Source organism: Pelophylax lessonae (genome assembly GCF_965119305.1).
Source record: "Pelophylax lessonae genome assembly, chromosome: 3".
In the NCBI taxonomy this organism is placed as follows: domain Eukaryota; kingdom Metazoa; phylum Chordata; class Amphibia; order Anura; family Ranidae; genus Pelophylax; species Pelophylax lessonae.
In genome coordinates this window covers 539939328-540227685 of record NC_138770.1, presented here as the reverse complement: position 1 = coordinate 540227685, position 288358 = coordinate 539939328, and positions in this window count along the sequence as shown.

The window sequence follows — 288358 nt, the reverse complement described above, 5'->3', positions numbered from 1 at the left end:
CTGTTAAAATATAACTAAAGGCAAAGCTTTTTTTTTTTGGATAGAGTGTATATTCTAAAATATTTATATAACTGTAGGACTAGAGATCACTGCAGATATCAGCCACAGTAACCTTTGCTCAGTTGTAGATCTTTGTATAGGGGTCACATACCTGTAGGAATAGAGATCACTGCAGATATAAGCCACAGTAACCTTTGCTCAGTTGTAGATCTTTCTATAGGGGTCACATACCTGTAGGAATAGAGATCACTGCAGATATAAGCCACAGTAACCTTTGCTCAGTTGTAGATCTTTCTATAGGGGTCACATACCTGTAGGAGTAGAGATCACTGCAGATATAGGCCACAGTAACCTTTGCTCAGTTTTAGATCTTTCTATAGGGGTCACATACCTGTAGGAGTAGAGAGCACTGCAGATATAAGCCACAGTAACCTTTGCTCAGTTGTAGATATTTCTATAGGGGTCACATACCTGTAGGACTAGAGATCGCTGAAGATATAAGCCACAGTAACCTTTGCTAAGTTGTAGATCTTTCTATAGGGGTCACATGCCTGTAGGAGTAGAGATCGCTGCAGATATAAGCCACAGTAACCTTTGCTCAGTTGTAGATCTTTCTATAGGGGTCACATACCTGTAGGAGTAGAGATCACTGTAGATATAAGCCACAGTAACCTTTGCTCAGTTGTAGATCTTTCCATAGGTGTTACAGACCTGTAGGAATAGAGATCACTGCAGATATAAGCAACAGTAACCTTTGCTCAGTTGTAGATCTTCTATAGGGGTCACATACCTGTAGGAATAGAGATCACTGCAGAGATAAGCCACAGTAACCTTTGCTCAGTTGTAGATCTTTCTATAGGGGTCACATATCTGTAGGAGTAGTGATCACTGCAGATATAAGCCACAGTAACCTTTGCTCAGTTGTATATCTTTTTATAGGGGTCACAGATTATCCATCTATAGGATTATAGATTACATCAGATATCACTTAGAGTATTGATAATCGGTCACTTGCGTACATCTATAGCCACCACAGCTCATCTATAGGGCTATCAATTACATCATATCAGGTCACTGAGTATCTATTGGTCTGCTGCGTATACCCTATATTGATCTGTATCAACAATATGTTCGAAAGGCCGACAAGGAGAGGCTGACACTCACAGGCCACGAAAAGAGGCCAAGCAGCCTCTGTGTCCATTGTGAAAAGTGGTGGTCACATTCGACATAGTGCATCCTCTGCACGCCCGTTCTTTATTTCCGGTGTTGCCCGTGCTATTCATCCACAACATGTGGAAGAGTTGGTGAAGTGGATCAATAAGCCATCCTCATCCTCCTCTTCCTCTGACACCCAGGCTCCAAATAATTTGCCTTCCATCGCAACTGCCAAAGTGGCCCATTCCACAGGCTCCTTCTCCACAGCTACTCCTTCAGTTGCCCCACCATCATGCACGGAGGAGTCACCTGAACTATTCGATCATAGTGTCAGTGACATGCTCCTGGAGGATGCACAGCAATTTGAAAGCTGTGATGTTGTTTCCCAGGTTGATGAAGGGAATAACATGAGCCTAGAGAGAGGGGGTGACAACGACGGACAAGAGACCAGCAGTCATGTTGTCACAGCTGAAGCATATTGCCAAGTTTGCTCCAGTGACAAGGAGGGAGGGGATGATGAGGTCACTGACTGTACTTGGGTGCCTGACAGGATAGAGGAGGAGGGGGAGGGGGGAGGATGAGGAGGATGCACAACTGTAATGAGGCAGGATGTGCTCCATGGGCCAGCCTAGCAGTAGCCAACCTATTGCGTCACAGCACAGAGCTTCACAGGTTCAGGGTGCTGCAAAATCCCCGCGGACTCTAAAAAGTTCATTAGTGTGGGCTTTTTTCAGCACCTGTGCAGTAGACCACAGCGTCGCTGTTTGCAGCATCTGTCTAAAGCGGACAAGGCATATGACTACCTGCCATGCAGTCTGTTGGCAACAGCACCTGAAAGAGGCACCAGATCAAAACAAGTATACATCACCTTGCTCCTCAACTGCGATCTCTAACCCTACTATACCTCATGCCTTCTCAAATACCAGCATTGTGAGGGGTGATGGTATAGCAATGAGTGAACCGTAGAAAGAAATACTGTCCCAGCCATCCACATGCTCAGTGTCTTAATGCTAGCTTGGCCAAATTGCTAGCATTACAGTTGCTGCCTTTTCAGCTGGTAGACTTGGCTCCCTTTCGTGAATTTGTGGAATGTGCTGCACCACAGTGGCAGGATCCAAAAAGGCATTCATTTTCACGTAAGGCCATTCCGGCTCTCTACCATCATGTGGAAGGTAGTGTTTTGGCCTCGTTGGACAAAGCGGTCAGCAGGAAGGTGCACATTAATGCTGACTCTTGGTCCAGCAGGCATGGACAGGGACGTTACATTTCTTTCACGGCGCACTGGATAATTCTGCTGGCAGCTGGGAAGGATGCAGGACAGGGTTCCGTCTTGCAGCTTATTTTGCCACCACGCCTCCAAAAAGCTGGTGCTGGTTCTGCCACATCTGACTACTCCACCACCACCTCCTCCTCCATGTCCTCTTCTGCGCAATTCTCCTCTGCAGCAGCAGTGCTCCCTAAGCGTTCAAGGGGCTACGCAAGCAGTCAGGCTAAAATATACCATGCTGCACTTCAGTTGGTCTGTCTAGGGGATAGGAGTCACAACGGTGCAGAGATTCTGTCAGCTCTGCAAGGGCAGGCTCAGAGATGATTGACGCTACGACAGTTTGAGCCAGGAATGATTGTTTGCGATAATGGCACCGACCTTCTCTCCGCCCTCTGACAGGGACACTTGACACATGTTCCATGCTTGGCACATGTTTTGAATCTGGTGGTGCAGCGTTTCTTGAACAGATACCCGGGCTTCCAAGATCTCCTGAGGCAGGCCAGGAAAGTCTGTGGCCATTTCCTTCGTTCGTTCAATGCCAGTGCTCGCTTATCTGACATTCAATGGGAATTCAACCTGCCCACCAACCTCCTCATTTGTGACATGCCCACCAGGTGGAACTCAATGTTGGCAATGCTGCAGCGGCTGCACATGCAGCAGAGGGCCATCAATCAGTACCTGTGTGAGTATGGCACAAGGACAGGGTCAGGGGAGTGTGGCTTTTTTTTGCCACACCAGTGGCTTTTGATTAAGAATGCAGGCATCATCCTGTCACCATTTAAGGAGGCCAATAGGATGGTGAGCCGGGACAATGCATGCATCAGTGACACTATCCCGCTAGTCTACCTGCTGGAGCACACGCTGCGTGGAATCATGGGCAGGGCACTCGAGGCAGAACAGCGGCAGGAAGAGGAGGACTTCCTTTCCTCACATGGCCCCCTTTATGCAGATATCATTCCTGCAGGGCCAAAAAACACACAGGAGGAGGAGGAGGATGAGGATTTTGGCAGCATGGATATAGAGGAAGAGGATAGCATACCACAGTCTACAAGGGATGGTTTTGATTCCCCAGAAACCACAGGAGTTGTATGTGGTTGGGGAGAGGTTGCTCCTGCTGACAATGTCATCCTTAGTGACCCAGAGGACTCAGTGGTGTTCAGGCACCATCAACAAGCAAGGCCCAATTTTTCTGCACCTGTATGACAAGTATATGTGATTTGAAACTCGTATGTATATTTGTATATGTAATTTTTTGCTTTAGAAATGTCAGTATAGCTGCAGCAGGCTACATACATCGTAGAGATGCACTACTTTACAGGCACATTCAGGGGACCCCCCAGGCACGATATTTGAAGGAATTTTTTCATTTTTATAGTTTCACTTTAAGCCTCATTAAAATCAGTAAATCAGTGCTCCTTTAAAAATGATTGTTTTTAAAAACTTATTTTTCATTGCTACATGTTCCACAGGACAGGACCCGGACCCCCATACACCTTTTTGGGGCAATAACTTGCATTTAAGCCTTCATAATGAGGCTGTTTGATTTTCGAGGTTCGAGTCCCATAGACTTCAATGGGGTTAGTTTATTCGAACAAACTTTTCCTCTGTTCGCTGTGTTCTGGTGCAAACCGAACCAGGGGGTGTTTGGCTCATCACTACTGTTCAGTACAAAAATATCCATGCATACTGTCACAAAATCCAGTGAACTATGCTATTGAGATGGGAAGAGGGGAGTTGTTCTGTAGTCCTAACACACTTCCTGTCCTAGGGTGATAACACTGCTCTTTCATAGATACACAGTTCATTTTTGATTTTAGATTTAAACAAGTGTTAAAGCTGCTGAATTAGTATGACACTCAGGTAGCAAGCATCTGTAAAAGCGGAGATCAGCAATGGAAACCTTCATAAACCTTCCAACACTGTCAGAGCAGCTGGAGCAAGACTGGGTATGGCAATTTTACATTACAATCCAAAATGTAATAAATGAATTTTCATATTTGTTGCATCTAGGCAGGATTTCAATTATTTTCCCAAGAGCTTGCATCTGAATGTTTACATCTATGTTGTTATATGATTGACCTACAGCAATTTTTTTTTTTATCTAATCTTTAAACAAAAGCTTTAACATTATATTCAATGTACCATTTCATTTGTTACAGATATATTGGAAAATAAAATGTGCTTTAAAACAAGTTCTTTTTTTTCTGCATTTATATTCTGAAATCTTGTTTGCATCATGTTTAATTCATTGAACAAGGCTTGTAATAAAAGGGCACCTTGCAGTAAAACAAATAGGCAAAGTAAATGACTCACAAGTAGCTTAAATTGAGGTGTGCAGATTTATAGTATTTGTCTTGGCATGCTATTTGGTTATACACAGAGAACTGTATTAATAAAGATAAGGAAGACATTTTATAATCCATTGAATTTACACATTTTTCGAAGTTTAAAATGGCATGTGATTCTATTAAAGCCCTGGCTGAAAGGAAATATCACAAATAAATGTTTTATACATATCCTCATCTAGTTCCTTTTTGTAAAAATACTTTCAGAAGAAAATTGGTGGTGTCCAGGGGCAGACTGGCAACTTTCATCCCAGGGGGCAAGTACAAACTAGAGGCCCATGGTGCTGCAACTCGGCCCTGCTCCCACTCTCCCTCTTCCTGTCCTCCTGCTGGCCCTCATTCCAGGCTGAAGCTCCGCTCCCTGTGCTCTCTACTCACTGGCCAGCAGGGGGCAGTTGGGGGGAGCTGGGACAGCTTTGTTGGGGCTGGCCGGGGGGAGGAGAGTCTCCAGTGGGGCATTAAATCGCCCTTTGCTCAGTTTACACCATCCATGCTGGGGTGGGGGGACTGAGGCCTGTGCTCTGTTCTTGTCTTCAACCTACACTCAGTAGGTCATCAGTGGTGACTTTTTACTTCTCTTCACCAGGAATCCTTTAGGCATGACTGCAGCAGAATCGGTGTATCCTTTTTACGGGGCACCGGCTATTTCCCCCCTGCCCCCTGGCCCTGGTGGTGACCCCACCCACTCCCCATTCCTTATCTTTTGTTTGCTTCCTTCCTTTTCCAATTCTCTGCTTTTTTCCTCCCTTAGCACCCCCCTTGTTTTTTTTTTGCTTTTTTTCCCCCCTTTCTTCCTATAGGGACCAATAGTTAGGTGCTAGTGGATGTGGATTGCAGGGGCAGGATTGACCTACGATAGCCATCTAAACTTTTTATGTTCTTTCTTACCCTTTCCCTATATGACTTGCATGCACCTCACTTTCATATAGGGGTCATTACCTCAGTAACCATAGGTAATACTTCCCAAGTCAATATTAGCAATGGGAACATAGCCTGTTATTTTCTTAACAGTAGTCTTGGTAGGCTCTGTTAATTTGTTGTCTTATTCTATTTTTCTGTTTGTTTTTCAGTTATGATCTTCCATTTACATGGTATTGTACTATATTTGGAATGTTTTACTTGTATTTCTTCTAAAATGTAATAAAATGTTTATGCAAAAAAAAAAAAAAATATTGGTCAGAAACTGCAGAAGTAAACAAGCAAAGTAAATGTTTCAGCAGGGTTTCCAACTCATCACTTTAAAGACAACCTAATCTCTAAATTGAAATCTGTTTTATTTATCAGAATTTAGGAGTGATCATTAGCTAACCTGTTGTCTTTAACCACTTAAGCCCTGCAGGAGTTGCCTGCTCAAAGACCAGGCCCTATTTTGCGATTCGGCACTGCATTATTTTAACGGACAATTGCGCGGTCGTGCGACACTGTACCCAAATTAAATTTACGTCCTTTTTTTTCCCACAAAAAGAGCTTTCTTTTGATGGTATTTGATCACCTGTTTGATTTTTATTTTTTGCGCTATAAACAAAAAAAAAGCGACAATTTTGAAAAAATAACTATTTTTTTATATATTTTTTATATGGAATTCTCAAAAAAAATTTAAAAATCTAAATTTTTGAACATATTAGGTCAAATTGTTCTCTGCTACATATTTTTGGTAAAAAAAAAATTGCAATAAGCATATTTTGATTGGTTTGCGCAAAAGTTATTGCGTTTACTAACTACGGGAAAGATTTATGTCATTTTTATTGTTTTTTTTTTAACTAGTACTAACTAGTACTATGGCGGCGATCTGCGATTTTTTTTTTTGCGAGACTGTGACTTTGCGGTGGACAGATCGGACCCCTGACTGACATTTTTGACACTATTGGGGGTACCAGTGGCATTACTACAGTAATCAGTGCTAAAAATATGCACTGTTACTGTAAAAATGAAACTGGCAGGGAAGGGGTTAGCTTTACTGGTGATCAAGGGTTTAAGTATGACCCTAAGGGCATGATTCTAATTGTGGGGGGGGGCGTGGCTTGTGATGTAATCACAGAGACATACGATCCTACATAGCAGGATCGCAATGCCTCTGTGATTACTTTAGTGAGAATGACAGACAGCTGTGTTTACATCAGCCGTCTGTCTTTCTCCCTCTCCTGCGGGAGATCGCGAGTGGCCGGCAGCCATCGTAGCTGCCGGTCACATGCGCTGGTTCCCCAGGGAATGAGCGGGGGCGGGAGCGCAGCGGGGGCGGGAGCGCAGCGGCGCCGCGCGCTCACCCCCTACAGGCTCGTGGGCGAGCGACGTACCCCTACGTCACTTTGCCTGTAAGCGGCTGACTGCCACTGTAAATAGTCGTACGGCGGTCGGCAAGTGGTTAACAAGGAGACTAGGAAGAAGAGTGGAAGCTGCTCAGGTTCTTACTTCTTTCCTACCCCTACCGAGTCGACCTCTACCTGTCTATTCTCTAGTGTGGTGCTCAGTTTCTGAGCATCCTATTTCACTTTCACACAGGGGATGAGAGAGTAAGAAACCCTGATTTTATATCCAGCCATAATAGACCTAAAATGACCAGCAGACAATGCAGCCACAACAAATGTAAAACCTATAGAAAGGCTAGGAAAAATAAATCTAAAGCCCTCAACTTTGAAGAAATTGGGCAAGAGCACAAGAGTTGAATAGTATAGTTTGTGAGCTTCCGCACTACAACAGCAATTGCAAATGAAAGTGTTTGTTACCTCAACAGTTCATATTCCTGCCTGCGGTACCATGTACTTGTATAAGAAAGTATCCCATCCTCTTTGTATTGCTTCTTTTATGTGAAATTCCTGGTGCTCCTGCCAGTCCCCTTGCTTTCCACTTAAAAACAGACCACACTAAGTAGGAGAGCACACCGTGGCTAGTTCTCTAACTATGCTGGGAACTCAGTGTACTTTCCTCCAATGATCAGACTTGTCCTGACACACCCCCACTGCACAGCCATTCACTGGGAAGCTCAGTGGGCTGCTGCCCCCCCCCCCACCCCAGCTCCTATAAAGCTGAGAACAGAGGGAAAGTGATCACTTATAAAAAAAAAGGGAAAAAAGGTATTTATAATGTTTTTTTTATATTTATACAAAAAGGTTTTGCCTTTCATTTCTATTTTAGCCACTTCAGCTCCGAAAGGTTTACCCCCCTTCATGACAGGCCATTTTTTGCAATACGGCACTGCGTTACTATAACCGACAATTGCACGGTCGTGCAACGGTTTACCCAAATAAAATTTATGTCCTTTTTGTCTCACAAACAGAGCTTTCTTTTGTGGTATTTTACCACATCTCTGCAGTTTTTATTTTTTCGCTATAAATAAAAAAAGTTAATATTTTTGGTAAAAAAAAAATTGCAATAAGCATATTTTGATTGGTTTGCGCAAAAGTTATTGCGTTTACTAACTACGGGAAAGATTTATGTCATTTTTATTGTTTTTTTTTTAACTAGTACTAACTAGTACTATGGCGGCGATCTGCGATTTTTTTTTTTGCGAGACTGTGACTTTGCGGTGGACAGATCGGACCCCTGACTGACATTTTTGACACTATTGGGGGTACCAGTGGCATTACTACAGTAATCAGTGCTAAAAATATGCACTGTTACTGTAAAAATGAAACTGGCAGGGAAGGGGTTAGCTTTACTGGTGATCAAGGGTTTAAGTATGACCCTAAGGGCATGATTCTAATTGTGGGGGGGGGGCGTGGCTTGTGATGTAATCACAGAGACATACGATCCTACATAGCAGGATCGCAATGCCTCTGTGATTACTTTAGTGAGAATGACAGACAGCTGTGTTTACATCAGCCGTCTGTCTTTCTCCCTCTCCTGCGGGAGATCGCGAGTGGCCGGCAGCCATCGTAGCTGCCGGTCACATGCGCTGGTTCCCCAGGGAACGAGCGGGGGCGGGAGCGCAGCGGGGGCGGGAGCGCAGCGGCGCCGCGCGCTCACCCCCTACAGGCTCGTGGGCGAGCGACGTACCCCTACGTCACTTTGCCTGTAAGCGGCTGACTGCCACTGTAAATAGTCGTACGGCGGTCGGCAAGTGGTTAACAAGGAGACTAGGAAGAAGAGTGGAAGCTGCTCAGGTTCTTACTTCTTTCCTACCCCTACCGAGTCGACCTCTACCTGTCTATTCTCTAGTGTGGTGCTCAGTTTCTGAGCATCCTATTTCACTTTCACACAGGGGATGAGAGAGTAAGAAACCCTGATTTTATATCCAGCCATAATAGACCTAAAATGACCAGCAGACAATGCAGCCACAACAAATGTAAAACCTATAGAAAGGCTAGGAAAAATAAATCTAAAGCCCTCAACTTTGAAGAAATTGGGCAAGAGCACAAGAGTTGAATAGTATAGTTTGTGAGCTTCCGCACTACAACAGCAATTGCAAATGAAAGTGTTTGTTACCTCAACAGTTCATATTCCTGCCTGCGGTACCATGTACTTGTATAAGAAAGTATCCCATCCTCTTTGTATTGCTTCTTTTATGTGAAATTCCTGGTGCTCCTGCCAGTCCCCTTGCTTTCCACTTAAAAACAGACCACACTAAGTAGGAGAGCACACCGTGGCTAGTTCTCTAACTATGCTGGGAACTCAGTGTACTCTCCTCCAATGATCAGACTTGTCCTGACACACCCCCACTGCACAGCCATTCACTGGGAAGCTCAGTGGGCTGCTGCCCCCCCCCCCCCACCCCAGCTCCTATAAAGCTGAGAACAGAGGGAAAGTGATCACTTATAAAAAAAAAGGGAAAAAAGGTATTTATAATGTTTTTTTTTATATTTATACAAAAAGGTTTTGCCTTTCATTTCTATTTTAACCACTTCAGCTCCGAAAGGTTTACCCCCCTTCATGACAGGCCATTTTTTGCAATACGGCACTGCGTTACTATAACCGACAATTGCACGGTCGTGCAACGGTTTACCCAAATAAAATTTATGTCCTTTTTGTCTCACAAACAGAGCTTTCTTTTGTGGTATTTTACCACATCTCTGCAGTTTTTATTTTTTCGCTATAAATAAAAAAAGTTAATATTTTTTTATTTTCTGCTATAAAACACATCCAAAAAAACCTGTAAAAAATCGAATATCTTCATCAATTTTGTTCACTATGTATTCTGCTACATATTTTTGGCAAAAAAAAATCCCAATACGGCATATATTGATTGGTTTGCACAAAAGTTATCGCGTCTACAAACTATGAGATATATTTTTAGTAGACATGGGATATATTTTTAGTAGACACCTAACTGACACTTTTGACACTTCTTAGGGACCAGTGACACTAATACAGTGATTGGTCCTAAAAAAATATGCACTGTCACTGTACTAATGACACTGTCAGGGAAGGGGTTAACATCAGGGGCGATCAAAGGGTTAACTGTGTTTCTAGGGAGTGCTTGCTAACTGTTTGAGTGTGTTTCTAATGTGGAAAGGCAGAGATCCATGTTCCTGCTTTGCAGAAACATAGGATATCTACAATCCCTTGTCACAGAACGGCGATCTGATTTGTTTACATAGGCAGATCGCCATTCTGCCTGTCTCCCCAACATTCGGCGGGTTCAGGTGGACATCGCCTTGGCCGGACCCGCTGATTGGCTCCCGCTGTGTCCAATCACAGCTGGAGTGGGTTGCTGGTGATGGCCGTGTGTGCCCCAGACCCGGAAGTGCAGAATCACATATAGATTTGTGATTCTGCCCAGAGCAGCCGCCCTGCTGCAGTAAATTTATGTTGGGCTGTTGGCATCTGGTTAAACACTTGCCGACCGCCGCAAGTACATATACTGCGGCAGTCAGCCCCTCACAGGCAAAGTGACTTACCGGTACGTCACTAGCCTGTGAGGCTCTGGGGAGCGAGCACGCGCCGCCAGAGGCATGCTCCCGCTCCCGCGCGGTCGCGGACCCCCCCCCCCCCGCGCGTGTGAGCGGCGGACCTGATGTCCACCGCTCACTCACGATCGTCTGTGACAGCGAGAGAAAGGCAGGCGGCTAGTGTAAACAAGCCGCCTGTCATTCTCCCCTGTGTAGGAACAGTGATCATACGGTTCTACTATGTAGGACCGTTGACCATTGTTCCTACACCTCAAGCCACAGCCAATCACAGTTAGAATCACGCCCCTAGGGACACACACAGCTCCTCCCTCTCAAATAAAGTTAACCCCTTCATTACCAGTGTCATTTTACAGTAACAGTGCATATGTATAGCACTGATTACTGCAGTAATGTCACTGGTAACCCCAAAAGTGTCAAAAATGTCAGTCAAGGGTCCGATCTGTCCGCCGCAATGTCGCAGTACCACTAAAAAAATCGCAGATCGCCGCCATTACGCGTTAAAAAAAAAAACAACAAAAATGACAAAAATCTTTCCCTTTGTTAGTAAACGCGATAACTTTTGCGCAAACCAATCAAAATACGCTTTTTGCGATTTTTTTTACCAAACATATGTAGCATAAAACAAATATGCCGAAAATGTTAAAAAATTTTGATTTTTACATTTTTTTTGGGGAATTTCATATGAAAAAATGTGAAAAATATTGTTATTTTTGCAAAATTGACGCTCTTTTTTTGTTTATAGCGCATGATCAAAAAATCGCACAGGTGATCAAATACCACCAAAAGAAAGCTCTGTTTGTGGGGAAAAAAAGGTCGTCAAATTAGTTTAGTTACAGCATCGCATGACCGCGCAATTGTCCGTTAAAGTCACGCAGTGCCGAATCGCAAAATACCCCCTGGTCAGGAAGGGGGTAAAATCTTCCGGGGCTTAAGTGGTTAAAGTGAATGAGTGTGAAGTGAGCCTTGGTGTTTTTGCAGCATTGAGCTGACAGTGCATGAGGTCTTTTCTTTTCTTTTCTTTTTTTTCTTTCTTTCTTTCTTTCTTTCTTTCTTTCTTTCTTTCTTTCTTTCTTTCTTTCTTTCTTTCTTTCTTTCTTTCTTTCTTTCTTTCTTTCTTTCTTTCTTTCTTTCTTTCCTCCAGCCAGCAACCAGATTCAAGCCTGACTTGGATGCAAGCAGCATGTAATTCATTGCAAAAACCTAATACAATTATTGGAAAGAGAAAGTCAAGCAGCATAAGCTTTACATCCACTCCCAGCGATTTTTTTTCTTGGAACAATACATTTTTATTAATTTTTGAAACATATTCATATTTTTTTTTCTTGCTACAATACATTTTTATCAATTTTCAAAACATATTATTACCGGTGATATTTTCATAGCATTCAGGCTACACACAACACAGAATAAGGTAAAACTTCTTAACTTTATGAATTTAGCACAGTTTTAGTCTTTGCCAGAAAGGATTCATCGCTTTCTGATTCATTTTACTTGTTTCCCTGGAATTGCTCTTTAAATTATATATACTAGGGAGGACAGCAAGTCAACATGGAAAAAAAACAGTTAGAAGAGAACTTAAAAGCATTAATAAAACTAGGGGATCCAAGGCAGTAAACTGTTGCTGACTACAGGAAAACAAAAAGCCACAGGCCACATCACTTGTTTTATATATCATGCAAGTTTTTTAGTGAAAACAAGATTGTCAATCTGCAGCAAAAATCAAAAGTCTACCAAACTCGTTAAGCTGTTACTTATCCTTTTGTCTCAAGGGCAAAATAGGTTTTCTTCAATCAGGGTCAGAGTTTGGCCCCACAGGGCCCTGTGTCTTGTAGCAACTACCCACTATTGTTGCTTTTATGCCTCAAAGTGATTGTACAGGCTCACCATGTAAAACAGCCAATTCAGTTTAAAATGGTAATGAAAGACAAAATATTTGTGTAAAGCTTTAAAAAAAACATTATAAATAAAATACCATTTTCCCCCTTTTTAATAAGTGATCACATTCCCTCTGTTCTCAGCTGCATAAGAGCTAGGGAGGAGAAGCTACAGCACACTGAACTTCCCAGTGAATGGCTGTGCAGAGGGGGGTGTGCCAGGACAAGTCTGATCATTAGAGGAGAGCAGGCTGAGTTCCCAGCACACCTAGAGAACTGACCATGGTGTGTTCTCCTGCTTAATGTGGTCAGTTTTTAATAGGAAAGCAGAGGGACTGGCAGGTACACCAGGGATTTTATACAAAGGAAGCAATACAGTACAGCAGGCACTTAATAGGAATATAAAATGTTGGAGTAACAAACACTTTAATGAAGTGACAAAATCAGAACACATGTTCTCTGCTATTGAAGGTCTCCACATATTAGGGCAAGACACTTTATAGGATTCAAGCCCACGCTGGCAAGTCTTTCTCACTCTAGACTATTGCTGCTTTGTGGCTCTTCTAACAAGTGCTGGAGGAATGAAATCTAGGTTCCAGAATATCATGAGTTTGAGGTGAACCCAGCATTGTCAATCTTCACGACCCTAATTTGCACTAACTAATGCTGTATTTTACCAGACTGAGTTCTTTGTAACCATATGGCACTGTGAGGATCTTTGAACTCAACTGGCTTAGAGGGGCCAATAATGAAGTCTTTGTTATGTGCCAGCCCTTCTATATAAAAGAGGGGAGGGGGTACTTAGCAGCCATAGTATCAGTGTATTGGAACCTGCTGTTGGGAAAACAAAGAGAAAAATTAAAAGCTGCATAGGGAAAGATCAGCGTCAGTTAGAAAACTGAACTTTAACCACTTTCAGAACAATTTTTCACAAACATGTCAAAAATCTGCATTTTTCGCTAGGAAATCATTTAACCCTCCCAAATAATTATATATTTTATTAAAATATAATAAAATGGTATTAACTGCAATTTTTTAACTTGCAAAATATATACACATATTTTGATGCGTAAGCATGTTTTTAGTAAAGTTTTAATGCATGCAAAAACAAAATATTACAAAGTTTTTAGGTAAAATATAAATAATGGGGGTGCATCAAGTAAATAGATACCAAACACGTCAAGCTATAAAATTACACGCATCCGTGAAATGGTAAAAAACTATGGCCCTCAAAATTTTAACTGGGAGACTCTTCAAAAGCTTTTGCAGATTTTCAATTGTTAACAGTGAATGGTGACTCTAGAATTGTTGATCTCATTCTGCTCTTCACAGTGATACCTTACATATGTGGCATAATTGCTCTTTACATACAAGTGCGAGTTCTATGCTAACAGAGCGCACACCGCCCTAGTGTAACACCATTTATTTGAAGTTAATAGAAGCCATAAAAACAGGTACTCACAAACAGATAGGAAGTCATGCATGGAAATAAATATCCCCCAATGATGTTTACAGGGCTCTCTCCTCCTAGCCTCGGTGGCTCAGCTGTTCGTCCTGCACTGATCAGTGAGTATCGTACGGCTAAGCCAACCGCCTCAGATTACTCAAGGAGACTCGATGTGGTGAGCCTGCGCACGGTCCAGCCGCCGCCGCACACCCTCCAAGAGTCGGATGCTGTAGTCGCTCAATAGAGACCCTGTAAACAGGGGCAATAATATCCAAACATTTTTTTTTTTTTAAAGTCTTTTGAAGTTTTTATTGTATTATGAACTTATTCACTTTTATTAATTTTTATTAGATATGTACAATTCATGGATATATATGAATGTTTGGATATTATTGCCCCTGTTTACAGGCTCTCTATTGTCATGTCCCTTTAAGAAATAGTGAGGGGAGGAGCCGCTATATTGTTATATAAATGAGGGCAAAGGATCTCTGGGGTGTTGAGATCTGAAGAAGGAGGCTACGCCTCCGAAACGTTGTCCTTAGCAACCCCATGCAAGTCATGCTCTGGGTCCCGATCGGGGAGTCTCCCTCTGCTTAACCGCATTGTCAGTTTCTCTGAGCGACTACAGCATCCGACTCTTGGAGGGTGTGCAGCGGCGGCTGGACCATGCGCAGGCTCACCACATCGAGTCTCCTTGAGTAATCCGAGGTGGTTGGCTTAGCCGTACGATACTCACTGATCAGTGCAGGACGAACAGCTGAGCCACCGAGGCTAGGAGGAGAGAGCCCTGTAAACATCATCGGGGGATATTTATTTCCATGCATGACTTCCTATCTGTTTGTGAGTACCTGTTTTTATGGCTTCTATTAACTTCAAATAAATGGTGTTACACTAGGGCGGTGTGCGCTCTGTTCCTTTATTTTTTGTACAGCTTCTTTGCCTCATATCCCATGGAGGGTTAGGAGAGCTGCCACGCTTCATGCATGTGTTTCACCACAGGCCATATTACAAGATTCCCCAGCTTGAGAATCAATTTCCAGGATCTGCGCAGAGACTGGTAATGTGTGTTTTCTAAGTTCTATGCTAATGCTTGCATTCACATATGCATGAAAAAATTGGGTTTCTTTAAATTTTTTCTTTATTATATATATATTTCTTAATTTTAACACCTATTTTCATGTAACTTCATCGCTATAACAAGAGGGCTAACAAGTCCAGGTGACACATACTCCTATGGGCCCTTTCACATGGTCCGCCTCTGTCGGTGGTCTCAGTGCTGCTCAGCGGGGGATCGATCCGCTGAACCCCGCTGAGCAGGCAGGTGACAGCTCCCTCTCCACTCTGTGTGCAGAGAGGGAGGTGTCAGAGCCCGTTGCTCTCTATGGGGGAATCAGGTGAGAGCAGACCACCTGTCCATTCTCATCCGATCTCATCTGATCCCCTGGACGGATGGAAAATAGGGTTTCCATCCGTCCAGATTTCACAGACCGGATCGGATGCGGATGGCAGCGGGTGTCAGCGGACATGTCACCGCTGACATCCGCTGCCCCATAGGGATGCATGGAGGATCCGATCAGGTATGCCTAAAAAACTGACAGGTGGATCTGATCGGATCGTTCATGTGAAAGTGGCCTAAGGGATAATTGGGGGCTTATAATACTCTTAAAGTCTTCCTGTCCGTCCTTGCAGCTAATCAAGTATAGCTCATGCTTCCCTAGCTACAGGAGCTGGGGAATAAATGAACTGAATTTGAAGCTGACAATGCTTATCTCTTCGTGTTCCATTCATCACTGAGGAGTTGCCAGGGCTCCTCCTGCTCTCCATCCTGAACTGAGTTACCATGGTCCAGGGAGCTATTCATTATCAATGCTGTGGATCATCGATGGACAACATAATTGACAATGGATTTACATCATAGAATATATTTTGAGGTAGGACTTGTATAAAAGTTGTAGTGTATTTTTTCTACTTTTTTTTTTTATGCATAAGGGCAGTAAACAATGTAGTTAAAATATGGGAGTACCAACTGTGAGAGAGAGGCTGTTAAAATCATGTCGTTTTTATTGTTCAAATTCCTAAAAAACATGCCAACATCTTTTAGATGTATCAAACAAACTCTTCTTCGAGGCTTTTAAATCATATATTGGCTGGGTATTGCGGACAATTCACACTGATTATCTAATGTTGGGGTCCTCACAGACTCCAGAAATGCAGCTGCATTATAATGCCACAACAAGGGTCTGGTAAGGGGGGCACAGATGGCAGCACTGGATCCCCAGTCTCCACTTCCAGAGAAGAACTTTAGAGAAGGGATTTAAAAAATATAAGTAAATGGAATGTAAAGCGAGGCATACATTTGCTAATGATAATTTAAAAAATAAATAAATAATATTAAAAATACGTGTTATGTTCTTTTTTAAATAAGACCCACAAATGAGTAAAGGCAACTTAAAACTATTACAAAATTAAATGATGTACAATGCCTAAAGCAAAAGAATGTTTTTTATACATTTCTTATAGGACTAAGCCAAATGTCATATTTCTTTACTTGAGTGAAATTCATTTGGACACAAGGTTTACATACTGTAAAGTTTTCATTTCCTAACTTCCTTATTCATATTTAATCTCTCACTTTTTACATGCCCAAAGCAAAACATGTTCCAGTCTTCTAGATTCGGCCTTCAAAAAATTATGCATATCCAAAAGCAAATTATTATTAAGCTTTCCAAATGTATCACTGCTTGCTGCCAATACAGGTTTCTTCCCTGCAGTTTTAGATTAAATATTTTTGATTTGTCAGTCAAGTTGACACCTTTTCTGCAATAACTTTAATGTAAATCATTTGCAATTACTATTCTCTTTATTTTGGATGAAAATAACTAAAAAAGAAGCCCTGTTATTTGCCCATTTATGGGTTTAATTGTCTTTAAAGGATCACCCTTCCACCCTCTTTAACTTTTGTTGTGGTACTCAATGCTCTGGGGACCACACTGGACCAACACTGGAAGCCATACTATGAGAAACAATACTGCCAATACCCCATTTTCTTGCAATCACTTGGAATATATGGAGTCCTGTTTGCTGCAGGATATGGTGAACCAGCTATTACTGAAGCTGAGTGACACTTTTTTTTTGTATATCCCTATAGCATAAAGACTATTGTCAATGTTGATTCACTAGGAAAGGATATTTAGCATGAGTGTCATAAGCATATTTGTATGTCTTTTATTGTGTTCCTATAACTGTAAATAGTATGCATTTGCAGCATTCTTGTTTAGTAAAAGCACATTAATATAACTACTGAGTCAGTTTCCTCAGCTTTACTGCAATAATTAGACAAACATTACCACTTTCTAATCGAAAACAATTCAGATTTTCATCCAAGATTTCCAATTGAAAACAATTGGGGCTCTCATCTGAGATTTGCACCAAAACAAAACAGTGGGAGGGAGAAAACATCCAACCATTGGTGTCAGCAGGTGTCAGAATACACTCCATCACTGGTGTCAGTGTGAGGAAGAATACATCAAATTGTTGGTGTCAGTGGGAGGGTGAATTTTGTCTATTGGTGTGAGCAGGTGAGAAAATCTGTCCCATTGCTGGGATTATTTGGAGAAAAAATATGCTCCATAGTTGGTATTCTTAGCATAGGAATGCTACAACATTGATACTCAGTGGTTCCTTACCTTGCAGATCATCTGTGTCCTGGGCCTCTTTCTGGGCTGGGCGACAGAGGTGGCAGAACTATTTCAGGCACTGTTGGGCAGGAGATTACTCGTCCCAATATTTCTAGCTTAGAGGTAATTTCAAGTGCAGTTTGTGCTTCATCACTGGCTTTCCTGGATGCCATAGAATATAGAAACTACTGGTCAGTGTATAAAACTAGGAGAATCTGGGACAAATAGCAACTTTGGTTTTATGGAGAATATTAGCAGTTCACTATATTGTATTTCTTTTACAGAGTTGTATAATTCAGTGATGTACCAGAGATGATTCTATCCCAGTAACACATGAATGGTAAGTATCCTTTTTTACAGGCTCCACCCATTCGGTAATTCTGTAGTTATGCAGCAATCCTGTCATTTCAAATTTGACCATATTGCGAAAAGAAGCATTCTGTCACCATTTTTTTTGCAAGCTACAGCTTTACTTGGTTTAACAATCAGGAGACTACCTTTATTGCACAGCAGAATGTATTCTGTATAAGGTATAGAGCAGCCTTTCTCAACCTTTTCAACACAGAGGAGCCCTTGAAATAAATTTCTGGTCTCGGGGAACCCCTGCTAAAAATGAAAAATCTACAACTCATCATGACACATTAGTGTGACAGTCAGTGGGAAGAATGCTCCTTACTCTTGTCATCATTGGGAAGAATTACCCCCTTACAGACAGCTAAAAGGAACAATGGTTTAATTGGGAACTTATCTGAGAGGCAGAAATTACCCATTGTTCAAGGAACCCCTAGCAAACTCAGGAGGAACCCTAGGGTTCCACGGAACCCTGGTTGAGAAACCCTGGAATAAAGTCTTGAGACTCCCCTTAGTAGTCCATGCACACCCATCGTTTTAATGCTAGTTTTAGCCACAGCTGTTCTAAGCTATCAAACAAAGGCAACAGAAGGGAGAAATAAGCTAAAACTAATTTATAACAAAAAAAAATTTACAATGGTTGTTTTTTAGTACCTGATGGTTAGAATGATCCTGATGTTACTCACTTATGTAATAGAATTAGAATTTAATATACAGTATTCATTTATTCAGATTGATAAATGAAAATACCTTTCTGCACGTCTAAATATTCTATTTCATTCTATATTTGTTGCATACCTGAAAATAATAATAAAATGGTCTCTAGACATATTGCAAGCGTGCTTCATAAACTTACAACAACAATCTGCATGGATGATTCAGACCCTGAAAGACGTGTCTGTTTTCACAATTTAGAATATCATAACAGCAATATACGTGCATCTACTCATGGGTAATACCATTATTTTACATATTTCTATCTTTGTCAATGAAAAGATAGATGAGAGAAAAAAAACTTTGAGATATAGTAATTTTGAATGCAAGTAATAATGTCACAGAACTACGCCACAGCTAAAACGTTTTCCCAACAGAACTTTAGAACTTGGGGTGTATTCACATTTCTCCAGGCCATTGTGGTACATTGTAAAACAAAAGGAGAGAAAGGAAGCTCCTAGATCTAGCAGAATAAAACACTTTATTGATATAGGAGGATAATGTTTGCACTCACATTTGGAGCAATAGTGTCTTGTACAAAGCCCCATGAGGACAGATAATTGTCACTGGGGCCAGTAGTGCAGTGATGTCCATCTCTTATCTCTAAATCAGGAGCCATCAGGTTAGACAGGACAAGAAGTCAATTCTAAATTGGATTAGACACCTCTCCCGTCAGAGGCTTCAGCAGCTACAGATCAAGTATTAAAGTGTTGCCCTCACATGTCATATTCCTTATATATGCGTACTGTACCATGTACTTGTGTGAAACAGTATCCTGTTCTTTTTGTATTGCTTCCTTTGTGTGAAATCCCTTTGTGTGTTCCTGCCAGTCCCTCTGCTTTTCTATTAAAAACTGACCACACTAAGCAGAAGAACACACCATGGTCAGTTCTCTAGGAGTGCTGGCCACTTAGACTACTCTCCTCCAATGAGCAGACTTGTCCTGACCCCCCCCCCCCCCCCCGCACAGCCATTTACTGAGAAGCTCAGCTAAATTCCTGATATGTGCCTGCGGTACATGGGGCACATATCAGGAAAAGTATCCTGTTCTCTTTGTATTGTTTCCTTTGTGTAAAATTCCTGGTGTTCCTGCCAGTTCCTCTGCTTTCCTAATAAAAAATGACCACACTAAGCAGAAGAACACCCTGTGGTCAGTTCTCTAGCTGTGCTGGGCACTTAGACTGCTCTCCTTGAATGAAAAGACTTGTCCTGACATGCTCCCCCCCCCCCAAGCACAGCCATTTACTGAGAAGCTCAGTGTGCTGCTGTTTCCCCTCCCCCAGCTCTTATGCTGAGAACAAAGGGAGCAGATGGACTAAGATCACGTATAAAAAGGGGGAAAAAGGTATTTATAATGTTCTATATTGATACAGAAATGTTTTGTCTTTTGTTTCAATTTTATACTGAACGGTTGTTTTACAAGGTGATTGCTAATAATCACTTTAATGCACCAATGATATGTTGCACAATAACCAGCATTGTGTTAAGGCAGCCCAATTATTACAAAAGGGCTGCCAAAGCATGGCAACAGCATGAAAATTCTTCCTGACCCTATTTTTAACGCAGCACATTGTAATAAAGCACACAGCATGTGCATTGCGGTGCACTGCTGTGAGGGTGCAGTGCCTGCTATTGACATTGGGGTTCCTTTCAACTTCCCTCATAACTGACTAGAGGGGCAATATTCACCATCGAAGTGCACTGCCTATTCCTTGGTAGTGCTTTAACACCATTCACAATCATTATCACACAGGCCTCTCAGGCACACTGCACTTGTAAGATATCACTATCCCATATCGCAAAATTCTTTGTAGTTCGCAGGAAATCACTGATGGATACACAGCGGCCATCACAAAAATTATTTACTGGAACATGGTTGCAAGGAATTTCAGCGTCAATGGTAGTCAGCTTTTGTTCAACTTCTTCTGCCTTTTTAGCATTTGCTGTCAGAGTCTGATTGAAGAGATTTCCCTTTACTTAGTGTCCCAATAGTGGAACATGAGGAAATCTCCCCAAACTGAGGGACTCTTAGACAGTAGTCATGGTTCTTGTTGGAAGATTTCCATTGACTGTTGACCATAAAAATGTGGAATTTTCTATTACTTTATGACAATCTGTAACAGGAGAGAGCATGAATCTCCTTGGCAAAAACATTGATAGCAATAAAAATCTGACCTAAGTTCTTAACCCTTACCTACTTTATCCCAAGCTCAAAAAAATAAGTTTACAGATGTGTAAACAAATGTTTTATGTGATTTTAAAATGTAACTCCACTTTTGTTGAAAAAAAAACATTCCCCATTGCAAGGATTATAACATCCTTTGTTGCAGATTCCTACCTTTTGTTATTATGAAGAAATCACTAACCACTAATTTGAGTGGTTTTATAATTATCAGTCAGCTGTGGCAGCTGCAGAGCACTCATGAAGAAAGCTGTTGGGCCTGCATCCCTTTAGAAGTGTTCCTATTGGGAGTATCTCACCAGAAATTACATTTTTGTTGCAGGGGGTGCCAGAAATCTGACTGAAAATTTGTGAACCAATCACACAAGCAGGAAATTATGTTTCTGGGGGTGTGATCAGTACACATTCTGTGTACAGAACACCTCCAGGTAGCCATATTGCGTTGCATTTTCAGAAAATTACAGAGCTGCATATTGAAAAGGAAAAGTAATTTTTAATAACATTCAATTACAATATGATTTGTGTCGCAATTGTATACACTATATTATTTTTTTCTTTATTTGCTATTTTGTTTTTCCCCATGAAAGCAGAGTTACCCTTTAAAAAATGTTTTATTTGAATCTGTATTTTTAATGTAAACATCTAATACAGGACATGCTGAGTTGTATCCATAATACTCAGTTTAAATCTAGAAATCTGTTTTTCTTTTGATCAAGTGTTCAATGTTCACAAACCTAGGGCAGCAAAAGACATAGTATGCCTTTAAATTGTTGGGGCTGCTAAGGTGAACCATTAATGTGCAACAAATCTGTACCTATCAATGTAAAAATCCCAGCACTGTCCCCATATATATAGGGGTGAAATGTGTAGGGCGGAAACTTCCGGTGACGTCATGTGACATGTCCAGTCTTCTGAATTGGTTCTGAACTGGCATTACATGCTTTGAATTGCAGATTGTTTGTGAGTTTAAACATCATATCTTTTTAACCTCCTAAGGCCTCTTGCACACTGCAGCTTGAAAAAGCTCAGTACAGTTTTTTCTTTTTACTGAGCTAAAATACTGCTTGCATAAGGCGTAAATTACTGACCAAAAATGCAGACTTTTCTATTTTGTTTTTACTGAAGAATGCACGGCGCTCGTTTACACGCCTGTGTGCGTAGGCACATTACAATTAATAGGTTGTATTTTAGCTCAGTAAAAAAAAAAGCTGTACTGAGCTTTTTCAAGCTGCAGTGTACAAGAGGCCTTATTCTCTTTACATGAATGGAGAAACATCATCCATTGCAGAGTTGACAGTTGGGGGGGTTGGGGGGGCGGAGTAGATAAGGAATGTGGACAAAGAATTTTTTTGGAATGGTATTCTAGCTGGGCCCGGACTTTTTCTTTCCAAAAGGAGAGAAAGAGGTTCATGCGTGGGCTAGCAGAGCATCACCCTCAGGTAAAAGGAGTAGAGGGCAGGAATGCTAATGAAGAAATCTTCCAACTACTTCAAGATCATAAGATGGTCAAATCAACATCTTACCAAGGATGGGGGAGAGAAGGAGGGTAAAGTAGGGGAAGGAGAATAAACGGGGAAGGAGAGGGTAATCAATATTGCACATATCCTATAAAGGGTTTGATAGGCGTCACTGTCCCAGCTGAACTCAGTTATAGATCTAAGTCAAGTCTACACAGAGGAGACCTACATCCCATCCTCCGGCTTGGGCTCGAGGGGGGAAAGGGGAGTAATAAACAGTAGGAGGTGAGAGAATAGGAAAAGAAGACATGAACCTTTTGAAAATATTGTCATAGAATGTCAGAGGATTAAACATGTCAACTAACAAATATAAAATACTGGATTAGCTTAGACGTAACTCTGCTAGTATAGTTTTCTTACAGGAGACATACATAACACAAGATACAAAATCAAGACACAAAAGATGTGAAAATATGCTCAAAATACTATCTGAAATGGTTTTAAGGTGATTTGCCAATTAAAAGAGCAAAAGGGGTAGCAATTGGTTTAGCTAAAGATGTAAGGTTCTCACTGGAAGAAAAAATGGTCGATCTAGAAGGTAGATACATTTTCTTAAAGGGACAATTGCAGGGTATGGAATATACTCTGGCAAATATTTACTGCCTGAACAATCCAAGTGGGTATTTAAGGAAAATATTAGACAAGCTGTTTTGTTTCAAAAAAGGTAATCTGATCTTAGCAGGGGATTTTAATTTTTGCATGGATCCAGACCCAGATAGTACGTTGAGTGTGCAAGTGGTGGGAGGTCCTCAACTCAGGAGAGTAAGAAATATGTTTTTCCAGAAAAAAATAGTGGATATCTGGAGAATCCAACATCCCGGAGAGAGGGATTATTCCTTCTATACGTGCATTCCATGTACTCGAAATTGGACTATATAATGATAGAACATAGGATGATAGAAACAGTAGTTAGTACATCAATAGGGACAACAACTATATCTGACCAGGCTCCAGTTATAATGGAAATACAATTTCCAGGGACTTATAGAAAATCAAATATTTGGAGAATAAATGAAGAACTAATACAAGACAAAGAAGTAGGAAGATGGATAGAACAGGATTTGGATCAATATTTCCTACTGAATTAAACTTCTGAAATCCCTACAGCTTCAATATGGGAAGCTTATAAAGATTATATTACAGGAATACTAATTTCAATAGGCTCTAGGAAAAAAAAAAGGAAAGAACTACACATATAAATAGATTTATTAAAGAGATACACGAGTTAGAACAAAAACATAAGAAAAATACAGAGACACAAAAAATATTAGTATTGAAAAGGGAACAACTGAAAGAGCTCTTGGAAGAAGAGACTAGACGAAGCTTTAATAGAGTAGCTAAAGAAAGATATAAATGGGGGAATAGACCAGGAAAACATTTAGTAAGATTATTAAAATAATCAAATGGTTATATTGAAAAGATAAAAAATAATAATGGAGAAACAGTATACTCAACAACATAAATAGCTAAAGCATTTCAAAATTATTACAATACTTTATATACGGTACGTCAGAAGGAAAGTTGTGAAGCAGAACAATATAGAGTTCAAAAGATTCAAAAATATATATTGAAATCAGGAAATTGCAACAAATACATTATTACTATTAGAAACACCAATTTCACAAGAGGAAATAAGAGAAACTTGAAAAAATTCCTCGACTGGGAAAAGCCCTGGACCAGATGAATATACTACCCGTTATTATAGAAGGTTCAAGGAAATATTGATTCTTTGAGACTTTGTTCATACATGAATGAAATAGGAGAAAAGTAGGATATGAGAGCTGAATCATTACAGGCCCATATAACGGTAATCCCTAAAGAGGGAAAAGATGTAACCTTGTGCTCAAGTTATAGACCAATAGCAATATTAAATACTGACACAAAATTATACGCAAAAGTATTAGCAACCCGATTAAAGGAGGTGATGGGAGAATGGATCCATGCAGATCAAACAGGTTTTGTCCCAGGGAGAGAGGGTAAAGACAACAGGATTAGAACACAATTGTTATTGCATAGGATAAGAGATTGTGAAACACCAACTCTCCTACTGTCAATAGATGTGGAGAAAGCCATTGACAGAGTAGACTTGGGGTTCATGATCGAAAAAATAAAATACTTGGGTATTGGTCCAAGGATGCTACAATGGATAAAAGCCTTACAGCAATGGTAAATATTAATGGTAGTTTATCACCACAATTTAAAATGTGCAACAGGACGAGAGAGGGATGACTTCCTTGTCTGTTCTTTAGATTTTAAATGGCAGTGAGATTATTTTGGTATGAAGTATTGGCAGCATAATATCAATTGTACCTTTTGGCTATCTTTTTTGGGTGTTGTTGACAAGGGTTTGGTGGGGGGGAGGGGGAGTAAGGAGAGGGGAAAGAGAGGGGAAGGGAGGATGAGTAAGGAGAGGGGAAAGAGAGGGGAAGGGAGGATGAGGAAGAAAAAAAAAGGGGGAGAAGAAGGGGGAGAGGGGGAGGAGGGTAAGGAAAGGGGTGGTAGGAAAAGGAGGTGGCCTCCCCTGCTCCCTCAAGAAGGCATCTTACAGGGGAAGGAGGAGTGAGATACCATATATTGGGAAAGAAAAGTGTATCTTGCTTGGGGGTTTTATTCAGTACTGAGGTGCTTGAATTTTATGTAGTGATAAGGGAGTGTATCAGTCCTGTCGTGGTTGGTTTTTGTTTTGGATGAGCGATGCTGTAGAGGTCTATCGGGAGATATTTAACTGAGAGAATTCCTCGGTTGTCTTAAAGTGCATCCAACAGGCCCATCTTTTACTGAATTTTTCAGGAGTGTCTGGTGAAATATGAACTCATTCTTCCATTTCAGCAATCCTATTAATGCGATGGAGTCATTCTTTAAATGATAGTGGGTGAGGGGAGTTCCAATGTACCAACAGGTAGTACGTTTTTCCCCCTGTTTTCCAGTGTTGATTGGGTGGTTCTTCAACTGCTGGGGCCACCCAGATGTCCTGGTTGGTGCGCCGGAGACAGTGGAATGCATGACGCGCCCCCGACCTCTTTCGGGGCGGCGCCGTGTGCTCCACGAGCTGCAAGTCCACTATTGGCCGCTTTGTCATGCGTGCGCCGCACGGCCATTGGCTGGCAGGGCGGGCGCTCTGGCAATGACGGCCTTATCTCGGGTTCCTGTTTCGCCAGTCGGCTGATAACCGACTCAGAAGGCGGATGCTAGGAACGGTCTTTTTCCATTAGGTAGGTGTTTGAACAGCACTTACTATATTTTTTCTATGATTCCAGCCCCGGCATATTTAGTTCTGTCTGATGCCAGCTACCTTCTATTGGCACCAGCAGCGCTATGCTGTAGCCTTAAGAGTGAGTGCACTATTTATAATTCTGCTAATATATATTTTTTTGTGATGCTTTTGTTACAGCCCATTTGTGCACCACCTGGGCTTTTGGCTTGGACCACTTGCATTCCCTTTAACCATTTGGAAAGACGATTATTACATCATGTCTCCGGTCAATTCTGGGTTTTTGGTGAGGATTTTGTAATACTTATTTTTATTTTGATGATCCTTTTTCCTACTGATTGTATATCAGAATTTTGATACAAGTTGAGCCTTTGGAATCACCACCTCACAGGTACTTGGTTGTACTATGGGTTTCCATTAGGGTTATACATTGTGCATTTTTGCTGCATTTACTACTTGTATTCATATTAATTTTCAAAAAAAAATTTTCTTTTTATACATGGACCCTCCAGGGACTTGTTTTTGGAGATAGTTGCAACCACCTCTTCCTCATTTCCACTTTTGACGTTTCTCCTACCTCTTTCCAGTCTACCTGCATACATATCTTTTCCCATACTCAACCTGGTCATTTTTCTGGGTACGTTATTCATTATATTGTTTTTTGTTTTTTTCTTTTACATACAAATTGTATTATGTCAACCATTTGATAATTTATTCTTTTGGCAGATTTATGTATTAATCCTGTAGTTTTACATACTTTGCCTGCATACTACTTTTGGTGTACTTTCTATTACAGAAATACCGACATCTCAGCACTTTGGACTTTATGACTCAAACCCCTGATGAAGGGTTTCCCGCAACGCGTAGGGTGATGGGTGTCTTCTCACAGTCCGTGCTTACTAACATATTTTTTCTGCATGAAATGTCCATTATTATACATTGATATGTCATGTATTGCAATATTGTGTTGTGATTCTTTAGCTGATTTTATGTCTAATCAATAAACGTATGTTTTTATTTTAAACTTCAGTGTTATTTTGGCCTCTAAAGACCCATTCCCTTAGGGGGTTTTTCTCTTTTTTCTATTAATTATTAGGGATGAATGCCAAAAAGAATCATGTAAACCATCTCATAAAAAACGAAAAAATCTTGGCATAATGTAATACAAGTATACAATAAATTTTATAAAAAAGTAATACAAAATAAATAATAAATGTGCAACAATAAAGTGCTAGAGGATATTAAGCCAAAGGTGACTAGTGCAATAAGATGGTTTGATAATGAATACTGTAAACAATAATTTAGAATATATATTCCAATACCTGTGCTGGTATATACGATGTGAAAGTGATAGGAGCCAAAAAATGCCTTGATGCGGTGAAAGCAAATAATAATATATAGCCACTTATTTTATCTAAGGTGCATGGTGGGGTGATTTAGGGGATGATTCAAAATGGGTCTCTTCACCTGTAGTCCTGTGATAGTTGTTGTTTTTTCTAAACCGAATGCTGGGTGCTTGTGATGATTAATTATCCAAGGTAAGCATGCAACTATAGCATACCTGACTCTAGCTCTCAACGCATGGGAGTTTTACCCCCCGAAGGGGAACCCTATTGGGCTCTACTGTTTTGCAGGTATGTTCTCTAACACAAGGAGTCTCTTTATCTTTCCCCCCCCCCTCTTTTCCCCCCCCCCCAATCTCTGGGAGTAGGTTTCTTCTCTAGGGGTATCCTGGATAAGCAATAGGTTTTCCAGGGCACTTTCAGGGCAACATGTGGTCGCAGATGCAAATAATACTTCTTTTCATGTAAAAAAACTTTCATTGTAAAATGCCTATGTATATTCTGTTTCTTGGAATTTATATTCAATTATGTATTTCAGGAACATATGCAGATTCCCTGAGGAAGATTTATGTACTAAACAAACGGTTTGAAACGCGTTGGACTCTGCTATGTACCTATAACTGTATTGTATCATTCATGCTTTTTTCGAGTCTATGATTATAAATATGTACAGTTTATGATGATTATTTGTTATATCTATCTACACCTTTTCTAAATAAATTTTATCTTTATTACACGTAAAAATTTCTCCTGAGAGAGCCTTTACTGTTACCTTTAAAGTCCCATAAACCTAAGGGGGTTTCTTTTTCAATGCAACTATAGCATTACCAGATATCTGCAAAGAAAGTGCAGGTGATGGACAGTGAGGTGCCCCTTAACTGTGTGGTTGGCCTCTAACCTGTCACTTTCTTGTATAAAAACTTCTTGTATAAAATGGTTATAACTCCAGGGGTCCTAGGGATGGATCCCTCTCCTGGTGCCTGGCAATGGTCTGACCTCTTGTGGAGGTATGGATCTCTCCTGGGGTCCTGTGAATGGGGCTCTCCTAGGGTCCTATGGATGGGGCCCTGGCAGTGTTCTCCGCTATTCCTGAGGATCTCTTAGTATGGGGGTACAAATGCAAGGCCTCTCATGGTGTAGTCATTTCATCAATTTATTGGGTAAAAATAGTAAAAACTCATATTTAAACAAATGATGAACAGCGCAGAGTGAATACAGGGTAGTGCGTCTCTTCCTAGTATGTCACTTCCGGGTCTCCGTGTCTTACACGTTGCGTCACGTGCGTTATGACTTCTTCCAGGATGTATAGGAAGGTAATTTTTTGCATATAACTCTTGTAGGTTGGACAGGATTTTAATGCTCAGGTATGTAACAGAGTCTGATTTCCACTTGAATGGGAAGTGTTCTTGACAATGTTCGATCGACTGGCATTGAAGGGATACATTGAGGGCAAAAGACTTTGAAAAATGTACTGTCATGTTAGATAATGTGCGGAATTTGTTGAGTTCCTTCAGCACCATGGGTGTAGTGAGGCGCGGTTCCGTAAGGAACAGCAGAATGTCATCTGTGTAAGCAGCTAATATGTACTCTTTATCTTTTGCTTTCATCCCCCTTATGTCTGGGTTGTTTCTGATGCTGTTTAAGAATGGCTCTAGGGTTAAGATAAAAAGGATGGGGGATAGGGTGCATCCCTGTCTTGTCCCGTTTCTGATGGCAAAGGCATTTGATAGGGTATTTTTAACACAGACTTTTGCAACAGGGTTAATGTAGAGGGACATAATAAAAACTAGCATGTGTGTATCCAATCCAAGCGAAGTCAGGGTTGCTTCCATATAGTCCCAGGCAACTCTATTGAATGCCTTTTCGGCATCTTATGAGAGAAGGAAACCTTTTTGTTCTGAATGGGTGAGGACATAGTGTAGGTTTAGGGCTTTGATATTATTATTTCTAGCCTCTCGTAAGGTATAAAGCCTACTTGATCATGTTTGATCATTGGCGGGAGGTGAGGGGGAATTCTATTGGCTAGGATTTTGGAGAAAATCTTAATATCTACATTGCAGAGTGATATAGGTCTGTAATTAGCGGGATTGGAGGTATCCTTTCCTTCTTTTGGTATGACAACAATATGTGCTTCCAGTGAACTAGGAGAAAGGGGGTAGTTGGTGGAAAGAGAATTGAAGGCCTTTAAAAAGGGAGAGACTAGTACATCAGAGAATGTTTTACAGTAGGCAATCTTTAGGCCATCTGGTCCGGGGCTTTTGTTTGGTTTCATTTGTTTAATTGCCAGTGACCATTCTTCTAAGGCAATCTGGTGATCCAGAGCTTTTGCAGATTATTGGGTTAATACCTTAGGGCAGTTCTTTGTTAGAAATTCCCAAATAGCCTTGGTCCTTAGGGGCTTGGGGGAAGTCTTAGCATTGTTCGAGTGAAGATTATATAGAGCTAAATAGTATCTTTCAAATTATTTTGCTATGTCTGTGTTTTTAGTTATTGAGATACCTTCTGGGGATTGTAAATGGTGTATTGTAGCTTTCGCTTTTTTTGAGCACAGGGCTTGAGCGAGTAAGTGGCTGTTTTAATTACTAAACTCGTAAAAGAGTTTTTGGGATAGGGCATATTTTCTTTTCACTCTTCGACCTAATTCTTCCTGGAGGTTGGTGAGGATTTCCATTAGTTCTGAGAGTGCTTTTTGGCCTAGTGTGTGCTTGTGCGTTGTTTCTGCTTTTTATGTTTGGCGAATAACTCCTTAAGGTATGCTTGTTCCTCCTTTTTAATTACAGAGGCTAAGGCGATTAATTTGCCCCTAGCTACACATTTATGTGCCCCCCATTGGGTCATATGAGTAGTGTCGGGTGTGGAATTTTCTTTGAAATATTTAGCGAGGCAAGAGTGGTTTTCGGCCACCCTATTTTTGTCAGTTAGAAGGGATGCATCTAACCTCCATATGTTCATCTTAGGGATGCGTTCGGGGAATGTCAGGGTCGCAGTCAGGGGGTGATGATCTGATATTACAGATGATTCAATCGTGGCATTGGATAAGTATGTAAGATCCTGTTGGGTAAGAAATAGGTCGTCTATTCTGGAGTATTTTTTATGAGGGATTGAGAAAAGCTAAAATCTTTGTCAGTTGGGTGGAGGGTACGCCAGGTATCGTGGAGAAGTAGCTCCTGAAGGCTTAGTTTATTTCGCTTAGTGACCCTGCATGGGAAATAGGACGTTCTAGAGGATGTGTCTATCAGGGGATCTAAGGGAAGATTAAAATCTCCACCGAGGATCAGAATACCTTTTTGGAAGGATGATAGGAGTCGGGAAACATTCCAAAAAAAGGGGACTTGAGAGAGACAACATTTTATTTTATATCACTAACCCCAGAGTAACTCTTCCAAATGTTTTTAGGGAATTGAGGAGATGGGTTATAATTGAATCTTTATTAAATAAAACACAGTTAAATAAGAATATTTGGATCCCACCAAAATATAGAGAGATACACAAAGATATACACGAAAAAAGGGGAAAGGGAGAGGTAAATATTTAAGTGGTAAAAGATTTGTTTGTAACATGTGAAAAATCTCTTTTTTTATATGGTGGTTTGTATTGTTAAACTGAAAAATAATAAAAATTAAAGTGGGAAAAAAAGAAATAAAACATCATCCAACCCTGCCATTCATCTAATAGAGCCGAGGGGATAGGGGAACAGCAGCACTAGATTAAAAAAAACTTCTCTATCAATAGGCGCATTTAAATTCTAATGTTGGTGTGTAAGGGCACATAGGAGGGGAGGATGGCACTTTATTATTTGCACAGAGAAAATTTGAAGCACTATTTGCACTTTGAAGAAAGCCCCTTTGCAGTTTGTCTTAAGGACTTAATTTATTCACATAATATAAAAACACCCCATGGGGCATAACACCCACAGGTGTAATAAAGGGTACTGATGGCATAAATAGACCATCAGATGTTACATGTAAACGTCAAAAAAAAGACGGGGATCTATGTACCAAAAGCACTGTATCAATAAAAAAAACTATGGGAAAGATCATAAAAAAGAAGGTACCAGAAAAATCCAAGTAATGTAGCCAAAAAATAATTTATTGACTGAAAAAAACATCCAAAAAATCAGAACATTAAAATAATGGAAAATTGTACTTGTCAGATTGCACATTATTGCCCGTTGTTAGTCTTGCAACAAACATTTATTCTGAGATTCCTCAGGAATACCACTCTTCAAATCTTCTTGGCAAGCACCATTGTGATTACCAACTGCTTTGGCGGAATATATATCTGTACTCACTAGCATTTATCACTAGCATTTGTCAATCTAAGGTCTCCTGTGGATGACTGTTCCTTATGTCCTTCATCTACTTCAGATTATCATTACAGATTTCTGTGCCTTAATTGGTTACATGGGACTGCTTTAATCCTGTCCATTCGCTGCTATACACCTAGCCATCCAGGCTATCCGTCGGGGGCTTGGCTTGTTGCATCCCAGCTCTCCTTTCACATGTCCCTTCGTAAAGATTTCCTCTCCCTCCCCTCACCATAAGCAGGTTCCTGCATGGTATATTAATATTTTATGATTCCCAGGGGTCTTACAATATTGTATCACAGTTGTTTAGGTATTACCCCATCTGTACATGTACACTGTGCCGACTTGGCTCCACTCAGTAATACCACATATATCTGCTGTAATTCCACAGAGGTAGTGGATATAGAGCGCTGCCAAATGGCAGCAGATGGTTATTATTGTTGTACACATTACAGCCGTTTAGGTATTTTCTTATCTGTACATATACATGTGCCGACTTGGATCCACTCAGTACTACCACATATATCCGCTGTAATTCCACAGTGGTAGTGGATACAGAGTGCTGCCACGTGGCAGCAGATGGTTACAATTATTGTACCTTTTCATACTATGAGTCCGGACCTTTTAAAGGGTAACTCCACTTTTGTGGGGGGAAAAAATTAGCAAATAAAGAAAAAACAATATAGCGTATACAATTGCGACACAAATCATATTGTGATTTAATGTTATTAAAAATTACCTTTCCTTTTCAAACTGAAGCTGCTGTAATTTTCTGAAAATGCAAAATGGCTACCTGGAGCTGTTCTGTACACAGAATGTATACTGACCACACCTCAGAAACATAATTTCCTGCTTGTGTGATTGGCTCACCAATTTTCCCAGAAGTCTGCACTAAGAAGTCAGCTTTCTGGCATCCCCAGCATCAAAAATGTCGTATTTGGTAAGATATTCCCTATAGGAACACGTCTAAAGGGATGCAGGCCCAGCAGCATTTCTCATTAGAGCCCTGCAGCTGCCACAGCTGATAGATAATTATGAAACCACTCCCATTAGACCCACTCAGCACAGAGGGACAAATAATGATCTCTTCAGAATAATAAAAGGTAGGGATCTGCAACAGAGTTTGTTAAAATCCCTGCAATGTACAGAGATTAGAGTTGAGCGGACACCTGGATGTCCGTGTTCGGCGGGTTCGGCCGAACTTTAAAAAAAAGTCCGGGTCCGTGTCCCGGACTTTTGCCAAACTTTTCCCGGACACCGAACCCCATTGAAGTCAATGGGGACCCAAACTTTCAGGCACTAAAATGGCTCTAAAACACCAATGGAAAGGGCTAGAGTGCTGCAAATGGCAGCAAAACTTTGTTAAGAGCGTGGCAAGTGCTCTGCAAACAAATGTGGATAGGGAAATAACTTAAAACAACAAAAAAAAACAGAAAAATAAAACAATGTTCTTCATCTCTGAAGGACGAGGCCCATAAGGAGTAGGAGGGAGGTTGAGGTGGTGGTGGATGTGGCGGTCTCATAGGCGTGCGCACAGGGTGTGCCGGATGTGCCTGGGCACACCCTAATCACCTAGGGCACATAGCATTATCGCTCTGTTTGCCAGTGAGGAGATGGGAAAGATCTCCCTCGGACCTGCTCTGCTCTATTTCTCTTTGCCAGCAGGGAGAGTAATGTATCGGGGCCATGTACATGTAGGCAAACACATGCATGTGTATTTCAACTTTGGGGTGCACAACCTAATGCAATAGGCTGCGCACACCTATGGGCGGTGTAGGTGGAAGTGGCGGTGGAGGAGGACCAGGGCCGGATTAAGAGCATCATGGGCTTGGTGCTGAGGATTTTGAAGGGCCTTAAGGGCCCTGCCTTGGCATGCACCCAGAGGAGGAAGGGTGCAGCCATGCATGCCTAATTCAACATGGGATGCTGTCTCTGAAGCCCATAAACACATCCATGCATCGGCAACTGTCCCTCCTTGTCCGGCCTTCGTGCTGTGTGGGGAGGTTCTGAGGGAGCTGCCTGGGGAAGCGAGCATAGAAGCCAGACTTCTGTGTTTACAAGTGACAGAAGAGCGATAACAGTGAATATGGCCAACCCGGGGCCTATATAAAGGTAGGGGCCTGGAGCTGCAGCTCCAATAGCCCCTACGTTAATCTGGCCCTGAGGAGGACGAGGTAGCCAACACTGCTTCTTTTCACAAATTTTAAATGAGGGTACACCCCAAAAGAGTGAGAAAGAGCAAAAATGGAACAATGGCTGGGTAAGGTCGGTATCCATCGCTATTCTGCACAAGGTACAGAAAAGTCTCGTGGGATCCATGCCTGGTTCATTTTAATGAACGTGAGCTTGTCCACATTGTCTCTGGACAGGCGGCTGCGCTTGTCTGTGATAACGCCCCCAACCGTGCTAAATACCCGTTCAGATAATACACTGGCTGCAGGGCACGCCAGCACCTCCAAGGCGTAAAGGGCAAGCTCAGGCCATGTGCCCAACTTGGAGACCCAGAAGTTGAAGGGGGCAGACCCCTCATTCAGTACGTCTAGGCGTGTGCACACATACTGCTCAACCATGTTGGTGAAATGCTGCCTCCTGCTAAGACGTTCCATATGAGCTGCTGGTGCTGCTGTTTGTTGTGGCGTGCTGACAAAGCTTTTCCACATTTCGGCCATGCTAACCCTGCCTTCTGAGGTGCTGGCGGTGCCCTGGTTGCGTTGGCGACCTCTTCCTCCTCCTCCTCCTCCTCCTCCTCTGCCTTGTGCTTCCACTGGGGCCCCGCTGTCAGGTGGGAATGCCAGCAGCATCGCGTCTACCAACGTGCGCTTGTACTCGCGCATCTTGCGATCGCGCTCCAGTGAGTGAATTAAGGACGGTACGTTGTCCTTGTAACGGGCATCCAGCAGCGTGGCCACCCAGTAATCAGCACAAGTTAGAATGTGGGCAACTCGGCAGTCGTTGTGGAGACAATGCAGCATGTAATCGCTCATGTGTGCCAGGCTGCCCAGAGGCAACGAAAGGCTGTCCTCTGTGGGAGGTGTATCGTCCGTGTCCTCTGTATCCCCCCAGCCACGCACCAGTGATGGCCATGAGCTGGCCTGGGTGCCACCCTGCTGTGAATATGCTTCCATCTCCTCCTCCAGCTCCTCCTCCTCATCCTCCTCATCCTCCAGAACTGTGCCCCTGCTGGACAATTGTGTCCCTGGCGTTTGTGTGTGCAGGAACCCACCCTCGGAGCCCGTTTGCGAATGACTGCCCTGAAAGCCTTGGAAATGTTACCTCTTCATCCTCCTCCTCCTCCTCATCCTGTGCCACATCCTCTTCCATCATCGCCCGAATTGTTTTTTCAAGGAGGCATAGAAGTGGGATAGTTAAGCTGAGAACGGCGTCATCGGGACTGGCCATGTTGGTGGAGTACTCAAAACAGCGCAACAAGGCACACAGGTCTCGCATGGAGGCCCAGTTATTGGTGGTGAAGTGGTGCTGTTCCGCAGAGCGACTCACGCGTGCGTGCTGCAGCTGAAACTCCACTATGGCCTGCTGCTGCTCGCACAGTCTTTGCAGCATGTGCAAGGTGGAGTTCCACCTTGTGGGCACGTCACATATGAGGCGGTGAGCGGGAAGGCCGAAGTTACGCTGCAGCGCTGACAGGCGAGCAGCAGCAGGGTGAGAACGCCGAAAGTGCGAACAGACGGCCCGCACTTTCTGCAGCAGCTCTGACATATCGGGGTAGTTTTTAAGGAACCTCTGCACCACCAAATTCAGCACATGCGCCAAGCAAGGGATGTGCGTCAAACCGGCTAGGCCCAGAGCTGCTATGAGATTTCGCCCATTATAGCACACCACCAGGCCGGGCTTGAGGCTCGCTGGCAGCAACCACTCATTTGTCTGCTGTTCCATGCTCCTCCACAACTCCTGCACGGTGTGTGGTTTGTCCCCCAAACAGGCAAGTTTTAAAACTGCCTGCTGTCGTTTACCCCTGGCCGTGCTGAAGTTGGTGGTGAAGGTGTTACTCTGTCCGGATGAGGAGGCGGTAGAGGATGAGGAAGCGGAGTAGGAGGAGTTAGGAACAGGAGGCAAACTGAAGCGCCCTGCAATCCTCGGTGGTGGAAGGACATGTGCCAAATTGCTATCCGCCTCAGGCCCATCCGCCACTGCATTTACCCAGTGTGCCGTTAGGGAGATATAACGCCGCTGACCGTGCTTACTGGTCCACGTATCGGTAGTTAGGTGGACCTTGCCACAGATGGCGTTGCGCAGTGCACACCTGATTTTTTCCCCCACTTGGTTGTGCAGGGAAGGGATGGCTTGCCTGGAAAAGTAGTGGCGGCTGGGCACGATGTACTGTGGGACAGCCACCGACATAAGGTTTTTAAAACTGTGCGTCTCCACCAGACGGAATGACAGCATTTCAAAGGCCAAGAATTTTGAAATGCTGGCATTCAGGGCCAGGGATCGCGGGTGGGTAGGGGGGTACTTCCTCTTCCTCTGAAGTGTTTGGGAGATGGAAAGCTGAACGCTTCCACGGGACATTGTGGAGATGGTTGGTGACCCAGGTGGTGGTGTTGCTGACAGATCCTCTGTTTGCGGGGTGGCAGGTGCCAGTATCACTACAGATGTGGCTGGAGCGGCTGAGACTGCAGCAGAAGAGGAAGCAGGATGAGCCAGAGACATTTCTTGGTTTTGAAGGTGTGTACTCCACTGCAGCTCGTGCTTTGCATTTAGATGCCTGATCATGCAGGTTGTGCTCAGGTTGAGAAGGTTTATGCCTTGCTTCAGGCTCTGATTGCACAGGGTGCAAACCACTCGTGTCCTGTCATCAGCAAATGTTCTAAAGAACTTCCACGCTAGAGAACTCCTTTGAGCTGACTTTGGTGCGCTCGTTCCCTTGCTGCATTGGGCAGTAGCGGGTGTAGTGTCTAGGGCACAGCCGCTCCGCTTCTGCACCCTGCTCCCTCTTCTGCTGTGCTGGTGGCTCTGTGCGACCACCGCCTCTTCCTCCAAACTACTCAGGTCACCTGCATGACATTCATTCCATGTGGGGTTGAGGACCTCATCGTCCTCCACATCATCTTCCACCTAGTCTTCACCCCTGCCCTCCTTGTCGGTCTCCACAATTCTGAACGCCGCAGCAGTTGGCACCTGCGTTTCGTCATCATCGGAGACGTGCTGCGATGGTCCTTGCATGTACTCATCTTGAGAAATAAGTGGTTGGGCATCGCCTCACTCAATCTCTTCCACTTCTGGGGCAGGACTAGGTGGATGGCCCAGGGAAACCCTGCTAACAGAGTCCTCAAAAAGAAGAAGAGACTGCTGTATGGCTTGGGGCTCAGACTGCTTGCCTGATTTGCAAGGGGGTGAGGTGAAAGACGGTTGGACATTGGCTGCAGGTGCCAACTCTGACCTTTCTGCAGTAGACTGGGTGGGAGACAATGTGAAGGAACTGGAGGCACTGTCAGCAACCCAATCTACTATCGCTTGTACTTCTTCAGGCCTCATCACGTCTAGAGGCGCATTATGCCCTACCAAATACTGCTGCAGGTTCTGTCGCCTACTCACACTTGAGGAAGGTGTTTCACTTGTGCGTGTAGCTGGCACAGATCGAACACGTCCTCTCCTTGCAACAGGAGCTCTACCAGCAGCACCACGACCCGGCCACGGCCCCTATTTGACGGTCTCCTCATATTTCTGTAATTTATGATCTTGCCCTAGAAAAGTGCTTATTGAATAGCGGAACAAAACAACAACAGTATCGCACGGGTGTATCTGACAGTCAAATATGCAAACTATGCCGCAATTTTATGTTTTTTACCCCAAAAGGGTGTATATTGAATAGCGGAATAGGAAAAAGGTTAAAAAAACGGTATATCTCACACGTACAAACACAGACTAGGTCCCGATTAAAATTTTTTGTACCCTAAAGGGAGGATGAGGAAGAGGAGTAGGAAGAGTTGGGAACAGGAGGCAAACTGAAGCGCCCTGCAATCCTTGGCGGGGGAAGGAGATGCGCCAAACAAATTTAAAAGGTGTATCTCACACGTACCGATACAGACTATCCCGCAATTTAATTTTTTACACTCCAAAAGGGTGTATATTGAATAGCGGAATAGGAAAATTTTATAATACGGTGTATCTCACACGTACAAACACAGACTAGGCCCCGATTAAAATTTTGTTGTACCCTAAAGGCAAGATGAGGAAGAGGAGTAGGAGGAGTTGGGAACAGGAGGCAAACTGAAGTGCCCTGCAATCCTCGGCGGTAGAAGGAGATGCGCCAAACAAATTTAAAAAGGTGTATCTCACATGTACCGATACAGACTATCCCGCAATTTAATTTTTTACACTCAAACAGGGTGTATATTGAATAGCGGAATAGGACAAATTTTACAAAACGGTGTATCTCACACGTACAAACACAATCTAGGCCCCAATTACAATTTTTTATACCTTAAAGGCAGGATGAGGAGTAGGAGGAGTTCGGAACAGGCAGGAGGCAGACTAAAGCAGCCTCAAATCCTCGGCAGTATGAGATGCGCCCCAAAAATTGGAAAGGTGTATCTCACACGTACCGATACAGACTATCCCGCAATTTAATTGTTTATACCCAAAGGTTTTGATTAAATAGCGGAATAGAAAATATGATCAAAAAAAGTGTATGTATCTCACACGTACAGAACCACACTAGGCCCCAATTACTATTGTTTGTACCCCTAAAAGGCTGGATGAGGAGTAGGAGGAGTATGGAACAGGCAGCACCCTCAAATCTTCAGAAGTATGAGATGAACCCCAAAAAATTGGAAAGGTGTATCTCACACGTACCAACACAGACTATCCCGCAATTTAATTGATCCCCAAAGGTTTTTATTGAATAGCGGAATAGAAAATATGATCAAAAAAAGTGTATGTATCTCACACGTACAGAAGCACACTAGGCCCCAATTACTATTGTTTGTACCCCTAAAAGGCTGGATGAGGAGTAGGAGGAGTATGGAACAGGCAGCACCCTCAAATCTTCAGAAGTATGAGATGAACCCCAAAAACTTGGAAAGGTGGATCTCACACGTACCAACACAGACTATCCTGCAATTTAACTGATCCCCAAAGGTTTTTATTGAATAGCGGAATAGAAAATATGATCAAAAAAAGTGTATGTATCTCACACGTACAAAAGCACACTAGGCCCCAATTACTATTGTTTGTACCCCTAAAAGGCTGGATGAGGAGTAGGAGGAGTATGGAACAGGCAGCACCCTCAAATATTCAGAAGTATGAGATGAACCCCAAAAACTTGGAAAGGTGGATCTCACACGTACCAACACAGACTATCCCGCAATTTAATTGATCCCCAAAGGTTTTTATTGAATAGCGGAATAGGAAATATGATAAAAAAAGTGTATGTATCTCACACGTACAGAAGCACACTAGGCCCCAATTACTATTGTTTGTACCCCTAAAGGCAGGATGAGGAGTAGGAGGAGTTTGAAACAGGCAGCACCCTCAAATCTTCAGAAGTATGAGATGAACCCCAAAAACTTGGAAAGGTGGATCTCACACATACCAACACAGACTATCCCGCAATTTAATTGATCCCCAAAGGTTTTTATTGAATAGCGGAATAGAAAATATGATCAAAAAAAGTGTATGTATCTCACACGTACAAAACCACACTAGGCCCCAATTACTATTGTTTGTACCCCTAAAAGGCTGGATGAGGAGTAGGAGGAGTATGGAACAGGCAGCACCCTCAAATCTTCAGAAGTATGAGATGAACCCCAAAAACTTGGAAAGGTGTATCTCACACGTACCAACACAGACTATCCCGCAATTTAACTGATCCCCAAAGGTTTTTATTAAATAGCGGAATAGGAAATATGATCAAAAAAAGTGTATGTATCTCACACGTACAGAAGCACACTAGGCCCCAATTACTATTGTTTGTACCCCTAAAGGCAGGATGAGGAGTAGGAGGAGTTTGGAACAGGCAGCACCCTCAAATCTTCAGAAGTATGAGATGAACCCCAAAAACTTGGAAAGGTGGATCTCACACGTACCAACACAGACTATCCCGCAATTTAATTGATCCCCAAAGGTTTTTATTGAATAGCGGAATAGAAAATATGATCAAAAAAAGTGTATGTATCTCACACGTACAAAACCACACTAGGCCCCAATTACTATTGTTTGTACCCCTAAAAGGCTGGATGAGGAGTAGGAGGAGTATGGAACAGGCAGCACCCTCAAATCTTCAGAAGTATGAGATGAACCCCAAAAACTTGGAAAGGTGGATCTTACACGTACCAACACAGACTATCCCGCAATTTAACTGATCCCCAAAGGTTTTTATTGAATAGCGGAATAGAAAATATGATCAAAAAAAGTGTATGTATCTCACACGTACAGAAGCACACTAGGCCCCAATTACTATTGTTTGTACCCCTAAAAGGCTGGATGAGGAGTAGGAGGAGTTTGGAACAGGCAGCACCCTCAAATCTTCAGAAGTATGAGATGAACCCCAAAAACTTGGAAAGGTGTATCTCACACGTACCAACACAGACTATCCCGCAATTTAATTGATCCTCAAAGGTTTTTATTGAATAGCGGAATAGGAAATATGATCAAAAAAAGTGTATGTATCTCACACGTACAGAAGCACACTAGGCCCCCAATTACTATTGTTTGTACCCCTAAAGGCAGGATGAGGAGTAGGAGGAATTTGGAACAGGCAGCACCCTCAAATCTTCAGAAGTATGAGATGAACCCTAAAAACTTGGAAAGGTGTATCTCACACGTACCAACACAGACTATCCCGCAATTTAATTGATCCCCAAAGGTTTTTATTGAATAGCGGAATAGGAAATATGATCAAAAAAAGTATATGTATCTCACACGTACAGAAGCACACTAGGCCCCAATTACTATTGTTTGTACCCCTAAAGGCAGGATGAGGAGTAGGAGGAGTTTGGAACAGGCAGCACCCTCAAATCTTCAGAAGTATGAGATGAACCCCAAAAACTTGGAAAGGTGGATCTCACACGTACCAACACAGACTATCCCGCAATTTAATTGATCCCCAAAGGTTTTTATTGAATAGCGGAATAGAAAATATGATCAAAAAAAGTGTATGTATCTCACACGTACAAAACCACACTAGGCCCCAATTACTATTGTTTGTACCCCTAAAAGGCTGGATGAGGAGTAGGAGGAGTATGGAACAGGCAGCACCCTCAAATCTTCAGAAGTATGAGATGAACCCCAAAAACTTGGAAAGGTGGATCTCACACGTACCAACACAGACTATGCCGCAATTTAACTGATCCCCAAAGGTTTTTATTGAATAGCGGAATAGAAAATATGATCAAAAAAAGTGTATGTATCTTACACGTACAGAAGCACACTAGGCCCCAATTACTATTGTTTGTACCCCTAAAAGGCTGGATGAGGAGTAGGAGGAGTTTGGAACAGGCAGCACCCTCAAATCTTCAGAAGTATGAGATGAACCCCAAAAACCCCAAATATCATTCAGCTCTGCTGCAGGCCACAATTTAATTTTTTTTAACCCAAGGCTGTATATTGAATAGTGGAATAGAAAAAAAGTGTATGATTTTTGAAACCACTCAATAATAGCACATGTGAACTGAACACAGCAGTGTATGATCAGTCAGCACAGCACAGCTGAAGGAAAAATGCTGCACACATTGACTGATAGAAAAATACTTTTCTCCCTCCTCCTCAGTGGGCAAAAAAGATTGTGTTCACTGCACCCCAAAAAGATTGTGTTCACTGCACCCCAAAATGATTGTGTTCACTGCACCCCAAAAAGATTGTGTTCACAGCAGCCCACACACAGCAAAATGGATGTGGACCACTGACACCTGCCTATCTCCTATCCCACCCCACACAGCAATATCGATTGTAGTTTGTAGAACACACTGTCTGACCCTAAAAATCAGCATACTCTCTCCCTAAAAGGATTGATAAGATGATAATCGTAGATCGGGTGACTGCAAACCCCACCCCACACAGCAATATCGATTGTAGTTTGTAGAACACACTGACCCTAAAAATCAGCAGACTCTCTCCCTAAAAGGATTGATAAGATGATGATCGTAGATCGGGTGACTGCAAACCCCACCCCACACAGCAATATCGATTGTAGTTTGTAGAACACACTGACCCTAAAAATCAGCAGCAGCCTTGCCCTAAAATGCCTACAACTCGCCCTGCCTAACACACTCCGACCTGTCCCTCAATTCTATCCGGACACAAATGTTTTTTTTTTTCCTGTCTGTCCCTAATCAGCAGCCAGCACGTTGATGTGTGCTCTGTCCCTGAACTAAACAGCAGAATGACGCCGCAGCGGCGCTGCCTCGAACTTATAAAGACTTGGTCACATGCTTCAGACGGCCAATCACAGCTACTAATACATTTGTAGGCATGGCTGGGATGGCTTAGGCACACCAGTTAAACGCTTGTTGATTGGCTGTTGAAAGCCCGCCATGAAAAGCGCGCCAATGCATGCAAAACCCGGAAATAAAACGACCGAACACGGATTTTTACCCGTATATACAGTAAAGTTTACGGGTCCGTGTTCGGGTAACTAAAATCCTATTATTCGGTACGAACACGAATAATACAGTCCGTGTTCGCTCAACCCTAACAGAGATCACACAAAGGGGAATGTTTTTTTCTCAACAAAAGTGGAGTTATGCTTTAAACATGTGACAATCTCTTCATGTTTTAATACACTGGTCTTTGGTGGAGGTTATTTTCTATTATTTTTATGTCCTGAATTTTTGGATGTTTTTTCAATCAATAAATTATTTTTTGGCTACATTATTTGGATCTTTCTGGTACCTTCATTTTTTTTATGGTCTTTCCCATAGTTGTTTTGTTTTTCTTCATTTATTCACGTTTGGACTTCATGCAATTTAACATTTGCATATCTTTTTAATCGTTTATTATTTCATAAGAATTATTGCTACATAAAATGCATATTTTAAATATGTAGGGAGAGCGCTGGGATTTTTACATTGCTAGTTTAAAGGGATATTTACACCTTTATTTTAGCAGTAGTCCCCATATTAGGTATATACTCCCATATGTAACATAACGTATCACTGTAGCGCAGGTACATATCTAATAAATCTGTACCTATATTTACAATGGGACCTTACCAGTGATTTTTACAGAGGTTATAATATTGCACTACATTTGTTTATCTCTTTTTTTTATTAATCTTAAGATCCTGTTTGCTCTTGTAGCTGCTGATTGGCACTGAGAATTCCTTTTTTTAACATCTACCGTTTTTCCAGTCATTTTCTAGCACTCTTTTTTCCATATGCATTTCATTTAGTGTATAGAGGGAAAAGCTAATAACATATTCACAGCACATATATGTCAGTATGCCACAGAACACTAGAGAAGAGGAACCAAAAGCTTAAGATGTCATGTGTGCCTTGCTGTATTATGCTGGTTTTTTCAGTAGCCAATGCACACTACCAGGGATTTTCTGGAATAGCAGTTAAGCCCTAGGATCTGTTGCTTTTTTCTTTTTTTTTATTATTAACAACATCTATGCTATGTCTTATGGAATTGATTCAGTCGGAGAAGAAAATTCGATAGGGCCTATCATGTACGGAACTGTCATGCTTCTAAATATTCTGGAGTGTTGCTTTAAACTATTTTGCTCAGGTAAAACTGGGGAAATTATTTGGCAGCAGTGCTGGCTACATTTCCCCCCAAACTATTATATATATGGTAATTTTAGAAATCTTTTGGTCAGACAGTAAACATTTTTAGTCTCCATGCACACTAAAAAAAGAAAAAAAAAATAAGGGAAAAAAAGCTCACAAAAGGCTATTAGTAGCATTTAGGAGCATTTCTGCTGGAAAAAAAAAACACTCTAAGAAACTCTACAAAAAAATTTTTTTTTCTCCTCCAAGACACTGAAGTTTAAAAAAGTTAATAGCCTAAAGTAGTGTCCATGGATGCATGGGATAACACTATTTAGTTTCTAGGAGCAGAAAAAAAATGCTAATAACAGCTTCTAGGAGCCAAAAAAAAAAAAAAAAACGCTAGTGCGCTAAATTGTAGATAGTTGCCTTTGCTTTGTACTACATAATTCCATTGCCTACCTGTGCTTTTACTGGGGTTCTGTAATCTGGTTTCTTTTTCCCTTAAAGTTTATGCACTTGGAGTTCATTGAATGCTTCCTTAATCTGAGGATTTACAAAGTATAAAAGCTATCACCTTGCTTTTTAGTTTTTCCTTCATTTGTTTTCCAAAATTAAAAAAAAAAAAATTTGTCTTTGTTTTTTGATACATATTCCCAGTATACCAGGATAAGTGCTTCTTTTAATTTCTTCAACGTTGCTTTTCTAAAATGTATAGTTTTTGTAGCCTTGTGTTCTATATTTTATTGAATCTAAGCTCAAATATTAACACGTTTTGCTCACTACCGCTCAAATATGCCCAACCTTGAGTAACTATTTCTGTAAGATAAATGCCTAGTAATGCAGTAAAAAACAAATAGACTTTACTAGATCATTTAACCTCATACTTTAATTTTCCATTTTGTAGTGCGTAAACCACTAATTCTATCCTATCCTATGCATCCTACTATGTATTAAATACTGATGAAGGAAATTCAACTTATTTTTTCACTGGAAATTTGTGCCAGTGCTTCCAAATAATTCTCAGTGTATAGAGAAGAGCCCAGATCTGAGTAATTGTCCTCAACCAGCTGTTCAAAAAACATGATGATTCACATCTCTTTCTAGCATGTCACAGCACAGGTGTGTTTTAGTTCTTTCCATTGTGCATTATAGATTTTTCCTAGATAAAAGTTTCTCTTCTAGATGTTAGATGTTACTGGTGCCTTTACGTACCATAACTTTTGGGCCAAGCCTAGCTCCACACGGCAAACTGTTTATTCGAATCACAGTAGGCCAGACCTCAAACTTATCAAAAGGTATTATTTAAAAGAAAGAAAACTATCAAATATTTAACAATATTATAAATTTTTTAAACACTAATATCTGAAGTATTATACTATAAATACATACATTAGCAACATTATTTAATATTATAACTGATTTGCTTGTAAAAATGATTCTTTTAGCCAAATTTCTTTGAGTTTAATATTTATTAATTACAGGTTTCACACTATTCACTTTTGAAAGCTCTACCAGCATTATAACCTTGTATGTGAAATAAAGGTTGATATTTATCTTGACGTGTGCACGGAACCCTTTACGCATGGAAAGCTCTGTGTGATGCAAAATTTAACTGCATCTTAATATCAAAGAGGGATGGGGTAGAGTCGGCAGCAGAAGATTAACAATGGTTCAGCAGGTTTTTAGTGCTGCATAGCAATTTTATTTACTTTGGATAGCAGGTTATTTTGATGTTATATGACTCACCTTGCCTGGAGCAAAATATCAGTAGGATGCATTTTTATTGCCTCAAACATATCAATTGAAGAGCTGTGGGAGAATATTAAATGGTAAATTCTATTCACATTTCAGATTTATGTTATTCTAATAACATGCCAAGATGCCTATACACCATGTTCTACAGCTGAAATGGGCTTAAGAAGCCAATTAAATAACTTTAATAGCATGTCAAGTCTTGTTTACATGCAGTGCACTGTAGTGGGGTTGAAAAATGGTAAAAAGTGACATATTACCTGATCTGAACTTGTTTTGGAATTCATTCTTATCTACTAACCTGCATAGTCCAAGGTTTGCATTTAGCAAGTTTCATAAACTGTCTTGTTTCCTTGCTTCAGGGACAATTAGAAGTGCATCGTTATAGATAGTGATGGGTGGATCTCCCTAGGATTGACTGCTAAAGAGTTTGGCAAATTGTGCACAAGATTTGGTGAATCCCAACTTGTAAGAGAATCCCACTGCAGTCTGGGGGGGCTTGTAACTAAATTCTAGCCATTTTTAGGGCTAATAGGCAAAGAGCATGGGAAGCTAAACACTACCATGGGAGACATGTACCAAATGCAAAACATTTTGTTAAAAACACTGTACAGCAGTTAGAGGGTGTTTGAATGTAGCTTCAAGGGCAACATTGAAAATAGAAGCGAAACGCGTTGACATCATATGCCACGTCCCGCTCACCAACCTTAACCTAGCCTGAGCCTTCTGCAATCACAGCGGAGATACACAGCATCGCCTTATAGGAAACACTTCCGGGTCGCGGACTTTGAACGAGGTGGCACGGCGGGAGTGTATCTGCGCTCACAGAGTGACAGGGATCCACCGAAGCAGACAGACTGTGTGGCTATATAGCAAGCAAACAACATACAGTGGGGATCGAAAGTTTGGGCACCCCAGGTAAAAAATTTTATTAATGTGCATAACGAAGCCAATGAAAGATGGAAAAATCACCAATAGGCACCAAATTACATATTAGACATTCTTATAATATGTCAACAAAAGTTAGATTTTATTTCCATCATTGACACTTTCAAAATTACAGAAAACAAAAAAATGGTGTCTGCAAAAGTTTGGGCACCCTGCAGAATTTATAGCATGCACTGCCCCCTTTGCAAGGCTGAGACCTGCCAGTGTCATGGATTGTTCTCAATCATCGTCTGGGAAGACCAGGTGATGTCAATCTCAAAGGTTTTAAATGCCCAGACTCATCTGACCTTGCCCCAACAATCAGCACCATGGGATCTTCTAAGCAGTTGTCTAGAAAACTGAAACTGAAAATAGTTGACGCTCACAAAGCTGGAGAAGGCTATAAGAAGATAGCAAAGCATTTTCAGATGTCAATATCCTCTGTTCGGGATGGAATTAAGAAATGGCAGTCATCAGGAACAGTGGAAGTTAAAGCAAGATCTGGAAGACCAAAAAAAATATCAGACAGAACAGCTTGCAGGATTGTGAGAAAAACGATTCAAAACCCACGTTTGACTGAACGATCCCTCCAGAAAGATCTGGCAGACACTGGAGTTGTGGTACACTATTCCACTATAAAGATATACTTGTACAAATATGGTCTTCCTGGAAGAGTCATCAGAAGAAAACCTCTTTTACGTCCTCACCACAAAAATCAGCGTTTGAACTTTGCAAATGAACATATAGACAAGCCTGATGCATTTTCGAAACAAGTTCTGTGGACCGATGAGTTTAAAATATAACTTTTTGGCTGGAATGAGCAAAGGTACATTTGGAGAAGAAGGGGCACAGAATTTAATGAAAAGAACCTCTGTCCAACTGTTAAGCATGGGGGTGGATCAATCATGCTTTGGGGTTGTATTGCAGCCAGTGGCACAGGGAACATCTCACAAGTAGAAGGAAAATGGATTCAATAAAATTTCAGCAAATTTTGGATGGTAACTTGATGCCATCTGTGAAAAAGCTGAAGTTAAAGAGAGGATGGCTTCTGCAAATGGATAATGATAATAAACACACCTCGAAATCCACATCCACGGGGGATTACATCAAGAGGCGTAAACTGAAGGTTTTGCCATGGCCTTCAGAATCTCCTGACCGCAACATAATTGAAAATCTATGGATAGACCTTAAAAGAGCAGTGAGTGACAGACAGCCCAGAAATCTCAAATAACTGGAAGACTTTTGTAAGGAAGAATGGGCAAAGATACCTCAAACAAGAATTGAAGATTCTTGGCTGGCTACAAAAAGTGTTTACAAGCTGTGATACTTGCCAAAGGGGGCAGTACAAGATATTAACTCTGCTGGGTGCCAAACTTTTGCAGATGCCATTTTTTTTGTTTTCTGTTATTTTGAAAGTGTAAATAATGGAACTAAAATCTAACTTTTGTTGACATATTATAAGAATGTCTAATCTGTAATTTGACGCCTTTTGGAGATTTTTACATCTTTCCTTTGCTTCTTTATGCACATTAATACAAATTTTTACCTGGGGTGCCCAAACTTTCAATCCCCACTGTATATCCTCTTGGACATCAGAGATGATTAGCAGGTACCGAGTGGAACTCTGGCAACACGAAGATGGACTGGTAAGACTGCTCCATATTAACCCTTAGGGGGATATTCTTGATGTTGCTATCAGCTTACCAATATAGAGACATTCTCTGAATATTTATTTATTTATTTATTAATTTATTTATTATTTGTGTAATTTTATGTACTTTTAAACATTGCATATATGGTATTGACATTTTATATTGAGTCGGCTTTTGGTGTCCCCTATATCGGCTTTTAAGTATGAATCCGTCCTGCTGATAGTGCTGACTTTTAAATGTTATTTTATTATCAGTTTTATGCCATGTTGGATTGTCTATTTTTACATGTAATTGTTCTTGTATTAGTTTTTCTAACGGTGGTGTGTGTGCGTTCCAACCGATCCTGTGTCCGGGTTCCTGGGATGCCTATGGTTAATGGTGGTTTAGAAGGATGTCCGGTGTTTGGTTGTTGTCCGAGCGGACTGCGCCCACTTCCGGCTTCCGGGTGCCACACGTGACTATCATCCCGGAACATCCGGTTTCTGACTAGGGTTGAGAGGAACGCACGAGCGGGTGGTTCCGCATTCGTCACTTCCGGTTAGATCTTTTATATGCGTGCTGTGGTTCCTGCCGGGTCCGCCTCTGATGATGTCAATTACTCTGATGACACGCGTCAGGCGACCCGGGAACGAACAGCACGCCTCCTACACCGCGGTATCCTATTTTGACATGCTCATATTATCTCGCCAATTTGTGAGTACCAGTCTCATGCTTTGAATAAATGTTGATCCATGCAGTCTGCACTATTGTCCTCCTTTTTTATTGAGGTTTATTGGAGTTGTGATTCCCTGAAACAGTCCTTGTGAATATTATTTCCTGGCTTATCAACTTGGATATATACACCGCCCTGTATTAAGCAGTATCTGGTAAGCAGATAGTGTGTACATCAAATTTGGGTGTTGGCTCTGTTTCATCTGCACAACCGGGAATTGGGACTTGGCTTCTATTTCTCCCTTTCCAATTTATTGGACATATTGGACTTTATATGGACATTTTTATCTGATATTTATCTACTATTTATCCAGTGTTTGGCGCTACTACACTTCTTTCATACATTCTCTGAATATTGATCATCTAATGTGCGGCCATTCTGTGACCTGCTTAATGTTTTCAAAATCAACATTGCTTTACTATATACTTAGCCTGCATTTTATAATCGAAAACCAATAAAAAGCTATGCGGTGAGCAGGATCCAAAGACCGTTTACAGATCAAAATAAATCGATCTACTGTATACCCATACAGAAATCTAGGCCGGGAACCCTAAGCAACCAGGGACATAATCGAGAGGTGATGAGAGGGGAAAGACCCTCCCAGAAGGGTTGCAATGACAGGGCTCACAGGGTAATAGGTGCAAAAAAAATTCAAATTTTATTAATAAAGCGGTGCAAATACAATACAATACAATAGTATTTGCACCGCTTTATTAATAAAATTTGAATTTTTTTGCACCTATTACCCTGTGAGCCCTGTCATTGCAACCCTTCTGGGAGGGTCTTTCCCCTCTCATCACCTCTCACCTCTGCATTTTATAATCCTCCCGGCCACCCGTTCTCCAACCCGAGGTATCAACAATCCTGAATGTGATTAACTGCCATGATTTCCATCTGCTGTGTTTGTTCAGGAGACGTTTAGCCCAATACACAAGATCAGTCTACATTGGGGACGATTCTCCAGCTCCATACATAGCTTTCTAGGGCTATCCAATTTTCTCCCTGCTATCTTGATTGACATTTCTTCAAGGGATTATATCTACCATATTCCACCTTCAAGAAATTTGAAAGTTCAGTTATTATTCTAGGATTCAGATGTGTCCCTTGACAGTTTGTCATCTAATGGACGGTTGCAGTGGTTGGGCCCCAAAGCTAATAGCTATGAGCTTATCAGTATGAATCACATGTTCCCCTCTAAAGAGGTCTACTAGTTTACAGTGATCTGGCATGTCTGCACTTATTTCATGAGTTGGTTGAAGTGACTTATAGTCGGTTATCGACTGGTCACTCCCTCACATTGGATTCTGTGCTCCCCGGGCTTAGTGGGTGGGTGGGACGGTGGCATGTGGTTGGTCTGTAAGCTTGTGCTACTTGGTCGCCCTTATGGGCCCTCAAGGTCTGAATTGCATCCAACCTAGTTTGCAATTCTAGTAAGATTTTGGTTTTATTTCTTCCTGTTTGAATTTAGCTACCAATAAAATTTGAAATCACACACTTTAACCAGTGTTGAGCCTCATTTAAATGCAGCCTTTCTGAGGCGGTCCCTCTGACCCCCTCGACTCCTTTCCTCATTTACATTATTTCACTACAGGTTGCAGAGGCTCCCCGGCAAAAAATCATGGCCATTTGGGAAAGTTGGATGAATACATCCCACAGTTCTATTACCTGAGGGATGGTAATTCTCATACCGGGAACCTTCTCGCCTCTTTTTTTCAACATTGAAAATACACAAGTTTTTTCAATAACATGCATGGGGTTCCCTTAAAGCTGTATGTGCTGTTAGGAACTCTATTTCCCTACACTTCTGTTACTAATTATCGCCTAATTATCACCTTTACTACTTACTATTTTCTGACCTTAATTGTCGGCATTCCTCCATTCCACCATGCCCAGATACACACAAGGCCTTGGAAGCAATGCACTCAGACCCAAACACTGTGTGTCATAGACACCTGTTATTTTCCAGGCATTATACAGTATTATATAGTATACAAAACAGGATAAAGCTGGGTCCTCCCACCTATGGTTTACCTCCAATCAAGGCCAGGCTAAACACCTTCCCCATGTATAGACATATTATTAATAACATATCTCACCTAACAATGTACAGACAGTTCTTTAACAGTAAGGTTATTACATCACTTTACCCCAGACTCTACCTTGCATTTAGCACAAGACTGCAACAAGGCTTCCTCTTTTTCTATAGAAATCTTATCTTCCTAAATTTCTGACTCTACAAGCAATAATTTAGTTAAGGGGGTACTCTAGCCTTAGGTTTCAATAAAATCACAAAGCATTGTAAATAATTCATGGGGTATTTCCAAGATAGATTCTTTCAACCTCCTCTTTTGTCACATCTGTGACAATTATAAACCCTGTCTTTTAATATGCATCATCTTAGATTACTCTCCCATAGATGTGTTACCCTATCTTAGGCATATATAAAATAGAAAGTAATGAACACACAAAAATTAGTAGATGCCAAGATCTCAATTGTCTAGCCAAATGTCCATGAAAGATAAAAGGGGACATGACAGTCTTTAGATGAATAAAAATAGTCCTCAGTAGGGATGCTTGAACGGTTCGGGTCGACCATCGGTTCGACCCGAACATTGACTGTTCGAAATTTGGCCAAAAACGCCCAGGTGTGTTGTTGCAGGCGTTTATTCGGCATTTTTTGGGAGTCTTTGGAGGCAGGCATAACATCTGAACTTCTGTATAGGGGTATATATACACACACACATATATGTATATATACACATACACACATACAGGTGTGATAGGAGCGGAACCCTATCCCTGCAAATAATTTCATTAGCGCAGGGATGGGGTTCCCCTACTTTCACATTTATATGTGTGTATGTGTATATATATATATATATATATATATATATATATATATATATATATATGTGTGTGTGTATATATACCCCTATACAGAAGTTCAGATGTCATGCCTGCTTTCAAAGATGCCTAAAAAATGCCCAATAAACGCCTGAAACAAAAACGCCAAGGTGTGTTGTTGCAGGCGTTTATTGGGCATTTTTGGGCATCTTTGGAGGCAGGCATAACATCTGAACTTCTGTATAGGGGTATATATACACACACACATATATGTATATATACACATACATACATACAGGTGTGATAGGAGCGGAACCCCATCCCTGCAAATAATTTCATTAGCGCAGGGATGGGGTTCCACTACTTTCACATTTATATGTGTGTATGTGTATATATATATATATATGTGTGTGTGTATATATACCCCTATACAGAAGTTCAGATGTCATGCCTGCCTCCAAAGATGCCCAAAAAATGCCCAATAAACGCCTGAAACAAAAACGCCCAGGTGTGAAAGTAGCGGAACCCCATCCCTGCGCTAATAAAAATTCTAAGAAAAATGATCTTTTTTTTCTGGTTCTGGACATGCTACAGAGCTGGAACTTCACAGGTACACTTTTTAGACCCCACAGACACTAAATTATTTTTTCAATAATTTTTTCAATAATTGGCTCTCTATCAAAAACGACAATTTTTAAGAACTTTTTTTTGTGTGATTAATAGTCCCTGGGGCATGACCCAGAACCCTAGGCACTTTTTAGGGGCATTTATTGGGTTTTAGGGCTTCAAAATGGTGTTTTCTGATTACCGAAGTTCGGGTCCCATTGATTTCAATGGGGTTCTGAAAACTGGGCCGAACTTTCGGGAAGTTAGGGTGTTCTGGCCGAACCGAACTTTAGAAAAGTTCGATCATCCCTAGTAAACACTCAACTGTATACATTTTAAGGCATACACAGAATAACCCTTGCTTTAGGTATTTCAATGAATAAATGGTAAATCATGTGCATTCGTTAAACATATAGACATAAACCAACTTAACACTTGTATTATTATACTGTCTTGATTCTTGTTTTCCTTGACACAAAAAACAACTTCTCATTCCTTCATTCATTTGCCATCCCATTCATGCAGAAAACATTCTTCCATATATTTTCCTCTATAGTTATACGACAAATCCTCCCCCCCTTTTTTTTTTATTACCAATATTGCATCAATTGTGTTAATTCTGTTAACCTTAAAATAGTATAGGTTAGCAACATAATTTAAACTCTTCATGCCTAGAATAGTTGGACCCCCTGTATCTGATGCCGGGGGTGTATACACAGATTTTAGAACTCATGTATAACAGCTGAAACAATTTAAAAAAACATTTGCACAAATAAACCATTTCTTCTGTTTTGTAACAGGCAATGTCTCTGTTCTTATTGTCACCATAATTTCAAAAATATAATTTCTTCTTTTTTTTTTCTCCATAATTGACTTTTCACAACTAACAGTTTTTTCCAATATGCTCCATCTGCCCCAATTCACATTTTCCCTTTAAAAATACAAACCAAATAAAGTTTATAAACCAAACCATTAATAGCACAAGCACACTAGTAACCACAGGACATGGATACTTGATGTTTCCAATCCTTCTATCAAATGTCTAACCATTTACTTTTCCCTCCAGCAAGTCTAAAATATGCTGAATAGGTAGTTCAAATTTACCAATATGTATTTTACAGTGATTTATGTACAATGAAGTGCACTGTCAGGGGTAGAACATGGAGACAAATTTGTTATGATTTAGACAATCTAGAAAACTTAATGTAAAACTCCACATATAAAATAATAATTGATAAGAATATACTCAATACTACTTTAACTTCTATGTAATGTCTAACAATAAATGTAAATTACAAACATGGCAATATTATATGTACTAGAATTACGTTTTATTTATTTTCTGAAATAAGTAAATTGTATTGCTCAAATCTTATTTATGCACCACCTTGGGTTCCTTTAAACAAAGAAAATACCATAATGCCATTTAGTGTACCCACTGAAGTCAGTCCAGGGAAATTATATCAATCTGATGCAAAAAATGCCCTCAACACTTGCAACAATCAGGGCTGTATTTTGGCCTAGGCCAACAAGGCCCAGGCCTAGTGCAGCACTTTGCAGGGGAGCAGCAAAAAAGCTGCCCCCCTCCACCTGAGACTCTATTGGCCACTGGTTGCTAGAGCCGCCTCTTTTATTTCCCCCTCTCACCCCCCTCGCTCTCTCTTACCCCCCTCTCTCTCTCTCTCATCCCCCCTCTCCCTCTCCCTCTTATCCCCCCCTCTCTCTCTCTGTCATCCCCCCTCACCCACCCCCCTCTCTCTCTCCCTCACTCACCCCCCTCTCGTGAGATTTTCAGGGGTTCATGCTGGGACTTGTAGTCCTTCAATTTTGGAGGGAGCTACATCCTTTAAAAAAGGAGTGGGGAAAATTTACATGGGGGGGGATGCCCAATTTTAGTCTTGCCTAGGGCAGCACAAAACCAAAATACACCACTGGCAACAATGTGAGCATAGGTAATTCCAACAAAAAAGTTATTTATTAGGGGCTTAAATGTAGATCAGACTCAGATAATTGAATTATGACTGTATTTCCTAGCTATACATTTAAACAGTATTAATTCACTATCACTACATTATAATCCCTTTTTCCTCTAGCCTTGGAATATTGCAAAAAAACTGAAAATTGATATCAAATACTTACCGTAATTTTCCTTTCCTGATGGACTCCATGGCAGCATACGTTCGGGTAGACCCCGCCTCCTCTCCTACCTCATAGGACCCCACTCCCATAAATCTTTGCTCCCTTTCAGCATCAGTGTTCTGTAACTAGCCTACTCAGGAATTGGGAGGGGACTCCTGCTGCCATGGAGTCCATCAGGAAAGGAAAATTACGGTAAGTATTTGATATCAATTTTCCGTTTTCCTAACAGACTCCATGGCAGCATACGTTCGGGAAATAACTCGCTATACACTCCCGGGTGGGAAGATGCTGAACAAAAGAAATTTTAATTGGCACCGTCAACTGACAGGACTTGAACGCCAAAATTAACAGAGGATAATGCAGCAGGTTCAACACAATAATGGGAAAGAAAAGTGTTGATAGATGACCAGGAGGCTGCTCTGCAGATCACATCGGGAGCGACATGTTTAGACACTGCCCAAGACGTAGCAATTAGGGTTGAGCGGACACCTAGATGTCCGTGTTCGACGGGTTCGGCCGAACTTTAAAAAAAAGTCCGGGTCCGTGTCCCGGACTTTTACCGAACTTTTCCCGGACACCGAACCCCATTGAAGTCAATGGGGACCCGAACTTTAAGGCACTAAAATGGCTCTAAAACACCAAAGGAAAGGGCTAGAGTGCTGCAAATGGCAGCAAAACGTAATTAAGAGCATGGCAAGTGCTCTGCAAACAAATGTGGATAGGGAAATAACTTAAAACAACAAAAAAAAACAGAAAAATAAAACAATGTTCTTCTTCATCTCTGAAGGACGAGGCCCATATGGAGTAGGAGGGAGGTTGAGGTGGTGGTGGATGTGGCGGTGACATAGGCGTGCGCACAGGGTGTGCTGGGTGTGCCTGGGCACACCCTAATCACCTAGGGCACATAGCATTGCCAGTGAGGAGATGGGAAAGATCTCCCTGGGACCTGCTCTGCTCTATTTCTCCTTGCCTACAGGTACATGGCCCCGATACATTACTCTCCCTGCTGGCAAACACATGCATGTGTATTTCAACTTTGGGGTGCACACCTTAATGCAATAGGCTGCGCACACCTATGGGCGGTGTAGGTGGAAGCGGCGGTGGAGGAGGACCAGGGCCGGATTAACAGCATCATGGGCTTGGTGCTGAGGATTTTGAAGGGCCTTAGGGCCGTGCCTTGCCATGCACCCAGAGGAGGAAGGGTGCAGCCATGCATGCCTAATTCAACATGGGATGCTGTCTCTGAAGCCCATAAACACATCCATGCATCGCCAACTGTCCCTCCTTGTCCGGCCTTCACGCTGTGTGGGGAGGTTCTGAGGGTGCTGCCTGGGGAAGCGAGCATAGAAGCCAGACTTCTGTGTTTACAAGTGACAGAAGAGCGGTAACAGTGAATATGGCCAACCCGGGGCCTATATAAAAGGTAGGGGCCTGGAGCTGCAGCTCCAATAGCCCCTACATTAATCTGGCCCTGAGGAGGAGGACGAGGTAGCCAACACTGCTTCTTTTCACAAATTTTAAATGAGGGTACACCCAGAGGCGTCACGAGCCGGGTGCGGGGGGGGCGGGCCGCACCCGGGTGTCCGCCGGGTGGAGGGTGACACCGCTCTCTGTCTGCCTCTCTATTCTCTTGCTGTGCGGCCGTGCCGCCGCCGCCGCCGCCGGGCCGGCATCGCATCTCCGCTGCCGCATACTAGTACAGAGAGAGAGAGAGACGTACTCTGTCAGACAGTGAGTGTGCTGTCACTCAGTCTGCTGCCAGCCAGTGCCTGGGCTGGACTTCTTTGCTCCGCCTCCTCTGGGCCGGGCCGCGCGCCCTGAGCCTCCCCTCCCTCCCTCACTATCTGCCCTCACGTTCAGGCAGAGCGGGCGGGGGCGGAGCCAGTTGCGGTGACGTCAACGCTAGGGAGAGGAGGTGAGTGTCATGTGCCGCGGGCGGCCAGGCCGGGTGATGTGATTGTGAACTTAGTGCAATTTAATAATTGATCTGGACTGGTGGCACTGCCTGGTGCAACTGCAATTAATTGTCAGTCAGTGTCTGTCCCTAATGCACAGGCAGGCTAGCACAGTGACAGACTCTGACTCAGTAACCACTCAGCAAAAAACTCTTCTATCTGCATTGCATGCAGGCTGCAGCCTTACTTTTGGCAATGGTCTCTCTCTCCACTCCCCAGAAGTCCAGCCTGGACTTGGCCCACCAAAGACAGAATTTCAGTGGGCTCTGGCTGCTGCTCTGCACACAGCTCTCTCCACTCCATCCAGCAATGTAGTCAAGTCCCATCCATGTAGTGGTTGCAGCCTGCAGTCCTTTCTCTTGTCAAGAGCAGTTTCACTTTCACAGAGTACAGCTGCCAATGCAGCCAGTTGCAGTCCTCCTTCATCCCTGGTCTCCCCCAAAATGCTTGTTGCTCCTCCTCTGTTGGAGAAGCTTTCCAGTTCAGCACTGTCTCCACTGCAAAAATAGAGTAACAAACTGCAACAAGGGGGAAACAGAGCAGGCTAAATATATATATATATATATATATATATATATATATATATATATATCTACAGTCTATAAAGTAGTCCAAACAAAAAACACATCAACCAGTCTGGCAGGCTCTCAGGGCTCTTTCACACGGTCCGCCTCCGTAGGCGGATCCGTGCTGCTCAGCGAGGATCGATCCGCCGATCCCCTCTGAGCCGGCGGATGACAGCTCCGTCTCCGCTTGCAGTGCGGAGAGGGAGGTGTCACAGCTCCCGCTGCTCTCTATGGTGGATCGGATGAGAGTGGACCGCCTCTCTGCAATCATCCGATCCGATCCCTGAACGGATGGAAAAATAGGGTTTCCATCCGTCCAGATTTCACGCACAGGATCAGATGCGGATGGCAGCGGGTGTCAGCGGAGGTGTCTCCGCTGACACCCGCTGCCCCATAGAGATGCATGGAGGATCCGATCAGATCCGCCTAAAAAACTGACAGGCGGATCTGATCGGATCGCCCGTGTGAAAGAGCCCTCACTCTCTCAAGAGACAGTGTCAGTCATGTGAAGTAACTGTATTCCTCCTCCTCTGCTCTGTGTGTGCAAGCCAGGGCCCAGCCCAGGGCCACAGCACTCCCCAGACAGATTTGGGCCTGCAAGGACCCCCCTGTGTTTTGAGTACAGATAGTACAGTCAGATGTCCTTAGTGGGTCCCCCCTGTTTCATCTTTCATGCAGTGGGGAGAGAAATATAAAAAATCCCATCCAGACCAGACCGTCTCTCTGTGTTATTCCCAGGCCGCCAATCCCCTGCTGAGCAGAAGGATGACAGACAGCAGTGCGGAGACACAGCTGTCAAGTTCCCCATGCATCTCTATGGGGGAATCGGATGGGAACAGACTGTCAGTCCGTTCTCATCCGATCCGATCCACTGGAAGGATGGCAAATAGGGTTTCCATCCATCCAGATTTGACGGATAAGATATCAACGGACATGTCTCCGCTGACATCCAATGCCCCATAGGGATGCATGGGGGGACCGTTCAGATCCGCCAAAAAAACAGACAGGCGGATCTGAACGGACCCCCCATGCATCCCTATGGGGCATCGGATCTACATGTCCACTGACATCCGATCCATCAAATCTGGGCGGATGGAAACCCTATTTTCCATCCGTCCAGCGGATCGGAACGGGTGAGAACTGACCAATAGTGTGTTCCCATCCGATTCCCCCATAGAGATGTATGGGGACCTGACAGCTGTGTCTCCGCACACAGCACGGAGAACAGCTGTCATCCTCCTGCTCAGCGGGGGATCGGCAGATCGATGCCCCGCTGAGATAAACGGAGTCTGTCCGATGGACAGACAGTGTGAAAGAGCCCTTAGTGTCAGTGTGAATTTGCTATTCCTCCTCCTCTGTGTGCAACAGTGCAAGGGCCACTCCCCAGACAGATTTGGGCCTGCAAGGACCCCTGCGTTTTGAGTACAGTACAGATGTCCTTCTAGTGGGTCTTCCCTGTTTGATGGACACATAGTGTGAAAGGGGCCTTAGGGTGAATAAAGTGATTGCTGAGAGTGAGACAAGCACTGCTGCATCTGATAAATAAAACATATTGGAGTTACGGACTATTTAACAGCACAAATCAAAAAGAAGCTCCTTATATCTGTCTGGGCACCTTAAGTTTAATTGCACTATTTTCCACATTGCCACTTTTTTATGAATAAATATAATTGCATTTTTTTTTTGAATAATACAAATATTATGTATGAATATTGCATATATGTTTTGAATAGAGTACTGTATATGAATTTGCACTAAGGAAATGCACTTTGGTCTTTATATGTATGGACCCTTTCACACAGGCGGACCGTTCAGATCTGCCTGTCTGTTTTTTTGGCGGATCTGAACGGTCACCCCATGCATCTCTATGTCCGCTGACATCCAATACAATCTGAACAGGCTCTGCTCCTTACTCCGTGGGTCCCTCCCCCGGCCGGCCCCACACTGACCAGCAGGGGCGTCACAAGGGGGGTGTGAACCACATAAGTTCACACTAAGGCGACCTGTGAGGCGACCTGGTCGCCTCACAGGTCGCCTCCCATAGGGAAGCTGCGGACCCGTTCTAATAGGAGCGACACAAGTCGCTCCGACCTAGAAAAAGGGTCCGGAGCTTCTTTGGGGCGACCAGGAGGCGACTGCCATAGACTTCAATGTTATGAAGTCCATGGCGGGCGCTCCGAGGTCGCGGCGCGCTGCTCGCACCGCGACCTCGGAGGTCGCGGTGCGAAGTAGCGTCGCCCCTATGTGAACGGGGCCTAAGGGTGTCCTTCAGGGGTTGACACACCACAATGAGGGGCCCAAGGCATTTGCCTCCCGATCTGATCCTTCGCTATGCGAGTGGCATCATATCCCCACATAGTTAAGGACTTACTTCCTACCCTTTGCGTACCCACGTTCTGTGACATCAGGCGGAGGTGGTGTAATGCACTGGGTAATATGTAATTAGATTGTAAGCTCCTGAGCCCTCTGTGAATGGATCTTTGCACTCCGTAAAGCACTGGTTAACATATCAATAGATTGTGAACTGTGTATGAACCTGTATACACTGTAAAACATTGCATAATATGTTTTAGATTGTGAGGTCTTGGGACTATGTGCATGGATCTATGTATTCTGCGTATGAATTTACCTACTCTGTAAAGCACTATGTAATATGTGATTAGATTGTGAGCTATATAGGATCACATGTCTCTGTGATCATTTCAAAAGTCCAACCCCCCCACAGTTAGAATCACTCCCCTAGGCTTAAATTTAACCCCTTGATCACCAACAGTATTAACCCCTTCCCTGCCAGTGTCATTATTACAGTAAGAGGGCATATTTTTAGTAATGTCACTGGTCCCCCCCAAAAGTGTCAAAAATGTCAGTCAGGGGTCCGATCTGTCCGCTGCAATGTCACAGTCCCGCAAAAAAAGTTGCAAATCGCCGCCATTACTAGTAAAAAAAAGAAAAACAATAAAAATGACATAAATCTTTCTTTTCGTTAGTAGATGCGATAACTTTTGCGCAAACCAATCAAAATACGCTTATTGCGATTTTTTTTTATACCAAAATATGTAGCAGAAAACAAATTGGCCTAAAATGTTAAAAAATTTTGATTTCTAAATGTTATTTTTTTGGAAATGTTATATAGCAGAATGTGAAAAATATATTGTTTTTTTTTTTTTTTTTACAAATTGTCGCTCTTTTTTTGTTTATAGCGCAAAAAATATAAATCGCACAGGTGATCAAATACCACCAAAAGAAAGCTCTATTTGTTGGAAAAAAGGTCAATTTTATTTTGGTACAGCGTGGCACGATTGCGAAATTGTCCGTTAAATTCACGCAGTGCCGAATCGCAAAATAGGGCCTGGTCATTAAGCAGGAAAATCTTCCAGTCCAGAAGTGGTTAATCAAATGTTTGCAGGAATATTACATCATGCCACATGGAGTGCATAAATCAAAGAGGCCAAGTGGATACCAGCAAAGGAAAGCAAAAGAGACAAGAAATAAAACAATCAAAACACTTGCTGGGTCCATCCTTCAGTATGTCAAAAGAACGGATGATGGCCAGGGTTCATCAAAAGACACTGCTTGTCAGTCTCCAACTGACAAAGCGGACTCTTCTGATGCTATTGCTAGCATGCATTCTTTAGAAGAGCAAGAAGTGGAAATGGGAGACTCTGAAGAAGAAGAGCAAGAAGTTGAAATGGGAGACTCTGAAGCAGAAGAGCAAGGAGTGGAAATGGCAGAATCTGAAGAAGAACGGAGTGCTGAATGTGACTCTAGCCATAGCCACGATGCTGTAAAAGAGATAAGTGTTATGGAAAAAGATTTGATCATTTTTTCTGATGTTTCTTTCTGGGAGTTACCAGTTCCTGATCCTATTCGGATTGAAATAATCAAAAGGGGAAGTGCTTCTTTTCAGAACAAAGATGGGCCTTTCAGTATTGTGAAAAGGCAAGATGCAAAAGCTGCAGCAAAGGGAGCTGTCCGCCAACTTTCAAAAGAGTGGTTTTACAAGGTGATGCCTAATGGCGAGAAAATTCTGCGGTCATGGATGGTTTATTCACCTGTTAGTGAGATGTTATACTGTTTTTGCTGCCGACTGTTTGCTGTTAGTGCTACAGAGACGACATCCAAATTTGTGACTGGTTTTCAGAAGTGGTGGAAACTGAGCCCAAAGGTATATAATCACGAGACATCCGAAGATCACCTACGTTACCTTGAAAAGTGGAAAACTTTGGCAACAGGACTGAGGCTGCACAAAACCATTGACGCCGAAACTATAAGTTTGATGGAAGCAGAGAAGAAAAAGTGGAGGGACATCTTGCACAGATTGCTTGACATCACATTGTTTCTTGCCAAACAGAATCTGGCATTTCGTGGTCACAAGGAAGATGAATCTTCATTAAATAAAGGGAACTTTCTTGAGATGGTTGAAATGCTTTCGAAATATGATTCAGTACTGAAAGAGCACCTTATTAGATTGAAGCAGAGCACAGGTAAACTTAAAGTATCGGTCTCATATCTTGCACCAAAAACTCAGAATGAATTTATCAGTGCCCTGGCAAATCATGTGAAGGAGAAGCTGGTCACGGACATAAAGTCTGCAAAGTACTTTGGGATCATGTTTGACAGCACCCCTGACATATCACATACTGACCAGATGTCTGAAGTGATCAGATATGTAAAAATCAGCAATGGGAAAGTTCAAGTAAAAGAAGTATTTTTAGGATTTTTCCCTTTAAAGGGGAAAAAAGCTGCTGACCTCAGCTCTGACATCTTACAAAAATTGGAAAGTGATGGACTGGACATAATGATGTGCCGCGCTCAGGGTTATGATAATGCAGCTACTATGGCTGGAATCCATGGAGGTGTACAATCCATTCTTAAGGGAAAGAATAAAAAAGCTATCTTTAATGGATGTGTGGACCATTCCCTTAACCTGTGCGGTCAGCACTCTTTTGCTGAAAATGCATCGTGCGTGACATTTTTTGGAACTCTTCAGACTATGTTTTCTTTCTTTGCTGCTTCCACTCATCGATGGGATGTGTTAATTGACCATACTGGAGTGTCAGTGAAAAGGTTATCAACAACCCGCTGGAGTGCTCATCATGCTGCAGTTAAGCCAGTCAAAGAAAAATTTGATAAATTTGTGGAGGCCATTGAAGCTCTTTGTGATCCACATGAAAATTTGGACACAAGAGGAGCAGCACAAGGTCTTTTGCCTGCTGTCTGTGATTTTACCTTTTTGTGCTACCTGTACTTCTGGTGTGACGTACTTCAGGAAGTTAATCTTACACAGCAGTACCTGCAGACTAAGGGATTGAGTCTCGACAAGGTGGTTACAAAGCTAGAGACACTAAGACTATTTCTGTACGAGGAGCGCAGTCACCTAGTGGAGCACGCAATAAAACAAGCAATTTTAAAATCCAACGAATATGGAATTGCAATAGAAAGAAGAGCCAGGTTCAAAAAGAGGATGGCAGGGGAGCAGACAAGGGATGCTGTAGTCTTGAGTCTGCAAGAAGAAAATAAGAGGACAATGCTTGAGTGCATTGATCGCTTCCATTCTGAACTCCAGATCAGATTAACAGCCATCATGGAAGTAGCAGGCATGTTTGAGGCTGTTCAAGCCAAGAGTCTCATCTCTTCGACTGAAGAAGAGTTAAAGGTGTCCATTCAAAAACTGACCACTTTCTATGATGAGGTATCTGAGAGTGAGCTTTTAATGGAAATACCAAGGCTGAGAAGGCACCTGAAAGCAGCAAACATTAATCTGGAAGAAGTCAAAGATTGGGCAACATTAGAAGTTTTGACATTCATAGCAGAATGGGACTTCATAGAATCTCTCCCAACCCTCGCACTGAGCCTAAAATTATTTCTGACGATCTGTGTGTCTGTGGCTTCATGTGAGAGGAGCTTTTCAAAGCTGAAGCTTATAAAGAACTATTTGCGATCCACCATGGGACAGTCAAGACTTTCTGATCTTGCAATATTATCAATTGAAAGTGAGTTAGCAAAAAGCATAGATTTTGATGAAGTGATTAACAATTTCGCAGCTTTGAAGGCCAGGAAAGCAAAGTTCTGATTTAGTTGAGATGTTCCCTACATGCTTGCTTGTGTATTTGTTCCTGTTTATTGTTAGGGTATTCTTTTTTTCAATAATGTTAAATAACGTTATGTTATGTTAAAATAAATATAATTTTGTAAAAATGTTAATATTGAATTCTATTATTTTCATATGATATTGTAATTTAAAGGTCATTTTAATTCTCCTAGTTATTAATGTCGCTATTGCCATTACATTTAGTGTTATATGGGAGCTATGATTTACGAGTTACATTAGTTAAAAAAAAAACACATTATTAAAAGGGGTTGGGGTGACACCATGAGTTACCGCACCGGGTGACACCAACCCTAGTGACGCCACTGGGTACACCCCAAAAGAGTGAGAAAGAGCAAAAATGGAACAATGGGTGGGTAAGGTCGGTATCCATTGCTATTCTGCACAAGGTACGGAAAAGTCCCGTGGGATCCATGCCTGGTTCATTTTAATGAACGTGAGCTTGTCCACATTGTCTCTGGACAGGCGGCTGCGCTTGTCTGTTATAACGCCCCCAGCCGTGCTAAATACCCGTTCAGATAATACACTGGCTGCAGGGCACGCCAGCACCTCCAAGGCGTAAAGGGCAAGCTCAGGCCATGTGCCCAATTTGGAGACCCAGAAGTTGAAGGGGGCAGACCCGTCATTCACTACATGTAGGCGTGTGCACACATACTGCTCCACCATGTTGGTAAAATGCTGCCTCCTGCTAAGACGTTCCATCTGAGCTGCTGGTGCTGCTGTTTGTTGTGGCGTGCTGACAAAGCTTTTCCACATTTCGGCCATGCTAACCCTGCCTTCTGAGGTGCTGGCGGTGCCCTGGTTGCGTTGGCGACCTCCTCCTCCTCCTCCTCTGCCTTGTGCTTCCACTGTGGCCCCGCTGTCAGATGGGAATGCCAGCAGCATGGCGTCTACCAGCGTGCGCTTGTACTCGCGCATCTTGCGATCGCGCTCCAGTGAGTGAATTAAGGACGGTACGTTGTCCTTGTAACGGGGATCCAGCAGCGTGGCCACCCAGTAATCAGCACAAGTTAGAATGTGGGCAACTCGGCGGTCGTTGTGGAGACACTGCAGCATGTAATCGCTCATGTGTGCCAGGCTGCCCAGAGGCAACGAAAGGCTGTCCTCTGTGGGAGGTGTATGGTCCGTGTCCTCTGTATCCCCCCAGCCACGCACCAGTGATGGCCATGAGCTGGCCTGGGTGCCACCCTGCTGTGAACATGGTTCCATCTCCTCCTCCAGCTCCTCCTCCTCCTCCTCATCCTCCTCATCCTCCAGAACTGTGCCCCTGCTGGACAATTGCGTCCCTGGCGTTTGCGTGTGCAGGAACCCACCCTCGGAGCCCCTTGCGAATGACTGCCCTGAAAGCCTTGGAAATGTTACCTCTTCATCCTCCTCCTCCTCCTCATCCTGTGCCACATCCTCTTCCATCATCGCCCGAATTGTTTTTTCAAGGAGGCATAGAAGTGGGATAGTTAAGCTGAGAACGGCGTCATTGCCACTGGCCATGTTGGTGGAGTACTCAAAACAGCGCAACAAGGCACACAGGTCTCGCATGGAGGCCCAGTTATTGGTGGTGAAGTGGTGCTGTTCCGCAGAGCGACTCACGCGTGCGTGCTGCAGCTGAAACTCCACTATGGCCTGCTGCTGCTCGCACAGTCTTTCCAGCATGTGCAAGGTGGAGTTCCACCTTGTGGGCACGTCACATATGAGGCGGTGAGCGGGAAGGCCGAAGTTACGCTGCAGCGCTGCCAGGCGAGCAGCAGCAGGGTGAGAACGCCGAAAGTGCGCACAAACGGCCCGCACTTTCTGCAGCAGCTCTGACATATCGGGGTAGTTTTTAAGGAACCTCTGCACCACCAAATTCAGCACATGCGCCAGGCAAGGGATGTGCGTCAAACCGGCTAGGCCCAGAGCTGCTATGAGATTTCGCCCGTTATCGCACACCACCAGGCCGGGCTTGAGGCTCGCTGGCAGCAACCACTCATTTGTCTGCTGTTCCATGCTCCTCCACAACTCCTGCGCGGTGTGTGGTTTGTCCCCCAAACAGGCAAGTTGTAAAACTGCCTGCTGTCGTTTACCCCTGGCCGTGCTGAAGTTGGTGGTGAAGGTGTTACGCTGTCCGGATGAGGAGGCGGTAGAGGATGAGGAAGCGGAGTAGGAGGAGTTAGGAACAGGAGGCAAACTGAAGCGCCCTGCAATCCTCGGTGGTGGAAGGACATGCGCCAAATTGCTATCCGCCTCAGGCCCATCCGCCACTGCATTTACCCAGTGTGCCGTTAGGGAGATATAACGCCCCTGACCGTGCTTACTGGTCCACGTATCCGTAGTTAGGTGGACCTTGGCACAGATGGCGTTGCGCAGTGCACACCTGATTTTTTCCCCCACTTGGTTGTGCAGGGAAGGGATGGCTTGCCTGGAAAAGTAGTGGCGGCTGGGCACGACGTACTGTGGGACAGCCACCGACATAAGGTTTTTAAAACTGTGCGTCTCCACCAGACGGAATGACAGCATTTCAAAGGCCAATAATTTTGAAATGCTGGCATTCAGGGCCAGGGATCGCGGGTGGGTAGGGGGGTACTTCCTCTTCCTCTCAAGTGTTTGGGAGATGGAAAGCTGAACGCTTCCACGGGACATTGTGGAGATGGTTGTTGGTGACCCAGGTGGTGGTGTTGCTGACAGATCGTCTGTTTGCGGGGTGGCAGGTGCCGGTATCACTACAGATGTGGCTGGAGCGGCCGAGACTGCAGCAGAAGAGGAAGCAGGATGAGCCTGAGACGTTTCTTGGTTTTGAAGGTGTGTACTCCACTGCAGCTCGTGCTTTGCACTTAGATGCCTGATCATGCAGGTTGTGCTCAGGTTGAGAAGGTTCATGCCTCGCTTCAAGCTCTGATTGCACAGGGTGCAAACCACTCGTGTCCTGTCATCAGCACATTTTCTAAAGAACTTCCACGCTAGAGAACTCCTTTGAGCTGACTTTGGTGCGCTCGTTCCCTTGCTGCGTTGGGCAGTAGCGGGCGTAGTGTCTAGGGCACGGCCGCTCCGCTTCTGCACCCTGCTCCCTCTTCTGCTGTGCTGGTGGCTCTGTGCGACCACCGCCTCTTCCTCCAAACTACTCAGTTCACCTGCATGACGTTCATTCCATGTGGGGTCGAGGACCTCATCGTCCTCCACATCATCTTCCACCCAGTCTTCACCCCTGCCCTCCTTGTCGGTCTCCACAATGCTGAACGCCGCAGCAGTTGGCACCTGCGTTTCGTCATCATCGGAGACGTGCTGCGATGATCCTTGCATGTACTCATCTTGAGAAATAAGTGGTTGGGCATCGCTGCACTCAATCTCTTCCACTTCTGGGGCAGGGCTAGGTGGATGGCCCTGGGAAACCCTGCTGACAGAGTCCTCAAAAAGAATAAGAGACTGCTGTATGGCTTGGGGCTCAGACTGCTGGCCTGATTTGCAAGGGGGTGAGGTGAAAGACGGTTGGACATTGGCTGCAGGTGCCAACTCTGACCTTTCTGCAGTAGACTGGGTGGGAGACAATGTGAAGGAACTGGAGGCACTGTCAGCAGCAAACCAATCTACTATCGCCTCAACTTGTTCTGGCCTCATCACTTCTAGGGGCGTTTGATGCCCTACCAAATACTGATGCAGGTTCTGTCGCCTACTCACACTTGAGGAAGGTGTTTCACTTGTGCGTGTAGCTGGCACAGATCGACCATGTCCTCTCCTTGCAACAGGAGCTCTACCAGCAGCACCACGACCCAGGCCACGGCCCTTATTTGACGGTCTCCTCATATTTCTGTAATTTAAGATCTTGCCCTAGAAAGGTTTTTATTGAATAGCGGAATAGAAAATATGATCCAAAAAAAGTGTATGTATATCACACGTACACAACCACACTAGGCCCCAATTACTATTGTTTGTACCCCTAAAAGGCTAGATGAGGAGTAGGGGGAGTATGGAACAGGCAGCACCCTCAAACCTTCAGAAGTATGAGATGAACCCCAACAACTTGGAAAGGTGGATCTCTCTCACACGTACCGACACAGACTATCCCGCAATTCAATTGATCCTCAAAGGTTTTTATTGAATAGCGGAATAGGAAATATGATCAAAAAAAGTGTATGTATCTCGCACGTACACAACCACACTAGGCCCCAATTACTATTGTTTGTACCCCTAAAAGGCTAGATGAGGAGTAGGGGGGGTATGGAACAGGCAGCACCCTCAAACCTTCAGAAGTATGAGATGAACCCCAACAACTTGGAAAGGTGGATCTCTCTCACACGTACCGACACAGACTATCCCGCAATTCAATTGATCCTCAAAGGTTTTTATTGAATAGCGGAATAGGAAATATGATCAAAAAAAGTGTATGTATCTCGCACGTACACAACCACACTAGGCCCCAATTACTATTGTTTGTACCCCTAAAAGGCTAGATGAGGAGTAGGGGGGGTATGGAACAGGCAGCACCCTCAAACCTTCAGAAGTATGAGATGAACCCCAACAACTTGGAAAGGTGGATCTCTCTCACACGTACCGACACAGACTATCCCGCAATTCAATTGATCCTCAAAGGTTTTTATTGAATAGCGGAATAGGAAATATGATCAAAAAAAGTGTATGTATCTCGCACGTACACAACCACACTAGGCCCCAATTACTATTGTTTGTACCCCTAAAAGGCTAGATGAGGAGTAGGGGGGGTATGGAACAGGCAGCACCCTCAAACCTTCAGAAGTATGAGATGAACCTCAACAACTTGGAAAGGTGGATCTCTCTCACACGTACCAACACAGACTATCCCCCAATTTAACTGATCCCCAAAGGTTTTTGATTAAATAGCGGAATAGAAAATATGATCCCAAAAAAGTGTATGTATATCACACGTACACAACCACACTAGGCCCCAATTACTATTGTTTGTACCCCTAAAAGGCTAGGAGTAGGGGGAGTATGGAACAGGCAGCACCCTCAAACCTTCAGAAGTATGAGATGAACCCCAACAACTTGGAAAGGTGGATCTCTCTCACACGTACCAACACAGACTATCCCCCAATTTAACTGATCCCCAAAGGTTTTTGATTAAATAGCGGAATAGAAAATATGATCCCAAAAAAGTGTATGTATATCACACGTACACAACCACACTAGGCCCCAATTACTATTGTTTGTACCCCTAAAAGGCTAGGAGTAGGGGGAGTATGGAACAGGCAGCACCCTCAAACCTTCAGAAGTATGAGATGAACCCCAACAACTTGGAAAGGTGGATCTCTCTCACACGTACCAACACAGACTATCCCCCAATTTAACTGATCCCCAAAGGTTTTTGATTAAATAGCGGAATAGAAAATATGATCCCAAAAAAGTGTATGTATATCACACGTACACAACCACACTAGGCCCCAATTACTATTGTTTGTACCCCTAAAAGGCTAGGAGTAGGGGGAGTATGGAACAGGCAGCACCCTCAAACCTTCAGAAGTATGAGATGAACCCCAACAACTTGGAAAGGTGGATCTCTCTCACACGTACCAACACAGACTATCCCCCAATTTAACTGATCCCCAAAGGTTTTTGATTAAATAGCGGAATAGAAAATATGATCCCAAAAAAGTGTATGTATATCACACGTACACAACCACACTAGGCCCCAATTACTATTGTTTGTACCCCTAAAAGGCTAGGAGTAGGGGGAGTATGGAACAGGCAGCACCCTCAAACCTTCAGAAGTATGAGATGAACCCCAACAACTTGGAAAGGTGGATCTCTCTCACACGTACCAACACAGACTATCCCCCAATTTAACTGATCCCCAAAGGTTTTTGATTAAATAGCGGAATAGAAAATATGATCCCAAAAAAGTGTATGTATATCACACGTACACAACCACACTAGGCCCCAATTACTATTGTTTGTACCCCTAAAAGGCTAGGAGTAGGGGGAGTATGGAACAGGCAGCACCCTCAAACCTTCAGAAGTATGAGATGAACCCCAACAACTTGGAAAGGTGGATCTCTCTCACACGTACCAACACAGACTATCCCCCAATTTAACTGATCCCCAAAGGTTTTTGATTAAATAGCGGAATAGAAAATATGATCCCAAAAAAGTGTATGTATATCACACGTACACAACCACACTAGGCCCCAATTACTATTGTTTGTACCCCTAAAAGGCTAGGAGTAGGGGGAGTATGGAACAGGCAGCACCCTCAAACCTTCAGAAGTATGAGATGAACCTCAACAACTTGGAAAGGTGGATCTCTCTCACACGTACCAACACAGACTATCCCCCAATTTAACTGATCCCCAAAGGTTTTTGATTAAATAGCGGAATAGAAAATATGATCCCAAAAAAGTGTATGTATATCACACGTACACAACCACACTAGGCCCCAATTACTATTGTTTGTACCCCTAAAAGGCTAGGAGTAGGGGGAGTATGGAACAGGCAGCACCCTCAAACCTTCAGAAGTATGAGATGAACCCCAACAACTTGGAAAGGTGGATCTCTCTCACACGTACCAACACAGACTATCCCCCAATTTAACTGATCCCCAAAGGTTTTTGATTAAATAGCGGAATAGAAAATATGATCCCAAAAAAGTGTATGTATATCACACGTACACAACCACACTAGGCCCCAATTACTATTGTTTGTACCCCTAAAAGGCTAGGAGTAGGGGGAGTATGGAACAGGCAGCACCCTCAAACCTTCAGAAGTATGAGATGAACCTCAACAACTTGGAAAGGTGGATCTCTCTCACACGTACCAACACAGACTATCCCCCAATTTAACTGATCCCCAAAGGTTTTTGATTAAATAGCGGAATAGAAAATATGATCCCAAAAAAGTGTATGTATATCACACGTACACAACCACACTAGGCCCCAATTACTATTGTTTGTACCCCTAAAAGGCTAGGAGTAGGGGGAGTATGGAACAGGCAGCACCCTCAAACCTTCAGAAGTATGAGATGAACCCCAACAACTTGGAAAGGTGGATCTCTCTCACACGTACCAACACAGACTATCCCCCAATTTAACTGATCCCCAAAGGTTTTTGATTAAATAGCGGAATAGAAAATATGATCCCAAAAAAGTGTATGTATATCACACGTACACAACCACACTAGGCCCCAATTACTATTGTTTGTACCCCTAAAAGGCTAGGAGTAGGGGGAGTATGGAACAGGCAGCACCCTCAAACCTTCAGAAGTATGAGATGAACCCCAACAACTTGGAAAGGTGGATCTCTCTCACACGTACCAACACAGACTATCCCCCAATTTAACTGATCCCCAAAGGTTTTTGATTAAATAGCGGAATAGAAAATATGATCCCAAAAAAGTGTATGTATATCACACGTACACAACCACACTAGGCCCCAATTACTATTGTTTGTACCCCTAAAAGGCTAGGAGTAGGGGGAGTATGGAACAGGCAGCACCCTCAAACCTTCAGAAGTATGAGATGAACCCCAACAACTTGGAAAGGTGGATCTCTCTCACACGTACCAACACAGACTATCCCCCAATTTAACTGATCCCCAAAGGTTTTTGATTAAATAGCGGAATAGAAAATATGATCCCAAAAAAGTGTATGTATATCACACGTACACAACCACACTAGGCCCCAATTACTATTGTTTGTACCCCTAAAAGGCTAGGAGTAGGGGGAGTATGGAACAGGCAGCACCCTCAAACCTTCAGAAGTATGAGATGAACCCCAACAACTTGGAAAGGTGGATCTCTCTCACACGTACCAACACAGACTATCCCCCAATTTAACTGATCCCCAAAGGTTTTTGATTAAATAGCGGAATAGAAAATATGATCCCAAAAAAGTGTATGTATATCACACGTACACAACCACACTAGGCCCCAATTACTATTGTTTGTACCCCTAAAAGGCTAGGAGTAGGGGGAGTATGGAACAGGCAGCACCCTCAAACCTTCAGAAGTATGAGATGAACCCCAACAACTTGGAAAGGTGGATCTCTCTCACACGTACCAACACAGACTATCCCCCAATTTAACTGATCCCCAAAGGTTTTTGATTAAATAGCGGAATAGAAAATATGATCCCAAAAAAGTGTATGTATATCACACGTACACAACCACACTAGGCCCCAATTACTATTGTTTGTACCCCTAAAAGGCTAGATGAGGAGTAGGGGGAGTATGGAACAGGCAGCACCCTCAAACCTTCAGTATGAGATTGTGTTCACTGTACCCCACAAAGATTGAGTTCACTGCACCCCACAATGATTGTGTTCACTGCACCCCACAAAGATTGTGTTCACTGCACCTCACAAAGATTGTGTTCACTGTACCCCCCAAAGATTGTGTTCACTGCACCCCACAAAGATTCTGTTCACTGTACCCCACAAAGATTGTGTTCACTGCACCCCAAAAAGATTGTGTTCACTGCACCCCAAAAAGGATGTTGTTCACTGCACCCCAAAAAGGATGTTGTTCACTCCACCCCAAAAAGATTGTGTTCACTGCACCCCACAAAGATTGTGTTCACTGCACCCCAAAAAGATTGTGTTCACTGCACCCCAAAAATGATTTTGTTCACTGCACCCCAAAAAGGATGTTGTTCACTCCACCCCAAAAAGATTGTGTTCACTGCACCCCAAAAAGATTGTGTTCACTGCACCCCACAAAGGATTTTGTTCACTGCACCCCAAAAAGATTGTGTTCACTGCACCCCAAAAAGGATGTTGTTCACTGCACCCCAAAAAGGATTTTGTTCACTGCACCCCAAAAAGATTGTGTTCACTGCACCCCACAAAGGATTTTGTTCACTGCACCCCACAAAGATTGTGTTCACTGCACACCAAAAAGGATTGTGTTCACTGCACCCCAAAAAGATTTTGTTCACTGCACCCCAAAAAGATTGTGTTCACTGCAGCCCAAAAAGATTGTGTTCACTGCAGCCCAAAAAGATTGTGTTCACTGCAGCCCAAAAAGATTGTGTTCACTGCAGCTCACACACAGAAAAATGGATGTGGATCACTGACACCTGCCTATCTCCAATCCCACACCACACAGCAATATCGATTGTAGTTTGTAGAACACAGTTTCCCTAAAATTCAGCAGACTCTGTCCCTAACAGGATTGAGAAGAGATCGTAGATCAGGATTGAGTGCAGACCCCACCCCCCACACAGCAATATCGATTGTAGTTTGTAGAAGACACTGACCCTATATAATTCAGCAGACTCTATCCCTAAAATGCCTACAACTCGCCCTGCCTAAACACTCCGACCTGTCCCTCAATTCTATCCGGACACAAATGGTTTTTTCCTGCCTATCTTTCCCTAATCAGCAGCCAGCACGTTGATGTGTGCTCTGTCCCTGAATCTAAGCAGCATAATGACGCCGCTGCGGCTGCCTCGAACTTATAAAGACTTGGTCACATGCTTCAGACGGCCAATCACAGCTACTGAGACATTTGCAGGCATGGCTGGGATGGCTTAAGGCACACCAGTTAAACGATTGTTGATTGGCTGTTGAAAGCCCGCCATGAAAAGAGCGCCAAAGCATGCAAAACCCGGAAATAAAACGACCGAACACGGATTTTTACCCGAACATACAGTAAAGTGTCCGTGTCCCTGTTCGGGTACAAAAAATCCAATTATTCGGTACGAACACGAATAATACAGTCCGTGTTCGCTCAACACTAGTAGCAATGCTTCTGGTAGAATGAGCCGTAACCGCCTCCGGAGGAGCCAAGCCCTTTGCTCTATACGCCCACTGAATAGCCTGGACAATCCACGCAGCCACTGCTCTAGAAGAGGCACGCATTCCTCTTTTCTTCCCATGAAGGAGGACAAAAAGAAAATCCGATTGGCGGAAGGAGGATGTAGACTCCAAATATTGATTTAAAGTGTTGCCCACGGCTAGTGGATGGACTGGAGATCCTTCATCGGTTCTGAAGGTGGGAAGAACTATCTCAGAATTTTCATGGAAGACAGAGGTCACTTTAGGGTTTGACCCTAGCATAGGTATTAGGACCACTCTGTCCTGAAAGAAGGTCAGAAAAGGCTCTTTGCAACCTAGATTATGCACTTCAGCAGAGGTAAAAGCCACCAAAAATACTGTCTTCAGCGTAAGCTCCTTGATTGACATGGAAGCAACATCCACAGAAGAAAAGAAGTCCAAAACTAATGGGAGATCCCATTTTGGGAATCTCGGCTTTCTCTGAGGCCTGAGCCTGACTGCGCCTTTGAAAAACTGTTGGACCAGTTGATGTCTTGCCCACAGAATTCCGGTGAAGGCTGAGATGGCAGAGACTTGCACCTGGAGAGAACTAATCGAAAGGGAGAGATCCAGACCAGACTGCAAGAAACTCAGGACTTGCTGAATAGTAGGTGTGTCTACTGGACCAGACCCCTGGACTTGATGACTCATGAACCTAGCCCAGATCCTCTCATAGACCCTGTTGGTGCTACCTCTTCTTGAACTCATGAGAGTAGGGATCACCTCTTCTGGACATCCGAGAGCCTCCAACCTCCCCCTCTAAAGAACCAAGCCTTGAGGTGCAGACGTGCCGGGCATGGATGCATAGTAGGACCCTGTGACAAAAGGTCCGGTCTGAGAGGTAGAGGGATTGGATCCCTGAAGCTGAGAAGGTACAGCAGGGGAAACCAGGGCCTGTTGGGCCAGAAGGGAATTATCGCTATGACTTCTACCTCCTCCATCTTCAGTCTCCGAAGGAATTGGAGAAGTATTGGCACTGGTGGAAAAGCATAAGCAGTTTGGAAATTCCATCTGTCCGTGAGGGCATCCACTCCGAAGGCTCGAGGATCCCTGAACCTTGCATAGTATTTCCGAAGCTTCTTGTTGCGTGGACTCGCAAAAAGATCCACTTCTGGAGATATTCCCAGAGACAGAACCCAATCGAACACCTCCTGATGGAGGGACCACTCGTTGTTGTCGAGTTGGTATCTGGACAGAAAGTCTGCTTCCACATTCAGCACTCCCGGAACAAAGACTGCCGAAAGATTGGCCAGATGTTGCTGGGCCCATGACATGATTGGTTCCGTTTCCTGGAGGAGAGACATGCTGCGAGTTCCTCCCTGCCTCTTGACATGTGCCACTGCTGTGGTGTTGTCCATCCTGAAGCTCCCTGAGTCAGATGGTGGAAAGCCTGAAGGGCTTTGAGGGCAGCTCGCAGTTCTAGAATGTTGGACACCACTCCGTGAGTGGGAAAGTTCCATCTGCCTTGTGCTACTTCTGAGCGACAATGGGCTCCCCAACCGGTACTGCTGGCATCGGATGTTATCGTGATCCAAGTGATTGGGGCAATCGAGTGGCAATTGGTGAGATTTACACGGCGTAACCACCAAGGAAGGCACCCTTTCATGAATGGGGTCAGGTGAATAACCTGTGACATGTTCTATGACGTCCATTGCTGGAGAAAACCCCTCTGGAAGGGTCTCAGCTTCCACAGAGCCCACTTCACCATGGGCGATGTAGCCACAAGAGTTCCCACTACCTTCAAACACTGGTGGGCAGTGAGACGGGGGGCCACTAGAGCGAACGCCACCCTGCGTTGAACCACTGGGATTTTTTCTTCGGGCAGAGAGATGGTGCATTTCACCGTGTTGAATAATGCCCCTAGGAACACTAACGACTGTGTTGGTACCAGATGGCTTTTCTCGAGATTCAAGATCCACCCAACTCTCGGAGAGTAGATATCATGAGACCTGTCCTGGGACAGAATAAGAAGGTCGTCCAGATAATGGTGCAACCTGATACCTCTGGTCCTGATGAGAGCTACAACTGCCAATAAGGTCTTGGAAAATGTGCGAAGCAATGTTGAAAGCCCGAAGGGGAGACATGTAAACTGCATGTGAGCATGACCGATAGCGAATCGGAGAAACTGATGATATTCTCTTGCCACAGGCACATGAAAATACGCATCTTTCAGGTCTATCGATGCTAGCCAGTCTCCTGGAAGAACCGAATGCTGGATTGTGACCAGGGACTCCATCTTTAATCTTTCTCGACGGATAGATCTGTTGAGGTACGTGAGGTCTATCACAGGCCTCCAAGTGCCATTCTTTTTCTGAACCAGGAAGAGGGGTGAATAGACTCCCCGACCTCTTTCCACTTCGGGAACTGGAACAACAGCTTGCTGAGCCAATAAGGTGTCTAGATAGCAAAGAAGAACCTTCTTTTTTTTCTGATGAAGGAGGAAGAGATGTGGCGATGAACCTGGGTTTGGGAATGTTGTCGAACACCCAAGAGTGCCCTTGGGACACAATATTTATAACCCAGGGATCCTGGATCGAAGCCGCCCAGACATCCCGAAATTGGAGCAACCTGGCTCCTACCGGGAAAGCCTGGACGGGCCCAACCTCAAAAGGATTTGGTGGCCTCCCGGTCACCAGACGAAGTGCCTTTTGGGCCCTTCTGGAAGGTGGTTTGTCTTGACTTCCAACCTCTTCCGTAGGACTTGGCCGGTCTGTAGCTGCGCGCTTCCCTAGAACGATTAACATTCTGTCTCCTTGGAAAGGAGCGCTTCTGAGCGCCTGGGTGTTTATCCTGAGGGAGGAACCCAGACTTCCCGCCCCGTAGCCCGAGTTATGGCTGCATCCAATTTGTTCCCAAAGAGGGAAGAACCCTCAAAGGGAATCCAGCACCATGCCTTTTTGGAAGCAGCATCGGCAACCCAAGGACGAAGCCAAAAGGCACGTTTAGCCATAACTGAAGACAGCATAACTCAGGCTAAAAGGCGAATGGTGTCTATAGATGCCTTCCCCAAGAAGCCTGCAGCCATCCTCAGCTCCTGGATCGGGGAGCTCTGAAGAACTTCTTCCGAAACCCCTTTAAGAGTATCATCCAGGGCGTTGATCCAAACTTCCATGGCTTTTGAAACTATAGCCAAGGCCAAAGCTGGCTTGCAGGCCATGTCGGCTGAAAGGTACGCTCGTTTAAGGTCAGCATCAATCCTTCTATCCAACGGATGCTTAAATGACGCTGTATCCTCAATCGGAAGAGTGACGTGCTTCACAAGGCGCATCACAGCCGCATCTACACTAGGGGAAGACTCCAGATGCTTCACCTCTTCCTGCTTAAATGGATACAGCTTCGCCATTTTCGTGGTCATGGAATTTTTCTTCTCCACTTTGCTCCACTCTTCGGAGATTATATCTCCCAGCTCCCCTAGGAATGGAAAATTCAAGCGTTCTTTACATAACTGCTTGAAATATTTTCGCTGCTTTGGAGAGGAGACAGCAGGATCTTCCCAATCAAGGGCTTCTCTCACCGCCTTAACTAACAGGGAGACGAGGCTAAACTCAAACCCAGTAACGGAGTCATCTGAATCAGATTTGGACTCTGACGGAAGGATAGAAGGATGGCTGGGCTGGGAAGACCCAAAAGGATCCTGAACCAGAAGATCTCTTTCAGGAGAGCGGGATGGCCCTGCGGAAGTACTTGGCCTGTGTAACTCAGCGAGAGAGTCTTTGAGGACTCTGCGCTCAACCTCCTCAATATGTTGGTCCGACTTCTCCCTTTCACCCATAGCTTGGGCATAACAGGGTTTACACAGAGAGGAACCATCCATTACTAGGGTACCACCAGCATTTCTTCCCGTGCAGGTGCTCCGAACGGCCATGATGTGTTGAAATAGAAGACTGGCCATCACGTCCCCTATTATGGGGGGAGCTGCGCCTGGACCTAGATGAGGAGTGCCGGTGCTGCGACTTTGAATGTCTGTCTTCGCTGCGTGCGCTGGGCTGCTGATCAGACCTGGAAGAGCTGGAGGCAGACACATACAGGAAAACATAAGAGAAAACACACAGACCTCTCCCCCCCCCCCTCTAAATACCTGGTATGAGCGGGCTGGCCACTAGGGGGTGGAGACACATCCATAATCCTTGTAACAGAAAGGGCAAAAATCTCTTCCTTGGCTAAACATAAGGAAAAAATAGTATGCTGAGCCTTTCCCATCCAGAGATCTAAAATAGCCATAATGCATTATGAGGAGACAGTAAAGATTATGGGCTAGCGCTGAGGATTACGATTGCTCTAATATCACAGTATGGTAAGCTGCTGCTGGTATGAAAGGTGACGTGCCTTTGAAAGTGTATAGTGAAAAAATACCTGCACTGCTTCACAGAGCACACTAATAAATAAATCTCAATAAATATTGTGTATAAATTATGTGTGTAAGGTGCTAGTGCTTAACTAAAACCACATGATTCCTATACCATAAATATCAATCAATATACATTAATACATATAACATAAACTTGAAAGTAATAAATGTGAAATAAAATCCTTCAATCAATCACGTGTTCAAATTGTGACAGTCTTTGTGCAAAACATAAGTCCAAAGTGCTGCGTGCTCATATAATAAGTGCCGGTGCTCTCTGTATACGGATAGGTGCTCCCCTCTCGGTCCCCTACTCACCAGAAGCCAAATAATACACCGCTTTCAGAATTTTCTTTAGATGAGAAGAGCCTTATTGGACCATCAACTGAACAGCTTTACTGTAGATCACAACATCCAGGTATTGCTCAAAAAAGAAAGAGATGCTGGCATCGTGAAGTATGTAACAACTTTATTCGATGCACACAATACAAGATACACTTACAGTGTAGCAGAGGTTCAAACGCCTATACACTCATCCCACGGGTTGCCATACAATGGGCTGTGTTCTTTCCTCGTGTCCCCGTATACCGGAAGATGGATGCGGTCGGGCGTAGTACGTACTCGGACGGATGGCTTGACGCGTTTCGCTCCACACACATAGCGTTATCAAAAGGGCTTTTTATAACGCTCTGTGTGCGGAGCGAAATGCGTCAAGCCGTCCGTCCGAGTACGTACTACGCCCGACCGCATCCATCTTCCGGTATACGGGGACACGGGGAAAGAACACAGCCCATTGTATGGCAACCCGTGGGATGAGTGTATAGGCGTTTGAACCTCTGCTACACTGTAAGTGTATCTTGTATTGTGTGCATCGAATAAAGTTGTTACATACTTCACGATGCCAGCATCTCTTTCTTTTTTGAGCAATACCTGGATGTTGTGATCTACAGTAAAGCTGTTCAGTTGATGGTCCAATAAGGCTCTTCTCATCTAAAGAAAATTCTGAAAGCGGTGTATTATTTGGCTTCTGGTGAGTAGGGGACCGAGAGGGGAGCACCTATCCGTATACAGAGAGCACCGGCACTTATTATATGAGCACGCAGCACTTTGGACTTATGTTTTGCACAAAGACTGTCACAATTTGAACACGTGATTGATTGAAGGATTTTATTTCACATTTATTACTTTCAAGTTTATGTTATATGTATTAATGTATATTGATTGATATTTATGGTATAGGAATCATGTGGTTTTAGTTAAGCACTAGCACCTTACACACATAATTTATACACAATATTTATTGAGATTTATTTATTAGTGTGCTCTGTGAAGCAGCGCAGGTATTTTTTCACTATACATTATGAGGAGACAGCCTTACCATAAATAACTAAGCCAGAGTCTGGAGGATGCTGTATATCCGTGCCGACCTTCCCACCAGCTCTGACACATTAAGGGGTTTAAATAGGTCGCTTTGCGGCCGCTGAACGCTACTGCGCATGCGCGTGTGACGTCACGCGTCACCCCCGTGCATGCACACCAAATCCCGTACCCTGCGGCTACTGCGCATGCGCAGAAGCGCCAAGCAGCCCGGAAGTGGCGGCCGCGATCGCGGATGCGGCCGGACCAGGAGCCAGGAACGGGCAGAAAGAACAATAGCCTAACGAAGAGCTTCAGTGCTAGAGGGGAACCTGGCCTGTATAAAAGTACCAAAAATACCACGCACACACACAGGGACGCAGCCAGTAAGTACAACAGCCTAATGATGCATTATTACACATAATTAGCAAGGCAATAACAAGACATAAAGAGAGAAAAGAAAAAGGGTCCCATAACAGGGCTTACCACCCTGCCCAGAGCAGAGAAGGGTCCAAGAGACGCAACACCGGTCTGTATTTTCGGGCAAAATTTGGCCACCCGCCGCAGCTGGGCTCTCTCGGCCAGACCACAGAGCTCCTGCTGAGGGTCTCTTCAATTGCCCCCTCCATACCCTGCAAAGAGCCAGGGCTTAGCGGAGGCTCCATGACCCATTCTGCTTTCAATGTATAGGACCGAAATAGTAGGAACATAACACCGTATGTATGAGGAGGACAAAAAAGGAACACTGATGCTGAAAGGGAGCAAAGATTTATGGGAGTGGGGTCCTATGAGGTAGGAGAGGAGGCGGGGCCTACCCGAACGTATGCTGCCATGGAGTCTGTCAGGAAAGTATATATGTGCATGGTGAGCACTTGGCACCTTAGCTCATGATCTTCACACTTCTCTTGTGGTTTCAGAACAACTGAACTAAACTAAATTCCACAATTTCAAAAAACATTTTAATCAAATGACGACATTATTTTAAGGCAGAACTCTTCACCTTTATTAAAACACTATTTTACACTTAATTTCTCCTTTTAAATTGCAATTGCACTTTTCTTAAGATTTAAATCTATCTGATCAAGTTCCTGTCTGTTATATACTCTCCAGAAGCTGTTCAACCATATTTGTCAAATCTATTGTCAAAGGCAGGGATTTAATGGACACAAAAAGAACAAAAAAGGGCGCACCGACCTAGCGCATTATCCTCAATAAAAGGCTTTATTTAAATAACATAAAAAATGGCTACTCACAGACGTAGATAAAAGTAAAGCATATCAAGCTGGATTGCTCGAAAGTCCGTGTTTTAGTCCATATGGTTGTCCATGATGAGATGACTGACGCGTTTCGAGGCCTAGCCTCTTCCTCAGAGCCACTGTGTCATGACTACCTCTCTGGTTTAAATAGTAATGTGGTGAAGTAGCGATCCAGCCACCACCCCCAAGTGGGAGTGCCTCCTCCCCCAAGGGGGTGCGGCTAGAGCACCACCCACCTTCTCTTGTGACATTAATAGTAGTATGCAGTGGCATACATCAATCATGAACGTACAATACAAGTGCTAAAATAATACCATTATATACGTGAAATAGACACATGTCCATAAAAACAGTACAACAAAATCTAGATTAAAAACCACCATGGGCTAATGTTAAAAACAAATAAATAAATAAAATTGCTTTCACAGTGCACTTAAAATCAATGTAGATGCTCCCTGGATTGACAGTAGAGAGCAACCAATATCAGTTTTGTTAGGTAATTACCCCACAATTTTTCCATCCTGTTGGGGGGATGGAAAACATGGAGAGGGAGGAACACCACCACTATGAATAGAGGAATTTCTAGCCTAGATCAGGTACAGCAGAAGGTACATATAATAGAAAAATTGTGGGGTAATTACCTAACAAAACTGATATTGGTTGCTCTCTACTGTCAATCCAGGGAGCATCTACATTGATTTTAAGTGCACTGTGAAAGCAATTTTATTTATTTATTTGTTTTTAACATTAGCCCATGGTGGTTTTTAATCTAGATTTTGTTGTACTGTTTTTATGGACATGTGTCTATTTCACGTATATAATGGTATTATTTTAGCACTTGTATTGTACGTTCATGATTGATGTATGCCACTGCATACTACTATTAATGTCACAAGAGAAGGTGGGTGGTGCTCTAGCCGCACCCCCTTGGGGGAGGAGGCACTCCCACTTGGGGGTGGTGGCTGGATCGCTACTTCACCACATTACTATTTAAACCAGAGAGGTAGTCATGACACAGTGGCTCTGAGGAAGAGGCTAGGCCTCGAAACGCGTCAGTCATCTCATCATGGACAACCATATGGACTAAAACACGGACTTTCGAGCAATCCAGCTTGATATGCTTTACTTTTATCTACGTCTGTGAGTAGCCATTTTTTATGTTATTTAAATAAAGCCTTTTATTGAGGATAATGCGCTAGGTCGGTGCGCCCTTTTTTGTTCTTTTTGCTTCTAGTATTGGTGGACTACCCCAGTCCGACAAGGGCAGCAAGATCCTAGCCATCTGAGAAGCCAGTTGTCAGTCCCGTGAAGTGTGTGGCCAAGGGACCTGGATACCAAGCGCAGGAGAAGGGTGGTTACACCTTATTGTTATTTAATGGACACACTTAAACTCTACATCCTCTTGTACATGTAAGTAACCAAATCCCCTAAAGTTTGAGGTTCAAGTATAATATTTTGTTCCAAAAGGGGAGAATTTTCAGACAAACAGGAGCTGGTGATCTGTCATATAGTGGCAGTAGCATTATTGCCTCTATATGAGGGATAAAGATAAAAACAGAAAACAGAACAGCCCAACAAGAGCTGATAATGTAGTAATTATAAACAACTACAGCTTTATTAAAACAATTTACAAATATATTTTCAGGCAAGCAATATAGCAGTAATTAGAACACGTGTTGCTATGGCTATTTTAGTGATTTTATAGCATATGTGGGGCAATACATTTTAGTTACCATGTATTGTTTTAAGAAGCTGGACTTTCTCTGTTTATAAGCCAAGTAACTTGTTTAGCTGGTTCGTGATTAGAGTTGAGCGGACACCTGGATGTCCATGTTTGGCGGGTTCGGCCGAACTTGAAAAAAAAGTCCGGGTCCGTGTCCCGGACTTTTTCCGAACTTTACCCGGACACCGAACCCCATTGAAGTCAATGGGGACCCGAACTTTCAGGCACTAAAATGGCTCTAAAACACCAATGGAAAGGGCTAGAGTGCTGCAAATGGCAGCAAAACATAGTTAAGAGCATGGCGAGTGCTCTGCAAACAAATGTGGTTAGGGAAATAACTTAAAACAACAAAAAAAACAGAAAAATAAAACAATATTCTTCATCTGTGAAGGACGAGGCCCATATGGAGTAGGAGAAAGGTTGAGGTGGTGGTGGATGTGGCGGTGTCATAGGCGTGCGCACAGGGTGTGCCGGGTGTGCCTGGGCACACCCTAATCACCTAGGGCACATTAGCATTATCGCTCTGTTTGCCAGTGAGGAGATGGGAAAGATCTCCCTCGGACCTGCTCTGCCATAAGAGAAGTGCCACACACTTCTATTTCACTTTGCCAGCAGTGAGAGTAATGTACCGGGGCCATATACATGTAGGCAAACACATGCATGTGTATTTAAACTTTGGGGTGCACACCCTAATGCAATAGGCTGCGCATACCTATGGGTGGTGTAGGTGGAAGCGGCGGTGGAGGAGGACGAGGTAGCCAACACTGCTTTTTTCAGTCATTTTAAATGAGGGTACACCCCAAAAGAGTGAGAAAGATCAAAAATAGAACAATGGCTGGGTAAGGTCGGTATCCATCTCTATTCTGCACAAGGTACGGAAAAGTCCTATTGGATCCATGCCTGGTTCATTTTAATGAACGTGAGCTTGTCCACATTGTCTCTGGACAGGCGGCTGCGCTTGTCTGTGATAACGCCCCCAGCCGTGCTAAATACACGTTCAGATAATACACTGGCTGCAGGGCATGCCAGCACCTCCAAGGCATAAAGGGCAAGCTCAGGCCATGTGCCCAATTTGGAGACCCAGAAGTTGAAGGGGGAAGACCCGTCATTCACTACATGTAGGCGTGTGCACACATACTGCTCCACCATGTTGGTGAAATGCTGCCTCCTGCTAAGACGTTCCATATGAGCTGCTGGTGCTGCTGTTTGTTGTGGCGTGCTGACAAAGCTTTTCCACATTTCGGCCATGCTAACCCTGCCTTCTGAGGTGCTGGCGGTGCCCTGGTTGCGTTGGCGACCTCTTCCTCCTCCTCCTCTGCCTTGGCCTTGTGCTTCCACTGTGGCTCCGCTGTCAGGTGGGAATGCCAGCAGCATCGCGTCTACCAGTGTGCGCTTGTACTCGCGCATCTTGCGATCGTGCTCCAGTGAGTGAATTAAGGACGGTACGTTGTCCTTGTAACGGGGATCCAGCAGCGTGGCCACCCAGTAATCAGCACAAGTTAGAATGTGGGCAACTCACTCGGCGGTCGTTGTGGAGACACTGCAGCATGTAATCGCTCATGTGTGCCAGGCTGCCCAGAGGCAACGAAAGGCTGTCCTCTGTGGGAGGTGTATCATCTGTGTCCTCTGTATCCCCCCAGCCACGCACCAGTGATGGCCATGAGCTGGCCTGGGTGCCACCCTGCTGTGAACATGGTTCCATCTCCTCCTCCTCACCCTCCAGAACTGTGCCCCTGCTGGACAATTGTGTCCCTGGCGTTTGTGGGTGCAGGAACCCACCCTCGGAGCCAGTTGCGAAAGACTGCCCTGAAAGCCTTGGAAATGTTACCTCTTCATCCTCCTCCTCCTCATCCTGTGCCACATCCTCTTCCATCATCGCCCGAATCGTTTTTTGAAGGAGGCATAGAAGTGGGATAGTTAAGCTGACAACGGCGTCATCGGCACTGGCCATGTTGGTGGAGTACTCAAAACAGCTCAACAAGGCACACAGGTCTCGCATGGAGGCCCAGTTATTGGTGGTGAAGTGGTGCTGTTCCGCAGAGTGACTCACGCGTGCATGCTGCAGCTGAAACTCCACTATGGCCTGCTGCTGCTCGCACAGTCTTTCCAGCATGTGCAAGGTGGAGTTCCACCTTGTGGGCACGTCACATATGAGGCGGAGAGCGGGAAGGCCGAAGTTACGCTGCAGCACTGACAGGCGAGCAGCAGCAGGGTGAGAACGCCGAAAGTGCGCACAGACGGCCCGCACTTTCTGCAGCACCTCTGACATATCCGGGTAATTTTTAAGGAACCTCTGCACCACCAAATTCAGCACATGCGCCAGGCAAGGGATGTGCGTCAAACCAGATTTCGCCCGTTATCGCACACCACCAGGCTGGGCTTGAGGCTCGCTGGCGGCAACCACTCATTTGTCTGCTGTTCCATGCTCCTCCACAACTCCTGCGCGGTGTGTGGGTTTTTTCCCCCAAACAGGCAAGTTTTAAAACTGCCTGCTGTCGTTTACCCCTGGCCGTGCTGAAGTTGGTGGTGAAGGTGTTACGCTGACCAGATGAGGAGGCGGTAGAGGATGAGGAAGCGGAGTAGGAGGAGTTAGGAACAGGAGGCAAACTGAAGCGCCCTGCAATCCTCGGTGGTGGAAGGACATGCGCCAAATTGCTATCCGCCTCAGGCCCATCCGCCACTGCATTTACCCAGTGTGCCGTTAGGGAGATATAACGCCCCTGACCGTGCTTACTGGTCCACGTATCGGTAGTTAGGTGGACCTTGGCACAGATGGCGTTGCGCAGTGCACACCTGATTTTTTCCCCCACTTGGTTGTGCAGGGAAGGGATGGCTTGCCTGGAAAAGTAGTGGCGGCTGGGCACGACGTACTGTGGGACAGCCACCGACATAAGGCTTTTAAAACTGTGTGTCTCCACCAGACGGAATGACAGCATTTCAAAGGCAAAGAATTTTGAAATGCTGGCATTCAGGGCCAGGGATCGCGGGTGGGTAGGGGGGTACTTCCTCTTCCTCTGAAGTGTTTGGGAGATGGAAAGCTGAACCCTTCCACGGGACGTTGTGGAGATGGTTGGTGACCCAGGTGGTGGTGTTGCTGACAGATCGTCTGTTTGCGGGGTGGCAGGTGCCGGTATCACTACAGATGTGGATGGAGAGGCCGAGACTGCAGCAGAAGAGGAAGCAGGAGGAGCCAGATACCTTTCTTGGTTTTGAAGGTGTCTACTCCACTGCAGCTCGTGCTTTGCACTTAGATGCCTGATCATGCAGGTTGTGCTCAGGTTTAGAAGGTTTATGCCTCGCTTCAGGCTCTGATTGCACAGGGTGCAAACCACTCGTGTCCTGTCATCAGCACATTTTCTGAAGAACTTCCACGCTAGAGAACTCCTTTGAGCTGCCTTTGGTGCGCTTGTTCCCTTGCTGCGTTGGGCAGTAGCGGGCGTAGTGTCTAGGGCACGGCCGCTCCGCTTCTGCACCCTGCTCCCTCTTCTGCTGTGCTGGTGGCTCTGTGCGACCACCGCCTCTTCCTCCAAACTACTCAGGTCACCTGCATGACTTTCATTCCATGTGGGGTCGAGGACCTCATGGTCCTCCACATCATCTTCCACCCAGTCTTAACCCCTGCCCTCCTTGTCGGTCTCCACAATTCTGAATGCCGCAGCAGTTGGCACCTGCGTTTCGTCATCATCGGAGACGTGCTGCGATGGTCCTTCCATGTACTCATCTTGAGAAATAAGTGGTTGGGCATCGCTGCACTCAATATCTTCCACTTCTGGGGCAGGGCTAGGTGGATGGCCCTGGGAAACCCTGCTGACAGAGTCATCAAAAAGAAGAGACTGCTGCATGACTTGGGGCTCAGACTGCTTGCCTGATTTGCAAGGGGGTGAGGTAAAAGACGGTTGGACATTGGCTGCAGGTGCCAACTCTGACCTTTCTGCAGTAGACTGGGTGGGAGACAATGTGAATGAACTGGAGGCACTGTCAGTAACCCAATCTACTATCGCCTGTACTTCTTCTGGCCTCATCACTTCTAGAGGCGCATGATGCCCTACCAAATACTGCTGCAGGTTCTGTCGCCTACTCACACTTGAGGAAGGTGTTTCACTTGTGCGTGTAGCTGGCACAGATCGACCATGTCCTCTCCTTGCAACAGGAGCTCTACCAGCAGCACCACGACCCAGGCCACGTTCCCTATTTGACGGTCTACTCATATTTCTGTAATTTATGATCTTGCCCTAGAAAGGTGTTTATTGAATAGCAGAACAAAACAACAACAGTATCGCACGGGTGTATCTCACAGTCAAATATGCAAACTATGCCGCAATTTAATTTTTTTTTACCCCAAAAGGGTGTATATTGAATAGCGGAATAGAAAAAAAGGATAAAAACGGTGTATCTCACACGTACAAACACAGACTAGGCCCCGATTAAAATTTTTTGTACCCTAAGGGAGGATGAGGAAGAGGAGTAGGAGGAGTTCGGAACAGGAGGCAAACTGAAGCGCCCTGCAATCCGTGGCGGTGGAAGGAGATGCGCCAAACATATTTAAAAGGTGTATCTCACAAGTACCGATACAGACTATGCCTTAATTTTATTTTTTACACTCCAAAAGGGTGTATATTGAATAGCGGAATAGGAAAAATTTTATAATACGGTTTATCTCACACGTACAAACACAGACTAGGCCCCGATTACAATTTTTTGTACCCTAAAGGCAGGATGAGGAAGAGGAGTAGGAGGAGTTGGGAACAGGAGGCAAACTGAAGCGCCCTGCAATCCTATGCGGTGGAAGGAGATGCGCCAAAAAATGTAAAAAGGTGTATCTCACATGTACCGATACAGACTATGCCGTAATTTAATTTTTTACACTCAAACAGGGTGTATATTGAATAGCGGAATAGGAAATTTTTTATAAAACGGTGTATCTCACACGTACAAACACAGACTAGGCCCTGATTACAATTTTTTGTACCCTAAAGGCAGGATAAGGATGAGGAGTAGGAGGAGGTCCGAACAGGAGGCAAAATGAAGCACCCTGCAATCCTCGGCGGTATGAGATGCGCCCCAAAAATTGGAAAGGTGTATCTCACACATACCGATACAGACTATCCCGCAATTTAATTGTTTTTACCCCAAGGGTGTAGATTGAATAGCAGAATAGAAAATATGATATCAAAAGGTGTATGTATCTCACACGTACAGACCCAGACTAGGCCCCGATTACTATTTTTTGTACCCCCAAAGGCAGGATGAGGAGTAGGAGGAGTTCGGAACAGGCAGGAGGCAGACTGAAGCACCCTGCAATCCTCGGCGGTATGAGATGCGCCCCATAAAATTGGAAAGGTGTATCTCACACGTACCGATACAGACTATCCTGCAATTTAATTGTTTTTACCCCAAAGGTGTAGATTGAATAGCGGAATAGAAAATATGATATCAAAAGGTGTATGTATCTCACACGTACAGACCCAGACTAGGCCCAAATTACTATTTTTTGTACCCCCAAAGGCAGGATGAGGAGTAGGAGGAGTTCGGAACAGGCAGGAGGCAGACTGAAGCACCCTGCAATCCTCGGCGGTATGAGATGCGCCCCAAAAATTGGAAAGGTGTATCTCACACGTACCGATACAGACTATCCCGCAATTTAATTGTTTTTACCCCAAAGGTGTAGATTGAATAGCGGAATAGAAAATATGATATCAAAAGGTGTATGTATCTCACACGTATTGACCCAGACTAGGCCCAAATTACTATTTTTTGTACCCCCAAAGGCAGGATGAGGAGTAGGAGGAGTTCGGAACAGGCAGGAGGCAGACTGAAGCACCCTGCAATCCTCGGCGGTATGAGATGCGCCCCAAAAATTGGAAAGGTGTATCTCACACGTACCGATAAAGACTATCCCGCAATTTAATTGTTTTTACCCCAAAGGTGTAGATTGAATAGCGGAATAGAAAATATGATATCAAAAGGTGTATGTATCTCACACGTACAGACCCAGACTAGGCCCAAATTACTATTTTTTGTACCCCCAAAGGCAGGATGAGGAGTAGGAGGAGTTCCGAACAGGCAGGAGGCAAACTGAAGCACCCTGCAATCCTCGGCGGTATGAGATGCGCCCCAAAAATTGGAAAGGTGTATCTCACACGTACCGATACAGACTATCCCGCAATTTAATTGTTTTTACCCCAAAGGTGTAGATTGAATAGCGGAATAGAAAATATGATATCAAAAGGTGTATGTATCTCATACGTACAGACCCAGGCTAGGCCCAAATTACTATTTTTGTACCCCCAAAGGCAGGATGAGGAGTAGGAGGAGTTTGGAACAGGCAGGAGGCAGACTGAAGCACCCTGCAATCCTCGGCGGTATGAGATGCGCCCCAAAAATTGGAAAAGTGTATCTCACACGTACCGATACAGACTATCCCGCAATTTAATTGTTTTTACCCCAAAGGTGTAGATTGAATAGCGGAATAGAAAATATGTTTCAAAAGGTGTATGTATCTCACACGTACAGACCCAGACTAGGCCCAAATTACTATTTTTTGTACCCCCAAAGGCAGGATGAGGAGTAGGAGGAGTTCGGAACAGGCAGGAGGCAGACTGAAGCACCCTGCAATCCTTGGCAGTATGAGATGCGCCCCAAAAATTGGAAAGGTGTATCTCACACGTACCGATACAGACTATCCCGCAATTTAATTGTTTTTACCTCAAGGGTGTAGATTGAATAGCGGAAGGGTGTAGATTGAAATAACGGAGCAGTGTCTTATATCAGTCAGCTCTGCTGCAGGTTATGGAGGGAAAAAAAAAAGAAAATTCCCCTTTTAAGTTTGTAATTTTTAACCCAAAAGGGTGTATATTGAATAGTGGAATAGAAAAAAGTGTATACATTTTGAAATCACTCAATAATAGCACATGTGAACACAGCAGTGTATTATCACAGTCAGCAGCACTGAAGGAAAAACGCTGCACACAACTGACTGATAAAAAAGGCTTTTTTCTCCCTCCTCCTCAGCGGGCAAAAAGATTGTGTTCACAACCCCCCACACACAGCAAAATCGATGTAGAACACTGACCCTGCCTATCTCCAGCCTGGCCCTAAAATGATCGATAAGATCGGTCACTGCCGGCACTGCAAACCCCCCCCCCCCCCCACACAGCAAAATCGATTGTAGAACACTGACCCTGCCTATCTCCAGCCTCCCCCCCAAAATGCCCTAACAACTCGCCCTGCCTGCAGCACTCCGACCTGTCCCTGATTCTGAATTATTTTCGGACACAATATAATTAATGACTGTCTGTCCCTAATCAGCAGCCAGCACGTATGATGTGTGCTCTGTCCCTGTACTACAGCAGAATGACGGAGCGGCGCTCGGTCTCGAACTTATAAAGACTTGGTCACATGCTTCAGATGGCCAATCACAGCTACTAATACATTTGTAGGCATGGCTGGGATGGCTTAAGGCACACTAGTTAAACGCTTGTTGATTGGCTGTTGAAAGCCCGCCATTAAAAGCGCGCCAATACATACAAACCCGTAAATAAAATGACCGAACACGGATTTTAAACCCGAACATACAGTAAAGTTTTCGGGTCCGTGTTCGGGTAACAAAAATCCAATTATTCGGTACGAACACAAATTATACAGTCCGTGTTCGCTCAACACTATTCGTGATGATTTGTAAGATGGAAAGTGATGTAAGTAAGAAACGGAGGAAGGGAAGAAAGGATTTGGATACAGTCATGTACTGAAAACAAAGAAAGCAATCATATTTAAGGACTTCATAAAGCAAAGAGGAGTTCTGAAGAGATCCCAAATAGAAGAAAGATGACTCCATATCACCAGGAAGAACAAAGAAGCAAGAGTGCTCCATAATGACAAAGCAAATCTGTGCAATAAGGGGATTTCACCTGGGTATTACACTAAATCTACACTATAACCAAAGTTAAGTAATTTTTAGTGTATCCCTATCACATACATTGTCCATGCTCATTTGCTAGGAGGGATCGATAGCTTAGGCATGTGTATATTGTATGCATCTTTTAATACTCTATATGCCATGTTTTGCTTACTTAAAAACTTTGTACATACAGCAGTTTTGTTTAGTAAAAGCACATTATTTAACTAAAGAGATTTAGGCTTCCTTGCTTTTCTGCAAAGTGGACCTAAAAGATACAAAGCAAAACAAGAACATAGTCTGAACCCTCCATGCAGTCTCCTAATTCTAGCCAGGGGTGATTGTTAAGCAATTCATGGGAAATCCTGCCTGCTCTGACTGGTGTGAGATGGGAGTTGATTCACAGATGGTCGGAACATTCCGTACACTCGGCCTAGTTGGTATCTCCTCAGGTGTGATTTACCATTGGGTATGTGCAGGGACATGTTTCTGGGAGCCTGGCCTCTTCAGTCTCTTTTATCTTTACATGTCAACAGAGCCCCCACTCTGCAATGATAGAGACATTTTCAGTTCAGTTCATATGCAGGGACTACCCTTGGTGCTTAGGATATTTTACAATTGTTTTCAAGTTTTACTCAGTTTCCACTTGGGTGATCTAGCCATTTTGGTTTATCGGTGAGATTGAGCATTGCCTTTTTTTTCTTTTTTTTAAGTTTTTTAAATGACAGATTCCCAACTGACTCCGAAGACCCTGGGTTACATCGTTCACCAAATATGTTGGCCTGTTTATAAACAGAAGCCACACCTTTTTATAATTTTTTATGTGTACTATCCTAATAAAAAAAGGAACGCAGTCCCCTTGAAAATTAATTCCAGATCTTTATACAAGTATATATCCTAGGTGGCCAGTAAACTCTCCTTCCTAAACCCACCAGGCCATATGTCTTCAACTTTATAGGGTACCAAAGCCTCCCTCCTTTCAAGGTACACTGTCCCCATATTGTGAGGAAAAGGGCCTCATCCCCACATCAGATATTCTAAGAGAATATGAAGGTTTGCAGGGGAGACCTATCGAAACCTGGATGCCTATTTTATAATAGGGGGTCCCCTGATATCCAGAAATCTTCTCTACAAGAATGAGTAGTGATAAGATAGTATCCCTTCTTACTCAATTCCAAAAAAAAAAGTAAAGCAAATAAAGGCACCCATACCAGTAAGGTCTTATGATATAAATCCAATATCAAGTATGTCACTCAGTTAAATAAATCCCTGTCAATCACAATCATCTGTTATCAAGAAAACTTTTTTCCCGAAGATGGGGCCCAACTGCCAGGATGACCTGCTGATTGACAATGTCGCCAGTGCCAAAAAATGACAGAATTTTAACCAGGTAATGTGTTTTGTGAATGACGTCACCCAGGATTCCTGACTGATTTGCCAGTCAGGGAAATGGAAGTACTATCACCACTAAATGACTGCTCTCTGGCTGGTTTGTTTACCAACAGCCATTGATTTGTACTAGATTTGTTCAGTGTTTTGCCTTATAGGCTGAGTTTGAGTTGAACTTATGCTCGACCCGAAACTGATCCCTACTGACAAAAAAGTTATTGGCCCCAAATAAGGAAATAAAGAAGAAATGTTATAAACTACTTACATAAACCTAAAAACAACAGCACTGTACAAAGAAAAAAGTCCCAGGAAGGTGCACAGTTCACTTCCTGGTTCCGTAATGGATGGTGACATCACTATGTGGAGCATTTTGGCTCTTCTGCTTCCTTATGTGTACCCCCTGAACAGGCAGTGATGTATATGGTGGATGGAAGTGGGGATACTATAGATCCGGTGACCAGAACCTGCCAATCTCAAGCGTTATATGACTTCTCAATTTAGAGGGTCATATCCTTTTGGTAGGGAGTACATAGTATGTATTTCTTCACTTTGGGAGGTGGCTTTCTTCACTCTGGGAGGTGGCTTTCTTCACCTTCCATACATGCCTGTAATTTAAAGCAAGATTATTTATTTAACCTTCATATGGATAGTTCTTTAAGGTTTTATTTATACTATATGCACATTTTATTTTTTCATTAATATGGTTTCACTGTACTAGTGTTATTTAGTGCAGTACTTTTTGGATTAATAGTTCACATAATAAGCCTTGAAAAAATGACTGCCAAGCTTTGGTTTTGACTCTGACAGCAAAACACTTAAATAATCTATGCTTGGTGGACTTATCCGGAGCTTCATGCTTTGTGTATTCACAATTTGATCAAACAAGAGGTATTCAGGTGTGTAGGACATAGTGACAAGATACTTAGATAACACAGTTTCTACATATGAAATCCTGATAGCGATCTTGTAAAGACAGTATGGCCTTCCCTAAGATGAAGATCTTTGACCTTAAAACCAGGAGGAATTCCACTGTCTAGCACATGTTCCTGCATCTTCACCAACCAAGATACCTGTTCTGAAAGAGATCAAAGAGTACACAATGTAGCAATACAGCAACCCATATGTGTTGCTGATCAAGGAAATTACATTCTGTGTCCCTTTGAAAAGAATCTGCAATATTTGTTTGCAGTAACAAGTGCAGCATTAACAATGTGTCTCCCTTCATTTTTACTGTTGGAGATAAGACTAAGCCACTTCGTGTTTGAGTGAGGAAGCGTCACTTAACTCTCTTTAGTTGTGTTGCCAGAAAACAGTATAAGAGGGGGGTTGTTCAAAAGGCAGTGAAGGGGGATCAGTAGAGTTTATAACATACTTTATCAGCCTAGGGATGGCAATGCTAATGCTGATGAAGGAACTTTGCTTTCAAAGACTGATAATGTCTTATCTTTCACACCAGGACCATGAAACATGGAAGCAGTGCCAAGTACAGCACAATTGCCTGCATATAATATTTACTTCATAGGCCACAGGTTGGAGGTTCCAGACCAGGTCAGAAGAAAAGAAATGGGTTGAATATTCACATTTCATGTTGACTGCTCTAAGATCTCTGAGAATCTAACCAATGACCTTATGGAATATCTGCCCTCTCCCATCACTTAATACCTAGGTGCGAGTGGCCATCGCCCCTGTATTGTAGGAAAAAAGGGAGTCCTCCAATGGTCCTAAAGTTGGAAGGAACTCAGGGGTGTGTATGGTAAGGAAGGACCCTACACGTTTCGGGTGAGAACCCTTCTTTGGGGGTCAGAGACTTTGACTATATGGGTTCACCACTTTGAGTAGCCGAATGGACCGGAGAGCCGTAAAGGTTAAAAACCTAAAAAAAAAATTACCAGTAAGTAGTAATTTAGAGGGTGCGCAAATTGAGGCCTCAGCAAGTTTTAGGCTAGAGTACGGTTGAAAAAGAAAGAAATGCCGCAAACCCCGCGAACAAGCAGGTCCGACAAGGATCTGAATAGGCCCAAATTTTGAAAAAGGTACTGTAGTATAAAGCTACCAAAGCAGCGGGGTCATGGAGTAAGCACAAATTGAACTGCTGCGAATTTCTCAATATTTGTTAGGACATGAAACGATCAGTAAATGAGTATGAATTCACATCGGCAACCTCCGCAGAGGATTTTTATCAGGTTTTTAACCTTTATGGCTCTCCGGTCCATTAGGGCAGTGGTCCTCAACCCTGGCCTACAGGGCCCACTAACAGGCCAGATTTGCAAGATAACTGAAATACATCCCAGGTGATATAATTTTCTGCTCAGTGATTGCAGTACTCTAGTCTGCATCTCCCCAAGGTAATACTTAAAATCTGGCCTGTTAGTGGGCCCTGAGGACCGGAGTTGAGGACCACTGCATTAGGGTACTCAAAGTGGTGAACCCATATGGTCCAAGTCTCTGACCCCCAAGAAGGGTTCTCACCCGAAACGCGTAGGGTCCTTCCTTACCATACACACCCCTAAGTTCCTTCCAACTTTAGGACCACTCTGCATCAGCCGCGATTTGCTTGTAATTTTAAATATATGTTTTGGTTTGTGTGTCTCCATTAATAATTACATACATTGCTTGTGCTGTGTAATTTGGCCCCCTGGTTGATCCTGCATGGTCCTGCCCTCCTGCTGTAAACTCACCACAGTTTATCATGGTTGCTGAGCCCTGACACCATGGTCAGTTTATGTTCCTCTGTCATTCACAGTTCTCCTCTGTCCTCCTCTCTCCTCACTCCTTGCCTGTCAGCTGTGTCAGTGCTGCTCTGCTCCCCATCCCTTCCCTTCCTGCTGCTATTATAACTGTGTCATGATCATACATTCCTCAGTGTTAAATAACAATTTGTGTCCCACTGCATGTGTTTTATAAAAAATATGCCGATTTCTACCTTTTTTTTCAGAGCCCCTTCCGGCGCTCACATGACTGTTCTCGCTGCTCTCCTCCCCTCCTCCCGGCTGACATTAGCGGGAGTTCTTGGCCCCTCCCACTGTAGCTTTCAAACTGGGAGAGAAGAGCAGCTAGCAGTCACGTGAGCGCCAGGAGGCGCTCTGAAATAAAGTAGAAATCACCATATTTTTTATAAAACGCATAGAGTGGGGCACATCGTTTTTAACAGAGGGCATTTTGTGATCATAACAAAGTGGCTTTGCAAAGAAACCAAAAGAACATATAAAAACAAAAAGTACAGCACTGCACTTTATGTTTTTATATCTTTCTGAGGGTTATATATTCACCTTTTTGTGCCAGCTGCTGTTATATAGCTTCACCAGCGCTCACTTTTTTTTATGTGTGAAACCAAAAGAACAGTTTTGGCACCATAGTTTGATGTCAACTAAGAAGATATTGTTTGTTAAATGTTTATTTGGTTAAACTTCTGATGCAAACTTTTTTCATTTTAAAATTATGTTTACAGCTTTAAAGCATAAACCATTTATGCTTTCATTATATGGCAAAAACCTAAACATTTTTGCAGCACGGTACAATATCTTTGGGTCTGGTGAACCATAAGGATTTATAAATGCCAGAAATAGCCCATTGTCTGAAAGGCAATGATATTCTAATGGTCATGTCTGGAGGTAAATGAGTACAGCTCTGAAAAGATAAAAGTGACAAATAATAATACATATGACACACTGTAATAGGTAAGAATGTAACTCTGAGTGCATAGAAAAAGTATGACATACAGAAAAGGTCATAGCAAGTTGTGAAATGTCATTTAAATGCATTAGTGGGACAGCTCTGTTAGATCCTCTCTTAGTTTATGGCGTGCTTAGTGACAGAAAAAAAGCTAAATAATTTAAATCAGTCTATCGCCTCAAATGAAATTAAAAAAAAAGGATTTTTATGAGTAATAATCAAACTGACTTTTCTTTGACTGTCTGTCAAGTGCACACCAAGCTAAAAAATTAGAAATGCAAATTTTTGGGTATACTGTTTAAAGTAAATACAGGATATTTCATATTTAAAGAATCGTAAGAAATTTGTTTTTAATGAGATGCCTCATACTGGTAAATATATTGCTTACAAAGTGCTGTCTTTTCTTTATTTGAAAAAATCTTAACTTTGCTGGTTGCAATAGTTATGAATCTTTAATGTGGACCTGTGCCCTATTTACATGTTTTAATATAATAGTCCTACAGAATACGCACCACAAGATGCTAGCTATTACTCATTTTAGCCAGAAAGGCCTCTTCCACTGCCCTTTCTGATTTAGATTGATTTTGCTCCTGAGGCGTGACTTTCCTTGATTTCATGGTTGAACCCTGCCGACTGCCACTGCACCTTCCCATGAGACTGTCACAGAGGTTAGTAGGACACTCTAATTGGGCAGGTAGTTGGTGGAGATTAGCTAGAAGGTCAAAAACAAGTCAGGTCCAAGTAAAAAAAAAAAAAAAAAGAGGCACTGGAGGCACAGTAGAGTGTTTCTTGTTACCAAAAATCATTATTGGACACCTTGTTGTGATTGCTCTTAGGACATTTACATTTAAAAGTTCAAAATGGAGTATAGACTGTCACCCAAAGACTCAAATATAATGACCTCCACCCCAACACACACACACAACCATTGCAATGATAAAATGTACCTTAGTTCATTTGAATTTGCTACCCCTATGGTCTATGGAGACTGATGAAAGAGGAACTCCCCCAGAAACACGTCTGCTCGGCCATTTCCATGTGTGATGTCCTCTGGGATGTGTGTCTACACTTACAGCTGCTGCATTGTCCCCCTGTGCATGGTGCCTTCTCAGAGCTGCAGCATGTTTTCCATCAAGCCCGGCTGGGCTTCCCCCCAATACTCCTGAGCCTCAGAGCAGGCGTTTGACTGATCGGTTGGCAGTGCAAAATACCACATGCATATCCCCCCACTTTGTTTGTGAGTGCATTTTACATACTTTTTCATTTACTAAATGGTTACACTTATTTTACTACACTATGAGCTGTTTGTGTTGGATTTCTTTGATTTTCTGTTTCTTACATTGATAAAATGTATCCTGGTTAACCACTTCTGGACCGCAAGATTTTCCCCCTTAATGACCAGGCCATATTTTGCGATTCGGCACTTTGTTACTTTAACGGACAATTGCGCAGTCGTGCGACGATGTACTGCGATGTCCTTTTTTTCCCACAAATAGAGCTTTCTTTTGGTGGTATTTGATCCCCTGTGCAATTTTTATTTGTTGTGCTATAAACAAAAAAAAAGAGAGACAATTCTGAAAATAAATATATATATTTTTCACATCCTGCTATATAACATTCTCAAAAAAAAAAAAAAAAATGTAAAAATCAAAAATATTTAACATTTTAGGCCAATTTGTTTTCTGATACATATTTTTGGTAAAAAAAAATCACAATAAGCATATTTTGATTGGTTTGCGCAAAAGTGATCGTGTTTACTAACCACGTGAAAGGTTTATGTAATTTTTATTGTTTGTTTGTTTTTTTTACTAGTAATGGCAGCGATTTGCGATTTTTAGCGGGACTGCGACATTGCGGCGGACAGATCAGACCCCTAATTTACATTTTTTACACTTTTGGGGGGACCAGTGACATTACTACAGTAATCAGTGCTAAAAATATGCACTGTTACTGTAATAATGACACTAGCAGGGAAGGGGTTAACATTGTGGTTGATCAAGGTGTTAAATGTGAGCCTAGGGGAGTGTTTTCTAACTGTGGGGGGCTTGGCTTGTGAAATGATCATAGAGACCTGTGATCCTATATAGAAGGATCACAGGGGCTCTGTGATCATTCCAGGGAGAAGAACGGTCAGCTGTGTTTACAACAGTCGACCGTCCTTCTCTCTCAGCGGGGAACGATCGCGGGTGTCAGGCGGCAATCAGAGCCACCTGACCCGTGCATCAGCTTCCCCACTGCCGCGCTCGCCCCCTAGCTGCAGGCACTCGACGTAGGTTTATGTCGGTTTGTGCAGGAGAGCCACCCTGCCGCAGAAAAAAGGCGGCGAGTGGTCGGCAACAGGTTCATTTAAATTTGCTACACTTATGGTTCTAAAATGTTGACAGTATTTTTTTTTGTTTTTGTAAATCTATTCCTTAAACCCAAAAGCAAGCATGTATTACACTGCAGCTTACCAAGTCTTAGATGTTTGTCTTTTTTAAACTTTCATCCCTTTGTTTCCACCTGATGATTGAGCCAGTAGGTCTGTTGTTTTTCAACAGAACAATCTGTCCTGCAGATGTAGCAGAAAAGGGGTTGAGACAAATCACTTACCACTGACAGGGGTGCTTACAATAGTCTGATTTTTTATTTGTTTATGAAAAAGCTTTATCTTAAAGGAAAAAAAAAATGTTTGTTGTAACTGCTGAACCACTTGCCGACCGGCCCCCGCAGATTTACTGCGGCAGGGCGGCTCGGCTGTGCATAATCCCGTACATGTACGAGATTATGTGCATGTGGTCTCAGCGGCCTCCCACGATCTTCGGTGAAACTGACAGAAGAGCCGCCTGCCTATGTAAACAAAGCAGGCGGCTCTCCTGTCAGACAGGCACAGTGAGATTGTGTGTCTCAGCTAATCAGAAACCTCGATCTCTGTGTGCCTGTCACAGAACCCCCCCCCCCCCCAAACACACACACAATTAGCAAGCACAATTTGGCTTGCATTTAACCCCTTGATCACCCCCATTGTTAACTCCTTCCCTGCCAGTGTCATTTATACAGTAACAGTGCATATTATTTGGCATTGATTACTGTATTAATGTTGCTTGTCCCCAAAAAGTGTCAAAAATGTCAGTTAGTGGTCTGATCTGTCTGCTGCAATGTCGCCGTCCCACTAAAAATCCCTGATTGCCGCCATTACTAATAAGAAATGTAAAAAAATAAAAAGTCCAAAAATCTATCCCATAATTTGCAAACGTTATAACTTTTGCGCAAACCAATTAAAATACGCTTTTTGGGATTTTTTTTACCAAAAATATGTAGCGGAATACAAATTGGCCTAAACTGATAAAAAAATTAGATTTTTAATTCTTTTTATTGGGAATGTTTTATAGCAGAAAGTAAAAAATATGGCGTTTTTTTCAAAATTGTCGCTCTTTTTTTGTTTATAGAGCAAAATGTAAAAACCGCAGAGGTGATCAAACACTCCCAAAAGAAAGCTCTATTTATGGGACAAAAAGGACATCAATTGTATTTGGGTACAGCGTCACATGACCGCGCAATTGTTAGTTAAAATAATGCAGTGCCGAATCGCAAAAAATGGCCTGGTCATTAAGGGGGTAAAACCTTCTAGGGCTTGTTAGCGCATCTAAATCTTCTAGTACTTCCAACCAGTAAAATATGATACGTTTATAATATCACCAGTGGCTTCAAAAATGGTAACAGCAACACACAGTTCATAAATCCATATAATGACAGCTTGCTTGGCTCCCGAGCAGCTCCTCAGCAAATTGAAGGGTATCTGTAATAGAGTAAAATAGGCACCAGAGGGCAGGTACAGTGAATATTTCCTAAACTTACACAGTTTAGGAGATATTCACACAACATGCAGCCGGTGATGTCACCAGCGCATGCATTCTGAAGGGATGGCATACAGTGCCGGACCTTTAGAGCTCCGTGTTGGAGCTGAGGGTTCCAGTGCGCATGCGCGAGAGTGACGTCATTGCAGCCCTGGCCATTCATATACCCAAAGCACACAAACCTGGAAGGTAGACAGGGTGAAGATGGCAGCGCTGGGGAGCCATGACAGTGCTGCACTGGAGGGCTCTGTGTACAGGTAAGTCTGTCATAATGTGCTAATATGCGGTGCATACTAGCACATTATGACTCAAACCTGCAGGGGGCCCCATTGTATTTTATTTTTCTGGTGGTTTACTAGCACTTTAATACAACTTTAAGGGGCAGGTGAGGGAACTATTCGGGAACTATTATTAGGAAGTGGAACAGTAAGTAATAATTGTATACTCTTTATAGTCTTTAACCACTTGCCGACCGCACACTTAGCTGGTACTGCGGCAAAGTGGCTCGTTATCGTCCAGCGACGAAGACCTACTTCGCTGGATCCCGCCCCCTCTCGGTGGCGCGCGCGCCGGAGGCTCGCTCCCGCTGTATTCAGACACAGCGGGAGTCGGGCCAGGGAAGGAGAGGTGGTGATCACCGCCGCTCTTCCCCGATCGGTTGGGATCGAGTGAGGAAATCCGCCCACTTGTGTAAACAAAGCAGGCGGATCTCCTATGTGACAGACATAGTTACATAGTTACATAGTTACATAGTTACATAGTAGGTGAGGTAGAATAAAGACAATAGTCCATCCAGTTCAACCTGTGTAGGCATGTGTGGCTGTAATCATCTCCCATACCCCTGAATGTTCTGATCCTTGAGATGTAAGTCTAAGAGTCTTTTGAAAGCCACCATACTACCCGCAGAAACCACCTCTTGTGGTAGAGAATTCCACAATCTTGTTGCCCTAACAGTAAAGAACCCCCCGCGTTGCCTGAGGTTAAAACGCTTCTCCTCTAATCGCATTGTATGCCCTCGAGTCCTCATGCAATCCCTTCGAATGAACAGCTTTTTTTCTAAGCTGGGATCCCCATTAAGATATTTATAAATTGCTATCATGTCCCCCCTCAGACGTCTCTTCTCCAGGGAGAATAAATCGAGCGATTGTAGACGCTCTTCATAGTCAAGGTCCTCCAATCCCCTAATTAGTTTAGTTGCCCTTCTCTGGACTCTCTCCAGCTCCAACACATCCCTCCTGAGGACTGGCGACCAGAACTGGACGGAATACTCCAGATGCGGTCGGACCAGAGTTTTATAAAGTGGAAGGATTATAGTCTTATCTCTGGAATGCATCCCTTTCTTTATGCATGCTAATATTCTGTTGGCTTTGGAAGCTGCCGCTTGACATTGCATGCTGTTTCCTAATCTATCATCAACCAATACTCCCAGATCCTTCTCCATTTTTGTTTCCCCCAAGGGCTCCCCTCCTAACGTGTATTGTGATTTTATGTTTTTAGTCCCCAAGTGCAAAACCTTACACTTCTCCACGTTAAACCTCATTTGCCATGTCGTTGCCCACTCTGTTATTTTGTCCAGGTCATTCTGCAGGATATCTGCTTCATGTTGTGAAGTTATTGCCCTGCCCAATTTTGTGTCATCTGCAAAAACTGATATCGAACTACTGATCCCGACCTCAATGTTGTTTATGAATAAATTGAACAAGGTTGGTCCCAGGACTGAGCCTTGGGGGACCCCGCTTACCACCTCAGACCAGTCTGAGTATGCGCTGTTTATTACTACCCTTTGGACCCGCCTTTTTAGCCAGTTCCGTATCCAAGAGCAAACCCTGCTATCGATACCTGCAGACCTTATTTTATAAATTAAGCGCTTGTGGGGAACTGTATCAAACGCCTTAGCGAAATCTAAGTACACCACATCTACTGGTCTGCCCCTATCTAGCTCACAGCTCACCTCCTCGTAGAATGTAAGGAGATTGGTTTGACAAGAACGCCCATTTGTAAACCCGTGCTGATTACTGCTGATGATGTTGTTGTCCTTAGCAAACTCTACAATATAGTCCCTTATCATCCCCTCCAGAAGTTTACATACTACTGATGTCAAACTGACAGGCCTATAATTTCCCGGGATATGCCTCTGGCCCTTTTTGAATATTGGAATCACAGTGACAGAATACAGGATTCAGCATAGCTGAACCTGCGATCTGTGTCTGTGTCACACAATCCCTTCCCCCCACACACGTCAGTAAGCATGAGGCATACATTTAACCCCTTGATCACCAATAAAGTTAACCCCTTCCCTGCCAATGTCATTATTACATTAACAGTGCATATTTATAGCACTGATTACTGTAGTAATGTCACTGGTACCCCAAAAAGTGTCAAAAATGTTAGTTAGGGGTCCGATCTGTCCGCCGCAATGTCGCAGTCCCGCAAAGAAAATCGCAGATCGTTGCCATTACTAGTTAAAAAATAAAAACAATAAAAATGACAAATCTTTCCCGTAGTTAGTAAACGCGATAACTTTTGTGCAAACCAATCAAAATATGCTTATTGTGATTTTTTTTACCAAAAATATGTAGCAGAAAACAATTTGGCCTAAAATGTTAAAAAATTTAGATTTTTTAATTCATTTTTTTTGTGAATGTTATCTATCAGAATGTAAAAAATATTGTTTTTTTTTTTCAAAATTGTCGCTCTTTTTTTGTGATCAAATACCACCATAAGAAAGCTCTATTTGTGGGGAAAAAAAGGACATAAATTTAATTTGGGTACAGCGTCGCACGACCGCGCAGTTGTCTGTTAAAGTAACGCAGTGCCGAATCGCAAAATATAGCCTGGTCAGGAATGGGGTAAAATCTTCCGGTCTTAAAGCGGTTAAAAAAACGCTCATTGAGAATTTTCTTGTCAAAGACATGTAGCTAAACACATATTGGCTTAAATATATGACAAACATTTAATAAATTGGATATTTTTTTAACTGTTAAAATAGAAAATGTAAATTTTTTCGCAAAATTTTTGCTCTTTTTTATTAATATTGCAAAAAAAAAAATGAAAAGCGCAGAGGTGATCAAATACCACTAAAAGGAAGCTCTGTTTGTGGGAAAAAAAGGACGTAAATTTTGTTTGGGTATGGTGTTGCATGACCGCACAATTGTCAGTTAAAGTCGCGCAGTGCCACCTAAAAGGGAAGTTCTGCTTTAAGCATTCTCCCCCCTTTACTATGCTACATTTGGCATGTCATTTTTTTGGGGGGTAGTGGGTACCTAGTTTTGACAAGTACCCGCTTTCACTTCTGCTCGGACCGCGTAGGCGACCTGAGTGGATGTTCTCCTGTCCCCCTCTCTCCCTGCAATCTTCTGGGACATGTCACAAGTCTCAGAAGATTGCCCGACTATTGAGGAAAGGAAGTATGACTCGCGCATGTGCAGTGCGCACCCGGCTGTGAAGCCGCAAGCTGTCACAGCCAGGTGCCCACACTTGTAATGCCGATGCCGGGGAGAGGAGAGGGAGACAACCGAGGGTTCATGTGGCCACATCGTTGGATCATGGGACAGGTGAGTGTGTGATTATTAACCCACCCGTCATATAGTAAGTTAACAGCAGGCGGGACCCCCTTTTGTTCTGGGATGACGTCCTATGACATTGCCCCAGTTTCTCCGTTCTCTCACCACAGAGGTGCACAGCACGGTGATTGCGGTTGCGCCGTGTTCAAGAGCAAATGATGCGGCTCTTTACCCATCTGATCGGCTTTGTCCAATCACAGCTGATCACATGAAAACAAGGAAGTGCTGTTTATCAGCTCTCCTTGTCTCACACTGACAGAGTGTGAGGTGAGGAAACCTGATCAGTGGCATCTCTCACAGGGGAGACCCATACAGATAATCATGGCACTGATCATCAGTGCCCTGATTATCAGTGCAGCCCCAGCAGTGCCCATTGGTGACACCAATCAGTGCCCATTAGTGATGCCAGTCAATGCTGCCTTTCAGTGCCCATCAGTCCTGCTCATCAGTGCCCAACAGTGCTACCCATCAGTGCCATCTATCCATGCTGCGTTTTACTGCCCATAAATGCCGCCTCTCATTGTCCATCAGTGCCACCTATAAGTGCCCATCAGTGCTGCCTATCAGTGCTCATCAGTGCTGCATATCAGTGCCCATCAGTGCGGCATATTAGTGCCCATCAGTGTCACCTAATCAGTGCCCTTCAGTGCTGCCCCATCAGTGCCCATAAGTGCCACCCTATCAGTGCCCATCAGTGCCGCCTCATTAGCGCACATCAGTGAAGGAGAAAAATTATTTTTTTACAAAACTTAATGACAACAATTTTCGATCTTTTTTCATTTTTTTTTTTTAGAAATTTAGTATTTTCCTTATATGACTCAATTACCCAACTACATCTCTATCTTAATCAAGAAAAAATTGCAGCTCACAGGGTAGTTATATAATTTATTCAATGGAAAAGTTACCATGCTGCATGTGAAAAACTAGGAAACTATTTTGCATTAGAATATTTAGATGATGAAACAGAGAAGATGTGCAGATGTTAGTTTATATTCCACCAAAGCCCAGGGGGGGTGCAGGATAGCCCGGCGAATGTCAATGGCAGCTGTATTGTCATATTTCTCTGGGAGACAATTTTTTGGTGTCATTCACTTAAAGTTTAGGGATGTCATTTTTTTAAATTGATCAAAAATGAGTGTGGCTGAAAGGCAGTCATTAGTGCTGCAGAAGGTGCTAACAGTGGCAGCTGTATTTGCAGGGTGCCTGGCAGGGGGACTCCGACTAAAAGTCTTAATGTTCATACACAATCACACAGATGACATGATTATGAGTTTCATCTTCCAGTCCCATAGCTGCTATGAACCAATATACAATTGTTTTGTTTTCATTATACAAAGTTTGCAAATTCTGAAATGGAATCTATAATCTGACATATTGTCTATATGTCAGTGGCGTGAAAACAATGCCACCAAGAATTATAGGGTAATTACCATGGTATGTCTAATAGCAATTAAAAGTGTAGAACATTTAAGATCCTTGCTAGGGAGCCTACTTATTAAAGCATGAATTGATAATCTGCTCTATTATCTTACTGGAATTTTATTTTCCATTTTAGTTAAAGTATATATGAAGCCTCTCCTTGTAAAACAACCCATTCAGTTTAAAATAGAGATGAAAGTAAAAACATGTGTATATACATATACACATCCAAAGGGCGACTATTTAAAATACATATCAAACTTAAGTGATATTATTGGGGATATCACTATGGACACCTACACATTTGTAGCAATTGATTGAGGTAACTGTCTTTGGCCAGCAATAAAGACACTTACCTCAATCAATTGCTACAAATGTATAGGTGTCCATAGTGATATCCCCAATAATATCTTTTAAGTTTCATACGTATTTTTAATAGTCGCTCTTTGGGTGTGTATTGCAGTTTTATATGTTTAACCACTTCAATACAAGGCACTTTCACCCCCTTCCTGCCCAGTCCAATTTTCAGCTTTTAGCGATGTTGCATTTTGAATGATAATTGCGCAGTCATGCAACACTGTACCTAAACCAAATTTATCTAATTTTTACCCACAAATAGAGCTGTCTTTTGGTGGTATTTGATCACCGCAAGGATTTTTCTTTTTTGCTACACAAATAAAAAAATACCGAAAAGTTTGAAAAAAAAAAGTTTTTTTTTGTTTATGTTATAACATTTTGTAAATAGATACGTTTTTTCCTGCACTGATGAGCACTGATGAGGCCACACTGACAGGCACTGATGGGGTGACACTAATATGCAGCACTGAAGGGCACTTATAGGCGGCACTGATAGGTAGCACTGATATGCAGCATTGGTGGGCACTGATAGGTGGCATTGATGGGCACTGATAGGTGGCACTGATGGGCACTTATAGGTGGCACTGATAGGCGGCACTGATAGGCGGCACTGGTGGGAAATAATGGGCACTGGCGGGCGGCACTGATAGATTTCAATGATGGGCACTGGTGGGCGGCACTGATAGATGGCAATCATGGGCAGCTCTGATGGGGAGGGCACTGAAAGTTGCCCTGATTGCCATCCCTGGTGGCCATGGGTGGGCATCCCTGGTGGCCATGGGTGGGCAATCCCTGGTGGTCATGGGTGGGCATCCCTGGTGGCCATGGGTTGGCATCCCTAGTGGTCATGGGTGGGCATCCCTGGTGGCCATGGGTGGGTAATCACTGGTGGCTCTAGTGGCACCCCCCAAGGGTCTGCACTGGTAATCAATGCTCTGATTACCAGCACAGACCCCCCCCCCTGTCAGAAGAGCCGCCGATCGGCTCTCCTCTACTCGTGCCTGTCAGGCACAAACTGAGGAAAGACGATCAATGGCACTTCCTATTTACTATGTGACCAGCTGTGATTGGACACAGCTGGTCACATGGTAAAGAGCCTATGTCATTAAGCTCTTTACAGGGATTGGAGATACGGTGAGTCAGAGTGACACACCGCAGCACCGATCGCCGCTCCGGGACATCATATGATGGCCAGTCAGGATAGTGCAACCACTTTGCCGCCTTCAATCTGCTATAGGCCGGCATGTGGTTAATAAAAGATACATTTTTATCATCAGATCAAGTCTGTCTTATGTTAGTGCCACTAAAGTCCATCATAGCAGGACTGTGTCTTACAATTTTTTATTGTTAATATCTTGTTTCTTTATTGATAAGGCTCCATTCCCAGCGTATGGATTTACTGGCGTTTTTGGGCATTCTTTTTACTTTTTTGCAGCTTTTTACAAGCTTTTTTTAAAGAGTTTTAGAAATGTATTACAAGCGTTGTACAGCTTCAGGCGTTTTTGTTTAGCTAATAGAAAGCACTAGGTGCAGGAGAGGGAGAGAAACTAGAGGTAGAGAGCTGCTATTTAAATGTTTTATGAGCTTTTTACAAGCATTTTTCTGCTCAAGTCAGGTGTTTCTATTGAAGTCTATGGGGCCAAAAATGCTTATAATCTGCCAAACAGAAGCTCATGTACTTTTTTGAGCAACTGAAATGAATTGGGGCTATTGAAATGCAGAGATGTATAGTAATGAAGTAGAACTACTTAAGTACTGTACTTAAGTACCGAAATGCGGTATCTTTACTTTCCTAGAGTAGAATTTTTTTCTCCTACTTCTACTTTTACTTCACTACATTTTTTCGATGATTTTGATACTTCTACTCAAGTATTTTTTTTTTGTGCTGCATAGTTACTCGTTACTTTTAAAAAAATTACCACTGCCAGAACAGTAGATGGCAGGTTGCATAAAGCTCAAAAAAATGTGTATAATGTCATTTGTAAATCAGCGCATACGGAAATAAAGGCTGTGTATAATAAAAGCTGCTATACCAAATCTTTCCAATAAAAAGAAAATATGAAACAAACAAATAAATGGTGCTACAGCGCTTAAAGTGCATCAAGAAACTACTAACAAACACAGGTTAATCATTTGAAATAATAAAAAACAATATGATGTTCAAACGTTTGACTTCTTTCTTTAATAACTACATAACACAGTACTTGTACTTCTACTTTCAGTACTTGAGTAGAATTTTTTTTTCAAAACTACTGGTACTTTTTACTTTTAGTACTTAAGTAGCAATTTTTTTTAAAAAACTACTTGCAATACTTAAGTAAAAAAAATGTTGAATACTTTAGTACTTCTACTTAAGTAACTTTTTCTGCGAGCACTTCCACTTCTACTCAAGTCACTTTTTGATCGAGCACTTGTACTTTTACTCAAGTAGAACTTTCGAGTACTTTATACAAGTCTGTTGAAATGAATGGGATTTTGCTTGCTGGGCATTTTGGAGCTTCAGAGCTAGATATCTGTAGTAAATTTAGTTCTGAATCGAAATTCACAGGAATTCTTCATAATTCAGAAATTCGAATGTATCCGAATTACCGAATTGAAATAGTAATGAATGTAAACGAATCTGAAATAACAAACTGAATTTTGATTTGAATGGAATTCAAAATTTTTTTTATCAAATTTGAAAACAATTTGAAACAAATTTGAACCTAAATCAAATTGAAAAAAATAGAAATTGATTTTCTAAAAAAAATACAAAAAAAGAATATAAAAATAAAGCAACAGAAAAATATAAATAAAAATTAAAGAATAGTAAAGAATAGAATAGAATAGAATGTAATGTAATAGAATAAAATAGAATATGTCCGTCTTCTGAAAATTCTAATTTTGAATAGTATAAATTCGAATTTGAATAGGATAGATTAGAATTGAATCCAAAACAATGGAGACCATGGAGGATGGAGAATGGAGGATTTGGGCTGCTCTGTGCAAAACCAACTGTACAGAGGAGGTAAGTATAACATGTTTGTTATTTATTTATTTATTTAACAACAAGACTTTACAATCACAACATGTTCTTTAAGGACCGGGTCACACTTATGTGATGCGGGAAGGCTGCGAATTCGCAGCCTGTTCCCGCTTCGCAAACGCACCCCTGCCAGTTCACACTGCCATATGCGATACGCTGGGGGTGTCAATGTAATCTTAACGACACCCCCAGTTTAATCGCATATCGCAGTGCGATCTTACAGTTCGCACAGGATCGGATCGCACAAGTGTGAACCACTGTGCGATCTGATCCTGATGCGGCTGCATTAGACCAAAATAATAGAAAAAAATAGAATGTAATGTAAGAGAATAGAATAAAAAAGTAATAGAATAGAAATAAAATAGAAAGAATATGACTGCCTTCTAAAATTCGAATTTCAATTAAAATGAATTCTAATAGAATAGATTAGATTATAATCCAAAACAATGGAATCCAAAAAATATTAGAAAACAATAGAATAGAAAATAAAAGAATAGAAAGGAATAAAACTGAAAAACATTAGAATAGCATAAAATCTAAAGAATGTAACCATCTTCCGAAATTCGAATAGAATGAATTCAAATTCGAATAGAATGGATTAGAATAGAAAGAAAAGAATAGAATAGAAAATAAAAGAATAGAATAGAAAAGAATAGAAAAACACTTAACATAGAATAGAATAAAAATAGAAAGAATAAAAATGTTATATTCTTTCTACTTCATTTTATTTTATTTTATTGATTTTCTATTCTATTATCTTAATTTATATTCTATCCTTCTCTAGTTTATTGTAATCTGTTCTATTCGAATTTTAATTAATTCTATTCAAAATATGAATTTTGGAAGATGGTTATGTATTATATTCTTAATAAAGTCCCATCAATATTTGTCACAGAACAGGGTACCATGGCCCATCAACATCTGTCACAGTGTACCATCAGTGCCCCATCAACATCTGTCTCAGTGTACCATTGTCCTATCAACATCTGTCACAGGGTATCACCAGTGTTCCATGCACATCTACCACAGTGCACCAGTGCTCCATCAACTACTGTTGCAGAGAGCTGAGCATTTTAAAAGCTGAAAATCGCTCAAGTGTGAATAGAGCCTAAGTGATCACATACAGTACACTCTGTACTCAGCTGTATAAGGAGTTTAGACAGCTAGGGTAGTAGAAACAGTAGTCCACTGGTCTTTCCAGTAAATATCTGTGGGGGAAGGGGGTGGGGGTGGGTGGCATGTCAGTACAAGTTTATTCATTGGAGAAAAGCAGGCTGAGTTTTAAGCTTAGCTAGAGAACTGACCACACTTTGCTCTCATGCCTAGTGTGGTCAGTTTTTAATAGAAAAGTAGAGAGACTGGCAGCAACACCAGGTATTTCCCACAAAGGAAACAATACAAAGAGAACAGAATAATTTTTTATTCAAGTACATGGTATAGCAGGCAAATATCAGGAATATGAAAAGTTGGTTAACCACTTAAGCCCCGGAAGATTTTACCCCCATTCCGACCAGGGGGTATTTTGCGATTCGGCACTGCGTGACTTTAACGGACAATTGCGCGGTCGTGCGACGCTGTACCTAAACGAATTTGGCGTCCTTTTTTTCCCACAAACAGAGCTTTCTTTTGGTGGTATTTGATCACCTGTGCGATTTTTTGATCACGCGCTATAAACAAAAAAAGAGCGTCAATTTTGCAAAAATAACAATATTTTTCACAATTTTTTATATGAAATTCCCCCCAAAAAAATGTAAAAATCAAAATTTTTTAACATTTTCGGCCAATTTGTTTTATGCTACCTATGTTTGGTAAAAAAAATCGCAATAAGCGTATTTTGATTGGTTTGCGCAAAAGTTATCGCGTTTACTAACAAAGGGAAAGATTTTTGTCATTTTTGTTGTTTTTTTTTTTAACGCGTAATGGCGGCGATCTGCGATTTTTTTTGCGGTACTGCGACATTGCGGCAGACAGATCGGACCCTTGACTGACATTTTTGACACTTTTGGGGTTACCAGTGACATTTCTACAGTAATCAGTGCTATATATATGCACTGTTACTGTAAAAATACACTGGTAGTGAAGGGGTTAACTTTATTTGGGAGGGAGGGGCTGTGTGTGTCCCTAGGGGCGTGCTTTCTACTGTGATTGGCTGTGGCTTGAGCTGTAAGGACACTGATCAACGGATCTACATAGTAGATCCATGTGATCAGTGTCTTTGCAGCGAGGAGAATGACAGGCAGCTTGTTTACACAAGCTGCCTGACATTCTCCCTCTCCCCCGCCGATCGCCGAGTGGCCGGCGGACATCGGGTCCGCTGGTCACACGCGCGGGGGGGTCCGTGACCACGCGGGAGCGGGAGCGCGCCTCCGGGGGCGCGCGCTCGCTCCCTAGACCCTCACAAGCAAGCAACGTAGCCCTACGTTAGTTTGCCTGTGAGGGGCTGACCGCCGACGTAGATAGTCGTGCGGCGGTCGGCAAGTGGTTAAAAGGAGTTGTAAAGTCAGGAAGGTTTTTTTATCTTAATGCATTCTATGCATTAAGATAAAAAGCCTTCTGTGCGTAGCAGCGCCCCCCCCCCCCCCAGCACCCCCTAATACTTATCTGTGCCCCCTCTCTATCCAGCTATGTCAATCAAAGTCAGTGAGCCAATCAGGAGAGAAAGGGGGCGAGGCTGAATAGCAGCTCCATATCTGAATGGACACACAAAGCTGCAGCTTGGCTCGGGTGCCCCCATAGCAAGCTGCTTGCTGTGGGGGCACTCAATAGGAGGGAGGGGCCAGGAGCAGGAACGAGGGACCAGAGAAGAGGAGGATTTGGGCTGCTCTGTGCAAAACCAACTGTACAGAGGAGGTAAGTATAACATGTTTGTTATTTATTTATTTTTTAACAACAAGACTTTATAATCACAACATGTTCTTTAAGGCCCGGGTCACACTTATGCGATGCGGGAAGGCTGCGAATTCGCAGCCTGTTCCCGCATCGCAAACGCACCCCTGGCAGTTCACACTGCCATATGCGATACGCTGGGGGTGTCAATGTAATCTTAACGACACCCCCAGTTTGATTGCATATCGCAGTGCGATCTTGCAGTTCGCACAGGATCGGATTGCACAAGTGTGAACCGCTGTGCGATCCGATCCTGATGCGGCTGCAAAAAAGGGTCCTTTACGTCTTTGCTGCAGGTGCGGTGCAAATTTAGCCATACAAAGTGTATGGCTAAACTCGCACCGCACAGCCGATCGCATGTAATGAAGGAGCAGTGCGCTCCGACATTACATGCGATCGCAGCAGCCGCACTAGTGTGAACCGGCACTAAGTATAATGCAAAAACATGATAGTAAAGGTACAAACAGAATTATATTACAATAGCACAAGCAGATTCATTTTATACAGAAAGTAGTTCAGTAAAGAGCTGGTTTGTATACATATAAAAAAATTACATAATAAGAATTTAAATTTCTGTGTGCTTTGTTTCACCTCATTGAGGTATACATTAAAGTTATACTAAAGGCTCATAATTTTTTGTTTCAAAATAACAAACATGTTCTACTTACCTCCTCTGTGCAGTTGGTTTTTCACAGGGCAATCCAGATCCTCCTCTTCTCTGGTCCCTCTTTGGAGCTCCTGGCCCCTCCCTCCAGCCGAGTGCTCCTACAGCGAGTAGCTTGCTATGGGGGCACCCAAGCCGAGCTGCAGCTCCCTGTGTCCATTCAGACATGGAGCCATTGCCCAACCCGCCCCCTCTCTCTTCTCATTGGCTCACTGACTTTGATTGACAGCAGCAGGAGCCAATGGCGCTTTGCTGGTGTCTCAGCCAATGATGAGGCAGAGTCTCTCGTGCAACATCGCTGGATTTAGATGAGGCTCAGGTAAGTATTAGGAGGGCTGAGGGGGGCTGCTGCACACAGAGGGCTTTTTATCTTAAAGGGATTATAAAGGCAGAAGGTTTTTTTTTATCTTAATGCATTCAGCCCCCCTAATACTTACCTGAGCCCCATCTAGATCCAGCGATGTTGCACGAGAGACTCGGCTGCCCGGGACTCTCCCTCCTCATTGGCTGAAACAGCAGTGTGGTGTGATTGGCTCCCACTACTGTCAATCAAATTCAGTCAGCCAATCAGGAGAGAGAGAGGGGGGGGAGTTGGGTCGTGCCTCTGTGTCTGAATGGACATAGAGAGCTGTGACTCAGCTCAGGTGCCCCCACAGCAAGCTGCTTGCTGTGGGGACACTCCACAAGAGGGAGGGGCCTGGAGCACAGAAGAGGGACCTGAGAAGTGGAGGATCCGGGCTACTCTGTGCAAAATCAACTGCACAGAGCAGGTAAGTATATGCATTCAGCCCCCCTAATACTTACCTGAGCCCCATCTAGATCCAGCGATGTTGCACGAGAGACTCGGCTGCCCGGGACTCTCCCTCCTCATTGGCTGAAACAGCAGTGTGGTGTGATTGGCTCCCACTACTGTCAATCAAATTCAGTCAGCCAATCAGGAGAGAGAGAGGGGGGGGAGTTGGGTCGTGCCTCTGTGTCTGAATGGACATAGAGAGCTGTGACTCAGCTCAGGTGCCCCCACAGCAAGCTGCTTGCTGTGGGGACACTCCACAAGAGGGAGGGGCCTGGAGCACAGAAGAGGGACCTGAGAAGTGGAGGATCCGGGCTACTCTGTGCAAAATCAACTGCACAGAGCAGGTAAGTATAACATGTTTGTTATTAAAAAAAACGAGACTTTACAATCACTTTAATGCATAGAATGCATTAAGTAAAAAAAAAAAAAACTTCTTCCTTTACAATTCCTTTAGCAAATCGCCAAAATGGAGGGTAGCAGTGACTATAAAAAAAAACAGATACACATTAAGATTGAGACATTTCCAGTCTCAGAGCAATAAGGAGGTTAATGAGCTGTGATAAGTAATAAGTATTTGTTGAGTCAGGAGTTAGTGTTCGAAACCTGTGATAAAGGCGTGTAAGCAATTTGCCCCAACCAGTTGGAGCTTAGTGTAGAAGTTATTTTGAGTCTTACATGATTGAACCATGTTGGGAGCCAGGGCCATATTTAGACATAACTCTCAACTTTCTGAAAGGCAAAAGTGGGGTACCTTGAGGCACAAAGAAATGTGCCAAAAAAGAGTGGACAACCCTTTCACTGCCATAGCTGTTTTTGCATTTTTTGCAAATATGCTAAAAAATCATATTAGGCCTGAGAATTAGGTAAAACCCCCAAACGTTTAATCGGAAATAGAGATCCTGGAGAATAAAATGGTGGTAGTACCAAGATTTTATGTCACACAATATTAGTGCAGTGATGTACATTTCTAGTACAATACTGTTAATATTAGTGATGGAATATATAACCCATGTTTGTCAAATATAAAAGAAAAAGTTTTGCCAAATAAATAGATATTCAGCATATCAAGTGAAATTGTATATGTCCGTGAAATTATGACAAATGTTGGTACCCAACATTTTTTATGGACAACGCTTTGAAATCCTTACAGGTCATCAGTTTAGACTTAACCATGAAAAATGGCCCTAAAATGAATGCTGTGCATAGCAATATGTAGCGTTTAGCACAATTGACATTTTTGTATGTAGGCACTCGGCTTGTGCATTTACATATGTGTGTGCAAGTATCGGGGAAAGAGGGGGAAGGTGAGCTGAACATTTATTTTTTTTTTGGGGGGGGGGGGTTATGTATGTACTTGGGTAATTTTTTTTACACTTTTTTTCACTTAAATTTATTGCTATCACATAGGGACCCAATAGTCCTCTATGTGATAGCATTTTTTACCACGACAGGTTATTTTTAATGTGACATCAGGATTCTAGCCTGCAGATCACACTCCTCTAACTGCTTTGCCAGCCACAGAAACCAAGAAAAGTGACTCCAGAAACCAGAAGAGACAAGGTTCTTGCTAGCTAGGTGAGATCAGCGAATGCACAGTCACTGGTCTTCTTCCCTTACCCTCTCCCTCCCATACACTATACAAACTAGGTCTTAGTGCAGAAAACTACTGGTGCCAGGCTGACAGTGCTAAGAACAGCAGATGTATCACATTTCTCAGCATCAGAATTTGGCATTTTTTCACTTTGCTCTCCCTCTGATATGCCTTCCCTTCCTTTCCATCACACCTACAAGTGGCACCCCCTCCATCCTCCATGCTGTCATTAGTGGCATGATTGATTGGAGAAAACTTGCTATCTGCATCAAACACCCGTGTCTGAACTGAATACCATTAGCAGAATGCCAGGAAGAACAGATCTAGCTACTTGCTCACAAAGCTCATACCAATTTTTGCAAAGTTCTCTGCTGTTTTACAAATGTCTCCAGTTTTCTACACACTTCTTCAGTTCTTTAAATAAAAATTCTTCTGATTTCTCCTAACATTTACTAACTTCATCAGATTTTTAAAAAAATATGTCCAGTTTAACCAACGGCTGCGTGAAACAATGTAGCCCTACGTCGGTCGCGCGCGTGGTGCTGGGGGGCGAACGAGCGCCCTACCGGCCGCATGCTGCCTCCCCACTAGGCAGCAGGGATGCTGATCCACGGATCATACGACGAATAAACATCGCCAGATCTTCTTACATGCTTTTCCTGTGGTATGGTATATGAGGATTATGCAGTTCCTCCCTTCCCCTCTCCCATGAGCCTGGACTAACATTGCTGGTTACCCTATGGGGGATTTCTGGATTGTTTTATAGAGTTTGCTTGGTCTGTTTTATCATATGGTAGTACAGACCCACAGTATCTGGTGAGCACCCATTTCATTTATTCAGTTGGTGACGGGATCCATTTCACTTTTGAGTTTCATCTTTTCCTGGCATCAGGATGGATTTCTTCACTCATTGGGACTGTTTTTATGATTTTCTCACTGATTTAGGACTTTATTGACTTTACTATCACATGGTTATGTCATATTTTTGATACCTTTTTTGATACCTTTTTCACATTGATTATGTGATTTTTGGGATCATGTTTATGTTATGTTATTTCATTTAGTGCTGCACTCATTTTCTATATGCTGATCCACGGGCCTGGTGGCCGAGATTGCCACCGGGCACCCACGATCACTCCACGCTGAGAGAGGACGGTCAGCTGTTGTAAACACAGCCGACCGTTCTTCTCTCCGAAAATGATCACAGAGTGCATGTGATCCTTCTATATAGGATCACAGGTCTCTGTGGTCATTTCACAAGCCCATCCCTCCCACAGTTAGAAAACACTCCCCTAGGCTCACATTTAACCCTTTGATCACCACTGTGTTAACCCCTTTCCTGCCAATGCCCTTATTACAGTAACAGTGCATATTTTTAGCACTGATTACTGTAGTAATGTTACTGGTACCACCAAAAGTGTCAAAAATGTCAGTTAGGGGTCCGATCTGTCCTCCGCAATGTCACAGTTCTGCTAAAAATAGCAGATCGCCGCCATTACTAGTAAAAAATAAATAAATAAATAAAAATGACATAAATCTTTCCCCTAGATTGTAGACGCAATAACTTTTGCGCAAACCAATCAAAATACGCTTATTGCAATTTTTTTTCAACCAAAAATATGTAGCAGAATACAAATTGACCTAAAAGGACGAAAAAAATTAGATTTTTTAAATTTTTTGTGGGAATGTTATAATGCAAAATGTGAAAAATATTGCTTTTTTTCCAGAATTGTCGCTCTTTTTTTGTTTATAGCGCAAAAGGGTGATCGAATTGCACCAAAAAAAAAGCTCTATTTGTGGTGAAAAAAAAGATATAAATTGTATTTTGGTACAGTGTCGCACGACAGCGCAATTTTCCGTTAAAATAACGCAGTGCCGAATCATAAACAATGGCCTGGTCATTAAAGGGGGCAAATCCTTCTGGCCCAGAACTGGTTAAATATGCAAAGTGTGAAGAAAAATATGGCACATTACACACTATTGAGGAATTGCGCTGCTAATAGTTCTTGGGCTATATATTTCTCAGTAAATATGGAAAGTGTCTCCGCTTTGCGCTTTTTTACTTAACTACTTTTATCGCCTGGTCAGGAAGTGAGGGGTAAAGTCCCCCACTGGAGGCATAGAAAGCAAAAAAAGCAGACAGACCTTCTAACTCTTTCTTACTGTACTAAAAAATGTTTCATTGCTTTTTCTGTTGCTTGTGGGAAGACATCCCTTAAAGCGCAACTTCACTTTTGTTGAGAAAAAAACATTCCCCTCTGGGTGATCTATGTATATTATAGGGATTTTAACAAACTTTGTTGCAGATTCCTACCTTTTGTTATTCTGAAGAAATCCCTGTTTGTTCCTCTTGTGCCTCTCTGCTGAGTGGCTGTAACGGGAGTGGTTTCATAATTATCTATCAGCTGTGCACCTGCAGGTCACTAATGAGGAAAGTGGCTGGGCCTGCATCCCTTTAGATGTGTTCCTATTGGGAGTATCTCACCAAAAATTACATTTTTGTTGCAGGGGATGCCAGAAATGTGACTTGTATCTTAGGCAGACTTCTGGGAAAATCGGTGAGCCAATCACACAAGCAGGAAATTATGTGTCTGGGGTGTGATTAGTACACATTCTGTGTACAGAACAGCTCCAGGTAGCCATATTGCATTGCATTTTCAGAAAATTACAACAGCTTGCAGATTGAAAAGGAAAGGGAATCTTTCATAACTTTCAATTACAATATCATTTGTGTTGCAATTGTATACGCTATATTATTTTTTTTTGTTTGCTATTTTTTTCCCCATGAAAGTGGAGTTACCCTTTAACTTCCTATTCTGTCTGACACCCATTAAAGGTACAGGAAGGAAGGGGGGCACAGAACTCAATGCAAACTTAACACAGGTTGTAACCCTTTTTCACTCTAAACTTAAAATAAGACTGTTGTTGGGCTTCAAGTTCAACCTACTCTAAGCTATAAGGAAGTGATGTGAAACTTTCTGTGTGAGTACTGGCAAAGCTCATTATCAAACAAGAAGCCTCACATGCACACTAGATAATAATATGTACATTAAGTGGTAATTTTATTTTCTGACCTTGCTTCACCTTTACCACTTCAGCCCCTGAAGGTTTTACCCCCTTAATGACCAGGCCAATTTTTGCGATACGGCACTGCGTTATTTTAACTGACAAATGCGCGGTCGTGCAAGGCTGTACCCAAATAAAATTGATGTTTTTTTCCCCACAAATAGAGCTTTCTTTTGGTTGTATTTGATCACCTCTGCGGTTTTTATTTTTTTGCACTATAAACAAAAATGAGAGACAATTTTGAAAAAAAATATATATTTTTTACTTTCTGCTATGAAATACATCCAATAAAAAAATTTAAAAAAATCGAATTTCTTCATCAATTTAGGCCAATATGTATTCTGCTACATATTTTTGGTAAATAAAATTCCAATAAGTGTATATTGATTTGTTTGCGCAAAAAACTATGGGATATATTTATGGAATTTTTATTTATTAATTTTTTTTACTAGTAATGTCGGCGATCAGCGACTTATAGCAGGACTGCTACATTGCAGCAGACAAATCGAACAACTAACACTTCTGAGACTTTTTTGGGGATCAGTGACACCAATACAGTGATCAGTGCTAAGAAAATATGTAATGTAAAATAGCTGCGCTATGCACTAGGATATTAGCTGACACTGGTTAAATAGCATCAGTCAAATGAATGGATATAAGAAGCAGCTACGCATCGAATGACCCTGATAAAATCATATAACATAAAAGCAAATAAAATTGTAGCGCTAAAAATTGATAATTAAATGATAGAAATGTCCATATATGCAAAGAGTCTTTTTTTTAAAAAAATCCAAGTGTTGGATAACCACGTGCATTGAAAACTTTAAAAAGTAATCCTTCCTTCTTCCAAAGGCCACGTGACATAAGAACCACCACCAAGATAGGTATAAATACCCTTACCAGAGGTAACCATGTAAAGAGCCGTAAGGAATTATAAGGACCTCCAGGCATATAGGTTCAATCACAATGGGTATCCTGAGCTCATCATATCACAACTGCCAGAATCCTCTTATTGCCATGCTCCAAAATATACAAAAGAAGCCTCTCATAGTGCAGTACGTTTGGAAGATTTATTAAATAATAACAAGACAGTATTGCACTTACATTCTAGCAGAGTAATAGCAGCGTTAGGAAGCGTGCATGTCGAAATGTTTCAAACCAAAACAATGGCCGCCGTCGTCATCCACTGAGCATGCGCCCGCCTCCACCAATGAGACCGCCCGACGTACGTTTCATCTCTCATCGCCGGCGCTCCTTCCTCACACAGACACTGCAGTGTGAGGAAGGAGGGGGAGCCGACAGCCGCTGGGGACACAGACAAATGTAATCAGGGCACTGATCACCAGTGCCCTGATTACTGAAGGTAAAAAAAACACACACATTGCCCCCCCATCAGTGCCCACAGTGCCCGCCATCAGTGCCCCCATCAATGCCCACAATCAGTGCCCATAGTGCTGCCAGTCAGTGCCCATCAGTGCCTGCTCATCTAGGCACTGATGAGCACTGACTGGCAGCACTATGGGCACTGAGTGTGGGCACTGATGGTGCTGCCCATCAGTGCTCATCAGTGCCGCCCATCAGTGCTCATCAGTGCCATCCGCCAGTGCCCATCAGTGCCGCCTATCAGTGCCCATCAGTGCCACCCGTCAGTGCCACCTCTCAGTGCCCAGCAGTGCCACCTCTCAGTACCCAGCAGTGCCACCTCTCAGTGCCCAGCAGTGCCGCCTATCAGTGCCGCCTATCAGTGCCGCCTATCAGTGCTCATCAGTGCGGCATATTAGTACCTCCTCATCAGTGCCCATAAGTGCCACCTCATCAGTGCCCATAAGTTCCACCTTATCAGTGCCCATAAGTGAAGCCTATCAGTGCCCATAAGTGCAGCCTATCAGTGCCCATCAGTGCCGCCTCATCAGCGCACATCAGTGAGGGAGAAAATTTATTTTCAAAATTTACTCGCAGAAAATAAAAAATGTTTTTGTAAAAAATAAAAAACCCAGTGATGATTAAATACCACCAAAAGAAAGCTCTGTTTGTGTGAAAAAAATGATAAAAATTTCATATGGGTACAGTGTAGCATGACCGCGCAATTGTCATTCAAAGTGTGACAGCGCTGAAAGCTGAAAATTGGCCTGGATGGGAAGGGTGTTTAAGTGCACGGTAGGCAAGTGGTTAAGAGAGGCATGGACTGCAGAGAGAGAGATATCATTTTTCCCCTGTACAAATCATTAGCAAGACCTCATCTGGGATATGCAGTTCAGTTTTGGGCACCAGTTTATAAAAAGGATATTGGGGAAATGGAGAAAGTGTAGAGAAGAGCAACCAAACTGATAAGAGGCATGAAGGAACTCAGCTATAAGGAACAATTAGCTGAACTAAATTTTTTCTCTCTTGAGAAGAGGAGATTAGGGGGATATGATCAACATGTATAAATACAGCATCTCACAAAAATGAGTACACCCCTCACATTTTTGTAAATATTTTATTATATCTTTTCATGTGACAACACTGAAGAAATGACACTTTGCTACAATGTAAAGTAGTGGGTGTACAGCTTGTATAACAGTGTAAATTTGCTGTCACCTCAAAATAACTCAACACACAGCCATTAATGTCTAAACCGCTGGCAACAAAAGTTAAAATGTCCAAATTGGGCCCAAAGTGTCAATATTTTGAGAGGCCACCATTATTTTCCAGCACTGCCTTAACCCTTTTGGGCATGGAGTTCACCAGAGCTTCACATGTTGCCACTGGAGTCCTCTTCCACTCCTTCATGACAACATCATGACCTTCCACCTTCCGTTTGAGGATGCCCCACTGATGCTCAATAGGGTTTAGGTCTGGAGACATGCTTGGCCAGTCCATCACCTTTACCCTCAGCTTCTTTAGCAAGGCAGTGGTCATCTTGGAGGTGTGTTTAAGGTCGTTAACATGTTGAAATACTGCCCTGCGGCCCAGTCTCTGAGGGGAGGGGATCATACTCTGCTTCAGTATGTCACAGTATGTCACAGTACATGTTGGCATTCATGGTTATACGTGAAGCGTATCCTGAGCTCATTTCTAGTGTTGAGCGAACACGGACTGTATTATTCGTGTTCGTACCGAATAATTGGATTTTTGTTACCCAAACACGGACCCGAAAACTTTACTGTATGTTCGGGTTTAAAATCCGTGTTCGGTCATTTTATTTCCGGGTTTGTATGTAATGGCGCGCTTTTAATGGCGGGCTTTCAACAGCCAATCAACAAGCGTTTAACTAGTGTGCCTTAAGCCATCCCAGCCATGCCTACTAATGTATTAGTAGCTGTGATTGGCCATCTGAAGCATGGGACCATGTTTTTATAAGTTCGAGAGCCCCAGCGCGCCGCGTCATTCTGCTGTAGATTAGGGTCAAAGCACACATCATACGTGCTGGCTGCTGATTAGGGACAGACAGTGAAAAATTATATTGTGTCCGAAAAGAATTCAGGGTCAGGTCGGAGTGCAGGCAGGGCGAGATATTAGGGTATTTTAGGGCGAGGCTGGAGAATAGGCAGGGTCAGTGTTCTACATCGATTTTGCTGTGTGGGGGGTTTGCAGTGCCAATGACCGATCTTATCGATCATTTTAGGGCGAGGCTGGAGAATAGGCAGGGTCAGTGTTCTACATCGATTTTGCTGTGTGTGGGGTGGTGCAGTAAACACAGTCTTTTTGCCCGCTGAGGAGGAGGGAGAAAAAAATCTTTTTTATCAGTCAGTTGTGTGCAGCGTTTTTCCTTCAGTGCTGCTGACTGTGATAATACACTGCTGTGTTCACATGTGCTATTATTGAGTGATTTTAAAATTTATACACTTTTTTCTATTCCACTATTCAATATACACCCTTTTGGGTTAAAAAAATTAAATTGTGGCATACTCTGTACTAATCTATTTAAAAATTACAAACTTAAAGGGGAATTTTCTTTTTTTTTTCCCTTCATAGCCTTCAGCAGAGCTGACTGATATAAGACACTGCTGTGTTCACATGTGCTATTGAAAAATCACCAATTTTATATCATATTTTCTATTCCGCTATTCAATCTACATCCTTTGGGGTAAAAAGAATTAAATTGCGGGATAGTCTGTATCGGTACGTGTGAGATACACCTTTCCAATTTTTGGGGCCCATCTCATACCGCTGAGGATTGCAGGGTGCTTCAGTTTGCCTCCTGCCTGTTCCGAACTCCTCCTACTCCTCATCCTGCCTTTGAGGTACAAAAAATAGTAATCAGGGCCTAGTCTGGGTCTGTACGTGTGAGATAGATACACCTTTTGATATCATATTTTCTATTCCGCTATTCAATCTACACCCTTGGGGTAAAAACAATTAAATTGCGGGATAGTCTGTATCGGTACGTGTGAGATACACCTTTTAAATTTCTTTGGCGCATCTTCTTCCACTGCCAAGGATTGCAGGGCGCTTCAGTTTGCCTCCTGTTCCGATCTCCTCCTACTTCTCTTCCTCATCCTCCCTTTAGGGTACAAAAAATTGTAATCGGGGCCTAGTCTGTGTTTGTACGTGTGAGATACACCGTTTTATATCCTTTTTTCTATTCCGCTATTCAATATACACCGTTTTGGGGTGAAAAAAATTAAATTTGCGTCATACTTTGCATATTTGACTGTGAGATACACCCGTTGTATTTGTATACTGTTTTTCTATTCCGCTATTTAATAAACACCCTTTTGGGGTAAAAAAAATTAAATTGCGGCATAGTTTGCATATTTGACTGTGAGATACACCCGTGCGATACTGTTGTTGTTTTGTTCCGCTATTCAATAAACACCTTTCTAGGGCAAGATCATAAATTACAGAAATATGAGGAGACCGTCAAATAGGGGCCGTGGCCTGGGTCGTGGTGCTGCTGGTAGAGCTCCTGTTGCAAGGAGAGGATGTGGTCGATCTGTGCCAGCTACACGCACAAGTGAAACACCTTCCTCAAGTGTGAGTAGGCGACAGAACCTGCAGCAGTGTTTGGTAGGGCATCATGCACCTCTAGAAGTGATGAGGCCAGAAGAAGTACAGGCTATAGTAGATTGGGTTGCTGACAGTGCCTCCAGTTCCTTCACATTGTCTCCCACCCAGTCTACTGCAGAAAGGTCAGAGTTGGCACCTGCAGCCAATGTCAAACCGTCTTTCACCTCACCCCCTTGCAAATCAGGCAAGCAGTCTGAGCCCCAAGCCATACAGCAGTCTCTTCTTCTTTTTGATGACTCTGTCAGCAGGGTTTCCCAGGGCCATCCACCTAGCCCTGCCCCAGAAGTGGAAGAGATTGAGTGCAGCGATGCCCAACCACTTATTTCTCAAGATGAGTACATGGAAGGACCATCGCAGCACGTCTCCGATGATGACGAAACGCAGGTGCCAACTACTGTGGCACTCAGAGACCGTGTGGAGACCGACAGAGCACCAGCACAGCAGAAGAGGGAGCAGGGTGCAGAAGCGGAGCGGCCGTGCCTTAGACACTACGCCTGCTACTGCCCAATGCAGCAAGGGAACGAGCGCACCAAAGCCAGCTCAAAGGAGTTCTCTAGCGTGGAAGTTCTTCAGAAAATGTGCTGATGACAGGACACGAGTGGTTTGCACCCTGTGCAATCAGAGCCTGAAGCGAGGCATAAACCTTCTCAACCTGAGCACAACCTGCACGATCAGGCATCTAAGTGCAAAGCACGAGCTGCAGTGGAGTAGACACCTTCAAAACCAAGAAAGGTATCTGGCTCCTCCTGCTTCCTCTTCTGCTGCAGTCTCGGCCTCTCCATCCACCTCTGTAGTGATACCGGCACCTGCCCCCCCCCCAAACAGACGATCTGTCAGCAACACCACCACCTGGGTCACCAACCATCTCCACAATGTCCAGTGGAAGAGTTCAGCTCTCCATCTCCCAAACACTTCAGAGGAAGAGGAAGTACCCCCTACCCACCCGCGATCCCTGGCCCTCAATGCCAGCATTTCAAAATTCTTGGCCTTTGAAATGCTGTCATTCCGTCCGGTGGAGACGCACAGTTTTAGAAGCCTTATGTCGCTGGCTGTCCCACAGTACGTCGTGCCCAGCCACCACTACTTTTCCAGGCAAGCCATCCCTTCCCTGCACAACCAAGTGTGGGAAAAAATCAGGTGTGCACTGCGCAACGCCATCTGTGGCAAGGTCCACCTAACTACTGATACGTGGACCAGTAAGCACGGTCAGGGGCGTTATATCTCCCTAACGGCACACTGGGTAAATGCAGTGGCGGATGGGCCTGAGGCGGATAGCAATTTGGCGCATGTCCTTCCACCACCGAGGATTGCAGGGCGCTTCAGTTTGCCTCTTGTTCCTAACTCCTCCTACTCTGCTTCCTCATCCTCTACTGCCTCCTCATCCGGTCAGCGTAACACCTTCACCACCAACTTCAGCACAGCCAGGGGTAAACGACAGCAGGCAGTTTTAAAACTTGCCTGTTTGGGGGAAAAAACACACACCGCGCAGGAGTTGTGGAGGAGCATGGAACAGCAGACAAATGAGTGGTTGCTGCCAGCGAGCCTCAAGCCTGGCCTGGTGGTGTGCGATAATGGGCGAAATCTCACAGCAGCTCTGGGCCTAGCCGGTTTGACGCACATCCCTTGCCTGGTGCATGTGCTGAATTTGGTGGTGCAGAGGTTCCTTAAAAACTACCCCGATATGTCAGAGCTGCTGCAGAAAGTGCGGGCCGTCCGTGCGCACTTTCGGCGTTCTCACCCTGCTGCTGCTCGCCTGTCAGCGCTGCAGCGTAACTTCGGCCTTCCCGCTCACCGCCTCATATGTGACGTGCCCACAAGGTGGAACTCCACCTTGCACATGCTGGAAAGACTGTGCGAGCAGCAGCAGGCCATAGTGGAGTTTCAGCTGCAGCACGCACACGTGAGTCGCTCTGCGGAACAGCACCACTTCACTAATAACTGAGCCTCCATGCGAGACCTGTGTGCCTTGTTGCGCTGTTTTGAGTACTCCACCAACATGGCCAGTGCCGATGACGCCGTTGTCAGCTTAACTATCCCACTTTTATGCCTCCTTCAAAAAACGATTCGGGCGATGATGGAAGAGGATGTGGCACAGGATGAGGAGGAGGAGGAGAAGGATGAAGAGGTAACATTTCCAAGGCTTTCGGGGCAGTCATTCGCAAGTGGCTCTGAGGGTGGGTTCCTGCACCCACAAATGCCAGGGACACAATTGTCCAGCAGGGGCACAGTTCTGGAGGATGAGGAGGAGGAGATGGAGGAGGAGATGGAACCATGTTCACAGAAGGGTGGCACCCAGGCCAGCTCATGGCCATCACTGGTGCGTGGCTGGGGGGATACAGAGGACACAGACGATACACCTCCCACAGAGGGCAGCCTTTCGTTGCCTCTGGGCAGCCTGGCACACATGAGCGATTACATGCTGCAGTGTCTCCACAATGACCGACGAGCTGCCCACATTCTAACTTGTGCTGATTACTGGTTGGCCACACTGCTGGATCCCCGTTACAAGGACAACGTACCGTCCTTAATTCACTCACTGGAGCGCGATCGCAAGATGCGCGAGTACAAGCGCACGCTGGTAGACGCGATGCTGCTGGCATTCCCACCTGACAGCTGGGCCACAGTGGAAGCACAAGGCCAAGGCAGAGGAGGAGGAGGAGGAAGAGGTCGCCAACGCAACCAGGGCACCGCCAGCACCTCAGAAGGCAGGGTTAGCATGGCCGAAATGTGGAAAAGCTTTGTCAGCACGCCACAGCAAACAGCAGCAACAGCAGCTCATATGGAACGTCTTAGCAGGAGGCAGCATTTCAGAAACATGGTGGAGCAGTATGTGTGCACACGCCTACATGTAGTGAATGACGGGTCTGCCCCCTTCAACTTCTGGGTCTCCAAATTGGGCACATGGCCTAAGCTTGCCCTTTATGCCTTGGAGGTGCTGGCGTGCCCTGCAGCCAGTGTATTATCTGAACGTGTATTTAGCACGGCTGGGGGCGTTATCACAGACAAGCGCAGCCGCCTGTCCACAGACAATGTGGACAAGCTCACGTTCATTAAAATGAACCAGGCATGGATCCCACAGGACTTTTCCGTACCTTGTGCAGAATAGAGATGGATACCGACCTTACCCAGCCATTGTTCTATTTTTGATCTTTCTCACTCTTTTGGGGTGTACCCTCATTTAAAATGACTGAAAAAAAAAGCGGTGTTGGCTACCTCGTCCTCCTCCACCGCCGCTTCCACCTACACCACCCATAGGTATGCGCAGCCTATTGCATTAGGGTGTGCACCCCAAAGTTTAAATACACATGCATGTGTTTGCCTACATGTATATGGCCCCGGTACATTACACTCCCTGCTGGCAAAGTGAAATAGAAGTGTGTGGCACTTCTCTTATGGCAGAGCAGGTCCGAGGGAGATCTTTCCCATCTCCTCACTGGCAAACAGAGCGATAATTCTAATGTGCCCTAGGTGATTAGGGTGTGCCCAGGCACACCCGGCACACCCTGTGCGCATTCCTGTGACACCGCCACATCCACCACCACCTCAACCTCCCTCCTACTCCATATGGGCCTCATCCTTCACAGATGAAGAACATTGTTTTATTTTTCTGTTTTTTTTTGTTTTAAGTTATTTCCCTATCCACATTTGTTTGCAGAGCACTTGCCATGCTCTTAACTACGTTTTGAACCGAACCCGCCGAACACGGACATCCAGGTGTCCGCTCAACTCTACTCATTTCAGATAGTCAAACTAGTGAGACCCCTCACGGTTGGGGGTGGAAAAAAAAGCAGGAGGGACCTTTCCTATGTAGAGCCGGTACATTAGCAGCGGGCTGATAATTGAAAAGGCAGGGAAAGGATGGAGGGGGGGGGGGGGGGGGGTAACCGAGTGAACTATAGCATCAAATCATACATTTTAGCAAGCATCTGTTACGATATATAAGGCTTTAAGTCAGACATCTTAAGCATCTATACCAAGACATTGAATGAAGGTAGAGGAGATGAAGGAACAGGGTCTCTTTTGGCTGAAGAATTGGGTAGATACCCACTCGGGCTGCGAGGAAGGTGAGTGAAGTTCTGTGCATCAGAGTAGGCAGACCATTTTCTCCAGAACTTTTGGGGATCGGCCTTGGTGAGAAGCATGTCCAGATGTTCCCTGTGGAGTAGGGTATTGAGATCAGCTTTGACTTCCAACACCGATGGGATAGTGGGGGAGACCCAGTAACGGAGGATGATCCTCCTAGAGATCATGAAGCATGTGACAATCCAAGGTTTGTGTTTCCTTATAATGAGACTCCTTTGCTTGGTGTGGCTCCCCGGAGCAGATTTGGGTAATAAATCTAGATATCCAAAAAGAAGAGGGAAAGGGTCCTTGGTGGGTTGCAAACCAGTGACTCTATAGGAAAGGAGTTCTACCTGGTCCCAAAATTTCAAAACATGTGTACAAGACCATAATCTGTGTAGCAAAGTAGGGCGGTGGGCTAAGCACCATGAGCATCCTTGGTATGGGGAGTGCAGTGGCGAGGAGGAGAAGGGGGCGTATGCGTGGTGCAGGATCTTGAATTGCTGCTCCCTCCAGAATACGTTGCATATGAAAGAGCACGTGGTATTGAATCCTGATAAGAAAAGTGGTTTCGTGGTTCGAAGTGATAGAGCGGCATCCCATGAAGAACCATGATAATCCCTGGAGCTGGAATGGAGGATGGCTTGAATTGGTCGGTATATTTGGGAGAGCTTTAGAGGGGATCGTAATGGAAGAGAGTCCAGGGGACACGGAGCGAAGCGAGTTAGTTTCATGGAGCACAACAAACTGGTGAAGGCATGGAGTTGGTGGACGTAAAGAAAATGGGATGGGGGTAGTCCATATTTTGCTTGGAGGGTGTTGAAAGGAAAAGGTTATCCAGAGAGGGGGTCGTATAATTGAGCTAAAGTTTTCAGACCACGAGACGCCCAGAGGGAGTAGACTTGCTCCAGATGGAGGTGTGTGCGTGCAGGATGACCACTGATGGGGAGATGAGTGGATACGTGTTGGGGAAATCCCAGTTTCTTGCGGATTTCCTTCCAAGCAGCCCGAGTGTCTCTGAGAAGAACATGCTGGCGTATTGGCAATGGAAGGTCATTCAATTTGCAATGGAGGATAGCGGCTAGATTGTAAGGCTGGACTGTTTGTGATTCAAGAGAGTAGTTTGAGAAATTTGAGGTGCTGTGGATCCAGTCCAGTCCCACTCTCACTAGGCTACACAGGTTGTACAATCTAATATCGGGGAGGTTCATGCCACCTCTGAGTCTGGGAGCGTAGAGCTTGTGAAGGGCGATACGTGGCTTTTTTGTGGACCACAGGAAAGCGGTAAGAGATTTCCGGAACGCGTTTAGATCTTTGTGTTTGATAAGCAGGTGCAGGGTTTGAAGGACGTAAAGCAGTTTAGGAAATGAGATCATTTTGTACAGATGGCATCTGCCAATGAGTGAGAGGGGGAGTTTGGCCCAGCCAGTCAGTTCTAGTGAGTTTGGCAAAGAGCGGGGTGTAGTTCACGTGGTATAAAGAGGACGGGGTCCTTCCAATCAGTATCCCTAGATATTTAATATGAGTTTTGGCCAATGGGAAAGGGGAAAAGGTTGCCCAGCATGGGGTGTGGGGGGGAACTTAAGGGGAGTATCTCGCTCTTGGAGTAATTGATCCGGAGCACAGTCGGAATCTATTGAAAGTTTGCTTGACTATGGCAGCATCATGTGCGGGGGTCAGAAGTGAAGAGGAGAATGTCATCTGCGAAAAAGGACGGAGCGCAGTTCCTCCTGGCCAATTTTGACACCAGATAGGGGAGCATGGAATGCTAGGAATCGGGAGAGAGGTTCTAGGGCTATGTTAAAGAGGAGGGGAGAAAGGGGGCAGCCCTGGCGAGTGCCCTTGTGAAGGGGAATATCATTCGACAAAAAGTTTGAGGTGACTACTTTTGCAGTTGGCAATTTATACATGGCAGCGATAAGATGTAGGAATGGGCCAGAGAAACCGAATTTCTGTAGGGTGAGGTGGAGCCAGTGGAAGCTAACATTATCCAATGCCTTTTCTGCGTTTAATGTAAGTATAGCTATGTCAGAAGAAGGTTGGATTTGTTGTTGGGATAGCACTGCCAAAACCTTTCGAATATTGGCAGTAGCTAAGCGCCCTTTGGTAAAACCTGATTGGGAGGGATGAAGAATTGTGGGCATGATGAGTGCAAGGCGATTTGCCACAATCTTGGAAAGTAATTTGGCGTCTAGATTATTCAGGGAGATTGCGCAGTAAGAACCCGGCTTGGAGGGGTCCTTGCCGGGCTTGGGCTCCCAAGGGGATATAATTCCCTCTATCTAAGATATGTTGGTATAGAGTAAGTAGGTTAGGGGAGAGGATGTCTTTAGTTCGTTTTTAGAAATAAGAGGTTTTATAGAAGAAAAACCGTCGGGCCCGGGGCTTTACCAGGATATAACCAGGAGATGGCGTCGAGGTCTTCGGTGAGAGTGATAGGAGCATTGAGTTGGGATAGTTGGGAATCCGAAATCTTGGGTAGTGCAATTTCTTGGAGGAAAGAGAGAGCTGCCGTCTCATCAATGGGGACAGGGCCATAAAGGGTAGCATAAAAGTGCTCCATTGTCTTATTTATGCCCTCTGGAGTAGAGTGGAGTGTAGCGTCCCCGAGAGGTCTTTTAGGGAATGTATGGGGGTGTTGGTGTAGGGGCCCTTGCACAGTCGGGCCAGCAGTTCGCCAGACTTGTTCCCGAATTTGTGGAACTGAATGTCTTGGACAGACTTGTGAAACCCTTCCTGGGCCCTTGCCCACTTGTCAAAGTCATTTTTTGCTGCTTTCCATTGTGCAACACGCTGGGGAGAGTGTTGCTGCTGAAGACGGGCGTGCGCAGATTGGAGTGCTCAGCTGGCTTGTTTATAGTTATCAGCTGCTCTCTTTTTATAGGCTGATGTGAAAGCAATGATCCGGCCTCTCAAGATCGCCTTGCCCGTCTCCCACAGCAACACCGGATCACCAGCATGCTGAGCCTTGTCTTTAAGGAAATTGTTCCACGTGTCGGCCAAGACAGAACGTAGGTCGTCATTGTCTGCTAGATAGGAGGGAAAGCGCCAGGGCTTGAAGGTGGATTTCGGGGCGGATAATGTGAGCAGGACCAACAGCGGGGAGTGATCGGATATGGCCATTTAGTTAATTTCAGGAGTGTGCAAAGAGTGAAGTATGGGGACATTTCCGAAGAAATAATCTATCCATGAAAACATATCATGTGGGGGGGAATAAAACGTATAAGCCGCATCAATGGGATTGGCCAGGCGCCATACATCAGTGAGATGAAGACTATCCATGAAGGTTGGAAGGTAGGAGGAAGGTGGAGTATGTCCGGAGGGCGAGATGGGGGGTCGTGTCGACCTGTCTGAGAGTGAATCCATCACCACGTTAAAGTCGTCCCCCTAGGAGAAGTGGCATGTGGACATGTGGGGCTAGTAGTCCGGTCAGGTGTTGGAAAAAAGGGACTGAGGAGGAGGTAGGAGCATAAACGTTGGCTAGAATGTAAAAGTCTGTGTTAGAGGATAATTTAAGGATTTGGACTCTACCGTCGGCATCCGAGTATAGGGGGGACACATCAAGTATTATCTGTTTGTGGATCAATATGAGGACGCCAGCCTTCCCCTTAGGTGAGGCAGAACCAAGGACACGTCCTACCCATAACTTTTTCATGCGGTCTAAATCTGTCTGATTAAGGTGAGTTTCCTGGAGTAGTGCAATATCAGTGCCTAAGCGTCGTAGGTGGCACAGCACGGCCATCCTCTTGTGTGGGGAACGGAGACCCTTCACGTTCCAAGAGACTATTCTTAGACCAAGGGGGTTTATGGAAGTGGATTAGTGGCTTGCGGGTGAGTACTAACACATGGAGAAGATAGAGTGTCACTCGGGCGAGATGATGTGGGGAGTAGAGCCAAGATTCAGGGGTGGCAGCAAAGGGGGGAACGTGGAAAGGGTGGGTTTCGAGCCGTCTACATTCCAGAGGACCCAGAATGGAGAGGGGCGAAACAAATAATAAAACAAGGGGGAAAAAGAAACATACCGTCACAAATGCATTACCATACGTCAGCTGGTTCCGCTCGCTGATGCTGCAGGGGAAATGCGCTGCAGAAGAGGAAATAAAAAAAAAAAATGTTCCAGGCAGAGCACCCTCGATAAGAAAGACGATAAGAATCAGTGACTGAGGCAAGGCTGTACGAGGAAATAAAACAGAGATAAACTAGCAATGTAACCAAACATCAAAAATCATATAAAGTTAGTGGCCTAACATTCCTGGTGGCCCATGACAGTATAATGTGGCGTAGGGAGAAAAGCTCAGTAGATAACTGGGCAGGTAGTGCTGATGCTACTGATACTTAACCAAAAACCGCTGAGCACAGCGTTACCAAGATGCAGGGTCGTAGTGGCACGGGTAGGTGTGATGCCTTAACGCAGTGGTCCTCAACCCTGGCCTACAGGGCCCACTAACAGGCCAGATTTTAAGTATTACCTTGGGGAGATGCAGATTAGAGTACTGCAATCACTGAGCAGCAAAGGATATCACCTGGGATGTATTTCAGTTATCTTGCAAATCTGGCCTGTTAGTGGGCCCTGTAGGCCAGGGTTGAGGACCACTGCCTTAACGGATTCTATCTCTGTAAGATGAGTTTGCAGAGTAGCGACCCCGTTTAGGCGACTCCTTGCGGGGGCTCTGTAGGTCTCTGCGAGAGGGGTAGACGGAGGGAGCAGCGGGGGGATGAGTGTCCATGGACAGGTGCAGGTGGGACTGGATATAGTCCATTGCCTCCTCTGGGTGCGTGAACGCTCTAGATTCGCCAAATTGATCCGTGAACCTGAGGGTTGCTGGATAGGCAAGAGTAAATTTCAGACACTTTTGGAACAGAGAATTACAAAATGCAGAAAGAAAAAGGAATTAAAAGCATGGTTTACCATCTCTCAATGAATGTCCAATTACCTCCATCCCTGTATATACATATATAGAAGGAAGAGAAATGTGGGACTTTAAATGAGGTAAAATTGGACATAAAATATTTTATTAATTGAATAAATATAATAAAGAATCACTGTTACATATACATATACAGAGATACAGCACAGAGCAAATATATTAATGCATAATAAATCCAAAATTATTACAAAATTTCTAGGACCCAATAATAGATCACTCAAGAATGTAATGGATACATCAACACATAATGTTCTCTGTGCTCATAATCTTGCAACATATCATGTTTAAATGAAACATTGGAGTAAATGTAGGCTCTACTCGTTTCGTGCACCTCCGTCCATTCATCAGGAGCTTAAAAATGTCTAAAAATGGAAATATGGGTTGTATTAATGTTTTGATATATTATAGAAAGGGAAATAAATGATATTAGGAGATATATAAGGGGAGACACTACCTTAAACAGTGTCATAAATCCTCAAAACGATCCAGTCAGACAAAAGGGGGGGACCAAAGCGGGTCCAGGGATTGCCTGTTCTGGGGCTGAGACATGGATTGCAACCAGCAAGAGGACAACAGGAAGGAGAGGACCAAGGTGGGGGTAAATAAATAGATTCCAAAGATGTAATCCGGGGATTGATGCCAAAGGCTCATTGGAAGCACGATCAATCTGAAAGAATGTTTATAATATTGTGTATAGAATAATTATACTGAGAAAATCACTCTCAAAGGAACAAAATTTGCAACATAGATAAATCTATAAGAAAAAGAGAGAGTGCCACCAAGGACAACATCCAAGGCTATCAAATCCCAGGGAATTAGACAAACAGAGTGCATATAGGAATATATGTGAGACTTGTAGATGTAGATGTAGGCTCTACGCGTTTCGTGGACCTCCGTCCATTCATCAGGAGCTTAAAAATATGTCTAAAAATGGAAATATGGGTTGTATTAATGTTTTGATATATTATAGAAAGGGAAATAAATGATATTAGGAGATATAACTGCAGTCATTGAGCATGGACTCCCATATTGTTGAGTGGATTAGGCAGTGGCTGAGTGACAGACAACAGAGGGTTGTAGTCAATGGAGAACATTCAGAACAAGGTCATGTTACCAGTGGGGTACCTCAGGGATCTGTACTGGGACCAATTTTGTTTAATATCTTCATAAGTGATATTGCAAAAGGCCTCAATGGTAAGGTTTGTCTTTTTGCTGATGACACAAAGATATGTAACAGGGTTGATGTTCCTGGAGGGAAATGCCAAATGGAAAAGGATTTAGGAAAACTAGAAGAATGGTCAGAACTCTGGCAACTGAAATTTAATGTGGATAAGTGCAAGATAATGCACCTGGGGCGTAAAAACCCAAGGGCAGAATATAGAATATTTGACACAGTCCTGACCTCAGTATCTGAGGAAAGGGATTTAGGAGTAATTATTTCAGAAGACTTAAAGGTGGGAAGACAATGTAATAGAGCAGCACGAAATGCCAGCAGAATGCTTGGATGTATAGGGAGAGGTATAAGCAGTAGAAAGAGAGAAGTGCTTATGCCGCTGTACAGAACACTGGTGAGACCTCACTTGGAGTATTGTGCGCAGTACTGGAGGCCATATCTCCAGAAGGATATAGATACTCTAGAGAGAGTTCAGAGAAGAGCTACTAAACTAGTACATGGATTGCAGGAAAAAACTTACCAGGAAAGGTTAAAGGACCTTAACATGTATAGCTTGGAAGAAAGAAGAGACAGAGGGGATATGATAGAAACTTTTAAATACATAAAGGGAATCAACTCGGTAAAGGAGGAGAGTATATTTAAAAGAAGAAAAACTACCACAAGAGGACACAGTTTTAAATTAGAGGGGCAAAGGTTTAAAAGTAATATGAGGAAGTATTACTTCACCGAGAGAGTAGTGGATGCATGGAATAACCTTCCTGCAGAAGTGGTAGCTGCAAATACAGTGAAGGAGTTTAAGCATGCATGGGATAGGCATAAGGCTATCCTTCATATCAGATAGGGCCAGGGACTATTCATAGGATTCAGATATATTGGGCAGACTAGATGGGCCAAATGGTTCTTATCTGCTGACACATTCTATGTTTCTATGTTTCTATATATGAGGAGACACTACCTACACTAACAGGAAATCCCTGGACCTGCTTCGGTCCCCCCCTTTTGTCTGACTGGATCGTTTTGAGGATTAATGACACTGTTTAAGGTAGTGTCTCCTCTTATATATCTCCTAATATTATATTATATTATTTCCCATTCTATAATATATCAAAACATTAATACAACCCATATTTCCATTTTTAGACATATTTTTAAGCTCCTGATGAATGGAAGGAGGTCCACGAAACATGTAGATTATGAGCACAGAGAACATTATGTGTTGATGTATCCATTACATTCTTGAGTGATCTATTGTTGGGTCCTAGAAATTTTGTAATAATTTTGGATTTATTATGCATTATTATATTTGCTCTGTGCTGTATCTCTGTATATGTATATGTAACAGTGATTCTTTATTATATTTATTCAATTAATAAAATATTTTATGTCCAATTTTACCTCATTTAAAGTCCCACATTTCTCTTCCTTCTATAAGAGAATTACAAGATGGTTGAAAGGCCTTGCGTCTGCGTGCCACTTCCTGGGAGTAGTCCACAAATATTAGCAATTTGTTGCCGTCCAGTGCCAGTGACTTGGCATTTTTAAAGGATTTTAAGATGGCAAGTCTATCCGTGTAATTCAGGTAACTAACTATGACAGGCCGGGGGGTTTTATGGTTGTTGGAGGGAGCGCCCAGGTGGTGTACTCTCTCAATGGTGCAGTGGGATGTAATACCAAGAGCCTGGGGTATGCGCGTGGAGCACACTTCAGGGACTAGGCCCGTATTGAAGGATTCAGGAAGGCCTATGATCCTTAAGTTGTTCCTGAGGTATCTATTTTCTAAATCGTCTATTTTATCCAGCAGGTACTGCTGAGTTTGCACCGATTTGGCATCGTTTGTAAAGGAGGATTGTATTTCATCTTCCAGATCTGAGATTCTATGTTCCACCTCTGATAGTCTTTTGGCCTGGTCTCCCAGTTCCTTTCCGGAGCTGGGAGATTCCCACTGTGACTGCCCTCTCCACAGCTTCTGTGATGGTGGGGGATATGATGGAAGCCACAGCCTGAGCCATCAGGTGATATTGGGGGTGCATGTCAGAGGAGAGTGCAGGCATTACAGGTGGCGGGATCACACTATCCACTGAGGTTGAGGCGGCCATGTTGCTGGGATGCTGGGGAGAGGCCTGGTGAGTGGCGTCTTGTTGCGGCTGCACGGGGACACCGCCGGCTCCGTGGACTAAATATAGGTCCATACGTGTAGGGAGGGAAAGCGTGACTCACCTGCAGTGTCTGGGCTGATAGCGGGTGTCAGCAAGCGGTGGTGAGCGGTTTTGTATGCAGAGTTTGTCGGAGCCACTGTGACTCACTCCCTCTCCATGCGGCGCAGGAACTGGAAGTCACAAGGCCTGTTCTGAGTGGAACCTGTCCTGTTAAATCGCTGTATGGTCTTGGCCACCATGTTGCAACTCAGCTCAGTTTCAGGGTCTTGGTAATTTTCCTTTTATTCTAGGCCATCTTTATGTAGAGCAACTATTCTTCTTTTTCAGATCTTCAGAGGGTTCTTGGCCATGAGGTGCCATGTTGAACTTCCAGTGACCAGTAAGAGAGAGTGAGAGTGATAACACCAAATTTAGCTCCCCATTCACACCTGAGACCTTGTAACACTAACGAGTCACATAACACCGGTGGAGGGAAAATGACTAATTGGGCCCAATTAGGACATTTTCACTTAGGGGTGTACTCACTTTGTTGCCAGTGGTTTAAACATTAACGGCTGTGTGTTGAGTTATTTTGAGGGGACAGCAAATTTACACTGCTATACAAGCTGTACACTCACTGCTTTACATTGTAGCAAAGTGTAATTTCTTCAGTGTTGTCACATGAAAAGATATAATAAAATATTTACATAAATGTGAGGGGTGTACTCATTTTTGTGAGATACTGTATATATGGACCATATGGATATTTAAAATGTTACTAAACCCAGTAATATAAAAAATGTTCATCAGCCCCCCCCCCCCCCCCCCATACTGCCCACAGCTTATAAAAAATATTTTTAAATTTAAATACTGCAGCTATATACCTTGTTAGCTGATCTGTATACTGCGGCAACGTGATACTCTGCAGGGTCCGCCCGAGTCCAGAGTGTTCTTGTAGGAGGAAATTGTACTGCCTCTTGAAATCCTCTACAGCCTGTGTCTCTACATGCCTGTACAGCCATGCATTTATGGGAGGTGGATCATCCATCAATCCAGATGTGACATCCCACCCACTGTGTTCTTTTTTAGTTGCTGGACATGGAAGATGAGGGAGGGACTGGGTTGTCATTTAGGATCTGTATACACACTCACATGTGTGATGTTAATACCATGTGACCTGAATAGCTCACCTCAAACCAGGAAGCTTTCTTTCCAACAATAGAGACCAAACTGAACATGTGCAACTGAACTACACTTACTGTGTCCTATCCAAACTTGTCCAGAGTGAATGTTTAGGAGGGGGGAGGATCTATGCATACAGAATCACACAGCCTTTTTACACAATGCAGAGGATTAATCACTTAAGTTACACAGTGAGTATAGCAAGCATGCTATTCTGCATCTACAGACAGATTTTACTGTTGTGGGTTTAGTAAAACTTTAGGATCATCACAGAGAACAAGGGAGCACTCTTTATATCTGGAGGAAGAGAGATTTAATCTCCAAATACAGAAAGGCTTCTTTACAGTAAGAGCTGTGAAGATGTGGAATAGACTCCAACAAGAGCTGGATCTGGCCAACTCAGTAGATTGTTTTAGGAAATGCCTGGATTATTTCCTAGATGCATATATTGTAACTGGATACTAAAATATATATAGGTAAAGTTGATTCATGGAATATCCGATTGCCTCTCGGGGGATCAGGAAGGAATTTTTCCCCCTACTGGAGCAAATTGGATCATGCTTTATTGGAGTTTTTTATGCCTTCACCTGGATCAACTGTGGGTATAGAACTGTGTGTATATATATATATATATATATATATATATATATATATATATATTGTGAAAGAAATTAGGTGCGCGAACCTGAAATGATAGAAAGTGAGGTGAAAGCAGCACTGAAATATAAATTAAACGTGAAAAAATAGTAATATAGGAAACATTACCAAAGTGCGCTAAACAAATTGTGAAACAACGTTCAAAAATACATGGATGGTGTCTGGGTTGACACCAAAAACATAGGCATTCAAATCCAAACAAAGTGCAAAAACTATAGAAAGTCTTTCTTTTCAAATTGGAGTGAAGGTAAGGGAGTGTTGGGAGGTGGGTGGGGCCTCGTCCCAAAACTAGTGATCCAAAGTGGTTCTCAGTGACTTGATATACACATGTGGACACCCAGTGTTAGGAGTGGACTCTTACCACAATGTGGAGAGATGTGAGCATGTACTATGTTATGTCCAGAAGTCCCAACTGATCAAGCTGACAGGGATGGCTCTCGGAATGGACCGGAACAATCAGCTGCTTCCAAAGTGGGGGGGGGATCTATAGGCTTCCAAACAGGAGAAGATGCCAAGAAAGATCGTACCCAGAGAAAAGAAGAGGACTATAGTGCATTACCTTCGGCTTTATTTATGAATTGAATGAAGAGACACTTACACAATCCAGACGAACAGACAGCAAATACAGGACGGTCGCGGATGTCTGCAGTACAAACCGGGACCTATGACAGCACGGGACCGATTGGAGCTCCAATCCCAGAAGCCGACTTATTAGTGGAAAGTTGGGGGGAGCCAGCCGTGCTGTCATAGGTCCCGGTTTGTACTGCAGACATCCGCGACCGTCCTGTATTTGCTGTCTGTTCGTCTGGATTGTGTAAGTGTCTCTTCATTCAATTCATAAATAAAGCCGAAGGTAATGCACTATAGTCCTCTTCTTTTCTCTGGGTACGATCTTTCTTGGCATCTTCTCCTGTTTGGAAGCCTATAGACCCCCCCCCCCCCCCACTTTGGAAGCAGCTGATTGTTCCGGTCCATTCCGAGAGCCATCCCTGTCAGCTTGATCAGTTGGGACTTCTGGACATAACATAGTACATGCTCACATCTCTCCACATTGTGGTAAGAGTCCACTCCTAACACTGGGTGTCCACATGTGTATATCAAGTCACTGAGAACCACTTTGGATCACTACGTTTGGGACGAGGCCCCACCCACCTCCCAACACTCCCTTACCTTCACTCCAATTTGAAAAGAAAGACTTTCTATAGTTTTTGCACTTTGTTTGGATTTGAATGCCTATGTTTTTGGTGTCAACCCAGACACCATCCATGTATTTTTGAACATTGTTTCACAATTTGTTTAGCGCACTTTGGTAATGTTTCCTATATTACTATTTTTTCATATATATATATATATATATATATATATATATATATATATATATATATATATATATATATATATATATATATATATATATATATATATATATTCCTTCTATTGGTTGATCTGTCTTTTTTTCAGCCAGACTAACTATGTAACTATGAAAGGTGGGCATCCTAGTAAACACAATAAACAGGGATATGGGAAATGGTAAAGACACACACACACACAGTTTGAACTGGATGTACTGGTGCCTTGTTTCAACCATGTGAAGGCACAGAGATGTATAACATTAATAGAGTGAAAATTCAAGAATTACCTCTAACGTATAACCATTTATAAAGAACTATTTATGACAGAGCCTTTAGGATCATTGCACATTGCTATCCTTATCAAAAATTAAATCACTTTTTAAGTTACATGTATTTATCTTCATTGAGTAAAGCAAGGCAAGAATGTTTCCTTGACATGTCTTTAAATAATTACAAGCACTTGAAAAGTTTGCAGCCAATCTGGTAATTGTGTGTCTGCTTTCTGAATAAGGAAGATTAATTGGTTTTGCCTCAATGATCTGCTCATTATGCTGTGCTTTTAGATAGGAAAACTATACCTGATATGTAAATATAATCTGAAAAGAGACATGCTTGTTGCTCTGCTAGTCATGAGCCTTTAGCATACTATTTATTAAAATCAGTATTACATGAATATATGGTGGTGATGTATTCCCTTAAAGCAGACCCTATGTCAAATGTATTTTTGCATCTTGATTGCATGCATGCTAAATACTATGTAATTGTTCAGTAGCACGTGAAACCTTTCAGTGAGTTCATCCCAATCATTGCAAGACAAGGATTGGGGAAATATTTAACCATGGCAGAGCTCTAGCAACAAGACTTGCTATGTTACAATAACCAGAAGGGTTTTTTTCTTCTGAAAAGGTTTGTGGACTGAAGAGAGCTTACAAAATTACCCTAAGTCAAGTTGCTCAGGTGCAAGCAACAGGGTATTGGTGTGGCAGCAAAGATGTCCTCAAGTCTAGATACCCTGTTACTGCTTTTGAGACTGCTGAAAATTGCATTTTCTAAACTGGAAAATACCTAACAGAGTCAGAAGACTGGAATTAAGTACAAGATCAGTCAGACAGAGAATTGTGCCATCTCAAACCTTTTTCTCCACTGCAGGCAGAAATTAGTTGCAGCAGAGCAGACAAGCACTTCTAGCACATGTTGGACACCCAGAATCCATGGAATCTTCATTTCTGAGGTTATAGGTACTTGAGCTGGAGCTGAAATTCTTGCTTGCCATCAACAGTGCTTTTTGAGTTTTGCTTGAGATTAGGCCCGGCCACTGTGGCCTGATCAAAAAATCCCAGTTCCTCTGTTGGATGTCTTCTGCCATTGGTGGTGCTACTGCTGCTTCCTGCTTGTCTGCTGTTGGTCATTTACCTGTGAAAATAGAAGAGGCATCCCTGCTGCCAATCAGGAAAGGCAATATTCCCTTCTCCCATCCAAGTTCCACAATATCAAAACATACACCCCTGGACTGTTTATTGAGTAATGAGCCATTGGGAGCAAGAATGAATGTGGGAACTGTACCCTAAGTGACTGTCTGCAGGTAATCAGAAGTGGCCCAACAAATCATCACACAGCAGGCCCTATGGGGACAATGCTACACTCCAATGGTCGAGGCCCTGCGACCAAGCCTAGTGTTGGGCTGCAGCTAATCCAACCTCTGTGGACAGATCAGGTTGGCTTGATGCAGCTACTAACTGATGGTTACTGCTTAACGACCCTGTTGTTTTTGGGAACCCTGCTTCCTCTCTCAGGATGTTTCTGCTGTAAAACTTTCTCCTTATTCTCCCCCTCTTCAGTATTTGGCTTTACTAGTCTATGCCTTCAACACAGTGGCGTACCAATAGGGGGGGGGGGCGGTTCGCCCCGGGTGCCACACATTAGGGGGGTGTCAGGGAGCACCAGGGTGACACCCTGGGCCGGCTGCCGGACTGCCTCCGCCGCTCGCTGACACTGGAGCGCAGAGGAGGAGAAACTGTACAAAGCAGAGAATGGGAGAGAGACTCACTTCGCTCACGAGCCCTGCGTACACAGCGGGAAATGCCAGAGTTAACTGTGCTAGATAATGAGAAGGCGATTGGTTGCTAGGACCGCCTAGCAACCAATCACCGGCTCATTAACCAGTACAGTTAACTCCGGCATTTCCCGCCGACCGCTGTGTACGCAGGGTTCGTGAGCGAAGTGAGTCTCTCTCCCATTCTCTGCTTTGTACAGTTTCTCCCTCTCTGCTCTCCTCCTAATAAGGTAGGAGGGGGAGGGGCAATTGTATTGTAAAGTCGTTCTATTGGGGGGGAGGGGGTCTGCATTGTAAAGGGGTTTCATTGGAGGGGGGTCTGCATTGCAAAGGGGTTTTATTGGAGGGGGGGTCTGCATTGTAAAGGGGTTTTATTGGAGGGGGGGTTGCCTGCATTGTAAAGGGGTTCTATTGGGGGGGGGTCTGCATTGTAAAGGGGATTTATTGGAGGGGGGAGTTGTCTGCATTGTAAAGGGGTTCTATTGGGGGGCTTGTATTGTAAAGTGGTTCTACTGGGGGGATCTGCATTTTAGAGGGGTTCTATGGGGGGGGGGGTTGTATTGTAAAGGGTTCTATTGGGGGGGGTTGTATTGTAAAGGGGTACTATTGGGGGGGGGTTTGTATTGTAAAGGGGTTCTATTGGGGGGTCTGCATTGTAAAGGGGTTCTATTGGGGGGGTTTGCATTGTAGATGGGTTCTATTGGCGGGGTTTGTATTGTAAATGGGTTCTATTAGCGGGGGTTTGTATTGTAAAGGGGTTCTATTGACGGGGGCTGTATAATGTAAAGGGTTCTATTGAGGGGGGGTGAGGGCTATGTCATGTAAAGGGTTCTATTGGGGGGTGTGGAAACTGTGTAATGTAAAGGGTTCTATGGGGGGGTGGGGGGCTGTGTAATGTAAGGGGTTCTTTTGGGGGGCAGGGGCTGTGTAATTCGAAAGGTTCCATGGGGGTGGGGGCTGTGTAATGTAAGGGGTTCTATTGGGGGACGGGGGCTGTATAATGTAGAAATTTCTATGGGGGGCGGGGGCTGTGTAACATAAAGGTTTCCATGAGGGGGGTGTGGGCTGTGTAATGTAAAGGGTTCCATGAGGGGGGTGGGGCTGTATAATGTAAAGGGGTCCAATGGGGGGCTGTGTAATGTAAAGGGGTCCAGGGGTACGGGGCTGTGTAATGTAAAGGGGTCCAGGGGTATGGGGGCTGTGTAATGTAAAGGGGGTCTTCCTACATTTTACTCGCAGTTATTACTGCAGTCCTATAGATTTTTTTTCTGCATTTTCTGAAAGCGCACCAAAAGTCTTGCATGCTGCATCTTTGGCACACTTTCAGAAAACAGGAAAATAATTTTTTTGGGGGGAGTGACACCATGGTTTACTGCACCAGGTGACACCAACCCTAGCGACACCACTGGCAGTAGCACACAGTAAGTATGCCACTGCCAGTTACATGTATTTCTGTCTGGCGCCTCAGGTCAATTGGCACCGTTTTTGCAGAGGAGGAGGGGCCTGGTCGCCGGGTCAATGTGCGGTTCGTCACCTGCACGCCGGGGGGTGCCAGATATAGGATCCGCCCCGGGTGCCAAATGCTATAGGTACGCCCCTGCTTCAACCCATGCTGGGTCAAAGGGTATCTCTCCACCTTTATACTTAAAAAAAAATTAGATCACTTCCTAGCAGCCTCCCGCTCCTCCTGTCGCCACTGCACTTACCTGCTTATTTGCTTAGAATCATGTGCCTCCCAATCCGTAAACTTGTAAATGCTGGACACAGCCCTGGAAGCTGCATAATGTGTGCGATGGCGCACGGTCATTGGTCATCGGGGTCATGTGACAACGCTGACCAATGAGAGTCTGCTTACTTCAGAAAAAAAGAAAAGACCCTCACAGGCCAGCTCTGTCACATGACCACTTTGACCAATGAGCACAAGCCATTGCACATGTTATGCTGCTACACAGCTTCCAGGGCTGTGTATGAAGTTTACAAGTGTACAGATTGGTACACCGGCAGACTTTTTTTCAGGTATAAAGGTATAGATACCCTTTGAGAGCCTCACCATCTGCCACTTTGTCCTCCTAAATGGATTAAAGTTTGTAGTAAGAGCTGGGACGGTGTCACTTTCTTTTAAGCAAGTCTGTGGTCCCTTTCTGCAGACATGGCCTGTAGAGCGCTGGCTGCAGACACTGAACCACCCTTTTCTTCCTTCCTTGGTTCTTCTCTTCTTCCACTTAATAAGAGAGTAAGGGATCAATCCCAGTGCATGATATGTCTTTATTTTCTTCTGGTTGTTTTGAGTCCACTGTCAACTGTCCCAACTCGGAAAACTGAAACAATTCTGCTGACTGTTCAGTGTAGCTGAAGACACGTTTTTGAAATAAATAAATACTATAATATGGAAGTTATATCTGGCTCCATTTGGTGAGCATCTATCCCAAACAGACACACTGTATATTCATGCACCCTGAACCTTGAAGATCTGGTCAGTGGATCTGTTCAAAGGGACCGCTTCTATGAGAGAGCTGTTGTTGTCTGGGTGATTACGTAGAGCACTGTTGCTGCAGCCACATGTTCTGGTGAGTGGGGATTGTTGGTGGTTGTTGTTGTTGATTTTCGCAGTGTAATTCATGCATATTGAATGAAGGTAAGGAGGAATTTATGCAGTATATGTTCAGTGATTGGTGGATTTATTATACACATTGATATACTGTATGAATTGTAAATTGGTCTTTTATTTGTGTATCATTTTTTCACGTTTCCATTTTTGATTACAGAATTAGTTCTATAACAATTAGTTCTAAAAAATTTTTTTTTTTTTTTTTGCACTGAAGTCTTTTCACTGACTAATGGTATATATTTTTGATGTTAAAATGTGTTTAGCTCTGCACCCATATATCTTTACATACACTGAGGGGAATTGGGTATATTATTCTCTGATGCTAGCTGCTTCCTTTGTCCACTAAGCGCTGGCTCAGCATTTTTATTGACAATACTTCTCATAGTCAATGCTGGTTATCCCAGGGATTTAATGAATATTCTTTGTGGTGACTGTCAATGAAGGTCAATTGACATCAGTCCTTAGACTAGGAACATGCATATGAGATAACAGTTGCCCTTCCAGATGGATGGGTTTTTTGGATAACAGTTCTTTGGTGTAACATCAAAATCAATGTGAAAACAATCTGGTGAAACAGCAAAAGGTGGCCAACAGTTCTTTTATCAAAATGTATTATAAGGAGTAAAATTTACTTAAAGGATAAATTCACAGAACATGTTACATGTTCCACCCGTTTTTAGGGTGGAACTTGTAACATTCTCCCAATGCTGCAACAGCTGCCTGATCCCTCTCCTGTGACAGCGGTACGGGGAGAAGTTCCCTATACTAACTGTCACTTTTTGAAATCACTTGCACAGATGCATCATTCATTCATTCACACAGCTCTGTGTGTGAATGAACTACGAGTCTTGACATCCTTTGTGGCTGTTGGCTTGTAGTTCTCAATTCACTACTATGGCGCTGTGGAACACCGTGATAGTTCATTGATTCTTTCTGTCAGATTGCATCTGCTTTTCCCCCCTGAGATTTATGGGCACACAGATACTCTGACATATCTGGAGGAGACCTGCATGGCACCAGCGCTCTGCTGATGCTAATGCTTTACAGGCTCCAAAAAATAAAAAATAAATGCACAATTTTTTACCTGCCAAAAAAATGCGCATGTATTATTTTTTCTAAAAACGTATCCTTTAAAAATTATGTTGCTCCAACATTTCATATTCCTGATATGTGTCTGTACCATGTATTTACCATATTTATCGGCGTATAACACGCACCGGCATATAACACGCACCTACATTTTAGGAGAAAAATTTCAGAAAAAAGCTGAAATTTAAAATAAACAGCTTTGAACTCAGAACATTTTTTTTTTTAAATCAAATGCAGTCTCACCATTGCCCACGAATGCAGCCTCATCAGTGCAGTGCCCCCGAATGCAGCCTCATCAGCTCAGTGCCCATACATGCAGCCTCGCCAGCGCATTGTCCATACATGCAGCCTTGCCAGCGCAGTGCCCATACATGCAGCCTCACCAGCGCAGTGTCTATACATGCAGCCTCGTCAGCGCAGTGCTCATACATGCAGCCTCGCCAGGGCAGTGCCCATACATGCAGCCTCGCCAGCGCCATTGACACTATCCAAATCACTTTTAAAAAAGTCCAGAAAGCACCACCGAGAGGTAGAAGGGGGTGGGCGGCGCCGAGGAGAAGGAAGGACGCGCTGTCATCGGAAGTCCCGGCACCTATGATAGACATCGGCATAGGAGGCCGGACTTCCGATGAGGGCACGTCATTCCTTCTCCTCGGCGCTGCCCACCCCTTCTACCTCTCGGCGCTGCTTCCTTGACTTTTTTTTTTTTAATATCGGCGTATAACAGGCACTGTTACTTTTTCCTCCATCTTTAGGAGGAAAAAGTGCGTGTTATACGCCGATAAATACGGTATTTTAAAAAGTATCCTTTTCTCTTTGTATTGCTTCATTTGTGCACAGTCATTCACTGGGAAGATCAGAGTACTGGTGTTTTTCCACCCCCACCTATCTAAGCCGCTATGAAACAGAGGTTATGCGATCAATTACAAATAAATAAATAAGAAAAAGGCATATATATATATACATATATACATATATACATATATATATATATATATATATATATATATATATATATATACACAGCATACTGTGTATATATATATATATACATATATATATATATATATATATATATATATATATATATATATATATATATATATATATATATATACAGTATCTCACAGAAGTGAGTACACTCCTCACATTTTTGTAATTTTTTTATTATATCTTTTCATGTAACAACACTGAAGAAATTACATTTTGCTACAATGTAAAGTAGTGAGTGTACAGCTTGTATAACAGTGTAAATTGCTGTCCCCTCACAATAACACACAGCCGTTAATGTCTAAACCACTGGCAACAAAAGTGAGTAGTACACCCCAAAGTGAAAATTTCTGAATTGAGCCCAAATAGCCATTTTCCCTCCCCGGTGTCATGTGACTTGTTAGTGTTACTAGGTCTCAGGTGTGAATGGGGAGCAGATGTGTTAAATTTGGTGTTATCGCTCTCACTCTCTCATGCTGGTCACTGGAAGTTCAACACGGAACTCTCTGAGGATCTGAAAAAAAGAAAAAATAATTATTGCTCTACATCCTAGGCTATAAGAAGATTGCAAAGACCCTGAAACTAAGCTGCAGTACGGTGGCCATTACCATACAGCAGTTTACAGGACAGGTTCAACTCAGAACAGGCCTTGCCATGGTCGACCAAAGAAGTTTAGTGCATGTGTTCAGCATCATATCCAGAGGTTGTCTTTGGGAAATAGGCATATGAGTGCTGCCAGCATTGCTGCAGAGGTTGAAGGGGTGGGGGGTCAGCCTGTCAGTGCTCAGACCATGCGCCGCACACTGCATCAAATTAGTCTGCATGGCTGTTGTCCCAGAAGGAAGCCTCTTCTGTAGATAATGCACAAGAAAGCCCGCAAACAGTTTGCTGAAGACAAGCAGACTAAGGACATGGATTACTGGAACCATGTCATGTGGTCTGATGAGACCAAGATAAACTTATTTGGTTCAGATCTTGTCAAGCGTGTGTGGCGGCAACCAGGTGAGGAGTACAAAGAAAAGTGTGTCTTGCCTACATTCAAGCATGGTGGTGGGAGTGTCATGGTCTAGGGCTGCATGAGTGCTGCGCTACAGTTCATTGAGGGAACCATGAATGCTAACATGTACTGTGACATACTGAAGCAGAGCTTAATTCCCTCCCTTCGGGACTGGGCCACAGGGCAGTATTCCAACATGATAACAACCCCAAACACACCTCCAAGACTACCACTGCCTTGCTAAAGAAGCTGAGGGTAAAAGTGATGGACTGGCCAAGCATTTCTTCAGACCTAAACCCTATTGAGCATCTGTGGAACATCCTCAAATGGAAGGTGGAGGAGCCCAAGGTCTCTAACATCCACCAGCTCCGTGATGTTGTCATGAAGGAGTGAAAGAGGATTCCAGTGGCAACCTGTGAAGCTCTAGTGAACTTCATGCTCAAGAGGGTTAAGGCAGTGCTGGAAAATTATGGTGGCCACAGAAAATATTGGCACTTTGGGCTCAATTTGGACATTTTAACTTAGGGGTGTACTCACTTTTGTTGCCAGTGGTTTAGACATTAATTGCTGTGTGTTGAGTTATTTTGAGGGGACAGCACATTTACGTTGTTATACAAGCTGTACACTCGCTACTTTACATTGTATCAAAGTGTAATTTCTTCAGTGTTGTCACATGAAAAGATATAATAAAATATTTACAAAAATATGTGAGTGGTGTACTATTTTAAGTGAGATACTGTGTATATATATATATATATATATATACAGTGGGTACGGAAAGTATTCAGACCCCCTTAAATTTTTCACTCTTTGTTATATTGCAGCCATTTGCTAAAATAATTTAAGTTCATTCTTCTTCCTCATGAATGTACATATAGCACCCCATACTGACAGAAAAACACAGAATTGTTGACATTGTTGCAGATTTATTAAAAAAGAAAAACTGAAATATCACATGGTCCTAAGTATTCAGACCCTTTGCTCAGTATTTAGTAGAAGCCCCCTTTTGATCTAATACAGCCAGGAGTCTTTTTGGGAAAGATGCAACAAGTCTTTCACACCTGGATTTGGGGATCCTCTGCCATTCCTCCTTGCAGATCCTCTCCAGTTCTGTGAGGTTGGATGGTAAACGTTGGTGGACAGCCATTTTTAGGTCTCTCCAGAGATGCCCAATTGGGTTTAAGTCAGGGCTCTGGCTGGGCCATTGAAGAACAGTCACGGAGTTGTTGTGAAGCCACTCCTTCGTTATTTTAGCTGTGTGCTTAGGGTCATTGTCTTGTTGGAAGGTAAACCTTCGGCCCAGTCTGAGGTCCAGAGCACTCTGGAGAAGGTTTTTGTCCAGGATATCCCTGTACTTGGCCGCATTCATCTTTCCCTCGATTGCAACCAGTCGTCCTGTCCCTGCAGCTGAAAAACACCCCCACAGCATGATGCTGCCACCACCATGCTTCACTGTTGGGACTGTATTGGACAGGTGATGAGCAGTGCCTGGTTTTCTCCACACATACCGCTTAGAATTAAGGCCAAAAAGTTCTATTTTGGTCTCATCAGACCAGAGAATCTTATTTCTCACCATCTTGGAGTCCTTTAGGTGTTTTTTAGCAAACTCCATGCGGGCTTTCATGTGTCTTACACTGAGGAGAGGCTTCCGTCGGGCCACTCTGCCATAAAGCCCCGACTGGTGGAGGGCTGCAGTGATGGTTGACTTTCTACAACTTTCTCGCATCTCCTGACTGCATCTCTGGAGCTCAGCCACAGTGATCTTTGGGTTCTTCTTTACCTCTCTCACCAAGGCTCTTCTCCCCCGATAGCTCAGTTTGGCCGGACGGCCAGCTCTAGGAAGGGTTCTGGTCGTCCCAAACGTCTTCCATTTGAGGATTATGGAGGCCACTGTGCTCTTAGGAACCTTAAGTGCAGCAGAAATCTTTTTGTAACCTTGGCCAGATCTGTGCCTTGCCACAATTCTGTCTCTGAGCTCTTCAGGCAGTTCCTTTGACCTCATGATTCTCATTTGCTCTGACATGCATTGTGATCTGGAAGGTCTTATATAGACAGGTGTGTGGCTTTCCTAATCAAGTCCAATCAGTATAATCAAACACAGCTGGACTCAAATTAAGGTGTAGAACCATCTCAAGGATGATCAGAAGAAATGGAAAGCACCTGAGTTAAATATATGAGTGTCACAGCAAAGGGTCTGAATACTTAGGACCATGTGATATTTCAGTTTTTCTTTTTTAATAAATCTGCAACAATGTCAACAATTCTGTGTTTTTCTGTCAGTATGGGGTGCTATGTGTACATTCATGAGGAAGAAGAATGAACTTAATTGATTTTAGCAAATGGCTTCAATATAACAAAGAGGGAAAAATTTAAGGGGGTCTGAATACTTTCCGTACCCACTGTATATATATATATATATATATATATATATATATATATATATATATATAGTATATATGCACAAATGTTTTACCTTTCATTTCTATTTTAAACTGAATTGGTTGTTTTATTGTTTTACAAGGTGAGGGTTAACTTTACTTTAGGGATATGTTTTAAAATTACATATTATAAAGACAAGAACCATCATCCTTTTGTGTTAAATGACAACTGTAATTCTATGGTATCCTTAGCCAGCTAAAGAGATGGGAACAATCTAGCTGTTCTGATTCTAATTCGGAAAAAGAGGTACCGTACCATTTGTAGGTTTTATAATTAAAGATGGTGAGTAAAGATATGTTACTTATTTACCATGCCTAGTATTCGTCAGGTATTTTTTCCATGTGTTCCACAATCATGATCTACTCACTAATGGGTCATCTGACCAAATCTGACAGATTTTTTTTGCTCATTGTATTTGTAACTAAGATTAAGCCTCTGTCACACATTCAGGACGGGGCTCATGAGTAGTGTGTGGAAGCCCCCACCTCAGGTACACCAGCAAAGGGGGCACTGTCACCCTTATACCCTTCAGGAGTTGAGTCTAATGTTCATGTCTGCACATGGCCACATGGCTCCCATCCAATTCCCACCCTTCATTTTGTTATCCTTTTCCCAGCATGGCCTGAGGTTCCACCCCCTGTAACTCTGCAGTATGCAGTCCTCCAATTTGATAATTCTTAGTGTGATACAGCTACCAGTAGAACATATACTCTGATCATGGTTGATGAGAATCCATTAAAAGTATTTAATAACATTGTTATTACCTGGGGAAGGGGCAAAAAACTGTTACTGCTACTTGGTGAGAATATTTTATTATTTATTGCTTTCTAGGGACTGGAGGGGGTGTCATATATAATGCTGTGTAGCACTTACCCCCCAAGGAATCTCAGAATGCTTGGGTCCCCTGACTCGGAATGTCAACAATCTTCCCGACAATGCCACCCTCTCTGACACACCAAGGCTGAAAGGAAAAATATTTATTTGTGCAACACACAGTAAATTAATAACCAACAATGGTAAAAACACAGTAAGCACTTATAACAGGTGTACTTCAAAAGGTACCAAATAAGACAGACCAATGTCTCTAAAGCCCTATACTAAGGGGGTCTTAACTAAAGGGGTGATGCAAAGAATAGAGGTCCATGGCTTTTTGAAAAAACAAAAAAAACAAACACTCCTATTGGCCAGTGCATTGGTGTACATTGGGGCTCAAATTTCTGACGTTGGAGCGCTCAACATGTTTGAGTCCCACAAACTGGATAGGTGTCTAAAATGTTTCCAAAGCACATAATACTGTTCTATTAAACAGTGTGTAGAAGGTTGTGGCCAGCAACTTTTCACCGCCAAATCAGTTGAGGACTCGCCTCTCCTGCTTTCCATCTGGACTCAGCGACATCAACTGAGCCAAAACTTAGTCCAGCACTGGACTCAATGAAGGAGAATACCCAGGGACATGGCAGTGACACTAAACTCAAGGATGGCAATGACCCACAATCCTAGCACCAGACTCAACAATAACTACCACCAGGCTCAGTCTCTTCAGGGACTACCTCCCCCACCAGTTCTTCTGCCAACCAGAAGGTTTGTTCATCTCCCAGGGTGCACAACATTCCTTTAAAGCTTCCTTTAATTTCTTTGCTGGTAGGCAAAGCTCTCCTCTGGCTCCCCTGTTGCTGTACACAGTACAGCAAACAACCAGTGTTCCGTCTCTTGCTCCCCTCTCTGTGTACAGTCAATCCTCCCCTTGCTGGTGGCTGGGGAGAAACAAATAAACTGCAGTGTTGGCTGTGTTTGTGTGGTTGTGGGCATGTTATTATTTTACTACTGTCAGCTGATGTAAAAGGGAATATTATGTTGCAGGGAAGTTGTTAGATAACTTATTGCTCTCAGGTTTAGGGGATAAGGTAAAATGATATAGAACTTTATTGCTGCTTCAAGGTTGGGGAGTATGATGGGTTATTGACCTATTGCCAACTGAAGTTATGGTAACTAATATAAAATATTGTTGTTTGAAGTGTCAAAGTGCCCCCAAATACACACAACACATACACCCATGACATATCATTTGCAACTCACAGCCTTCAAGGAATGAGGACACTGGTCAGATGCCCAGATGTCCAATTTGAACCCCCTGGGATGACTCTAACTATTAAAAGAACAACTTATGAAAATGAAGGAAGCAAAAACAGGTGTTCATTTCCATCCCATCACCTACTAATCCCTTTTGCACATATCTAATGTGCATCAGGCACATTTTTGAAGAACCTAATAGAGAATATCTATATCTAATATACAATATCTAATATCTTGAATTACATTAAGATTAGGGTGCCTGCACAGTGTTAAAAGTAATCTGTTTCAATTTTGTTTAAATCATCTGATATATAAAGCTCAACTAGATGGTATTTTACACGACATATAGATTTATCCAAAGAAATGCTTATTGTTATATTCCCTTTTAAAAACCACATGAAATAAATTGAATCCATGTTCCCTTTAATGTACCTGTAGAATTTTGCTGCAAAATATTCTGCAACCATTCAGAATGAGATGGTTACTTAATGTGCCAGCTGCCAGGTGCATGTAGATAACACAAATGTAATTTGGCAGAATTTTAGTGATATATCTGACGTTGTCCTTCATAAAGCAACATATTAATTTTAAACACCATCTGTACCGTTTATTCACTTTTAGTGTAAGTCAAAAATTCATCACCTGTCTTGGCTTGGCTACATCACCCTCTTTTGCTTTCTAGAATTCAGGGTTGTATTTACAGATGTAGAAAAATATGCAAACTTTAAGTTGGCAGCCCCAAAATAAAAGAAACTTAGTTTGTTAACTTGGCTGATGTGCTACATAAACTTTTTAACACCATGTGACAGAATTATTTGCGACTGCTCTGTCTGTCACTTAAGATATGATTGTAACAGGGTTTTATAATTCTCCGTGTTGATGTAACAGTGCCAATGTCGTGTATCCAGCAAAATAAATTAATATGAATGGTGTACATAATGAGAAATAATTCTGAGTAAATGTCAGTTTGCTGAAACATATTGTACTGTTAAATTCTAAACATTGGCAAGTTTGATGGTTTAGGAAAGTGTTAGAATAAATGCATGTATTTGAAATGACTTATATTTAAAATAAAAACTGTCTTTAATGGCTAGCATACAAATGAAAGATCAAGGGATGTTTCTAATTCAGTTTTCCTCAAATCAAATTAGTTGTACCCCCTGAAAATGGCCCTTGCCTCTGGGGAGTCACCAGGGCTCTCTAAACTCTCAAGTACAATGATGCAGCAAATGGCGTTAATGTAATTACATTGGCAACACTCGCACCATCATTAAGGACTACCCAGCATTGGAGAAAAGGACCCTGTTGAGTCACATGACCACTCTGAAGACAAATGAATAAAAAGTAAATGTAAAAAAGAAAAAAAAAATTACAAGATGCATGCCGGGGGCGAGATGGAGAGGCTAAAACTAACAGGACCCTGTGGCATCATTTAAACAGCCTGAAAAGACCTGAAAAGGGTAAGTATAAAAAAGACAGGCTGGAGGGAGTCAGAGGGAGTAGTGGGGGCAGGAGAACAGAGTTGGGCCTTTAATGACACAATATAATGTAAAAACCTAAAGTAAGTCCATCAGTAACTTGCACAAATGAATTCCTGGTATGTCACAAAATACATCAACATTTTACAAAGACTCCAGGCAACTGACCGTGCATGGGTTGAGAGGTACAATCTGGAAAAATAATGTCATGACCTTCTGGCAACACTAGGCAGGCAGCACCCGGGGGTTAGTTGTTTGAGAAAACGTGTATTTATAGCCTTTAAGTGTTTCATATTCCTGGTATGTGCCTGATGTACCATGTACTTCTATGAAAAAGTATATTTTTCTCTTTATATTACTACTTGTGTGTGAAATCCATGCACCTCTGGTTTCCTATTAAAAACTGACAACACTAAACAGGAGAGCCTGCACTCCTCCAATGATCAGACTTGTCCTGACACTTTCCCCCCCTTCACAGCCTTTCACTAAGAAGCTCAGTGTCCTGATGCTTCCCCCCCCCCCCCCCCCCAGCTCTTATGCAGCTGAGAACAGAGGGGATGTGATCACTTATGAAAAAGGGAAAAAATGTATTCGTAAGGTTTTTTTTTTATCTGTACACAAATGTTTTGCTTTTCATTTCTATTTCAAACTGAATGGGTTATTTTACAAGGTGATCGCTTACAACCACTTTAAAGTGTTACTAAACCCAAACAGTAAAATCAGTCTGTATATGAAGTAAAACATGCTTGTTAATCTCACTGTGGAACCTAAGGGGTTAATGCAATGTGTAAAAAGGCTGTTTGATCCTATGTGCACATTTTCTCCTCTTCTTCTACTGACTCCAAACATGTCCAGATAAAACAGAGCCTTCAGAGTCAGGCTACACATGCTCAGTTTGGTGTGTATTGCTAGAGAGGTTTTTTATTTTCCTGGGAGGGTGTGTATGTGATCAGCACAGGGCCAATCAGCACTGTCCAGACACGTCCAGACAGAGGGTCAGAAACCTTGCAGCCTCATAGGACAGCTCAGTGCAGTATGGAAACTCCTCCTACAAGCTTTACCAGGAACTGATAGAAATCACAAGACTGCTATATACTGCTGATGGGTATTTAGCAATTTATATTTACTAAAATAGTTGCATTTTCATTTTCCATGTACTGTGGGAGATCAGATATAGTAAATGCAGTGTCCTGGGTTTAGTAACACTTTAGGCTTAAACAAGCACCAGCATTTACATGGTTCTATTATCTATGGGAATTACTTTGTATCAGAAAGTAGATGCTAAACTTGGATGATACCTGAAAAAAGATGAGGCTTCTAGGTAGAAAGGTAGGGAAATGTGTTGTTAGGAAGGTGTACTCTGATTCTTTTGATGAATAATAATAACCTATAATTATTACATCTACACATTACTTGTACATGTATACACTTAGCATTAAAACTATATATATATGGGGGACCATAAGGATTAAACTCCTATTGCCAAGGGACTGCAGGTTCAACAATCTTCAGTGATAAGTTTATGGGGCAGGAAAACCACAAAGGACCACAAGAGCAGGGTTGAAAATGTCCCTCTAATGCTAAATTGCTACCCAACTAAACTGATACTTTAATGTTATCTCATTTTAGCATATGTTTTTATTTCACTAAAATGTTCATTTTTGTTTTTCTTTTAAAATCTTTGAGAAATAATATTTTCGTACAGCTTGCTAACATGACTCTGGTGTCAAAGAACATTATGGGTTCTTCTGGAAGAGCCCAGCAGTAACTTTTTCAAATTGTCTGTCCCTAAATGAAACCTGTATTGACCTGTTTAGATTAGGAAGAGGGAATAAGTCATTTTTATGACTTATTTAGCTGTGTGTGTAATCTGAGCTTTAGCTATACAAATGTGTTAATCATAGGCTGCTTATTTTCAGGAAATAACTTAAATTTAGCATGGCAAGCATGAATATTTCCCATTTGCATGACTAAAAAAAAAAAAATAAATAAATAAAGAATTATAAGAATCTGTGCTCCTCCTTCAAATGAAAGAAATGCAACTGCTCAGCTATAGCTCAAACATTTCACTGAATAGTAAATCCATATAAAGCTGTGCTCCCCTATAAATGACTGCCACCAAACTCCTACACTCAGGGGTACACACCGACTCCTTAGGATCACACACAGACTTACTGATGAAGTCTTTATATGATGTAAACATGTGGAGTATTTATAAGTGACAATCATTGCGGAGGTGAATGGTAGAAGGTTCTAAACAAGGACCTATCAGCATGTGAAAGAAGAACTTACAACCCAGGGAGGCATCACAAGATGGAGTTTCTTTGGACAGTGACAGTGAGAGCAGAATTACTGTAGGTTGAGGAGTGGAATAGGCAATGCTATTTGACCAACCTGTGTGTAGTCTTTAGTAGGGATAAGGGGGGGGGGGGGGCGAGCTTTCCTTGTTAGGGTGTTTGTCAGAATGCTAAACTTTTAATTAGTTTAGTAGTACAGTAGCGTTTTTTTCAAAATATATGACAGCTTCCCATGCCATTGGTTTTCATCCTTAGCAACCAGTTACATCACCCCACTCCATTCATTTGCTGGCTGGTAATCCCTGGCCATGTAAACAAAGAGGATAGGATAGGATAGCAAATTACAATAAAGGTAAATTATTACATTTGGCCACATAGCCATATTTATTCAATGAAATTGATCAAATATGGCCCTGGTAGGGGTACCCCTTACTCATTTATGTGAGAGGGCAGTATCTGGGGGCCACCTTATCTTTAAACAGGATTTTCCGATACTGCTATACCTCCCCCGCCTACAGACCCCCACAGCCACTGAGCCATGGTTGTGGGGGAAAGAACCCTTGTCCTCCTCAACAGGGGGGTCTGGTTAAGGAGTTAGGGGGTGCATACTTATACCCTCTTTCTTGGCCAACCAGACTGCATGCTTGGTTAAAGGTCTGGTATTATGAGCTTTGTGGGGGGCAGGCTTTTTTTTACTGTTTCTTTGTGTGGGGTTCCCCTTAAAATGTATAACAGAAAGTCCGGTATTGAATTTGGGGGACCCCCATGACAATTTTTTTTTATGTGTTTGGAATGACTTTTGACATCCATACCAGACCTTCGTCAAGGTCTTTGTCTGGTATGTATTTTGTAGGGGGAACCCCTTATTGTTGTTTTATTTTTTTGCATGGAATGCCCTATTAACATCTTTACTAGACCCTTTTCTAGGAAAAGAGTCTGGTATAGATGAAGAGAATTCCCAATCCCTTTCTTTACACAAAAAAATATTAAGCCGATGCAAGCTTTAATTTACCTGCAATTTAAACAGGATTTTTTTTCTTTGTAAATGTAGGTTGTGTACATCATACAGATGCACCACTTCACAAGCAGGTTACAGACAACCTTCAGGTATGTTATTTAGAGGAATTTGTTTTTATGTTTCATTTTAAGCATTATTAAAATCGCTGTGTGCTGCTGTTTGGTGGTGGTCATTGTATGTAGAACACAGCTTTATATAGATTTGACCTTCCTATGAGCTGACATCCCCTTTACTTGTGTCTTCGTCACTTTTAATTGACAGCTGGAATGCAAGCTCTATGTCCATGTACCTCAATACTGATCAGAGACAGATATAAGGGAGCAATCAGGCATCTAGATAATGCAGCAGACTAAAGGTGACTGGAATAGAGGGTCAATCCCTGGTTAGTCTCACAACATTTAAGATGCTACATGAACTTAATTGTATACACCTGTCAAAGCAGGAAAAGAGATGAACTGGCCTTCTTCATAGACATCTTTACAAATCAAGCAGAGGTACTTCCAGGCCACGCATGACCACTGACCAACTGAAGGGATGATATTTTGGTTCCTGTATCCTCTCTAGTTCGTTTTACCATTTTATAGTTATCATAGCTCCTCTCTTTATAATTTTCTCTATTCACTCCAAAATTCAGTGTAAAAACCCACTAGGTTTTTGGACATAATACCTCTATTTCACTTTGCTACACTATGCCTTTCGACCTTCTAGATGATGTGAAGAAAGGTAAATTAATATGTGTTTGCATATATTATTGCATTTTTAACAACAAGAGCACTGTGGATTTCATTAGTGTAGTAATTAAAAAATACATCAGTATGGAAATGAAAGTGGCTAAGTGGGTTAGCAGTGGTTTAGCGTTGTAAGCTTTTATCTCAAGGGACCTACATTAAATCCTGTACTGAGTCTTAACTCTTTCCCTCCTGAGGCATCTTTAAGCATTTTAACTTGCATTTAATCTGTGTTAAAATACAGGCAGCTCTAAAAATGTTACTGATACACCTAGCATAAACATAGCATATTTACAAAAGTCGTTTTGCTAAAGCAAGTCACGTTTGAACAAAGCACTCCAAATATGTATAATTACACAGATATTTTATCAGTTCATTGAACTTAATTATTAGGTTGAGTTTATGGGCACCAGTCTCAGAAGCAAATCAAATAAATGATACTTTCTGATGCTTCCGGGTTTCTTTGATTTGTGTTTCAGTTGCTTTGATTTTCAGCAACTCAAGGAGATGCTTAAAGATGCTTCTTAGTTGCATCAAGCTGCTTCAAGTTACTTTGCATTCAAACGGATTTGTATAAAAAAGCTTGATGCAGGGATTCTAATTATTCCTTTATACCATACCATTTGGGCTGCAGTCTGGACAGTCCGGTACTTCACCCTAAACTTGGTAAAGTGGTCCACCATGACATGTTGAGTGTAAGAAAGTCAATGGACAGTACTTCTAGTTAGGCAGATGTATGCCAAATCAGAAGTGGAACCCAGGCCTTAGCCCTATTCGACACTGGACAGACCATATATTGTTGGGAGTCTTATTCAACCAATTGGAACAGACCTATACACATGGCTTGTCTCCTAAACCATTTTGTCTTGGGGTAATAGGTTGTACTGCATTGTTCTCTCAGGATGAGATGGGAACAGCAGTTTTTTTTTTTTTGTTTCTGATATCTTTCATCTCCCTGGGACTTGGCCACCACCATTACTGAATTGCCTCTATTAGGGTGGCAACCTCTAAAATCTCCCCTTATGTCTTTGCCCAGATAAACTCTCCCTGTGCATGGATGAGCTTATTCTGAGGCCTACTGTTAGGCCTTCCTCCAGTGAAATTAGGGGTTTCTATCTCTTAATCCACATGTCAGTGAGGCCTGGCTAGTAGGCTGACATTCATGGATAGAATATAGGGAAGGGAAGAACTGGAACTTTAAACGAAATATGTGCCAAACAGCTGGTAAAGTGATCAATGCATAAAAACACATTTATTAATTCATATACATACAGGTAGAATCATGACATTATGCATTGTATAAATAGTATTGGTAAAGAGGTAATTTGTATTTAGAGTCCTCATTAACAGATTGCAATAAAAAATCATTCATAATTATGAAAAGTACATGTAAAGAGCATATGATCACTATGGTCTGGCTGAGACCCTGCCCCCACAGATCCACTTTTATCCAGGTAATTCTGACTACTTCTTTGGAGGCCTCATTGGAACTTGTTATTGAGTTTTATGGCGCATCTTGGCTCATATTGTTCTTAGGAAAGTTATGCTGTAATAACAGTTTTGGCAGGGTAGTCACTTGCAAGCAGGTATCAAACAGGCACTCGATCTGTTGGCCTTAGAAGCACCCATGAAAAACAAGACAGTCCGCCATCACATCCTCAGTTCTTGAATGGGGAGTCATTCCATTTTTCTGCCCCAATACTTAAATCCTGGCTGAGGGACACACTAATTTAACAGCTTCCTCTGCGTACAGTAGAAGTAGTCTTTCTGGCGAATGCCCAACTCTTGACAGCCCAGCCTAACCACTAAAAGTCCATCTCACATCATGTGTAAGTCTCTCTCTGTATGTACCAGAAGTTCGACTTTGAGCATTCTTTGCCTCCGACAGCTGGCCTCTGTACTAGCTGTGGTTCCTTACCTTATATTCAAAGAACATACAGGAATGAAAGTGTTTCACTGGAGGCATCAGACCACTTTTATTAATTTGCTATTTTGCTCCAAAGAACGTCTTAAAACCATTTCAGAAAAATGTGTCTACTTATAGTGAAATTATTATGATGAAGTTTTGGAAGATTCATCACTCCCTACTTTCATTAAAGAACAATGAGAATGTCTTGAAAAAGCAATATCAGCAGATGACTTGGGAAAAGTAATCATGGGATTGAGGGAATCAAATCTGCAATCTACGATAAAAATGTTTCTCATATGCTAATTTCTTATCTAACTAAAACTAGTAATATATTAATGCAAGAACTGCTAATATCTAATATGCTGTTTTCCCCCAAAGGTAATGACCATTATTGACCAAATATTTTTAAATTAAAGTTTTGGATGTAGATGTTAAATTACAGTTCAAGTAAGCAAAATAAAATGTACTTCTTTCCAAAAAAATTCACACAGTGATCAGTCTAAAATTGTGCTGAATAGATAAGCCTCACACAAAATCAGAAACATCTTGAACAGTACAGGGACTAAAGGTAACTGTAGACTTAAAGCATATCTAAACCCTTATAAGAATTACAAGTATTTTTCTGAATTTACAAAAATTTTTCTTAGCCTGAAAAAGAAAATTAATGCAGCCACCACACGTAGGGACGTATAAACTGTGATAGACTATATTTCAGTTTGGGTTTAATTATACTTTAGAACATGAGTGCAAAATTACCTATAAAAAATAAACAGGCTGCCTTCTGAACCTTTCTAACATTTTAGAGTAAAAAACCATACACCAATGCAGAAGCCTTTGAATGCCACTTGGCAACTCATGATTGGGTTTCCAGGTACAAAACAAAAAACCCAACCGCCACAGGCACTCATCAAGACTATGCCTGTCCCTTCCTTTCCCCTGTTCCCCTGCTCCATTCATAAAAGCTGTACTATCAGCTCCTGCACTGAAAAGCACTCCACGAATGGAGGATGGGCGGATGAATGAAAGGTCCGCTTCCTCCATTCAGGTCGTCTCACTACAGGCTGACTACAGAAAATAATAGGGGGTGTATTCAAGACCAGTTACCCCACAGTGAGAGAGCAGTAATGACTGCAGGAACTTTGTGCTGGATTACTGAAGAAATATATGCCAAGATTAAAGTAAAAATATACATGTCTCTTTTCTTTACAGAATATTTGTTTAGCTTGGATTTCGGATTAATCTCTTCCCTCTGACTGTAACATACTGTATATGCAGCCTCACAAAAGTGGGTCTTTATCCGTGGGACCACATGTATGCGTACCTGTGTTTGTGCTAGGAGCATGCTGCACAGTGTGCTCCCAGCATAGAGACTGGGCTCTCCCTGAGAGCCCTGGGTCTCATACTAATAATCAGGAATTGGGAGGCCCAGTGCCCAATCATCTGATCACTACGATGGCCTCTGATTAGACATCAGAGTGATCAGTCACTGTACATCCTGTCCCTGTTTGTTTGTTTTTTTTTCTCCTCTTAAATGGAGAAAAAGATAGGTTGTATATTTTTCTCTTTGCTACAGGAAAAATAAATAAATAAATAAAGAAAGAAGTCAGTTTTTTAATTAAATAAAAATAGAGATAAAATAGCTATATCAGGGTGGGAGATAGGTTGGTGATAGAGTGAGGGTCATAGGGAATGGTCAGATTTAAAGGACAGGGTAAGTGTATTTTACCTAGGATTACAAAAAAAAAAAAAAATTAAATTTAGTATCAGTGTCTGTGTGTTTTAGGTGGGATAAAAGAAGCAAACCTTTCACTATTGTTTCTGGGCCCTACTACAGGTAGAAAGAACAAATAATATACATATATGTGGTATTGCTTGGATTGTCAGGAGCAGGATAAATTATTTTGGGTTGTTCTTTTGTGATAGGTTATAATGATAGCAAGATGTATATATATATACATTTTAAAAAGTGTTATTTCTTTACTATTCTGTACCAGTTTTCCTTTAATATTAAAAAAAAACCCAAAAAACAGGAGATTACTATTACTATTTATCACCAAATGAAAGTCCAACTTCTCCATTAAAAGCAAGTTGTAATCCACCTGAATACACTAAGTCGTTTCAATGAAATGTACAGTTTAACTAACGTACAAGCAAAGTACCTTTACTTTGTTAAAGTTATAGCAGGGAAGAGTTAGAACCTCTGTCAGGATTTTCGGTGTCCCTAATAGGGAAATGTCTTTAGGTTCCCTGTCAGGGCAGGAACTATCGGGGAATCTGTGCAACTGGGTCTTTTTTAGCAGAGTTAGGAAGGGTTAGAACATCTGAAGTTGTTTTTTTGCAACTTGTGCCTTCCAGTCCTAGTGACGACCACACACCCCCATTTCTTGTACGGGCATCGTGGGGAAAGGAAGTGAGAGAAAATGATCCAAAGATGGAAATAAAAAACTAAACAGAATGTTTAATGCCTTCCCACTTGATAAAAAGAAAATTGGCATGTGTTAGGTTTTTATAGAGAGAGAACAATACCGAAGAGAACTTGTTGTCTTATTAAGCAGCAATGTTTGACTTCAGCCCAATATAAGAATATATAATGTATCCTGTCTATTAAGAGTTTGCCTGGATTGGATTTCACAAAGCTCCAAATACTCCAACTTCGATCTTGAAGCCCAAATGGCAAGCCCATACTCTTTACCACCCTTCTCCATTTCAAGTTGCGCTCTATTCCCCCCACAATTACAGCATAATATGTTGATTCGGGACACACTGATTGCCCAGCGAGAAGTCCGACACAAACAAATCTCCTCCCCATAGGTATCATCCTACCTCCCAATCCACGATAATCCATCCTTTCCGTCTGCCACCCTACATGCAGGCTTTACGGTGTGGATCTCTCAGAAACTGTAGCACTTCGTACAACTGTTTGACTTGACCAAAGGCTCTGCCAGACCTAGAGATCTAAAGTAACAACTTCCCTGCGCAATAAAGCTTGGTTGTCCACATGCTTCATGTCAGCAAGAGGCACCATACTCAAAAAGGGGTCTTCCTCTAGTCCACCCACAATTCAGGATGACAAACTCGACCTCACATCCCTAATGAGTAAAGAGAAATTTGACGCACGCCTATCAACAAATGGATCGACATACCGCTTTCAAACGAAATGGTCAAGCTTCATCACCACAGTACTACCTGCTACCGACAAATCTGGTCGACCCTCTTCTACCAGTACAACCATCTGCCCTGCTCTTTCTGCAGGCTATCATTCCTCCTGATACCCCATAATGGCTCAAACTGTAATCGATTTGATCTCTAGGTACACCCATAGTCCTCACGTGTCCCTTATATCAGTGGTCCTCAACCCTGGTCCTCAGGGCCCACTAACAGGCCAGGTTTGCAAGATAACTGAAATACATCCCAGGTGATATAATTTGATGCTCAGTGATTGCAGTACTCTAGTCTGCATCTCCCCAAGGTAATACTTAAAATCTGGCCTGTTAGTGGGCCCTGAGGACCAGAGTTGAGGACCACTGCCTTATATAACTAACATCCTTGGGTGTGTGTCCCCCCCCCCCCTCCCAGTGTACTACTTGCAAATACGTATTACTTTTGCTTCACCCTTACCCTCCTCCCCCCAGTAAGACCTACATAGGCCCTGGGTCCCCCCCCTCCCTCTCCTCACCTATTCCCCCCTCCCCAGACCCCCTATGCTGTTTTTTTGTTCCTTTTTGTTCCCTTAGTTTTACTTTAATGCTAATGAACCCTTAAATGGCCCTCTCTATCAGTGGTCCACCCAAAGTGTCCATTCCAGGGGTCTTTCTTGGTTTTATTTGATGCTATTCCACTTATATATCAGTTATATACGTGTTGCCCTGGATCTATTGCTCCACAACTTGGGGTGTTTGTCAGTGACCTGTTTCTCCCCTTCCATCTCCCGGTTTCAGAGCTGAGAAGGGGTGAAGGGAAGGAGAGATTTACCTCTACTTTCATAAGCTGTGACTCTCACCTTATTTGATTTATTGCTTTCTGTAACCTGACTTGTATCGCCTGCATGCAAAATATCATGTTATGTTATCTTAAGCCTTTGCCCATACTAGGGTAAGATTCTGAATGTTTACCTCTATTTCCTGGAACGTAATTCCATTTTATTTTTGTAAACTCCAATAAAGCATTTAAAAAAAAAAAAAAAAAAAAGGGGGGAAGGGTTAAAGTAGAACTTCACTCTCTCAATCAACATTGACTATTTTGAATCCTTATGCTGCTAGCATTAGTTAACTTTTTTTTTTTTCATTTTCTTCAGTTACTTCTTTATTTCTGACCTAGGCAAATGATGTTTTACATCCCAGGGGTCATCAAAAGGGAAGGAGGGAAGGAGGGGAGGAGGAGTTTATTCATCTAAGCCCACCCTCCTGCCTGCATGCCTGAGCTAAGGGCAAATGGATTCCAGAAAGAAAATGATACATGAATCATCTGCCCTTATTGAAAATGGTCATGACCAGAAATGCTAGGGCTGTTTTTAAAATTGTTCTCCCAGTAACGTAAAGCATGGATGGATGGGTAAGTTTGCGTTGAATAATAAAAAATGAATTCAATATCGTTTTTGGTTTGTGGTGCTCAGATGCAGTGTAGTTCTGCTTTAATATAGTAAATGCTAAAGCTATATTATCAGTTTTCTAAAGTCCGAACCTTTAAATTTAAGATCCAAACAAGACTCCTGATTGCTGGTGGCTATTGAACTTTGCATATTGATTTTTTGCTTTAAAATTAGGAATCTGTGTAACTTATAAACAAATATGCTCTATATCTTTTGTTTGTCTTCTTTGCTTTTCTAAAATGCTTGATCACAAGCATCTTGCTGCACACTAGGGTGGTAAATTTGGAATTCACGCAGAGCCTGTGCTGACATTAACTTTATATTCCACTACCAAATGCGGTTTTCAAGCAGCATTGTCTTGACAGAAACAAACTTTATTGTCAATTCCCTTGGCAGTATGATTTTAATGCATATGATTCGTTTACATTCTAGTCAGAGCTGTGTTGGGACCATATAGAGGGGAAAAAAAGTTAAAAACCACAGCACTGGGAGGAGAGAACTCCAATCTATTTTTATACGGCAGTGAATGAATAATAACAATCACATAGTACATTCAGTTCACTCTTCTGCTGCAGGCATTTTATAGAACTCTTACTTGACAGCCTTTAGCCTGCATTGACTTTATAAGCACGGCATGACAGATGTAGCAAACTTGACATTTATATCATATTAATGTCCTGTATTCCCATTCCCCATGTGTGCCATCGCATAGCTTCACATTCAGTAATTGGTAAACCAGAGAAAATGTTTTCCATAGACACTGAATGCATTAGTATCTCTTCTTGTAACCTGGAAGACTCTTGGCTCTGATTAGCAGCACAGAGTAGAGTGGCCCTGGTGACTAAAACATGGCCCATGGACTGTATGCGGCCAATCAGCTCTCTGTGTGGCCCATTTTGTCCTGGGCAGGGTTTGCCATCCGTTTGGCACTTTGCAGAGTGGCAGCAGGATGTGAGTACTAGGATGCTCTCTGCATTCCTACTAGAGATTGACCGATTATCTGCAAAGCCAATATATCGAGGGCCGATCTGCACTTTCCCCGATATATCGAAATCTGCCACCAAGGTGACCGACATTGCGATATTTTGGAAAGTACTTGTACCAGAGTGATGCCTGCAGCTAGAGGCATCACCCCGGTACCGGCGTCCATAGCCGATGGTCGACTGTCTTGTAATGACAAACGATGCAGCTGAGAAACAGCTCAGCTGTCATTGCAAGGAGCGGGAGGGGACATCCCCCCCTCCCACCGCCTTCCGCGGCTCACCTGGGTCTCCCAACGGGAGATCCGGGCAACCAGCCTGCACGGCCGCCAAAGACCCAATCAAAGCCGCATTCAGCTCTGATCGGGTCTCCGTGCAAAAACCTGGAAGTGATGTCATAAGTGGCATCACTTCCGGGTACTGTCTGGTGCCAGATTAAAAAAAATGACAGCATTCAAAACAGCCAAACTTGGCGTTTTGAATGCTTTTAAATGCATAGGAGGGGCTTGGGGTCTTTTAAACTCCCAGATCCCTCCACAAGAGTACCTGTAAAGTAAAAAAAAAAAATGTTTTAAATGTACAAAAATATCGGCCCATATCGGCCGATATCGATATGCATTGACCAAAATTTCGGTATCGGCAATGAAAAACCGATCACCAATCACTAATTCCTACACCTGCCACTAAAATTAAGCAAGTACTATGAAGAGGAGTGACCCCAGCCCGACAGTAGAAGTAAAATACCAGTCTGATATTATCTGAGAGAGCTTTGCGTGAGTTTATGATCTGGCAAATAAACACTGAGTGGGGTTATTAACCCTTGCACTGGGCACCATTGTGGAGTGGGGGTTAACAACACTGGCACTGATCACCAATGCAGAAGTAGGGGTTAGCAACACTGCCACTAATCATCAATACAGGGAGGAAGTTCAGGGAGGTTAAAGTGGAACTACATTGCATCTGAGCACCACAAACCAAAAACACTATTTATTCATTTTTAATATTCAAAGCAAGCTCCCCCACCCATCTATGTCTCCGTGCTTGATTTTGCTGCGATATCACTTAGAAAAACACCCCCTACCATTTCCATCTGTTGCCATCTTGAGTAAGCGCAAATGATTCATGTAGCAATTACTTCCTGGAATCCATCTGCCCCTAGCTCAGGCATATAGATAGGGCGACAGAACGTTATCTCATTAAATCTGTGATGCTTTGACACAGACAGGCACGTCCAACCATTGACAATTGGCTATTTGTGAAGTAGTGTGGATGCGGCAACAGATGTGCATTAAAAACAAACCTACCAGGAAATGGTGATATTGTTGCAAGCAGCTTTCAGCTGCACACCTACTTGCTTCTCACCCTCGTAAAGCATCTCTTACATCTCCATACTTGCACACTGCTCATACCTGCAATCATCCACTACTCACCTGCTCTAGGTTATCTCGTGTGCTGCTTTACACTAAGCGTAAAACTCGCATCGCCCATATAGCACGGAACTCTATGCTACGTGCAGCCTGTAAGAGATTGGAGCAGCTATTCACACCGAACACCCATCTGATTATACTACTAAATGTGTATGGCTTTGGCTTTATTGGATTGCCTTTCCCCTGCCCTTTCAAGCAGATTTGCTGCTGTTGACTGTGAGATTACTGTCTGTTTCCAAACACCAAACTGCCCCGAGTTATGTCAACTCAGATGTAGGTGTATGGATTGGAAGCATGACTGGTGCAGCTGCCTGTTTGTGGAACGTTGTCATTTTTTAACTATGATTATTGTGGAGGGGGTTTTTCTTAAAATTTGTATATTTCAATAAAAATAATTTAGTATTTTCAAACAATTTTTTCCTCTGTGACAAAATTCTTGAGGACTATTTTCATTTCACTGTATACAGACGGGAGGGTGTGCTGAGAAAATCCCTCCTCCCCTCCTGAGATGCTTGACATCATTTGCCTAGGCATGGAAACTGGGAAGTGACTAAAGAAATGTAAAAAAACTGTTTAAAACAAGTAAATATATTACACTTTCCTATCTATTTACTAACGCTAGCTACACAAAGATTCAAAATTTCCAATGTTGATTAAAAGAATGAAGTTCCACTTTTACAGCATTGTCACTAAGGACCAGTGAAAAGGGTTTGAAATAGTATTGTCACTGACCACCAATGTGGTGTTTAGTACTGTGGTTACTCTTACCAATGCTGGAGGTTATTATTGTGGTCACTTACACCCATGCTGGGGATTATTATCGCAGTGACTGACACTAATTCTGGCTATTATTATTACAGTGACTGACACCAATGCTGGGAGTTTTTATTGCGTCCACTGACATCAGTGCTGTGCTTGATTATTGCATATACTGATACCAATGCTCATAGTTACCATTCTGCAACTGAAACAAAATGGCCAGGCTTATGCAGTGACTGACACCAATTCTGAAGATTATTATTGCAGTGACTGACGTCAATGCTGGGGGTAAATATTGTGTCCACTGACATCAATGCTGGAGTTGAATATTGCATATACTGACACCATTGCTAGTAGTTACCATTCCTGCCACTGAAACAAATGGCCAGGCCTAACTTTCTCCTCTTTTCTTTCCAGTGTGCACTAAAAATACAACAGGACCAACATTTTTCAGGCATTGTGACATTTTTATAGCCCATTCATTTTAAGTACAGCAAAAAGGAGTAAAATGCCAGTGCACAGAAAAATTACATAAAATACAAATATTAATATTAATAAAACACTGTAATTGGTCCAATAAGTCCATGCATTGGGAAGAGTTCTTAAAAAAGGTGAGTGGCACCTGTCGATATACTTAAATCTAATGAGCAGCACACACTAAGGGCACAATGCTCTTCTCAGGAGCGAAGTCAGCTCTGTAAACGACATACAAAGAAACAGAAAAGTGCCTTCAAACATCACCCCCTATTGTACATACTCAACCAAAATCAGTCTTTTATCCCACTCATTCCAAGGGACCCTATCTTGAGGCCTTCTATAGAGCAGTAGTCTTTCAATTCCAAAAATTGTGTCATCATTCCACCAATACTAAGAAATATCAATATCATATTTTCAATTCTGGTGAAATGTTGGCTTTAAAACAACTTACTCATAACCCCAATCTAGTCATAAAACTGGCAGATAAAGGGGAAGGGATTGTACTCCAAGACAGAACAGACTACGTCACAGAAGCCATGAGACTTCTTCTCAAACAGACATTAATTGCCCTCATTTTCAGAAGATAGTGGGAGGTGCCCACTCCTGGTCACAATATGTACCCATTGGGGTGCCCAGGAGATGGACAACCTTCCCGGGAACTACCTCCTTATGTACCAATTTCTAAAATTGTTTACCAGGCGTCCTAGTAATCTCAGAAAGAATTGTTAACTCTAAGACATAAAAAAAGCTCCCAAAAGACCCTTTACCCTCCTTTAAAATAGAGGCAGAAGAACTTATGCTAGAGGCTCTCTCCGAGATCAGGTCATTAACCAAAAAGAGGCCTCTTTTTTACATAGGGATTTTTACAATATGCCATGTTTTTACCATCTGCCAAAAGTGCATAAAAATCAACAGCATTCCCCAGGTAGACCAACTGTGGCATCTATGAACACCATAACCAGTGGTTTCTCACTATACATTGATTCTTTTTTAAAACCATTATCTCAGAATCTTCAATCCTATGATTTATTACACTTTTTGGAACTCCTGGCCCCTTATTCTTGGGAAGACAGCTATCTATGGCTGTCTCTTGATGCTAATTCATTGTACGCCTCCATCCCCCATGACATAGGCATGCTAGCCACACATCACATTTTACTGCAGGACCTTATGCTTAATACTAAGCAAGCAGCATTCATTTTAGATGCTATTAGGTACTACCTTACGCAAAATTATTTTCATTTTGAGGGCGATTTGGATCTTCAAACCCATGGTACGACGAGGGCCAATTGTGCACCCTCATATGCTAATCTGACCATGGGATGTTTGAAAAATGTGTTTATATGGAAAAACAATCCCTTTGTGCAACACTTGGTAGTTTTTGGCAGGTATATCGACTATATCATTGTTATCTGGGATGGTTTCTCCACCCTTATAGATGATTTTGTCAAACATTGCAATAAGCATTATTTAGGTCTCTCCTTTACTTCTGTTTTAAACCAGGACAGATTAGTCTTTTTAGACCTCGAACTTGGCCATGAACATAACTCTATTTTTGCCATTTTGATAGTTGTCATCACCTGAGGCAGAATTGTACCCGATACATCTCTCAGAGTACCCACCTTAAGTATAAATCTTTGGAAAAATTATATCCAGAAAGATTGGTAGATCAGGCCTATACAACCTTTCTCCCTGGTAAACCATCAAAAGTTGAGAAACCCTCTGAAAATCCATTGATTAGATTCATCACTAGGTACCACAGTCAATACAAGAAAATTGAAAACATTCTTATTAAACATTAGAACATTCTGAAGCAAGATCCCCCCGCCCCAGTTCAACTTTGTGTGATAAACCTAAGGTTACTTATAGGAGGGCACCCACATTGAAAAACAAAATAGCACCCAGCAGATTAAAATGTAACAAAAAATCCAGTATGCCTAATTCCTTTAAAAGGGATGTACTGCTGCTGAAAGGCACTTTGTAAAACCTGCAATTTTGTGAGACATGGGCAAAATAACTTCACATGTAAAGGTAAGACCTATAATATAGATAACTTCTACAACTGCTCCACCGATTATGTTGTATATTGTCTCACATGTCCCTGTAAGCTTTTGTATGTTGGTTGAATCATTCGCCCACTGAGACAATGCTTTGGTAAAAACCGACACTTTGTTAAAGAGGGATGAGACCAACACAGTGTGCCATGACATTTTTTAGAACCCCATAATAAATCTACAACAGGGCTACAGGTTTGGAATATTGAAGTCATACCAAAACGCTTCTCCAGATTATGTCAGCGTGAAACATTCTGGGTATATACATTTGATACTCTTGCGCCAATTGGCTTCAATGAATAATTAGAAATCAGTAACATTCTACAGTAATATTACTTGCAATTTATTTTAGTTACTTAATTTTTTGTCTTTACTTAATTTCCAGGTAATTATTTATGTATATACACACACATAATTGTTTTATACCGTACAATATAGACTAAATATAGTCTTCATCAGCCTCAAGACCTCATACTGTAAGAACTGGTCAGTTCCCTGTCTATATTAATAATTAGACTTACAGTAGGTCATGTTTCTCCTCCTATAATAATCTGGTTATTCTAGACATTAATAGATTGCTATTCCTCATGTTTTATCCCTACCCCAGGAGATATTTATATTTTAAATATATATCATTTTGTTCCTTTATAATTAAGTTAGTCATGTTTCTGACATTATCTATGTGTATACGCTAGCAGGTACGTGTATACCTGTGTGTGTATATATACCTCCCTTTAATTATCATTATTCTTAATTCCAATCATTATTCTTAATTCCAATTTTACCACATATAATCGTTATATCAAGGTTCTTTAGTAAATATATCCTTGATTATTTGATGCTGTGCATCTTTTACCATTCTCATTATTTCATGTTTTTTTCAGTGTTCATAAACGTTAGTAATACTTTTAGTAATGTATTATGCAATTTCTAGTGAACAACAACCATGTAACACTATCCCCTTAATTGTTAGACGTAATATACTATTATGCAGAGTATTTAAACCTGGCTCCAGTTCACCCCTGTATCACTTGTAAAAGGAGCATGCATGCTACGTATGAGCTTTGTGCATGCTCTGAAATGCGTTGTGGTTTCTCCTTAAACCCTGGTGACATCACGCGCCTACTGGCACCCCGTTCCAAGCTGGTTCTTATCAAGCTGCCCCTGAAAGACTCGGATTTGCAGGAATTCTCCTGTCCTCCGTGGTTATCCTGGCTTCTACATTCCTTTACCTTATAAATACTGCACTTAGAGGCACTTTTCTGTTTCTTTGCATTCATTTTAAATAGGCTGCTTAACTCAATACAATGTATTTTAACGAACAAAAAGGAGCTGCTATTACGAGGCCCCCTGGAAGTGTCAAGGGCCACACTCATTTTCAGGTTGATCACCACCGAACTAAGATATATGACTTCATCTCCAGGGACAAATTAGTAACTAAAGTCTTAGTGAATGTCTTCTTAAAAGGAGTAATTTTTCACAATTACTAAGGCACTGCAGTTCTTTTTCCTAACAATAACTTATAACCAATAAACCTATCTGACATAAAACATAATAACTGCTACATGTTCAGCAGATTTATTCCATTCTTTGGTTCCCAGACTTTGGTGCTAAAATTGTCATGCAGGTATTGGAACAACATTTTTCAGCACCTAGTTTTGACACCCATGCATACATTTTTGTACGTTATCAATATGTATATGTATTGCTTATTTGCTTATGTTTTTTTTAATGGGCCAAAAAGCATATATGACCCCCAACCTAGGAAAGGATTTACTGTTCAAGATATTGCATGGCTGTTATATGTATCTAGCTGTTTCTATATTATGCTGGCCATACATGCATTGCTTTTTAATTTACTTAGTCATTTGATTCAATCTATAATCAGCACCCCATGTAAATCAGAAACTAGTTATCTGGGCCTCAGAGAGGATCACCCCACCATACTTTGACTAAGAATTTAAAGGAATTTAATGCTGAGCTCAAGGCAGGTATAAAGACACAAATTAATGCAGCTCTATATTTATCAATTTATCCTTAAATGTATCTTTTTAAATGTAAGCATAGTGAGTATCTGAATCTGTGTATTGCCTCTAGCAATCCATTTATCAGCAAAGCTCAGTCTGGGAGATGAAAAAGTAGCATTAGGGAACAGTAAGTTGTGATGCAGTGCAATAAGCATACTGATAGGAGGAGAGAGCAGCGTAATAGAAAGATGAGCTTACCGGTGTGCTGCTTTTCCTTCATCCACCTTTAGGCCATGTTTCATGTTACACTTATATTAAAGATGTAGCACCATCCTAGGTAGGTGCTGGAGAGAGAGTATAGCTTTGGATTCTTTCTGCTTGCCAGAAGGATTGCCAGGTAAATCTATATTGTTCTCTGCCTACCAGAGAGCAGAATCTGCTAGTGAGGTCTGCTCAATGTGCTCAGGTGCAATTCAGTTTGTCTGAAGTCTTTCACACTGGTCCAATAGGGAGGCATATTGGACAGTGGGAGAAAACCTGGCAAATGAGTGCACAGGCATTTAGTACAGTACTTGTGATTAGCAGATGAAAGTGCCTCGGTGCATGCTGGGATACTGTAAAAATGCCAAGGCAACATGTGCTCGTGGGCTTTCAGCAGTAGTGCGGAGTCCCAGAGGGAGGAGGCAGCTTCCTCCTCCTCTGTAGAAGTTGCCATGCGGCTTTAGATGGTCAACCTGAGGGCCTAAAGAGCTAGAGAGGAAATGAACCAGGAGGTCCTGTAGAGCTAACTGGAAGGGAGACACTGGAAGGATCTGATTCTGCATATAATGAGTACAGAACTGTGTCAAGGGGCCTGACCTGAGGGGAGCCATCCTTGCAGCTAAAAGAGTCAGTGGATGAGTGTCAGTAAAGGGGATGCTAGAGAGTATCCTAAAGATAATATAGTTCACCATGTCTATTGCTGGAGAAAGAGCAAGGAGACTTAACCCTTTCCATACACATGGCAGTATGGTCAAGCAGTGTGACTGCTTCCATAAGCAACCTGGTGAGGCCAAGTGAGAGTTGTCCTTATCAACAGTATATAGTTCCAGTTGGAGTATCCCACTATTCCCTTCTCCCATCTAAGTTCCACAATAAATACTAAAAACCAACACCCCTGGATTGTATATTGAGTAATGAGCCGTTGGGAGTAAGGATGAATGTTTGAACTGTACCCTAAGTGACTGTCTGCTGGTAATCAGAGGAGGCCCAACAAGTCATCATACAACAAGCCCTACAGGGACAGTGCTACATTTGGGGGCGTCGTCTGGGAGTTACAGTAGTGGTTGCTACCGGCAGCGGCCGAGTATTTGCCCAAGTAATGCTATGTCTTCTCAAGTAAAGTGCTTGAGTGTCAGTGATGAAAGTAATGTCTGTTCTACAGTGATCAATTCAAGGGTGCTTTAAAGTCATGGTCATGGCAGTGGTTGCTATCAGCAACGACCACACATTTACCTAGGAAACACTATGTCTTCTTAAGTAAAGTGCTGGAATGTCAATGGAGAAAGGATGTGCTGTATTGTAGGAGAAAATCATATCTCCTTTACAGTAACCTGCAAGTGTGCTTTCAAGTTATGATCAAGAAAGTAGTGACCCGGGACACGGGGATTAGGGCATTATGGGTTGTGCCAGTACATGCGCTGTGGAAGGAAATGTCTGCCGTGCAGTCGGTTACAGCAGGACAATTTCTAACAGCAGTGAGGGAGTTTGGTTGGCTTGTGAATGGAGAAGTGCAACTGAAGCTCAAGTACAGACAAAAGAGGCAGATGTATGTGTATCTGTGGCAGGGAACACAATCTGCATTGCAGTACCATTCGTGTAGGCTGGGCAGGGTTATGACAGCAGCGAAGGGGTTACTGCACAATGCAGGAGAGAGCGCGCCAAAGAGATCTGCCTTGCAGGAGGAGCCACAGTATAAGGAGGGGAGGGGAGGAGGGAAGTATTGGATGGGGAATGACAGGAAGACCCCTTTACGTATACCTGTGAATACTGTCAATAATATAAGGCCATAAAGCCAACCTGGTACAAACCAGAATAAATAATAGAAAAGAAGGAGAAAGGAAATCAGAATAAGGAAGAAAGAAAATTAAATAAAAAAAAAAAAAGGAAAGGATAGAGGAGTTTCAACCTAGAGCCCACCAGGGAACAGAGATAAATCAGATCCCACAATTTATCAAGGTTTATTAATTCGAAGAACGAGCGAACAGCCAATATTTAAGTCGAACTGACGTTTAACTCAAACTCGAAGCTCATCCCTACTTGTCCCCATGTTGAGCTGTTCTTGTTGGGGTCTGCGGGCCCCAATCAGAATCACAAGGGGGCTCCCAGATCCCACCCCCCCATGTGAATACATAGTAGATACATAGAATACATAGCAGGTACATAGTACCTCTACCCATTCACAAAAAAAAGTGTCAAAATATAATAAACACAAGAGACAGTTTTTGACAAATCCTTTATTAAAAAATAGAAAAATAGTGTCCCCGATGTAAATCCATCATCAATCAGGCCACCCACCAGACCCATAAAAAAAAATATAACTTGCCTCCTGGGAGACCTCATGCACCGCCCCCTTCTGACATCACTGACTGGTGGATGTGATGTCAGAAGGGGTCTGTGCCACTGGGTGACGTAGTCAGGTTGCCCCGTCACTTGCCTATATAAGAAATGTCAAAGCGCAGAGCAGGCATATGGTGGAAGGCCTCCCAGGAGGCGAGAGCATTTTTCTTTTTTGTTCTTTTGTTCTTTTTGTTCGGGTCCGCCAGGTGGTATGATTGACGATGGATTTACATTGAGGGGCACTATTTTTTTTTATTTTTCTAATAAAGGATTTGTAAAAAAGCTGGCTCTTGTGTTTATTACTTTTTTACACTTTTCTGGTGAATGGGTAGGGGTACTATGTACGCGATACTCATTTACATGTGGCTTTTTTGTGCTCAGTTATTTACCTCTGGAAACATCCTTTGCCTAAAGTCTCCGAATATGATTCTGTCTCTCTCTTTGCTTCATCTCCAGGAGGCTGGACACAATCATTTTCCTCACCACAGCTACTAGTATTAACCCCATAACTGGGGGTTATGGTAAAGAACATCTTCTACATCCACAACCTGCACCTTAGCAAGAGCCTTTTATCTGCCTTGTAGAGATTTTAGGCATTCTTGGCCATTCTAGCTAGAATGCCTGGATCCTACCCACAATTATTTTTTGAGCTGTAGACCCGAACTTAAACACTGTGACCAAAACTATCTTACTACTTAGATGAAAGGCCTTCTGTTATTTTCAGGCTTAAGTGTGCACTAAAGTGCTAAAGACGAATAACCCTTTTAAAATTTTACAAAAGCAGACTTTCAAAGGAGCTTTCATAGGAGCTAAGGCAAGAACCCACTAATGAAAATTCTCAGTTTAATCACTACTGTAGGCCTGTTTGCATTGGACTCCTCTTTGAAAGTCCCAAGTTTGTCCTCAACTTCTTTTACTTACATCAACAAATTTTATAAGATAATAAAGTATTTGGAATGTCTACTTTATGATCACCAAAATATATTTTCTTAGCTATTCAATTAATTTTACTCTTGCTCAATATCACGATCTGCTGTATATCCTTAATGTATTATTTTGAAACAGAACATAAAAACATATTATAACTACATACCAAACACACCTCTAAAATTTACTTCAGCTATCAACTTGCAAATGATTATTTATTGTTCGTTACTAAACGCAGCAGCTGTGAAACATTTCATCTCTATTTTATATTTCCACCGTTGCCGCAGCTCAGAGATGTTAAATGCGACTATACAGCAGAAGGGCACTTCACAGTTTGTTACAAACAGGAGAGTTTTATTTTTATCCTCTGGCAAAAACACATTATAGGATGTGACATTGTTGTTGCATAAATGAGATAAGCATTCCTGATATTTCCTGTAAAATGCATTCAACCTTTTAGTAATTCACATAAACGTACTCTGACAAACTCATTAAAAACCAAAAGCATTTAAATCTCACAATGAAGCATTTATTTCTTCTGTATATCTACAGTATGCAAGCATAACCTTTAAATATTTCATTATTTTCTCTTTAATTTAAACAGTTTATTAAGTACTTTCACTCTTTTTTTCCTAAAAGTTTTACAAGCAAAATATCTTGAAGGTTGGAAAGAGGGGCAAACAAATGGTTAAATACACTAGTATGCTTTATTTTTACTGCTTTTTACTAAGGGGGTCAATTTACTAAGGTTTACCGCATGCAAAAAGACAGTCACGAGACTAATTTGCATACATTATCGCATGTGTTAAAAAAAAAGTAAATTCACCAAAAAGAATTGGATTTTTGTAAGAACTTACTGTAAATCCTCTGACAGACGCAGCTCTCAATGTTTCTTCACAAATGGGTAATGTGTGCCCTCTTCAGGAATAGCTAGGCAGTGAAAGCTTTCACTTGACACGCCCACAGGGGCTGTCCCTCACAACATTACCTCGGACACACTGTGCTCACTAATCAGTTTCGTAGCAAAGCAGTGAAGAAAAACACAACCAACCCCAAAATAGAGGGGCTGGAGCTGCGTCTGTCAGAGGACTCAGAGAAAAGGAGTGTACGGTAAGTTCTTACAAAAATCCAATTTTCTCTTACATCCTCTGACAGACGCAGCTCTCAATGTTTCTTCACAAATGGGATGTCCCAAAGCAGTGTAGGCATGAGGGGTGGGAAGAAGGCAACCAAAAAACAGTCAGCGTATTGCCAAGGCCAAAAACGCATAGCCAGCAGGGTGCCAGAAGCTCAAGCAGGAGCTTACCCCAAAACAAAAATTCACCCCTGAAAGAGAACTCTAAATCTCTTCAGCAAAACAGCAACCTGCAAAAAAGGGAAAGGAGGAACCTGACCCTTTAATGAATAAGGAAAAATAAACATAAATACTTCTTAAAAGAAAAGAAAAACTGAGACTGGAGTCCCAGCAGGGAACCTAGTCCTACTCCTAAGCTAGGCAGCAAGAAACTGATTAGTGAGCCCAGTGTGTCTGAGGTAATGTCCTGAGGGACAGCCCCTGTGGGCATGTCAAGTGAAAGCTTTCACTGCCTAGCTACTCCTAAAGAGACCGCACATTACCCATTCATGAAGAAACATTGAGAGCTGCGTCTGTCAGAGCACGTAAGAGAAATAAAGATTATGCGGTAACGCAAAATGAAAAATATGCCAGTAAACATTGCCAAAATACCATGCAGTACGCTCCTAAGTCCAATTCACAAACGGTATATAATAAGAACAAGCCTATATAGAATACCAATTGGAGGTACCATCATCCATAAAACAGCTAAAAAATGGAACAGGAGACAGTTCCCCCTAAAAGTCTCCAAAAAGGAAATTGGACTTTCTCGAAACCTTACAAAAGGTAAAAGTAACAACATATTTTATTTATAAGAAACCATGGGGATCCGTAATCGATACTCGGCTTTAAAAAAAAGATCCTACCATTGTGTCACACATTTATAATATAATATAATATAGGTGTAAAGCTGCCACTTAAACAAACAAATATATCAAAACATATCTACCATAAATTCAAAACATATCTACCATAATATATATCTAAAAAGTTAAGTAAATGGTGGCGCTATATTCTCACCGTGAATGACAAGTGAATGAGTCCAATGTGAAAGGGAAGAAGGGATTTCCTGAAGACGCCATACGGCGAAATACATTGAGGTCCGCCTGTTTACACTTCCTTACTTACCAGTGATGCCACTTCAGGCGACTCCGTGGAACGCATGCCGGCTGGATTCTCGGAGTGTTTAGAGAGGCATGAGCCCATTATATGGTTGAGGAAAGAGGATTCAATTGATATGCGATCTGAGCTGCTGCCAGTCAGGGCACATTCTATGTAAGCTTAACTATTGATATGGGTGGCACGGTGTGAGTGACAGCATTTATTTAGCACTACTTTATTCCACTTAAGACGACTTCTTTGTAAATGGACTGTGAATGCTTCACATTTATTAATTTCTGCTGATTATATAGCAGTAGTGTATTGTTGTGTTCACACTATTGACACATTTGTTTGTTATTTTCCATTATATCTACATTAGCCAGCACTTAACATCGCCTGCTTTATATGTATTATTTTAATAGTGCAATAAAGTTTATCCAAATTTTTTAAAACTAGTTGATATTCAAAGCACTCACATTATACATAATATGCGCATTAAATAAAAAAATGCAGCAGGATTGCTGGCATATCCTGGTCACGGCAAACCGAACACTGAAACAGCCGTGTCTCACCCAACCTCGCTCAATGTCCGCAGATCATTACTTCCGGTAATGCGTGATGTGTCACTTCTGGTTGCATACAGCCACGTCCCGACGGGTTTCATCACACTGACTTCATCCTGAGATTGGCTGTACGGCACTCCTCTATAAGCAAATCAATATGCTAATGTGTTATTATCAGCCTATGAGTTCTCCCGTATCTCCGCGACTACAATATGCTCAGTTTACACTTTGCATACCACAAAGAACATAAGTGCCTCATAAAAAGCCTCTCTATATATCAGAGCCCCCCAAATGTACAACTAATGTCTGAAACAGGCCTAACCCAATGCACATTAACCATCTATTTAAAAACAAATTACCAACAGCTCATACGTTTGATGAATCATTAGCCCAAAAAACATGAGTGAGTTGATCAATCAAGTTGAACAGTAGTTGTACTTTTGGGGGAGCTCTGATAAAGAGAGATAAAGAGAGGTATAGAGAGGTATAGAGAGGCATTTAATGAGGTACTTTTGTGTTTTCTAGCATGCAGAGTGTAAACTGAGCATATTGTGGTTGCGGAGACATGGGAGAACTCATTGGCTGATAACTCATTAGCATATTGATTTACTTATAGAGGAGATTGCCATGCCGTACAGCCAATCCCAGGACAAAATCGGTGTGACGAAAGGCGTTTGAATGTGGTTGTACTGGAAGTAAGGATCCTAGGACAATGAGAGAGGTTGGGTGAGACACAGCTGTTTCAGTGTTCGGTCCGCCACGACCAGGACATGCCAGAAATCCTTCTATCATTTTTAATGCGCTATCATACTGTATTATGTATAATGTGAGTCCTTTGGATATCAACTAGTTAAAAAAAATTGGATAAACATTATTGCTCTATTGGTATTTCCTTTTGTTTTATACATTTACCACACATGTGGATCAACATTGAGGATTGGACACCTGGTGTGGAACACCATTAACCCTAGAGGGGGTGCGTGCTTTGTTTGCTAAATATGAGAATATTTGGCAACTTCATTTGGTGAGTGGACATCTAAAGGGGAGAGGTGTCACCAGTGCACGTGGTGTGGTGGAAAGTCACTGAATGATATTTGACTGTTATGGACATTTATGTGTTTTTTCTTTTATATAATTTATAGGACTCACTATTGTTTGATTGCTACTGTGTTTCTTTTCACATTGGATTCATGGTGAGATTTAAATATAGCGCCACTATCTACTTAACCTTTTAGATATATATTATGGTAGATAAGTTTTGATATTTTATTTATACAAAAGAGGTAAAAAAACAACATATCTGAACAAATCTGAAAAACACGGACAGCTTTTAAATACAGAGAAAACTATCAAAAGTTTGTCTAGCTGTACAATAGTTCCACTAATACTTAATACACTCCAGTAGGAAGATCAAAGGTATAGTGGCTCCCCACTGGATACATGCTCCTCTACATGTTTCACTGTTGAAAATTGCTTCTTCAGGAGTAGGGATGATCGAACTTTTGAAAAGTTTGGTTCGACCAGAACACCCGAATTTCCCGAAAGTTCGGTTCAGATTCCCGAACCCCATTGAAATCAATTGGACCCGAACTTCGGGAATCAAAAAACACCATTTTGAAGCCCTTAAACCTAATAAATGCCCCTAAAAAGTGCCTAGGGTTCTGGGTCATGCCCCAGGGACTATGAATCAGGCAAAAAAAAGTTCTTAAAAATTGTCATTTTTGATAGAGAGCCAATTATTGAAAAAAATATAGAAAAAAAAAATGAGATTTCTTTGGATTTAGTGTCTGGGGGGTCTAAAAGTGTACCTGTGAAGTTTCAGCTCTGTAGCATGTCCAGAACCAGAATTATAGCATGCCAAACCTTCAAAAATGACTTTTTTGCTTAACCTTTCTTTTGCTCCTAATAAAGCAGATGTGTGTGACGCCTTTTGCAGTGGACTTAACGCTTACAACAAGAACAGGCGTTAACTTGTCACTGAGGTTTTAAGTCCACTGCAAAAGGCTTTGCTACTCTGCGTCACACACATCTGCTTTATTTAGCGACAACTTTGGGTTGCATAGCAGTGTGCATCTTGCAGGTGATTTTCACATAGCACAGTTGATAAAGCCTCAGTGACAACTTTACATAAATTAAAATTCATCACAAAAAAAACAAATAATTTTTCTTAGCATTTCAGTAGCGCAGGGATGGTGTTACCCTCCTTTCATAAAGTGCAAATAAAATAAAGTGCATAAATTGCATAAATAATCCAAAACATCCAACTAAGCAAGAACAGAGTCCTTCAAAAGTCTTTGTTTATGTAGTGCCAGAGCAATACACAGTGCCTTTAATGCAGGGTCATTGGTTATAGGAACCACCGTACAATGTCACCACCACCAGCTCTGGCACTACATAAACAAAGACTTTTGAAGGACTCTGTTCTTGCTTAGTTGGATGTTTTGGATTATTTTTGCAAGTTATGCACTTTATTTATTTGCACTTTATGAAAGGAGGGTAACACCATCCCTGTGCTACTGAAATTCTAAGAAAAATAATCTGTTTTTTTTTTTTGATGAATTTTAATTTATGTATAGTTGTCACTGAGGCTTTATCAACTGTGCGATGTGAAAATCACCTGCAAGATGCACACTGCTATGCGACCCAAAGTTGTCGCTAAATAAAGCAGATGTGTGTGATGCAGAGTAGCAAAGCCTTTTGCAGTGGACTTAAAGCTTGCAACAAGAACAGCCGTTAAGTTGTCACTGAGGCTTTGGCAACTCTGTGCGGTGAAATTCACCTGCAAAACGCACACTGCTATGCGACCCAAAGTTGTCGCTAAATACAGCAGATGTGTGTATCGCTGAAATGTATTTTGCACAATAGCTGACTAGCAAGCACGTATACCTGCTGTAGATATATCAGCAGTGCAACTTGCTCACTAGACGGAACCCTGACACTTAAAAGTATCCCTACAAAAACTAGATTATTGAATCTAACTATAGTGGTATATAGTACCCTAATTACAATGCATATCCCTTTCCTCACACTAAAAGAACAGCTCCATACAGCAGATGATAATTTCTAACTGTCCCTTTACATTTTTTTTCCTAACTCAAACAGCACAATCGCTGTATTTCTAACTACACTGACAATCTTTCTGTAAGCTGACTGCTCTTCTGCTGATATGGAGCTTTACAAGCAATCGGCTATGCAGCAATGTTGTTTAACACAGCAGGAGAAACACAAATGCTTTCACTCTCTTCCAAAGCCTCTGTATTACAGTGCTAGAGGTTAGGCGGGGCTATGTTATATACTGGGGGGGGCGTATTCACTCCTGATTGGCCTCTGGTCCCCGTAGTCACTCCAATCATGTTCCTAGCAGACTCCTGCCCCCTTATTGGCTTTTACTGACGTTTCTGGGCCAATCACGGGCTTTTAAAGCCCACTTCCTGTCCCGTTGCATTGTGGGCGGTGCGGGTGACCGAATTCTGAACTTTTACCGCAAAAAGGTTGGAATTCGGACGAATTTCAAACACCCAATGTTGGCATCTGGAATATAGTAACAAATTTTAAATAGTACACAAGAAATAATATACAAAAAATTATATACAATTGTAAGTATATAACAATAGCTATATGGGGGAGGGGGCATTGGTGCTTACCATGCATGCCCAATGCACTAGATTAAAATGGCAGCTCGACCAATGCTCCCCCCTTACTATTTGTAATTTGTTACTATATTCCAGATACTTTTTAACGTATCCCTCCTGAAGAAGCGGTTTTCAAGCACGAAACATGTAGCGGAGCATGTATTCAGTGAGGATCCACTATACCTTTGACCTTCCTACTGGAGTGTATTAAGTATTAGTGGAACTATTATACAGCTAGACCAACTTTTGATAGTTTTCTCTGTATTTTAAAGGTGTCTGTGTTTTTCTAATTTATTCAGATATGTTGTTTTTTACTTATTTTGTATAAAATAAAATATGTTGTTACTTTTACCCTTTGTGTGTGTATTGAATCTGAGGTACCGAGAAAGTCCAATTTCTCTTTTGGAGACCGTTAGGGGAACTGTCTCCTGTTCCATTTTTTAGCAATTCACAAATGGAATAGAGTGTATAAAAGCATGCAATAATTATTAGCAGGGTTTTGCTGGGGGTCTAGCATGCAGTATTTGTCAGAAACAGTGTGGGAGTCCCCCCCCCCCCCCAAAATAGTTGGTTGCTAAGGAATGGACCGGGAAGCTGGCCGTTGCGTACTTAACAACGGATTACTCATCAGCTGTCAGCCGGTTTCCCGCTGACAGCTGAATGTAAAGAAAATATGCCAGCAATAAAAAAAAATTATGAAATATGAAAAATGCATATTAGGTCCTTCAGGTCTTGTAGGAATTTAGAGGGGAACCCCATGGCAAAATTTTTGAAAAAATTACATCGTGGGGTCCCCCCTACAAAACCATGCCAGACCCTTATCTGAGCATGCAGCCTTGCAGGTCAGGAAAGGGAGGGAACGAGCTAGCGAGCGCCCCCCCCCCTTCTGAACCATAGCAGATCACATGGCCTCAAAATGGGGAGCCCCCATCCAAAGTAACTTGTCCCCATGTTGATGGGGACAAGGGCCTCTTCCCCCAGCAAACCCTGGGCTGTGGTTGTGGGGGTCTATGGGCGAATGGCTTATCAGGATCTGGAAGCCCCCTTTAACAAGGGGCCCCCAGATTCCAACCCCCCATGTGAATGAGTATGGGGTAAATTTTTACCCAAAAAAGTATCAAACTGAAATAAAAACATACACACAGTTTTTGACAATTCCTTTATTTAAAAAAAAAAGTCCCCTAAAGTAGATCCATTGTCAATCACAATGCCCGCTGCCACTGCTGGACCTCAAAAAGAGGAGAAAAAAATCCTCCAGCCCTGAGGAAGTCTCACGCCAACTGCCTGCTCCTCTGTCTGACAGTTTCCTAAATAGCCATGCCCCTGGGTGATGTTAATGGCCAGGAGCATGCTGGGGCAACAATGTCACATGGGGCAGGGCTACCCAGTGATGTCATCAGGTGACTCCTCCCCTGTCAGACGGAGGAGTAGGCAGTTGAGCCTGCGTTGGGACTGGGTTTTTTTTTCTCTTTTTCAGGTCCGGCAGTGGGGTCGGGCATCTTGATTGATGTTGGGTCTACTTCGAAGATACATATATATTTTTTTAATAGAGGAATTGTCAAAAACTGTGTGTGTGTTTTTATTTATTTTAAAAACCTTTTTTGGTGAATGAGTAGGGGTACAATGTACCCCATACTCATATACAGGGCATTGCGAAGATATTCTGCCCCCTTGAACTTTTCGACCTTTTGCCACATTTCAGGCTTCAAACATAAAGATATAAAACTGTAATTTTTTTGTGAAGAATCAACAACAAGTGGGACACAATCATGAAGTGGAACGAATTTTATTGGATATTTCAAACTTTTTTAACAAATAAAAAACTGACAAATTGGGCGTGCAAAATTATTCAGCCCCCTTAAGTTAATACTTTGTAGCGCCACCTTTTGCTGCGATTACAGCTGAAAGTTGCTTGGGGTATGTCTCTATCAGTTTTGCACATCGAGAGACTGAAATTTTTGCCCATTCCTCCTTGCAAAACAGCTCGAGCTTAGTGAGGTTGGATGGAGAGCGTTTGTGAACAGCAGTTTTCAGTTCTTTCCACAGATTCTCGATTAGATTCAGGTCTGGACTTTGATTTGGCCATTCTAACACCTGGATATGTTTATTTGTGAACCATTCCATTGTAGATTTTGCTTTTTGTTTTGGATCATTGTCTTGTTGGAAGACAAATCTCCGTCCCAGTCTCAGGTCTTTTGCAGACTCCATCAGGTTTTCTTCCAGAATGGTCCTGTATTTGGCTCCATCCATCTTCCCATCAATTTTAACCATCTTCCCTGTCCCTGCTGAAGAAAAGCAGGCCCAAACCATGATGCTGCCACCACCATGTTTGACAGTGGGGATGGTGTGTTCAGGGTGATGAGCTGTGTTGCTTTTACGCCAAACAAAACGTTTTGCATTGTTGCCAAAAATTTCGATTTTGGTTTCATCTGAGCAGAGCGCCTTCTTCCACATGTTTGGTGTGTATCCCAGGTGGCTTGTGGCAAACTTTAAACGATACTTTTTATGGATATCTTTAAGAAATGGCTTTCTTCTTGCCACTCTTCCATAAAGGCCAGATTTGTGCAGTACACAACTGATTGTTGTCCAATAGACAGAGTCTCCCACCTCAGCTGTAGATCTCTGCAGTTCATCCAGAGTGATCAGGGGCCTCTTGGCTGCATCTCTGATCAGTCTTCTCCTTGTATGAGTTGAAAGTTTAGAGGGACGGCCAGGTCTTCATAGATTTGCAGTGGTCTGATACTACTTCCATTTCAATATAATCGCTTGCACAGTGCTCCTTGGGATGTTTAAAGCTTGGGAAATCTTTTTGCATCCAAATCCGGCTTTAAACTTCTCCACAACAGTATCTCGGACCTGCCTGGTGTGTTCCTTGTTCTTCATGATGATCTCTGCGCTTTAAACGGACCTCTGAGACTATCAGAGTGCAGGTGCATTTATACGGAGACTTGATTACACACAGGTGGATTCTATTTATCATCATTAGTCATTTAGGTCAACATTGGATCATTCAGAGATCCTCACTGAACTTCTGGAGAGAGTTTGCTGCACTGAAAGTAAAGGGGCTGAATAATTTTGCATTATTTTGCATTTTGTGTATATATACCCCTATACAGAAGTTCAGATGTTATGCCTGCATCCAAAGACGCCCAAAAAATGCCCAAAAAAAACGCCTGCAACAAAAACGCCCAGGTGTGTTGTTGCAGGCGTTTTTTTGGGCATTTTTTATGAGTCTTTGGAGGCAGGTATAACATCTGAACTTCTGTATAGGGGTATATATACACACACACATATATGTATATATACACATACACACATATAGGTGTGATAAGAGCGGAGCCCTATGCCTGCAAATAATTTAATTAGCGTAGGCATAGGGTTCCGCTACTTTCACAACTATATGTGTGTATGTGTATATATACATATATGCGTGTGTGTATATATACCCCTATACAGAAGTTCAGATGTTATGCCTGCCTCCAAAGATGCCCAAAATATGCCCAAAAAAACGCCTGCAACAAAAACGCCCAGGTGTGTTGTTGCAGGCATTTGTTTTGGGCATTTTTTGGGCGTCTTTGGAGGCAGGCATAACATCTGAACTTCTGTATAGGGGTATATATACACACACACACATATATGTATATATACACATACACACATATAGGTGTGATAGGAGCGGAGCCCTATGCCTGCAAATAATTTCATTAGCGCAGGCATAGGGTTCCGCTCCTTTCACACCCATATTTGTGTATGTGTATATATACATATATGTGTGTGTGTATATATACCCCTACACAGAAGTTAAGATGTCATGCCTGCCTCCAAAGACGTCCACAAAAAAGCCCAATAAACGCCTGCAACAAAAACGGCCAGGTGTGAAAGGAGCGGAGCCATATGCCTGCTTTACTGCAGTTCTAAGACAAACAATCTTTTTTCTATGGCGGTCACCCTGACATGGAAGAGTTTGGTCACCCTGCCATAGCAGTCAGAGTCAGTTCACCCTACACTACACTACGGTCACCCTGACACTTAACACTTTCCCTACAGAAACTAGATTATTGAATCTAACTATAGTGGAAAATAGTACCCTAACTACACTAGATATCCCTTTCCTCACACTAATAATTGCGAAATGACACGTTTGAAGCAGGAGTAACAGAACTGCTTCCACTCTCTTCCACAGCCCCTGTATTACAGTGCTAGAGATTTGGCGGGGCTATGTTATTTATTGGGGGGCGTATTCACTACTGATTGGCCTCTGGACCCCCTAGTCACTCCAATCACATTCCTAGCATCCTCCTGCCCCCTCAATTGGCTTTTATTGATGGTTCTGGTCTAATCACAAGCTTTTAAAGCCCAGTTCCTGTCCCATTGCATTTTGGTCGGTTCTGGTTGCCGAATTCCGAACTTTTTCCGCAAAAAGTTTGAAATTCAGCCAAATTCGAACAGTCAATGTTCGGGTCGAACCGATGGTCGACCCGAACTGTTCGATCATCCCTACACAGGAGCAGAAAGGTAGGGGGGGGAGAGAGGACAGAGGAGGACAGGTGAGCTGCAGATGATGGAGGCACGTAAACTGACCACAAATTCAGGGCTCAGCAGCCATGGTATACCGTGGTCAGTTTACAGAGGGGAGGACATAGCCAGACAGGATCAGCCAGGTATTTTAGGTGATACGGGGGGGGGGGGGCAAATTACACAGCACAAGCACTGTGCTTTGGAGCAAGAAGTCAACAAGGCCTATGATGAAAAGTGCACCATTCCTGCTGTGAACCATGGAGGTGGATCGCTGATGTTTTAGGGATGTGTGAGCTACAAAGGCACATGAAATTTGGTTAGAATTTATGGCAAGATGAATGTAGTATGTCATCAAAAAATACTGGAGGAAAATTTTAATTCATCAGCCTGGAAGCTGTGCATGGGACATACTTGGACATTCCAACATGACAATGATCCTAAACACAAGGCCAAGTCGAACTGTCATTAGCTACAGCAGAATAAAGTGAAGGTTCTGGAGTGGCCTTCTCAGTCTCCTGACTTCAATATCATTGAGCAACTCTGGGGAGATCTCAAACGTGCAGTTCATGCAAGACAGCCCAAGAATTTACAGGAACTGGAGGCTTTTTGCCAGAAAAAATGGGCAGCTTTACCATCTGACATAAAAACCTCATCCACAAATGCCACAAAAGACTTCAAGCTGTCATTGATGTTAAAGGGGACAATACATGATATTAAGAACTGGGGTATATAAACTTTTGATCAAGGTCATTTGGGTAGTTTCTGTAGTCATTATGATTTTAAAAAGTGTAAACACAGTTGATTGATAATAAATGGCTTCAGCCAAACACTAACCATGAGTGAAAGAAGAGTTTTTGTGTTATCATTCATATTCTCTGAAAAATGGCCAAGAAATCATAAATTCTGCCAGGGTATGTAAACTTATGAGCACATCTGTAATACTGTAATAGAGTGGATTATAGGAATTTACAACCACTTCAACTCAGTTTAAACTGTGGATTCCTGACAGGCAGGGATGTTGAGGGGTGGAGAAGACAGTGGGTACATAAACTGGCAAATACACATTACATGACCTACCTGAAAATAAGCCCTACTATGTATTTTGTTGCCAAAATTAATATAAGACCCAGTTTTACTTAATTTGTACTTGGGGCTTAGCCTGGTAGTGGCTGCACCACTACAGTATTTCCCCACATGCGTTAGTTGTAGATTGAATAGTGTTCCCCTGAGTATGCTACACCACCTTATTGGATTTTTTTTTTTTGTCCTTTATTTTGGCATTTTTGGCACTGTTTGTTTAAAACATTAATAAACAGAATTATTAACAAAAAAAAATTAGATTGCAATGGTAATAGTACTGTTGTGCCCTCTGCCCAGTTGTCAATGAACTGTGCCTGTAAAAGGAGAACATGGAGGAACAGGACTTGTAACAAACACATTACACTCACCTCCCACTGTCCTCTCCAGAAATTATTCCTGGATATCTCCTTTAACAACATTGAAGTTCTTATCTTGTATGTTGTTACAATTTACTTTTGCAATACCATTTTAATCGTTGGTTCTTACATCACACACGCTCTTCTAATCTGAAACATAAAGAAAGGACTTAAATTTCTAGGTCACACTCTGAAATAAAATCATAAGCAATAATAAAATAGGTTAATACTACACGTCACTTTCTGTTTTACACACTTTCATTCATTCCAACAGCCTCCCAGTGGTATCAGAGATAAAGCGAAGAAGGGCTGATCCATTGTAAAGCTTGCAATATGGTAGGATTTAAAGGATCAGTAAACTCTAAATTTAAACTTTAAGATATGAACAACCAAAATGTTTTCAGTTTGGATATTTCCCAAATGTTTTAGCACAAATATCATACAAAGTGAATTCTTCAGTCCAATGTTTTCATTGTTTTAACTAGGTATTTGTGTAGTTATATTCCTTGTGCTGTTTGCCTTACCTTGTAATGAGTGGCTCACATGTTGTGGCTGCAGTTTGTGTTATTATGGTTAATCCCCTATGTCCATCCATAGCCTGTCCTTAAAGCGGAGTTCCACCCTCGTAACGTTTTTTTTTAATAAAAATACCCCCTGGACAGTCAGGGCTAGTGCATTCCACAATGGATAGCCTCTGAACTGTCCCAGGTCGCACTTACCTTTTAGAAGAAATACTTACCTTGAAAATGTCTTGTCCAGCGCTGCCATCTCAGGTGTGGGCAGCTGAAGCCAGCGCGTCCTCTTCGGCGTCCTCTTCTGTGTCCTCTTCGTCCCAGAATGTCCTGCACCGGCCCCGCTCGTAATGCTGGTGCAGGCACGTCATTCCTGCACAGCTTCTGGGCATGCCCAGAAGCTGTTTAGCAGTGAATGATGTGCCTGCACCGGAACTGACGAGCAGGGCCGGTGCAAGCGCATTGATTCTTGGGCGCAATGACGTTCAGCTCCCAGGAATCAATGCAAGCAGAAAGTGACGGCGCGGGCCACGGCCGGAGAGAGAGGAAGAGGAAGTAAGGTGAGTATATTTTCTTCTAAAACAAGGTAAGTAAAGAAAAAAAATGTGTGATTATCCATTTATTTTTCAGGTGGCAGAGAGGAAGAATATGGCAAAAAGGTGCATTTTAGGGTGGAACTACACTTAAATTACCAAGGGGGCTAAACAACTTCCTGTTTCAGGTCATACAGCATCTAGTGCATGTGTTGCCAATTGCTTTGTGTCACATCACAAATGTGAGAGTACCAGGGGCAGACCAACAACTAATGGGGCCCCCTATGTCCCCTACCACACTCAAGCCACACCCACACAAAGCCCCACCTACATATTGTGCTGCCCACATTACATGAGTTTGTGGCAGCCACCCTCCTCATATTGCATCTCAGCTGTACAGAAGAGCCCCTCAGAAAACTGTGGAAGCTGTTGGGCCCTCATGTTCAAGAATGAGCCAGTGCCTAATTCTTGTCTGCAGCTTAGGCTTATGGAGATTTCCATTGGCATTTCTGGGAAACCTCTGAACATCTGACAGGTTCAAAGGTGGCAGCCATTTGAAAACCTGTCAGGTGCTTGAAGGCTTCCCATCTAAGCTCCTGGGAACCACCGTGAGCCTGATCATTTTGTTATTGCAGCTCAGATGCATAGAGGGGGCATTTAAATATCTACCGCAGCATAGTCTGCATGAAAGTTCCTGGCTTCTTTCTGTAAAAGCTGCTCGAGCACTTACATGTTTAAAGATGGCTGATGCACAGCAGCCATTTTGAGGACACAACTGGAGTGTAAAATAAAAGCAGTGGGCCTGTGTGTAAGATCATATCTAGGGCCCTAATGCCAGAGAGAAAAGCTTGGTGCTCACAGTGTGCTGTGGCAAAAATTGAGTGTGGTTTTTGGGGCTGAAGGTAGTGACTGCTGGTTACATAGTATAGTATAATATAGTGACAGACGGGGGAGGGGGAAAGGGAGGAATGGGGGAGAGATAGAAATATAGGGGGGAAAGTTCGGGTAATAGAGGTAGGTGAAAAAGTGGAGAGGGTGAGAGAGAGTGGGAGAGAGAGAGAGAGGGGGTGAGAGAGAAAGGCAGGTGGGGCGGGAGAGAGAGATAAGGCAAGAGAGAGAGAGGGGGGTTGAGAGAGAGAGAAAGAGAGGGGGTAATAGAGAGAGGGGGTAAGAGAGAGAGAGGTGAGAGAGAGGGAGGTGAAGGGGGGATGGGGCAAGGGAGGTGAGGGAAGTGGGGCGAGAGAGAGTGGGTGAAGGGGTGAGACAGAGAGAGGGGGATGAGAGGGGTGAAAGAGTGAGTGAAAGAGGGTGGGGGGGTGAGGGGGGGGCAGAGAGGGGGTGAAAGAGAGAGGAAGGGAGAAAGAGAGGGGTGAGAAAGAGAGGGGGGTGAGAGAGGAAGGGGGATAGGGGCTAAAAGAGAGAGGGAGGTGAGAGAGGGGGTCGAGGGTGAGAGAGGGTAGTGAAAGAAAGAGGGGGTGAATGGGGGGGGTGAGAGAGAGGACAGGGGTCAGTATGTTTGCTACTCACAATTATGGCCCTACACTGCTTTCCCCTGTGCTCAGGCAGTCAGGATCTAGAGCTGCTCTATATCTAAACATGCTGCCTCCATAGCCCCCTTCACAGCAATGTGCACTGTAGGGGAGTCCAAGTCCAGTCCATCTTTTACTCACATGAATTGCACTCAGATGGCAAGATTCATCCACACACAGGATTATCTCCAGATCGTCCCAGCTGGGGCCGCAACAGAATGAATGGGAGATAAAGGTTGCAGAGGAGGGATGGGGCTTGCCATGCACGGCTCTCCCAGAGGGGTGTTTCCTGTTGTGTGGCCAGACACCAGGCTCTCTGCTCTAAATGGTCTCTGCTGTCTCTGTCCCATCCTTAGGAAAGGGGGTCCTATCACATGTTACTGATCTCCTCAGACTGCCGAGGAATGCACCATGTACAGAGACTGCTCTTCAGGTACTCTGCAACAAGTGGAGGTGCAGTGACAGAGCCTCCTTTGGGGCCCCCCTACTGGCCCCACACCCTCGGGCAGTGCCTGAGTGGCCAAATAATCAGTCTGCCCCTGGGGAGTACTACTGTGTCAGTGAATGTTCTGCCTGCTTGTGGCTATGTCAGATCTAATTACTTTAGCTTGGCTTACACCTGCACCAGCACTAGACTGAGAGACTCAAGGATTTTTGTGTATGTATTTTCTTTACAGGAAGTGTCAGTTCTTAGACTAAAAACTGAGGTCATGTCAGAGAGGCCTAATTAGGACCTCAGTAAAAGAAATCATGAAGTGCCCGACTGCCCACCCCCCTTCCAACCGAGCCCTGGGCTTCCAGTTCTCGGAGGGCATCCATCGACATCCTCCCAGAACTCTGCTTCCCACGTGTCCCCTGGGGCACGCATCCAGTGCACTCTGTGACTGCTGTGTCCTTTGGACACAGCAGATCACAGATCATGGTAAAGGACCAATCACAGCCCCCTTACCATGTGATCAGCTGATTATATGTAAACAGACTTGTCAGTTATCAGCAGTCCTTTCCTCCCACACTGTGTCTGTGTGAGGAAAGGAGAGCCGTTAATTGGCAAGACTGCCAGTACACTGTTTACAGTGATAATTAGGGTACTAATGATCAGTGCACTGATGATCAGTGCATCCGCATCAGTGCAGCTTATCAGTGCTGTCTATCCGTGTCGCCAATCAGTGACGCCTATTAGAATGCCGCCTATTAGTGCCCATCAGTGTTCCCTAGCAGTGCTGCCTATCAGTGCCCATCAATGCTGCCTATCAGTTTCCATCAGTTCTGCCTATAAGTGTTCATCAATGCCACCTATCAGTGCCTCCTATCAGTGCTCATCAATGCCGCCTATCAGTGCCCAACTGTGCCCCTTATCATTGCTGCCTATCAGTGTCACCTATCAGTGCTCATCAATGTCACCTATTAGTGTCCATCAGTGCAACCCATTAGTGCTGCTCATCAGTGTCACCTATCAGTGCTCATCAATGCCACCTATTAGTGTCCATCAGTGCAGCCCATTAGTGCTGCTCATCAGTGTCATCTATCATTGCTCATCAATGCCACCTATTAGTGTTCATCAGTGCAGCCCATAAGTGCTGCTCATCAGTGTCACCTATCAGTGCTCATCAATGCCACATATTAGTGACAGTCAGTGCAGCCCATCAGTGCTGCGTATCAGTGCCTCCTCAGCAGGACTCTGAGCTGAGAGTGTCTCTCTCATATAGCCCAGAGCCTGCACTGGCAGTTCCCCCTCCTTCCTCCCTCGCACAGATGGGAAAGGAGAGAGCTGATCTGCTCCTTCTCTTGCTGCCCCTCTCCTCCAGTGTGCACCGCGGGAAGTGTGAAACCCAACAGCTGAGTGATCAAATTCCGGTGAGAAACACAGCGTGGAAGTAGGAATGTTTGTAATGTTTTTATTAATATATAATATAGGCCATAGAAATTGCAAAGACAATAAGTCTCCAAATCTAATTTTATTTAATAACATTTATTTAACCACTTTAATCCTGGACATGTTCACTCTTTTCACACTTTAAATGCCAATTACTCAGTCATGCAACACTGTACCAAAATTACATTTTTACAATTGTTTTTGAGACAGGTAAAGCTTTCTTTTGGTGATATTTAATAATTACTTGTTTTTTTATATGTAAAGGAAAAATTAAACATTTTGAAAAAAAAAAAAAAAGTTTTTCTTAGTTTCCATTATAAGATTTTGCAAATGAATAATCTTTCTTCGTAAACCTAGGCCAAAATGTATTTTGCTACATTCTTTGGTAAAAATACCCCAAATCAGTGTATATATTTTTTTTTTTTCCATAAAGATTTCTTTATTTTTATAAAGAGTTATACAATACAGATTAAGCATAATGTGTTACAATAAAAAAATAATTTTTCAAAAATGTAACATAACATGTTAACAATTTCAGTAATGAGATTAGGCAAACCTGAGGTGTTATCGCCTATCACACTCAGAATGATCAATAAGGAAACAAGTAAGAAAATACATCAAAATGGGCGCATCAGAGTTACAGTTATTGAACCCAGGAACCCGACCCAGGAACAAACTTTAACTTACAAATAAAATGCTAACCAGCCTTAATGCAAATGCAGCTAAATTGTAAATACAATATAGAATGAAACGATATATCAGTGTGGAAGTAATCATTCGAAAAATATTTTAGCCACTACAGGGCATTCTTAAGAGTAGTGAGGTTTGGCCAGTTTAAGATGTGATGAGTTAAAGTTTGCTGACAAATCTACAGATCGTTGCTAGGATCCATCATGGAAAATACGCCTCGGTTAAGACAGGGAGTGAGGTTTGAGTGTGACAACGGATGTAGCTTATATTGAGAAGGGATGAAAGAGAGAGAAAGAAAGTAGGGATGGGGGGGAAGGGGGGGAATAGCAGGGACCTCCACCTCCCCGGAGACCAGGTCAAGTGTAGGGCTTTAAGAGCCAGTTGGGTTTTAATAGATGACTTTTAGGAGGTGGTCATAACCGAGGTATAGGACACAGATTGTTTGAAGCTAGACCAAGCCTGCCACTTAGTGGCAAAGTCTGAGAATGAATTGTGAGCAATGCTAATCAGCTCTTCCATTTGCTCAATATGGTTCAGCCTGAGGAACCATTCCTTGATGGAAGGAATCGTGGGTGATCTCCAGTGACACGGGATGCATAACTTGGCTGCTGTTACCATGTACATGGCCAACGATTTCCTATAACTGTGTCTACGCGAGGGTGACCAGTGCAGCAGGAATTGCACTGGTGAGAATTCTAAGTCTCTCGAGGTGGTTTCTTTGATCAGGTCATGGATTTCGTCCAAAAAGGTCGAAGAGCCGTGCACTCCCACCAAATGTGTAGCATAGTTCCTTGTTCTTTGTTGCATCGCCAGCAGATATTCAGGACGGTGGGACAGAATTTATGAAGTCGATCTGGGGTTTGGTACCATCTAGTAAGGATTTTATATCCATTCTCCTGAATCGTAACGCTCATTGAAGCTTTTTGAATGGTCTGGCAAACAGAGGACCAATCCAGTTCCGTGAGTGATAGATTCAGGTCTCTGGACCAGGCCTGGACAAAGGACGAGGAAGAGAGCGGCGGGGGGGATAGCAATATGCGATACAAAGCCGAGACTACGTGTCTCTGAGGGCCGGATCTTTCACAGAGAATCTCAATCTCCGTCGGAGACCTCGTCCAGTCGGATAGGGATCGCCAGTGAGTCAGGAAGTGGCGAATCTGAAAAAATATCCATAGCGGAATAGAGTGGGGATGGATATTTGATTAATCGCCTCCGACAAGGGAGATCCCTTGTGGAAGAAGAGTTTAGCTTGAACTCTTTTGCATGGCCAGATGTCGTGGAGGAAGGAACTAGACATCCCTGGTGAAAAAGCAGGGTTCCATCGAATGGAGGTCAAAGGGCCAGCTGCTAAGTTTATTTTCTTGGCTTTGCGCCATGCGCTGTGCAACTTTAATGAGGGGGCTATAAGAGGGTGACTTTTCAAGTCCTCCTCTAGCACTGAATATGGGAGCCAGGATAGAACTTGTAGGGGAATGGGCGAAAAGGCGTTTTCCAGCTTAATGACTGCTTTGGTGGATGAATGGACGTTCCAGTCCACTAGTCTGCTTAAAATGCAAGCCTTATAGTAGGTATGTAGGTCAGGAAGACCTAAGCCACTGCTTTCTTTGTGAGCCGTCAGTTGGAGGTATCTGATCCGGGGCCTTTTGTCCCCCCAGACAAATTTCTGGGAACATGACTTGAAAGATGTGAAAAATGAGTTTGGAAGCTGAATTGGGACTGTTTGGAACAGGTATAAAAATTTTGGTAATATCGACATCTTGAGGAGGGAAGCGCGACCGAACCAAGATACCTGTAACAAATTCCAAGATCGGAGGGTGGCGTTGACGGAGTTAAGGAGTGGTTGATAATTCAATCTGTAGAGATTCGAGAGATTTCGGGGTATGAGGATCCCGAGATATGGTATGGACTCAGCGGCCCCATTTAAACGGAAAGTTTGAGGCGCACCGTTCGACTTCCGTCTGAGAGAGGGATATATTAAGGGCAAAAGATTTGGTGTAATTAATTTGTAGGTAAGAGAGGGATTTAAAAAATTCCAGATCACGGAGCAAATTTGGGAGCGAGGTGTGGGGTTGAGACAAGAAGAGTAGCATGTCGTCCGCAAACGCGGCAATTTTGTAAGAAGAGCCCGCTATGTCAACTCCCTTGATGTCTGCATTGGCACGTATCATGTTGAGAAAGGTTTCAATCGATAGAATGAACAAAATTGGGGAGAGGGGACACCCCTGATGGGTGCCATTGGATAGATTGAAGGCGTCCGATAGGTGGCCATTGACTCTGACCCTGGCAATCTGGTTCGTATAGAGGGCTTGGATGGAGGAAAGCATCTGAGGCAAAATACCCACAGACTCCAGGGTAGATAAAAGGTAGTCCCAGGCCACTCTATCGAACGCCTTTTTGGCATCCAGGGAGAGAAAGAAGCCCGGGACACCACGAGTAGTGAGCCAATGGTGTATGTTTAAGGCTCTCGTGGTGTTATCCCTAGCTTCTCTCCCAGGCACAAAGCCCGCCTGGTCAAGAGAGACCAGTGAGGGAATGTGTGGGAGGAGGCGGTTCGCGAGGATCTTGGCGAAAATCTTGACATCAACATTCAAGAGTGATATTGGGCGATAATTCCCAACCTGTGCAGAGTCCTTGCCCTCCTTGGGAATTACCGTAATGTGGGCCTCCAGCAAGGAGGAAGAGTGGTGTGAGGTGTCAGCCAGGGTTCGAAATGCTCGAAGGAATTGTGGTTTAAGAGTTTCTGAGAACATACGATAGTATGACAGGGAAAATCCATCCGGCCCAGGACATTTCCCGGGTTTCATTTCTTTAATTGCCCTATCAAATTTCTCCTCCGTCAAGGGTGTCTCTAAAGTAGAGGCGCCTGATCGTGAGAGAGGGGGGGGGGACAATGCTTGTTTAAGAAGGATTTCATCTTCTCTATCCGGGTAGAAGGCGACATGGGACGGTGAAGAGAGGGTTGGAGATTGTATAGCGCATGGTAGAAGGATTCGAACTGTTTGGCTATGGCTTCATTTGAACAGTGTTTTGTACCTGCGTTATCTTTTATAAGATGAACATTGGCGGACGCTTTCTGTGTCTGCATCACTCTGGCCAGTAACCTGCCACATTTGTTACCTTGTTCGAAGAAAATTCTTCTACTTAACGCAAGTCTACGGTGGCTTTGAATGCTAAGGATGTCTCTGATCTCCTGTCAGACCTTTGTGAGATCAGACAGGGTGTTGGAGGCTAAAGAGTGTTTATGAGCCCTCTCTAGAACTCCCAATTTGGTATAGAGAGATTCAAGAGTAGCTTGTCTGGCTTTCTTTTGGGTAGCCGCCAGTGAGAGAAATTTCCCTCTGAGGACACATTTATGAGCCTCCCATTGGCCAATTGGAGTCGAGTCAGGTGTATCATTTTCTGTAAAAAATTAGGACAATGCTTCTTGAACATCGGCCTTGATCTTTGGATCCCTCAACAGAGAGGGATTCAGGCGCCAGGATTTACGTCTAGTGTCCATATTTGGGAATTGGATAGTCATTGTGATGGGGTTGTGGTCAGAGAGGACTCTGGGTTTGATGGAGGTGGATACTAAGAGAGGTATGTCTGTTTGGGAAATAAAGAAATAGTCAATTCTAGAGAACTTGTCGTGGGGGGTTGAATAGAAAGTGTAGTCTTTACTGTCCGAGTTCAATATTCTCCAAGAATCATGTAGTCTTAGCTTTTGCAATTGTATAGTTATTTGCCGCAGTGCCCGAAATGGGAGTACGGATGAGCCAGTAGACGAATCCAGAATGGGGTTCAATGGGGCGTTAAAGTCCCCACCTAGGATCAACATCCCAGAGGCGAAATCTAGTTGTTCTTGACCCATTAAGAGAAAAAATGGGACCTGCTTGCAACTGGTCTTGAGTTTAAATTACCCTTGATAAAAAGATATCTGCCACCCAAATCGCGTTTGATATCAGTTAACTGAAAGTCTACTTGCAGTGAGAGCAGTATGGAGACTCCTCTAGTTTTAGAGCCTTCTGTAGGCGCATGGAAGGAGACAGGGAAGTTTTTATTCATCAACTTGGGAACTTCACCTTCCTTAAAATGTGTCTCCTGGATTAATAGTATTTGGGCACACAATCTGTGAGCCTGAGCTAATATTTGTGACCTTTTCTCAGGGATATTCAGTCCCTGGGCATTGAATGAGATTAATTTGCATGATAAACCCCGGGGGGGTGGAGGTGTGTTCTGCATGTCTAGTAGAGGGAAAAGGGAGAGAGAAGAGGGAAGGGGGGAATGGAGAAATTGGAGAGAGAGAGAGAAAAGGAAAAAAAAAAAAAAAAGGGAAGGGGGTGGGAGAAAGTTAGACGACGGGAGGAGTAGGACAGTGGGGGCGGTTTGGTGTAGGAAGAGCTTAATAGGAGCGAAAGTGAGCTAGTTGTACTAGACACTTATGTCACGGACCTCTCAGATAAGGAGGGGTCAGGTGAGAATAAATGAGACTGGGCTGTAGGAGGGGGTATAACAGATATAGGAGGATTGGATAGAAGGGCCTGAGTCAGGCAGAAGAAAGAAGTTAGTGGTAAAGATAAAGAGAAGGACGACTGTACCCCGCAGAGGAGGCAGGTATCAAATGATCCGCCTAAGTTCTGTGCGCGGTAGAAATAATACAAATTGTATTACTGGTCAACAGTAACTAAGAGTTACCGTTGTGTTGGAGAGTGTGTATGACAAACGGTCACTGACCGGACAGAGATCTGTGCATTTGGAGGGGGAGGGCTTATGAAACATTTTGGTGTATAGTAAATCAACAAACTGGCCAAAACTCACCATGTTCAGACCAACGGGTCCATTGCGCAAAAAACCTTGTAGATAGATCTACTATAGAAAATAGGGAGACAAAATAGGGTGTTACATAAAGAGGAAAACTCTGTGAGAACAACAGGACCATAACCTTCCCCGGTGAGGAACTCCCACTGATTTGATGTGGGTGTGTTTGATATTCCCAAGTTAAGGTGTGGAGGAGTATTAAAGGGACTCCCCTTTCTTCTTTTCCTCTCGAGACCGCTCATTACTAGTCCCAATCTTCTCAGACTGTTGGATGAGTTTGGGAAAATCTCAGGCCTCCAGGTAAATCTCTCTAAGTCAATAGCCTTGAACGTCAGTCTCCCGCAATCAATGTTGCAGACCCTCCGGGAAAATTTTCCGTTCTCCTGGGCCACCACCTCTATCCCGTACCTGGGGGTCAATTTGACCGCCTCCATCTCCTCTTTGTACCAAGCCAACTACCCGCCTCTGTTCGCTAAATTGTCTACCGATATGGAACTTTGGGCCAGAGGGAACATTTCCTGGTTGGGAAGAGTTCATTCTGTTAAAATGAACCTTCTCCCCAGGATATTGTACCTTTTTAGATCACTCCCGATACAGGTAACTAAAGGGAAATTGCAGAGTCTTCAATCCAAGATGGTTCAGTTTATTTGGGGCACCAGAGGTCCCCGACTCCCGCGGAGGGTCCTCTTCAGAAGCCGCTTACAGGGGGGCCTAGGGGTCCCCCTGCTTTGGAGATACTACCAGGCAGCCCAACTGGCACAATTCTCGGTGGTATATGCTATGGGGGGCAGACCGGATTGGGTTGATATGGAACGACAATCGGTCCCTAATCACACCATAGATTACTTGGTTTGGGCTCCTCCAAGTAGGAGACCTCCTGTATTGGCACCTTCCCTCTCTCACTCATTAGCGCTGTGCGATAGACTATATACACATCCTACACTTATATCGGCTCACAAACCCCTGACACATATTTTTAACAATCCGGACTTTGTTCCGGGACTAAACATAAGGGCTTTTCGATGGTGGTCCAACAAGGGACTATTCAGGATAGGACACTTCCTCTCACCTCAGGGCCCCTTGTCAGTCGCACACTGTACGAGTAAGCTTGATATGCCTTCCTCAGAAAAATTTAGGTTGCACCAGATTAGACATTTCCTATCATCTATGGTCGCAGGTTCAGATGTTGAACCCCGGGCCACTTCATATGAATGCTGGTGTGCACAAGCTCAAGTCCAGAGGGGAGGTATTTCGTTGATTTACAGGGCTTTGATCGACTCACCTGACAAGCCCGGTTACGCCCTTTCCTGGGAAAGGGATCTGGAGCTATCGTGGGAACCGGACACCTGGAACTCCATTTTCCGGAGGGCTTTTAAAGGTATCTTGAATATATCTCTAGTTGAAGCTAATGTTAAGATTATTACGCGTTGGTACCTTGTTCCCACCCGTCTAGCCAGAATGTACCCGGGGACTGATCCTCTTTGCTTTCGCGAGTGCGGACATCAGGGTTCCTTGCTCCATATTTGGTGGGAATGCCCGCGTATCCGTAGTTTTTGGAATAAATTGTTTAGTCTGATCCGCAAAGTTACCGGGCTTCCGGCTCCCAGGACCCCGGAAGTAGCACTGCTTCTTGGCTCTGGTGTAAAAGGGCCCAGAACCAGTTTGAAGCTCATGCATTTCATGTTGTTGGGGGGGAAGCTTACCTTGGCTCGGGCTTGGAAGTCCCCCTCGGTCTCAATGGGGGCGACCAAACGCAAAATCTCTTGGATCATGACCCAGGAGAAGATGGTCAGCATCTTCCGTGACAAGCAAGCGGAATTTGAAGCAGTATGGGAACCCTGGCGTCTGTACATCTCACCTCCCTCATCCTAATTGTCTGTGTTTTGTATTTTCTCCACCCGATCCCTTCTTGCATCCACTCCAGCATCTCCATCCTTTCTCCTATCCCCTTTCTCTTCTTGTGTTCTTTCCTTCTTTTCCTTTCCTTTTCTTCCTTTCGGATATTCCATACTTCCTCCTTTCTTGTGGCTTATAGGGTATCTACCTCTCTCAGGACCTATATCTTCAGAGGGTGATTATATGCAACCCCAGTTCATAAGATTCAGGGGGGGGGGTTCCCCTTCCTGGTTTACAGAGGGCATTTGTAACTTACATGGAGGTCCACGGTTATATTTTTCTGTGCTTTGCTTGCGGGCTGGGATTCTGTTCTGATCCTCAGACGTTTTAGTAATACTGTTTTAGTAACCATGCCTATCTCGTATTGCATTGTTGCCATTGTTATCATTACAAAGTCCCTTTCCGAGAGGGCTCTGTATATGACACATTGTATACCTTTCTTATGCAATATTTCCTGAGATTGTATGTTATTAATCTACATATGTCTTACAAAATAAAAAACTTTTGCAAGTAAAGGGACTCCCCTAATCTTTTAAGAAGACGGAGCGCTGATCTCACTAAACACTGTTAGTTTGGTGACATTTTATTTTAATTTAAGCTTAGTGAAGTTGGGGTTCAGCGGACTCAAATTACCCCCCTCTGGCTAGTCCCCCCGCGAACCCTACCACTTGCAGGAGGAGTGGCAGGGAATACCGCTAGAAGTGGTGTAGTCCAGTAAGTGTTGAGCTAGATGGGTACATTGATAGTGGGTGACAGACAGAGCATCGGTAGAAGATGGTGCCACAGATGGGTTTCTGAGTAGCTTAGTTGCGCGACACGAATGTGTAACAAGGGGGCTAAGTGTACACCTCATGAATGGGGTTCAGCAGACTCAAATTACCCCCCTCTGGCTAGTCCCCCCGCGAACCCTACCACTTGCAGGAGGAGTGGCAGGGAATACCGCTAGAAGTGGTGTAGTCCAGTAAGTGTTGAGCTAGATGGGTACATTGATAGTGGGTGACAGACAGAGCATCGGTAGAAGATGGTGCCACAGATGGGTTTCTGAGTAGCTTAGTTGCGCGACACGAATGTGTAACAAGGGGGCTAAGTGTACACCTCATGAATGGATAATTTATGCAGATGTTACGCATCCTAAGACCCTCTGGTGATAGAGGGATGGGTGTTCAAGTAGTGTATCATCTATAAATGCTCGGGGGCTAGATAACGTGAATGTGATAATGGCATGTATGACAGGGCCTTAGACTTCCCCGCTGACCTTAATATTGCATAAGATCCAGCAGTATCTACATTTTCAATTTGCAGGGATCTGCAGGGTGTCTATCAAGTAAGGTAGGGCCAGGAAACTATATCCCTTCAACCTAGTAACAGTATTACCGTGTCAAGTTGTATGTCAGTTGTGTAATAGATTGCAGATATCTCTATAAAAGAAGCATATTTCTGTGCCTATTGATGAAGCCTCTACCTATGCCTGAACACTTGCATACATCGCGCTCACACTCCTGTCACCCATTCAAAGCATTCAAACCAGTACACTCCGCAACTCATGCCACCGTCCATACCACACCCATATCATTCCATGTCACACATGTATCCCATGGCACATCTCTATCGTACTCGCAAATACCTATAGTACTTATTCACTACACTCTTGTATCTAGCAATAAAATCCGTTGCTTTGATGGCATATGAGGTATAGGTACCGTCAGCCCCTCACCCCCGCAGCGTTTGCGGTAAATGAAAATAGATTCAGAAGGATCATCCAGTCCGTTAACCGTCCAAGCAGAAGAACCATACAGACCAGTAGTGGGGGGGGGGGGGCAAAAAAAAAAGAAAAAAAGGGGGGGGATTGTAACCGTGCATCGTTAGAGTTATTGCTGCGATGGAATTAGATGAGTGGAAAAAAGGGTTTACGGGAATCAGGGTAGTGTTCCGTGTATGGGAAGGTTCAAAACTTAGGACAATGTTCATCCAGTGCGCTGTGTATAGTGATTCACTCCTCGAAGTAACAAGGAAAGTCTCAGGGGATGTGCAGCCTGGACAGCATGGGCGTAGAAGAAGCAGGGGGGATAAAACTCCATGTGTTTTCAAAGTCAGGGAATAAAATTTTGGGGAGCATGTGGGTTACTCACCGGGGGTTGTCAAAGTCATTCAAAGCGTGGAGGTCTGTTAAGGTTCCGGGTGATCCCTTCTTTTCGTTCGGTGTGTCTGCTTTGCCTTCTCTGGATCTGGGTGAAGTGGTATTAGAACGATGGCGCGTGCGTCTGCTCTTGCGGCTTGGTCTCTGGGACTTCGGAGTTCCCGTTGTGGATACTGGAACCCAGGGGTCCGGGGGGGAAAAACGTACAGTACCATTCAGGAAGGTCCATTTCAGGAAGGTCAAATGCTGCACAAAAAGCGGGGAGATCATCCGGGGTGCGCAAGGAAGCATTCCTGTTTCCAGAGGAGGCAAATAGGCAGAAGGGGAAACGCCATCTATATGTTATTCCCCGGGTTTGAAGAGACTCCAGCAGGGGGCACAGCGCCCTTCTATTCTGTAGAGTAATTGCTGACAGGTCCTGAAATAGCTTCACTTCCGATCCATTAAAACGAATTGTGTCTTTGGTCCTGGCCTTCCACAGGATGGCTTCCTTCAGTGGGAAACTGACCAGACAAGCTATAACGTCTCTTGGGGGATCTGATTCACCCCCCCTGGGGCGGAGGGCCCTATGTACTCTCTCAAACTCAATTGGGGAGTCAAGGGGGCGATCCATTAGATCATTAAATATACTGGTAAGGGTTGATTCCAGGTCCTGGGGTTCAACTCTTTCAGGGAGGCCTCGAAGACGAATGTTATGCCTTCTCCCCCGAATTGTCGAGGTCCTCATTTTGGCGGTTGATTTCAATCATGTGTGCGACATTCGAGTCTGAGGAGCGCTGCAGCTGCCGGATGGCAGAGCCCTGTGTAGCTGTGGCTTTCTCAGTATCGTTTAGTCTTGCAGTGACCGATCGGAGCTCTGCTGTGAGTTCTGTGATAGCTGCTCCTAGCGTTAGTTTAATGTCCGAAGCTACATTTTGTAGGTCTTGGAGGCTGGGAAGTGGGGCCGCCATTGTGGGTGGGAGGGATGACTGTGCCTGAGAACTTGCCTGAAGCGTGGAAGGGCCTGGCACAGGAGCCGGGGAGGCCGCGCGGCGTTCCAAGGCCTGTGTACGGAGCACTGGTGGGGCACTCCCGAGGTCCGTAGATGGGTCAGATAACACCCGGTTGGCTGAGGTGCTTCGGCCGGATCGAAGCATGGCAGTTATCCGCTGAATAAGATGTGATAAAGCAGGTTTTTATCCCCTGTGCACAGAGCAGCTCTATCAAGCGGCCATCGAGGTCCGGTGCCAAACCACGCCCCCCCATGAGTGTATATTTTATAGTCTCTGTGAAAGTTATAAAGTCTACAACCTATAGCAGTGATAGTGAACCTTGGCACCCCAGATATTTTGGAACTACATTTTCCATGAGTGTATGAGCATCATGGGGAAATGTAGTTGTTCGAAAACATCCGGGGTGCCAAGGTTTGCCATCACTGGTATATATGTATACTTGAGAATTGATCAGTCCTGATGTCTCATTTCTTGAGGCCCTAAAATGCCAGGACAGTAGACATACCCCCCCCCCCCCCCAAATAACCCCTTTTCTGAAAGTAGCTACCCCAAGGAATTTAGTAGGAGGCATTGCAAATTTTTAAAAATTTAGATTTTTTTTTTTTGTTACTTTTTTTTTGAAAATTACCAAAATTAAATTATCGATTAAAGCATCATCATTTGACTGTATGGTGGTGATCAGGGACACTGACTGGTGAATTGGTGACAGTATGTAAAAAAAAAAAAATACTGTGACCAGGGGAGGTGATCAGGATTTTTTTTTTTTTTTTTTTATTACACTACAATTGTTTTTTACAGAGATGATCACTGTTATAAGCAATAATTGTTATGAATGTCATCCATCCATGTGCCTTTGTGTACTAATGTGATAGCTGTGATTGGCCACAGATATTACATGGTACAGGTCCACTGTGATTGGTCAGGGACCAATCACAGAGATTACAATAGTGCACAATGAATGGATCTGAAGAAAAGACATTGTGTACAACTGACATGTGATCCTTGTGATTGGTCACAGTAATCACATACAGTGCCTTGAAAAAGTATTCATACCCCTTGAATTTTCCACATTTTACAATCAAAAACGTAAATGTATTTTATTGGGATTTTAATAGACCAACATAAAGTGGCAAATAATTGTGAAGTGGAAGGAAAATGATAAATTATTTTCAAAATTTTTTACAAATAAATACTCTTACGTTTTTGGTTCAAACATGAAAAAATGTGGAAAATTTCAAGGCGTATGAATACTTTTTCAAGGCACTGGTACAATGATCTGTCTTCTGAAGTGTCCAGTGAACACAGCGAGTGATAGATGGCGTCGCTGCATAGCACTTTGGACGCCCAAGAGGTGAATGCTTGGAGGATGTCATATGACCACCCAGGGTCGCAGTGCTACCGCCTGGCCATATTATTATAATAGGCTGGGAGGAATGTGGTTAATAAGGTTTAACAGATTTCCCAACAAGAAACACTATAGGGTTGATTTACTAAAACTGGAGAGTGCAAAATCTGGTGCAGCTCTGCATCGAAACCAATCAGCTTTCAGTTTTTTTTATTGTCAAAGCTTAATTGAACAAGCTGAAGTTGAAAGCTACTTGGCTACAATGCACAGCTGCACCAGATTTTTCACTCTCCAGTTTTAGTAAATCAACCCCTATGAGTTTGACTACTAAATGATTTGAGAATGTTACATAGTTACATAGTTTGTGAGGTTGAAAAAAGACATCAGTCCATCCAGTTCAACCTATAATGTGTGTGTGTTTGCTGTTAACCGTACATTGTATACCCCTTTATGTTGTGGTCTTTAAGGTGCCCATCTAATCGTTTTTTGAAACTATCGATGCTCCCTGCTGATACCACTGCTTGTGGAAGAGAATTTCACATCCTTACTGCTCTGACACTAAAGAACCCCCTACGTATTTTAAGGTTAAACCGTTTTTCCTCTAGTTTTAGTGAGTGGCCACGTGTCTTATTGTATTCGCTTTCCCTAAAAAGTTTGTTCCTTATGCTAGGGTCCTCACCAGTACAGTATTTGTACATTGATATCATATCCCCTCTCAAGCGTCTCTTCTCCAGAGAGAGTAAGTTCAATGCCTGTAGTCTTTCCTCATAGCTGATGTCCTCCATTCCCCTAATTATTTTTGTTGCTCTTCTCTGGACTCTCTCCAGTTCCAGCACATCCTTTCTGAGGACTGGTGCCCAGAACTGGACGGAATACTCCAGATGTGGCCGGACCAGAGTCTTGTAGAGTGGGAGAATAATTTCTTTATTTCTGGAGTGAATCCCCTTTTTATACATGCCAGTATTCTGTTGGCTTTACTTGCAGTGGCTTGGCATTGCATGCCACTGCCAAGCCTGTTGTCCACTAGTACCCCAAGGTCCTTTTCCATCTTAGATTCACCCAGAGGTTCCCCCCTCCCCCCTAGTGAGTAGCTTGCTTTCGTGTTTCTGACACCCAAGTGCATTACTTTACATTTTTCAACATTAAACCTCATCTGCCATTTAGTTGCCCACCCCATTATTTTGTTCAGGTCCACTTGTAAGGTTTCCACATCCTGCATAGAAGATATTGGCATGATTAGTTTAGTATCATCCGCAAATACCGAGATTATGCTGGATATCCCCTCCTCTAGGTCGTTTATGAATAAATTAAACAGGATTGGCCCCCCGGCAAGAACCTTGGGGGACCCCACTTTCCACACCCGCCCAATCCGAGTACTCCCCATTTATCACCACCCTCTGGACTCTCCCCTGGAGCCAGTTCTCTATCCAGGTACTCACCCTATGGTCAATACCTATGTACCTTAGTTTGTACAGTAAGCGTTTGTGGGGGACTGTGTCAAATGCCTTTGCAAAGTCCAGATACACCACATCTACTGTTCATATAATAATAATGTTCATACAATTATCCAACCATGTGAAAAGCAAATTCCTGTTTACATATTTCATCTGCATATAACTGGATAACTTCTATGCATTAAGGTACCCCTCCAGCCTCCCCTTATAGTTACCTGAGCCCAATATTGATCCTGAGATTTGCACAAGAGCAGTGACTCTCTCAGCTTTCTCCTACTTCTCTGGGCAGATTAGTAGCAACATAAGTTAATGACTTCCACTGTTGTCAATCAAATTTTGTGATAAGGGGCAGGGCCGAGGCACACTGTTTGTGTCTATAGCTATAGACAGGGTAGCTTGGGATCGAACCCACACAAGTGCCTCATAGAAAGCTCTGCGTAAAACCATTTCAAAGAGTAGGTAAGTATAATGTGTTTGGTGGACTGGCCTGGTGGTGAGTTATGGAAGAAGATAACAGTATATATAATATTTTCTAAATTTTATTTTTATATAAAATAATGAATGTGGGGGCCTTTTGGTGGGTGTTTTCTTTTTTTTAGCCGGTGTGTGTGTGTGTGTGTGTGGGGGGGGGGGGGGGTAACACACAAGCACAATGTCCTGGGCCAGCCTTGTATTGGGTTCCCGTTTTATACTTAATAAAATTTCTCTCCTTATTTCCATTAGAAACATGCCAAATGTGGACAAATTTGTAGGTTTTAAAGTTGCCCTGTTAGTGTAAAGAAATCCCCAAACAGGGCTACTGGCAAAATAAGAGTCAGTACTTATCTTTCCCACTGCCTGTGCTGTCAGAACTCATTTGTAGGTATATCTCCCACTGGGAAACCTGCACTTCGAAGCGTTGATTCCCTTCATCCACCACAATGTCTGATGGTTCCTCCTGCCACCCTTTACAACACGACTATATCTTGTAGTAACAGTTAGATCAACTGGAAGTAGATTGAGGTAGACCAGTAGCACAGGATTTTCTTTGAATGGTCTAGTGTTCTTATGGCAAAAGCAAAGGTATATATTCAATTACTTCTTTTGGAGGTAGCCATGCTTGGGGATATTTGTTTTTACTGAAATGGTTGATTTAAAGTAAACTTTAGCAAAAGGCTCTGGATCATACCTGTGTTGTAACCATAGAACAAAAATAGGCCCAAGCCCCTACAGTATCTCAGTATGCAATCAGAAGAAGCCTCTGTATTATCACTTGGTGGGGTGCCTAAACCTATAAAAATTTGACTTTAGTCATAGACTTTATTTGCATAGGAACTATGTGGGACTTCAGCGCTGCTGTGAGATACCATCTGGCAACTCTCGGAGCCTACTGTTTAGCAGTAATTTTAGTTAGAAAGATATTTTAGATCTATGGTTTTCTTTTGAAGTGGATGCTACCAAATGGTGAGGTCATAATATTTATGAAAAAAATAATGTAAAATCACTGTCGCTAAGGACTAGATTTAGGGGAATAGGATACCAGATAGCTCAAAAGCAGAGGTAACAAATGAGCTGCCAGCTGGCCAGAATTTTTTGGACAGGCCATAGATAACGAGGACTAATTAAGGCTGTTCATAAAACAGTACTGTTTTCTTTTTCCCTGCATTTGTTAGCCAGACATAATGTTTATATCACAACTTAATAAGATGCTTAATATAAAATACAACCTGCGCCAGCTATAGACCGATATCCTTACTAAATCTGGATGTAAAGCTGTTAGCGAAAATCTTGGCAAACAGGTTGAGACCACTATTACAACAGGTTATAGGCCCTGAACAGGTAGGCTTTATGCCAGGACGTGAGGCTAGGGATAATACTATCAGATCCCTGAATTTAATACACGGAGCCCATAAATTAGGAATCGAAGGTCTGCTAATTTCAACCGACGCAGAAAAGGCTTTCGATAGAGTGGCTTGGGACTATCTGTTGATGATATGCGAACACGTAGGACTGAGAGGCCATATGTTATCTTGGATAAGATCCCTTTACTCTAACCCCACAGCCAAAGTAAAGGTGAATAACATCCTTTCCGCCCCTATTCATCTAAAGAATGGAATTAGACAAGGCTGTCCTCTGTCGCCCATCCTCTTTATATTGGCACTAGAACCATTAATTAGGCATATTAATAGAGATACGGATGTACATGGTTTCACCATTAAAGACAGAGAATTCAAAATTTCTGCTTATGCAGACGATCTCCTCTTCTATATATCACAGCCACATATCTCCATTCCAAAATTGAACTTACATTTCCGCACCTTCAGATACTTATCGAACTTTAAAATCAATCACTCCAAATCAGAAGCCATGGACATTTCACTCCCCGACAAAATAAAACAGTTAACTAAATCTAATTGCCCCTACAAATGGGATTCGACCTCACTTAAATATTTAGGTATCAAACTTACTCCAACTCTAGATGCCCTCTATGAGACTAATTTTATTCCAATCCTAAAAAATATCACCAACGACCTGAGTAAATGGGATATCAAACACTTCTCGTGGTTCGGCAGAGCAGCCATCTTAAAGATGGTCATCCTGCCTAGACTACTTTATCTTTTTCATGCTTTACCCATCACAATACCTTCCTCCTTTTTCAGGAAACTGACGACTATTCAAAGGAAATTTATATGGGCCAACAAAAGGCCTAGGATACAACTGAAGTACTTGCAACTACCCAAGTTCAATGGGGGTATGGGGGTACCGGATTATTATAAATATTACCAAGCCACTCACCTCACTAGAGCGATCGACTGGCACTGCCATTCAAGTCAAAAGGATTGGGTGACCTTGGAGAGGCATTGCTCTCGGTACCTTACTCAATTCCTGCTATGGACGGACCCACACAACTTCCCTCCTGAAGTGAGACACCATCCCCTAATTAACACCACCCTCACCATTTATCACAAGCTGGCGAAGTCACACAATATATCCACTAACCCGAGCCCTCTAACCCCGGTTTCCCACAATCCAGACTTTGTTCCGGGTCTCAATATAACATGCTCTGCTGACCATCCCTTGCTCATTAAACACTGCATTCGTGATCAAAAAATCCTATCTCTTCATGACCTAAACAACCTAAAACCCCAAAACATCTTTATGAACCAATGGAATTATATCCAGCTGCATAGCTTTGTTCAAAATATTAAAAAGAAAACTCCGTGGGCTAGACAACTAACTGCTTTTGAGAGGATATGTGAGAGACAGACCCCAATATCGAAAACGACATCGATGACCTATCAGTGGCTTATAGCCCCGTCGTCTAATTTTGTCGATAAATATAAGAAATTATGGGAACACGAGTTATCACGCAAAATCTCTGACGGGGAATGGGAGAAAGCCTGTGTATTTACACACAAATGCTCTTTGAGCACAAAAACTCAAGAAACATCATATAAAATCCGCACGCAATGGTACATAACCCCTGCGAAGATGAAGGCATGGTCTCCACAGTATTCTGGAAGATGTTGGAGGTGTCTAGCTCACACAGGCACTTTTCTACATATTTGGTGGAACTGTGACCTAATCAAAACTTTTTGGAATAAAATTGTGCTTTTGATCAAACTTGTCACTGATTCCACCCTAGAATTTAATGCAGCAAGTTGTCTATTACACATCAACAAACTCTCATATAGGTCATACAAAAAATCCCTAACGAGACATTTACTCAACGCGGCCAAATCTCTCATACCTGTATATTGGAACTCCAAATCCGTTCCCACGACTAAGAACTGGGTAGACAAGGTAACTTCCACATATGAGATGGAGGAAACTCTGGCCATCAAAAAAGAAAATAGTGGACCTTTCCATAACATGTGGAGACCATGGTTGATATTCACTCTTTCCCCGGATTTCAAAAAACTGATTGAGGATTAGTAATCTCATAACCAACTTTCATACCCCACCAGGACCTTCTGTTTACATTTCTAAAATGAGCTATCTGATCAAGTACCACCTGTCAATAATACTCCATCACCTCCCCCTCCCCCTCTCCCCTCTCTTGTTTCCATTTCCTTTTTCTTTCCCTTTATTCTTCTTCTTCTATAATTCTTATCTTCGCTTCCTTCACGGCCCCCTAGTGGCCCTCATTGAGGCAGGCACTTATCTTTCGGTCCTGCCTCTTTTGAGAGAGGGTATCGTGTTCGAATACCCTCATTGTACCTCTTGAGCTGATGTAGATATTTAATGTTGTTGCACTAATTTTTGATTCAACATTACTTGATGTCATAATTTATGTACATGTTGTACAGTTATACCATTTGTCTTATTGCTATTGTTAATGCTGTACATGTTTATTACAGTTGTTCAATAAAGCTTTTATTGAAAAAAAAAAAAAAATATAAAATACAGTTTATTTGGGGGTAGCCAGCCAAATAAAATCCCCAAGCTCTCCACAACCTTCCTAGGCACTGAAACACACATAATAGTTATAGGTTATAAGATCATTAGTAACTTCTTATAAAGAAATGCTGCTAAAACTAATATCATACCATCATTGCAGCTATTATAATATTTTTAATGATATGTATATTTCATATTTTTTGGCATTTGTCCATAAAAAATATGTATATTTTCTTTTGGCATCCTGAAGGGGCCTAAACCTCTACAATTATGTATGTTGCTTATTTTGTAAATGGTACCCTTTTAATCTCCAGGCAGGTGCACTACCTCCAATAGAATGGTAGTGGTTCTGTTCTTGGATCATATTGGAAGCAAAAAACATATTAAATAGTGGAATCCACTCCATACTTACAGCAGTAAAGAAATAAGGGAAGACAGTAAGGCCCCTTTCACATGGGCTCACTGCCTGACGGAGACTATTCTGCTAAGCAGGTATCGATCCGCCATTCCCCGCTGATCAGGCGGATGACAGCTCCGTCTCCGCTTTGTGTGCAGAGATGGAGCTTTCAGATCCCCGCTGTCCTCTATGGGGAGATCGAAAGAGAACGGACTGCCTGTCCATTCTCATCTGATCCCATCCGATCCTCCAGATGGATGGAAACTAGGGTTCCATCCGTTCAGATTTCACAGACAGGATCGGATCGGATAGCAGCGGGTGTCAGCGGAGATGCCTCCGCTGACACCCACTGCCCCATAGGGATGCATGGAGCAATCGATCAGGTTCGCCTGAAAAACTGACAGGCGGATTGGATCAGATCGCCCGTGTGAAAGGGGCCTTATAGGTAAAAGGGTTTTAATTACTGGAACATCACAAAAAACTTTTAAAGGCTTGAAGTGGATGTAGACCCTCACATATACCCAGTGAAGTGAACAGCCTCAAATGATACATAGAGATGAAACAAATCTCCCTACATAAGTTTTTTTTTGTATATCTGCTGTCTTCAGCTGTCTACATTGTTTATGAAGTGAACATAGTGTTAGAATGTTTTCTTCCTGTTCCAGCAGTGGGTGTGGAGTTTTGGCATACACTGTGTATGAAAGCTGGTTGGAGGAAAGGCACACACCCCTCCTCCACATAGGCAGAGGAAGGAAGAAACATGCAGAGCTGTGCTATGAATAGACCAGCTCACTGCTAATCTATCTCTATGCACTCACCCCAACACAAATTTTGAGCTGCTTTTATCGCCTGTGTCAGGGAACTTGTCAGAAGTTATCATGCTGATAACAGAGGAACGGAGCAACAGAAAGACACATGACTTAGGGCTTTGGGGAGAGATGAGTAAACACTACAGATATATGTGCCCAGGTTAGATTTCATAAATGGGGTTTACATCCACTTTAAAGGCATTCAAATGTTTACCTGCAACTTGTGGTTTTCACCTGCACAAGAGGTGCATTGATCATATCGTTTGATAGTGTCATGTACTACATTGTATGCACAACCTATAGTAGAGTAAATCTTAAAATTCCTGTGTCAGCACTTTCAGTTTGTGTTCAAACATGAGGCATCTGGAACTGCACTGCACAAGGTAATTGCATAACCTCTGTCTGAGATGTGAGATGCGACACTTCCTGTGACAAATCTGCATATTCCACAATCCCTGGCTGTCTTAGTTTAGTGTTCTACAGGTGAGAACTACATAGTAACTAGATCTGAAACAGACAAAAGAAGACAGAGTATTGAAGGGAAGAGATATGTGTCATTCCAACATATGTGATGCAAAACAGGAAATGGCAAGGCATCGACTGGACTTTGTGTTCCCCAAAACAAAAAGTTTCCTTTCCCTTTAGCAAATAGGGACAAGCAAGGTAAGCCATGATACTGTAATTTGCAGCCAAAACATGTGAGGCCATCATTATAAGGTAGGGCAAACAAAGGACATAGGGAGTTTAACTACACTAATGCCTAGTTAAACAGCAAAAACTTTTGAAAGTGTACAATGCCTTTAAAGGGCTACAAAACCCACAACAGTAAAATCAGTGTGTATATACAGTAAAGCATTCTTTTTTTTTCCATAAACATTTTATTGAGATTTTCAGAATACATCGAACAGCCAATTGGCATTAGCAACAGTATACAGGTAAATGAAAGAACCGCAAAAAATGAAAAAACAACAGTTTGCAAGGCTATACAACAAACAGTTATGAGGCTAGATCGTGTTAGGTCACATAGCTGGGAAACAATGTAGTACAAGTATAACAGCATCAAACATAGTATATGGAGCGAACAACTCGGCAAAGTGAGGCAGGAATAATTGTGCTGTAACGGCCCAATAAGAAAGGTGAGAGTTAGCCAGGTTGAGGAGCTCAAAGTTCACAAAGCTGAAGGGATCTAGCTAGGGAAATGTACGACTGAGGAGGTCAGCCAGGCTCTCGTACAGCCCTTGGGGGCATCCTGAGGCGGGAAGGAGCCTCAGCAAGAGGGAAAGAGATCAAAAAGAGAGGGTCTGAGGGACGGCCCGAAAATAGAGCACAGTGATAGGAAGGAAAGGGGAGAAGAGAAAGAGAAAAAAAGGGGGGGGTGAGGGGATTGGGGAAGGGAGGGGAAGAACGGGGAAGAGGAGGTTGACCACCGGAGGACTCAGGCGACAGTTGTTTAGTCGAGAGACATAATTGTGGTATAGTAATCGGTTTCCTTGAAGCGGATCCAGTCGTACCAGGTGGATACGAATAAGGAAAAGAAGTCGTGGGCAACACTGATTAATTCCTCCATTTACTCAATATGGTTCAGCCTATGAAACCATTCTCTGATCGAAGGGATAGTGGGCACTCTCCAGTGACACGGCACGCAGAGTCTAGCAGCGTTTACCATATGCATGGCCAGAGAAGCATTCTTATTATACTCAATGTGGAACCTAAGGGGTAATCCTTTGCATTGTGTAAAAAGGCTGTTTGATCCTTTCTCCTCTGTTCTTCCCCTTCTTCCAGAGTCCTCAAACCATCTCCCGATAGAACAGAAGCTAGGGGACAAGCTGCAGATGCTTAGTTTGGTGTGTATTGTTAGATATTTTTTTTTTTTTTCTTGGGAGAGTGCTTGTGACCAGCACAAGGCAAATCAGCACTGTCCATACAGAGGGTCAGGAGTCATGCAGCCTCAAAGGACAGTCAGAAGTCAAGTAGCTCAGGCGGACACTTACAGAAGTTACAATACTGCTATATACTGCTAATGACAAAAGTTATTTAGTTCTTGCATGGCCAGCATACTCACCGGACCGGGATGCTCTGGATCGGTGTATACCACGGCGTGTTCCAGGTCCTGCCGATATCCAGCAACTTCATACAGCCATTGAAGAGGAGTGGACCAACATTCCACAGGCCACATTCACCAACCTGATCAACTCTATGCGAAGGAGATGTGCTGCAAGTGAGGCAAATGATGTTCACACCAGATACTCCCCCCCCCCCCGGACCCCCCAATACAGTAAAACTGCACATTTTAAAGTGGCCTTTTATTGTGGCCAGCCTAAGGCACACCTGTGCATGTGCAATAATCATGCTGTCTAATCAGCATCTTGATATGTCACACCTGTGAGGTGGATGAATTATCTCGGCAAAGGAGCAGTGCTCACTAACACAGATTTCGTTTTGTGAACAATATTTGAGAGAAATAGGCCTTTTGTGTACATAGAAAAAGTTTTAGATCTTTGAGTTCAGTTCATGAAAAATGGAGGCAAAAACAAAAGTGTTGCCTTATAATTTTGTTCAGTGTAGTTGACTTAAAATGATGAATACCTGTAATTATCATATAGATACTATATATATATATATATATATATATATGACAATAGAATATATAGTTAAATTACAATATTGAAAAACATGGTAAAATAATAAAATGATTCTGTTTATAGTTGCTCTACTGCTTGTTCTCACAGCAGTTATTCAGCAGGGAGGCTGGCTGAATTTATAACATACATAGGTATGCCTTCTAGTCATGAATACAATTCTATACATGATGTACTGAAAAATATTAATGAAAGAAACATGAGCGTAATTTGGATTAAAGTAAACAATGTATGTGTGTGTGTGTGTATGTGTTTCAAGAAAAAAAAAAAAAAAAACTCATGAAACATACAAAATACACATTTTCTTTAAAAAGCCAACGTTCTTGATTTGCTTTGGCCTGATGCAAGTCCATTATCAAAAGGAAACGAGAACTCTTTTTTCTTTTGTTACCTGTCAAGTCATCTGGTAATTAATTCTGAGCACTCTCTTTTTATTTCACACAACAAATGTAAAGACAAAAAAAAAAAACAATCTTAAGGGAGATCTATATATTCTGATGAATTTCAATACACAAGATGTGTGTCTTCATCAAAGACCATCAACGTTTAGAAGAAAGGAGCAGAGGATAAAAAAGAAAATAGGTTTTTATACAACCTGAAATAGAATTTGCTTTGCCTTCCCACAGGAAAACAACAATGGAAGATAAATGTCATTTATTTCCCTATTGTCATTTTATTTTGAATGCAGATAGATCATTAGGGCAAATACCACGATTAGATTATCATGTGACTCTGTTTTTCGTGACAGGATAAAAGCCAGAATGTTTATCATTGGGAATTTTTAAACACAGCATTCGTGTGCAGATTTCAATTTTTTCCTCACAAATTTATAATAAAATAGTTTACCAGGTGGTGTTTCCTTGGAGGAGAAGGTATTTTCTCTTATTACTGCATTGAGACATGGGATGGCATTGCTATGTGTCAAAAATAAAAAGTAGAACTGGAAGGCAATAGGAATTGCCTGCCATTTTAGATTTACATTCATAAAAATGCACCGGCCTCCTATTTAAGGACACCTGTTCACTTGGTAACACAAATTGCTAATCAGCCAATCTCATAGTAGCAACTCAATGCATTTAGGCATCTAGAAGTGGTGAAGAGGACTTTCTGAAGTTCAAACTGAGCATCAGAATGGAGAAGAAAAGGGATAGAAGTGACTTTAAACGTGGCATGGTTGTTGGCGCCAGACGGGTTGGTCTGAGTTTTTTAAAAACTGCTTCTCTACTGGGATATTCACGCACAACCATATCTAGGGTTTACAGAGAATGGTCCAAAACAGAGAAAATATCTAGTGAGCAATGTAGTGATACAGCAGTAGTGGGATGAGGATTTATAATTTTATTAATATAATTGCCGCAGTTATTACCGCAGCGATTCGATCCATCCAGAGAAATGCAATTACAGTAGACTTCAGAATAGTCAACAGAGATACAGACAAGGTGGATGACAGGATACCTGAATATTTATGCAACATTCAGACACCTTCAGAGGACCCAGATCCTCCTGTCACCATTTAGCCAAAAAAGAACCTGCCTGAATATACACATCATCCCCAATGGGTAACAAGGACAAGCAATTCTGATTGGCCAGTCTTATTAGGCCTTTGATCTGCTTTTGTCCTTCTGGATGACAGATAATTAGAGTTGAGCGAACACCTGGATGTAAGGGTTCGGCGGGTTCGACCAAACTTGAAAAAAAAGTCCCGGTTCGTGAGCTGGACTTAACCCGAACTTTGCCCCAATCCCGAACCCCATTGAAGTCAATGGAGACCCGAACTTTTGAGCACTAAAATGCCTCTAAAACAAACATGGAAAGGGCTAGAGGGCTGCAAATGGCAGCAAAATCATCTTAAGAGCATGGTAAGTGCTCTGAAAACAAATGTGGATAGGGAAATAACTCAAAATAAATAAAAAAATAATAATCTTGAATGATGTAGGAGGAGGACGAGGTCCATATGGAGTAGGAGGTTGAGGTGGCGGAGGATATGGCGGTGGATATGGCGGTGGAGGAGGAAGACGAGGTAGCCAACACTGGTTTTGGTTTTTAATTACATTTTTTTTTAATTCGGTACAACCCAAAAGAGTAAGAAAGATCAAATCCAACAATGGCTGGGTAAGGCCTGTATACATGTCTATTCTGCACAAGGTACGGACAAGTCCTGTGGGATCCATGCCTGGTTCATTTTAATGAATGTGAGCTTGTCCACATTGGCTCTGGACAGGCGGCTGCGCTTGTCTGTGATAACGCCTCCAGCCATGCTAAATACCGTTCAGATAATACACTAGCTGCAAGGCAGGCCAGCACCTCCAAGGTGTAAAGGGCAAGCTCAGGCCATGTGCCCAACTTGGAGACCCAGAAGTTGAAGGGGGCAGACCCATCATTCAGTAAGTCTAGGCATGTGCACACATACTGCTCCACCATGTTGGTGAAATGCTGCCTCCTGCTAAGACGTTCCATATCAGGTGGTGGTGCTGCTGCTTGTTGTGGCTAGGGATGATCGAACGGTTCGGGTCCACCATCGGTTCGGCCCGAACATTGGGTGTTCGAGGTTAGGCCGAATTTAGAACTTTTTGCCCCAAAAGTTCGGAATTCGGCAACCAGAACCGACCAAAATGCAATGCTTCAGGAAATGGGCTTTAAAAGCCCGTGATTGGACCAGAACCATTAGCAAAAGCCAATTGAGGGGGCAGGAGAATGCTAGGAACGTGATTGGAGTGACTAGGGGGTCCCTAGACCAATCATTAGTGAATACGCCCCCCAGTATATAAGATCGCCCCCGCCATATTCCTAGCATTGTTATACTGGACATGGAAGAGAGTGGAAGCAGTTCTGTTAATTTTACTTTAAAAGTGTCATTTAGCATTTATTAGTGTGAGGAAAGGGATATCTAGTGTAGTTAGAGTGCTCCTTTACACTTTAGTTAGCTTCAAAAATTTAGTTTCTGTAGGGAAAGTGTTAAGTGTAAGGGGACCGTAGTGTAGTGTAGGGTTAACTGACAGTGACTGCTATGGAAGGGTGACAAAACCCTTCCATAGCAGGGTGACCACTATAGAGAAATGATCATTTCTCTGAATTGCTTCGGCACAGGAATATGGCTTCTCACCAGCCAAGCATTTTTTTATGCTGCAGGGGCTGCCACTGCCAGTGCTTTTTTGAGGACATGTTTGATGTCAGACATGACATCTGAACATGTGTATAGGGGGTATATATACACATATATGTCTGTATATATACCCCTAGACATATATAGGTGTGATAGTAGCAGAAATATATGCTTGCGCTAATGAAATCATTTACAGTAATATATTTCTGCTACTATCACACCTATATATGGCTAGGTGTCTATATACATATAATTATGTGTGTATATATACCACTATACACAAGTTCAGATGTTTTGCCTGCCTCAAAAGAACCCAAAAAAATGCCAAAAAAAACGCTAGCGTCAAAAAAAAATGCCCAGGTGTGTTTTTGCTGGCATTTTTGGGGGGTTTTTGGAGGCAGGCAAAACATCAGAACTTGTGTATAGTGGTGTATATACACACATACATATATTTATATACACACCTAGACATATATAGGTGTGATAGTAGCAGAAATATATGCTTGCGCTAATGAAATCATTCACAGTAATATATTTCTGCTACTATCACACCTATATATGGCTAGGTGTCTATATACATATAATTATGTGTGTATATATACCACTATACACAAGTTCAGATGTTTTGCCTGCCTCAAAAGAACCCCAAAAAATGCCAAAAAAAAAGCTAGCGTCAAAAAAAAATGCCCAGGTGTGTTTTTGCTGGCATTTTTTGGGGGTTTTTGGAGGCAGGCAAAACATCAGAACTTGTGCACAGTACCACTATACACAAGTTCAGATGTTTTTCCTGACTGCAAAGAACCCAAAAAAATGCCTTCTATTAAACCGGCAAGGTGTTACAGCAGCAAAGCCAACCCCCTGAGCTGAAAGTTTTCTAATACAAACAATCTTTTTTTTTATGGTTCTGGAGATTCTACAGAGCTGAAACTTCACATGTACACTTTTTAGACCCCCCAGATACGAAATCCAAAGTAAAAATAAAAAAATCTCTTTTTTTTTTTAATTTTTTCAATAATTGGCTTTTTTTATCAAAAATGACAATTTTTAAGAACTTTTCTTTTGTGTGATTTTGTGTCTGGGTGGTCTAAAAGGTGTACCTGTGAAGTTTCAGCTCTGTAGCATGTCCAGAACCAGAAAAAAAAGGATTGTATGTATTAGAAAACTTTCAGCTCAGGGGGTTTGCTTCTCTCCTCGGTTTTCACACCTTGCCGGTTTCAAAGCAGGCATTTTTTTGGGTTCTTTGCAGTCAGGAAAAACATCTGAACTTGTGTATAGTGGTACTGTGCACAAGTTCTGATGTTTTGCCTGCCTCCAAAAACTCCCAAAAAATGCCAGCAAAAACACACCTGGGCATTTTTTTTTTTGACGCTAGCGTTTTTTTTGGCATTTTTTGGGGTTCTTTTAAGGCAGGCAAAACATCTGAACTTGTGTATAGTGGTATATATACACACATAATTATATGTATATAGACACCTAGCCATATATAGGTGTGATAGTAGCAGAAATATATTACTGTAAATGATTTCATTAGCGCAAGCATATATTTCTGCTACTATCACACCTATATATGTCTAGGTGTGTATATAAACATATGTATGTGTGTATATACACCACTATACACAAGTTCTGATGTTTTGCCTGCCTCAAAAGAACCCCAAAAAATGCCAAAAAAAACGCTAGCGTCAAAAAAAAAATGCCCAGGTGTGTTTTTGCTGGCATTTTTTGGGGGTTTTTGGAGGCAGGCAAAACATCAGAACTTGTGCACAGTACCACTATACACAAGTTCAGATGTTTTTCCTGACTGCAAAGAACCCAAAAAAATGCCTGCTATTAAACCGGCAAGGTGTTACAGCAGCGAAGCCAACCTCCTGTGCTGAAAGTTTTCTAATACAAACAATATTTTTTTTCATGGTTCTGGACATGCTACAGAGCTGAAACTTCACATGTACACTTTTAGACCCCCCAGATACTAAATCCAAAGTAAAAATCAAAAAATCTCTTTTTTTTTTTTCAATAATTGGCTTTTTTTATCAAAAATGACAATTTTTAAGAACTTTTTTTGTGTGATTTTGTGTCTGGGGGGTCTAAAAGGTGTACCTGTGAAGTTTCAGCCCTGTAGCATGTCCAGAACCAGAAAAAAAGATCATATAGGTGTTAAAGGAGGGTCCCACATCCCTGTTCTACTGAAAAATTATCTTTTTTTTTTTCATGGTTCTAGACATGCTACAGAGCTGAAACTCCACATGCACACCTTTTAGACCCCCCAGATACTAAATCCAAAGTCAAAATCAAAAAATCTCTCTTTTTTTTTAATTTTTTCAATAATTGGCTTTTTTATCAAAAATGACAATTTTTAAGAACTTTTTTTGTGTGATTAATAGTTAATGGGGCATGACCCAGAACCCTATGCACTTTTTAGGGGCATTTATTGGGTTTTAGGGCTTAAAAATGGTGTTTTTTGATTACCGAAGTTCGGGTCCCATTGATTTCAATGGGGTTCTGAAATCCGGGCCCAACTTTCGGGAAGTTCGGATGTTCTGGCCGAACCAAACTTTTCAAAAGTTCGATCATCCTTAGTTGTGGCGTGCTGACAAAGCTTTTCCACATTTCGGCCATGCTAACCCTGCCTTCTGAGGTGTTAGCGGTGCCCTGGCAGCATTGACGACCTCTTCCTCCTCCTCCTCCCCTGCCTTGGCCTTATGCTTCCACTGTGCCCCCGCTGTCAGGTGGGAATGCCACCAGCAGCGCGTCTACCAGCGTGCGCTTGTACCGGCGCATCTTCCGATCACGCTCCAGTGAGGGAATTAAGGATGGTGCATTGTCCTTGTAACGGGGATCCAGCAGGGTGACCATCCAGTAATCAGCACAAGTTACTATGTGGGAAACTCGGCGGTCGTTGCGGAGACACTGCAGCATGTAATCACTCATGTAATACTCATCGTCCTCCACATCATCTTCCACCCAGTCTTCACCCCTGCCCTCCTTGTTGGTCTCCACAATTTGGAATTCCGCAGCAGTTGGCACCTGTATTTCGTCATCACCTGAGATGTGCTGCAATGGTCCTCCCATGTACTCATCTGGAGACATAAGTGGTTGGGCATTGGTGCACTCAATCTCTTCCACCTCAGACTGCTGACAGATTTGCAAGGGGGTGAGGTGAAAGATTGATGGACATCGGCTGCAGGTGCCAACTTTGACCTTTCAGCAGAAGACTTGGTGGGAGACAATGTGAAGGAAGTGGATGTACTGTCAGCAACCCAATCTACTATCGCCTGTACTTGTTCTGGCCTCAACATTTGTAGAGGCACATTAGGCCCTGCCAAATACTGCTGCAGGTTCTGTCGCCTACTCGCAGCTGAGAAAGGTGTTTCACCTGTGCATGTAACTGGCACAGATCGACCACGTCCTCTCCTTGCAACAGGAGCTCCACCAGCAACACCACGACCCAGGCCATGTCCCTTATTTGACCTTCTCCTCATATTTATCGAATTTTGGATCTTCCCCGAAATGGGTTTTTATTGATAAGCGGAATACAACAGTATGCAATGGGTGTATCTCACTGTAACATATGCAGCCTAGGCTGCAATTAACTTTTTTTCCCCTAAATTGTTTTTTTTAATTGCAAAGCACAATACAACAGTATGCAATGGGTGTATGTCATTGTAACATATGCAGACAGGGCCGCAATCAACTTTTTTTGCCCCTAAATGGGTTTTTTATTGCAAAGCGCAATACAACAGTATGCAATGGTGTATCTCACTGTAACATATGCAGACAGGGCCGCAATCAAATTTTTTTGCCCCTAAATGGGTTTTTTTTAATTGCAAAGCGCAATGCAACAGTATGCAATGAATGTATGTCACTGTAACATATGCAGACATGGCCGCAATTAACTTTTTTTGCCCCTAAATGTTTTTTTTTATTGCAAAGCGCAATACAACAGTATGCAATGGGTGTATGTCACTGTAACATATGCAGAAAGGGCCACAATCAACTTTTTTTGCCCCTAAATGTTTTTTTTTATTGCAAAGCGCAATACAACAGTATGCAATGGGTGTATGTCACTGTAACATATGCAGACAGGGCTGCAATCAACTTTTTTTGCCCCTAAATGGGTTTTTTTTATTGCAAAGCGCAATACAACAGTATGCAATGGGTGTATCTCACTGTAACATATGCAGACAGGGCCGCAATCAACTTTTTTTGCCCCTAAATGTTTTTTTTATCGCAATGCGCAATACAACAGTATGCAATGGGTGTATCTCACTGTAACATATGCAGACAGGGCCGCAATCAACTTTTTTTGCCCTTAAATGGGTTTTTTTTATTGCAAAGCGCAATACAACAGTATGCAATGGGTGTATCTCACTGTAACATATGCAGACAGGGCCGCAATCAAATTTTTTTGCCCCTAAATGTTTTTTTTATTGCAATGCGCAATACAACAGTATGCAATGGGTGTATCTCACTGTAACATATGCAGACAGGGCCGCAATCCACTTTTTTTGCCCCTAAATGGGTTTTTAATTGCAATGTGCAATACAACAGTATGTAATGGGTGTATCTCACTGTAACATATGCAGACAGGGCCGCAATCAACTTTTTTTGCCCCTAAATGTTTTTTCTATTGCAAAGCACAATACAACAGTATGCAATGGGTGTATGTCACTGTAATGTCAGAATATTTATACTGCTCTGAATATAACAGTGTCTATTTATGTCAATAAGCAAAGATCTGTGTGGTAGGAGAATCTCAACTTATTTCCACAAATCAATATGTAGCGAATTCTTTTTATTGATTAATTTCTTTTTAAAAGCATATACCAATCTTACTGAAAACAGTCTACAGTATGGAATATACAGTATAAGAATATTTATTCACGAGTAGTGTTGAGCGAACACGGACTGTATTATTCGTGTTCGTACCGAATAATTGGATTTTTGTTACCCGAACACGGACACGGACTCTTTACTGTATGTTCGGGTAAAAAATCCGTGTTCGGTCGTTTTATTTCTGGGTTTTGCATGTTTTGGCGCTCTTTTCATGGCGGGCTTTCAACAGCCAATCAACAATCGTTTAACTGGTGTGCCTTAAGCTATCCCAGCCATGCCTGCAAATGTATGAGTAGCTGTGATTGGCCGTCTGAAGCATGTGACCAAGTCTTTATAAGTTCGAGGCAGCCGCAGCGGCGTCATTCTGCTGCTTAGCTCAGGGACAGAGCACACATACGTGCTGGCTGCTGATTAGGGAAAGACAGGCAGGGAAAACGAATTGGTGTCTGGATAGAATTTAGGGTCAGGTCGGAGTGTTTAGGCAGGGCGAGTTGTAGGCATTTTAGGGATAGAGTCTGCTGAATTATAGGGTCAGTGTGTTCTACAAACTACAATCGATATTGCTGTGTGGTGTGGGATAGGAGATAGGCAGGTGTCAGTGATCCACATCCATTTTTCTGTGTGTGGGCTGCAGTGAACACAATCTTTTTGGGGTGCAGTGAACACAATCCTTTTGGGGTGCAGTGAACAAAATCTTTGTGGGGTACAGTGAACACAATCTTTGTGGGGTGCAGTGAAGACAATCCTTGTGGGGTGCAGTGAAGACAATCCTTGTGGGGTACAGTGAAGACAATCTTTGTGGGGTGCAGTGAAGACAATCCTTTTGGGGTGCAGTGAACACAATCTTTGTGGGAAGCAGTGAACAAAATCTTTGTGGGGTACAGTGAACACAATCTTTGTGGGGTACAGTGAACAAAATCTTTGTGGGGTACAGTGAACACAATCTTTGTGGGGTTCAGTGAAGACAATCCTTGTGGGGTGCAGTGAAGACAATCCTTGTGGGGTGCAGTGAACAAAATCTTTGGGGGGTACAGTGAACACAATCTTTGTGGGGTACAGTGAACACAATCTTTGTGGGGTGCAGTGAATACAATCCTTGTGGGGTGCAGTGAACAAAATCTTTGGGGGGTACAGTGAACACAATCTTTGTGGGGTACAGTGAACACAATCTTTGTGGGGTGCAGTGAAGACAATCCTTTTGGGGTGCAGTGAACACAATCTTTGTGGGGTACTGTGAACACAATCTTTGTGGGGTGCAGTGAAGACAATCCTTGTGGGGTGCAGTGAAGACAATCCTTGTGGGGTACAGTGAACACAATCTTTGTGGGGTGCAGTGAAGACAATCCTTTTGGGGTGCAGTGAACACAATCTTTGTGGGGTGCAGTGAACAAAATCTTTGTGGGGTACAGTGAACACAATCTTTGTGGGGTACAGTGAACACAATCTTTGTGGGGTGCAGTGAAGACAATCCTTGTGGGGTGCAGTGAACAAAATCTTTGGGGGGTACAGTGAACACAATCTTTGTGAGGTACAGTGAACACAATCTTTGTGGGGTGCAGTGAAGACAATCCTTTTGGGGTGCAGTGAACACAATCTTTGTGGGGTACAGTGAACACAATCTTTGTGGGGTGCAGTGAAGACAATCCTTGTGGGGTGCAGTGAAGACAATCCTTGTGGGGTACAGTGAACACAATCTTTGTGGGGTGCAGTGAAGACAATCCTTTTGGGGTGCAGTGAACACAATCTTTGTGGGGTGCAGTGAACAAAATCTTTGTGGGGTACAGTGAACACAATCTTTGTGGGGTACAGTGAACACAATCTCTGTGGGGTGCAGTGAAGACAATCCTTGTGGGGTGCAGTGAAGACAATCCTTGTGGGGTACAGTGAACACAATCTTTGTGGGGTGCAGTGAAGACAATCCTTTTGGGGTGCAGTGAACACAATCTTTGTGGGATACAGTGAACACAATCTTTGTGGGGTGCAGTGAAGACGATCCTTGTGGGGTGCAGTGAAGACAATCCTTGTGGGGTGCAGTGAAGACAATCCTTTTGGGGTGCAGTGAACACAATCTTTGTGGGGTGCAGTGAACAAAATCTTTGTGGGGTACAGTGAACACAATCTTTGTGGGGTACAGTGAACACAATCTTTGTGGGGTGCAGTGAAGACAATCCTTGTGGGGTGCAGTGAACAAAATCTTTGGGGGGTACAGTGAACACAATCTTTGTGGGGTACAGTGAACACAATCTTTGTGGGGTGCAGTGAAGACAATCCTTTTGGGGTGCAGTGAACACAATCTTTGTGGGGTACAGTGAACACAATCTTTGTGGGGTGCAGTGAAGACAATCCTTGTGGGGTGCAGTGAAGACAATCCTTGTGGGGTAAAGTGAACACAATCTTTGTGGGGTGCAGTGAACAAAATCTTTGTGGGGTACAGTGAACACAATCTTTGTGGGGTACAGTGAACACAATCTTTGTGGGGTGCAGTGAAGACAATCCTTGTGGGGTGCAGTGAACAAAATCTTTGGGGGGTACAGTGAACACAATCTTTGTGGGGTACAGTGAACACAATCTTTGTGGGGTGCAGTGAAGACAATCCTTTTGGGGTGCAGTGAACACAATCTTTGTGGGGTACAGTGAACACAATCTTTGTGGGGTGCAGTGAAGACAATCCTTGTGGGGTGCAGTGAAGACAATCCTTGTGGGGTACAGTGAACACAATCTTTGTGGGGTGCAGTGAAGACAATCCTTTTGGGGTGCAGTGAACACAATCTTTGTGGGATACAGTGAACATAATCTTTGTGGGGTGCAGTGAAGACAATCCTTGTGGGGTGCAGTGAAGACAATCCTTGTGGGGTGCAGTGAACAAAATCTTTGGGGGGTACAGTGAGCACAATTTTTGTGGGGTACAGTGAACACAATCTTTGTGGGGTGCAGTGAAGACAATCCTTTTGGGGTGCAGTGAACACAATCTTTGTGGGGTACAGTGAACACAATCTTTGTGGGGTGCAGTGAAGACAATCCTTGTGGGGTGCAGTGAAGACAATCCTTGTGGGGTGCAGTGAACAAAATCTTTGTGGGGTACAGTGAACACAATCTTTGTGGGGTGCAGTGAACAAAATCTTTGGGGGGTACAGTGAAAACAATCTTTGTGGATTACAGTGAACACAATCTTTGTGGGGTGCAGTGAAGACAATCCTTTTGGGGTGCAGTGAACACAATCTTTGTGGGGTACAGTGAACACAATCTCATACTTCTGAAGATTTGAGGGTGCTGCCTGTTTCATCCTCCTCCTCCTCATCCATCCTTTTAGGGGTACAAACAATAGTAATTGGGGCCTAGTGTGCTTCTGTACGTGTGAGATACATACACTTTTTTTGATCATATTTCCTATTCCGCTATTCAATAAAAACCTTTGGGGATCAATTAAATTGCGGAATAGTCTGTGTCGGTACGTGTGAGATCCACCTTTCCAAGTTTTTGGGGTTCATCTCATACTTCTGAAGCTTTGAGGGTGCTGCCTGTTCCATACTCCTCCTCCTCCATCCTTTTAGGTGTACAAACAATAGTAATTGGGGCCTAGTGTGCTTCTGTACGTGTGAGATACATACACTTTTTTTGATCATATTTCCTATTCCGCTATTCAATAAAAACCTTTGGGGATCAATTAAATTGCAGAATAGTCTGTGTCGGTACGTGTGAGATCCACCTTTCCAAGTTTTTGGGGTTCATCTCATACTTCTGAAGCTTTGAGGGTGCTGCCTGTTCCATACTCCTCCTCCTCCTCCTCCTCCTCCATCCTTTTAGGTGTACAAACAATAGTAATTGGGGCCTAGTGTGCTTCTGTACGTGTGAGATACATACACTTTTTTTGATCATATTTCCTATTCCGCTATTCAATAAAAACCTTTGGGGATCAATTAAATTGCGGAATAGTCTGTGTCGGTACGTGTAAGATCCACCTTTCCAAGTTTTTGGGGTTCATCTCATACTTCTGAAGTTTTGAGGGTGCTGCCTGTTCCATACTCCTCCTCCTCCTCATCCATCCTTTTAGGTGTACAAACAATAGTAATTGGGGCCTAGTGTGCTTCTGTACGTGTGAGATACATACACTTTTTTTGATCATATTTCCTATTCCGCTATTCAATAAAAACCTTTGGGGATCAATTAAATTGCGGAATAGTCTGTGTCGGTACGTGTGAGATCCACCTTTCCAAGTTTTTGGGGTTCATCTCATACTTCTGAAGCTTTGAGGGTGCTGCCTGTTTCATACTCCTCCTCCTCCTCCTCCATCCTTTTAGGTGTACAAACAATAGTAATTGGGGCCTAGTGTGCTTCTGTACGTGTGAGATACATACACTTTTTTTGATCATATTTCCTATTCCGCTATTCAATAAAAACCTTTGGGGATCAATTAAATTGCGGAATAGTCTGTGTCGGTACGTGTGAGATCCACCTTTGCAAGTTTTTGGGGTTCATCTCATACTTCTGAAGCTTTGAGGGTGCTGCCTGTTCCATACTCCTCCTCCTCCTCCTCCATCCTTTTAGGTGTACAAACAATAGTAATTGGGGCCTAGTGTGCTTCTGTACGTGTGAGATACATACACTTTTTTTGATCATATTTCCTATTCCGCTATTCAATAAAAACCTTTGGGGATCAATTAAATTGCGGAATAGTCTGTGTCGGTACGTGTGAGATCCACCTTTCCAAGTTTTTGGGGTTCATCTCATACTTCTGAAGCTTTGAGGGTGCTGCCTGTTCCATACTCCTCCTCCTCCTCCTCCATCCTTTTAGGTGTACAAACAATAGTAATTGGGGCCTAGTGTGCTTCTGTACGTGTGAGATACATACACTTTTTTTGATCATATTTCCTATTCCGCTATTCAATAAAAACCTTTGGGGATCAATTAAATTGCGGAATAGTCTGTGTCGGTACGTGTGAGATCCACCTTTCCAAGTTTTTGGGGTTCATCTCATACTTCTGAAGCTTTGAGGGTGCTGCCTGTTCTATACTCCTCCTCCTCCTCCTCCTCATCCATCCTTTTAGGTGTACAAACAATAGTAATTGGGGCCTAGTGTGCTTCTGTACGTGTGAGATACATACACTTTTTTTGATCATATTTCCTATTCCGCTATTCAATAAAAACCTTTGGGGATCAATTAAATTGCGGAATAGTCTGTGTCGGTACGTGTGAGATCCACCTTTCCAAGTTTTTGGGGTTCATCTCATACTTCTGAAGCTTTGAGGGTGCTGCCTGTTCTATACTCCTCCTCCTCCTCCTCCTCATCCATCCTTTTAGGTGTACAAACAATAGTAATTGGGGCCTAGTGTGCTTCTGTACGTGTGAGATACATACACTTTTTTTGATCATATTTCCTATTCCGCTATTCAATAAAAACCTTTGGGGATCAATTAAATTGCGGAATAGTCTGTGTCGGTACGTGTGAGATCCACCTTTCCAAGTTTTTGGGGTTCATCTCATACTTCTGAAGCTTTGAGGGTGCTGCCTGTTCCATACTCCTCCTCCTCCTCCTCCATCCTTTTAGGTGTACAAACAATAGTAATTGGGGCCTAGTGTGCTTCTGTACGTGTGAGATACATACACTTTTTTTGATCATATTTCCTATTCCGCTATTCAATAAAAACCTTTGGGGATCAATTAAATTGCGGAATAGTCTGTGTCGGTACGTGTGAGATCCACCTTTCCAAGTTTTTGGGGTTCAGCTCATACTTCTGAAGCTTTGAGGGTGCTGCCTGTTCCATACTCCTCCTCCTCCTCCTCCATCCTTTTAGGTGTACAAACAATAGTAATTGGGGCCTAGTGTGCTTCTGTACGTGTGAGATACATACACTTTTTTTGATCATATTTACTATTCCGCTATTCAATAAAAACCTTTGGGGATCAATTAAATTGCGGAATAGTCTGTGTCGGTACGTGTGAGATCCACCTTTCCAAGTTTTTGAGGTTCATCTCATACTTCTGAAGATTTGAGGGTGCTGCCTGTTCCATACTCCTCCTCCTCCTCATCCATCCTTTTAGGTGTACAAACAATAGTAATTGGGGCCTAGTGTGCTTCTGTACGTGTGAGATACATACACTTTTTTTGATCATATTTCCCATTCTGCTATTCAATAAAAACCTTTGGGGATCAATTAAATTGCGGAATAGTCTGTGTCGGTACGTGTGAGATCCACCTTTCCAAGTTTTTGAGGTTCATCTCATACTTCTGAAGATTTGAGGGTGCTGCCTGTTCCATACTCCTCTTCCTCATCCTCCCTTTAGGGTAGGAAAAAATTTAATCGGGCCTAGTCTGTGTTTGTACGTGTGAGATACACAGTTTTTTATCCTATTCCGCTATTCAATACACACCCTTTTGGTGTAAAAAACATTAAATTGCGGCATAGTTTGCATATTTGACTGTGAGATACACCCGTGCGATACTGTTGTTCTTTTGTTCTGCTATTCAATAAAGACCTTTCTAGGGCAAGATCTTAAATTTCAGAAATAGGAGGAGAGCGTCAAATAGGGGCCGTGGCCGGGGTCGTGGTGCTGCTAGAGCTCCTGTTGCAAGGAGAGGACGTGGTCGATCTGTGCCAGCTACACGCACAAGTGAAACACCTTCCTCAAGTGTGAGTAGGCGACAGAACCTGCAGCAGTATTTGGTAGGGCATCATACGCCTCTAGAAGTGATGAGGCCAGAACACAGAGAGGCGATAGTAGATTGGTTTGCTGCTGACAGTGCCTCCAGTTCCTTCACATTGTCTCCCACCCAGTCTACTGCAGAAAGGTCAGAGTTGGCACCTGCAGCCAATGTCCAACCGTCTTTCACCTCACCCCCTTGCAAATCAGGCAAGCAGTCTGAGCCCCAAGACATACAGCAGTCTCTTATTCTTTTTGAGGACTCTGTCAGCAGGGTTTCCCAGGGCCATCCACCTAGAGCTGCCCCAGAAGTGGAAGAGATTGAGTGCAGCGATGCCCAACCACTTATTTCTCAAGATGAGTACATGGAAGGACCATCACAGCTCGTCTCCGATGATGACGAAACGCAGGTGCCAACTGCTGCGGCGTTCAGCATTGTGGAGACCGACAGGGAGGGCAGGGGTGAAGACTGGGTGGAAGATGATGTGGAGGACGATGAAGTCCTCGACCCCACATGGAATAAAGGTCATGCAGGTGACCTGAGTATTTTGGAGGATGAGGCGGTGGTCGCACAGAGCCACCAGCACAGCAGAAGAGGGAGCAGGGTGCAGAAGCGGAGCGGCCGTGCCCTAGACACTACGCCTGCTACTGCCCAACGCAGCAAGGGAACGAGCGCACCAAAGTCAGCTCAAAAGTGTTCTCTAGCGTGGAAGTTCTTTAGAAAATGTGCTGATGACAGGACACGAGTGGTTTGCACCCTGTGCAATCAGAGCCTGAAGCGAGGCATAAACCTTCTCAACCTGAGCACAACCTGCATGATCAGGCATCTAAGTGCAAAGCACGAGCTGCAGTGGAGTACACACCTTCAAAACCAAGAAACGTCTCTGGCTCATCCTGCTTCCTCTTCTGCTGCAGTCTCGGCCGCTCCAGCCACCTCTGTAGTCATACCGGCACCTGCCACCCTGCAAACAGACGATCTGTCAGCAACACCACCACCTGGGTCACCAACAACCATCTCCACAATGTCCCGTGGAAGTGTTCAGCTTTCCATCTCCCAAACACTTGAGAGGAAGAGGAAGTACCCCCCTACCCACCCGCGATCCCTGGCCCTGAATGCCAGCATTTCACAATTATTGGCCTTTGAAATGCTGTCATTCCGTCTGGTGGAGACGCCCAGTTTTAAAAAGCTTATGTCGGTGGCTGTCCCACAGTACGTCGTGCCCAGCCGCCACTACTTTTCCAGGCAAGCCATCCCTTCCCTGCACAACCAAGTGGGGGAAAAAATCAGGTGTGCACTGCGCAACGCCTTCTGTGCCAAGGTCCACCTAACTACCAATACGTGGACCAGTAAGCACGGTCAGGGGCGTTATATCTCCCTAACGGCACACTGGGTAAATGCAGTGGCGGATGGGCCTGAGGCGGATAGCAATTTGGCGCATGTCCTTCCACCACCGAGGATTGCAGGGCGCTTCAGTTTGCCTCCTGTTCCTAACTCATCCTACTCCGCTACCTCATCCTCTACCGCCTCCTCATCCGGACAGCGTAATACCTTCACCACCAACTTCAGCACGGCCAGGGCTAAACGACAGCAGGCAGTTTTACAACTTGCCTGTTTGGGGGACAAACCACACACCGCGCAGGAGTTGTGGAGGAGCATGGAACAGTAGACAAATGAGTGGTTGCTGCCAGCGAGCCTCAAGCCCGGCCTGGTGGTGTGTGATAATGGGCGAAATCTCATAGCAGCTCTGGGCCTAGCCGGTTTGACGCACATCCCTTGCCTGGCGCATGTGCTGAATTTGGTGGTGCAGAGGTTCCTTAAAAACTACCCCGATATGTCAGAGCTGCTGCAGAAAGTGCGGGCCGTCTGTGCGCACTTTCAGCGTTCTCACCCTGCTGCTGCTCGCCTGGCAGCGCTGCAGCGTAACTTCGGCCTTCCCGCTCACCGCCTCATATGTGACGTGCCCACAAGGTGGAACTCCACCTTGCACATGCTGCAAAGACTGTGCGAGCAGCAGCAGGCCATAGTGGAGTTTCAGCTGCAGCATGCACGCGTGAGTCGCTCTGCGGAACAGCACCACTTCACCACCAATAACTGGGCCTCCATGCGAGACCTGTATGCCTTGTTACGCTGTTTTGAGTACTCCACCAACATGGCCAGTGGCAATGACGCCGTTCTCAGCTTAACTATCCCACTTCTATGCCTCCTTGAAAAAACAATTCGGGCGATGATGGAAGAGGATGTGGCACAGGATGAGGAGGAGGAGGAGGATGAAGAGGTAACATTTCAAAGGCTTTCAGGGCAGTCATTCGCAAGGGGCTCCGAGGGTGGGTTCCTGCACACACAAATGCCAGGGACACAATTGTCCAGCAGGGGCACAGTTCTGGAGGATGAGGAGGAGGAGGAGCTGGAGGAGGAGCTGGAGGAGGAGATGGAACCATGTTCACAGCAGGGTGGCACCCAGGCCAGCTCATGGCCATCACTGGTGCGTGGCTGGGGGGATACAGAGGACACGGACGATACACCTCCCACAGAGGACAGCCTTTCGTCGCCTCTGGGCAGCCTGGCACACATGAGCGATTACATGCTGCAGTGTCTCCACAACGACCGCCGAGTTGCCCACATTCTAACTTGTGCTGATTACTGGGTGGCCACGCTGCTGGATCCCCGTTACAAGGACAACGTACCGTCCTTAATTCACTCACTGGAGCGCGATCGCAAGATGCGCGAGTACAAGCTTACGCTGGTAGATGCGATGCTGCTGGCATTCCCATCTGACAGCGGGGCCACAGTGGAAGCACAAGGCAGAGGAGGAGGAGGAGGAGGAGGAGGAGGAGGAGGTTGCCAACGCAACCAGGGCACCGCCAGCACCTCAGAAGGCAGGGTTAGCATGGCCGAAATGTGGAAAAGCTTTGTCAGCAAGCCACAACAAACAGCAGCACCAGCAGCTCAGATGGAACGTCTTAGCAGGAGGCAGCATTTTACCAACATGGTGGAGCAGTATGTGTGCACACGCCTACATGTAGTGAATGAGGGGTCTGCCCCCTTCAACTTCTGGGTCTCCAAATTGGGCACATGGCCTGAGCTTGCCCTTTACGCCTTGGAGGTGCTGGCGTGCCCTGCAGCCAGTGTATTATCTGAACGGGTATTTAGCACGGCTGGGGGCGATATAACAGACAAGCGCAGCCGCCTGTCCAGAGACAATGTGGACAAGCTCACGTTCATTAAAATGAACCAGGCATGGATCCCACGGGACTTTTCCGTACCTTGTGCAGAATAGCAATGGATACCGACCTTACCCACCCATTGTTCCATTTTTGCTCTTTCTCACTCTTTTGGGGTGTACCCTCATTTAAAATTTGTGAAAAGAAGCAGTGTTGGCTACCTCGTCCTCCTCCTCAGGGCCAGATTAACGTAGGGGCTATTGGAGCTGCAGCTCCAGGCCCCTACCTTTTATATAGGCCCCGGGTTGGCCATATTCACTGTGACCGCTCTTCTGTCACTTGTAAACACAGAAGTCTGGCTTCTATGCTCGCTTCCCCAGGCAGCACCCTCAGAACCTCCCCACACAGCGCGAAGGCCTGACAAGGAGGGACAGTTGCCGATGCATGGATGTGTTTATGGTCTTCAGAGACAGCATCCCATGTTGAATTAGGCATGCATGGCTGCACCCTTCCTCCTCTGGGTGCATGCCAAGGCACGGCCCTTAAGGCCCTTCAAAATCCTCAGCACCAAGACCATGATGCTCTTAATACGGCCCTGGTCCTCCTCCACCGCCGCTTCCACCTACACCGCCCATAGGTGTGCGCAGCCTATTGCATTAGGGTGTGCACCCCAAAGTTGAAATACACATGCATGTGTTTGCCTACATGTACATGGCCCCGATACATTACTCTCCCTGCTGGCAAAGAGAAATAGAGCAGAGCAGGTCCGAGGGAGATCTTTCCCATCTCCTCACTGGCAAACAGAGCGATAATGCTATGTGCCCTAGGTGATTAGGGTGTGCCCAGGTACACCCGGCACACCCTGTGCGCACGCCTATGACACCGCCACATCCACCACCACCTCAACCTCCCTCCTACTCCATATGGGCCTCGTCCTTCAGAGATGAAGAACATTGTTTTATTTTTCTGTTTTTTTTTTGTTGTTTTAAGTTATTTCCCTATCCACATTTGTTTGCAGAGCACTTGCCATGCTCTTAACTACGTTTTGCTGCCATTTGCAGCACTCTAGCCCTTTCCATTGGTGTTTTAGAGCCATTTTAGTGCCTTAAAGTTCGGGTCCCCATTGACTTCAATGGGGTTCGGTGTCCGGGAAAAGTTTGGTAAAAGTCCGGGACACGGACCCGGACTTTTTTTTATAGTTCGGCCGAACCCGTCGAACACGGACATCTAGGTGTCCGCTCAACCCTATTCACGAGACATGTATTCACAATAAATGATCAAACTTGAGATGACACAAAAAGATAACTTTACATAAAATACAAACTTCAAACGATAAATGCAATGTGACTTGTAGCTCAATAATGAAAGTAGAAATAAAGCAAGATTACTTTTTCTCCAGGTATAGTATAAACCATAAATGAATGTTCTATATAATCAGACCACAATTATCTGCACAATGCACAGCCGTTAGTCATTTCACTGCAGATGAAGCGAGAATAGGCCATGCAAAACGTGAGTCTAATACGCCAATATGCGCTAAATCTGATATTAATAAAAATGTATAAAAAACAAAAATCAGCTCTTAGAGAAAAATCTACATATGGTTAATACGGCTGGGATTGTAATCTTGTTGCCCTTGAATATGCAATGTAAAACATTTAAGGAAGTACATAAACAATATTGAATAATGATCAAATAAACAGCAAGGAATATTTACCATATTTAAAATGGCTGCTAGCTTAGAATGGTCGTTACCAGAGTCCTTAAGATGGCTGCCTTCCCAAGATGTTGGCCAGATAGGAAGGAGTTTCGTTTGGCGTCCCTCAAAGTTTCAGATACATGATGGAGCAAAATGGAGTCTGTATAGATGAGTCTATGCATGGCTGTAGTAGCGTGTGTATTGTATGTGTAATGTATGTTGTGAAATGTCCTGTGTGTGTCTCTCATCTGGGTTTTCCTTTTTATATGGTATAGAACAAAAGACTATTAAAATTACCATAAGTTAAACCCAGAGGGGGTAACATTATCCCCATTGGTTGGGACATCTTATTCATTAACTGGTGATGTCATTGGTCAACACCTCTAACCAGTATATTGAATATTAAAACTATAGGATTTCTCCATTTAAGAATATCATCATAAAAACTTGTCCATACTCTCATCTAATACATGTCCATTTAATATCCACCATGCATCTAAATAAAGGATTAAATCTGCTAACACCATTTAAAAAGAATCTATTATTAATATATATATTTAAATATATTGGAAATGACTTTTCAACCTAAAACTTCAATTAGTAGCAGTCAGTCACCAGAGATGGCAGTATTGTATTGCTCCGAGCTTCAGCATATAGCAATATTACAGCATTATTTACCCACAAATAAACGTTGCACCTTATATTGACAAAGAGCTTACCATCTCAGACTTTCTAGAGTCTGGCAAGGTTAGAAATATTTTATGATACTTTCTCACTTACAAAGGATTAACATGAAGTCTTTCTTTCTTTACATGTAGTGATGAGTCATCAATATTAGTTAAATCTTTTCTTTTAGCAAGGATGAAAAAATTATAATATATAACGGTTTTCTACATATCTATGTATGTTAGTTATATATATATATATATATATATATATATATATATACTTCATTGTTAATATTCTGTTACATATAAGATTATAACGTATCTGTAAATCTTATCTTTAAATGGGTTTAAACACAGAAAATACTGACTAAGGTTTATGATTACCACACAGATAAGATTACCTTGGTATAGCGTCTTAAGACTTTATCTAAAGAAGGTCAACAGACTATTTATTTATTACCTTAGGTGAACACAGCATGTTTGGGTAAACCTGTTTAAGAATTTCCTGAATAGACACTTTTCTTAGAAGGAGATTTGAACTTTTAACAACCTTTAACAAAATGGATGCCACTGCTCAACATTTCTATGTAAAACAAAATATGACATTTCCATTTTCTTTTTTTTAATCTCACCAAATAAGCCTGACAGTAACATATGCAGACAGGGCCGCAATTAACTTTTTTTGCCCCTAAATGTTTTTTTTTTTATTGCAAAGAGCAATACAACAGTATGCAATGGGTGTATGTCACTGTAACATATGCAGACAGGGCCGCAATCAACTTTTTTTCCCCCCTAAATGGGTTTTTTATTGCAAAGCGGAGTACAACAGTATGCAATGGGTGTATGTCACTGTAACATATGCAGACAGGGCCGCAATTAACTTTTTTCCCCCCTTAAATGGGTTTTTATTGCAAAGCAGAATACAACAACAGTATGCAATGGGTGTATCGCACTGTAACGTATGAATGAAAATCTGATACACAATTGTCCCCTTAATTGGTGCTTGTTGAATAGCAGATTTGAAATGCAGTGTCTGTCTAAATGCTGTAAGTCATAGTAAAATATGAAGGAAAATAGTTTTTTTCTTTTTTAAATGCAGATTAAGCAGACACATATGCACTCAGCTTGCAGGAAATGGCCGCTACACACCGCACGCCTAACAGGTTGTATACTGTTGTTGTTCTATTCTATTCCGCTATTGAATAAAAAAAAAACCCATTTGAATAAAAAATTGAAAAATATTTTTTTCCCTAAATACTGAAAAATAATTATTTTCCCCTTACATTGGTGCTTTTTGAAGAGCAGGTTAGAAAAGCAGTGTCTGTCTAAACAGTGCAGCCCCACACGCCGCCCACCTAACAGACAGATAAAAGTATTTTTTTTTCTCCTTCTCACTGGGCTCAGGTCAGGGCATAAAGATCGTGCACTGCACCCCCTCATAATACAATCAATGTAGATCGCTGTCTGATTAAAGAAGATTGTTCATATGCTTTCCCTCAAAGCAATCTCCAGCCTGACCCTACAGTAATCTCCTATCTCTCCCTCCAGGCATATAGATCGTGCACTGCACCCCACTCAATCAAATCAATGTAGATTGCTGTCTGCCAGTGTCTGATTAAAGAAGATTCTTCCTATGTTTCCCTCAAAGCAATCTCCAGCCTGACCCTACAGTAATCTCCTATGTCTCCCTCCGGGCAAAAAGATTGTGCAATGCACCCTCACACAATCATATCAATGTAGATCGCTGTCTGATTAAAGAAGATTGTTTCTATGCTTCCCCTCAAAGCAATCTCCAGCCTGACCGTACAGAAATCTCCTATCTCTCCCTTAGCAGAAGTATCAGGAACCTCTCCCTAGTATAGTTATAGCAGAGTGACGCACGGCACTATGTGACTCCAGCTTATATAGACTCTGGGTCACATGCTGCACTGGCCAATCACAGCCATGCCATTAGTAGGCATGGCTGTGATGGCTTCTAGGGCACGCTTGCTGTTTGGCTGCCTTGCACCTGTTGAAACCGCGCTATTAAAACCGCGCCAAAACATCAAATAACGCGACCGAACAACGGACAGTACCCGAACATACAGTGAAATGTTAGGGTTCGGGTCCAGGTACCGAATAACCAAAAGTCCGGTACGAACCCGAACAATACAGTTTGGGTTTGCTCAACCCTACAGATAATGTCTCTTGGCCGTGGTCAGCTGCAATCAAAAACCCATTTAAAGTTGTCTAACTTACATTCTTTTACTACTAATTAGATGAGCAAGTTACCATTGGAAGCATGTTATTTACCATATACAATAACTACTTACAACAGCCTTTGATGTTTAGTTCTCTGTACGATTCCTTCAGAGTCTGACCAGACAAATTTACATTTTACAATCACCTTTACGTAACTGCTTTGTCTCTTTTGATATGTAAAATGCAACTTGTCTGCCAGCTATGTTAAGCCTCGTCCACACCTATGTTCACATTAAAAAACTGTGTGTAAGTATTTAAACATAGATTATCCTACTTAAATTGGCCAACAAGCAGCAGTTGTATGGACGAAAGTGCCTTGTTGATGTCAGAGAAGAATTGGCAGACTGGTTCAATGTTGATAGAAAGGCAACAGTAACTCAAATAACCACTCGTTACAACCAAGGTATGCAGAATACCATCTCTGAATGCACAACACACCAAACCTTAAAGCAGATGGGCTACAACAGCAAAAGACCACACTGGGTCCCACTCCTGTCAGCTAAGAACAGGAAACTGAGGCTACAATTCGAAGAGGCTCACCAAAATCGGACAATAGAAGATGGAAAAACATTGCCTGATCCAAGGAGTCTCAATTTGAGCTGCGCCATTCAGATGGCAGGGTCTGAATTTGGCGTAAACAACGTGCAAGCATGGATCCATCCTGCCTTATATCAATGGTTCAGGCTGGTGGTGCAACAGTGTGGGGGATGCACATTTTACCTTTTTACCTTCCAAAGTATTTGAAAATTCTGTAAAGTCGGTCTTTTGATTTTGATTGCATAAATGGCTTAAAATATGGTAGGTGAAGCATAACTCAAGTGTATTTAAACTATTTATCCAAAGTTCCACTCTTAATGTAGCCTAAATGTAGCACCCTACAGGTAGGTTCTAGGTAAATGTATAGTGGGCCTTGCCTGCCTAACAGCAGGGCTGTGATTTCTGTTAGTTAGGGTGTCATGGGTTCCAGATGTGTTTGCTGAGGGAGCAGATTCCCCACTAACTCCTAATAGAGGCTTCTCATAGGGTAGTGAAGGAAGCCCAATCAGGGGACACATTCAAGCTTGTAGATACCCCAAGATGCAGATTATGCCACAAAGGATTCTTGGAGTGGATATAAGTTTGGGGAAAGTGCGTAACACGGTGTCTTTGGCGGGAGCAGAGTCCCAGGAGGGAGAGAATGGCTGTCTCTCCTGTCTGAGGAAGTGGATGTCTCAGGGTGTCGCCTGGGAATCCAGAGAGTGCTGAGTTGAGCTGAGGGGATCCGGTGTGCCGAGAGCCTGCGGAGAGCGAGAGGAGTCCAGTCCCAGGAAAGCCTACACAGGTCGTGAGTACTGAGGATTGCCCCTGGGGGTCTGCCTAGAGTCAGAGGGGACCACTCCAGAAGAGGTTCTAGGATCCAGTGCCAGCTAGCTGAGGAAAGGGGGTACCTAGGTTGAGGACCCTGAAGTTTCTGAGGGGGTACAGAGTCAGTGAACTCCGAAGCATTCAAGGTTAAAGGGGGCATCTGCAGTTTGGGCCCTGAATTGTACAGAGTGTCAGTTGAGAGTTGCAGCTATACAGGAACCTACAACAGACTACCTCAAGCCAGTGCAAGGCTGGGGGGAAAGTAGTCAGTGACTTTCAGTGGCAGGTGGTGCTCAAAATTTTGGGGGGGGGGGCGCAAACAGAAAAATTTAATAGGCATTGCTTTGCGGCAAAAAACGCTGTAAAAAAATTGTGTGACTTTTAGGTCGCAAAAGTGTGAAAGGGGCCTTCAGTAATTAAGGTATAATTACTGTAAGTGATCATATTTCCTCTGTTCCTTCTGTTCTCAGCTGCATAAGAGCTTGAGAGGAGAAGCAACAACACACTGAGCTTCCCAGTAAATGGCTGTGCAGGGGAGGTGTCTCAGGACAAGTGTGTTTTTTGGAGGAGAGTAGACTGAGTTTCCAGCATAGCTAGAGAACGGACCATGGTGTGCTCTCCTGTTTAGTGGTCTGTTTTTAATAGGAAAGCAGAGGTACTGGCAGGATCACGAGGGATTAGACACAAAGGAAGCAATACAAAGAGAACAGGATACTTTCTCATACAAGTAAATGGTACAGCAGGCACACAACAGGAATATGAAATGTTGACTGTACATACTCTTTAAATTGTGCATCAATTCTCTTCAAACTTGATTCCCAAATCCTCTTCCTTCGCAATCCTTCAGTATAATAGATCAAAGTTACATTTTCATCTATGAGCCAAGCTTTCTACCCTGGGGACCAGATATTTTCCCTGCTTGTTATTTTCTTGGATGCTGGTCCCCTCGCTGTCCCCATTAGTTCTCCTGCCTCTAAAGCCTATGAGAGAGGATCCAGGTGCCAGAAGTGTCACCTCCACCAGTAGGAGGTGTCCACATCACATAGGCAGTGATGTGGACACCCAAAGAAGGACTACGGGAAGTAAACTGAAGAAAAGAGAAGGACCATAATATGGCTATTACTTCAGGTAAGTAAAATGGGCATTTGGATTTCTTTTTTCATACAAGCAGTTACCTAGACAGGAGTAGGAGGGGTTGCTTATGCACTGGAGTTGGCTTTAAGTTATGGGATTTCCTGTTTTTCGTAACACAGATAGGCATATGTTTCTATAGCCAGGAAAAAATCCAAACACACACAAAGGCTTTGCAGCTGTAATATAAAAAAAGATGGCTACATCGAGCTAAACAGGACCCACAAAGGGATACTGCCTTTCTAAACAGTCCTTCTTCACAGTTTTTGTGATAGTGCAACTCTTTTCAGTTAGTATAAATTTACACTTGGTCTGTTTTAAGGCATTACCAAATAATATAAATAAATAAAAATTAATACACTTTTTTTTAAAAACTAGTTTTTTTAAACTATTTAGCAGCAATATAGTAAAACAACAATTGTCCCCGTCTTTTTGAATTAACTGGATTTCTGCATGAATAGCTCCAAAACTGTGGTCTGATCTTCAGCTAAGGCACAAAAATAGACACATACAATCTGCCTAAAAAAAAAAAACTATTGTAATAATTGTTTTAGGTCTTACTCTTTATTAAACACATTATTTAAATTTTCATCAACCAGCGGAAGAAAGTATTCCAACACATTCTTTTGTAGCTGATAGAACCTCAAGCAATATTCTGATTTAGGCAATGCTGCTAATCAGAATTGCCATTTTGGAGAGTTTTAGACCATTGCTCCATGCAAGTTGTTTCATTTAATATTTCTTCCCTTCATCAATAGCTCCCTTAAAATCATGCCACAGCATATCGTTTGGATTCTAAATTGGCCATTTTTTTTTTCTGTTTAGGGGCCCATTTAAACTTTTTTTTTTTTTTTTTTTTTAAAGGTATTTTATTGAACAAACAAAACAATACAAAACAGAGAAATAATCAGAACCATGTCAATTGAGGAGCCAAAAAAGACACACACAAGACTCCATTTCACAACAAAAGCCATGACAAAAATAACATACATAGCTGTCAGCCGTACCATTAGTATAGAACCCTAGTCAGAAACTGAAGAAGCAGTCCGGTCAGAGTCCACCCAAAAAGACCAAATTTTCCGGAACTTCTTGGGGCAGCCTCTGGCCTCATACGTCATTTTATACAGAGGCAATGCCTGATTAATGAGAGCAATCCATAATGGAACGTCAGGGGGAGCAGTAGACTTCCATCTAGTAGCTATAGTCTTCCTAGCATAAAAGAATGTCAAGCGGAGAAACAATTTAGTACGGGCAGGGACGTCCTCGTCATCCACATAACCCAGCAGACAACGAAGGGGGCTACAAATATTGGATAACTGAGAGATATCTGCAATAAAAGCTGTGACTTCCGACCAAAAGGCCCGGACAGGTGGACAGTCCCAGAACATATGAAAAAATGAACCATCAGCAGCATTACACTTGGAGCATAGCGGAGAAGGCAATGTACCCATTTTGTGCAGGAGTACTGGGGTATAGTACGCCCTGTAAAGAAGCTTCAATTGGATAACCCTATCCCTAGAGGAGATAACAACAGGTATTTGTTCCGGAAGGACGTCTTGCCACACCTCATCCGACAATTCCGGAATATCCTCCCGCCACTGAGACTCAACCACCGCGAGCCGTTTGGAGTGAGAATGTAAAAGTCGAGTATAATATGTAGAGACCAGCTTCTCATGTGAAGAGTCAGAAAGAAGGTTTTCCAAGGGGGTCGGTTCAAGCGAGACATCACGGAGGCCAAACTGTGCGGCCGCCGTGTGTCTCAATTGCAAGTATCGGTAGTAAGCCGTGGGGGGCAGACCAAAGGTAGATTGCATGTCCGCAAAGGACCTGAAGGTTCCCCGGACATACAAATGAGAAATAGATTTCACCCCTAGGCGGGACCAGAAAAGGCCATCATCCCGACTAAAGAACTCCTTCAGCCGCGGATTGCTCCAAAGGGGGGCATTGGGGGAATGCAGCTCCGGAGGGTCGGAACCATCCAAGGCCGCAGCCGCGAAAATCCGCAGGGTGACAGAAACAAGAGCAGTGTTCGGTCTGCCCATAACGGACCTTCGATGTACCAAGTTTTGCAGTGATTCATAGGAGGTGAAAATAGCCGCTTCCAATGAAGCCGCAGCATTAGCATCCTCCGGGTGGAACCACCAATGAGCATGGGCCAATTGAGACGCGAAGTAGTATAGACGCAAGTTAGGCGCAGCCAGCCCGCCCGCGAGAACCGGCAGCTGCAGAGCATCCCTGGCCACACGCGCCGCCCGACCCCCCCAAATAAAGGAAGTCAGGAGCGAGTCAATGGCCTGAAAGCGGCGCTTAGGGACATATACCGGGGAATGGCTGAGCACATACAAAAAACGGGGGAGAAAGATCATTTTAAAAATATTAATCCGGCCTAGCACCGTGAGGGGAAGCGTAGACCAAAGCCGCAGCGAGGACCTAAGACGGGCAACCAGGGGATCCAGGTTGTTGGAAAAGAATCGAGACAAGGGGAGCTGAATCTCAATCCCCAAATATCGAAACCGATCCACAACCTGGAGGGGACAAGAGGCAAGGGAAGGGGGCAGAGCCTGGGGATCCAGGGGGAACAGCGTGGACTTACTCCAATTCACCCTGAAACCAGAGAAGTGACCAAAGCGTTCGATAACATTCAACAGAATAGGGAGGGATTGATAGGGATCCGCCAGATATATCAACATATCGTCCGCGTACAGGGAGACCTTTTCTTCCAAGCCATTGATCACAAAGCCCGCAATACCCTCACAAAGGCGGATCTGCGCAGCCAAGGGCTCAATGGCCAGGGCAAACAACAGCGGAGATAGCGGACACCCCTGCCTGGTGCCCCGAAAAATGGGAAAGGGGTCCGACACAAAACCGTTCACCCGAAGACGAGCACGAGGTAGATAATACAGAAGGCGGACCCACTTTATAAATCCGGGCCCAAAGCCAAATTTCGCCAACACTTCCAATAAATAAGGCCATTCCACGGAGTCGAAAGCCTTATGAGTGTCCAGGGTCACAACGACCCTGGACCCCACAGAGGCATGAGTCGTCTGAAGGTTAGTAAAAAGTCTACGCAGGTTGATCGATGTAGAACGGCCAGGAATAAATCCCGACTGATCCGCACCCACCAAGTCCGTGACAACCGTATTCAGACGCCTCGCGAGGACTTTGGCGAGAATCTTGACATCAGTATTAATAAGCGAGATCGGGCGGTACGACTCACAGAGAAGGGGGTCTTTACGTGGCTTGGGGATGAGCACAATGAGAGCTTCTGTCATAGAGGGTGGCAGACGTCCCTCCTTGAGAGCACAATTGAACACAGTCAGTAAATGGGGGACCAGCAATTCTCTATAGTGCAAGTACCATTCGATAGGAAAACCATCCAGGCCAGGTGTCTTATTGTGTGCGAAAGTGGCTAGGGCCTTGTTTATCTCATCCGCAGTCAGGGGCGAATCCAGAAAACTAGATTGGCCGGCCGACAACTTAGGCAAAGTAATATCATATAAGAAATCATCAAGTTCAACAATGGTATAATGAGCTCTAGATTGGTACAAGGAGGAATAAAAAGCAACAAAACTGGCCAGAACATCGGGGGTTTGTTCCACAATGACACCGGCGTGGCTGGTAATCCGAGGGATGACACAGGGCTGGTATTCCGGCCTAGCCAAATAAGCCAAGAGGCGACTGTTCTTATCGCCCAGTTCAAAAATGCGCTGATTTTGATAAAGGAGTTTCTTCTGTGTACGCTCCACAACCACCAGATCCAAGTCCCGAGCCCTGGCCCGCCAAGAGGCATGGTGCTGGGGAGTAGGGTCATCAGTATATTGTCGTTCAGCCGCATGCAGCGCCAGTTCGGCGTCAACCAACTTAGTCTGGCGAGCCTTCCTGGCACCGCCCACGGCAGACGAAAAGGTACCTCTCATGGTCGCCTTAAAGGCCTCCCAGGTCAACAATTCAGATCCAGCTTGTTTATTGAGTGCCCAATATGAGTTCATCTCCGCCGACCCCTGGTCAGTCACTGCCTGGTCCGCCAGCCACAAGGGGCTGAGCCTCCAGAGTTTATAATTAGGGGGGGACCCCAAGGCGAGATCCACCAGTAAAGGGGAGTGATCCGATACTGCGCGGGGCAGATACCTGACACCCGAAAGAAGACTTAGCAGTTCCCGAGGGAGCAGGCAGAGATCAATGCGGGACAATGTATTATGGGAGCTGGAATAACAGGAATACTCAGTAATCCCCCCATGTTTCCATCTCCAGGCGTCCAGGAGATCCAATTTGTCCAAGTAGGAGCATAAAGGAGTTGGTGCGGAGGAGACAGCTCCAGACCTGTCCAGAGCAGCATCGAGGACCGTATTAAAGTCACCCGCCATAATAAGGGGACCCTCAGCCATTTCCAAGACCAGACCCAGCATACGGTCAAAAAACTGTCTAGTAAACGGCGGAGGGACATAAACGTTAACCAGGGTATAGGGCTTACCCAGAAATTCGAAGACAAGAATAATAAAACACCCCGAAGGGTCAGTCTTCAAATGCTTGATGGTGACAGGGGCTGATTTTGCAATTAGAATCGAAGTACCGCGAGCATACGAGGAATACGTAGAGTGTAGCGCGTACGCCACATGCGCCCTCTTTAGGGCCATCACCCTGGACCCCTGGAGATGGGTTTCCTGCAATAAAACAATGTGAGGGTTATGACGTTTTAAATATTCGAAAACCAGGGAACGCTTGACTTTAGAATTTAGCCCCCTGACGTTCCAAGAGACTAAACGGAGAGTAGACATAGTGATATGTTAAAAATCAGCGTTGGTGACCGGGGGGGTCCCAAAAAAGGGGGAGGCCCCCCCCCGAGCACCAAGACCTCACAATATGGCAGGCAAAACCACTGGCAGGCAATATGCATAGGAGGAGAAGGCACAGACAAGAACCAAAATATTATCAAGTACAGCAAGGCAGAAATGAAAATCGTATCACCTAGGCGTAAAAAAAATCCCTGATAAGAGTCCAAGAAGACATGACGGAGTAAACGCAAATCAAAAAAAGGGGGGAGAGACCCCCACAATCCCAGATAAACACAAAAACAGTAGTAACCCAACACCCATCCCACCCTAACCCACCCGGCCCTCAGTCCCCAACAGTTGAGAGCTTGAAATCCCATAACCAGAAAACAGTGTAGTTCAGGGAAACGTGGATCTGCTCGTCCTGAAGCAGACAGGAATGGTAGCAAAAAAAGGAAAAAAGGGGGTGAAGGGGAGCAACCATCCCCAAAAATGCCCTTCCAGAGGAACAAGGGGGGGTCCCCCCATTCAGGAGGACACCCGACAATCACAAAAAATAGTTGTAAGAAGGATCATAGAATATAAAGGTGCATCCCAACGACATCCAGGAGGAAGAAAGGGAAACCTAGCAGCAGTTGCAAGACACAGGCCAGCGATCACCGACGAGGAGACCTATGATCCTGGGAGGGAGGGGAGCGGCGTCCCAGGGAATCCACCCACTGCGCAGCGTCCTGAGGATCCTGAAAAAAGTGGGCTTTACCTTGATAGATGACCCTCAAACGAGCCGGGTACAGGATACTATACGGCAATTGTAAATCCCGCAGTCTCCTCTTAACTGCCATGAAGGAGGCCCGCTGTTTCTGGGTCGCAGCAGAGAAGTCCGGGAAGATAGATACAGCGTGGTTATTATACAGGATTCGGCCCTTGTCCCTAGAGGCCCGGAGCACAGCCTCCCTATCACGGAAGTGCAGGAGCTTGATGAGAAGAGGACGGGGTGGGGCCCCGGGCGGCAAGGGGCGCAATGGCACTCTGTGCGCCCTTTCAATGGCAAACAAGGGGGAGAAAACTTCCTTCCCAAAAGTATCGATAAGCCAATGTTCCATGAATGATTCAGGATTTTTACCCTCCGATCCCTCCGGAAAGCCCAAAAAACGCAAATTATTGCGCCTGAGGCGGTCCTCCATGTCCGTTAGCTTGTCTGTAGTAGCGACATGGCCCCTCTGTAACTCTGACACAGTGGACTGCATGGGGCGGTGGGCATCTTCCATGTCACTAATACGCTGCTCCGCGTTGCCCACCCTGTGGCGAAGGTTGTGCACATCCTGTTTGAGAAACGACATGTCCATCTGTACAGACTCAATCTGTGAGGCAAGCGAGGTCTGACAGTGCTGGATAGCGTCCATTATGGCAGACAGGGTAGGTTCGGGCCTATCCACAGACAGAGCAGGCTCCGAGGGTACGGGGGAGCCCAGGGAAGGAGAGAGGGCATCACTTACAGTCACCGCCAGCCGAGACGATCCAGGAGAGATCGCTTCCCCCTCCACAGAGGCCGATGCCATCCGCACAGCCGAGGAGCGAGCGATCTGGGAGGAAGGGCCCGCAGCACGCGCCGGGCCGGCGCCATCTTGGGATCGTGGCAGCGTGAGGTCCGGCGGGCGGATACCGAGTGCTTCTGGACCGGGAGGACCGATTTTGACCATCGCCGCGGGTGCACCGGGATATCAGGAGACAGGAGACGTCGGAATCAGGTGAGTAGGATGTCGGGTTCCAGCAGGATCACGGAAGGATCAGGGCAGATAGGACAGAGCTCCGGAGCCGCGCTGCTTTCACATCCGAGTTCCGGCCACGCCCCCGGCCCATTTAAACTTGAACTCTACATGCATTTTTAAATTACAGTGCCATTTATTTTACACACATGCATTGCAGCAAGCCACAACAAATGATAAGACTCCTTTCACACGGGGCGGATCAGTTTTCATGGACTCCGGTTGCTCAGCAGGGATCGCTCTATTGATCCCCGCTGAGCAGGCGGATGACAGGTCCATCTCATCACTGTGCAGATGTGGACCTGTCAGAGTTCTGCTCTCCTCTATGGGGAGATCCAATCAATAGGCTGTCTGTTTTCATCTGATCCTATCCAACCGACCTGCTGGATGGATGGTGAAGGTATTGCCATCTGTCTGTTTTCAGCGGTTCTTGACGGATCGGATGCCAGGCGGGTGTCAGCGGACATCCGCCTCTCTATTGAGTAGAATGGGTGGACCAATCAGGTCCGCCTGAAAAACAGACAGGTAGACCTGATCAGTCTGATCGTGTGAAAGGGGCCTAACACACCATAATGTGTTGCATTACAAAGTTTGTGGCTTTTGGGTCACCTTGATATATTAACAGCCTATTGACCCCCCAACTGAATGTCATTCAATCTGGAAGTGGAGCAGTGCAACATTGCTGGATCAATTCGCCTACAGGGGACAGTGCAGGAGATCTAGGAAGTCGAGCAACTGGGTCTGTTCTTTTTAAGCGATGGGAGGCTGAGTAGTTTCATTTTTTTGCCCAAGCTGGACATTGGTTTTCACTTCTCTTGAAAAACAGAAATATATTTTCCTGTATTGCTCTGTGAAATCAGCTGTAATTGGCTTATAGTATTTGAAGCGATTTTAACCACTTCAAAACCAGGTCAATTCAGGTGGTCAACTCCATCTGTGTGTGCTTCCTGAGGTGGTGGAGGATCTCTTTGGGTTACATCTTTATTCACCTTACAGTCATTGCATGTGGACTAAGGATGGATATTTTTACTCACTTTGGTGTAATTGCATCATGTTTTATTAAGGAGTTCTACACTTTCTTTTTTTATTTTGTATATGTTTACAGCCAGCAAAATTGGCTTACATGCCCCGTAGAAGGTATCTGGTGGCTGGGGAGCTACTCAGATCACTTTTTTCATACTGTGGCAGAAGCTGCAACCATGATCCTGTGTAAACACCTCAACCTGAGAACATGCAGGTATATCCTAAGCGTGTGAAGTGGCTAAAGTGCGATATTCAGCTCCTTTTAAAGAAATACCCTCAACAATTAAGCCACACATCCAGTGGCAAGTCACACAATGCACTCTGCAGGTTCCGCCACACACTGATAAGTACTCAGCTCTGCACTTTTGCTGTCAGCACATGTACATAAAACCAAAGTCTATGTAGGTGCTAGCGCTGTCTTTCCCTCTTCCAGTCTGAATGCCGCTGTGCAAGGGATGACAGGAGACTGATATCAAGGCAGATTCAGGTACCTATGCTAGTTGTATGTAAAAATACATTTACATAAATGTATGGGAAATCCAAAACTGCATTAAATTGTGTTTTAAATATCTGCCTGGAGATCAGTTTTAATAAGGTTGCGGGAAAAAAAAAAAAGAACTTCAAGCGAGTTGTTAACTCACAGGCAAGACAAATCCAAGATAGCTAGAGATCAGCATGCCAAACACAAACTAGCAAAATGCTTCAGAAAACCCCTGGATCAAAGAAAGGGAATAAACACCCAGGAGATAGAAGATCAGACACGAGTAAAGAAAGGCAGACAACCAGAACAAGAATGCCAGAGAATACGCACTTAATAAATGGATACAGGCTTCCTTAGGATACATAGATCCCCAGGCCCAGGACCCACCCTACAAACGCACGTTTTTGTAAAAAAAAAAAAAAAAAATGTGTCCCACAACCTCCATCTGAATAAAGCATTCCCCAATATGCAGAAAAAAGCACTACAGTGAACATAAATACCTTATTAATGTTAAACAAGAGTAAACACTGCAATAAGTGTTATAATAGACTCGTTCAATATACATCTTTGGATTGATTTACTAAAGGCAAATAGGCTCCTCACTTTGCAAGGGAATTCGCTCCAGAGCTTAGTCACAGCTCCCAACTGTCCCTGATTTCGAGGGGCTGTCTCTGATTTGCCACAAAGTCCCTCTGTCCCTCTTTCCTCCTCACGTGTCCCTCATTTTGCTCTGATCTATATACAGTAAAACCTTGGTTTGAGAGTAACTTGGTTTGAGAGCGCTTTGCAAGACAAGCAAATTTTTTAAATAAATTTTGACTTGATATACAAGCGATGTCTTGATATACAAGTAGTGTCATGTATAAAAAAAGAAGAGAGGAGCCTCTAACCTCTAAAGTGTAGCAATATGGCTACATTTAATGAAGGTTCAATATTTAGCAACTCACATGGTTGATGATTAAAACAGGCACATCTAAGTATGCAGGCATCCGGGGTAAAACTGTCCACATAGACCATCCTCTGCACCGCCATCATCATCCCTTCCCCGCTGCACTCCACAAGTGATTCAAAGCCTCACTTTCAGATCACTCTACTGCAGGCTATTCTTCCCGGTCAGGATTGCAGACTGACAGTGGTGAGAGCCGGTGGTTCAGAAGATGGTCTATGTGGACAGCTTTACCCCGGATGCCTGCATACTTAGATGTGCCTCTTTTAATCATCAACCATGTGAGTTGCTAAATGTTGAACCTTCATTAAATGTAACCATATTGCTACACTAAGATGCGCCTCTCATCTCTCTTATATTCTGTGGCTCTGCTAGGTTTTGCTTCTAATCCCCTTGGGAAGGCTGCATATTGTGGATGGACATTTTATGGTTACACAACCGATCACATTGCTATAATCTTTGTATATAGACTATAAACTGAAGGACTTGTGGAACAAATCATCTGAGTTTCCATTATTTCTTATGGGGAAATTTGCTTTGATATAAGAGTGCTTTGGATTACAAGCATGTTTCCAGAACGAATTATGCTCGCAATCCAAGGTTTTACTGTAGTTGTATATAAAATGCAGTTTTTATTTTTCAAAAAGTGTTTCCCAGTGCTAAACCTTTCATCCAATTTCTAAATTGCTGCATTTGTACATTACGAAAGTCAATATAAAGGAATAGTAGTGGTAAAAAAAGCCCTTGTGGGTTTAACTAATCATTTTTTTTATAATTCTCCCTTAAGGGGGCGTGACAGGGGGGTGTGTCCTATGCCTGAATACTTTTACTAATAGGTGTCCCACTCCCTTGTTTCCATCTCAAAAAGTTGGGAAGTATGGCTTAGTAAGTATTGTGAACTTTCACTTTACAAAAATTACCCAATTACATGCATGAAAAAAAAAACTGCATTTTAACTTGCACATGATTGGATGATAGGGGTTAGCAAGACTTTGCTACATTCACTAAGCTCTGAGGCAAAGTACTTTGCAAAATACAGTTTCCCTTGCAAAGCGAACATCCTATTTGCTTTGGTAGATCAACATCTTGTATTTGTACTGAACAAAAAAAAGAAAAAAACACATATAGTTTTAATAAGAAATTCATTAACGTTGCTTTCACACTGCTCTGTTGAAAAAATACATCAAAAATGCACATGCATTTTGATGCATTTCTGGTGCATTTTCTGATTGCCTGACTACCAGCCCCTTTGACATATGAACATGGACATGTGATTAAAAAAACACAACATTGGATTTTTTTATTTTGTGTTTTCCATTCATTTCAATGGGGAGGTGCATTTTGGTGCAATTTTTTAACATTCATCAAACATGCTCCAAAAATGAAGCTAGCAGCACTTGTAAAAGCGTAACTGAAATACAACTGATTGGTTTGCAATGAGTTCCATAGTATTCCAAAAATGCAGCAAGCAGGACTTTTAAAAGTGCAACTGAAATGCAACTCTCCTTATAGCTTCACACAGGCACATTGTGAAGTAGGCACAAGCAGGGACTTACTAAGGCAGCCTTTTTCATCCAGGGTGCCCAGGCACCCTGGGGTGCCTTGAGGTTTCTTCAGGGGTGCCTTGGCAAAATGCCTAAAAATTTATCGAAAATGATATACAAACCAGCAGGTGGATCAAGGCTGCCATTTAGTTACACAAAGCCACAGGTTTTCATTTTGCACCATTACAACTTTCTAGACACTGGTATCCTAACAATCAATTACGTCATCAGTTAATAAGGAGGATGTCTGTCGCCTACACAGCATCCTTGTTTGACCCTCCTGTGCCCCTCTCCATCAGCACTGGGGTGACATTAGCTGACTGATGGAAAGAATTTAAGGGAAAAGAGAAACATTGGAATACTAGTCAGTTCCAGTGTGCTAAAGTGTATTTGCTTTGAAAGAATAAATCACCTCTAACGTTGGGTGTCCTATGTGTGGATGTTGCTGCATTATGTAAAGCTATTAGAATAGTTTTTTACATTTTAGAATGGGATGCCTTAATTTTAAAGGGTGCCTTGAGATTGTCTTTCATTTTTAAAGGGTGTCTTGACTAGTGTTGAGCGAACACGGACTGTATTATTCGTGTTCGTACCGAATAATTGGATTTTTGTTACCCGAACACGAACACGGACACTTTACTGTATATTCGGGTAAAAATCCGTGTTCGGTCGTTTTATTTCCAGGTTTTGCATGCTTTGGCGCTCTTTTCATGGCGGGCTTTCAACAGCCAATCAACAATCGTTTAACTGGTGTGCCTTAAGCCATCCCAGCCATGCCTGCAAATGTCTCAGTAGCTGTGATTGGCCGTCTGAAGCATGTGACCAAGTCTTTAGAAGTTCGAGGCAGCCGCAGCGGCGTCATTATGCTGCTTAGATCAGGGACAGAGCACACATCAACGTGCTGGCTGCTGATTAGGGAAAGATAGGCAGGAAAAAACCATTTGTGTCCGGATAGAATTGAGGGACAGGTCGGAGTGTTTAGGCAGGGCGAGTTGTAGGCATTTTAGGGATAGAGTCTGCTGAATTATAGGGTCAGTGTCTTCTGCAAACTACAATCGATATTGCTGTGTGGGGGGTGGGGTCTGCACTCAATCCTGATCTACGATCTCTTCTCAATCCTGTTAGGGAGAGGCTGCTGCTGAATTTTAGGGTCAGAGTGTTCTACAAACTACAATCGATATTGCTGTGTGGGGTGGGGTCTGCACTTAGTTCTCCTGATCTACGATCTCTTCTCAATCCTGTTAGGGACAGAGTCTGCTGAATTTTAGAGAAACTGTGTTCTACAAACTACAATCGATATTGCTGTGTGGTGTGGGATAGGAGATAGGCAGGTGTCAGTGATCCACATCCATTTTTCTGTGTGTGGGCTGCAGTGAACACAATCTTTTTGGGGTGCAGTGAACACAATCCTTTTGGAGTGCAGTGAACAAAATCTTTGTGGGGTGCAGTGAACACAATCTTTGTGGGGTGCAGTGAACAAAACCTTTGTGGGGTGCAGTGAACACAATCTTTGTGGGGTGCAGTGAAGACAATCCTTGTGGGGTGCAGTGAAGACAATCCTTGTGGGGTGCAGTGAACAAAATCTTTGGGGGGTACAGTGAACACAATCTTTGTGGGGTGCAGTGAACAAAACCTTTGTGGGGTACAGTGAACACAATCTTAGTGGGGTGCAGTGAAGACAATCCTTTTGGAGTGCAGTGAACACAATCTTTGTGGGGTACAGTGAACACAATCTTTGTGGGGTGCAGTGAACAAAAACTTTGTGGGGTACAGTGAACACAATCTTTGTGGGGTGCAGTGAACACAATCTTTGTGGGGTGCAGTGAACAAAACCTTTGTGGGGTGCAGTGAACACAACCTTTGTGGGGTACAGTGAACACAATCTTTGTGGGGTGCAGTGAACAAAACCTTTGTGGGGTACAGTGAACACAATCTTTGTGGGGTACAGTGAACACAATCTTTGTGGGGTGCAGTGAACAAAACCTTTGTGGGGTACAGTGAACACAATCTTTGTGGGGTGCAGTGAACACAATCTTTGTGGGGTGCAGTGAACAAAACCTTTGTGGGGTGCAGTGAACACAACCTTTGTGGGGTACAGTGAACACAATCTTTGTGGGGTGCAGTGAACAAAACCTTTGTGGGGTACAGTGAACACAATCTTTGTGGGGTACAGTGAACACAATCTTTATGGGGTGCAGTGAACAAAACCTTTGTGGGGTACAGTGAACACAATCTTTGTGGGGTGCAGTGAACAAAACCTTTGTGGGGTACAGTGAACACAATCTTTGTGGGGTGCAGTGAAGACAATCCTTTTGGAGTGCAGTGAACAAAATCTTTGTGGGGTACAGTGAACACAATCTTTGTGGGGTGCAGTGAACAAAATCTTTGTGGGGTACAGTGAACACAATCTTTGTGGGGTGCAGTGAAGACAATCCTTTTGGAGTGCAGTGAACACAATCTTTGTGGGGTGCAGTGAACAAAACCTTTGTGGGGTACAGTGAACACAATCTTTGTGGGGTACAGTGAACACAATCTTTGTGGGGTACAGTGAATACAATCTCATACTTCTGAAGCTTTGAGGGTGCTGCCTGTTCTATACTCCTCCTCCTCCTCCTCCTCATCCATCCTTTTAGGTGTACAAACAATAGTAATTGGGGCCTAGTGTGCTTCTGTACGTGTGAAAAACATACACTTTTTTTTGATCATATTTCCTATTCCGCTATTCTATAAAAACCTTTGGGGCTCAATTAAATTGCGGAATAGTCTGTGTCGGTACGTGTGAGATCCACCTTTCCAAGTTTTTGGGGTTCATCTCATACTTCTGAAGCTTTGAGGGTGCTGCCTGTTCTATACTCCTCCTCCTCCTCCTCCTCATCCATCCTTTTAGGTGTACAAACAATAGTAATTGGGGCCTAGTGTGCTTCTGTACGTGTGAAAAACATACACTTTTTTTTGATCATATTTCCTATTCCGCTATTCAATAAAAACCTTTGGGGCTCAATTAAATTGCGGAATAGTCTGTGTCGGTACGTGTGAGATCCACCTTTCCAAGTTTTTGGGGTTCATCTCATACTTCTGAAGCTTTGAGGGTGCTGCCTGTTCTATACTCCTCCTCCTCCTCTTCCTCATCCATCCTTTTAGGTGTACAAACAATAGTAATTGGGGCCTAGTGTGCTTCTGTACGTGTGAAAAACATACACTTTTTTTTATCATATTTCCTATTCCGCTATTCTATAAAAACCTTTGGGGCTCAATTAAATTGCGGAATAGTCTGTGTCGGTACGTGTGAGATCCACCTTTCCAAGTTTTTGGGGTTCATCTCATACTTCTGAAGCTTTGAGGGTGCTGCCTGTTCTATACTCCTCCTCCTCCTCCTCCTCCTCATCCATCCTTTTAGGTGTACAAACAATAGTAATTGGGGCCTAGTGTGCTTCTGTACGTGTGAAAAACATACACTTTTTTTTATCATATTTCCTATTCCGCTATTCAATAAAAACCTTTGGGGCTCAATTAAATTGCGGAATAGTCTGTGTCGGTACGTGTGAGATCCACCTTTCCAAGTTTTTGGGGTTCATCTCATACTTCTGAAGCTTTGAGGGTGCTGCCTGTTCTATACTCCTCCTCCTCCTCCTCCTCATCCATCCTTTTAGGTGTACAAACAATAGTAATTGGGGCCTAGTGTGCTTCTGTACGTGTGAAAAACATACACTTTTTTTGATCATATTTCCTATTCCGCTATTCAATAAAAACCTTTGGGGCTCACTTAAATTGCGGAATAGTCTGTGTCGGTACGTGTGAGATCCACCTTTCCAAGTTTTTGGGGTTCATCTCATACTTCTGAAGATTTGAGGGTGCTGCCTGTTCCATACTCCTCTTCCTCATCCTCCCTTTAGGGTAGGAAAAAATTTAATCGGGCCTAGTCTGTGTTTGTAAGTGTGAGATACACAGTTTTTTATCCTATTCCGCTATTCAATACACACCCTTTTGGTGTAAAAAACATTAAATTGTGGCATAGTTTGCATATTTGACTGTGAGATACACCCGTGCGATACTGTTGTTCTTTTGTTCCGCTATTCAATAAAGACCTTTCTAGGGCAAGATCTTAAATTTCAGAAATATGAGGAGAGCGTCAAATAGGGGCCGTGGCCTGGGTCGTGGTGGTGCTGCTGCTAGAGCTCCAGTTGCAAGGAGAGGACGTGGTCGATCTGTGCCAGCTACACGCACAAGTGAAACACCTTCCTCAAGTGTGAGTAGGCGACAGAACCTGCATCAGTATTTGGTAGGGCATCATACGCCCCTAGAAGTGATGAGGACAGAACAAGTGGAGGCGATAGTAGATTGGTTTGCTGCTGACAGTGCCTCCAGTTCCTTCACATTGTCTCCCACCCAGTCTACTGCAGAAAGGTCACAGTTGGCACCTGCAGCCGATGTCCAACCGTCTTTCACCTCACCCCCTTGCAAATCAGGCAAGCAGTCTGAGCCCCAAGCCATACAGCAGTCTCTTCTTCTTTTTGATGACTCTGTCAGCAGGGTTTCCCAGGGGCATCCACCTAGCCCTGCCCCAGAAGTGGAAGAGATTGAGTGCAGCGATGCCCAACCACTTATTTCTCAAGATGAGTACATGCAAGGATCATCGCAGCACGTCTCCGATGATGACGAAACGCAGGTGCCAACTGCTGCGGCGTTCAGCATTGTGGAGACCGACAAGGAGGGCAGGGGTGAAGACTGGGTGGAAGATGATGTGGAGGACGATGAGGTCCTCGACCCCACATGGAATGAACGTCATGCAGGTGACCTGAGTAGTTTGGAGGAAGAGGCGGTGGTCGCACAGAGCCACCAGCACAGCAGAAGAGGGAGCAGGGTGCAGAAGCGGAGCGGCCGTGCCCTAGACACTACGCCCGCTACTGCCCAACGCAGCAAGGGAACGAGCGCACCAAAGTCAGCTCAAAGGAGTTCTCTAGCATGGAAGTTCTTTAGAAAATGTGCTGATGACAGGACACGAGTGGTTTGCACCCTGTGCAATCAGAGCTTGAAGCGAGGCATAAACCTTCTCAACCTGAGCACAACCTGCATGATCAGGCATCTAAGTGCAAAGCACGAGCTGCAGTGGAGTACACACCTTCAAAACCAAGAAACGTCTCTGGCTCATCCTGCTTCCTCTTCTGCTGCAGTCTCGGCCGCTCCAGCCACATCTGTAGTGATACCGGCACCTGCCACCCCGCAAACAGACGATCTGTCAGCAACACCACCACCTGGGTCACCAACAATCATCTCCACAATGTCCCGTGGAAGCGTTCAGATTTCCATCTCCCAAACACTTGAGAGGAAGAGGAAGTACCCCCCTACCCACCCGCGATCCCTGGCCCTGAATGCCAGCATTTCAAAATTATTGGCCTTTGAAATGCTGTCATTCCGTCTGGTGGAGACGCACAGTTTTAAAAACCTTATGTCGGTGGCTGTCCCACAGTACGTCGTGCCCAGCCGCCACTACTTTTCCAGGCAAGCCATCCCTTCCCTACACAACCAAGTTGGGGAAAAAATCAGGTGTGCACTGCGCAACGCCATCTGTGCCAAGGTCCACCTAACTACCGATACATGGACCAGTAAGCACGGTCAGGGGCGTTATATCTCCCTAACGGCACACTGGGTAAATGCAGTGGCGGATGGGCCTGAGGCGGATAGCAATTTGGCGCATGTCCTTCCACCACCGAGGATTGCAGGGCGCTTCAGTTTGCCTCGTGTTCCTAACTCCTCCTACTCTGCTTCCTCATCCTCTACCGCCTCCTCATCCGGACAGCGTAACACCTTCACCACCAACTTCAGCACGGCCAGGGGTAAACGACAGCAGGCAGTTTTACAACTTGCCTGTTTGGGGGACAAACCACACACCGCGCAGGAGTTGTGGAGGAGCATGGAACAGCAAACAAATGAGTGGTTGCTGCCAGCGAGCCTCAAGCCCGGCCTGGTGGTGTGCGATAACGGGAGAAATCTCATAGCAGCTCTGGGCCTAGCCGGTTTGACGCACATCCCTTGCCTGGCGCATGTGCTGAATTTGGTGGTGCAGAGGTTCCTTAAAAACTACCCCGATATGTCAGAGCTGCTGCAGAAAGTGCGGGCCGTTTGTGCGCACTTTCGGCGTTCTCACCCTGCTGCTGCTCGCCTGGCAGCGCTGCAGCGTAACTTCGGCCTTCCCGCTCACCGCCTCATATGTGACGTGCCCACAAGGTGGAACTCCACCTTGCACATGCTGGAAAGACTGTGCGAGCAGCAGCAGGCCATAGTGGAGTTTCAGCTGCAGCACGCACGCGTGAGTCGCTCTGCGGAACAGCACCACTTCACCACCAATAACTGGGCCTCCATGCGAGACCTGTGTGCCTTGTTGCGCTGTTTTGAGTACTCCACCAACATGGCCAGTGGCAATGACGCCGTTCTCAGCTTAACTATCCCACTTCTATGCCTCCTTGAAAAAACAATTCGGGCGATGATGGAAGAGGATGTGGCACAGGATGAGGAGGAGGAGGATGAAGAGGTAACATTTCAAAGGCTTTCAGGGCAGTCATTCGCAAGGGGCTCCGAGGGTGGGTTCCTGCACACACAAACGCCAGGGACACAATTGTCCAGCAGGGGCACAGTTCTGGAGGATGAGGAGGATGAGGAGGAGGAGGAGCTGGAGGAGGAGATGGAACCATGTTCACAGCAGGGTGGCACCCAGGCCAGCTCATGGCCATCACTGGTGCGTGGCTGGGGGGATACAGAGGACACGGACGATACACCTCCCACAGAGGACAGCCTTTCGTCGCCTCTGGGCAGCCTGGCACACATGAGTGATTACATGCTGCAGTGTCTCCACAACGACCGCCGAGTTGCCCACATTCTAACTTGTGCTGATTACTGGGTGGCCACGCTGCTGGATCCCCGTTACAAGGACAACGTACCGTCCTTAATTCACTCACTGGAGCGCGATCGCAAGATGCGCGAGTACAAGCGCACGCTGGTAGACGCGATGCTGCTGGCATTCCCATCTGACAGCGGGGCCACAGTGGAAGCACAAGGCAGAGGAGGAGGAGGAGGAGGTCGCCAACTCAACCAGGGCACCGCCAGCACTTCAGAAGGCAGGGTTAGCATGGCCGAAATGTGGAAAAGCTTTGTCAGCACGCCACAACAAACAGCAGCACCAGCAGCTCAGATGGAACGTCTTAGCAGGAGGCAGCATTTTACCAACATGGTGGAGCAGTATGTGTGCACACGCCTACATGTAGTGAATGAGGGGTCTGCCCCCTTCAACTTCTGGGTCTCCAAGTTGGGCGCATGGCCTGAGCTTGCCCTTTACGCCTTGGAGGTGCTGGCATGCCCTGCAGCCAGTGTATTATCTGAACGGGTATTTAGCACGGCTGGGGGTGTTATAACAGACAAGCGCAGCCGCCTGTCCAGAGACAATGTGGACAAGCTCACGTTCATTAAAATGAACCAGGCATGGATCCCACGGGACTTTTCCGTACCTTGTGCAGAATAGCAATGGATACCGACCTTACCCAGCCATTGTTCCATTTTTGCTCTTTCTCACTCTTTTGGGGTGTACCCTCATTTAAAATTTGTGAAAAGAAGCAGTGTTGGCTACCTCGTCCTCCTCCTCAGGGCCAGATTAACGTAGGGGCTATTGGAGCTGCAGCTCCATGCAGGCCCCTACCTTTTATATAGGCCCCGGGTTGGCCATATTCACTGTGACGGCTCTTCTGTCACTTGTAAACACAGAAGTCTGGCTTCTATGCTCGCTTCCCCAGGCAGCACCCTCAGAACCTCCCCACACAGCGCGAAGGCCGGACAAGGAGGGACAGTTGCCGATGCATGGATGTGTTTATGGGCTTCAGAGACAGCATCCCATGTTGAATTAGGCATGCATGGCTGCACCCTTCCTCCTCTGGGTGCATGCCAAGGCACGGCCCTTAAGGCCCTTCAAAATCCTCAGCACCAAGACCATGATGCTCTTAATCCAGCCCTGGTCCTCCTCCACCGCCGCTTCCACCTACACAACCCATAGGTGTGCGCAGCCTATTGCATTAGGGTGTGCACCCCAAAGTTGAAATACACATGCATGTGTTTGCCTACATGTACATGGCCCCGATACATTACTCTCCCTGCTGGCAAAGAGAAATAGAGCAGAGCAGGTGCGAGGGAGATCTTTCCCATCTCCTCACTGGCAAACAGAGCGATAATGCTATGTGCCCTAGGTGATTAGGGTGTGCCCAGGTACACCAGGCACACCCTGTGCGCACGCCTATGACACCGCCACATCCACCACCACCTCAACCTCCCTCCTACTCCTTATGGGCCTCGTCCTTCAGAGATGAAGAACATTGTTTTATTTTTCTGGTTTTTTTTGTTGTTTTAAGTTATTTCCCTATCCACATTTGTTTGCAGAGCACTTGCCATGCTCTTAACTACGTTTTGCTGCCATTTGCAGCACTCTAGCCCTTTCCATTGGTGTTTTAGAGCCATTTTAGTGCCTTAAAGTTCGGGTCCCCATTGACTTCAATGGGGTTCGGTGTCCGGGAAAAGTTCGGTAAAAGTCCGGGACACGGACCCGGACTTTTTTTTAAAGTTTGGCCGAACCCGTCGAACACGGACATCTAGGTGTCCGCTCAACCCTAGTCTTGACTGAAAAAAGGTTGAGAAACACTGTACTAAGGTACCACCAAAGGAAATAGGAACAAGGATGAGACTTAAGGTAAGTGGGTATAATTACATAGTAATGGTTTATTAGCAGAGGCTTATTGTCAGCATAGAAACATAGGACCAGATTGAGAAACATTTTTTCATTATAATGTTTTAATCAGTTTTTCAGAAGCATGTTTGCTGACCCTAACTTCCATCTGCTGTTACTGTTTACATGTTATAAGAGACTAAAAATTGCTGAGTTTTTAGAAGCCTAACTGGGGAATTATCAATCTATGCTGGGCATCCAGTTTTGACATTTTCTCTGAAGCAGACGGCTTCTCTTCCTGCCCTTGATCATCAGGTTCCTCTCTCCTACCTAGTTCATCCACCTCTACCACCTCAACTATATCCTTTAAAATACCAAGAAAAAAATGGTTATGGTTTGCTTGGATCGCTTTATGGCCCCAGAAACCCCATGAGCATGAAAACTGGACCAGTAACTACTCATCTAAAATTTTCTTTCTTATATACATTTTTTATTATATATCCTTTACCATCATATATTTCTTCATCATTATATATATATATATATATATATATATATATATATATATATATATATATATATATATCCTTATTATCCTCATTATTATTTACAATTATCATTTTATTATTATTTTTACTTTTATTTAATTATTTATTTATTAATTTTTATTTAATTATTTATTTATTAATTTTTATTTTTTAATATTATCTACATTTCCCCCTGACTTCTATTCCTTTGTTTTTCATAATCAAAAGCATACATTTTTTATATTCATAAGCATATATTCTATGGAGACACTATAGTGGACATGAAATTACTTTCATCTTCAATATCTTTGCTCTTCCCTCCCCCTGCTTAATAGTCCTATACTTTCTGCTCTATAACACCACCAAAGTATCAGGTTGTATTGTTGACAGCACAGTATATCCTGACATCCGCTCCGCTCCATAGCTGAATGCACAAGCCACTTCCTGTTCCGGCCCGAGAGCTAATTGCTTACAACTCTTCACCATAACAACTATTCACTCCCCCAGAGATCTCCGTCATTAAAACCCCGGCTTGACACAAGGATCAGTATTGCCTGAGGAAGGAGCATGCATGCTCCGAACGCTAGCACCTCCCTGCCACTACCGGATGTGACGCAGGATACTGGAACGCTGCCAGAAACCCAGGAAGTGTCAGAATCCACCGACACAGCCCGGACCAGCAGCTCCTCCAGTCCACCTACCGAACATCCCCACAGTGTTGCAGATGAACCATCCACTATGCTGACCCACAATCTCCTTTGTGTGAGTTTTTAATTGCTTTTATGTAATAAATTACTTTTATATCCGCACTGAGGTGGCGCTGCTTTTTTCTCCCACCCCACAGATCTATGGGAATGCATCTGAAGCGCACATTGAATCAGTTTTGAAGAGGAATTGGATTTTTAAAAAAAACAGCTAGGGCTCCCCCTCCCCCCACATCCATACCTGGATTTTTCAGCCCTTGTTAAAGGGTGCTTCCAGATTCTGATAAGCCCCCTGCACACAGACCCCACAACCGCTGGCTAAGGTTGTGGGGAAGGGCATGTGGCTGGCCAGGTATGGTTCGGGGGGGAGGGGGTGAGTAGCCTGCCAGGCTGCATGCTCAAACAAGGGACTGGTATGAATTTTGGGGGGACCCCATGCTATTTTATTTAATACATTTTGGCATGGGGGTTCTCCTCAAAATCCATACCAGACCTAAGCGTCTGGTATGGATTTGGTTGGGGGAACCTCACATTGTTCTTTTATTTAAATTGTGTGTGGTGTTCCCTTAAAATTCGTACCAGACCTGAAAGGGCCTGGTATGGATTTGGGGGGACCCCACGATGTTTTTCCAATTTTTTATTGCCGGCAATGTTTTTTTTTTACATGCAGCTGTCAGCGGGAAACCCCGCTGCCAGCTGATGACTTATCCATTGTTAAGGATGTGGCGGCAGGCTTCCCCGCCCATTCCTTTTACAACCAGGTAATGTTAAAGACACCGGTGCCCACCGGCTACAAAAATTTGCATATGCACCGCATCTAAAATGGCAGCTTAACCGCTAAACAGCTGTTTATGAAATTTGCAGTGAAAATTAAGGGGAAATTTGCACCAGACATGTGTGAACTTTGACTGACTGATATTTTTTGAAACCTCTTGGTTCAGTTCCAGATTTGGCTTGACCCCCTTTCTCTTTTTGGCCCATCACCCTGATGGACAGCCTCAATGACCAATGAGGGTATGAGGGGAAGGTGGACTACCTTGGTAACTGAACAAGGAGCTATCTATTCAAGTATCTTGGGATTTTGGGTATCTGTGCTTTAAGAGATTAGCAGCTTTTTAAATTAACCGGTTGCCGATCGCCGCAAGTATGTATACTGCAGCGGTCAGCCCCGGCCAGGCAAGTGACGTATAGGTACGTCACTAGCCTGTCACTTGCTTGTGAGCCAATAGCGGGCAAGCGCGCGCCCATGGAGGAGCGCGCCCGCCCCGGATCGTTCCCTGGGAAGTCCGTGCGTGTGACCGGCGGACCTGATGTCCGCCGGTCACTCGCGATCGTCCGATGTGAAGGGAGAAAGGCAGGCGGCTAATGTAAACAAGCCGCCTGTCATTTTCCCCTGTGTATGAATAGTGATCATACAGTTCTACTATGTAGGACCGTTGATCACTGTTCCTACACCAGTAGCCATGTCCAATCACAGTTAGAAGCATGCCCCTAGGGACACACTTAACCCCTCCTTCCCCAATAAAGTTAACCCCTTCCCTGCCAGTGTCATTTTGCAGTAACAGTGCATATGTATAGCACTAATTACTGTAGTAATGTCACTGGTAACCCCAAAAGTGTCAAAAATGTCAGTCAAGGGTCCGATCTGTCTGCCGCAATGTCGCAGTACCTCAAAAAAAATCGCAGATCGCCGCCATTACGCCTTAAAAAAACCCACCAAAAATGACAGAAATCTTTCCCTTAGTTAGTAAACGCAATAACTTTTGCGCAAACCAATCAAAATACGCTTTTTGCGATTTTTTTTACCAAACATATGTAGCATAAAACAAATTGGCCTAAAATGTTAAAACATTTTGATTTTTACATTTTTTTGGGGGGGGAATTTCATATAAAAAAATTTGAAAAATATTGTTATTTTTGCAAAATTTACGCTCTTTTTTTGTTTATAGCGCAAAAAGTAAAAATCGCACAGGTGATCAAATACCACCAAAAGAAAGCTCTATTTGTGGGGAAAAAAGGACATCAAATTAGTTTCGGTACAGCGTCGCACGACCGCGCAATTGTCCGTTAAAGTCACGCAGTGCCGAATCGCAAAATAGGCCCTGGTCAGGAAGGGGGTAAAATCTTCCGGGGCCTAAATGGTTAACAGGCATACTATAACTGCAATTTGCAATAAAGCAGAACTACACTACATTTGTGCACCGCAAACCAAAAAAAAACGATTTAATTCATTGCTAATATTTAAAACAAACTCCCCCATCCATCCATGTCTTCGTGCTTTATTTTGTAAATAAATCACTTTGAGAAATACCCCCCTAGCATTTCTGGTTGTGGCCATCTTAAGTAAAGGCACATGATTTATGTAGCGTTCACTTCCTTGAAGACTACTGGGATGTATGACATTTTCCTAGGCCTGAAAACCAGGAAGTAGATGAAGTAAGGTAAAAACAAGTAAATATTATATACTTACCTATCTATTTAATAATGCTAGCAGCATAAGGATTAAAAATAGTCAGTGTTTATTGAGAGAATGAAGTTCCACTTTAGGTTGATGATGTTCATGTTGTCGGTATATGTTGCTGATCATAATTCCTAACTCAGGAGGTAGAGGGCATGTATTTACAAAGTTGCTTGGGCTTCCAAAGATCAATATTAGGTTAATGCTGCACTAGTATTACCTTATTCCAAACCTTTACTTTGCCTATGCAGGGTAAAGTCACAGATTTGTGACGTTAGATACCCAGTGTTCCAAGGTATGAAGGACCACGTGACTTACTACATGTATAAGAAGCACCAGGGAGTCAAGCTTACACAGGCAGCTTTTTCTGATACTAGTAGCCAAAATGAGCTTCGGGGGAGCAACGGAAATGTGAATATGTGGTACTGGTGAGGGGGGTAAATTCATGTGTGTCCATTCTTTGCATGGCAAAAACTCAGGTTCACTTTCAATAAACATTCAGTGCAGGGAAAGCAATCACTGTCATTTACAACACATGTATTGGGAAGATTTACCTGAAATTAATATTTGATAAAAGTTATATTCACTGCTTAATAAATAAAGCTCTAAACTACACACTTTTTGTATTTTTATCATGAGATTGTACTTTATATTCAGTTTTTTTCCTCTTTAATTCTGATTGAAAAAAAGTTTTTTTTTGTTTTTTTTTTAATTAATTTAAAAAAATGATCTCATTCTGGTCATTAAAACAATAAAACCATTGAACTGCATGTGAATACCTAAAACAAAGCAAATTACATTATGCAGGAACATTTTCATTTCAAATGTAATTAAAACAATCTTAAGATTTGGTAAATATCTAAAAGTCTAAAAAAAATTCCCCTCCCACATTAATTCTCAGGTTCCAACGATGATGTTGGATGAGATGAATGTACAAAATGAATATCCACTATTCCCGAAAACAGATGCAATTTAATTTTAAATTTCAGTGATTGCAAATCTATGAAAATGTCATTGTGCTGATGTCTTTCCTTACCAATCCAATCCCACTCAACCCGATTTTACCCTAATGTTACGCTAACAATTTACACAGAGCAATTTTATTTTCCCCTTGTGCTCTGCAATGTAGCGTTGAAAGAGAAATAAAGCTCTAGTAAAGACTAATGCAAACATTTACTTTATCATTTATCATTCAGCTATGCTACATGAAAACCACACTTACGTGATATAAGTTTATTCAGGTGACTTTGCGGTTGATTTACTAAAACTGGAGAGTGCAAACTCTGGTGCAGCTCTAAATAGGAACGATTCAGCTTCCAGGTTTTTTTGGTTTTTTTTTTGTTATCAAAGCTTAATTGAACAAACTGAAGTAAGAAGCTGATTGGCTACCATGTGCAGCTGCACCAGTTTTTGCATTCTCCAGTTTTAGTAAATCAACCAGTTTTCTGGTAATTTATTGCAGAATGCAGAAAAATGCATTTTATCTAAATAAAAACCTAGGAAGTAAAAATATGTGTTTGCAACTCTGCTACTAAAGTAAATTCCTATCTGTTTTGAATAAAATAACAAATTACTACAAAAAAAATTATATATATAAATATAAATTAAACTGATTGCCTAGGAATGTCACCTGGAAGCAGATGCCTGGGAGGAAGTTGCTGCTGAACAACAAGATGTCACTATTTACCAACGCAGAGCAGGTCCTTGTCTAAGCTCATACCCAAAGGCTGTCCCTAAGTTCATGTGAATTTGACTGATTGCGACAACTTGATCCCAAGTATCTAGCGCACCCGTCCATTCACACATGATTGTGCATTCTTGTGCACACTACATTGCAATGATCCCATCGGTAAGTCAGCAGGGCTGCTGATAGGGGGGGACCACCGGTCCTCTTGTAGGGGGCCTGAGTACACAGGGGGGACGCACAGGGAGGGGGATTTTTGATGGTCCACAATTGCAGAACTTTCCTCCAGCAGCTGGTCTCTCCCCCTCTCCCCGCTGCCAGTTTTTATCTGCTGAGAAAGACCGTTGTCCCTCACTAATCCCCCTCCCTGTACGGGCCCCCTCTCCCAGCCCTGGCTCTAATGTTAGCTCTGCTCCTAAGTTTGTAATCTCTGTAACTTTGTTTCTCTCCCTCTGTCTCTGATCCCGGAGCTCCAACTGCCCAGCCTGTATATTTTTTCATCTCATCTTCATTTTTAATAACTCAGATTTGTCTTTTAGATTTAGCAGGAATTCTGTGAGTTATGTTGTATTTGTGTCTGCTAAAAATTATTTTATTGTATTTTTAGCAGAATATAGCTTTAATATTTTCTTGGGGGCCCTGTCAGGTAGTCTGTACGGGGCCCAGCGATTTCTATCAGCAGCCCTGGGTAAGTGCATGTATACTTTAAAGCTCTTGAACTAGGGAGTGTAGATCTTCTTGCTGGTGCTGATATGCACTGCAAAATGTGGGCAACTGTGGGCAACTATGGTGCTTGGGTAATAAAGTGTATGTATGGGCAAAACTTTTCTTCCAGTTTTGAATTGTAGGGAAGGGATTATTTTGGCTTTCCGAGTTCCGGTAGAGAGCTCTCATCATTTTCTGTCTCAGGGATTCAATGGAAAGTGAGCAGAAATCTGTACAACATTAGGGGAATTCCCCCCTTGGAAACTTGTCATAGGTGTCCTTTTTGGAAGATTTACCCTCACCTCTTGAGTTGATAACTGTTTTATTGTAGATTTCAAATCACTTTCTGCATTGGTGACATTGACCACAAGGACAAATGGTGAAGGCAAATCTACCCAGTAAAGGCACAGTGAAAAATTTTTTTTACTGGGGTTGTAACCCTTATTATTCCAATTTAAATTCTGACTATACTTTATACTATCAAATGAAAAGGGTTATTAAACTCTTTTGCTGGCTTTCTAGTACATAAACTATGTATCTTTTTATTTCTTGGAGCACACAGTGCCAGAGTGTAGCAATGTTTCCTTTTTTATTCAAACAGTGTCACTAAACTTACATCATAAAAAATGAACAATAAATGTTGTATTACATGCTGTTCATACTCACTCTGTCACTATGAGATTTGTTTTCTGTATTCTACAAAAAATCTGGTTGATCCTGCTGTTCTTTATCTCCACGTTCTGTCCATGTCCCCAATTCATCTAGGGATTTTGCAGCTGTAGTGCCAACTCTGCACATGCTCAGTTTTCAGTGAGTTTTTATGCTGAGCATTTCCTCCCTATCACATCTAAGCAGTCGATGTGACTATAGAGTCACATATGTGGGCATATACACAGTGGTAAATGACAGCCCAGTTCCTCCCTCCTCCTCCATGCCCACTAACAAGCTAAACACAATAGGAGTGGAATATTACATGTAGATTAAAGGTGGCTTCACCTCCTTCTTATTCTAAGACACAGACTGGAGGGGCGTGACACAGCATGTGACTCGCAGAAATCCGCCCACATCCTGTTATTGCAAAAAATAATAAATACTTGATTTTAAATATATATTTGTAGGACAATTGCAAAAAAAAAAAAAAAAATGGTATTATTTATTTGTAATCTGTATTCCAAAGACAGTTTTTTTTTTAACATGTGACCAGCAATAGGGGACTAGGAGCTCCTCCTGCTTATGTTTCCCTGCAGACAGGCTGGGAAAGAGCTGGGTCATGTGAAAGCTGTTTATCGGTATCGAAAAAAAGTACTTAGGTGTTTTTTTTATTTTAATTAATATTTTTTTTTATTTCAATAATTACAGTGCCATCATTCATATACAGAAATAGAAGGGACAATGTAAATTAAACAGTGTGTCTTTAGGGGACACCTATGTGAGGGCCATGTTTTGCCTGCACAGTATGAAAAGGTGTTCCATGCCATGCATCCATACATGCACACAGACTCCTATCAATAACTTCAAACAAACATTTTTAAATGTATTAAAACACATACAGTGTCAGTAGAGCAGTGGATGGTGTCAGTAGAGAAGTGGACATGTCAGTAGGGAAGAAGTTGGTGTCAGGAGGACAGTGAATGGTGTCAGTTAGTTGAGCAGTGGACATGTCAGTAGGGAAGTGAACTGTGTCAGTAGGGCAAAGAAGATGTAAGTGGAGCAGTGGAAGGTGCCAGCAGGACAAAGATTGGTGTCAGTAAAGGCCCGTACACACGTACCGATCGTCGGCATACAAACGTCGGTGGACGAAGGATCTGCCGATTGTACGCGTGTTAGTATGGTGCCTCCGACAGATGTCTGCGCACAATCCGCGGACAAAAGTCTTTCTTGCAAACATGAAAATATTTGTATGCCGACACCAGAACGGATGATTGTTCGCCTGTCAGTACACAATTCTGCCGACACACAGCTACAAATCCCAACACGCATGATCAAACCAAATGAGTTCCCGGAAGAATTTTCTCTAGTAAACTCAACATTTTATTCAGAAAGAACTTTCGGCTCGCGGAAGTCCAAGAAATAGGTGAAATGCGGAGCACATGCTCATCTTGATAAATGTGAGAAGAAGGAAGATGCTGCTCATAATGCCATACTTTTCTAATAAAAAGGCATGTGTTCTGTTATGATGAAGATAATGTTTGTCTATTCTATCTGTTCTATCAAATTTTATAATTAAATAATTTGAACTCTTCACCATTATTTTTGTATTTTCACACCAAAGATCTAACTATTGATATGACCCTTTATTCTTGTATGAATTAATGTCTAAAACATATTTTTCAGGTTATGCACAATATTAAACATGTTAACAAATTCAGATAGGCCATTTTTTATTTTCAATTTTCTTTATTTTTTGGATCTCAGCAAAAAAAAAACAAAGCAAACATCAATACTTTCCATATAACTAAACATAAAAAAGGTCCATTTGGACAAAATTAAACTAGAAACTGGCAAACAGGGGTAAAATAAATAATAGGGGGTTACAAAAATTAAAGTTGCTGGTAACTGAAATCAGGTTGCCATGAGGGCAGGTTTGGATCCTGCTGGCCATATTGCCACTGGCCATGTGGCATTTGGCGAGGTGGTGGGTGTTGTGGAGGTGGAGGTGGAGGTGGAGGGCACGGGTGCTCCTGGCATGCATGGCTGTGCTCATTAAGTATGCCGTTTTCAGCCTTTTGCAGCACATCGAGGATGATTTTTCTGGCATACTGACACTGCCTGAGGTCCACCTTATCTAAAATTTTTGCCGTCATGTTGCCGAAGGACTCATTGGCCTCCGGTTTCCGACGTAGGGCTATGGTGGCCTCCTGGATAAACTCGTCGGTGATGTCATCCACGTGCTTCCTCTTTTGCCTCCGTTTGGCAGGAGGAGGTGGTGGTGGAAATAGTTCCACAGGCTCCTCAGGCTCCGCAGGCTCCCCAGGCTCCTGGCTGCAACCTGGCTCCTCCTCAGTGACACTTCCCTGTTGATGAAATGAACAATTGATTAGAATGTTATAGTGTATATAAAAAGTCATGTTTGTTATATTATTGTGAACAAATAGCAGACTTTACATACAGTGGCATATCTAGGGTCTCCAGTGCCCTTGTTGAGGAGCTGTATTTGGCAACAACCCCCCCCCCCCCCCCAAGATCAATGTAAAACTGTAACCCACCCCCCCAAAAAAAAATTAAAGGCCATTAAAAGTTTCTAATTTGCCCCTTGTTTGCCCAGTGTAGAGCTCTCTAGTGGGCAATCATTGTCTCAGGTGTGAAAAAGAAAGAGAGGGTTGAGAGATAGAGAGAGGGAGAGAAAGAGGGGGTGTGAGAGAGAGAGGAGGGGGTTGCAGAGAGAGAGGGGCCTGAACTTGCAGAGGACTTGATGTAGGGCATTGAGGGTGAAGCAGTGCAGGGAAACATGAATAAGGAAGCCACCTGCCTTGCTGACCCAGAGTGAGAGACCAGAGACATGGAAGCAAGGATGGATGGATCATTTGCAGGAGCTGTTAGTTTTGTATTAAAAAAGGTTGAGCCAGAGGAATGCTGAGGCTACAGCAGTGTTTGTTAGGACCAGAGGTGTGCTGGGGATGCAGCAGTGTTTGTAAGACCAGAGGTGTGCTGGGGATGCAGTGAGAGGCAGTCTCAGTCTCCTGGTCTTTTGGCTCAGCTGCTCTCAATGTTTTACACCTGCATGAAGCAGCTCTCAATGTTTTACACCTGCATGAAGCTGCTCTCAATGTTTTACACCTGCATGAAGCTGCTCTCAATGTTTTACACCTGCATGAATCCGCCTGCAAACTGGGGGTTCTGGGGTGTGCAGGCTGAGTGGATTGTTAAAATAAACAATAAAACAATGCCAATGTTTTTGTGACCCACCCCCCTTGGCCTGCGCCCCTGGCGGTTGCCTGTCATGCCAACCCCTTGCTATGCCCGTTTACCTAAAGGGTCAATTATGGTTTAGCTTATAATTTTGTTACATGATTACATTTTAGCAGACAATATATTGTGAAATGCCATACCTGAGTAAAACTCTCCTCCAGGAAATCCTCATCCTGGCTTGGATCTACAGACACTGAGCCCTCTGCCGAAGTCGAAGGCAGCGTAGAAATTGACGGCCTGGATTCCATGGTGTCTGCCAGGAACCGCATGTTATCAAAGTACCACAGCCGTGGTACATATACATTCCGTGCCCCTGCTCCAGACTGGGTGGAATCTTCTATTTTTTTTAACTCCCGCCTGTAGGCAGTGCGAATACTGTTTATTTTTTTGCGGATATAATCAAAATTTGCCCCAGGACAGACGGGCTTGTAGAAGGCCACCAAATGTTCCATGGCCTGTTTTCTGAGTTTTCTATTTTTATAATCTGCGGACTTGACTTGCCACAAACAGGGCAGTTGCCTGAATTCATCAATGAAACTGATGAGAAAGTTGTGGGTGGTGAAATTGTCCACCATATTGCAGGACAGTATATGCCTGCAAGACACAAAACAACACAAAACATATTAAAATAGCATGTATTTTGGCACATAATAAAGATATTCCTAATAAAAGCTGTATAGGGCCCAAAACACACACTTTCTATTAAAAGAGTCGTACCTTTGTTTGTGGGGAAAAGTCGTGATTCGCCGCTCGATCGTGCTCCAACTCTCGATATGTCCGCTAGCGAATCGTCGGCCGAACGATCTGGCGTCCTTTAAATACAGCGCAGGCGTCAACTCCTCCTCCAGTGGCGGGCTTGTGCAGGGGTGTGTACGTGCCGAAGATCAGGCCTACATGCGACACTCACACCTGAAGCAGAGGAACAATCTTTTAATCAAGAAGAATGTCTGAAAGATCTCAGAGTTCATCAAGTGGGGGCCGAAGTGATTGGGCCACCAGAAAATCAAGGGCTACACCCATGTCAAAGCCAGAAATGGTGGAGATGGTCTCCATTTTAGAAAAAATGGATTATGATGGCAAGTTGGCTAATTACGAGCGGCCCAATGCCAGGAAAGATGGCATCATGGACAAGGTGGTGGCCTGTTTGGTCAAAAAATTCGGTGTCGAGCGATCGAAAGATCAGATTCGGAAACGGTGGTCTGACCTCAAACACCGTGAGCAGGATCAGCTTTCCCAAATCCATCGGATTTTGAAAAAAAGTAAGTTTTATTTTTTCTTTATTTTTTTAATCATGCAATATGTTTTTTTATAATTTGGTGTATGTTGTATTAACATGTCTAGATTATAATGTCTATGTAAAAAGTTAGATTACTCATTTTAGTTGTCATGTCGTGATTTGATCGATCTATTGTTGATGTTTTAGTATATGACATTAAAAGTCAGGAAGCCATAGTTAAAAATATATGTATTGTGTTGCAACAAACGTTCTTTCCTGCACGAATCTTCTCAGCAAACATTCCTATTAATCACAGATTATTATTCAAACCTTTAAATAGGAGAAAAACGTAAACTCCGTGCCAAACTATGGGAAAGGAGGAGGAGAGGTCTGGCAGCTCCATCGGCAGTTGCCGAACAAGATGAGGACATGGGCACAGAAGGTGGCACAGATTCCACTAAAGGTAATTGGTTCCTATGCACTGTCAAACATTCATGTACCATATTTTTCGTAGATAACCATGTACATGTCTTCATATTTGTTACTAAAAGAGCTATCAAGCAGGGCACCATGTCCTAACAAATGTACCTCTTGTGACTTTTATGATATGGCCAATGTTTTGTATTATGTAGATGAAGACATTATTCCGGAAATAATCCTGGTGGAGCCAACAAGTGATGAGACACCAGAGCAACAAGAAGGTTGGTAGTCACAGATTTTTGTGTAGTGGGATCATAGAAATATGTGTATTTGCAATGATTGTTTAACCTTATATTCTTGTATTCCCTTACAAATTTACATTGCAGATGTTGCATCATGCCAGGATGTGGCATCCCCAGCCAGGTCAGAAGCCCGATCTCCTGGCAACTTGCCAAGCAGCATGGAAGCCAGTTCCGAAACTGTGGAGGAACCAGGACCAAGTGTCCAAGAGCCAATTGTGTGCCCACGTAGGTTTTTGCAGAATGATTTTTATCAGTGTTATTTTTAGCCTCCAATTTACAACACTAGTTCCCTATGGGAGCCTCTTTATTTGAATGGAAGTCGCACCGTAAGTCGGATCAGGATGCTCTGACTTGCGGGGCCACTTGCGTTGTGAAGATTTTTGAGGGGGAACTACACCAAAAAATTGAACAACCCACCGTGGGTGTCCCCCCAAGTTCACAACCAGGCCTTTTGTGTGTGGTATTGAGTTTGAGGGTATGCCCACAACAAAAAGACAGCGTGGGTTACCCCCAAAACCCCTACCAGACCCTTATACAAGCATGCAGCTTGTCAGGCCAGGAAAGAGAACGAGCAAGCGGACCAAACACCCCCTGGACCACAGCAGGACACATGCCCTCAACATGGGGGGGTTTTGTTGCTTTGGGCCAGGGGGCCTCTGCACCGCACACCCAAAAGCACCTTACTCCCATGTAGAGGAGGACAAGAGCCTCATCCCCACAACCCTGTCTGGTGGTTTTGGGGGGTCATGCGGCCAGGGGGTTCCTAGGACTTTGGAAGCAACCTTTAACAAAGGGTGGCCCCCAGATCCCAGACCCCAATCCCTATGTGAATGGGTATGGGGTACATAGTACCCCTACACATTAACCACATAAATGGAAGTGTATGTGAATAACGACAGGAGACGTTTATGAAATGTTCTTAAATATCTTCATCCGGTCTTCTCCACTCTGCTCTTTGGATCTTCTCCTCTCCACTCTTCTGCTGTCCAATCTTCTGCTCTTATGTTGTCTGCTCTTTTGCCCTAGGCTCTTCTTCTTCCTCCTGTCCTCCTCCGATGCTGTTGCCGTGCATTCTGCCCGTCTCTGGTCTCTGCATCTTAATATATATACATTACGACCATGCCCTCACAATGACGTCATCATGCGTTCACACCCCTAATAAATCTATAGTAAGCTCAGGAGACCGGCAGAATCATCAGCAACAGCATCGGAGGAGGACAGGAGGAAGAAGAAGAGCCTAGGGCAAAAGAGCATAAGAACAGGGTAGGTATTAACTCGAGAGGAATTTAAGATTACCTGGACACCAAATGTTTCTCTATTATTATGACCTCATGTAGGTGATTCACATTGACTCATTTTTTTTTATTTTTTACAGACCATGTTTTACATAGTTGCACATTAGCCAAATTGACCCGTGAGGCTCTCCAATGCTGCGCAGACCTGGAACAAATAAAGGAGACTGCAACGGCATTACAAATCAAAATGCGCAATTTTGTGGACATGATTGGCAAATTTTAAGCCACAATTTTACTACGTTTTTAATGTTTGTATTGGGATGTTCCTGATGTTACAAATTTTTTATAATGTTTTATGGCATTTTAATTACACTCAGATGTTAAAGAGTGTACCCAAGTTTGGGAAAAGCACTTTACAACACCCTAACCCTAACCCTAACCCTAACCCTGTGAATGTTTGATACTAAAACGTTTTTACATTCAACAATGTGTGTTCAATTCTTTATTAGACTTTCGTTGGGGGGTCGAGGTCTAAAGCTGTGTAAAGAAGCACTAAATGTATGATGGCTGTCCTATTCCCATATTTACATGTTAATGAAAGCATTTTGGACACTGCCATATGCGAGTTGCTGGAGGTGTCAATGAAATGTTAAAGATACCCCCAGTTTTAACGCATATCACAGTGCGATCTGACATTTCACACAGGATCGGATCACACAAGTTTGAACGATTGTGCGATCCTATCCTGATGCGGCTGAATAAATGCATCATGTGCGACTTTTGTGCGAGTGCAGTGCGAATTGAGCCATACAAACTGTATAGCTGATTTTCGCATGAACATCTGATCGCATGTAATAAAGGAGCAGTGCGCTACGATATTACATGCCATCAGATGTGCAGTGTGAATTGAGACATACACTTTGTATGGCTACATTCGCACTGAACACGCATACAAGTCGCACATGACCCTTTATTTCTGATGTATCTGGATTGGATCGCACAGTGCTTAACACTTGTGGAATACAATCCTGTGCAAAAAGTAAGTGGCGGGTCACCCTTATGCAATGCTGGAAGGCTGCAAAGTCGCAGACTTCCCGCATCGCATAAGTGTGATTCAACACTCAAGGTACTAGCAGTCCTAGGATTCAATATGGCATTGATATTGCCAGTAGCAATCAGTGTAGGGAGATCAGTGTAATCTATAGTGTATTGCTTGTTCGTTGCTCTAGTTCACTTTCCATTACCTATATATATAACACTTTGAGATGAACAATGATCAAGTTTCACATAACACTGACATATCCTAACATTGGTGGGCAGTGAGAAGGATGTCATAAATGAACACAACATAACAGGTGTAGGTACTTTGTTAATACCCTAATGTATTATATGAAATATATAGTGTGGGCAACTTCTGGACAATGAACACCAATGTAAGGTGACATTAGATGAACCTTGGGTGTGACCTAGTTCTCAATGTGACAGGGTTTGTGTACATTTTGTGGGGTGCAGAAGGCCCTTGTATTTACACCACTGGCTAAAAAATAACACATGGCCATCATCACTTTGGATCAGCTGGTGAGAGACTACAGTCAAGAAACACACTGATGAATGTATTAACCCTTCCAAAGTCACACATATATAACACATGATTAACCCAAATAATTGTGTTTGGCATATGTGCCCAAATGATTATAATCCACAATACAGAATCATTGCAATTTTTGTTTAATGTGTTGAAAAATAATATATCTCTGACATTTATCTTGTGTGTCCAATCTTTAACAAGATTAATGGGTGTGTGACAGTGATTGCTGCCAGGACACAGCTCCTCTCCCCACGAAATAGTCCAGATATTCCTGGCGGATCTGACGGGCCCTGTGTGATGCCAATGCTGACCGTCCAACTTCCATTGACGGCATGGACTCCACTTGGTTAGAAGGTTGGGCCTCTCCACTTGTACCTGGCATAGCAGGGTCAGTATCCAGTTGCTGCAATACATAATTTTGTGCATTCCTGCGTAGGAAGTTGTGCAAAATGCAGCAACACAAGACCACATTATCCACTTTGTACAGTGCCAGGTTTATGGACGTCAGGAATATCCGGAACCGGTTGGCCATTATCCCGAAGGCATTCTCCACAACTCTGCGAGCTCTGGACAACCGGTAGTTGTAAATCCTTTGGTCTGGGGTGAGGTTCCTCTGAGGGTAGGGCTTCATGAGATGCTCCCCAAGCGCAAAAGCCTCATCTGCGATAAACACAAAGCTCATACCCTCAACAGTTTGCTCCCTGGATGGCAGGTTCAGAGTGCCGTTCTTTAGACGACGAGCGAACTCCGTCTGATCAATAACTCCCCCATCCGAATTGCGGCCATTTTTGCCAATATCCAAAAAAATAAACTCATAGTTTGCATTAACTATGGCTAGCATGACTATACTAAAAAAACCTTTATAATTATAAAAAAATGTGCCGGAATTCGGAGGGGGGACAATGCGGACGTGCTTCCCATCAATAGCACCCCCACAATTGGGAAAATTCCACTTCTCCAGAAATTGATCAGAAATCTCCAGCCATTGCTCTGCGTTTGAAGGAAACTGTGGGGAAAAAATAAAAAAAATAAAATTAGTGCTTGAGCACATCACATTATTAATTACACACACAGTTGTCTGTTAAATGCTTATGCAACTTGCTAAAAAAATATACAACAGGAAGGCAAAGGTTTGGATATGGGGATGTAACATCTACATACATTTATTTTCAACCTCCTATTGTTCTTATATTGTAAAGGGCCATACACACTAGAAGATTCTCTGAAGACTTTTTCGTGCAGATTTACCTTTTCTATGTAGTGCAAGGGCCTACCAGATTGCATAGGATTTGAAAGTGTTTGTTGGACCTTATATTATTTGGTTTTGGTAAATCGGAAGGATAAATTGTTCTGACAATCTTCTAGTGTGTATGGCCCATTATACTCACCAGCTAGAGCTGAGATTTACAAACTACGGCCATCCAGCTGTTGCAGAACTACACATCCCATGAGGCCTTGTAATTCTCTGACATTCACAGACATGACTAGGCATGATGGAAATTGAAGTTCGTGAACAACTGGTGGGCCATAGTTTGAAGACCTCTGAACTTGAGCTTTGGTATATGCTGACTTTGAGATTTAGCATGTGGGTGGGGGATGGGTAAGTAAAACTGGGCATTTATACATCAATAAGGGCTTGTGGTCAGTGAAGGTTTTAACATCATTACATAAACATACAGAATCATAGGTGGGAATGGATGGACTGATGTATTTTAGATAAATCATTAACTAGGTACTAAAACATTGGCCAAGGAATAATTGTTTGAGGGAAAGCAATAAAATTAGATAAATTCGACATACTGTTAACAGGCAATGCGTTTAGGGACACATAGGAGAGAATGGTGGGGTGGTTAGTGGGTAATTTTACAAATGGTTAAAGATAATCTACATCTTTACTACTATGTGCATGCGGACAGAGGGTAGTTTACAAATAATGGCCTGTGTCAATTGCTGTACATCCAAAAACATCATAATTCAGGTGAAACTAGTAATACATGTAATGTAATGTAAAAAATCAAACATACCTTGATATAGTCCTTCTGCAAGACCTTGATGATGGCAGAGCAGGTCTCAGGGATGATGACTCCAAGTGCTTGGGGGGAGATGCCTGTGGTGAACTTCAGATCCTGCAGGCTTCTCCCTGTTGCAAGATACCTCAACGTCGCAATTAACCTTTGCTCAGGAGTAATTGCAAGCCGCATACAAGTATCCTGCTTCAGAATATAGGGGGACACCAGGGCAAGAAGACGGTAAAAGATGGGATCCGTCATCCTCAAATAATTCCTGAAGTCATCAGGATTATTTTCCTGGAGCTCCCTCAGCAAGGACATATGAGAAAATTGATCACGGTTAAGCAACCAATTTTTCGTCCAGGAGGTCCGCTTCTTCTTCCTATTGCTCGTACGTCGTCTCAGAGCCAAAACTCCAACACTAACGACAGCAACGGACGAATTCACGGTCGCCATAATAAATTCTCGAACGATGTCTCGGAAAATAGCGAAATGTCGTCAACCAAACAAATGCTACCGAAATCAGCGCGAGATGCCCAGAAGGGTCACGGCCAAACACTCACTTCCTCTTTTGTAGCGGCGAACGTGCGTGGAACGTAGTGACGTCATTTTCTGTCGGAAGACAAATGTCCTGGGCAAGTTTAGAGCACTTTTCAACAGACAAACAACAAACACACCAGCCGCGAACATTTGTAGGACGTTCCGTCGGCCGACGATCGGTACGTGTGTACGGGGCTTAAGGCAGTGGATGCGCCTGGTCTTTGTGTGTTGTTTAATTATTTACTTCACCCAATCCCACTGCATAAAATATAGGATAGGAAATTAGTTATGTCATTCAACCCTATTTTCTCTCCTAAACTTTAGATGGATAGCACAAAATGTTATGCGGATGCTAATTAAATATGTAGAAGGATCATAGGAAAGGATTTCTAGTCCATTTTAAAAATAATTGTAGCACTAAACTTAGAAGTCATTTTATTATCCCTGTATTCTATTATAACGTTACTTACATTGTTGGTTGGGCAAAAAAATATTGATGCAGCTGATGTATTTACATTGTCAGCCATTTCAGAGAAAAGGATGAGGGAGTGTCACATCCAATGGCCACAATCTCCTTTGTGTCTATATTTGTACACCTACATTCAGGCACAGAGAGGCTTCATGAATAAATGAGTGGTCTGTTTTGGAAATGTTTTATTGCTTTATACTACAGTTAAAAAAGAAAAAAATGTTTTATAAAGTCTATTGATCCCCGATTGATTGTATTAATTTAAGTGCCCTTAGATACAATCACGTCCCATAAATCAGAAAAGTCAGCCACCAGACCTTGAATTACTTACAGTGGTGTTGTTTTACTAAGGATTTTTGCTGCCTCGCCAAGCCGTCTATTTGGTATAACACTGAAGGGATTGCTTCTCTGTTTTAGCAGAATTGAATTTGACGCTTGGTTTTGAAATAGACATGCATACCTGGCTTGAGACCGTGAGTATACAAATTCACCTAAAAGTGAAAATGTATTCTATGTTAAAGTTCTGCTTGAAGGAGCTCTGTCACAAAAATTGATGTTTAAAATAAAGTGCCCCTGCAAAGAAGACATTAACTTCTTCAGGGCTGGTATGTTACGTCCCCTTCCTTTCCGTGGATTTTTTTAGTTTGCACTGCTCTGATAGTTTGGCTGACGATTACTTTGGTATGCATCGCTGCATGCAATGATTTTTATATATTTTTTTGAGACAGATAAAGCTGTCTTATGGTGGTATTCAATAGGCATTATGGTTAGATGACATGGACAGTGGGGAAAATAGTTATTTGATCCCCTGAAGCTTTTGTATGTTTCCTACTTACAAAGAAATTAAGGGTCTTTGAATTTTATCATAGGTGTATTTTAAATGATAGAGATAGAATATCAACCAAAAATTCCGAAAAAAATAAAACAAATGATACAAATGTTATAAATTGAGTTGCAGTTTAGTGAGTAAAATACGTATTTGATCCCCTTCCAACCAGCAATAATTCTTGCTCCCACAGACTGGCTACAGTATGAGCTCATGTGGTACACAGATTAGTGTACCACATGGTATACTTTTCACATAATCTCTTTCTTCCATCCAAACCTTACCATCATGGGCAAGACCAAAGAGCTGTCAAATGACATCAGGGACAAGATTGTAGTCCTGCAGAAGGCTGGAATGGGCTACAAGACCATTAGCAAGAATCTTGGTGAGAAGGAGATAACTGTTGGAGCGCTTTTTCGCAAATGGAAGAAATAAAAAATAACCATCAATCGCCCTCAGTCTGGAGCTCCATGTGAGATTATGCCTCATGGGCTAAGAATTACCATGAGAAAAGTAAGGGATCAGCCAAGAACTACACGGGAGGAGCGTGTGAATGATCTCAAAGCAGTTGGGACCACAGTCACCAAACAAACCATTGTTAACACAATATGCCGCCATGGATCAAAATCCTGCAGCACCCGCTAGGTCCCTCTCCTCCAGAAGGCACATGTACAGGCCTGTCTGAAGTTTGCCAATGAACATCTAAGTGATTCAGAGAAGAATTTAGAGAAAGTGTTGTCGTCAGATGAGAACAAAATTGAGCTCTCTGGCATTACCTCAGCTCGTCATGTTTGGGGGAAGAAAAATGATGACTATGACCCTAAGAACACCATCCCTACAGTCAAGCACGGAGGTGGAAACAACAGAAGGGTTTGCACCGCTCAAGGCATACCATTAAATGCTCTACTGCTGTAGGAGGAACCAGATATAGCTGCTTGTAGAGAGCCGAGTGCCAGCCAGGGTCTGCGACCAAAGAATAAATACAAAGACGAACAAAGGTGGCGGCACATCCAGCATAAAAATCTTCATATTTTATAATAGATCTATTAAAAACGAGGACATGATATGCACTCACAGTGCGGGAAACAATTCAGCAGACGGGTTTCAGATACCTGTGCTTAGTCATTGCGGAGGAGGAAAAATTCTGCTTTGGGGCTGTTTCTAAAAGTACAGGCCCACTTTGCTGCATTGGGGGACCAATGGATGGGGCAATATATTGTAAAATCATGGATGAGAAACTTTTTCCCTCAGCCAGAACACTGAAGATGGGTCATGGATGGGTCTTCCAGCATGACAATGACCCAGAACATACTACCAAGGCAACAAAGGGGTGGCTCGAAAAGGAAGTGTGGACCAAAACCACTCCTTAGATGTGTGCAAACCTGGTCACTAGCTACAAGAACATCTCACCTCTGTGCTTGCTAACAAGTGTTTCTCCACCAAGTACTAAGTCATGTTTTGCTTGGGGATCAAATACTTATTTAACTCACTGAATTGCATCTCAATTTATAACATTTGTATCATGTGTTTTTTTCTGGATTTTTGGTTGATATTCTATCTCTATCATTTAACATACAACTATGATAAAAATTATAGACCCTTAATTTCTTTGTAAGTGGGCAAACTTACAAAATCTGCAGGGGATCAAATAATTGACAAGCAAAAAATTGGAGGAGCAAACCCTGAACATGTATATCTAAAGCCGGTGCAGCTATGGACCAAGCAACATGTATATTAAAAAAGAATAGCGCACACATGCAAAAGAAATGACTATCAAATATGGAGACAATCCATAAATAAAAATGGGGATTTAGTCCCACCATATGGCCATATCGTGCTCAAGCCCACCACTTCGTCAAAGTACCCCATTATCAGTGGCTTGGTTCAGTGGGTCTTTTTTAATATACATGTCTTTTGGTTCATAGCTGCACCAGCTTTAGAAATACATGGGTATGCTCCCCCAAATTTTTTGCTTGTTTATTATGTATTCGGTCTGACCAGACTACCGAGGTTGAGCAACTCATCCCACCCCCCACACACACCTGTACTCTATCAGTGTCCACTATCAAGTGGATATAGGAGGAGTCCCCTGTAGTGCATTTGCACATCTTTCCAAGCAAGGAGTAGTATCTCCAAGGGTTAGAAAGGCTGGATTCATCTCTTTTCATGGATAGGGTAGGACCCACTGATAATGGGGTACTTTGACGTAGTGGTGGGCTTGAGCACTATATGGCCATATGGTGGGACCAAATCCCCATTTTTATTTATGGATTGTCTTCAAATTTGGTAGTAATTTCTTTTGCATGTGTGCGCTATTCTTTTTTAATATAGGGGATCAAATGATTATTTTCCCTACTGGATATACCCAAAATACTTTAAATGTCCTAGTGACACTGGTCCCCATTGGCCCTAGTGGCATTTTTGGAGTTTTTTTAACCCATTCCACCCTCATCATTGGTGATCAGCAGCATTTTACCCCTCTCAATAAAATATTCCCTCTAAACTGATGGTCAGTGGCATTTTAAACCCCTCCAAAACATTCTTAACCTTCCTAGCGGTATTCCCGAGCGTGACTCGGGGTTACATTTCAGAGCCAAAAGCGGTAACCCCCGAGCCACACTCGGGGTAGCGCTAGGAAGATCGCTGGATCCTGGAAGAGGTTTTACTTACCTTTTCTCCGGGATCCAGCGATGTATCCCGGAGGTGTGCGGCGGCGGAGCTCTCTCCCGTTCGTCTGCGAGCCCCGGCTTCCGTCTCCGGCGACGTGACGTCCGCCGGGGGGTGGAACCGGCGGCAAATTCAAATGTAAAACACCACAAACACACTGATACCATTCAAAATAAAATCACATTACATTGCCCCCAGTGCCCTTTCCTGCAGTTTTACTGTACTTTTTATGTAAATATATATATATATATATATATATATATATATATATATATATATATATACATATATATATATATATATATATATACAGTATATATATATGTATATATATATGTACAGTGGGTACGGAAAGTATTCAGACCCCCTTAAATTTTTCACTCTTTGTTATATTGCAGCCATTTGCTAAAATCATTTAAGTTCATTCTTCTTCCTCATGAATGTACACACAGCTCCCCATACTGACAGAAAAACACAGAATTGTTGACATTGTTGCAGATTTATTAAAAAAGAAAAAATGAAATATCACATGGTCCTAAGTATTCAGACCCTTTGCTCAGTATTTAGTAGAAGCCCCCTTTTGATCTAATACAGCCAGGAGTCTTTTTGGGAAAGATGCAACAAGTCTTTCACACCTGGATTTGGGGATCCTCTGCCATTCCTCCTTGCAGATCCTCTCCAGTTCTGTCAGGTTGGATGGTAAACGTTGGTGGACAGCCATTTTTAGGTCTCTCCAGAGATGCTCAATTGGGTTTAAGTCAGGGCTCTGGCTGGGCCATTCAAGAACAGTCACGAAGTTGTTGTGAAGCCACTCTTTCGTTATTTTAGCTGTGTGCTTAGGGTCATTGTCTTGTTGGAAGGTAAACCTTAGGCCCAGTCTGAGGTCCAGAGCACTCTGGAGAAGGTTTTTGTCCAGGATATCCCTGTACTTGGCCGCATTCATCTTTCCCTCGATTGCAACCAGTCGCCCTGTCCCTGCAGCTGAAAAACACCCCCACAGCATGATGCTGCCACCACCATGCTTCACTGTTGGGACTGTATTGGACAGGCGATGAGCAGTGCCTGGTTTTCTCCACACATACCGCTTAGAATTAAGGCCAAAAAGTTCTATTTTGGTCTCATCAGACCAGAGAATCTTATTTCTCACCATCTTGGAGAATGTAAGGGGGTCTGAATACTTTCCGTACCCACTGTATATATATATATATATATATATATATATATATACATATATACATATATATATATGTATATATATATATATATATATATATATATATACGTAATTCTTGTGAATGAGCAGCCTAAACCAACTGTATACATTATATATATATATATATATATATATATATATATATATATATATATATATATATATATATATATATATATATATATATATATAATATATGTAATATATGTATACACATATATATATATATATATATATATATATATATATATATATAATAAATGTATACAGTTGGTTTGGGCTGCTCATTCACAAGAATTACATGCAAAATAATGATACCGCTTTCAGCACCTAAAATCCAAAAGAATCATACCGCCAGGGAGGTTAAAATCATTGGTGGTCAATGTCATTTTACCTCCCCCACACCCCTTCTCTTATTAGAGGGCATTGGCAATTTAAATCCCGGCCTAAGATTGCTGCTTTCCCACTGTAGCCTTTAGAACTTAGATAAGTATGACATGTTTGTTATTTTAATAAAAAAATACATTATGATCACTTTAATTTTATAAAATGATGTACTGGTTCATTGTAAGTCCAACAGACATTTTGATGATCATAGTAACAGCCTACTTCCAGAGATATACCCCCATGTCTCAGAAGAGCAGGCAAGTAGGGATTTTTACAATATGCCCATGCAATTTTAATCTTGGATATTCATTTTCATGGTTATTATCAATTATTTAAAATAAGAACTGTGTCATTAAAAAGAGTTAGAAGTTAACAAGTAAATAGCACTTCATGTTTAATTTTAATTACCATTTGTTATCATTCTACTTACACAATAAATATATTCATATATGTAAGGCTGTGGTCTTTTAGTATGCTCAAGATTTTAACCCATCCCACCCTCATCATTGGGGGTCAGCAGCATTTTACCCCTCCAAAACTACCCCAGTGGCAATTTAAACCCCTCCAAAACCCCAGTGGCAATTTAAACCCCTCCAAAACATTCTTAAAATCATTGGTGGTCAATGGCATTTTACCTCCCCCACACCCCTTTCCTATTATTGGAGGTCATTGGCAATTTAAATCCCGACCTAAGATTTCTGCTTTCCCACTGATTCATTCATTAAAGCCTCCTTCTTCCATTTCTCCATTGTGAGAGGTATGGGAGAGGCCTCACCAATGTGAACAGTACTACATTGTTTACTGCAATTGGGCATCAGAGGGCGCAGACCAGCATTTATTAACACCTGGTTTTAAGTTGTTATGTTAGAGTATATCTTAAATCAAAAATAAAATTCTAACATACGTACCTGGATAGAGAACTGGCTCCAGGGGAGAGTCCAGAGGGTGGTGATTAATGGGGAGTACTCAGATTGGGCGGGTGTGGAAAGTGGGGTCCCCCAGGGTTCTGTCCTAGGACCAATCCTGTTTAATTTATTCATAAATGATCTAGAGGAGGGGATATCTAGTACAATCTCAGTATTTGCTGATGATACTAAACTAAGCATGCCAATATCTTCTATGCAGGATGTGGAAACCTTACAAGCGGACCTAAACAAAATAATGGGGTGGGCAACTACATGGCAGATGAGGTTTAATGTTGAAAAATGTAAAGTAATGCACTTGGGTGCCAGAAATCAGAAAGCAAGCTACTCACTAGGGGGGAACCTCTGGGTGAGTCTAAGATGGAAAAGGACCAGGGGGTACTGGTAGACAACAGGCTTGGCAGTGGCATGCAATGCCAAGCAGCTGCAAGCAAAGCCAACAGAATACTGGGATGTATAAAAAAGGGGATTCACTCCAGAAATAAAGAGATTATTCTCCCGCTCTACAAGACTCTGGTCCGCCCACATCTGGAGTATGCTGTCCAGTTCTGGGCACCGGTCTTCAGGAAGGATGTGCTGGAACTGGAAAGAGTCCAGAGAAGGGCAACAAAAATAATAAGGGGAATGGAGGACATCAGCTATGAGGAAAGACTACAAGCACTGAACTTATTCTCTCTGGAGAAGAGACGACTGAGGGGGGATATGATATCAATGTACATATACTATACTGGTGACCCTAGCATAAGGAACAAACTATTCAGAGAAAGGAAATACAATAAGACACGTGGCCACTCACTAAAACTAGAGGAAAAGCGGTTTAACCTTAAAGTGTGTAAGGGGTTCTTCACTGTAAGAGCGGTAAGGATGTGGAATTCTCGTCCACAAGCAGTAGTATCAGCAGGGAGCATTGATAGTTTCAAAAAACTGTTGGATGGGCACCTTGGAGACCACAACATACAGGGGTATACAATGTACGGTTAACAGCAAACACACACACACATCATAGGTTGAACTGGATGGATGGATGTCTTTTTTCAACCTCACTAACTATGTAACTATATTGTGGTTTATCAGCCCTTAGATGTTGTGGCAAAATTAGTTCATGTTCTATAAGTACAGAAAAATACCTGTCAATTGTTGTAAAAATCCAGTGAAATAAAATCTCAAACACAATTTTTAGTTTTCCCTGCTATCATCTGTAAACTGCACAACTCCTCCATCTTATGTAATGGATATGAGGAGAGGGGGAGATGTTTGGAGCCTAAATCAGAAGCACAGCTCTAGGTGCCAATGCAGATGTACTTCAGTATGTGAGAGTTGTCATCCTAAGACAGTGACGGGATCACTAGGTGAAAATAAAGGGGGGAAAAAAAATGTAAGAAGGAAAAAAAATACAGACATCACATCAAAGTACGGGTACAGTAAGTGGAAATAGATTACATTTATGTTCTTGGGTTTAGACACTCTATAAATAGATCATTATAACACTCTATACACTCCATAAATAGATCATTCCAAGATCTGAGGACGTCATATGTTGATGACGAAACGTGTCATTTTGGAACGCAAGTAGGACACGTGACCGGTAGTCGGAAGCACCATATTGGAACGCACACGGCAGCCGGCGTTTCCTAGTCTTCCCTACCTGAGTGCATACCGTTCAGGGTGCACCACTCGTATTTCCAGTTGTTTTACTATTATCTGGTCTGTTTCTTATGGCATGTAGTACTTTTTATGACTGACTTATATATTTTTAAATAAAGTTTAATTTTTTAACGGACTTCACTATGAGGCTTCCTTATATTTTTTGATACATGATACCACACGGAGTCCGTATACAGGGATACACAGGAGGACCTACAACCAGGAACTGCGGGACGACCGAGGCTATTGCAGACATTATCTGGAGGAGGAAAAGTTTCCTTTGAGCCTGAATGATCCCGTAGGGCAGGAGGGGATTCATCAACCCTGGTGAGTTTTTGTTGACACACACCCCCCGAGCACAACAGTGGTCCCTTGATCTCCACTCCCAGCACTATTCTTTTGGGAATTGTTCCCGGGTTCCTTTTGGATCTACACCCCTGCATGCTACTTCCTGTATACTAAAACTCAGTACAGGCGTACCTAGGACTGACTTCTGTGGACACTCAATAATTGTTGCTTATAATTAAGCACACTATTATTTGTTTTATTTAGAGCTGCTTGTTTGCAACTTTTTGGATAAGTGTCTATATTGTATGTGGACTTCCACTATTGCATATATATATATATATATATATATATATATATATATATATATATACATATATTTCTCTACACTGGTTCACATTTGCTACTGCATGTTTTTATATTCACTGCTATATGAGGTACAATTCACAATTCATTTATTATATTACTTTATTATATATATATATTTTTTAGGCTGCACATTTTGTACACTTGCAAGCGCAACACCGTGGGGTATTATCACCTCTCTTTTTTATTTTATTTACTTTATAAATATAGTCACTTTCCCTGCTGCCTGCCGCCGGCTGAAGCTTCTGCAGAATCTGACACTTCCTGAAGTGTCAGATTCCTGGTCCTCCTCTGTGCTTGGTGGTTTGATCTTCTGGTCTCTGTAATGACATAGGAGCTGCTGGGAGGAACCACAGCATTCAGCAGGGACAAAAAAAGATAGTCCCGGGAGTGTCAGAGTCTACAGGATAAGTGGTTTACTTATTGCAGGAAATGGTGGCAGGCAGCAGGAGGGATAAGTATTAATACATTTTCTTAGCAGGAAGCAATTTATTTGTAACGTTTATTTTAGCAATAGAGTTGCATTAAGAGTAGAAACCACAAGCTGTTTATTTTTACCTTTATTAGTCCCTCCCTTATTTAACTTTGTTTAATAACCACTTCTGGACCGGAAGGTTTTCCCCCTTAATGACCAGGCCATTTTTTGCGATACTGCACTGCATTAATTTAACTGACAATTGCGCGGTCTTGTAAAGCTGTACCCAAATAAAATTGATAAACTTTTTCCCACAAAAAGAGCTTTCTTTTGGTGGTATTTTATCACCTCTGCGATTTTTTTTTTTTTTGCGCTATAAACAAAAAAAGAGCGACAATGATGAAAAAAACAACAAAATTTTTTAGGTTCTGCTATAAAACATTCCCAATAAAAAAAATAAAAAATCAAATTTGTTTCATCATTGTAGGCTAATTTGTATTCTGCTACATATTTTTGGCACCCCCTCTTTCCCATGAAACTGCTGTGCCCAGGGCAACTTTCTCCTCTGCCCCCCCCCCCTCTCCTTGTCCCAGTCCTGGGACATTTGTAATAAAACCCATGAGGTTTGGCTTATTTAGTCTTATAAAATAGTCTATAGCAGTGATGGTGAACCTTGGCACCCCAGATGTTTTGGAACTACATTTCCCATGATGCTCAACTACATCGCAGAGTGCATGAGCATCATGGGAAATGTAGTTCCAAAACATCTGGGGTGCCAAGGTTCGCCATCACTGGTCTATAGCAACATTGTCCTCATAATCAGTCCTTATGCCTTCTTCAGTTTATCTCCAAAAATACAATGTCCAGCTGTGTACGTGGAAACTCAGTTGACTAGAACCATAGCTTGTTGATTTTTCTCACTGCCCAAAACATTGTAAGAACCACTGTACACAGTTTATATGTACAAGCTGTTTACCTTGTTTGGGGAGTCAATCTTTTTATTGTTCATCGGATTGAAAGGTGTCCTTGCAATGATTTGCTCTGTACACCCTTTATTTACAGAACATCTATAGCTGGTAAAACAGTTTACTTGTTGTGTAACTGGGACGTTAAGGTACTCCTGTATTTTGGCCCATCTGAAAGTTAAACCCCGCCTCAAAGTTCAGAGTTAGAAGAATGGAATTTCATATTTGTTTTTATTATTGAGGCTCTGAAACAAAATTGTCAGCATTCAAGATTTAGGATCAATGATTTATAATATATTGAGCATACTAAAAGACCACAACCTTACATACAGTATATGAATTTATTTATTGTGTAAGTAGAATGATAACAAATAGTAATTAAAATTAAACATGAGGTGCTATTTACTTGTTAACTTCTAACTCTTTTTAATGACACAGTTCTTATTTTAAATAATTGATAATAACCATGAAAATGAATATCCAAGATTAAAATTGCATGAGCATATTGTAAAAATCCCTACTTGCCTGCTCTTCTGAGACATGGAGGTATATCTCTGGAAGTAGGCTGTTTCTATGATCATCAAAATGTCTGTTGGACTTACAATGAACCAGTACATCATTTTATAAAATTAAAGTGATCATAAAGTTATTTTATTAAAATAACAAACGTGTCATACTTATCTGCTCTGTACAATGGTTTTCTCTTTTGGGGTACTCTGGGCACCTCCTCTTCTGTGTCTTCCCCACATAGCAAGAGCCTGCTATGTGGGCAGAAGTGCGGGTTCGATTCTGAGCCAGGCTGTGTATGTCTATTGACACACACAGCCCGGTTTGGCCCCACCTCTCTGCTCCCTCCTCACAGGATAGGATTTGATTTACTGCAGCAGAAGCCATTGACTCCCCGGGGTTGTAAACACGGCAGATCGCTGTTCTGTCAGTTAGGATCCTGTGTTCCTCCTATTTAGGAACAAAGGTCTCTGTGTTCATGCAGCAAGCCCATCCCTCACAGTTATAAAGCACACCATAGGGACACATTTAACCCTTTGGTCACCCCTGGTGTTAACTCCTTCCCTGCCAGTGTAAAAATACACTTGAGATTTTTTTTAACAAAAATATGTAGCAGAAAACAAATTGGCCTAAAATGTTAAAAAAAATTTGATTTTTAGATATTTTTTTGACAATGTCATAGAGCAGAATGTGAAAAATATATATATATTTTTTTCAAAATAGTTTTTTTTTTGTTTATAGCGCAAAAAATAAAAATCCCACAGGGGATCAAATACCACCAAAAGAAAGCTCTATTTCTGGGATAAAAAGGACATAAATTTTATTTAGGTACAGCATTGCATGCCGCGCAAATGTCTGTTAAATAATGCAGTGCCAAATCGCAAAATAGGGCCTGGCCAGGAAGGGGGCAAATCCTTCCGGTCTTAAAATGGTTAAGTACAGTTTTAGATATTGTGATTATGGCACATGGCTCACTTGTAGAAATAGGAGAGTGGTGAGTGTAATCAGCCAGTTGACCACAAGATGGGGCTGATAGAGACCCATGGACCATGTTTTTAATATATCATTTTATTATATAATTTTATTTTAATGTTAAGCATAAGATATATTTTAGGCCCCACTTCACAGTTGTGCGACTTGTCCTGCGACTTGGAACTGCAAAGTCACATGACAAGTCGCACTTCATGATTTCCAATGAGTACCATTCATATCTGTGCGACTTCAAGTAGCAACAGCTTCAAAGTAGTCCCTGCACTACTTTGGTCCGACTTTGATGCGTTTTGAGGTCTATAGACTTCAAGATTACACAGGCATTGCTTCAACTCCAGTCAAAATCACGGCAAAATAATTTCAGCAAAATCGCGTGACTTTTAGGTTGCACAAGTGTGAAAGGGGCCTTAATTGTGCCAACAAAATACAAGAGTAAGAATCTTCTGCCAACATTATAACATATTTTGTGGGTAATAGAGCACGCTATTAGCATGACCCAAGTATTGATATGGTATAAAACGGCAGAGATGACCACGCCTCCTGATGACGAAACGCATTGGGACGTTAGCATTACAACTAGTTGGCAGATCATTCAAGGTCCTGGGACATGGCACTAAATTTTGTGAGTGTACTTTCCTAATAAAAGTAATCACGATATGTCGATTTTCGTGAACTTGTCTTTCCTGTGAATTGGAGCCAATGAGGGGGACTCCATATTCCCGGGTGGAATAACATACATATAGAAGTCTTGTAGACCTGCCTCGGTATAAGTCAAGGGGGTCCACACCTGCGGGTGAGTGTGCACTCTGGTGGGAGCATGCACGTTGTTTTGTAGTGTTTTTTGCATGCACATGGAGCACTTTTGTTTGGAATTCTTTGTATGAAAACTAATTTTTAGCGGGAGCATACTTGATTTCAAGTTTATGGACTGTCATTTAATTTAAAACAAAATCTCATGTTTTTACACTTCTTGAATGTATTTATATACACTTATGAGTATTTTGTCACATTAGTGGTTGTTTTTTCTTTAGCACCATGGCACTTTAATTTTGTCAGTTACACATGGTGTATTCAAATCAGGTAGCGCAGCATTTATTAGATGGTTTGTGACCATAGGTGTATTAAACCATTAAACTGCAGCAACCCAGACCTTGGTATATTTTTATTTACTTTTGACACTTTGCACATTGTTAATATATTTTCACAAAATAGTCTAGCACTGGCCAAGCATACAAGATACACCGTCTCAGTAACAGATATTACCATGTCTATAGGTCCTGATCAATCCTGACAAAAAGAGTTATAGGTGTTTCAATAATTTCTAAAACAAACTTGATAATTCTGGGACATTCTAGAAAAAGATTGGAAAAGTTTAAATTATCAAGAGGCCCCATCCTACTATGTAACTATGTAAAAATACTTGTTAATTTATCAAAAATCAAAATCAAAATATATATTTATATAATATATATCCTCTACCTGTGCACTCTAAAAAAAACAACAATGTGACTAATTAAAATTGTGTTACCTCAAACAAATATAGTGTGAAGCTGCTGGTTATGAGGCTAAAAAGCCTAAGTGGATGTAATATAAAAAAAATCATCAATTATTTAAATTAATCATTCCTTAACAAACCGCGCTTCTTAATTAAATATATTCATTACATCATAACCTGATAAAGTGCAAACACTACACAAAGTGCCAAATATATAAAATGGTAAACAATTTGAAGTTGGGAAAATATAAATAATTATACATATGCTGCATTAAGTGCTATAAAATATTAAAACTAAAAGTGTTTGTAATGCTACTTGTTTCATCAGAAGCGTCTGACTGTAATGTTCTGGTACCTATGGTACCCTTATTTCCATTTCTCTCCTAAACATTGCGTCCCATCTTGCTATCCAAATGGAACGCATACACCTTTAAGGGCAATGACATCATCGCCGAGCGCCGCTATGAGCGGCTATTTCAATCGCCGGTTTGCTCTCACTCATTGCTCGATCAAACCGCATGTTCACCTTACCTTGTCTTGTGCTGCCGGAGCTTCTAGCTATACCCTTTGCCTGAACTGAACCGGAACCTCGCTGCCGATCCCGTATCTCGCTACCGGATCACTCCTTACTACTGGACCTTGCTACTACTAACTATCTAGTGATAAGTACCCCACAGGGGATTCCTTCCTAACCTATACTTTCACTATCATCTACTGCATATTACAAAGACTATTACTATCTAATCTATTCCTATCATCTGCATAGATTGTTAGCTCTTGGGACTACCATCATCTATCATTGCACTAGGTTACTCTATCTTGTATACATTCTGCTGTCCCCCACCATCTGTACTATACATGATTGCTAGAACCTATCTGCATACTACCATCACCTACCACTCTCCTGAATACTATTACTGAGTGCTCACCATACTATCGCCTGTCTCTCACCTCTATACTATCATATATTCTATCACTCCAGGAACATCATATTGAGTGTATGTATATTGCATAACAGGCTGTGCACGGTGATGAAGTCCTGAGAGTTGGCTATGTTGTTCAACAGAATCTCTACACGACTACTGAGTGTAACAATTCTGCAGCTGCAAATCCATTCATTAACAAAAAACGCATGAGCGTTACAGATTGATCGAGCCCTAAAAAAAAAAAAAATATGGATTCAGCAGATTTGTCCACTCAAGTAATGCAACTAAAACAACAAGTAGATGCATTGATACTTGCTCTTACAGAGGTAAAAAACGAAAATCAGGCTTTAAGACAGCAGGTTGGCCGTCTTGCGCAGCTCTCTGCTGCCCAGCCCCGTGAACCTAAGGTAAACCCTCCTCTAGTGTTTACTGGTGATCGGAGTAAATTTCGTGAATTTAAAAACGCATGTCGATTGCTTTTCTTGTTGAAACCTCATACCTATCCCACCGACCAAATCAAAGTCTGTACCGCTATTTCCTATTTGACGGGTGACCCCCGGGCCTGGGCAGACTCTCTCTTTGAGAAAGATGACCCACTCCTTAACTCCTATCCTTTATTCCTAGCGCAACTCGCTAGTTTATATGAAGACCCCAATAAGCAGAGTACTGCTGATACCCAATTAAGGGCTTTAAAACAAGGAAGGAGACCTGTTGAGGACTTCGTGGCAGATTTCAAAAGATGGTCCCTTGATTCAGGGTGGAATGACACATCCTTGCGAACGCAGTTCAGACTTGGCCTATCAGAAGCCGTTAAAGACGAGCTCGCCCGAGCGGATTTACCTGACACCTTGGATGGCCTGATACAGACCAGTGTCAATATTGACAGACGACTACGAGAAAGAAAGGCTGAGAAGATGGGATTACCATTATCCAGACCTTCTCAGATGTCGCCTGTTGACCCTACTCCTATGGAAGTAGGAATGATACGTCCACCTCTGACCTTTTCCAAACGTGCCAGGAGGAAATCCGAACATCTCTGCATGTACTGCGCATCCCCGGATCATTTGATAAGCGGCTGTCCCCTTGTCCGCAAAAAAGAGGGTGAGTGTTCAAATGTCTTGCTAGGGGGACTAACAACTTCCTTTTCTAATCCTTATCTTTTTATTCATTTGACATTACAGTGGGACCAAACTAGGATCACCACCAAGGCTATGATTGACACAGGATCTTGTGGAAACTACATTGATACTTGTTTTGTTACCTTAAATAAAATACCTATTATTTCAAAACTTAAACCTGTCTCTGTTAGTTTCATTAACGGTATTCCGTTATCCTCTGGTCCCATCATCAATCAGACACAGGCACTCCTCGTCACTGCTGACAAATCCCATGTGGAGACCACCACTTTTGATGTACTGACCTCACCACATTTTCCCATTATTTTGGGACTCCCCTGGTTACACATACATCAACCTATCATCGATTGGAAAACAAGAACTTTAACCTTCTCTTCTCACTACTGTGAAACCACGTGTAACCTCTCATCATATGGAAGGATCCTGTCTGTGGTGTCGGATGAGATTATACTACCATGTTATGACGATTTGGCGGAGGTCTTCCTTGAGAAAAACGCTCAAATATTGCCTCCCCATAGGGACTATGATTGTTGTATCGATCTACTCCCTAATAGCAAATTACCTTTCGGTCACGTTTATCCTCTTTCACAGGATGAACTCTCTCATCTCAAGGAATACTTGGATGAAAATTTGGCGAAAGGATTCATCAGACCTTCTACTTCCTCCACTGCTGCAGGACTCTTCTTTGTCCGCAATAAGGATTCAAGTCTCAGACCTATTATTGATTTCAGACAATTAAATACCATTACAATAAAAGATCGTTATCCTTTACCGCTTATTCCTGAACTTATAGAACAGGTGCGCGGAGCTTCATACTTTTCGAAATTGGACCTAAAAGGGGCAAAAAATTTAATTCGAATCCGTGACGGGGATGAATGGAAGACAGCATTCAGAACCAGATATGGACTGTTCGAGTACCTCGTGATGCCATTTGGGTTGTGTAATGCTCCCGCAGCTTTCCAACGATTTATAAATGATATATTCAGAGACTTGCTTGACGTTTGTGTTGTAGTATATTTGGACGATATACTTATTTATTCTCATTCCTTACCTGAGCACATAAAACATGTAAGACTCGTGTTGTCAAGACTACTTGCACATAACTTATATGTTAAATCAAAAAAATGTTTATTTCATAAAGAGGAGGTACTATTCCTAGGATACATTATATCCAAAAATGGAATCAAAATGGACAGGAGCAAAATATCCTGTATTCTAGATTGGCCTGTGCCAACAACTCGCAAAGCATTACAAAGATTCCTCGGATTCTCTAACTACTATAGAAAGTTCATTAAGAACTTCTCTGCCATTGTGAGACCTCTCACACAACTCACAAGTACAAAAAAAACATTCAAATGGTCAGAAGAAGCAAATGGAGCTTTCTGCTTGTTGAAATCAAGCTTTACTTCTGCTCCCATACTACGCCATCCAGACCCATCCCTTCAATACATCTTGAAGGTAGATGCGTCAAATATGGCAGTAGGAGCAGTTCTCTCACAACGACCAACAAACACTTCACCACTTCACCCAGTTGTTTTCTTCTCAAAGTCATTAAGCAGCCCCGAGGTGAATTACCCAGTGGGTGAAAAAGAGTTACTAGCCATAAAACTGGCATTAGAGAATTGGCGACATCTACTTGAGGGTACTCGATTGCCAATCCTTATATATACTGATCACAAAAACCTTCAATACCTTCAGACTAATAGAACTCTTTCCCACCTGCAGGTACGATGGTCGTTATTCTTTTTGAGATTTAATTTTCTAGTGACCTACACGCCTGCAGACAAAAATAAAAAAGCGGATGCGCTTTCACGATTAACCGAGGATGGCTACGCCGAGGTTCCCTCAGTTCCTATAATACCCTATGAACGTATTATCGGTGTTGTCCGTTCCCTGAAGGAAGAGATTTTGCACAGCATAGGACTGGATTCACCTCCACCACAACTAAATGCTGATGCAGAAGGCTTCCTCTACTACAACGACAAATTATACATATCCCCTACTATGCGAACCAAGATCTTGGAATTGTCGCATGATGTACCTATGGCAGGACATATGGGTATGACTAAAACATTCAATCTACTTACTAGGCAGTTTTGGTGGCCTGACATGAAGACGACCGTACAAAAGTTTGTTTCATCTTGTGACATCTGTGCAAGGTCCAAAATTGACACTACAAAACCATCGGGTCTACTTTGTAGTTTACCAATACCCCAGGTTCCGTGGGAAGTGGTATCCTTAGACTTTATAGTGGAACTACCACCTTCCAAAGGATTCAACACCATTTTAGTGTCAGTGGACCATCTGACCAAGATGGCACATTTCACTCCTATCCGAAGACTACCTTCATCCAAACAAACAGCGGAATTACTTGTGAAACATGTCTTTAAGTTACATGGTATTCCAAAAACACTTCTGTCTGACCGTGGTTCACAGTTCATCTCAAAGTTTTGGCAAGCTCTATGTCAGATACTACGAATAGAGCGAAAACTTACCTCTCCTTACCACCCTCAGACCAACGGACAGACAGAGAGAGTTAACCAGTGCATTGAGCAATATCTACGTTGCTATACTTCATATCTACAGGACGATTGGGTGGACCTCCTCCCGCTGGCGGAATTCGCCTATAACAACGCGACCCACAGCACTACTAAACAAAGTCCATTCTACTTAAACTATGGGTTTCATCCCACACTTCTTCCACCACGTATCTTGCCATCAAGTAATCCAGTGGCTTCTGATTATCTTACCCAAATAA